General features: G+C 38.9%; 35 protein-coding genes, 2 long non-coding RNA genes, 1 other non-coding gene and 3 pseudogenes across 61 annotated transcripts; 13 read left to right on the forward strand and 28 right to left on the reverse strand.

The window, feature by feature from the left end:
- Window positions 1-1,985: 1,985 nt before the first annotated feature.
- LOC137941764 (thioredoxin domain-containing protein PLP3B-like) lies at window positions 1,986-5,066 on the reverse strand. The gene is made up of 8 exons (XM_068787339.1): window positions 4,940-5,066; window positions 3,331-3,405; window positions 3,204-3,251; window positions 2,971-3,113; window positions 2,806-2,878; window positions 2,659-2,720; window positions 2,363-2,460; window positions 1,986-2,292 (listed from the first exon to the last, which is right to left on the reverse strand). The coding sequence occupies exons 1-8, from the start codon at window positions 5,021-5,023 to the stop codon at window positions 2,186-2,188; spliced, it is 690 nt and encodes a 229-aa protein (XP_068643440.1). The 5' UTR covers window positions 5,024-5,066; the 3' UTR covers window positions 1,986-2,185.
- Window positions 5,067-6,880: 1,814 nt separating this feature from the next.
- On the reverse strand, window positions 6,881-10,051 carry LOC137941807 (short-chain dehydrogenase ptmH-like). Its single transcript, XM_068787392.1, has 3 exons — window positions 9,447-10,051; window positions 7,482-7,641; window positions 6,881-7,331 (listed from the first exon to the last, which is right to left on the reverse strand). Exons 1-3 carry the CDS (start codon window positions 9,772-9,774, stop codon window positions 6,983-6,985), a joined length of 837 nt encoding a protein of 278 aa, XP_068643493.1. The 5' UTR covers window positions 9,775-10,051; the 3' UTR covers window positions 6,881-6,982.
- Window positions 10,052-16,280: 6,229 nt separating this feature from the next.
- Window positions 16,281-19,189, forward strand: LOC137940981 (F-box/kelch-repeat protein At1g22040-like). 2 transcript variants are annotated; one of them, XM_068786141.1, is made up of 2 exons: window positions 16,281-16,454; window positions 17,296-19,189. In XM_068786141.1, exon 2 carries the CDS (start codon window positions 17,422-17,424, stop codon window positions 18,844-18,846), a length of 1,425 nt encoding a protein of 474 aa, XP_068642242.1. In that variant the 5' UTR covers window positions 16,281-16,454; window positions 17,296-17,421; the 3' UTR covers window positions 18,847-19,189. The 2 variants fall into 2 exon arrangements, with proteins under 2 accessions (XP_068642242.1, XP_068642243.1); XM_068786142.1 differs by having other exon boundaries at window positions 17,386-19,189.
- A 4,180-nt stretch (window positions 19,190-23,369) lies between these two features.
- Window positions 23,370-25,884, forward strand: LOC137941010 (membrane-anchored ubiquitin-fold protein 3-like). Of its 4 annotated transcripts, none has more exons than XM_068786202.1 (4): window positions 23,370-23,805; window positions 23,892-24,158; window positions 25,009-25,179; window positions 25,373-25,884. In XM_068786202.1, exons 2-4 carry the CDS (start codon window positions 24,029-24,031, stop codon window positions 25,426-25,428), a joined length of 357 nt encoding a protein of 118 aa, XP_068642303.1. In that variant the 5' UTR covers window positions 23,370-23,805; window positions 23,892-24,028; the 3' UTR covers window positions 25,429-25,884. The 4 variants fall into 4 exon arrangements, with proteins under 4 accessions (XP_068642303.1, XP_068642307.1, XP_068642306.1 ...); XM_068786206.1 differs by having other exon boundaries at window positions 25,378-25,884; XM_068786205.1 differs by having other exon boundaries at window positions 23,895-24,158.
- A 631-nt stretch (window positions 25,885-26,515) lies between these two features.
- LOC137941409 (uncharacterized) lies at window positions 26,516-29,048 on the reverse strand. Of its 4 annotated transcripts, XM_068786802.1 has the most exons (5): window positions 28,602-29,048; window positions 27,807-27,958; window positions 27,503-27,610; window positions 27,264-27,406; window positions 26,516-27,122 (listed from the first exon to the last, which is right to left on the reverse strand). In XM_068786802.1, the coding sequence occupies exons 2-5, from the start codon at window positions 27,864-27,866 to the stop codon at window positions 27,008-27,010; spliced, it is 426 nt and encodes a 141-aa protein (XP_068642903.1). In that variant the 5' UTR covers window positions 27,867-27,958; window positions 28,602-29,048; the 3' UTR covers window positions 26,516-27,007. The 4 variants fall into 4 exon arrangements, 2 of the variants coding, with proteins under 2 accessions (XP_068642903.1, XP_068642902.1); XR_011110398.1 differs by lacking the exon at window positions 27,264-27,406; XR_011110397.1 differs by having other exon boundaries at window positions 27,264-27,632.
- Window positions 29,049-29,078: 30 nt separating this feature from the next.
- Window positions 29,079-36,435, reverse strand: LOC137940152 (intracellular protein transport protein USO1-like). Its single transcript, XM_068785089.1, has 6 exons — window positions 36,357-36,435; window positions 35,593-35,793; window positions 35,293-35,415; window positions 34,886-34,923; window positions 34,493-34,619; window positions 29,079-32,907 (listed from the first exon to the last, which is right to left on the reverse strand). The coding sequence occupies exons 1-6, from the start codon at window positions 36,432-36,434 to the stop codon at window positions 29,521-29,523; spliced, it is 3,954 nt and encodes a 1,317-aa protein (XP_068641190.1). The 5' UTR covers window position 36,435; the 3' UTR covers window positions 29,079-29,520.
- A 3,496-nt stretch (window positions 36,436-39,931) lies between these two features.
- On the reverse strand, window positions 39,932-42,314 carry LOC137942185 (uncharacterized). The gene is made up of 5 exons (XM_068787879.1): window positions 42,229-42,314; window positions 41,263-41,863; window positions 41,114-41,170; window positions 40,906-41,007; window positions 39,932-40,441 (listed from the first exon to the last, which is right to left on the reverse strand). Exons 2-5 carry the CDS (start codon window positions 41,848-41,850, stop codon window positions 40,187-40,189), a joined length of 1,002 nt encoding a protein of 333 aa, XP_068643980.1. The 5' UTR covers window positions 41,851-41,863; window positions 42,229-42,314; the 3' UTR covers window positions 39,932-40,186.
- A 1,120-nt stretch (window positions 42,315-43,434) lies between these two features.
- LOC137942008 (pentatricopeptide repeat-containing protein At1g34160-like) lies at window positions 43,435-46,631 on the forward strand. Of its 2 annotated transcripts, XR_011110461.1 has the most exons (3): window positions 43,435-45,170; window positions 45,844-46,079; window positions 46,272-46,631. XR_011110461.1 is itself a non-coding variant. In XM_068787668.1 (2 exons), the coding sequence occupies exon 1, from the start codon at window positions 43,435-43,437 to the stop codon at window positions 45,154-45,156; it is 1,722 nt and encodes a 573-aa protein (XP_068643769.1). In that variant the 3' UTR covers window positions 45,157-45,170; window positions 45,844-46,153. The 2 variants fall into 2 exon arrangements, 1 of the variants encoding a protein (XP_068643769.1); XM_068787668.1 differs by lacking the exon at window positions 46,272-46,631 and having other exon boundaries at window positions 45,844-46,153.
- Window positions 46,632-47,569: 938 nt separating this feature from the next.
- Window positions 47,570-52,287, forward strand: LOC137940494 (aspartic proteinase-like protein 1). 2 transcript variants are annotated; one of them, XR_011110328.1, is made up of 10 exons: window positions 47,570-48,158; window positions 49,343-49,478; window positions 49,721-49,962; window positions 50,058-50,285; window positions 50,390-50,528; window positions 50,618-50,688; window positions 50,770-50,869; window positions 51,464-51,511; window positions 51,640-51,711; window positions 51,805-51,893. XR_011110328.1 is itself a non-coding variant. In XM_068785595.1 (10 exons), the coding sequence occupies exons 1-10, from the start codon at window positions 47,863-47,865 to the stop codon at window positions 52,035-52,037; spliced, it is 1,581 nt and encodes a 526-aa protein (XP_068641696.1). In that variant the 5' UTR covers window positions 47,570-47,862; the 3' UTR covers window positions 52,038-52,287. The 2 variants fall into 2 exon arrangements, 1 of the variants encoding a protein (XP_068641696.1); XM_068785595.1 differs by having other exon boundaries at window positions 51,464-51,527; window positions 51,805-52,287.
- A 3,301-nt stretch (window positions 52,288-55,588) lies between these two features.
- Window positions 55,589-56,882, forward strand: LOC137940962 (heavy metal-associated isoprenylated plant protein 23-like). The gene is made up of 2 exons (XM_068786098.1): window positions 55,589-56,275; window positions 56,373-56,882. Exons 1-2 carry the CDS (start codon window positions 56,116-56,118, stop codon window positions 56,669-56,671), a joined length of 459 nt encoding a protein of 152 aa, XP_068642199.1. The 5' UTR covers window positions 55,589-56,115; the 3' UTR covers window positions 56,672-56,882.
- Window positions 56,883-57,667: 785 nt separating this feature from the next.
- LOC137941708 (photosynthetic NDH subunit of lumenal location 4, chloroplastic-like) lies at window positions 57,668-61,446 on the reverse strand. 3 transcript variants are annotated; one of them, XR_011110435.1, is made up of 5 exons: window positions 61,015-61,446; window positions 58,777-58,869; window positions 58,504-58,583; window positions 58,355-58,423; window positions 57,668-58,202 (listed from the first exon to the last, which is right to left on the reverse strand). XR_011110435.1 is itself a non-coding variant. In XM_068787239.1 (5 exons), the coding sequence occupies exons 2-5, from the start codon at window positions 58,814-58,816 to the stop codon at window positions 58,135-58,137; spliced, it is 240 nt and encodes a 79-aa protein (XP_068643340.1). In that variant the 5' UTR covers window positions 58,817-58,869; window positions 61,056-61,446; the 3' UTR covers window positions 57,672-58,134. The 3 variants fall into 3 exon arrangements, 2 of the variants coding, with proteins under 2 accessions (XP_068643340.1, XP_068643339.1); XM_068787239.1 differs by having other exon boundaries at window positions 57,672-58,202; window positions 58,504-58,566; window positions 61,056-61,446; XM_068787238.1 differs by having other exon boundaries at window positions 57,672-58,202; window positions 58,504-58,566.
- A 1,175-nt stretch (window positions 61,447-62,621) lies between these two features.
- LOC137942141 (agamous-like MADS-box protein AGL104) lies at window positions 62,622-64,723 on the forward strand. Its single transcript, XM_068787834.1, has 10 exons — window positions 62,622-62,806; window positions 62,905-62,955; window positions 63,077-63,098; window positions 63,204-63,265; window positions 63,564-63,591; window positions 63,676-63,737; window positions 63,876-63,975; window positions 64,055-64,105; window positions 64,185-64,309; window positions 64,420-64,723. Exons 1-10 carry the CDS (start codon window positions 62,622-62,624, stop codon window positions 64,721-64,723), a joined length of 990 nt encoding a protein of 329 aa, XP_068643935.1.
- A 2,137-nt stretch (window positions 64,724-66,860) lies between these two features.
- LOC137940319 (uncharacterized) lies at window positions 66,861-74,047 on the forward strand. 3 transcript variants are annotated; one of them, XM_068785313.1, is made up of 16 exons: window positions 66,861-67,036; window positions 68,560-68,752; window positions 68,863-68,971; window positions 69,095-69,199; window positions 69,981-70,085; window positions 70,244-70,327; window positions 70,444-70,562; window positions 72,122-72,223; window positions 72,325-72,438; window positions 72,535-72,591; window positions 72,671-72,737; window positions 72,824-72,877; window positions 73,072-73,146; window positions 73,305-73,340; window positions 73,674-73,769; window positions 73,907-74,047. In XM_068785313.1, the coding sequence occupies exons 2-15, from the start codon at window positions 68,733-68,735 to the stop codon at window positions 73,764-73,766; spliced, it is 1,140 nt and encodes a 379-aa protein (XP_068641414.1). In that variant the 5' UTR covers window positions 66,861-67,036; window positions 68,560-68,732; the 3' UTR covers window positions 73,767-73,769; window positions 73,907-74,047. The 3 variants fall into 3 exon arrangements, with proteins under 3 accessions (XP_068641414.1, XP_068641412.1, XP_068641413.1); XM_068785311.1 differs by having other exon boundaries at window positions 73,674-74,047; XM_068785312.1 differs by having other exon boundaries at window positions 68,596-68,752; window positions 73,674-74,047.
- A 226-nt stretch (window positions 74,048-74,273) lies between these two features.
- Window positions 74,274-84,420, reverse strand: LOC137940985 (UBP1-associated protein 2A-like). Of its 5 annotated transcripts, none has more exons than XR_011110347.1 (4): window positions 83,122-84,420; window positions 82,136-82,257; window positions 75,204-75,406; window positions 74,274-74,559 (listed from the first exon to the last, which is right to left on the reverse strand). XR_011110347.1 is itself a non-coding variant. In XM_068786154.1 (2 exons), exon 1 carries the CDS (start codon window positions 84,370-84,372, stop codon window positions 83,122-83,124), a length of 1,251 nt encoding a protein of 416 aa, XP_068642255.1. In that variant the 5' UTR covers window positions 84,373-84,420; the 3' UTR covers window positions 74,274-74,559. The 5 variants fall into 5 exon arrangements, 2 of the variants coding, with proteins under 2 accessions (XP_068642255.1, XP_068642254.1); XR_011110348.1 differs by lacking the exon at window positions 75,204-75,406 and adding an exon at window positions 81,147-81,205; XR_011110346.1 differs by lacking the exon at window positions 75,204-75,406.
- Window positions 84,421-84,777: 357 nt separating this feature from the next.
- LOC137940154 (nuclear pore complex protein NUP96-like) lies at window positions 84,778-89,696 on the reverse strand (annotated as a pseudogene).
- A 54-nt stretch (window positions 89,697-89,750) lies between these two features.
- Window positions 89,751-90,356, reverse strand: LOC137942034 (uncharacterized). Its single transcript, XR_011110467.1, has 3 exons — window positions 90,269-90,356; window positions 90,068-90,126; window positions 89,751-89,764 (listed from the first exon to the last, which is right to left on the reverse strand). It is a non-coding gene; the product is annotated as an uncharacterized lncRNA (long non-coding RNA).
- Window positions 90,357-93,975: 3,619 nt separating this feature from the next.
- Window positions 93,976-99,073, forward strand: LOC137942230 (transcription factor TGA1-like). The gene is made up of 9 exons (XM_068787935.1): window positions 93,976-94,195; window positions 95,079-95,244; window positions 95,328-95,402; window positions 96,892-96,951; window positions 97,201-97,278; window positions 97,359-97,425; window positions 97,537-97,808; window positions 98,016-98,252; window positions 98,545-99,073. Exons 2-9 carry the CDS (start codon window positions 95,089-95,091, stop codon window positions 98,695-98,697), a joined length of 1,098 nt encoding a protein of 365 aa, XP_068644036.1. The 5' UTR covers window positions 93,976-94,195; window positions 95,079-95,088; the 3' UTR covers window positions 98,698-99,073.
- Window positions 99,074-99,162: 89 nt separating this feature from the next.
- LOC137942228 (alanine--glyoxylate aminotransferase 2 homolog 1, mitochondrial) lies at window positions 99,163-103,557 on the reverse strand. The gene is made up of 9 exons (XM_068787934.1): window positions 103,233-103,557; window positions 102,848-103,078; window positions 102,087-102,257; window positions 100,672-100,815; window positions 100,397-100,576; window positions 100,026-100,251; window positions 99,811-99,924; window positions 99,628-99,714; window positions 99,163-99,554 (listed from the first exon to the last, which is right to left on the reverse strand). The coding sequence occupies exons 1-9, from the start codon at window positions 103,443-103,445 to the stop codon at window positions 99,511-99,513; spliced, it is 1,410 nt and encodes a 469-aa protein (XP_068644035.1). The 5' UTR covers window positions 103,446-103,557; the 3' UTR covers window positions 99,163-99,510.
- A 675-nt stretch (window positions 103,558-104,232) lies between these two features.
- Window positions 104,233-105,793, forward strand: LOC137941650 (uncharacterized). 2 transcript variants are annotated; one of them, XM_068787152.1, is made up of 6 exons: window positions 104,233-104,396; window positions 104,493-104,548; window positions 104,785-104,859; window positions 104,949-105,088; window positions 105,274-105,411; window positions 105,587-105,793. In XM_068787152.1, the coding sequence occupies exons 1-6, from the start codon at window positions 104,302-104,304 to the stop codon at window positions 105,791-105,793; spliced, it is 711 nt and encodes a 236-aa protein (XP_068643253.1). In that variant the 5' UTR covers window positions 104,233-104,301. The 2 variants fall into 2 exon arrangements, with proteins under 2 accessions (XP_068643253.1, XP_068643252.1); XM_068787151.1 differs by having other exon boundaries at window positions 104,233-104,548.
- LOC137941651 (uncharacterized) lies at window positions 105,614-106,480 on the reverse strand. Its single transcript, XR_011110425.1, has 2 exons — window positions 106,303-106,480; window positions 105,614-105,908 (listed from the first exon to the last, which is right to left on the reverse strand). It is a non-coding gene; the product is annotated as an uncharacterized lncRNA (long non-coding RNA).
- Window positions 106,481-108,944: 2,464 nt separating this feature from the next.
- LOC137940156 (glutathione hydrolase 1-like) lies at window positions 108,945-111,119 on the reverse strand (annotated as a pseudogene).
- Window positions 111,120-113,149: 2,030 nt separating this feature from the next.
- Window positions 113,150-114,667, reverse strand: LOC137941639 (uncharacterized). The gene has a single exon (XM_068787136.1). It carries the CDS (start codon window positions 114,635-114,637, stop codon window positions 113,288-113,290), a length of 1,350 nt encoding a protein of 449 aa, XP_068643237.1. The 5' UTR covers window positions 114,638-114,667; the 3' UTR covers window positions 113,150-113,287.
- A 686-nt stretch (window positions 114,668-115,353) lies between these two features.
- TRNAW-CCA (transfer RNA tryptophan (anticodon CCA)) lies at window positions 115,354-115,425 on the reverse strand. The gene has a single exon. It is a non-coding gene; the product is annotated as a tRNA-Trp (tRNA).
- A 2,884-nt stretch (window positions 115,426-118,309) lies between these two features.
- On the reverse strand, window positions 118,310-119,816 carry LOC137941211 (phenolic glucoside malonyltransferase 1-like). The gene has a single exon (XM_068786525.1). The coding sequence runs from the start codon at window positions 119,764-119,766 to the stop codon at window positions 118,396-118,398; it is 1,371 nt and encodes a 456-aa protein (XP_068642626.1). The 5' UTR covers window positions 119,767-119,816; the 3' UTR covers window positions 118,310-118,395.
- A 707-nt stretch (window positions 119,817-120,523) lies between these two features.
- Window positions 120,524-122,063, reverse strand: LOC137941210 (phenolic glucoside malonyltransferase 1-like). The gene has a single exon (XM_068786524.1). It carries the CDS (start codon window positions 122,000-122,002, stop codon window positions 120,602-120,604), a length of 1,401 nt encoding a protein of 466 aa, XP_068642625.1. The 5' UTR covers window positions 122,003-122,063; the 3' UTR covers window positions 120,524-120,601.
- Window positions 122,064-122,454: 391 nt separating this feature from the next.
- Window positions 122,455-123,473, reverse strand: LOC137940159 (malonyl-coenzyme A:anthocyanin 3-O-glucoside-6''-O-malonyltransferase-like). Its single transcript, XM_068785093.1, has 2 exons — window positions 123,045-123,473; window positions 122,455-123,003 (listed from the first exon to the last, which is right to left on the reverse strand). Exons 1-2 carry the CDS (start codon window positions 123,471-123,473, stop codon window positions 122,455-122,457), a joined length of 978 nt encoding a protein of 325 aa, XP_068641194.1.
- A 16,091-nt stretch (window positions 123,474-139,564) lies between these two features.
- LOC137941290 (transcription termination factor MTERF4, chloroplastic) lies at window positions 139,565-142,265 on the forward strand. 2 transcript variants are annotated; one of them, XM_068786634.1, is made up of 3 exons: window positions 139,565-139,786; window positions 140,488-140,536; window positions 140,625-142,265. In XM_068786634.1, the coding sequence occupies exon 3, from the start codon at window positions 140,635-140,637 to the stop codon at window positions 142,174-142,176; it is 1,542 nt and encodes a 513-aa protein (XP_068642735.1). In that variant the 5' UTR covers window positions 139,565-139,786; window positions 140,488-140,536; window positions 140,625-140,634; the 3' UTR covers window positions 142,177-142,265. The 2 variants fall into 2 exon arrangements, with proteins under 2 accessions (XP_068642735.1, XP_068642734.1); XM_068786633.1 differs by having other exon boundaries at window positions 139,565-139,782.
- A 1,150-nt stretch (window positions 142,266-143,415) lies between these two features.
- On the reverse strand, window positions 143,416-144,479 carry LOC137941945 (ATP synthase delta chain, chloroplastic-like). The gene has a single exon (XM_068787569.1). The coding sequence runs from the start codon at window positions 144,321-144,323 to the stop codon at window positions 143,586-143,588; it is 738 nt and encodes a 245-aa protein (XP_068643670.1). The 5' UTR covers window positions 144,324-144,479; the 3' UTR covers window positions 143,416-143,585.
- A 494-nt stretch (window positions 144,480-144,973) lies between these two features.
- LOC137940161 (phenolic glucoside malonyltransferase 1-like) lies at window positions 144,974-146,394 on the forward strand. The gene has a single exon (XM_068785095.1). The coding sequence runs from the start codon at window positions 144,974-144,976 to the stop codon at window positions 146,348-146,350; it is 1,377 nt and encodes a 458-aa protein (XP_068641196.1). The 3' UTR covers window positions 146,351-146,394.
- An 854-nt stretch (window positions 146,395-147,248) lies between these two features.
- Window positions 147,249-149,849, reverse strand: LOC137941633 (transcription termination factor MTERF9, chloroplastic-like). 2 transcript variants are annotated; one of them, XM_068787127.1, is made up of 2 exons: window positions 148,548-149,849; window positions 147,249-147,699 (listed from the first exon to the last, which is right to left on the reverse strand). In XM_068787127.1, exon 1 carries the CDS (start codon window positions 149,802-149,804, stop codon window positions 148,746-148,748), a length of 1,059 nt encoding a protein of 352 aa, XP_068643228.1. In that variant the 5' UTR covers window positions 149,805-149,849; the 3' UTR covers window positions 147,249-147,699; window positions 148,548-148,745. The 2 variants fall into 2 exon arrangements, with proteins under 2 accessions (XP_068643228.1, XP_068643229.1); XM_068787128.1 differs by lacking the exon at window positions 147,249-147,699 and having other exon boundaries at window positions 147,958-148,589; window positions 148,672-149,849.
- A 548-nt stretch (window positions 149,850-150,397) lies between these two features.
- LOC137941618 (transcription termination factor MTERF15, mitochondrial-like) lies at window positions 150,398-152,578 on the reverse strand. Its single transcript, XM_068787105.1, has one exon. The coding sequence runs from the start codon at window positions 152,263-152,265 to the stop codon at window positions 151,123-151,125; it is 1,143 nt and encodes a 380-aa protein (XP_068643206.1). The 5' UTR covers window positions 152,266-152,578; the 3' UTR covers window positions 150,398-151,122.
- Window positions 152,579-154,101: 1,523 nt separating this feature from the next.
- Window positions 154,102-155,626, reverse strand: LOC137941960 (transcription termination factor MTERF8, chloroplastic-like). Its single transcript, XM_068787597.1, has one exon. The coding sequence runs from the start codon at window positions 155,518-155,520 to the stop codon at window positions 154,387-154,389; it is 1,134 nt and encodes a 377-aa protein (XP_068643698.1). The 5' UTR covers window positions 155,521-155,626; the 3' UTR covers window positions 154,102-154,386.
- A 1,422-nt stretch (window positions 155,627-157,048) lies between these two features.
- Window positions 157,049-157,889, reverse strand: LOC137940162 (transcription termination factor MTEF1, chloroplastic-like). The gene is made up of 2 exons (XM_068785096.1): window positions 157,331-157,889; window positions 157,049-157,281 (listed from the first exon to the last, which is right to left on the reverse strand). Exons 1-2 carry the CDS (start codon window positions 157,887-157,889, stop codon window positions 157,049-157,051), a joined length of 792 nt encoding a protein of 263 aa, XP_068641197.1.
- Window positions 157,890-158,057: 168 nt separating this feature from the next.
- On the reverse strand, window positions 158,058-159,869 carry LOC137941135 (transcription termination factor MTERF6, chloroplastic/mitochondrial-like). The gene is made up of 2 exons (XM_068786412.1): window positions 158,731-159,869; window positions 158,058-158,241 (listed from the first exon to the last, which is right to left on the reverse strand). Exons 1-2 carry the CDS (start codon window positions 159,857-159,859, stop codon window positions 158,141-158,143), a joined length of 1,230 nt encoding a protein of 409 aa, XP_068642513.1. The 5' UTR covers window positions 159,860-159,869; the 3' UTR covers window positions 158,058-158,140.
- Window positions 159,870-159,978: 109 nt separating this feature from the next.
- On the forward strand, window positions 159,979-163,887 carry LOC137941750 (uncharacterized). The gene is made up of 7 exons (XM_068787310.1): window positions 159,979-160,176; window positions 160,299-160,432; window positions 160,865-160,997; window positions 161,129-161,232; window positions 162,252-162,423; window positions 162,526-162,666; window positions 162,756-163,887. The coding sequence occupies exons 2-7, from the start codon at window positions 160,383-160,385 to the stop codon at window positions 163,839-163,841; spliced, it is 1,686 nt and encodes a 561-aa protein (XP_068643411.1). The 5' UTR covers window positions 159,979-160,176; window positions 160,299-160,382; the 3' UTR covers window positions 163,842-163,887.
- A 398-nt stretch (window positions 163,888-164,285) lies between these two features.
- Window positions 164,286-168,194, reverse strand: LOC137941678 (uncharacterized). Of its 2 annotated transcripts, XM_068787185.1 has the most exons (6): window positions 168,054-168,194; window positions 167,779-167,920; window positions 165,678-165,986; window positions 165,130-165,261; window positions 164,893-165,009; window positions 164,286-164,787 (listed from the first exon to the last, which is right to left on the reverse strand). In XM_068787185.1, exons 3-6 carry the CDS (start codon window positions 165,951-165,953, stop codon window positions 164,446-164,448), a joined length of 867 nt encoding a protein of 288 aa, XP_068643286.1. In that variant the 5' UTR covers window positions 165,954-165,986; window positions 167,779-167,920; window positions 168,054-168,194; the 3' UTR covers window positions 164,286-164,445. The 2 variants fall into 2 exon arrangements, with proteins under 2 accessions (XP_068643286.1, XP_068643285.1); XM_068787184.1 differs by lacking the exon at window positions 167,779-167,920.
- Window positions 168,195-168,680: 486 nt separating this feature from the next.
- On the reverse strand, window positions 168,681-174,525 carry LOC137941693 (probable inactive receptor kinase At5g10020). Of its 3 annotated transcripts, none has more exons than XR_011110427.1 (4): window positions 173,368-174,525; window positions 170,252-171,892; window positions 169,152-169,796; window positions 168,681-168,937 (listed from the first exon to the last, which is right to left on the reverse strand). XR_011110427.1 is itself a non-coding variant. In XM_068787216.1 (4 exons), the coding sequence occupies exons 1-4, from the start codon at window positions 174,296-174,298 to the stop codon at window positions 169,222-169,224; spliced, it is 3,018 nt and encodes a 1,005-aa protein (XP_068643317.1). In that variant the 5' UTR covers window positions 174,299-174,525; the 3' UTR covers window positions 169,058-169,221. The 3 variants fall into 3 exon arrangements, 2 of the variants coding, with proteins under 2 accessions (XP_068643317.1, XP_068643316.1); XM_068787216.1 differs by lacking the exon at window positions 168,681-168,937 and having other exon boundaries at window positions 169,058-169,796; window positions 170,252-171,490; window positions 171,620-171,892; XM_068787215.1 differs by lacking the exon at window positions 168,681-168,937 and having other exon boundaries at window positions 169,058-169,796; window positions 173,368-174,524.
- A 2,115-nt stretch (window positions 174,526-176,640) lies between these two features.
- Window positions 176,641-183,674, reverse strand: LOC137941655 (protein ACTIVITY OF BC1 COMPLEX KINASE 8, chloroplastic-like). The gene is made up of 21 exons (XM_068787158.1): window positions 183,519-183,674; window positions 182,103-183,234; window positions 181,797-181,932; window positions 181,096-181,262; window positions 180,851-180,971; window positions 180,587-180,687; window positions 180,118-180,216; window positions 179,733-179,843; window positions 179,556-179,635; window positions 179,384-179,453; window positions 178,947-179,020; window positions 178,769-178,838; window positions 178,579-178,667; window positions 178,358-178,482; window positions 178,185-178,265; window positions 178,027-178,087; window positions 177,874-177,928; window positions 177,690-177,788; window positions 177,511-177,600; window positions 177,052-177,111; window positions 176,641-176,949 (listed from the first exon to the last, which is right to left on the reverse strand). Exons 2-21 carry the CDS (start codon window positions 182,547-182,549, stop codon window positions 176,833-176,835), a joined length of 2,253 nt encoding a protein of 750 aa, XP_068643259.1. The 5' UTR covers window positions 182,550-183,234; window positions 183,519-183,674; the 3' UTR covers window positions 176,641-176,832.
- A 2,197-nt stretch (window positions 183,675-185,871) lies between these two features.
- LOC137942046 (suppressor of mec-8 and unc-52 protein homolog 2-like) lies at window positions 185,872-188,874 on the forward strand (annotated as a pseudogene).
- A 113-nt stretch (window positions 188,875-188,987) lies between these two features.
- Window positions 188,988-197,085, reverse strand: LOC137942045 (LRR receptor kinase BAK1-like). Its single transcript, XM_068787718.1, has 11 exons — window positions 196,661-197,085; window positions 193,919-194,051; window positions 193,684-193,755; window positions 193,059-193,202; window positions 191,828-191,899; window positions 191,663-191,734; window positions 191,458-191,573; window positions 191,217-191,354; window positions 190,791-191,132; window positions 189,890-190,284; window positions 188,988-189,499 (listed from the first exon to the last, which is right to left on the reverse strand). Exons 1-11 carry the CDS (start codon window positions 196,743-196,745, stop codon window positions 189,185-189,187), a joined length of 1,884 nt encoding a protein of 627 aa, XP_068643819.1. The 5' UTR covers window positions 196,746-197,085; the 3' UTR covers window positions 188,988-189,184.
- Window positions 197,086-201,298: 4,213 nt separating this feature from the next.
- On the reverse strand, window positions 201,299-203,215 carry LOC137940163 (15-cis-phytoene desaturase, chloroplastic/chromoplastic). Its single transcript, XM_068785097.1, has 2 exons — window positions 201,818-203,215; window positions 201,299-201,644 (listed from the first exon to the last, which is right to left on the reverse strand). The coding sequence occupies exons 1-2, from the start codon at window positions 203,213-203,215 to the stop codon at window positions 201,558-201,560; spliced, it is 1,485 nt and encodes a 494-aa protein (XP_068641198.1). The 3' UTR covers window positions 201,299-201,557.
- Between the last annotated feature and the right edge of the window lie 785 nt (window positions 203,216-204,000).

Raw genomic sequence — 204,000 nt, forward strand, 5'->3', positions numbered from 1 at the left:
TTCTCACCTTTTTTCTTCATCACTACATCTCGAATGAAATGATAATCTACCTCTATGTGCTTCGTTCTCTCGTGAAACACCAAATTGCTTGTAATAAAGATCGTTACTTAGTTATCACAATACAGTCATAAGATCTTTTTGATATCACCCACATTAGTTCATTGACGGTGTGGGCCGTTGCTCTATATTCAACTTCTGCACTAGATCGAGCAATTACATTTTGCTTCTTATTCTTCCAACTGATTAGGTTTGCTCTTAGAAACACAAAGTACCTAGTAGTTGATTTTTTATCAATCTTGGAACTTGCATAATCAACGTAAGAGAAAACCTTAATCATCAAGTTATTATTAAGTATAAAGAGAAGACCTTCTCTGGTGCTCCTTTTCTATATCGTAAGATTCTGTACAGCCTCTAGATGAATCTTTCGTGGATGTTCCATAAATTAATTCACTACACTGATTGAAAATGAGATATTTGGTCTAATAACTGTAGCATAAATGAGTTTGCTTTATAGTCTCTGATACATTGTTTTTTTCAATTCTAGACTTTAATCATCATGAAGATCATGTCCTTCCTCAGCTGGTTTAGCTTCTAGAAGTCCACTCTTGAAGCATATCAATAGCATACTTCCTCTGAGTCAAAGTCGTTCCCTTTATGCTTCTTACAATTTCAATACCCAAAAAATATTTCAACTGACCCAGATCTCTAGTCTGAAAGTGACTCGCCATGTGTGATTTAACATCTTCAATGCACGATCTGTCACTCCCTAATAGGATGAGATCATCTACATACACCAATAATATAATAATTCCAAACGATCTCTTCGGAATAAACAACAAGTGACCACAATCTTCTATGAACTCCCATGGACAAAACCACTTTGACTAAAAATTTTAAACAATGATCATGGACTCTCTTTTAAGCCATAAAGGGCTTTCTTGGATGATGACACAAACATCCTACACTGGGTTTGGATGATGCCGATCACCATAAACCCAAATAGCAACCCAATTAGGGTAATTAAAGTATCGAGAGACCTTCATTGATTCATAAAAACCAGTAACCCTAAGGTTATGATAGAGAAAAGAGGGAAAAAACCTAACTTTGATGAACCAACATAAAAACCCTGTAGACTTTCTACTTCCAATAAATTGCCTTCTTCAAAATTGACGAGAATCTATAGCAGAATACTCCCAACAATGATCTCTTGCTCTAATACCAATAAAAATCAAGATTTGGGTAAAGAAAGAGGAGAAAATTGAGAAAAAAAAGATGAAGGAGAAGAAGATTTCTTTGAATAGCCTGAAAAAGGCTTTGTTGGGAATCATGCACAGATTCCTAGATCCTCTTAAATAACTGTGTTTGAGTGATAATTACAAAAACATCCCTATAGACTTAATAAACCTTAATATGTCTCCCTAACTGTACATCCTATATACTTAAAAATAAGATTATAAAAAAAAAATTAACTACAAATGTAATAAAATAACCAAAATACCCTTAGATGTATTTTCTAACAATCTCATTTGAAGGAAGCACTACATGAACATTTTTTTTTTGTTATTAATTTTCTCTTTAAAAATAAAATAAATTCTCATTTGGGTTCAAGTCTTTCCGGGAGTATTGGTGCAGTGTCCATTTGTAATCAACATTCAATAATTAAAACTGTGTACTAACAAACTGGCTTTATGCAGGAGTCAGAATTAGAGAATGTTCGCACTCAGTTGCAGGTATGCATTTGTTACTTGGATCACAAAATTAATCTTCCTACATGCTTGACCTTCAGACATGTGTTTCTATGTTTTTGCATTTAAAGATATGCTTTGAGCTGCTTTCTTCTGGTATGAAGTGATTTTTCATCATGTACGAGTAGTTATTTGTTCAGACGGGATGAGAGACGGGTTTTTGGCTTGAAAAGCCGGAACAGCACTTGAACTTTCACCATGACAATGCCTCAGCAGCAGCAGGTAGCTCCAAGTTATCGACTGCTTCAGCCTCCTGACATGCAATTCTTTACTAAACACAATAATGGTTGACCGGGTTTCATCCAATTTTACAGAGTCTAAGATGTATGTAATTATTGCATGTCAAATAATCAGGAAAAAAGAAGTTCTTTATCTGTAATATTTTGGATTGTCGTTTTCCATTACTGTTACAAAACATAAGATTTAAATTTCTTAAATACTTAATCTGAATCAGAGTCATGGGCAACTGAAGATCGAATGGACCTGCCTCTGTCACTATAGCTTTCAGCACCATCCTCATCTTTATCTTTACTTTCACTAATAATACCTGCAAAATATGGGTTTCTCAGAACTCTGCAGTGGTTGATATTAAATAGAAGTGATGAAAGAAAAAATACCTTTCTTTATGAGAAGATTCTCCAGGGTCTTTGTAGTGAAATCATCTTTGCCACCAAGATCTTGAAACCCGACCAACCTATCTTTAGCAATGCCATCCCTGAAATAAAAAATTGAATCAATGAAAATGAATTTCTGAAAAGGAAATGAAGACCAAAATTCCATAAATGAAAATTGTTAGCTTTGAACAGGAAAATGAACGAGTTATTGGAAAAGATATTGAAGAACGAGAAATATCAAATTGCAAAAAATGTTGTAAACTTAAAAAACTAAAAGATCGATTGTAGAGCAGCTTCACCTGAACAAAATAACGCAAGGTAAAGTTTTGATGGCTAGCTTGGAAACAATGAACGGGGCATTCTGCATACAAGATGAGATGATGTTTACCAGATCGGATACAGAATATGACACACCCCTTAAAACTTAGATTAGGCAAAAGGTTAACCTCTGCATCAAGCCTGATGAACTTGGTCTCAACGTGCCTAGGTGCAAGGGATTTTAAATGTTTATCCATTATCCTATAAGAGTTCATTAAAAAAAAAGTTATATCCAGCTTTAAGAATCACTAACAGTTCCATGTCTCTAATAATGAGGTTAGGGAAAAACTAACTTGCAACGGTAAAACTCTTTGTGGTAGAAATGGCATATCACTCTTCCAATTCCCGTGACCTCTCCCAAAAAGTCTCCTTCAGTTATTTCCCGATATTCTCCATGACCCTGTCTTTTTAAGGCTTCACGCTTCTCTGCTTCATTCTGTTGGAATGAATCAGCTTATTGTACAATGTTCAACTAGGTTAGAAGCTTAGATCACACAGACATGAGATGCCATCCAGCAAATCTTACCTTGAGAGCTGCTATCCTTTCTGCATGCAATCTTTCAAGCTCTGGATCCTGAAAGTTAGCCAATTTATACATGGTTTGTACAGTGGTAACAGCGACTCTGGGCAAAAATTGAAAAAGTCTCACTTACATCCATTAATTCATCAAGGTCAAATTCTTCATTCTTTGCACTGGAAGCTTGCGCCTTCTCCTGAGCTAGCAATTCCTGTAATTACAGAATGCATATCATATATAATTCTTGAAGGGGAGCTTATCCTTGAGATATAGTAGGAGACAATAAAGCAGAAAAGGATATCAGGATGATGATAGTGAGTGCATTTCCTCTTTGATTTTTCACAACTTGATAGCAAGATGAAAGAAGTCCTACATGTCTACACTCTGTGTTTGTGTTTGCATGTTCACTTTCATCTATCAACAAAGAAAAAAGGCTCTGCACTGTAGTATACATGTTGGCTTGTACTCTATAATATTTGTTCATAGCTATCAAAATGGACCTTTGATTGGCAAAAACTACCAACAGGATGGTCAGTATCACCAACATCCATCATGAGCAGTTTTAAAAAGACAAAGTTTGCTCCTTTGAGGTTCAGAGATGTGTCATTGCTACAGAATACATGGAATGAAAGAAATACACCCCTGGTCCAGCCTCTTCATCCTAATACAAAGACAAACATTGCCGGGCATATAATAGTAGTTGTTGTTCCACCAAGCTCAAACAAACACTTTCTTCTACTCTTTTTTGTCATATAAAAATGAGGACATAAACAAACATATTCTAATGCAAGAAAAAGAGATACTGGGACTACTCCTTTATAATAGTATCATCACAGAGGAAGATGACTCAACAATGATGTACTTTTATTAAACCTACTTTAGAAGAAAGCCACAAGTTTGCTTTTAGAATGTTGACTCATGCACAGCTAGTCGAACTGACTTTCATCAGCTAATAAACCATGAAGGACATAAAAGTTGTTTCTATTAGGAAAACATTAGCAATACATTCATTAACCGAAAAAAACAGAAAAAGAGAAAGTATCCATGTTTCAACAACACCTGTAATGACTATACTTCCTCACAAATCAAAATTTAAGTTCCCTTGCAAACCATTGAATACGGTAGTCTATCAAATGGTGGTTCTCAGGAAGAAATTCAGAATGCGAGAAAGAGAGAATGTTTCTCAGGGAAGTTAGATAATTCTAATAAAGGAGATTTACCTATGATGAGAAAATGTAACACCTGCTTTACTTACTAGAAACTTTACAGGTGTGGTACAACAACCTTAAGCCATGGAGCTTTAAAGGATTCGACAGAGCTGCTTTGTGGTAGCTGTGATATTGAACCGCTATGCCTCAAGGTTCGATTATAGGCAGTGTGCAGAAGGTAATAACAACCGTTTAGTGGGTAAAAGGATTGTGTACAAGTAAAATGTTGTACGTACTACATATCCAGCGAAGAACGGTTCAGATTACAAGCGGCCATGGCTTACTTCAACTGAAATTTACACTAACGAACAAGTATATGGAATGGCAGAAACATCACGGGATTATAACCCCTCATCGCACGATGAGGAGAAAACGAGAGAAGATCTGCAACGACGACTTGGATTGCGGAGAAATATCTAACAAAAAGTTGAATTTGGATACTTAAAAAGTTAAAAGACGATCAATAGTCCATTGTCGTTTCAACAGAAAATAATGAAATAACACAAGCATCGCAACATATAGGGATCAAATAAAGACCTTCTGGTAATCACGAGCTGCTGCCGCCATTACATTTCCGAATGCCAAACCAGAAAACGTCGAGCGAAACGAATCTGGATCCATGGCTATCGCGCAGAATTTCGAAAAACGCAGAAGAGTAAATGGAAGGGTCTTACCCCAGATTCGAACAATTTGTATTGGTTTTCTAATATATGTAGACTCACTGAAATGCCCCCGCTCTTCCACAAATTTACAACGTAAAGATGATATTTTTTATTTAAAAGAGGAGAGAGATATTTTTTAAGGGTTACTAATTAATTGCTATTTAGGGGTCGATATTAAATTCTCAACACTCACCCCCGCACGTTGCCATTTGTGGCTCGTGGAAACAGGTGGGAGCGAGACTCGAACTCAGGGCTAACCTTGCTTTGATACCATATTGAAACAAATTGCGCTAAAACCTCGAGGCAATAGTGAAGGCGCAACATGAATATAAGAGGAATCAGCCCGGTCGATGTTAAATTCTCAACAACCTCTGTTACACCAGATTCGAACCGTTTCCTTTGGTCTCAGGAGAAAGATGAAGAATGAATAATAGACACGAATGATCTAATACGAAAAATCATTTAATTATGCTTCACATTATCAAACTGTGATTTTAAAATGCCTAACACCAAAATCTAAATAAAACCTAATGCACTAACTAATTCACTAACATAATCTAAAAGGACAAAGAAATTAGTAGAACCTTGAAATATGAATCATATAAATTACCCTCTTGTTGAAATGATTAATGCATACTAAAAGATTGTGATAATAACGATATTCGATCAATTTCAAGTGAATAGTTATTCGTTGACTATAATTATTCATTTAATTGATGGTAATACATAAATACGGGGAAGATGTGTCTTCTACCATATGTAGTTATTATTTTTTGTATTTTTTGTTATTACTAATAATAAATTATTATATTTGTCTTTTCTCTTTCTCTGTATTTTCTCTTCTTTTTCTTTTCTCTCCACTTTCTGTATTCCAAACATAAATCTTCTCTTCATTTTCTTTTCTCTCCATTTTCTATGTTCGGTTGTGTTTGGAATACTAAAAGCGGAGACATAAGAAAATGAAGAGAAAAAATATATTTTTTTCTCTTGTTTGGATGCCTGTGGAAATAAAAAAGAAAATGGAAGAGAAATAAAGTTTCTCTTGTTTGTATATATGTGAGAAAATGAAAATGAAAAAAAATTATCAATATTTTAAAATTTTGATGATTAAAATTTTCTCTCAATTTTCTTTTCTCCCCAAATTTCATCATTTTTTGAGAAAAAATATTAATTAAAAAAAGTGATTTTCCCTTTTTTGCTCGATAATTTTCAGCTACAAAACAAAAAATAATAATTTTCTCCCCTTTTCGTTTCTTTTCTTTTATTTTATTTTCTACGGGTTCCAAACAGGCCCTTAGAAAAAATATTTTAAATATATTATTGCATATTAAAAACTTTGAAAAAAGAAAATGAGAATTTGATGATTATCTTATTTTTACTAACTATTTTTGAAAATAATAACAATCAAATTCTTATTTTTTTTTCTTCTTTTTTCTTTGATAGGGGTTCAAAACAGACCATTAATAGGTTTTTAAGGTTAATTTTCACATTTAATTTCATAACTTGAGTTTTGCAGCATTGCTTGCTACACTTGCATGGAACACTAGTGGTGCATGGAGTAGTCTGTGCTAACATATCCTAAGTCAACCCTTTTTTTTCCCTTAAAATTCCAAGTTGTTTCTGTCAGAGATACTCATAAGGACTCGAACTGGGTTTCTTCAGTCACGTTTCAGGAACTTATTTTCCCAGCACCTACTGTATCTCTTCATGATGTTCACTGGCTGTTCCAAAAAGGCAGAAGATCTTCATTTGCTATTATAAATGCTGAAGCTTTGAACTATAACCGTGTCTTAATTTCAAGGAACATCAGCAACAATAACAGGATAATAACCTCAATACATTTCTGGAGTCAGCTTACAATGCATGTGCAAGCGATGAGCATTTGAAATGCAACATGGGGATTTCAGCCAAATACCCACTAAGAGTTTTTCGAAGATTTCAGAGCCATATTAATAATCCCATCTCTAATAAAAACTGGCATATGATAAAGGATGGACATAGAGGTAGATAAGTGGCCATATGAGAACCATGGTGGGGGGTTTTTCTTCAGAACAGCAGCTACTGTTTTTTTGGCAAACTCATCTTCCGGGGTAGATTTGAGGCTCTGTGAATACTCAGCTCTTGCTCGAATGACACCCTCGAATGGCTTGAACAGCTTCCACTCTGGCATTTGGCTATACGTAGCAGTGGCGGATCGTCCAATATTTGATTTTATTGCACCAGGAGCCACATTGATAACATCTATCCCTAAAAGTTTAAGCTCCATTCTGCATTAGTGCCAGGGAAATCAGATATCAGACCATGGACAAGAAAATGGCAGACCCGAATTGTCTTGTGGAAAAGACAAAAAAACAAAGGTTAAAATTCCATATCTGAAGTGCAAAAATGTGTGCTGGGGTGGGATGAGGGGTAAAAACCTTAAGCTATCAGTTAAGGCATGAAGAGCAGCTTTTGATGCAGTGTAAGTACCAGCCCATGGTCCAGGTGACAGGGCAGCAATACTTCCAACATTTACAATCTTACCCTTTTTCCTAGTTGCCATGTGAGGAACTACAGCTTGGACCATCCTCATTGGACCTGTAAAAAGAGTCTTAGAACAATAAATCAAATGACTTGTTATGAACTGATGAGTAGATGTTCCCTAACAATAAACTATCAAAAGAAGCAGCAAGCATATGAGAAGTTGAGATGAAAACTTAATCTTCATGGAATTCGAAGATTATAATCCATTGCAGAACCAAAACTGCACTTCTATAGGACAAAAAACCAACAATGTCTTGCGAGTCTACCATTGCGCTGACTGTTGAAATAACAGTCGGTGAATGTAACCCAGACCTGACTCTAGGTGTTTATAGTGAATAAAAATCAAGAAATTTTGTACTGAACCAGATTGCACTCCTGCAGCAGAATGAGATTCTGACCTAAAGAGGTTGAATGAGTAAATAGTTGCTAGAGTTTTACTTTCTTGTTAAAGCATCTAACATCCTATATGGTTGGTCGATCGGAACAATCTTTTTTTTTTCTTTGAATGTTATTATACACGTACACACCCCCTTACTCCTGGTGAGGCTTGAATTCAAGACCTCGAGCTAGAAACCTCCTCCCATGTGCCCATTGAGCCAAAGACCCAAGTCACCCTTCGTAACTCAATGTTGTTCTGCATCAAACTTTTCACCTTAAGTACCCATGTCTGGTAGCTTGTCACAATTTTCAGCTCAGTCATGAATCTCCATGCACACAAATATAGAAGTTTTATGCATAACCGGGCACATTACCCATTGTTCTCAGTAGAGTCTCTACCCTCTTACAGCCTTTTCTTATTCTGAGGCTTCTTTCTTTTTAACAATCTTGCTGACATGATTTTCAGGCACTAACAACATTTACTTATTCTAGTAAAGATCTATTACCCAATTGTTACTTACTTACATGCTGAACTTCTGCTCGTTGATCCCAAAGGAGGTAGTCCGTTGTCTAACGAGACATATAAGGGAAAAAGGGACTGGCTGCATGGATGAAGAGAAGGGTAGATCCAAGGGAGAGAAGGGCAACGAGGGAGAAGTGAGAATGGAAGAAAGTGTAGAAGGGATGGGTGTGGGAAAGAGGAGAACAGAGTTGGCGTGGGCTGTTAGGATTGAGAAATGAAGAGAGAGAGAGACCAGTTGGTAGAGGTAGAGAGAGTTGGAGTTGTGGAGGAATTAGGGTTTGTTGGCTAGAGAAAAAGTGAACTGGTAGGGAGAAAAGAAGAGATGGATGCAAGGGGGGTATAGTGTTTACCCTGTTATCAGTGGTCATCCACCTCAAAGGCTTGTAGCCCAAATATTGATTTGAAAAAGAAGAAGATTAGCACAAAGCAGAACTATATTAACAAGATCCTTTGAGAGAGTTAATCTTCTCAACCAACATACACTTAAGAGTAGTTTCTGTTGATGAGCTAGAAGACCAGAGGTTTAAGGAATTCGATTGTATCAACCAATGTTAAAGATGTTCAAGTTGTAGGCTTACACAAAAGAGAAATAGGTTATATAGGTGCAGATTATATCTTCAGCATACGGTACTCAGGCAGGATAACAGAGTGATTGCAAATATGAAACTAGCTAACAAGTTTATAGAGATACCACTGGTACAAAATCCAGATAAGAGAAAAAAAAAACGAAGTGATAGGTGAGAAAAGAAAAAGAAAAAAATCGTCAGAATCCATCTTCACTAAACATAATAGAGCATAACTTTTAATCCATGAAAAGAATTAAACAAGATAAATAACTGGTAAATCATTCAACTCAATTGAAAATTGGGTACTGCTAAATGCAACAGAAAAAGAAATAAGACGGGAAAAATATCGAATCAGCATCAACAAATGAGCAGGAAAAGAGGAAAAAGAATACCGTAAACATTTGTATCAAAGGTGCTCTGAAAAGCTGCCATCGGAATTTCAGCTAGAGGTCCCACACACAGAACTCCGGCATTATTTACCACAATATCAATCCTTCCAAAGTTATCCAACACCCTGTTCATAACATTGCGGATACTTTCTTCAGACAAAACGTCCAATTCCTGGAGAAGAAGCCTCGAATCATTTTCTAGATTTCCCATCGACTTCATCGATCGGCTAGTAGCCACCACCTTACAGTTCTCGGCAGCGAAGGCTCGAGCCAAGGCGTTCCCAATTCCCCCTTCACTGCAGCCCGTGATAAGAACCACTGGTTCTGACATCCCAACCCACTTCGTTCACAGATACCTACAGATCAACAATGAGGAGAATAAAGAAATATTTTTCCACTGATGTCCCAAATTTCAGCACCGTCTGGGTTTTGCCCCGGATCCAAAACTCCCTTTAGCAGCCTCTAGAAAGGCGCAAACGAAAATTAGAAAAGCAGGAGTTCTGCGCTTAAAGTACAGAAGATTTGGTACCCTGCCTTGCGCTATTCGTACACATCTGCTCTGTAGTCTGTACTTTGTTTTGGGCCTCGCTGATAAGTTCCGTGCTTAGGAACAACCACGCTCCTGACGCAGTTGACGGCCTGCTGGAAGTTTTATCGCAGTGGATCTGTTTGATAACACCAAGAACAGAGAAATTACAACGTCAACTTTCAACTGGTTCTTGAATCAATTCGTAGTACCCACCATGTTGAGTGAATTAGTAAGAAAGTAAACTAATTATGAAATAATTAATTGGTTGTGGATTACTATTTAAAAATCAATTAAAGTATTTATCTAAATAATAATTGATTAGTTATTAATAACTCAGTTTTAATTGGTTATAAATTAATTATTAATACTTTTTAATTTTTGATTAATTAATAATATCTAATTAACAATCATTTGTTGTTTTATTGATGATTAAAGAATTTTTATAATTAATTAAAAATAATCAATACATGATATTTAATTACTTGCTAATTTTCAATAATTAATTTATGCATTATATGCATAATTAATATTTAATATTTAAATAATTTGATGTGTTGGTCGAGCAATAGATAACCATAATTAACTAAATAAATGCTAGTAACAGGAGTTGTAAAATTTTAATCTCCAATTTGTGTAATGAAACGATGATGTTAGGTTATTAGCTAGGTCAGATGTCCCTTTAGAATGTATATATGTGCCAATTCAAATGGTAGAGAGTGACGATAAAGAAGATGAGGCAGAGGTAGAAGATGAGTACGAGGAAGAAATTCAATTAGATGATGATGAATCCAAAAACGTTTTTTTATGTAAAGATATTTATTAAAAAATTGTTGCTATTATTATTATTTATTAATAGCATTATTGATATTATAAAAAAATTGTGTAGGTCATCTTCTATTATTCTTCCATGTCCACCTAAGGTACTACTTGCACGTCCTAAGACAATATCTAGGTAGATCTACTATCGGAGATGCAATTACTTGGGGAAGAAAATCAAGTTCCAAAGATTCAAGAGTATTAAAATGAACATGTTGTTTTTAGGATTCTATTACTAGTAGGTCTTGTAAGTTGAGAGAACAAAGAGGAGAAGAAGAAAGGAGGAGGAGAAGAGAGAAGGAAGGAGAGGACAGTTGAGAAAGAGAGGAGAGGATGGCTGAGAGAAAGAGGAGAAGACGAATAGGGGGAGAGTTAGAGTTTTGGAACTGATCCAAACCCTATCCCTTTAGCTTTATTTATAGAAATCAAAACATCAATATTATAAATATACCCTTCACCCTAATAGGAGTGAGGAAGAGATTAAAAAAAATAAGATAATTACAACAACAACACCCAAGTTTGCCTATATCTTCTAACACTCCCTTTCAATCTGGTGGTAAAAAGATATCATATATCCCCAGTTTGGTACATGCAAAGGAGATAACTTAAGACGTATAATCCCTACATGTAACTTTTCTCTAAAAAAATGATAGCCCACCTCAATATGTGTAGTTCTCTCATGGAAGACTGGGTGGGGGTCAATGACGATCACAATTTGATTATCTCAATAAAGTTTCATGGGGTCTTCTTTGTGGAATCTCAACTCTGCTAGAAGATATTTAATCCATAGAAGCTCGTTTATTGTATGTGTCATGGCTCTGTATTATGCTTCTACAATGCACCTTGCAACCATATTTTATATTTTACTCCTCCATGTGACAAGACTACCTCCAAGTAAGTACAATATCCTGAAATAAATTTTCTATCATCTGGTGATTTGGTAGAGATTTAAACTTACGTAATGAAGTTCAAATTTTGCTGGCGAAATGAAATAATGAACTCTTCAAGTGATTTTTTTGCTATAAGAGGTACCATCAGTAAATTTTAAACCTTTGCCAGCAAAAAAATTCACTCACAAAAATCAATTTTCTTATAGTGTGTCGTAAATCGAAAGAAAGCATTGAATAAAACCCTTCTTTCTCCCACACAACTAGTCTGAAATCACGTGGAACAACAAATTCTATTACCTCCAACAAATAAAAAATGATTTAGATTCATATAATGTTCCTTCTACTTATTTTTATAGATTTATTTAACCAAAATAATCAAATTTTATTATTTTATAAAATTAAAATTAACAACATTATTCGAAAAATAAAATTCCATAAAACTAAATTAGGTAATAAATATTACCACCAAGATTTCCGATCAAGTTATCATTAGTTTCTCTAAAATTTCATGTTCTTTTACTTAGTATTTTTCAATAACTATTTTTTTAATTAGTAATATTATTATTTCTATTATTATTGTCATCATCATCGTTATCATTTGTCGTTATTGAAAAAAAAAACGCGTCATGACATATTCTAATACATTCGAATCTACTAGTCTTCCAATCATGTGACATAGCCCCAGACTTCACGGAACAACAAATTCCAATCTCCTCCAACAAATCAAAACTATTTAGATTCCATATAACAGTCCATTTCACATATTTGTTTTAACTTATTATGTATCATATTTTAAGCTATTTTTATAAAAAACATGTTTAAAAAATCAAATTTCAAAGAAAAACCTAAAATAAGTAATAATATTGTAATATATATATATATATATATATATATATATCCGTTCCTTCTTGTTTCGAATTGTTGCGAGATACTCTCCTACTAGAATTGCTCTCCCTTAAGCGCTCTTCCTAAAATAAAAACGTGGATAATCAATAAAATTAATCACAATTAAAGCGGATAACCTAAAGAAGCTCAAAATTGCAGGAAATCAAAGTGATTAGATTTATGGAAATCCCCTCTTCTTCCCCAGATTAATGTCACAAATTTAGAATTAGTAGCTGGCGCTGCCCTTTCTCCCAATCTTCTCATATCTCAATAGTCTTCTCTCTGTGAGCAGTATTATTGCTTGGTTCTGAGCCTGCCAGAGTGTCCACTGCATGCGCCCACAGCCCCGAGGCCAGCCCCATCTGGCTTCCCCAACTCCCCCGCACTCGTCTCTTCCTATTTTCAGCCCTGTGTTTTTTTTTCCTTATTTTGTGCGTGTTCTGAGTTCTCTCGGTTGCTCTGCTGCTGCCTCTTCCGTTTTCTTTCTCGAATAGTGCGGTAGTGTCATTGGTTTTTTTTGGAGTAGAGCATGGCTGGGGAGGGGGAAGCGGACCGGCATCGGCTGAGGACGGCGTCGTTGTCGCCATTGCTGTTCGGTGAGGAAAAACGTCGAATGTCTTCGATGCAACCGATTTTTGTGGCTCCGGCAGTGGCATCCGCCTTCTCGTCGAAGCGGGGGGGCGAGGAGTCTCATTCCGGTTCTGTAACGGATCCTCTTGACCGACCCTTGAGTTGTTCCAGCGGGATCTCTTCGTTGTGTGTGCCTGCATCTGCGTCTGTGACGGTAGACGTGGGCAGTGATGAGGGGGAGGAGAAAGAAGAAGAAATGAGAGAGGTTAGAACGGAGGAGGAAGGAGAGGAAAAAAAGAAGAGAGAGAAGCCGTTATCAATACCGTCCAACGTGGATGATAATAATGAAAAAGAGGGAGAAGGAGGAGGAGAAGAACAAAGGGATGAAGAAGAAGAAGAAGACGACGAAGAGGAGGAACAAGTGGTGGAACAGGAGGAAGCAGTACATGGTTCGCACATACGGCGATACCAAAGGCGCTTGTCGTTTAGGGAAGTCCGGCACTTTCCGCCGCCGATCCCTCTGTTGGCCCAGACTGGAAATTTGTCGTGCCACATGCCATGGATTCTGAAACGATCTTACAAGAAGGATGGCCGGTTGGTGCTCCGGGAAGTGAAGCTAAAGCACCATGAATTCTTCCGGGCGCATCGATCCAATGGCCGCCTCACCCTACAACTCGTCCACTTCGAAGATTCTGCCCGTGCACACACAGATCATCATCGTCATGAGCAAGTGGAAGAAGAAGAAGAAGAAGAAGAAGAAGAGGAAGAAGGACAAGAAGAAGGACAAGAAGGAGAAGAAGAAGGGCCCGAGAATGATTCTCCACCGTCACCGGCATCGCCACGGTCATCTTCCTCCACCTTATCACCCCCACCACCGGCATCTTCCACTTCAACGTCTGATCAGAACGAGAATCGTTTACATGAAATCAATGCACCGACACCATCGTCAATCTCACTATCCATACCCTTTTCGTCATCGTCTTCCTTCTCTTTGGATTCACCGTCAACACCGTCGTCGTCTTCATCTTGTTGTAACTATAAGAATGACAACGAAGATAATGAAATCGAGAGTTCTATCAAGCCAGACAGGACTGCTGTCTGTATCGGAGAGAACGTGAATGCGTCAATGGGGATCGCAGGCGGGTGCTTTGCGAATTCCCTGGTTCAAATGCCGATACCACGATTAGACCAGTTCTCAGTTAGATGAGTGTCCGGGAGGAAGATAAGTGAGCGCTTCCATGTTTGTCTTTCCTCATGAGAAACACAAGGCGAGCACCGAGAAAATTTTGTTCTGGCTTTGGGTTTTTGGTTTTTCTTTTTCCTTTTTTTTTTTAAGGATCAGTGCTTCTTTGTTGTAACTTTAGGTGGTAGAAACGACAATAGGAGTCGCAGAGCTAGAATTATTTTCTGTTGATTCATATCTTTCATCTCTGCTAGAAACTGGTCTTCTTTTTTATTAATCGACATTAAAATTGAAGTACTTCAAGAACATCACAACTGAAAACTGAATCTAAATCTTACAAACGCTAATTTGAGTTTCATCTTGTTCTTCCCTCTTCCTCCTCTGAAGATACATTTTTGAATCACAGATTTTCTTTACTGGGGTTTTGTGTTCTTCATCAAACAAGAGAATTATTAATCTGTTTTTTGTTTCTGTAGCGAAGCAATAAAATCTCTGAACCATTAAACTAACAATTTCTGGCTTCAGCTGTCTGCCTGTCTTAGTCCCCCAGATTTGATCTGCCAGAAAAAGGTCTTAAACTTTATTATTTCAGTCTTCTGCCTCTCCCAGATATGATTCTAATTTCTAACTCTGCCAGGTTCATATTTCAAAATATCCCATGCAAAGCAATCACATCATTCTCCTCTCTCGTGGGTCCAATGCTTCAATAATTCACACCCAGTAACATTAAAAAATCTAAATTTTAACTGATATTCCTTCAAAACCAGTCAAACTTTACTCAACCCAGAACGCCAATTCTCATTTATTTAAATGAAACATCTGGAGAACCGCTGAGAGGCGGGTGTCTCAGTATGGCACTTTCCAAGGAGCGACTCCCATAAATGAGCCCCTTCCAGTTTTCTTCACAGATGCAACTGTCTTCGCCATGATTGGCCGGTCAGATTTCAGAACTGTAGAAATCCAGCCACGAAACGGAACATAAACAGCGAGGTGGCACTCGCCTGAGAACGGCGAGCCAGCGGCCGGCCAGGTAGATTTCTTTTAGCCTTCGAAACCGACTGCTCCTCGTGGGCTGTTCATGGAGGTCTGCTTGGACGGTCAAGGCGACGCTGGGGAGGACAAGTGTAAGGTGGAAGATGGGGAGAATAGTGGAATGCAATGGGTGGACAGATGGCCGGGCGGATCGGAGGAAAAGTCTGAGAGGAGATAACCACCGGCCGTGAGTCGTTGTTTGAGGAAGATTTCAGATAATTATTAGGATTTGAATGAGTGAAGCGGAAGAGAGCCCGAACGGATCTATGCGTTCATTGGCTAAATTTTATTTTCATAAAACCCATGAAAAAAAGTTAATAGTAATTAATTTATTATCTATTTATCATCAATAATTTAAAATAATTTTCATAAATTTTCGGATTTTGTGATATTTTGAAGGTTTAATAGTAATTAACCAATTTTATTATCTATTTATCATCAATAATTTAAAATAATTTTCTATTATTCTGATAACCAATATCAGAACCGAACTGGTTGATTATCTGGTTCATAAATAATGAGGATTGTTTAAAATTAAAAACCGTTAGAACTGGTTTAATCGCGAACCGGTTTGACAAAACCATTGGAGGGAAGATTACTAGACGAATTTGCCACACCACTATCTTGTATTTAAATGTGAAGATTAATTATATATATCATTACTTATATAGTTTGTATTTTTTTTATTAATTTTTGAATGGCGTCCCTGGACCAAAATTGGCCATCGGGCCGGTCCGGTTTGAACAACGTTGCTTTTAATTTTAAAAGTTATATAAAAATTATGAAATAAATTTATTATTCGATTGAATCGTTAAATCATGTAGACCAACGGCTGATATTTAATTGATCAACCCCTCGCGATGGTAACCGTTTGCTTACAATCTCAATAAAGTGCATTCTGCTTTACCGTGTTAGCGGAGCCGCGGAAGCGGATCCGGAAAATGAAAATCCGAAAAAGCAATCCTTAGGCCCTCAATTGTGTGCGAGAGCAAGACAGCGATTAGATGAAAATTCAGAACTGAGAAGACTGAACGAGGAGACTGGTGGCGGCCTGCCCCCTGAAAATTTAGGGTTTTATCGTCGTTTTTTTTTTATCTATATGCTAGGTATTGTTTCGTTTGGATCTGCTTTTCATCTGCATGTTTGTTTGCCTCTGATGGATTTACTTATTTTCTTTCTCCTGAATTTTCGCCGGTGTAGGATTAGTATTTCATCAGTGGGTGTTTCTTTCTTCGAGAGGAGCTGGAATTGTGTCTGCGTTTTATTAGAGAGCTGATCGTAGCAGTTTTTTGTTTTTTTTTTTTGTTCATTTATGTTGTCTCTCTTCCCTGGAATTGGTGGAGGAGACGGTTAACGAGTGCCGGAGTTTGTTCTTGGTGTTTCTTTTTGTATAATTTGACTGGGGATTGTGATGAAGTGTGTTTTTATTTTGGGGATTTGGAGTGATGACTGCGTGGCGTGTGTAAAAACATAGAAGGTGGCTCTGAAGTGGGGTTTGGGACCGTGGTGGTTTCTTTCGATGGAGAATCTATGGCATCGTTGACCTGAGTGAGAGTCCTAAGTTTTGTTTGATCAATTCTGGCAAGGACATCAGTGCAAATTTAAACTTTGGAAAGAATTTGAATAGGGATATTTTCAGTTTGATGTTTTTACTTTCATATCTGCCCATTGTTATTTCAATTGTAGACAAACAGGCGGAGCATTAAAATTTACAACCGTTGTTACTGTGTAATGCGATGAGGTCCTAGTACATTTTTTTTCCGACAGTTTTACATTTTTAACTAAGTATGTTTGCAATTTCTGTTATTAAAGTGCTTTCTATGTGAAAAGTGAGAAGGCTTCTTTTCTCATGTGTTTGTGTGCCGTGTCTTAATTCCTAAGCCTTTGTAAGACATTATTCTAATGAATTTTTTTATCATCTGTCCTTGGTTCTTAATGTCTTTCCAGGATCAAGTGTTACTTTACTTGGGACTAACAATGTTATTGGAAGTTATCAGACAAAGTAAGATACTGAAACTATAATCGTGCTTTTTTCAGTTTGGCTTCTCTTGAAGCTCATTTGAGTAGAGATCGATGGGGGCATTTTTGAGTTTGGCTGGTACCAAGGCTAGGACTGGCGAGTACCTTGAGGGTACCCAAACTGATTGCAAGAGGCAGAGGATGTCATCAGGCTTTGGTGATGATAGTCCACACCTGATTCCCAGTCTTCCTGATGAGATATCAATTCAGATACTAGCAAGATTACCAAGAATCTGCTACCTGAATATGAAATTGGTATCACATAGCTGGAAAGCTGCAGTAACAAGTTCTGATTTATACAATTTGAGGAAAGAACTAGGGACAAAAGAAGAATGGCTTTACATGTTGACGAAGATTGATGAAGATAAACTTAGCTGGCATGCTCTGGATCCCATTTCCAAGAAATGGCAAAGGTTACCACCCATGCCAAATGTTGTGTATGAAGATGAATTCAAGCGGGGCTTGTCTGGTGTTCGGATGTGGAATGTGGTGGGTTCCAGCATCAAAATTGCTGATGTTATTAGGGGATGGCTTGGGCGGAGAGATGCATTGGAACGAATGCCTTTTTGTGGTTCTGCAATTGGTGCTGTTGATGGCTGCCTTTATGTATTGGGGGGCTTCTCTAAGGCTTGTGCTATGAGATGTGTTTGGCAGTATGATCCATGTACAAATTCATGGAGTGAAGCAAGTTCCATGCTTACTGAACGGGCTTATGGCAAGACTGGCCTGCTAAACAACCAACTTTATGTTGTTGGAGGGGTAAGCAGGGGTAAAGCTGGATTAACACCTCTCCAATCTGCCGAAGTATTTGATCCCTCAACTGGTGTATGGTCTGAAGTGCCGAGTATGCCCTTCTCTAGGGCTCGGGTGCTGCCAACTGCCTTCTTAGCTGACATGCTAAAGCCCATTGCAACAGGAATGACTTCCTACAGAGGAAGATTGTGTGTGCCTCAAAGCTTGTACTCATGGCCCTTCTTTGTTGATGTTGGGGGAGAAATTTATGACCCAGAGACAAATGAATGGGTAGAAATGCCAAATGGCATGGGAGAGGGCTGGCCGGCGAGGCAGGCTGGTACTAAACTTAGTGTTGTAATTAACGGGGAGTTATATGCTTTGGATCCTTCGAGTTCTCTAGATAACGGGAAGATTAAGATGTATGATCACCAGGAGGATACCTGGAAAGTTATTGTGAATAACGTTCCTATTCGGGATTTGACCGATTCAGAATCACCATATTTACTTGCTGGATTTCTAGGAAAGCTTCATGTTATTACGAAAGATGCAAGTCATGGGGTTGCAGTACTACAGGTCGACATACAGAGGCAAGCAAGCTCTTCAACTTCATCATCTCCTCCCTCCGATTCCATGAGTGCAAACCCAGATGCATCCATAGAAACCGAACCAGATGTTTGGCAAGTGATTGCCACAAAGAATTTTGGCTCGGTTGAACTCATCAGTTGCCAAGTTCTCGACATTTAGCAGCAAACTAAGCTCATATGTGGTGCCTCGTCTGCTTCAGCTACCATAAGGGGTGGTCCTTTCTGGGTACGGACACCAACCAAATTCTTCTACTTACAAAATATATATAGTGGTAATCGTGTTCTGGTGAAAGCTTTGCCAGCACCTCTTTCTCCTCTTTGTGGATTCATTTTTATATAACATTTGTCAAGTCTTCTCGTGTATTTGTGAAATAACATATCCAAATTGTAAGTGGGAAGCCACGTTCTGGTTCACTGCGCCTGCTATTAAATTGGTTTCTGGCAGATGCATTACGTTGAGTCTCTTGATGATAATATATTTGGCCAATCTTGCTGCTTGTGAATTCTCCATCACCGGAAGTCTGGAAGTGCTTAAAATGCATCAATGTAAGTGGTATGTTTGGGTAGAATTTCTGTTATTTACAGAAGGTGAATTACTTTGTTTACAAGTAAAGAACCCTAAAGATGGGTGTACCGCTTAAGATCATGTCTTTTGGGAGTTACTTGTTTGTTTATTAAAAATATTTTTTATTTTTAAAATTTTTCTTTAACAATCAGGCAATGCTTAAGCCAAACATTTGAAATTAAACGTTTTCCTAGTCTCCATGTTGAATCATAGTGCAGCGTAAGATCCGTTTCCATGGCTGTATATGATGCTTTACACCGTTGCGACCTGAGAAAAGAAATAAATTGCAAATGCATTTGTTGCTGTTGGAGTAAAAACAGTAACTGCTTCCACAACTGATGAGCTTTGCTCATTGATGCTCTAAATGGACCTCCGGACTCCCCATGACTTTCATTCATGGCAGTGCTTCTACTTTTTTCCTCCTGATCGTTCATCTTTTTTCAGGAGAATTTTGTGAAAATTCTAATCTTACTTTAAGAAATCTACTTGAGAAAAGCTTCTTTGGTTATTATATATTTTATGATACTCGGACCTTTTATTGATTTGTTTCTTAGAGATTTAATCCCTTGACATGAATTTCTGCTGGTTCGTTGTGGCAAAACTAATTGAGTTGAAGGGTAGTAGAGATAAAAAAGCAAGTGAGATTCTTTGGCTTTCGATAATCTCGTTTCCTGCCTAAGGCTCTCTCATCCTCGTCTCTTTCTTCTCGGTTAATTTCCAACCGAACATGTGCAGAGGGAGTCGGAATTGGCCAATCTCCACAGCGTACTGCCACCGTCATCTCCGGTGTTTCGGCTCTCAATGGAGATAATTACGAAGTTTAGGGCGCCGTCTAAGTATTTGTGAGTTTGACAAAATCAACTTTTTATGCTCTGATTTCCATAAAACAGAAGGGAGTGCTGTAGCAGCCACATGGGGTAGAAGGCCCTTGCGTCCAGCCCGCACATGAATATGGTATAATGGGAAAGTCTAGGAGCTGTCGTATGCCTTTTCTCTCCTTTTCTAGAGCTGACTCTGAACTGGGTGCTTCCTTTTCATTTGTGATTACTAAACTTTTGTTTGGAGTAACTGATACTAGTTCCCTGGCTGCCAAAGGATGGTAGAGGATGGTCTCTACTATTTCATTCATTGTTCGTTAATGGACAGTTAGGCCGCCAACTTTTGGCTGGGAGCAAGTGGAAAGTATCCTCTGTTTGCCACTTGGTTTCCTCTTTCCACATTGAATTGTTCATCTGATATATACAAAACTAATGTGAACAACTATTCTTCCTTCGTTGTTTTGATCATACTATTTTTAAATTTTGGATTCCACAAAACTATCCCAAGAACTTACACTTTCCAACACAGAGACCCCAGATTTTGAGCACTTGATGGTTCAGAAAGATCAGAGTCCTGCTCTCACAGCAGATTATATTATTTTCTTCTTCCAGAAATCCCAAAGTAGGAGAGAAATGTTTAGAAGAAAGAAACTTATGTTAGTGTATTTGATTTAGATTGATTTGTGCTGACTGTCTAGATTCTACTATGCTGCACTTCAAAATATTGATCCTCCTAGTTCTGACAGTAAATTCCCAGTGTATTATTTCCTGCCCAAAGTCAAAGGTTCAGTTTCAGGTTATCTTCTTACAAATTAATTAGGGTTAGTTTATTTTGAGGGACGGGAATCCACTTAAATCTCTTTGTTTGCCGATCACTCAAAATGTTTGAAGAATATTAAAGGACGGCATCTAATTCACTTTCAGCTTCATGTTTGCCACTATCTTGTTTCCATCTTTTATTCTGTTTGTGCATGTTTCCTACTAAAACAAACAAAGGTGTTGCAGTGACTGTTATTTCCACTGCCGTGACTTCCATGGTATCATTTATGTTGATGTTCATGGAATATGCTATTGGCTTTTCTTGGTTTTCTCCCTTTTTCTGGGAGGAAGTGATGGTATAAACTGATCAGAGATACCCACTTCTTCATTTATTTGCATAGATCACGACATTGTAAATGGATTGCCTGTTAAAGGGTAAAGAAATTGGTCTTTAAAGACATCATCCATTTAAGAAACCTTCCTCTTGCTTCTTAAAGCACCTAGCCTTATTAAAATAAGATCCAAACCATTGAAGAGGCAGCCACCTAGTGAATTACCTCTTCTGTTCAGGACAGTCTCCCCTTCTGCTGGAAAGTCAATAAAGGTTTATCAATTAACAACTTGATAGTATCTAAAGAGTGCAGCAGCATGCATATCTTCTACATATTAAATGATGTTAGTGATCAGAGGCATATCTGTCTGTCTTTATGGAACTGGAAGGTGCAATCTGTTTAGTATTTTTTTTTTTCATTTGTTTATTTTAAGTAAGAAAAAAAGAAAAATATGTTCCATGGTTCATGAGTGGCAGTTCCTATACTGATTCCTGGACTGGACATAATTCTTTGATACCATATTCTAAATCTTTTATTTTCATCTACTTTCTCCTGAGTGTTTTCTTTTTTTGTTATTATTCGTATTTATTTGATCTTGAACAGCATGTAAATTAGTTCAAGAAAAACCATACATCTGACTTCCAACTGGGGAAAACCACTGTGGCAACATATGATTCTAGTAAGCAAAATGGAGAAGTCCTCTCCATTATGAGAATCAGAACTGTAGCTGTCAATCTGGGTGGTTTGAGACTTTTTAGGTTGGTGAATGTGGGGTTTGTAATGTTTCTGAGTATTGGAAAAATCACTTTCTTCCCAGTGGAGGAAACACCCATTGACATTTTCAAAACCACAATTATGACAATCAGAGAATAGAAATTGTTTGTGAGCATATAAGAGGTTGGTACAACTGTTGAACCTCCAATTCCAGGTCAACGAAATCCAATATCAAAAGGCAATCTGGGCAGCAGAAACTGTTCAGGATCCACTTGCCAGGAAATGCAAGAAACTTTAGTTGAAAAGAAACTAAAAAAATGCTTTTCCATAGTAATTTCAAGCCTGATTAGTATATCAAAGGGTGGGGAGAAATCATTTTCAGAGACGGGGAAATAATGATGGGACAAGCCTGCCATCGTCCCAGACACATCAGGGGAAGGTAATGCGTCTTTTTCATGGTAAGAAACAGGAAAAGCTTGATATTCGGTGCTTTGCTTTTGCAGGTAAAAAGGGCATCAGTGTGTCTTGAATCTGGACCAAGAATCAGTCTTCATTTTTGTTTCTGCCCATGAAGAACTTGGGTAGAGTTTGTGATGATCTTCCCCACTGCCAACTTCTGTCAAACATCAAAACCTGATTAGAATGAAAAATCATGATCAATTGGAATGGTAACTAGAGTACCTTCTACAAAAAACAAACCTTTGGAAGAAAAAAGTAGTTCAACTGTTATTTTGTTTTCTTCCTTCAATTATTGCTTAGAAAAGATGTGTCCTCATCTGCTCAGGAAACAGGTCCACTTTTGGTTATGAATAAACAAAGGGACTACTCATGATACTTTTATTGAAGAATGGAGTTTGAAGACTTGCATAAACTTGAAGATTTTGGAGCTGTTTATTAAAGGTGATCACCTCAGCTAGCATTTGAAAAATTCTATGTTGCCATGCTTGAGGCAACAAAAAAATAAAAAATAAAAAATAAAAAATTGACCATTATTATTCCTAAAAATAATTAGTAAAAATGAGATAATGGTCAAATTCTCCTTTTCATTATTAATTATTGTTGAGAATAATAATGGTAACTTTTTATAATATAAAAAACCCTAAGTTAACTCTTTGATATACCCCCTCTTCAATGACCCACTGGCCCACTTTTGCTTAAAATTTTTAAAAAAAGTTGGGCCCAGTGCTTTGCAATAAATAACCATTATATTCTTTCTTTTGTACCTTGGAAACACGGGCCCATTACTGTCCTGTAAATTACAATAATACCATTTATTTGTGGGTACGGGATTTGGAGACAATTCTGGACTTAAAAAACTTCCTGCAAATAGTGGTGATTGTGTGAATATGATGGAAACGGGGGGGTTTTAATATTAAAAAGTAAATTCTCAATCTTTTTCTTTTTCCCTGATTTTTAATTCGAACAAAAAAGATCGAGTCCAAATCTCAGTTGGTGAGTTGCCATTTGGGTTTTTCTCATGGCAATTATAAGAGACAGTGCGCACGTTAAGACTTCTGACTACAGATTGCAGCAATCGATCTTGGATCGCTCTCCAATTTCGCTCCAGTTTCACAGATCGGTACTGGATTATTTTTTGGCTTTTTGGAGCGGAAAAGAACTGTCTTGGATGTGAACCACCTTTCTTTGGTGATGTAGAGTGATCTCTTGTGTGGGTTCTTCGTAACTTTTCTTTACGAGCTGGGACTTGATCTGGGTTTCGTGGGCTCGTATCTAGGAATTGATCGAAATCCTTGTTTTTGGGTTCTTCAATGAGGATACAGTGAGGCAGATTAGCGATTCTTTGCAGGAGCTCGGATATCAGCAGAGGAGTCATTCTTGAAGCTTGAGAAATAATACGCATGTAGTGAGCTAAGTTTTGCGGCTATCCGACCAAATTTGAAGAGGCTGTTTTGACGAGTACTTTTGCATCTGTGAGTAATTCTGGGATCTCTTTTGCTGATTATATGGAACAGATACAAATCTATGCGATTTTGATCTAAGCTCTTGTTGCCTTTAGAAGGGAGGATGGAGCTATTAAGAGGAAATAATTGTTTGATGAGCTCTTGTTAGAAAGAGGCTACTGGTGTAGAATTTGGTACAGGGAAGGACGATCAATGAGCGTTTGTTGTGGACTTTATTTCGTGAGATTGTCTAATGGCAGGAGAGGAATTAATAGAGATCAAATTCAGGCTTTTTGATGGTACCGACATCGGTCCAAACAAGTATAATCCTTCAACCACGATAGGATCTCTGAAAGAGATCATACTTGCCCAATGGCCGCAAGGTCAGTATGGAAAGATTGGTGTCTCTTTTTGTATATTTGAGTTGTCAGAATTAGCTTCTAATCTTTGGTCTTTACGGATCTTTTACTTGTTCTTTCAAGCTTATTGATTTCCTTATGAGTTTAGAGCAGCCATCATTCTAAATTCCAATTCCAAGGTCCAGAGGAGATGCACGCAAGTACTCTTGGACAATTCTTTTCCATTGAATCTTCAGTAACTAAAGAAAAAGTTCATTTTCTTTGTTCAAAGTTTATGAAACTATTATTGTGGCAACATCATGAATATTTTTTATTTTTTATTTAAAACCTGCTCTCAGCTTAGATTTGTCTTTTTGGTTGATGTCAAAATTTGGTATATATCAGTAACCGCCTTCTTTTTTCTTGATGATTTTGTTATGGAAGAATTCTATCAAACACATGTTTACTCATTTTTAGACTCTGTACCGTTACAGTTAAGTTACGTCCTTAGTAAACTTCATTCCAAATTTTTGCAGGGAATATGTCTTTTTGCCACATGAGATACAAAATTTTCCAGATATTGAAAATTGATAATATTATGGATTATGGTAAATCTTGCATTACAAATGATTTTTATCTCGTACAACTTTATTGCCAAGGGAACGAAGACTATAGGGATCTCATTTGTCTCTTTTTAAGCACATATATTATCATCTATTCTTACTGTCCAAAAAAAAAAACATTTGCCCATTCTTTCAAAACTATACTTTATTGCAAATTTGTGATGTTGTCAATCAGATTCTTGAACTCTGATGTTATCTCTTTCTCAAAACTTTTCATGGTATTTGGAATTTGTACTAATTTTTAGTTTTTTTACATTGTTTTCCTTTGATAGACAAGGAAAATGCTCCTAAAACAATACATGACATGAAGCTCATTAATGCGGGGAAAATATTGGAGAACAACAAGACCCTAGCTGAGTCAAGGGTACAAGTTGGAGAGCTGCCGGGTGGAGTTAATACTATGCATGTTGTCGTTAGGCCTCCGTTATCAGATAAAAATAATGGTAATTTGACTATTTATATTATATTCAGCTTTTCTGATTGTCAGACATTTTTCATCTCAAGCTAGTTTACCTAATCTTACAGCAATATCAGTGAGAGAATTATTTTGCTGTAGATTATAGAGTAAGCTTTTCCTTCCTCGCCACTTTTTTTTCCATGGTGCATTTTGCTCATATTTACATGCCTTTGTTTCAGAGAAGCTGCTCAGTGACTCCCCAAGACAGCACCGATGTGGATGCACAATCCTTTGACACCACATGAAACTAGAAGACTGGAAGTGCCTTGGTCGTCAATTGTGCGTAAAGCATGTTTTGCTAGAACTTGGTTTTGTCCAATGAGTTCAGAACAGATCCATTTTCAAATTTGAATCCATGGGGGAGTATGATCAGAAATGTTTTAGAAGATTTGGTTTGGGCTCCTGGATGTCAACTTTCTTGTCTTTGATTCAATCAGAAGCTTGTTATACCCAAGGAAAAAATTAGCAGCAAATAAAGAGACTAGAGGAAAAAAAGAGGTGTTTTGAAGTGGTTGGTTGGTAATGGTATTTGTAGACGAGCAATTGGTTTGAGACAAATTGTGGGCTTTGCTCAACATTGTAATAATTCTTATCAGGAGCTGCGGAGCAATTCAATCTTCTTTTTGTGATTATTGCTTATCATCACTTGTAGTTTATACTTTTTGAATATGTATTTGATGATTTTGCATCAGATTTGTGCCCTGGAGTTTCATTTCTTGTAGAGATGTCATGAGAAATGGAAATATAAGCTCTGGAAATAGCTCATGACTTGTCATCAATAACTGTTGTTGTTGTTTCCGGGTAAATTCAGTTTGTCACTGGCAGAGAAACTGTTCTTTATTGGAAATGGATGCAAGGCCTCCAAGAGAAACTCCAGGATGACACCATGAAGTACAAACAGTTTGGGGTTAAAAAGATGCTTCTGTTGTGAATGTATTTTAGGAACTACTCTTCCCTTGTATCTTTTTCACTTGTAACAACATAAACTGCCAGGTGAATCCCTTCTTTGCCTGGTCCAGCTTGCCCCCTCAGTTACATTTAAAAGGTGATTTGGAGGGGTGGGTTGGGGTGGGGATGGGGATGTTTCTACTCAAAAATCCCTTTCTAAACGCTGCTTATCCGATACGAAAAACTATTTGGTGCGAAACAGTTATCTCAACCGTCCGATCATAATCAGACGACTGAGATAACCGTTTCATACCAAATGACTTTTCGTATTGGATCAACCTTCGCATTTCACATACTAAATAGAATAAATCTGGGGAAGGAATGAATCGGTTGACATTTCTAAATCAAATAACAATAATAGGATCAGCTCCGGCTACAACACTTTTATGCAATTCTCCAAAGAATAAGATTTTACTATGCAGTGATAAACATCCCTAGGTACAAATCTATGGTGCTCCGATCTAATGATATAAGTATTTGGTGCAGAACTCATTCGAGTTGCGTAGGCTACAAACATGAAATTGCAGAGAGACTTCATTATTTAGAGACACCCTAGATGCACCTCAGCTTCAATGCACAAATGCTGGCCATAGATGTCCTCGTATTTACAAGTTCTCAATGTGCAGCTCAGCTGAATATGGAGATGGCTCCACCCCATTGTCTGCTTTTGCCCCAAAAATGATAAAAAGCTTGGGCATGGAAATTGGGATTTGGAGGTCTGTCAAGAACTCTGCTGAAGGTGGATGAATCTAAGGTTTCTTTGGCAATCTAAAGTTTTTCAGTGTCATTACAAGTTCTGTCTCTCCTTCCACCTCGGCAATCTGCAAACTTAGTTGAGAATACCGTTCATGCATTTCTTTCAATTCTCATTCTACTGCTCCATTCCTCCTTTTTAGTTCCAGCATGTCTTTGATTAGTTCATTTATGTCTCTTAAGCTCTGGAATACTGCTTGATCATCATTGTATAGTTTCAGGAAGGAACTGGACCACAAGCAAAAAGACAATTGTCAAGCTTTGATGTATGCTTTCATACCACAGATGCCAAGTACTTGTAACTATTTTTCTAAAATAATATTTTGTTTTTACCAGTTTCGAAGTTCAAACATTTCAATTATATTATACCTTTGGAAATGAATGATTGATTTCTTATTGGACTGTAATGCTTCTGAAAGTTCGATTTCTAGAGCAAGTACCCTTTCTAATGCATTTTCACTGCCTGAAAATTCCTTAAACAAAGGAAATATGGTCCCGAGTCGTTCATTTGCCTGTTTTGGCCACCAATTCTTAGAAGTTGTTAACCAATTAAAGGTTTGTGAGTTAACTACACAGGGAAGTGGAAAATGTTTTAACAATTCGCATACCAAGTGTAGTTGCAGCAATTCTCTGTGTAAACCATGCACGTCTGAACCCATGTTATGCTCGTCTAGTGACAAAAGGGAATCTGAGATCTCATCTTTCAATCTTTCCAACTGCAAGACATATTTGTGACAGCTTCAAGGAAGAAAGCCAAAAATAATCATACCTACCTTGATATGGAATGAAAACAAAAAATCGCATACAATGAGAACAAACTTAAAGATGGAAAAGCTGAATTGAGGAAAAACAAGAATATAACATCTAAGACAGACATAAATAAGTTTTAAGTAAATGAGGATACTGGAGTACCTCTTTATGCATGAGATCGATGCTAGGCTTCAAGTTTCGCTCGTCATGGTGCTCAGCCATAGCAGGTATCAGCTTTAAGTCTTTTTGCAAGGTTCCTTGGTCTAGGAGTATTTGCCGAGTACGTTGAGAGCACTATTCGGTCCAACATCATCCTGTTCAACAAATCTGAAAACATTGATAACTAGAACACAATTTGTTTCCAGACCTGCTCAGGCTTGCATGTGAAATTCTACTCACATTGCAATAGCATGATCCATCAAGGGCAATGTTTCATGGCTCCATTTATAAATATGCCTTATTTATGAAGGGAGCAATAGGCGAATTTTGTCCCAAATCCATCGTCCCTTTTGGTTTTTAACTTCTTACGAGAAATAAAAAATGTACTATGGATCATATTTGACACCTAGTTTGTTACTACACCCTCTTGGGTTTACATTACAAATGCCTCGGGTTCACCACAGTATAATGGCCTTATTCAATGATGAAATAAATTCTCTTTTAATGGTGGGAATGATGGAACTTTCATCAAAACATGATTTGATCCAGAGTTGTTCTACCACTAGAGCAGCCTTAGTCTAGAAGCTGGCATTGGCAAATATCAGTACATAGGAGTGCCGGTTTTTCCTCCAGTTAATGCCCCATTATTCCTCCAGGAAAGAACTCTCTCAAAGTTCTATAGATTTTTGGAATGTTTTCGACCACCAATGCAAAGAATGAAAAGCTTTAAGAAGAGTTTTTCCTAGTCTTAAGATGAATAGTGGCAAAGAATGAAAGATTAAAGGAAAGTTTAAATACCCTCGTGTTTTGTTGTATGATTTGCAGTTTTGAGAGTATGTTCTCCTCAGTTACAGACTCTTGCCATGAATCCACTGCACTTAACTGTGGCACAACAGATTTGGAAGGACCAGGTTCACAATCTTCTGACTCTTGAACACTTTCTTGGGATGAGGAATTTCTTATGGCTCCTCTGATTAAGTCCAGTTCAGCAGAAATTTTGATTCTTTCTTTGATGCATTTGTCCAAAGAAGTTTCAAGCTTTACATTTTCCTCTTTACAACACTCAACCCTTATCATAGAGCACTCTAATTCTGCCTTCACTTTATCATAAGCATCCACCTTCTCCCGCTGCTCTGCAAGTACTGTCTGAAGCTCATTCTCCAATTCCAATATTTATACAGAGAGCTCTTCATTTCTTTTTGCAAGAGAAGCCTCACACTTTTTCCAACACTCAATCTCATCAAGAGCATGTCACAGTTTCAAAAGCATCTCCTCTCCATGTTTTTCCAAGGCACAAAGCTGGCTTCTGAGCTCCTGCAACTTACTCTCACACTGCTCTCTAACGAAAGCAATTTGCAGGGACTCCTGGGCAGAAGCCAGTGTTCCTTCACTCTCTCTCTTTTCACGTGCTTGTACACATTCAGCCTCCACTGTCTTTTAGTTCCCTTAAATGAAGAGAAAGATTTTTGAATTCTTCAGTCTTCAAAATCTGTTCAGACAACCTGTTAGCTATCTCATTATACTCTCTTTGTAACTCTATCATCTCATCTGAATATTGCAGCAGCAAGGTCTGTTGTTCACTCAATTTCGATTGAAGCACTGTGATGGTTATTTTCATTTCCTCCTTTGAGGACCTCATGTCATCAATCTTTTTTTCCAAAGCCATCGGCAAGTTTTTCTGGTATTCAACTTCATGATTCTGCCTATTGCTTGCATCTCAATCATATTCTTCCACCAGTGCTGATGGAGTCCTGCCGCCTTCAAGATCCCGTTTGCTTCTCAGGGAAGCAAATGCATCTAGCTCAGATTTCAATGATTCAAGAGCCACAAGAAGTTTTGCATTTTCTTCTTTATATTGTGCCTCACTACCCATGCACTTATTCAAAGTTGTAACTACATCTAGATGTTTTAGATGAAGCTCCTGATTGCACCTCTCCGAGGACCTGAGTTGGTTATGAAGCTGTTGCATCCCAGCCTGGAACTGAATTTTTGTGAAAACAACTTCAATATCAGCAGCTAATGAACATTCATGCATGGATTGTAGACTGCTTTCAAGCTCCTCTACATGGAGTTGAAGAAATGAAGAATCTTCAACGGCCTTCACTCGAGAATCCTTGCACTTTAGCAAACTATCCTTCAGTTTTGTATTTTCTGTTTCTAGACCTGAGACATGTTGCTCAAGATGGACGAATTCAGCTTTCTGACATTCCAAAGACAGTAGTTCTTCACGATTCTTGTTCAATTGCAAAGTACGATCTCTAACCATAGCTTCCAATGAATCTATGTGGCCCTTCTCTGCCTGTAATTCATCCTCAGTACATCTCAATCTTTCTTTTAAGCCAGTAAGCTCATTAGTTAATTGAACAGATTCCTCATTACCTTCCTGCAGAGATTCTATTAAGGCCTTACTTTCTTCTGCATAATGTGAGAAAGCCAATGTAGTCTTCTCAAGTTCCTCTCTGACAGCTCCAAAAGTGTGCATCCTTCGAGCAAAATCACTGTTTTCATAAGCAAGAACGTGCAACTTAGTTTCCAACTCAGCTAGTTTTAATGAAAGTTCCCTATTCTTCACAACATAACTGTCTTCAGTTTCAATACTTCTCTTAAGGTTATCTGTAACGTCTCCATTGACACTTTCAAGAGCCCACATTTTTTGAGTTAGGATCTCTTTTTCATTAGTGAGAAGCTGCAGGTTGGTTTCCAATTCCGCCAGTTTCAGTACCAACTCTCTGTTTTCCACCACTTGTCTTACTTCTGCATCAGTGCTTGTCCTAAGCTTATCTTCAATGGCTTGGAGTTCTAGCAGAAGCTTTTCGGAATTTAAGTTAGATGCGTTTAGTTTCATTTGTAAATCTGCTATTTGAGACTCAAACTTCCCCTTCAAGAGCCACAACTGGGATTCCACCCTGCTTAGAGATCCACGTGCAATGTCTCTTTGTTCTTCTGTATCCTTCTTTTCATTATTGACTTGAAGTATGTGTTCAAAAGCTCTGTGCTGCACCTCTTCCAAGAGTTTGGTGATGGTTATGAGGTTCATACTTTGCATTTCCGACTGAGAATAATTATTGGCCAATAATGGTGGGTCAATCTGTTCAAGATATGAAACCATTCTGGACATCAGGGCACCCAATTTATCTTCAAGAAAATCGAGGGTTTTCTCCAAATAATCTTTCACAGATGACTGCTCATCATATTTAGCTTTCAACATCTTCAGTTCTCCATACACAGTGGTCAACTCATTCTGAAGACAACTTCTCTCTAAGCTGTTTTGTTGCAACATCTTTTCAAGCTTATCTTTTTCATCAGTGCACACATGATAATTGCTTTCGTAACTTCTGCATTCTGAGATAACTCCTTCACATTCAGCAAGTTTCTGAGTGAGGTGAGAGTTCTCAGCTGAGGTACTCTGTAAATCTGCTTCCAGAACATGATTTTCTGACTTCAAATCATTGCATCTGGATATGTACTTAACTTCAGAGTCCCTCAATACCTCAATCTCGTGCAATGCAGACTGAAGTTTAAGAGTCAGCAATCCTCTAGAATCGTCTTCATGCTTTAACTGCTGCTCAAGACAATCTATCTTTTGTTTCAGAAGTTTAATCTTCCCACTGCTTTCATGCAAAGCCTCTTCTAAAATATCTGAATACACTCCCAAATGTGCATTTTGTACATACACCCCAGAAAGTACAGCATCCAGCTCCACCAAGAGTTCATCATGTGATGGAAAAGATCTGCCAGTTAGCTTTTTAACAGGCTTTTCATTCAAAAGTTTGTCTATTGGTTCAGCTACATCTAACTCTTGACAATGCAATCTAGACTTGAGAATGTCCTCTGGATGGGTCAATGCACCATCAACATTTGAGGATAATTCTAGCACATTTTTCCTGCTCAGTTCGATTTCCAGTTGAATTCCACCAACCTTACCTGCAAATTGTTCTGTCAGGTTTTGTCTCTCTTTATCCTCTTGCAAGTACTCCTGAAGGCACAGTTGAGAGGCTTCTGAAAAGGCTTGCCTAGCAAGGTTTTCATGTGTCTCAAACATGGACAAAACCTGAAAGGAGAGCAGTTCAAGATCCTTCTGAAGATGATCTGCTGCGAAAGAGTAGTTCCACCGCAGCCTTTTCAGGGCTGCATCTGATGACACGGCCCTCTTCTCAAGCTCCTTATTTAAAGCATCTAGGTCTTGCTTCTCTTTGGAAAACCTTAAGAGCTGCTCATTAATGTCTAAACGCAGTTTTTCCATCTGAGTTTCAAAAGTACAAATTGTGTAAAGGCACGTCGAATGCTCACTCCTGAGGTTCTGCAACTCATCTATCATTTGTATCTGACCTACCTCCAGCTCCTGAATAAGAGATTCATAATATATTTCCATCTGGTTCATTTTACTAACGAGGCCTTCAGATTCAACTTTAGATTTCTCTAACTCATTAAAGAGTTTGGTAATTCTCTCTCTCATCACTGTACTACCATCAAGATGATATGCATGTTCATGCAAACCCTTCTGCCCAAGTTTTGGAAGTAACTGTTCAGACCATATATGTTGCCTATAATCATCTTTAAATTTTGTAGATTCTGATTTCAGTATGAAAAATTCTCTGGCCAGGTCTTGTCCAGAAGCAATCTCAGATGCAAGCTGCTGGGAAAACCTTTGTGCTTCAGTGCCTAGCTGATCTGCTAGGCATTGCAAAGAGCTAACTTCTAGTTTAAGTTCTTGAATAGATGCTTCAGCAATCTCAAGGTTTACTCTCAATCTGCTGTTTTCCTGGAAAGCAGCTGATTGGTTGAAATCCATGGAATAATCTGAACTCCACCCATGGACCCAGTCACTGCTTGCTTGCACCACGAGTCGAGATTCACATAGATCCCCTTTCTCAGACTGAGGGCCTTGACTTGGAGAAAATCCAACTAGATCACTCAACATAATGCTCTTGAGGCTATCAACTTCGTGAGTGCTGGAAATATCATGCTTTTCAGCATATAGACTTTCTGAAGTTTGAGAAGTGCCATCAATTCCAACAGCCGAGTCTGTGTAGTCCTCATTTAACACTCCATCAAGAGAAGAAAGCTCCATAGAGTCTGATTTGAATCTTACTATTGAATGTACCTGCTTTAAAAGTGAAAATAAGCATGAAAGACCACCCCCAGAAAAGATTAAATATGAAACAAAATGAAGTGGAATAAAATTGTAAAAACCAACAGTAAGACCAGAAGAATTTAGTGTGTCATTTCAGTGGAATTTTCACCAGTAGCCCGTTAGATGGATCAAAACAAGTGAATTTTATAAATCAGTTTCAAAGACAAAGTTCACTGTGTCATGGTAATGAAGAATAAGAAGAGACCATGCAAGTAGCTGAGTACATCATATTAGAGAAAGATACAAATGAACACACATGCAGCATGTAATAGAAACCAGAATGACAGACATCAGTATATAGCAACATAATGTAGTATTATTCAATTTTTTATTTGAAGTAACAATAGAGCAAGTAAATCAGAAGGATCTGGCTTCCCATTGAAACTATGAAAAGGCAACAAGCAAGAAGACATCCATGGCTACCTGACAACAGACATCAGGATATAGCAACATAATGTAGTATTATTCAATTTTTTATTTCAAGTAACAATAGAGCAAGTAAATCAGAAGGATCTGGCTTCCCATTGAAACTATAAGGCAACAAGCAAGAAGACATCCATGGCTACCTGAAATCTTTCTCCGGGTAGGCAACATATTTTCATAAATATTCGTTTGCAAAACAAAATAATATTTTTCCAAAAAATTTAAAATCTTTTGAAAGTTTTCCTAAATTTTACAGTAAATCTTTAGGAAACTTCCTGCACACGCAGCAGATACATTTCCAAAAACTTTTTTTCCTGTGCAAGTCAGTAATAGATAATACATACGCTTCCAAAAGTTACAGTAAACATTTACTCAATTAAAAGGGACATTTGTAAATCCTTGGCTATATTTGTTAAGCACCTAGCCAATACTACCCAAAAGATCGGCCTGTTAGGAGCGGAAGACATAGGTACTTAACCCAGGACCATAACATCACACCCACCTTCGCGAGCCGACGACCACGGCAGCGCAACGACACTGGCCCGACCCAGGGCTTATCACAAGGACCTACCAGTATTTTAATCTGGCCTTTGCGCATTCCTGGACTCGAACTCGTAACGTGGGAGCCCGCTCTGATACCAAATTTTAAGCACCTAGCCAATACTACCCAAAAGACCGGCCTGTTAGGAGCGGAAGACATAGGTACATAACCCAGGACCATAACAATATCATGGTCTCATGTTCCTAGATGGCTAATGGAATTGCCATAGCTAGGGGTCTTTGAGGAACACTTATCTCTCAATGAATTCTATCTTCTAATGGTCTTTGAAAACAAAAAAAATTGTATATTGCCACAAATAAAAGGTTAAAATGAAAATCTTAAAGTATCTTTCCAAATAAGTTGGTTAAATTTCAGTCACATCTATTATAACTTCAGTTTACTGTCTATAAGAATTTTATTATTTAATTACTTAAATCATTAGGTAAAGAGTATATATGTGTTCATATATGCATATATGCATGTTAGTAATTTGAATTATTCCATTTCCAGTAAGTTCATAAATATGTTTCTCACTGTTGTTTAATGTATGTGTCAGAGTGTAAACTCTAGCAGGAAATGACAATTCTAAACCTTGTCAATCTGATCATTTGCCGCCTCTGCAGAAGATGACACTTTTTTGGCAGATTTATCATGAACACTTGGACCAGTGGGCATCTGAAATCTCCTCTCTCTGACATCTCGTTGTTGTTCAAACTCTCTATTGACAATCCAAAGAAAAGTTAGATCAACAACCAATATCGCAAATAATTAAAACTCAAAACTTCAAGAAAAATCTAGACGAAACCACAAAAAAATAATAGGAAAAACCCAAAGATCGATGCAAGAAAACTTCCCTCCACATCAAATCACTTAGCTATGGGAAAACATGCTTCATTTAGATGAATCAATACCCTTAGCAAACGTCTCAAACTATAGTGTTAATAATGAAGTCAATGCAAATTTGTAGGATCACTGAAGCAGCACCTGAAGCCAGTTTTAGATGTGAGAAGTTGGACCGTAATCTGCCATACAGATAAAAATCACAGCATTACCATTTTTATACCTTTTACATGACACAAAAATACTCTTAAGGCAAACACTATTGAGAAGTACGAAACACATGAGTTTGAAGCATTCACTTTATGAAGTTGAATCTAAGCAGGCCCAATTAGTAGCAAAAGATAGGAAGTTTTTTTCTTTTCAGATCACCTACAGGTATGATTTTCTTCTGACCACAATTCAAGAAGTTGCAAGTGCAGTTAGTAGTTTGGAAGAAAAAGAAGAAAATAGTAGCAAGTAGCAACTAGAAGAGCTGGTCACCAAGCCATGAAAAAAAGATCACCATCAACAATGCAAAAAGGAAACTAATCCAATATACAAACTATTCTTACATGTAAAACAGGTGTCAAATTGTCCCCCTGAAGAGGAAGTGCAGCAGATAAAGGTTTTGATGCGTCTACAAAGTCCGCCAGATTTATGGTAGCCTCACCAAGGATGCTAGAACGAGATGATCCCTAACAAAACAGAAAAATATCCCTTCTAAATGTCAACTAAACATAAAGAATTCTAAATTAGTTTAACACAATAACAAAATAATAGGCTTCTATAAGAAAAGGAAGAGATGAGAGATAGGATCCGAGTGAGAGATAGAGAGAGAGAGAGAGAGAGATGTTCAAAAGAAAGACAAATACCAATGCAACCACAAGTTTGTAGAGCTTCTCCTCAAAATTTTTAGTTTTAGCATCTTGGAATAGTATTGCAGTCTCATAGATAGGATCCGACCATTTGCAGTTCCCATTCCTCACATTGGCTTTGGTTGTTTTTGCTGTCGTATTTCCAGTATCAACAGGAATAAATGACACAAACAATTTGTCCCACCCTGGTTGTGGAATCTGACAAATGAACAAATTGAAAAATTGAGGAGCTCAAAAATTAAATGCACACAATAAAACTCGAAAATCAGCGATTAGAAAAGTGAAAGCATAATAGGGATGTCCATTAAATCATTAGAAATCTTCAAGCGAATTTTACCATATTAGTTCTCATATAAAACCCTCCCCAGCCTAAACATCTCTTCCTTTTGTATGTTTTAGCTTTTCATTAGATCAGTATGACAATTATAAAGTTCTATATACAAGAGAAAAAAAAAATCTTTCAGATCATAGTGCCAACTATTAGGGCACTAAGTCCTTTTTAAATACGATGAGCAACCAAATGATAGGTCAATTCCACTCCACAAATCAGTGCTAACCCTATCTCAAGAAACTTGAAACAATGTCAGATGAAAATTAAATGCTGAGATATCTATCCAAAAGAAAATAATGAACTCAACTTCAACAAAAACGATAATCAACAAAAAGATTCACATAGCCATTTCAAGAGCAAAGAAAATCCACATTCCCAAAGGGAAAGAAACTTAGCTCTAACAGAACGTCATATTTAACAAAAGGCTTACTTGTGTAGCATGGAACTGTAGCCGGAAAACCACTTTTATTTTTGCCATTTCAGGCTTCAACTTAGCAATCCTCAACATTATGTCAAATTAACCAATCATAACCAGGAAAATATCAGCTTTCCCTGCAACATTAAATAAAAAACAAAACCACAATCACTTCATCCATTCTAGAAACATATGAGATAACATAAACCAACAGAAATTGCAGGTCACTCACACAGAGAAATTACATTCCTGAACAGTATAACGCAATTTCATTATTGAATTTGAAAATGCATAAAACAAAGAGCATCTTACCTAATATAATATAAATACTTTAACCTGGGATAAACAACATATAGCATCAATAACAGAAACAAAGATAACAATGAAAATATGATATTTGGAACTTCTTAAGAAAGATGCATTGGACACATAACTTGTATTGGACGCATGACTTGTATCCAGAACAATCTACAAAGGCATCAAGATATCCAGCTAGAAAATCCAAGGACAATTCTGACAGCAGCCAAACACAAAGTGCTTCAAGTTTGGGTCAAAATTGACAGCTCAAACTTCTTCTGCACATAACAAGGCACAAACACATAAACCATAGTCTCATAGCTCCCTCAGGCTCAAACATGGACAATAATAGGACAGGTGTTTAAGGTTATTTCTACAGAACAGACTCATCTTAAAGTTTTTGAGCTGAATATAAGCTTCTTTATGGGGCAAAAAAAAAGCAAAGAAAGGAACTGAAAAGGAAACAAGAATGCAAGTAAATATGAAATTCAACAAGGGTGTGTGAAACTGTTCGATGCTGTTATCAAGCCTTTCAATGTCGTATTCTACCGTATGGTTGAATTAGCAGTAAATCTCTTTTGGTACTCAACAGCGCAAACTCCAGTATCAAAAATTTGGACCCTGAATTTGATCCAAAATGAGCCCCAAAAAGAATAAAAAAAACTATTTAGAATAATTAATTTTCAAAATTAAAGTTCCAGAACGTACTGCATTCTTTAAAAATGCAAAATTTTAATATCTCCGTTCCTAAAAAAGTGCAGAGAACGCTTATCACTCCAGCTCGGAACTTCAGATCTCAAATTTCAGAAAAGAAAACGACATATGGAAAAAAAATGAAACACGACTTCTTTCTCAGACAAAAAGAATTTCAATAGAGAAAGTAATATACTTCACACAAGATCCTCCTACTGAATCCTTGGTAAATTTCACTTAGTCAGACATGAGATTCCGCGAAATTAACTGATCAAACCTGACAACATTTCCAAACAATCTCTGCTCTTCAAATAACAACTTCTTCCAACTAGGTTAATCATTACAAGTAGAAATCGAGGAATATATCCCAGCATCCATCTCACCCCAACTTAGAACTCAGCCAACAGCCTTTATGGAGCTCCACACACAGTAAGAAGCCACTTGAAACCAGACCTCAACCAAACGCACACAGATTTAATAAAATCAAGCCGACCGGCCTTCGACATTCTCATTTGCTAAAGCAACATTAGATTTCCTCAGAAAAAAAATACCTTTCAAACCAGCAAAAATGCTCGACCAGACAGAAAAATTTCCAAATGCTCTCAGATTCAAGCACCAGATTCGTAAAACAGGAAAGAGCGACCGGGAAATCTGGAATTTGATGTGCCGACATGTACATCACCCTACCTAATTTCACATCCCATAATGCTGACAAAACAAGGAAAATCAGAGAATCCTAGTATAGAAGTTTCGGCATCGCAGGGAGAAAGCAACCACGAGGACTGTACAGTGCATTTTAGCCTGAGAAAGCTGCAAAACTGGAAATTTCTCCGTGGGAGGACATGTCGGAGAGGAAATAAAAATGGTTTTGTTAGTGAGAAGATTAAAAATGGGGCGTCCCGCCAAATCTTCCAATTTGCGTTACGGAAAATAGTTTACTGAAAATTGACTAAACTGCCCTTGAGAGATCACATAAACTACTTTTTTCATACTATTCTCATTTTCTTTTTTGAGGATTTTTTTATATGGCCCCACATCTAAAAAAAATCCTAACCATTGAATTGACCCAAAGTGCGTTTGTTGTTAGGTCGTTATAATGTAACAAAGACCTTCAACTAGTAAATTAGGAAATATATCCTCATATGCTTTTAGCTTATGGTTTTCCTAAGTATGTCGATTATTTTGGTCTATTTTCACTATTTATTCTTCATCCATTTTTTTTTAACCTTCATCTAACTTATGAAAATGCCATAACATTTACCCATTTTTCTTCGAAACTGTGAAAACCCTCATAATATAACTCATAATTCCTTTCCATACTTGGAAAATTGCTCCTTCAGATATGGTAATTGTAATTTACAAACATTTTATATTTTAATCGCTTTAAGTTAAATGGCAGATGTAATTTAAGGGTAAATAATCAAGTCATGTTTTGCTGATATCGAAGTTAGAAGTGAGCGTGACAAGATATCTCACCCTTTTAATTAAAAAATCAAGACATTACCGCCTCAATGACTATATAATATAATTCATCGTTCCCTTCAATACTTGGAAAATAGCTCCTTTAGTTTCAATAATTATAATTTTTTAACACTCAAAATTTATTATTTTAAATTAAACTTGTAGCAACTCAGTATTCTGGAAAATAGCTCCATCAGCTCTGATAATTAAAAAAAATTAATATTCAAATAATAAATTTTAAGTTAAACTAGTAGATGTAATTTAGGGGGTAAATAATTTAACTATTTTTTTACGTATATTTAAGTCAGACTATCAAAGAAGGCAAGATGCCTCACCCTTTTCAATAAACATAACATAATATTTTATATAATATGACATTAGAAAAAACAAGATTCAACATATAGGTATCCATGTACCCAAAATCATTACATGTTATATAATAACATGTGAGTTAAAAGTATTATTAAATTAATAACATGTATTGAGTGAGATAAGTGATCTACCATCTTGATTTTGGACTGTTTATAATCCCCATATCCTAACAAAGAAACGGAAATATTTCAATATTTATAACTGTTAAGGAATAGTCCTACATGGATTAGTGAGATAAAAGATCTTGAATTTATTAGTTGTAAGAAAAAATTTCGTAAGTGGTTAGTCATTCCCAGATTATCCACTAACCAAATTATCCCAAAATGACTAATCACTTAGAAAACTCCTTCTGCTAACTAATAAACTCAATATCGTTTATCTCACTAATCCATTTGGGGCTATTCATTAATAATAATTATTTCATTATAATAATAAAAAAAAGATAAAGTGAAACAGATGCTTCCATAACATATGCATTTTTGTATGTATTTATTTCCTTTAATATCCGACTGTTTCAGATGCCCAACTGATTCATTCTGTCCTTGCAGTAACCTCAATGGGGTTCCTATGGGTAATATGTGATGTTAGCATTCTACATCCTGAAGATTCAATCGCCAAGAATATTAACATTCTTCAATAAAAACCTCAGGAATATCACACCTTGTCAATTTAGGCCATTCGAACTGGGAAAATCTGCTAATTTTGAACCGCAGTACTGTTCATCCAAGTTCTAGTGATTCACTTTTAACACTTTTTTGTAGTAAGCATTCGCTTTTGTCACCAGAAACCAGTTGAGTCGACTACAACGTCAAATTATAATCTGACATCCCAGATTCCCAATAATCCACTTACCCCCATTTAACGTAAAAATTATGAGAACCGTAAGATTGAAATCAAGAAAGCGACAAAAGCTTTGGTACTTACCAGGTGGAAGGAACTAATGAACTTCTCTTTTCTCTTGGCATTAGATGGTTGGAACTCGAAATCTCAGCAGCAGCATTACCTCCAAAGATCTCTCTCCTTCACTCCGGGCAAATCTCCTCAAAGACAGGTAACCTTCGTCGGAGAGAGGGGCCATAAAGTTTAAACAGTCTTTCAACAAGTGGGTCCACTGACAAGGCAATCTCCTCCGGGTCCAGCTTCTCCACAAAATTCTCAGCAGCAGCGCTGCTTTCTTCTTCCCGTATCATCCCGTGCGGTTGATTTTCGTCTGATTTCATCATCCGGGTGTTTTGCCCCTTCTTTGCATCATCAATTTTTTTCAGCTGCCTCAAAGTCTGAAAAAGAAAAGATTTGAAGTAGACACGAGTATAAGCATCCACACAAACCGCGCAACGAAGAATTGCACCACCAAGCTCTTAACCTTTCATTGCACTACCAATCCCTTCATCTAGATGGGGCCATAGATCCCATTTAGATGTCTATAACTTTCCATGAGTCGAGAGAGAGCGAGAAAGTGAATTCAGAGGGTAAATCCGCAGATTTCACTTTCACTAGTTTTACACCGAAAGAGTTAAAAGTGAATTACATAATTCACTAACTTTCGCTTTCCCTTGCAACGGGCACTAACGATTTTAGGTGGGTGATAATGAATTTTAATTCACTTTTGCTTTTCCTTAATAGGTACACTAGCAGGAACTAAGACTAGGATTGTCCTTAACGAGTTGAACTGACCATCTCGTTATTAATTGTTTCACACAGCTCTTTAGTCAAAAGAAAATGTGGCGATTTGAAGGCATACCACACACTGAGATGGCATTGAAGTGGGACTGGGATCGAACGAGGCCTTGGCATTGCGAAGGCCTTCTGACGGTAAGCTGCGACCGCCCAATTTGGCAGACTCCTGCAATCGTACGCAGACAACCAATAATGGCAAGCAGATATTCAGACTAAAGAACCGATACGAAAACCACGATTTAAGAATTAAAGAACCATCCTTATTCCTTTACCTCCGCCTTGTACTTAGTCTGACGTGCTGATCGCAGTTGCTCTTTTCCGTTTGCAAACTGAGAATCGACATTCAATAGAAATAGCGATTCAATATTTGCGTCAAAAGTAAAGGACGACGTCGGAAACGAGAGGTGAGCGGAGTGAGCACCAGGCATTTTGACGCACATGCGCACGGGCCCAAATCCTCCCACGAGCGGCAGACCTCTGTCTTGTAAGAATTGGGGTTTGTGAGAGAGACAATGCCTAATTCCGACGCCGATGGCAGAGCGCGAGTGGCACCAGGCGGCTCGTCCACCAGAATTTCATCCATTACAAGGACGTTCTCTTCCGCTATCTCCACCGGAAACTTGTGCAATGGCGGCGATCTTGACGGAGGAACCACACCGTTATCGATGGGCGCAAGCATCGAAGAAATGGAAGCCAGCTGCGACGGTACTCGACGGAAGTAGCGTATAGGGCCAGATTCTGGGGTGGAGGGTAACCTGACACGAGAGAAGCGGAGGTGTACCTGGTCCACATCGAGAGTGTCCAAGGAATGGGGAGATGTAGCGCACGCATTGAACGCTGGAGAGAGGAAGGCGCTCGTCGAGGGAAGGCGGTACCGGCGTCTGCTGATGAGTAAACTGTTCGGTGAATTATACTTAGAGCTGTTGCCGTTGGCACCGTTACTACCTCTGCGACTGCTGCTGCTTCCAATTTTTCGATCGGAGCCGTTGCTGTTACTGAGGTAGTCCATCGCCAATAACTCTCTGGCCGTACACCAGCGTGTTTAGTTTTAGAAGAAAAGAACAAGCACAACTATGAAAATCTTGATCAGACGGTAATATATTTCAGTGGCTAACATGTCTACATGTCACCGGATTCGTAGATCTCGTCAGGCATCGACCGCCAGAAAACTAACCAGACGGCATTTCACAGAACAAGAAGTGACTACTCAACAGTAAATTTAACAAGCCGCGCAATTCATCTCCAAACTTAAGTTCAATTCGTTTAAAAATCCATTCCCTAAATCAGAAATGAGAACAAAATCGATGCACATCGACAACTTCCAACCTCAGTCGTAAAATTCAAAACGATTTGTAGAAGATAAACTGAAAGAAAGTCACGAACTCACTTCTGAAAACCACTGTTTTCCTAATCCACGATATGCCGGGCTTCCGATCTTCCTCACCGGAGTTCGACGACAATCATCTAGCGACCGACCGACTTCTATTTTCTCGGTCACCGACGGTCTCTGTCTCTCTCCCTCCCTCGCACCGACGAGATGCTGCTTTCAGTTTTCCCTCTGTTTGCACCCGGATACGAGAATAGACAGTTTCCACTCCCAGGTACGCCGAGCCGCGGTTAATTTACGGGCTAACGCTCTTTGTCAGATGAAACGTCAACGGTTACGATCTTTGTTTTCGATAAATGAAGTGGTTGTCCTTTCATAGTCTAGATTGTTCAGGTAGGGCATATCGGGAAAACAGAAGTTACGAAATATTTTTCTTCAGAAATTCCCGCCAATTTTCGTGTAGTTTATTAGATAGATACAATAGCCCTTCGTTTAACAGGATATTACAGGAAAAACCATTTGCAAGAGAGCTAGGCGTCGAGGCTTGCGGAATTTTTATTGGCGCCAAAACTCCATGGTGTACGGCGGAATTAGGTTACGTAACTATTTGCAAATCATCTCTCCCTTGCCCCTCCCCTCTCCTTCGCGACCTCTATTATAGAGCGAGCATAGGAGGCTAAGTCTCTGTCGCATGTCGCAGAGTCTCCTCTCTATGTCGCAGAGTCTCCTCTCTACCTCTCTTCTCCCTTCAACCTCCCTCTCTTCTCCGTTTCGATGTATTACCGTTGGAGTGTGGCCTATCGGCCCACCGTAATCTCCCGCTATTATAAGCATTGTGAGAAAGATAAAGTTAATTAGGAAAAATTAAACTAACGTCATAAAAATAATAATTTATATTTTTATTTATAAAATAATTATTTTTATTTATTCAATATATTAATTTTATAATTATTATATTAAATTAGTGATTTTAATAGTCATAATTAAAATATTATTAAATTTAATATTTGATAAAAAAATTTGGTTTAATTATCTCATTGCTATAATTAACTAAATCAATGATTTTAAATTTTGTGATAATATATTATTAATTAATAATACGTTAAAATATAACATACATGAATACATTTTTCATTAAAAAATAAATAATACCACTTATAAAGGTTAATGGTCATGTTGGCTGGGCTAATTTCGTAAAAAGACTAACTGGGCTAACTGGGCATTTGAAGGACATTTGACCCCGCCCTTGCGGTGTGTTCCGCGCTCATGGCCCTATTTGACTCGCTTCTACGGAAGTGCGCAACGTTCAAGCACATCAAGCAGCTCCAGGCCCACCTCATCATCTCCTCCGATTTTCAAAATCAGGGCTACCGCGGGAAGTTCCTGGATTACTGCGCCGTCTCTCCTGCCGGCGATGTGTGCTACGCGGAGGCGATCTTCCGTCAGATCGAGAATCCACAAACCAACGACTGGAACGCCATCATCCGTGGCCTCGCCCAGTCCGATGACCCAAAACGAGCCGCTGAATGGTACGCTGCAATGTCTCGTCAGGCCCACAAGCCGGACGCGCTCACATGCTCCTTCGCTCTCAAAGCCTGTGCCCGTGTTTTGGCGCTAGTTGAAGGGAGGGAGATTCATGGGCAGTTCATTCGTTTGGGATTCGAGGCTGATGTACTGCTTCAGACCACGGTGATTGATTTGTATGCGAAATGCGGAAAATTAGATGAGGCTCAACGCCTGTTCGATGAAATACCGAGAAGAGATGTGCCGACCTGGAACGCGTTGATTAATGGATTGGCGCAGGGCAGTCGAGCGAGAGATGCCCTGGTCCTGTTTCATCAGATGAGGAGTTCGGGTGTCTGGCCTGACGAAATTACGGTAGTCGGAGCTCTTGCTGCTTGCTCACAGCTGGGGGCTTTGACTGAGGGAAATTCTGTTCACTCATATGCTTGCGAGGTTCAGTTAGACTCTAATGTTCGTGTCTGTAATGCTCTGATTGACATGTATGGGAAATGCGGAGACGTTGATCGAGCTTGTCGTGTCTTTAATCAGATGGATCGACGAAGTCTTGTGTCATGGAACACCATGATCATGGGGCTTGCTATGCATGGTCGAGGAAGGCAGGCCGTTGATCTTTTTAGCAAGATGGCCTGCTCCGGAATCCAACCTGATGCTGTCACGTATCTTGCCGCTCTCTGTGCATGCAATCATGGAGGCCTAGTGGATGATGGGCTGCGCATTTACCATGAAATGGTGAAACATGGAGTTACCGTCAATGTCAAGCACTATGGGTGTTTGGTAGACCTTTTGGGTCGAGCGGGGCGGTTACAGGAGGCTCATACTATGATAAGGTCTATGCCACTAGTGCCTGACGCTGTCCTCTGGCAAAGTTTATTGGGTGCATGCAGTATGTATGGTGATGTTGAGCTAGCTGAATTGGCATCAGAGAAATTGAGAGAAATGGGTTCTAATAGTGATGGGGATTATGTTGTAATGTCAAACGTGTATGCAGCCTACAAAAGGTGGGACGATGTTGGAAGGGTTAGGGAGGTCATGAAAAGCAAAGATGTGAAGAAGGTGCCAGGTTTTAGCTTCATTGAAGTGGACGGTGCGATTCATAAATTTGTCAATGGCGATCGGAGCCATTCCTATTCAAAGGAGATTTATGCTAAATTGGATGAGATCAATATTAGGATTAAGGCATTTGGTTATGCTCCTAGGACTTCGTTCGTGTTACATGATATCGGTGAGGAAGAGAAGGAGAATGTTGTGTTTTATCATAGCGAGAAATTGGCTATTGCTTATGGGTTGATTTGTTTGAAAGAGGGGTCCCCAATTCGAGTGATTAAGAACCTCAGAATATGTGGAGACTGTCACGAGGTGTTTAAACTGGTTTCTAATATTTATGGGCGAGAGATTATTGTAAGGGATCGTGCACGATTCCATCATTTCAAAGAAGGGTCCTGCTCATGCAATGACTATTGGTGATTCATTGAGATTTGGTAAAAGTTTTCTATCTCATGTGATACCCACATCAATTTATGCAACCAATTCCATTTATCAAAGTAATCAAGCAAATGATAATTCTCTATTTCCATCTCCCCATAGCTTGATACTTTAACTACTCAAAATGGATCTATATATTATGTTATTTTGTTTTGTTGTGATTTTTTTTGTTTTTTTGTGTGGCTCCCTTCAAATTGTAGGTGTCAAATCCGATGTTCTAGTTCGTAAGAATCATCAAAGCAAAAAAACCTTTGTTTTTATTTGTCTAAAGTGTTTCCCTCTTTTCTGTGGTATGACTGCATTTAGTGAACTATGTCCTGATTTTTCTTTGTGTATCCACTTTAGTTAAATGTTAATCATTTTCATTTTAGTGTGAGTTGAATTCCAAATGTGAGAGTGCCTTTTCTGTTCCATTTGAACAATTTCAAATTGAGAAGACAGATTTTCTATATTTATAATTTCAATTGTGAGATGCCAATAATTCTGAATAGCTTCTGTCCTAGTTTTACTTCTTTTCAACCATATAAATTCAGAATTGTCAAATGGTAAATTCAAATTTTGGAAGAAGCAAGAAAAAAACAGTGCCACATGATGGTGTTTGAATCTTGTGGCCTCCCTTGGGGATTTGACACTAAGTTCTGACTTTCACTCAAATCTTTCCACTGGCAGCCTTCCCATTTGCATCCTATGGAAGCATTACGGTTGTAGCACTCGTTTGCAAGTAGGTCACTGCACAATCGGATGGCAGTCTCCGTCATCAGTGTAGGTACCCCATGCCTGACATCCCACATCACCAGAGAACTAGGTACAAAAAATGCCACAGTTTTCTTGGAAAATGGCTGAGGAAAAAAATTGCTTCACGGCCATGCATCAGAATGCCAGAGCTAGAGGAAGACTATCTCCAGGTTTGATAATTCTTCCTGTCTTTACTGGACTTGGCATTTACACTACTGGCTAATTTAGTCCGTACCTGCGAGAATTTCAAGGGTTCTTCTTTTGTTACGTGAAACTACTATCTGAATCTGTGGGATGAAAGATGATCATGTTAAAGAGAACTTGAATACCTGAAACAATCTAACTTCTCCACTTGAAACCAGATGCGGAGTGGGTTTCTTGAGTAAGACTATGTTCAACTTGTCTGGAAAAGCCAAAACTTCGAGCGAGGTGGCCAAAAGATTGTCGGCTCTTGCTCGCAAGGGTGGTTCCCAGTATGTCAGACCCACGAAAGAGGTCCCAAGCAAAGCTTCATTCATTTGTATTTAGACTAAATTACTCCTAACCTGAATGCTTCCTGGGCTAAGGTATACTCTCAGCTGAATTGGTTTATTTTTATCTATAAAAATAATTTTCGACCTGAGCAAATTGAAAGGGCATATCTATAGGCAATATAAATTCTGGGTGCTCCTATAGTTTTTACTATGACATTGTGATTCAACATTTTTGTTTCTTTTAATGAGGTAAGAGTAGTTGTTTAAACTTGCTGCATGTTACCCTTGAGTTTTTTACTAATAGAAAGGCTTTTACATGTTTCACTCTTTAGTTCATGAGCAATTGGAGGCTTTGGACGATTGAATCTCTTTCATTTTATAGAGAAAACGTCAGAAAACTGAGAAAGGACTTCCACCAGCTGCCACTGAATTTGGCCGATCGGATATAAAAAACGAAAAGAAAAGAAAAGAAAATAAGAATATGATCATTATTATTCTAAAAAATATTTAGTAAAAATTAGATAATGATTAAAATTTTCTGTTTACTGACGGGTTTTCATGAGAAATGGTAGAGTAGGGATGTAATAAAATTTGAAATTATAATTTGTTTAATAATTTGTTGAAACAATTTATATTTTATTTAAATTTAAATTTAATAATAAAAAAATATTTTTTATTAAATTTAAATATATTTTTAAAATACACCATATATTTTCCGCTTTACCATAGCAAGAGTCCCCACAAAAGACCTACCTCACCTGAACTTTCCTATTTTTTACTTGTTGTGGGCCCAAAAAAAACGAAAGGGACGCCACATGTGTACGTTTGTCATCGTCAAAGTTTGTGTCATGACAAAAAAACAAAAAAGATGTTTCTACTTGTAAGGAGGTGTTAGGGTTTTTTAAATTTTAAGGCTAATTTAGTAATTTAACTCTTTAAAATAACTAAATTATATTTTTTATCAAATTGTAAAAGAATATTTATATAGAGGTGTTCATTTTAAGTACTTGGGATATGTAGGTATTTTGCCATATCATAGGAGTATAAAGGTAATTAAATAATTTAATCGGGAGAGGCTACACAGGCGACGGGTTACGCACACCGAAATGTGTCGCATACTGTGCACGTTGGGTCTCTCAATATAGCCTTCCCTCGGAAGAGAAACTTCAAAAATCATCAAGGTCTCTGTCCCTGCTTTTTGGCTTTCCCTTTTTTTCTGTTTCTGCACTCAGAACGAGTGAATCACCTCGGAGAGCAGCTGCTTCATCTGAAACCGACCGCCAGGAACCCTAGATCTCGTTGCCGAGCTAAAAAAAGCCCCAGATTTCTCTGTTTCCACCTTCCTGCTTCACTAAGTTCTTACTGAATGCACGCAGATTCACTCTTACGAGGTTCGGGAGTTCAAGATCTGTGTATCTTTATCCTCTTATATCTGGCATTTCCGCTCTTGAAGACCTAGGTTCATATTATTCGAGCAGACATGGCGACTGCGCTTCTCGTTTCGGTTATAGCTATGTGTTTCCTGGTCGATGTATCGCACTCTCTCACATTTTCTTTTAAGCTGATTCATCGGTTTTCTGACGAAGCTAAGGCTGTTAAGGTTGCGAAGCATGGTGAGGTTTCTATTCGTTGGCCTAGGCATAGGACTGTGGAGTATTATAAGACGCTGTTGAGGAGCGATTTGCAGCGGCAGAGTATGAAGCTTCGAGCTCGGTATCCGCCTTTATTTCCTTCTGAAGGAAGCGAGACTTTTTTCCCTGGGAATGACATGGGATGGTAGTCATCTATCTCTACTCAGCTACACTTGGATCGATACGTGTTCTGGCATCTTCTGCTCTTTCTTTCTTTCCTTTGGTGCGAGTTATCTAAATGTGCATGCCTGTCCTTTGAAGTCGTTAATTCCGCTTGTATCTGGTTTAACTGTCGACTTCAAAATGTAGGCATGTTTAGTTTGAGATTTTTTTGAACATTTCCAGTAGCCTTTTTGTCAATATGACTAATACATCCATCTGCGAGTAACGATGAAATGTGTCGTGGAAAATATTGGTGTATTGATGGCTACTCCCATCCAGCATTGCTGGGCAGACTGCAACATCAGCTTGTTGTGATTGAACGGCAGGCGTTGTTCGGTGCGGCATGCTTCCGAAGGACAAGCGAGAACCTGTAGAACCTTACTGCGAGCATTTCCAAGTTAAAATTTAAGCTTACTCGTTTGGTCATAATCCTGGCTGTCCAAAGCTGTGCATGAGCGGGATGGAGTGCTATCTTTCAAAGTGCTTGTGTGAGGCATGCATGATCTATCGCCATGGGCAAACCTGGGGGAGCCTATTTAACCTGTTTGATACCACTGTGATAACTGGTCTGTCTGTCCACTTCTTCAGCATATACTTTTATTTTATTTTTTCCTGCTCACAAACAAAAGTTAAAGGTTTTTTATTTGAAGAGGCCTAATTAAGTTTGAGAAAAAGGTTTCATTCTGTTTCTTGAGAGCAAAATACATTTTGCTCCATGGTCTTGTAATTAGTGGACATCTGCTTCTGAAAAATATTAGCTTGTGTTTTAAGCACCAAGTCATGCTTGGCAAATTCTGAAGTGTGTGTGTGTGCTTTTTATTTATGAAAGTATATACTTCCTGATGCATTTATTATGGCGGAATGTGTTGTAAACTTCTCATTGTGTGGTGTCCTTTCTTGTTCCACAGTTTTTAATAATATTAGTAACATTTAAAGTTAGCATGGTTTAGCGAGGAGTATAAGCTTTCTTATGTGTGTATAGGAAGTTGATTGACCAATCTGTGATGAGTAAGCAGTATATTTTTAAATATTACTACCTTATATATGAAGTTATCTGCAATAGTATGTGATTTGTACCGGTACATCTTCTATACCCTTACAAATGAAATTTGATATTTGTGTGTGCTGTGCTGATTATCAAATGTTTCTTGATTTGCAATTTAACAGGTTGCATTACACTTGGGTTGATATTGGAACTCCAAATGTTTCATTTTTTGTTGCATTGGATACTGGAAGTGACCTGTCATGGGTTCCATGTGATTGTGAGGAATGTGCTCCGTTGTCTGACCGCTATTACAATCTGGTAGGCTGGATTTCTTATTGTGGTTTACAGCTTCTCTATTTTAGCCTACATCTTTTTCTCCCAGATTGTTGTTTTTGCTAAAAACTGAATGTGTTGGTACGCTTGAAATACTCATTTATATATCTGTATGGAGTTATCCAGTTGTGAGCTGGTACTGCTAGGACTTGTTAACAGGTTTAGCGCTTATTTCCGATGATTGATTGGCAGGTGCTCCCTTGTATATGGAGCATCTAATTCTGCAGGATAGAGATCTTGGTGTGTACAGCCCATCCAAATCAAGCACTAGCAAGCACCTTCCCTGCAACCACCATCTCTGTGAGTTGGGTCCAAACTGCAAAAGTTCAAAGTTGCCTTGCCCTTACCGTGTTGATTACGTCTCTCAGAACACTTCAACTTCTGGAGTTTTGGTTGAGGATCTACTACATTTAGCTTCCAGTAGTGTGCAGTCCTCTGCCCCTACAGTGAAGACTTCAATTATTATAGGGTATACTCGGTTCGATTTTATGATTTTTTGAGGTGGTCAGTGTATTGGTTTGATGGTCTTATTTCTAAAGCAGTCATTTATGCTCTTGAGTGCAGCTGTGGCCGGAAGCAAACTGGTGGTTATGTAAGTGGAATTGCACCTGATGGTCTGCTTGGTATGGGATTTGGAGCCATTTCTGTTCCAAGTTTCCTTGCTAAGGCAGGACTTGTTCGAGATTCTTTCTCATTGTGCTTCAAAGAAGATGCATCTGGAAGAATTTTCTTTGGGGATCAAGGCTTATCTAAACAACTGTCTACACCGTTCTTGACTGTGGAAGGAAAACAGTAAGTTCTTGATGTTTGAGTTTTTAATTCAGGAGTATTTGTGGGTGGGTGAATAATTCTGGAGAAGTTTGAAATCTTTGTATCAACGTTGGGACTTGGTGCAGCCTCACATATATTGTTGGAGTAGAGAATGTCTGTATTGGATCCGTATGTCAGAAGCAAAAAAACTTCAGAGTGCTCGTTGATAGTGGGTCATCCTTCACCCATCTACCCAATGATGTCTATGAGAAAGTAACTATGGAGGTATTCATCTAGTTTTCTACGTGATCTTGGAAAACAATTTCCATTATTATGATGGTCGTTGATTTAAGGTGCTTGTTTTTAAATGTTAGTTCGACAAACAAATGAATACTTCAAAGATAAGCTATGAAGATTCAACATGGGACTGCTGTTATAATATCAGGTATTTGCCTATTTCTTTTTTTTCTTAATCCGAAATTCGTTATTCTTTCCTTCTACTGATAGTTGTCACACCTGGGAACAGTTCACTGGATTTGGCTCAAGTTCCTACCTTGAGTCTAACGCTTGTGGGGAACAACAGCTTTATTGTCCAAAATCCTTTCTTGCCGTTGTATTTGATTGAGGTACAGATGGTTGTCCTGGTATTAAGTTTATTAGTTTCTCTACCCATTGCTACCTGGAAAGGAGATATCATATCATTAATATCATTATTATTTCTGTACAACAACCATTCATGACCTGATGATTCTAGCTATACATATACATCAACCATATTGTTTATTTTGGGTTTTCAGAATTTTGGTATTATTAAGAAACATGCAGATATTTGCAATTCTTCTCTGGTGATGATTGTTCCTCAAGAATTCAAAGTGTTTCTAGTGCTATCCCAGTAGTTCCATCCTAACTGCATTCTTTTACTTCTTTTTGGTAATCTTTCCAAGATATTGCAACATAAGTTCAAAGGTGTCTTTTGAGTTTTAGAAATATGGACGTATTGATGTGTGAGATGAGTCACAGCTTGGAGAGCATTTTGTACAGCTTAGTCAACTCTTCTTTGCAAGACTAAGAATATTTCAGTGGTTCTGGAAAGTGCTAGTGACCCATGACGCTCTGTGAACCCTCCGCCTTCCATTTTCTGTGACATTTAACTGAGACTATAGTCTGTTCCTGCTGCTGGTTATTGACATATTTATGTACCCATATTCTTGATTCTCTAGGGACAGTCAGATGTGTTGTGTTTAGCTTTTCAACCAACTGAAGATGAGGTTGGTACCATTGGGCGTGAGTTCACTTACCCTTTTTGAATCTTGTAAACAGTCCATCAATTGCTACATCTTCATCTTACACTTTTTTGTTTCCCTGATCTATGGTACTTTAAAATTTCCTAATGCAGAAGACTTTATGACGGGCTACCGCATGGTGTTTGATCGTGAGAACTTGAAACTGGGCTGGTCACGTTCAAATTGTAAGTTTGCTCTCATTATCTTTCGCCTTCCCACTTGTTGTTAACAATTAAATGTCTCTCTAAATGTCCGACATCTTTTCTGTGGGTTTGTAGGTCATGATTCAAGTGGTAGTCCCAGAGTACCTTTGACACCCCCCACACTTGGCAGACCCGAGAACCCCTTGCCAACGAGCGAGCAACAGAGTTCTCCTGGAGGCCGTGCAGTTTCTCCAGCAGAAGCAAGTAGGACCCCAGCTAATCCTTCAGCAGCTGTGTCTCTATTTGCTTCTCTACGGTTTCAATTTCAGACTCCGCTGCTGCTATATCTTGCACTTCTGCACGTCTAGTTGGATGCCATAGTTTTTTCTACATCTCCAACTACTTCCACTCTGTACATTCCAACCCACTGTTTTTTTTTCTAGTGGCAGGCTTATTTCTCCAATGTATTTTTTTAGGTCATTGGATGGATCAGCCAGCTGGTAGTAGGACGGAGCTTCCCCTGTTTGTGTTTTTCTCCTTAATTTGTTATCCACTTTTTCTAATTTTCCTCTTTCCAGTTTTCAGGTTCGAACTTATTTTACATCTTTAGTGTTGTCAGCTCCTGCTTGTCATTTCATGGATATTCAATGCTGAGGATTTAGATAATCCCAGGAGCAAATCTAAGGACTTTCTGGTAGCTTTCTTTAATGTAACCAACCCATGTCTTCGGACCAGCAAGGACAGCGAAGATGATAAAATAAATGCGAAGCGAGACTTTGTGGTGCGATTTGTGTTCGTAGTCGTCCTGATGTCTTGTCTCCCTCTCTTGGGGTTTGGCACTTGGGCAATCTTCACTGATTGAAGTATGTTTTGACGTCTCGCGTTATGAATAAACAAGTGACTTGTATCTGGCAAATGCTGATTGGGACAGCACGATTTGCTTTGTAATCGAAGCTCTCACTCCACTCTCAATTTTGCAATATTTTGCAATATTAATTCGCTTCTGTCGGCAAGTTAAAAGAGGATCTGATTAAACCCTTCTTGTGTCTGCTAGTTGTTCGGTTCGATTTATAAACTAAGAAAAGCTGATCCAATTTGTATAATCCAGACTCCGCTTTTATCAAAGCTGAGTTAACTCACCCCTAGTCCAAGTCTCGTTTCCATGGATGAATCTCCTTTTCTTTCCCCTACCATAGTTGCATGTGCGTTTGGTAGGGCGTCTCTTTCGAACCTTTTGCCCTTTTAAAGGGTAGTGACTCCTACACTCACAGAAGGAGAAGCAATAATCAAGCTGTTCCCAACTCTCAGCAAGCACTACTCCATCTCTCTCAAAAAGCACATCTCCCCATAAGGGAGGGAGAGGTTTCTGCTACTTTTCCTCCCTCTAGTATTTAAAAAAAAAAAAGCCATCATTAAGACTTTAACAGGCAACCCCACTTCAACTTTTACAAAAAGTTCTCCTAAGCAACAACAGCTTTCTCTTTCAAGACAAGAAGCTTCCTTGTATTGTCTTCCTCACATGCACATGAAGCTGAAAGGACGGATCCCATACCCTTGTTTAAAAAGAGATTTTTTTTGTTCAAAAGTTTCACTGCGATAAGAAACTTTCAGGGACCCTGTGTCTCTGCTTTGTGAGAGGTAGGTAGAGTTTTTGGACACCACACTTCCCTAGTGATCAAAAATTTATTTGCAACTCCTCCTTTTGGTGCATCACCCCATCTCGTTAAATCAAGAGAAGGTGATTGGAGCATATATATATAAATAAGACATTTTATAAAAGACAACCCCAATTGGATCTTTCATTACAATAATTTCGGTTTCCGACAGAGATCGGTTCAAAGGTCGAACCATTTTAAATACCTTTTTCCTCGGTTTTAAAGTAGGATTTTTCATGGGTGACCCATTCTATGATGAATTTAGAATGTATCAGGTAGTCCTTTTCACCTTTGTGATGACTTTACTTTGATCATGAGTTACCTTTTTCGTAAGTTACTAGGATTCGAACACGAGATATAGTGTTTGATTCGATCCTTTAGAATTTATCAAATAGTCCTTTTATTCTCGATGATTTTACTTTTATAATGGGTGACCTTTTTTGTAAGTCACTAGGATTCGAACATGAAATACAGTGTTTGATTCAATGCTAACATGTTAGAATATATTGATCCTGCTTGACACCCATACACATTTTGATCTCAGAATCGTAATTACTTCACTCTTTCTTTGTTTCTTCTAAATCTTTCTTCAATTCAACTTCTCTAAACCTATGGGCATCTCCAACCAATCAGTAGTTAAGCAACAACTGCAAACATTGGTGAGTGCCCACTCCCCCGTTTGTTCATGGCAAGCACTACCTTTCTCTTTTATGCAAGCCATGTCCGAAGAACCAACCCAACCCCTCCATCCCTCCATCCCTTTATCCTCACACGACCACAAAATCTGTTTAGGTACCATTGAACCTGAAAATAGAAAATAAAATAAGAATTTAACCATTAGTATTCTTAAAAATAATTAGAAAAAAAATAATTTAATTATTATCTTATTTTCACTAAAAATAATGATCAAATTCTCAGTTTTTTTGTAGGAGTTCCAAACAGACCCCAATAAAAAATATCCAAGCTGCACTAGGAATTTCCGACAATAGCAGCTGAGCTTTCTATTGCAGTCGCCATTGCCATTTATTTTGGGTTCCCTCGGGAAACTTCGAACTATGGATGGAGTTACTTTCATGGCGGGTCCTTAATTTGGATGGCTGTTTGTCATTTTGCTTTGGTGAAGTATGTGGCAGAGTTAGGGTTTACGTGTGTCTACTTACGTGATGAAGTGTTTCTACTCGTATTATAATTGTATATTACTCGACGTTACATCTGAAAGGAAACTTCGTAGCTTCCGTCGTGCAGGGATTGACGAGTCGGTTCGTACCTGCCTTCTCCTGTCGACGTGAAAAGAAACCAGATCGCGTTTCAATAAAAAAATCAAACCCACGAACGTAAGAAACGAATTCTTTGCAGTTTCTTTACTTTCGATGCTTCTGTTACAGAATCAGGTAAAGAAACAAAATCTGTGGGAACCCAGAGCGTCATTCCAGATTCAACAGAAGATTAACAGGTAATGTTTCGGTTTCGTTTCTGTCTCCGCGTTAATGATTTCAGACATCGAACTTGAGATTCTCTTCATACAGTTGAACTGTCTGAAAGTGGGTCGATGAGAAGATGGCTGTAAGTTGCAAAACGATTATCCCTCAGGTGAGGAGGCCCGCCATGATCGATTGATTGACAAGATTAATGTAACGATACTGATTCTGTCTCGTATTAAGAGTCGATAGACGCGAATAAACTTAAAAAAATGAAGAGCTGAAGAATTTAAACTGTTTCTTGCAAAAATGACAGAGCTTTAAAATACTCGACTTTGACCACCTCTCTGCCGTCTGTGAAAGCAGCCAAATGCCTTTCCTTGTTCTTCTCTTTGACAAACCCTTTCTGCCACCGCCCAATCAGTGGCTAATCACCCACCGCTCCTAAATCAAACTCAGAGAAACCCAGCTTTTAACAGCTTGCGCTATCATCAGATTTTTCAAATCCACAGTGGAGGCCTATACCAACCCAAACGTGGCCTCGGCTGACGACATCGAAAACCAGCAAAGTCTTCTCTGTGATTTTTCGCTTTCTTTTATTTGCATGGACCACTCGGTTAGCTGCCTCCCTCGGCTTTTGCTGGTACTTTCGGCTCGTTCAAATTCACTGGTTCCGCCAGGTTTCTTCCACTACAAGGCTTGTGCTTGCTACTGTAGCATTTCTTTGGGTGAAGGATTCCAATCACCTAAATTATTTTAGGCACCTAAACAGAGTTTTTTAGATTTTACAAGGCTTTTTCGGGTTTCCACCTGCTTTCCTTCAGTAATAGGGAAACGTTTATTTATTTCTTTTCTTTTTTGTTTCCTGGTTGGGGTTGCCTTCAGAGGTCTATATAAGAAACCTGCACACCAAGTGAAGGGAAAGCAGTAGAGCCTTGAAGGAAAGGAGTGAGAGGGAAGAAGCTTCTAGCAAGATCATCACGAGGAATTTTTGAATCCGTTCCGTGCTGTCTCTCTTTTCAGAAAACATCTCTGGTTGTTGTTTAGCTAGATGTTTGTCTTCTCCATCTCTCAGCTTTTTGCTTGTACGAGTTCTTCTGTCTCTGTCCTTTAATCTTCCAGTCCATCAAGATCAAAATCTCTCTCAGCTTTTTCTTCAACAGACATCAAAATCAGATCATCTTTCAGCTACCCATTTTTCTAAAAATCCATCTGAAAGTTCCTGCCTGTCAGATTTCTTTGGTAACCCAGAAAAATTCAGCTGCTTGCTGGACTTTCTTTCTAAGATTTTTAGAGTTTTGGGTGAGAGTAGCCTGTCTCCGGTTTTGAGCTAGGTTTTTTCCCTAAGAAACTGTTCCTGACCAGAAGCAAAAATGGGGGTGGCGGGTACCCTGGAATATTTCTCCGGGCTTCTGAGCAGTGGCCACAAGTACAAGAAGAAGAAGAAGCAGTTGAACACAGTGGAGCTCAAAGTGAGGATGGACTGCGATGGCTGTGAGCTTAAAGTCAAGAAAGCTCTTTCATCTCTCAGTGGTTAGCAAAATCACCCTTCTCATCCTCCTTATTGGGTAACTGTTTTCTGCAATTTTATTTTCTTTATCGTCTCAAAATATGCTCCGTCTCTCTGCAGGAGTCAAATCTGTCGAGATAAACAGAAAACAACAGAAGGCGACTGTGACTGGATATGTGGACGAAAAGAAGGTCCTCAAGAAGGCCAAATCGACTGGTAAAAAAGCTGAGATTTGGCCTTACGTTCCGTATAATCTGGTGGCTCATCCTTACATAGCACAAGCTTATGACAAGAAAGCTCCCCCTGGTTACGTCAGGAACGTTGAAGCCATTTCAGTATCTCACTCTGTAAACAAACAGGAAGAGCAGTACACTACCATGTTCAGTGATGAAAACCCAAATGCCTGTTCCATCATGTAAACCAATATATATCATCTCCATGATAGCTATAAATAGATGGAAAAAAAGAGTAAAGTTTATATTTTTTTCTTCTTCTTTTTCGCTTTTGCCCCTGTAAAATCACTTGTAGTTTTGAGAATCTGAGAGTTGCAGCCTTGTAGATTATATTAATGGTTATTGTGTTCATTATTTTTATCTGCCTATAATCTTCAAATGGAAGTAGTAAACTCTTCGAAATTTTTTTGTGGGAATTGTGGGATTGAAGAATATCAGTTCATCTACTGTAATTGTTCTCTGAATGGGTGATGTTTCAGTATTCTGCTTTGATCGGTAGTTCATGTTTCCTAGGTACCTCTACTGCAACGCCTGTGACGCCCATGTGTATCAGTACAGATCTGTACGTGATTAAGAATCTAAAAATAGGAAGAAAAGAGCAAGGATTGCCTTTCAGAGCTGTCGCAACTGGCTTCACGCCAGTGTAGAAGAACATGCCAGACAGTCCTGTACAGAGCAACGCCTGGTAGAAATCAGTCCTTGAGATTGGAAAGTCGATGGCGTTTTCCTGTCCATTTATGTAAATTTTCCGTAAAGAGAAGACAGATTAAGCGGGAAAATGCTGCTCCTTGCTCAGAAACAGAGCTTCCGGTCACCGTCTTCAGGGGTTTAATATATTTTCTTTTGGTTAATTGGAGGTTCTCTCTTTGTTTTAATTTTTTCTTTTTTTTCCTGCCCTTCTTCTGCTCTTACCAGTCCTTCAAGTTGACTCCTTTTCAGGTTAATAGGAAAATAATCTTCGATAATCACCAATTGATAGTTTTTAAGATTTAAGTTCATTAGCCTCCATGACAACGTTGTGATGATCTTATGTATTACATTTAATGGAGTCCTTTTCCAGGTGAAGAAGATTAAGTTCTCTTTTGCGCTGTTGATAAAAATGGAAAGCAAACAGTCCAATATGACTAAAAGAAGAACTAGGATGCTGGTGGCAACCTTGCTGCAGTAACTGTAAATGAGAATAAACAGTTGCAGTGAGGATCACCGGGTTTTTTAATGGCAAAGCCAAGCTAGATAAAAGAAGAAACACCTTCAGGAGTACCAATATTCAGCACTAAAGGTGAAAACAAGATTTGAGTAAAGGAAATGTTCAAAAGACAAATATATACTATTTGAACGTGGAGTACTATTGCTGATGATTGAAAGTTATTAAGAAATAGTTTCAGATGGATTAGTGAGTGCAAGACCCAATTTCACAAAAGTACCATGAAATAACGTTCAAAACTCCTCAGCTCTTCTCGCCTGAATTCAATAATATTTGCGACAACTAGTTTGGCCACCAGTCTTTGCTGCTTTAGTTTCAGAAATATTTGCTCCACAGGGTTTCCCACCACAGATCTCCATCACCTAAGCCTTTCAACTTTGTACATTACCAGAAAGACACTTACTTTCGAGATCATAACCAGAGGTTCTGCAAATTTTGCCGATCTTCACTTGTAAAGTCCAACAAAATTAATATCATAGAGGAGAGTTGCATTAGCAGGGATGTTGCAATCACCTGCAAGAATACAATCAACAGAATTAGTCCTGGGTTCTCTAATGTTTTCGATTGCCTTCATTAACCCAAACATGATTGCCTTCCATCCACTAAAAAATAGAGGCTCCAGAGGAATATGATTAAGTTGGTGAAGGTTTGCAGAGCATCATCACCTTGAAAGCATCCTGCTGGTTCAGGCCCATATGCTAACTCCGGAGGTATGCGAAGTTTACGTTTTCCACCTGTACAAGATCAGGAGGTGAAATCAATCAAGTGGAACTATGAGTAATACAGGAAAATGCAGGTCTTCAAGGAATTATACCTACAACCATCGGGGATACCCCACACCACCACAAAAAATTCCCTGATCCAATCCTTTTATAACCTATATACACAAATATGCTATAATTGATAGATGAGAATGAAGCTCTCTGATATTCCAGTTACAATAAAAGAAACATGAAAAAGAACAAACAAACAGGGTCTAGGATAGACTAGCATATGAACATCATATTAATGGAGATGAAGACTAATGGATCCACTTAATAGAAAATGAGATCACACATTTCACTTGACAAAGTTCACATGCCAATACCTTCCCACCACCTATTCACATAGTTAGCGGCCGTGCACATTTGTAGCTGCTGTCAAAGACGGTTCCATCAGCAAACCTGGCAGTAGAGTGGATCTGCAAACAAAAGGCACAAATATGCTGAAAACTATGACTTTTAAACTAACAGGTAGTAACATACCAATATGACCACCCAGTAACTTTCGTTTATCATGTTAAATGATCAGAAGAAACAAGGAATCAACTTTAGGCACCTTGTCATAGAATCTCAATTGACAAGAAAAACGACATAGATTCTGATAGTTGATCTAAAACTTATGAGTGATTTCTTTCATTGCTTTTTTGTGGTACCACCAATGTGAACAGAATTTGAAGACAGATAGTTATACATGCTTAATTTTTCATCAGTTTGTTAAGTAAATAATGTAGACCAACACATCACTCTAGTATACTTAAATCCTTTCTAATATTTTTCTTTGTTTTTTTTTCAATTAAATGAAAGGTGAGATTATATATTCATCATATATATTGACTGAGTTAATATCTTAGCAGTTATTTATAAATCTTACATCCTTCAGCATTCAAAACATCTTATTTTTAAGAAATTGAGAAGCAGATGCAGAGATAGAATTAGAGGATAGCTAGAGTCTGTTAAGGGAAAGGTGTCAAGTTATGTACATGGATTTTTTGCTTAATATGTTTGAATATGTCTCTAAATCGATTGGTATAAGACAGTCAAGAGTTTTCACTCCTCTTTGAGTTTGAATTGATAATGTGGGTAATAAGAAATCACGAAAGTTTGAAAGTAGCTCCTGTTTGGGTTTGAATCAAAACAGAATTTGCTTAAGCATGGACTGGATACTCAAGAATTAAAGTGTCATGGAGAAGAATTCACAAAAGCATTAAAAAGCTAAGCAGCAGTAAGACAGGCAATAATAGTGAATAAAAAATCCATCAATCAAATTCATTAGCCTAACACTGCCTCCTAATAAATGTATGTAACCCATAACTGACGTTAACAAGAGAACCAAATGCATGTAGTCATCAAAGTGAGATTATTTATTCATCAGAGATATAGACTCAGTTAACATCTTAGCAGTTATTTACAAATTTTACACACTTCAGTTCTCAAAACATCGTATTTTAAAGAAATTAAGAAGAAGATGAGGAGATAGAATTGGAGGATAACTTTACTCCGTTAAGAGCATAGGTGTCAAGTTATGTATATTTAGAGTTTTCCTTAACATGCATATGTCTGTAATCCATTGGTTTAAGACAGTCCAGAGAAATCATTTCCACTCCTATTGAGTTTGAAATTGATGCAGTGGTTAGTAAGGAACCATGAAAGCTTAAAAAGCACTTGCATTTGTGTTTGGATCAAAACAGAGCTGGCTTAATCATGGACTGGATACTCAATGATTAATGAGCAGAGACGTATACACAAAAGCATTAAAAAGTTAAGCCGCAGTAAGTCAGACAAAAATAGTGAAATCAAAACTCCATCAATCAAATCCATTCGTCTAACAATGCTGCATGTAACCTATAACTGTCATTAACAAGAGAACCAAGAGCACCACTTCAAATAAGTGTCAGGGATGTTAATGATATAAACCGATAACAAACTCATGTGTGCATGTATGAGAACATAGGAGTGGTGTATTATATGGTGAAACCTGACTCACCCATGATTGACTCCATGTTCCCAAAAAAGGGGTGTTGTTTTAAATATGATGTAATTACAGCAGTACAAAACATAATTTTAGAACAGCAAGTGTGCTGTCTTAAGGGATGCATCCACGGAGTAGGTACTATCCCGAACCATGTAAAATCCCTGAGTTTGATTTGTTCTGTTTCCGTCTTATCTACTTTTACAATTATAACCTCATAAACTGTCCACTGAATAGACAAATGACTATACTATGTACCAAAAGTCCTTCACTAGATGACTAGCCACATTCTGCTCTCTGAAAGTTTAAGCCAAAGCTGTTGACATAATTTTTTTTTCTTTTTCCTGAAATGCTGTTGGCATAGTACATAATCCTCGCGATTGAATCAGTAATTTGGAAGCTTAAGCTGAAAAACTAAACTCTGTTGTATTCTATAGTTGCAAAAGTAAGAAACTAGCACTAGATCCTCTCGAACCAAATGAAGAAGGAGCCAATTGGCCTTGTTATTGAAGCGATAGAAGCTAAAAACAATATGTATATAAAAAAAAATCTAAAACTGCAAGTAAAGTTAGTCACAACCCATAAAATAACTCACCTAATCACATTTAAAAAATACAAAACAGTGCCAAAAGATACCAGCTTTGATTAGTTCTCCAAACAGCGCTTCGGCTCCACTTCCCACCGCAACGTCACAGTAACCAAGACCAGACTTTACAAAGTTTAAATCGCAAAGAGGCTCCCCTACAGTGGCGTAGTACTCAACTCTGGTGGCGTTCGCATCCAGAGGAGTGGATACCACCAAGGACGCAGCCAGAAGTCCGATGCCCAAATCAAGAATCTGCCTTGTGGTGGAAACGTTCGATTTGAGAGGAAACAGCGAGTCCCGTTTGGAGGAGGAAGAAGAAGATGGGGAGGCTTTTGGGTTATATGGATTGCATTTGAATGTGAGAACGAGGTGGCCGAGTTTCAGAGGCGTAGCTACTGAGAGAGGCGTGTCTCCTCTCGGTGTCTATCTGCTCGTATCTGTATTTTGAGGGCAAGGGATGTTTTCGACGTGGAAGGGAATATATACGTAGGCTTGGCAGAGGTCCAAGTGGTTCCGCTGGACCGTTCGTTCTAGCAAAACTCCGTTTGGACAGGTACAGGTTTACTACTTACAACGGTTATCTGGTGTTACAGGAGTGCATAAGCCCATTAAGCCCAAGGCCCAATTTAAAAAAGTTTATTTTCTTATTAAATGAAAAGTGTTTAGGGAAACTCCTCGATCCATTAGGCTCCCTAATTACACTCCTCGAGCACTCTAATTACATCAATCAATGGGAGATTACAAAATCAAATGAGAGAATCTATGAAATTTCTAAAATTATAATCTTATCTTACGAAGATTCTTTAACAAAGCGAAGTAGAAATTCCAGAAATCCATAAAAAAGAAGAAGGTATACTCCCATTTTTACCCTTAACTTTTAACCTTATTACTACTTTTTACTTGAGTGTATTTTCCTCTTTTGCCCTTAAGCTCATAAGCCCCCATGCAACGCATGGGTTCACATGTATGCCACCTTTTTCATTTCCTTCTTCTTCCTTCTTTCTTGATTTTTTGGAAATTTGAGTGTTCCTATTAGTTACCTAATAAGGGCCACATTGTGACATAGGACTCACTCTGAAGGTAGCCCTACCCTATCCAATTAGACAGCTTGCCACTTCTCCTAGGGGAGGGGGTTCTATTCTCCTTGCATGTGATGGGGAAGTCCCTTGGCCACCCTGCCATAGTGTGGAGTTAATTTAGCAATTGAACTAGTTAACACCATCGAATATGGTTGAATCTGATTCAACTTGGTCCTTTCCATGGCACGCAATGTGCCGTTCCAGATCCGAACCCGTCGAAACTCTCCCGCAAAAACCCTGAAGGAGCTCGAAAGAAGCGAGCCACCCAAACAAGAAAACAAAGCCCCCTTCGTCCTCCTCCTCCTCCTCCTCTCTCCTCTTTCTTACAGCAAAACTCGGCCCTTCGCCATTTTCGAACCGACTTCCTTCTCTCCAGGGCCTGCCCGCGTTAAATTCCTCCCCTCTCTCTCCTCCCTATTTTTAGTTTTGCCGTTCTTGGCTTTTTCTTCTTTTCTCTCTCTTCTGGTTTTGGTTTTTTCTTCTTCTGTCATCGCCTTCTCTCTCTGTTTCTCTCTCCTGTCTTTTCTTAGACAGATCATGGGACGTGTAAAACTCCAGATAAAGAGAATAGAGAACAACACGAATCGACAGGTTACCTTTTCCAAGCGCAGAAATGGTCTCATTAAGAAAGCCTACGAGCTCTCCGTCCTATGCGACATTGATATTGCGCTTATTATGTTCTCCCCCTCCGGCCGTCTCAGCCATTTCTCCGGCAAAAAGAGGTTCTACCTTCGTTATTCGCCGTCTTTCCTAAGTGGGTTTTCCGTTTTCGTCAAGTCTGCTTTCAATCTTTTAATTCTTGTTTTGGTTCTTCCCCCAGGATCGAAGACGTTCTCACTCGTTTCATAAATCTACCCGATCATGATAGAGGGTACGTAGTAATCCTTTTCTTTTATGTCTGCTTGTGCAGATCGTCTGAGAATTTATTTCGGTTTTTGTATGAGCTTAACCGTGACTTTATTCTCTTATTCTTCTGATGGGTTCCGCTGAAGCAGAGCTATCCATAATAGAGAGGCAAGTAGCTCTCGATCGATCGATCGACCACCCTGAGTTTATTTTTTCTCTGGTTATAATTTGATGGATCAAATCGCATACTTTCTACGTTTTTCATGCATGCAGTATGTAATCAGGACGCTTAAGAAGCTCAAATGTGAAAGCGACGTGGCTGCTCAGCTCGCCAAGTCAGTTCTCCCTCTTCTTCTTCCTTCTTCCTTCTTCCTTCTTCTCCTGCTTCTGCTGCTTTTTCTACCTCTCGTCTTCAACTATCTGTTGTAATGACAACACAAATGAATCAAACGGGAAACGAAATCTCCCTTACGACCTGGTCCATTTGTCCTGGGATTGCTTCATCCCGGGAAGCTACTATTTTAAAAAATAATTATCATTTTCTGTTCAGTAGAAAATATTTTTCATTAATCGATAATACGATTGTAATGAAGTTTTCTTCTCTTTTGATCCGGGACATATGCTTTGAACCAGTCCAGGAGCCGTTAACGCCCAAGTAGAGGTAAATTTCCATATCAACTCTATAATTAAAAACAATATTATTTTATAATTTATTTATTTATTATTATTATTATTTTTTGAATAGGAGCTTCAACATGAGATCAACAGATACCAGCAACAGCTTCAGCTAGCTGAAGAACGTCTAAGGTAATTTTTAAAAAAAATTAAGGATAATTTAATCTCTTAATCATTTAAAGGCACAAAGGGCGTATATTTTAATTAAAATTAGAAGATTTTTATGTATAATTTATAATTATTTATTTTATTTTATTTTAAATATGACAGGATTTTCGAGCCAGACCCTCTAAAGTTCGCATCAATGGAAGAGTCTGAAACGTGTGAGAAATTCCTTGTAGAAGCTTTGACACGTGTTTCCCATAGAAAGGTAAAGTGTATTAATATGTTTGTTGATATTATTATTAAATAAATAAATCTTCTAATGATATTTTTTCTTTTTTTTTCAGAAATATTTACTCACCAATCATCTTTCTTCGTATGACCCCTCAAGCATTTCGGTAAAAAATTAAATTAATTAAATTAGTAAATAATAAATAAATATTTATTTTTTATTTATATAATTAATGAAAAATACAGGTTTATTTAGATTCACAGGAGGGATTGACATCTTTTGAGAACGAGGTAGCGAGTTGGTTGCCTGATCAAAACACCCCAAACACCGGTCAAATTTTTGTTGGATCTGATCCGTTGATTCATCTCAGGTGTCATCATCTTGATCTTTCGTTTAGTAAACCTTACATGATCTCACATGTTTAATTATTTTTTTCTTTCTTTATAATTTATTATTATTATTATTATTTTCATTATTTAGAGACCAGCAAAGCTCTTTGTATGATCCCCTTTCTCACCCTGAGGGCATCCAAGTGGACCCCACTATGGGCGAGTGCCACATCAGCAACTCAAGTGATAGGAACTTGTCGGATTGGCAACCGGCCTTTACGTCTGCTGAGCTCCTATCTGCTTTAATCACACCTGGCTCCTTCCCATTGGTTCAGCAAGAATTGATCGGCCACGAAATACCATCGATTATCCCTGGAGATCAAATGAGTACTCCAACGACTAACTGCTCGCAATTACCCTCAAAGTTTGAAGAGAATGCTGCATGGCATAGTTAGTGTACCATGGTGTTTTGCGACTTGTTGAGCTAACTCATGACTCGGGTGAATCAGATCAGATTTTGGACTGAGTGAATCATGTATCTGAGTCAGATCTTAAGTTCACCCTAGAGTCCCATGTTTTATTTAACCTCTCTTGTATTTTCTTTTAAAAAAGTGTAAAAACATTGTATGGTAAGAAGATTTATACCGGGTATTGGTATATAATGCCCCCAAAAGTGCTCTATGAACCTTTTAAACCCCACACCTCTAAGAGAGGAGAAGGTTAAAAGATGCAGGTAAGGTGAAGCAAGAATATTTATATCTGGTATTGGTATATAATGTTTCAAGTCATGTACAAAAAGAAGCAGGTAAAGCTTTTTGTCTTATAAGAAGAGGCTCATGCCCTTTGTTAACAAGGGAAGATGCTTACATTCTCTCTTTTTTTTTGGCTGATATTGGCCTTTTTTGTTTTAAATTTTTTATTTCTCTTTTTTTATAGGTTATTTGTCTAAATAATTATTTCATATGGTATGGTTTGTAAGATTAGAGACTACTTCCAATGTTATTGGTTGAATATGATTAAGACAAGGCTTCTTACCTTATTTTGATCGACGGAGTCATCGTGCAAACAAAGAGCTTTTTTTTTTCGGGTATACTGATAAAGATTTATCCAATTCTTTCAAGTTCGATAATTGAAAAGATGGTAAGTAATTCATTAGATATGTTCAAATTATAAGAAAAAAAATACAATCTCTCTTATGGTAAATATTTTACAAATGTCAACATCAGATATTGCAGCTAGCCCTATAATATTTAAAAGTATATTGATATTAATTTAATAATATTTTAAATAATTAAAATCGAAACACTAGTTTTCCATATCATACTTATGTGGAATATACACTAAGGTTAGAAGAATACCTTGTCTAGAACAAAAAAAAATAATTAAGTAATAAATAAAGCAAAAATAACTGTAGAAATAAAAATAAAGAAAACTATAAAATAGTTTAATATATCATTCTTATTGCCTCACCCAACTCAGACTCATTTGCTTATTTGGTGATCAATTCCTCCTTGTAGTTGTGGGCAAAAGGCCCGTTTCATCCATGCAACTGGAAAAGAAGTAACTGGGCAAAAACATTTTATCCTTTTTTTATCGTGATAAAGAGGTTGGTAGAAGGGTGGTAGCTCTTGCGGTCATTTCCTAGTAAGGCATTAATATGATTTTATTTGAAGGTTTCTTGGAAATATGTATCCGAGGAAAAATATTTTTAGCTTTTCCTAAGATATAAATTTTCAACCAACGCCCATAAATGATTAATGTTCAAAAAATGGCATTGAAAATTTCCATAGATATTATGGCAATTAGCAAGGTTTTGCCTTGAATAAGAGGAAAAATCAACCTCAGGAGATAAAGAAACTTCATCCTTTAGAAAGGCTTGCTTCCACCAAATATAACCAATAATAAAAAAAAAATCTAAGATGTTTAAATACTTGTTAGATTTTAAGGGTACCAACATAGCCTTAAATGACAAATTACATGCCCATGTAACCCTATAAATGTCACATATATTATAATCTTTTATATCCTAAAAAAATACCCGATCCTAAAACACGCCAATTCGAGATCAAATTTGCTCCTACATATATTAGTAATGAGACTGACACTCTCAAATCAAAAGAAAAGAGATGAATTAAACTCATTTAAAATGAGAAACAACCCAATTTCACCATTTTTATGTGATTAGAATGAACTAGTCTCATATTAGACTTTTAAGATTTTTATCTCATTTTTTTAAATAATAAAAATGGGATATAATATTTTAAACTACCATATTGATGCTTCAAAAATCAGAATCTTAAGATTTAATACATATTTAATCAATATGTAGCATATATGGGTCTTTGAGATTTTATCTCGAATTAAAAATTGTTTAAATAATAAAAATAAGATATAAGGGGCTTATCAGCTGCTAACATGACTGCCGCTTCTTTTTTAATATTTGTTTTCAGTCCAGTCTGCTTAGGTTTATACAAATCTGACCGTCCGATTACAAACAGGAGCGAACGGCGATGATCATGAGACAGGTGGACCCAAGTAGTTAAGAGTTCAAAAACTGCCATCGTGGCATTTCCGCTGTCTCTGTCGCTCGACTAGACTAACATTTCCGTATTCCAAATTGCACGAAATCGAGCTCAAATTTCTTCTCTGTTTCCTACAAGGAAAAGTCGATCTCCTCTTGAATTTCCAACATTTGTCGTTGATACTCTTAAGGCCTCTCTGTCTCTGGCGGATCGATCGAGGAAAAGATCTATCGGGGGCTCGAAATAGTAAGTTCATTTTTAGTGATTTATTCGAATTTCCTTGAAGTTGCTAGCAGTTTTAGTTTCTGGACGTACAGATGTCTGCTGGTTTTCTGGTGGAGGTGTGAGTGATCTGCTCGTTGTGCTTGAGAGGTTCGATCGCTTGATTTTTTTGTTGTTTGTGCGTCATTTTTAGCGTTGTTATGTTTTTTAATGTTGGAACTTGGATTAGTTTGTACGTTTTATTTTTTATTTTTTGGTTTTTTTTCGATTTTCGTGCTTGTATCTCTGTTTGTTTGCTTATAAAATGTAAAGTAGCGTTTTAAAGTTTCTGGAACGATGATCGAGTGAGGTAGAAACCACTTATTTCTCACTTAGGATGTGGTTGGGTTGTTGTTTGTGTCTTTTCGTACTTGGCGGCATTCAAATTCTCTCTTTTGGTATTTGGTGATGGTATGCGGACATTTCTGTGAGTTACTAATCTGATTTTCGGGAAAATTTTTATGACTTTTTTCTCACGAGAGATGTGTGTTACATCCTGCTTTTGCTAGATCCAGTTTGTGGATTTTGTTTGCAGTAGGGTCAGAATCCTAGCATATGCTATTTGCATTTACTTTGAAAGACTGGAGTTGCTAATGCTCTTGTTTTGAGTACTTTGTCGCAAGTGATGCATCATCTCTCGTTGCAAAGAGAGATCATGACACAAGGGAAGTGCATGCAAATCATAATTATTTGGTAAATTTATGAATAACTTAGTTTTATAGATTTTTCAACTAACCTCTGCTGTGGATTTGTTGTTTACGTTATCAAAGTCATCTGTTATGAAATTGTCTCGAATGTAAATTTTTAGTAGTTGAAAGACAGGTCTAGAATCCAATGCCAGATATGTATTTCAACTTTTACCTTGCTTTTGGTTTCTTCTTCCTCATGTCAATATGAAATATTCTAGTTGCTTTAGTGAAGTTTAATGAGTTCTTCCTGAACTTTCTCTTGTCTTGCGCTGATTGGAATTGAAGGCTTAACAATAATTTTGAATGATAGAGTTCAAGTTGAATTGGCAGAAGATCACCATTTCTGGAACTTTTAAATGACCTGACGTGGAGGTGTCCTTTTGTACATGGCATATTCACTGCTCTGTTTTTCTTTGCTTAGCAAAATTTCATTTCCATTTGGAAGCATCGTAAGATTTTATGATTTTTTATTTTTTTAAAAAATCATTCAGAATTGTGGCTTCCACCTTGTGTAAAGTTTGTTTAATTCGTCATGCAGAACATTATTTCCCCCAATTTCTCAGGCTGGAATTTATGTTTAAGTTTGCACTTCTTCCACTCACCTTGCTTGAATGTTCTTGATCTGTTCAATTATAGTGCTGATCCCAAGACTGTCTATCATCATGGATTATCTCCCTCTTTTGCTGTTTATATTTCTCTTAGTTCTTCATATCGTCTTACTATTTAAATACCCACGCTTTCCATTCAAAATGTTTACATGCTGCTCCATTGCTAATTTGCTATGGGATATTTCAATTCTGCCATATCGTCTTATGTCAGGCATCATATCTCACTGTGGATAAATAACCTTGGTAGATACCAAGAAATACTACTAGTCGTTGCTGAAGAATGTTGCAAGTCCTCCAAAATTTGTGCAGTCATATGCTTGAGCATTCTTTTGGTTGACTACCAATACTTGTGGGATTTCGGAATTTTGTGTCACTTGCACCAATATGGGTAGTATTCATCGCAGGTTTCTGAACAAACTCTCTTTTCTGCTATATTCCTGTTTCTTGTCTGATACAACTTTAAATCAGCATACTCTGTATGTGGTGGTGGTTATATTTTTATGATTTTTTCCAGTGGACTCCTTAAGAAGCACGAAAACACGAGACTTTTTGTTACAACCTTCCTGGGGGTCCTGTTTGGATTCTTTATTGGGTTGTCATTTCCAAACAGTAGTGTCACAAAGGTACTTCTGTGTACTATCATCTATTGATTTTCTGTTGTTTATCTCAACCTAGACCTCAAATACTAGTTTTACCTTTTTTCCAATATTTCCTACTAAAGTGCAAGCAAGTATTTTGTTTCACAGCTTGGCTTCCGTCCTGGCCTTTTTTCCTCCACTGATCATGATAGTATTCAACCTGCCCAAGACAGCGGATCTAATAGCATATCTGTAACAAGTGACAATTCAAGGGTATTGATCCTTTTAACCCATGTCTTAACTTACCAGATTCTGCTGATGCCTGTTCATGTTAAACATTTTACTTTATGAGATTCAGTAAACTGTGTCCTTTATTGGCTTTGCTTCTTAGAACACTCCATGAAACAGGTCTGGTTGTTTGACAATTCTTCCTCGTCAGATATGCTAGAACATTGGTTTAATGATTCTGATGGAGGCACAAAAAATAAAAAATAAAAACTGAAAGGTTTCTTTGAAGTTGATATGATATAACCATGAGATAAGACTTGTTGCAGACGCCAGTTTACCCACCAAACGTAAGAAAGTATCCTTGTTTTTTGTTGAGTACAATATTATCCTTGTTACTTTTTCCCCCTCTTCTTAGTTCTATTTGCCTGCCAATGATGACAGCAGTACCAGTTTAAAGATTCACGTAGTCTTTTCAAAATAAAATATAAATAAAATTTACATAATGCTAAGCGAGGTAAAAAATCAAAGATTTGTGTTTGAAAGCTATATCAGTAAAAAGAGGCACATCTCTCTCTCTCTCTCACCACATTCACGCTATTGTATATCCTACCAAGAGCAGATTATTTTTCATTTCTTTTACAAATCAAGTTGTTTTCCTTTGCTTTTGGGTGCTGCTTGATGAACAAAAGTTAATGCAAGGAGCTGCTCTTTTTCTTTATCTTTCCAGTCATAGTGAATTGCAGCTAACTAATGTAGTTTGCAGGTAGCTAGTTGTGTATGCTTATAAAAATGATTATTATACTGGTTAACAACCTCCTGTATCCAGATTTATGTTCCCTCAAATCCACATGGAGCAGAGTTACTCCCTCCTGGAATTGTGGTTTCAGAAACTGATTTCTACCTGCGCAGGTTATGGGGAGAACCAAATGAGGTAATACCATAACATCTTCATGATCCTTGGTTGTAGTTTGTATTTCTTGTTACTGGAATAAACCTTCATCTTTCTCAAAAAAAGTTAACAGTTTCATGATCCCAAAGCTAGGCATACTACTTAGATATGTGATGTTAACTATTCCATTTCTCTAACAGGACTTGACTACTAGACCAAAGTATCTAGTGACATTCACTGTTGGGTTTGATCAGAGGGATAATATCAATGCTGCAGTGAAAAAGGTTTGTCTGTTGTAGTTGAAAATTGAAGACCTTATTTAATTACTTTAGGACAGTCAAATCACAATTTTCTCTATGCCATATTGTTAAAACATGTGTATTTTGTATTTACCTTGCAGTTCTCTTCTGATGAATTTACCATCTTGCTTTTTCATTATGATGGTCGGACAAGTGAATGGGATCAGTTTGAATGGTCAAAGCGTGCTATTCATGTTAGTGCAAGAAAGCAAACGAAATGGTACAAAAATAAGATGCTTGGTCAATCAATTTTTTAACTAGTTTTTCTTGGAATAGCAAGTGATTGAATAACAATGTTTTTCTCTCTTTAAAATCATCTCTGGCAAAAAAAATAAACTGGTTTTAGTCCTCTTTATGTGGTGAGGTTGCATATCTTTCATTCCACAGCATGGTGTTCTGACGTGGACTCAGGAACCAACTCATAGACCTGCAAAAGGAACTCAGATTGGGTCACTCTCTGGACTCAGGAGGACTCGAGGCGCATCAAGGGGGGACTCACCAGAATAGAAGGGGTGAGTCCAACCGCCCAATTCAACCCTCCCCTTCCAAATGCGTCGATCTGGCTGAGTTGCAGATTGACCCAGCCAAGTCGTGGGTCAATTTGCCGAGTTGAACACCACGTACCTTGATATACATGGAGGGAGTGAAATGATGGAATTTTAATAAAAAGTGCACTTTTATAGATGTGTCTTGAGAAAATTATTCATGCATCAATTTGCGGCTTGATCTAATAGATAAGTTAAAGAACTTTGTGGTGCTGTAATAATACATAGAGACTGGGGAGTATTTTTATCTCGTTTATCATCAGCATGTGGATATTAATGAATGGATTCCTCCACCTATTGGGTCAATAAAGTTAAGATTTGATGGTTGTTCAAAAGAGTATCCAGGTCCAATAGGGGTGTAAATGAATATAAATTGAACAGGTATCTCATATACCCTTCTATTTATTAATATCTTATTCTATAGACTGTTCTGTCAGATTTTTGTTTTTTTGAATGAAGATGTATATTACTGTTATTTCATATACTGTTGATTTACCTTTTTACTGAATGGTAAGATGGGTGATTACAAATAGCGAGTAAAAAATTCAAAATAAAAAATCTCTAATAAAATAACATCACATTATAGGATGCACAAAAACCTATAACAACATATTGTGTCACTTAGATGCATAACAGAATCATTAACAAATACTAAAGATCATGTTACATATCAATGTGAAGATTTTTATTTTCTTAAAGTTCCGTTTTATTAACGGAAAACAAAAACTCGGGTAAACAAGTAAAATTGACACCCTTATCCAGGAGGATGTGGTGGTATCTTTAGGGATTCAAATGGGTGACATGTGTTGGCATATTAAGAAATCAGATCCCTTCTTAGTGGATTAAAAATTTAAACAAAAATCTTTCTTGTTGTCTTACTATTGAAGGAGATCAACTAATGTCATATTTGGTGTTTGAAGAAGAAAAAATTCTATGGAGATTCAGCAATATTCTTGAGAGATCTCTGATATTGCTGAATGTATTTCTATTACTTGGTCTCTTGTACTAAGATCTGCAGACTGTGTGGCACACAAGGTGTCTGAAGGTGTTGATCTGCAACATCTTGTTGTTCATGATCATCCTCTGAATCTGTGCTTTTTGGTTTTTAATCTTTTTAAATTGCTGACGACCAGTTCATGATTCAAATGCAAGAACTACCACACTCAGTAGCTTATATTGTCTTCTTTCCTGGGTTTATTTCAACCAAGTGTAAGTGTATTTAAAAATACCACAGGTGGTATGCCAAGCGGTTTTTACACCCAAGTGTTGTTGCAGCATATGACTACATATTTATTTGGGACGAGGACCTTGGAGTTGAACACTTTAATGCTGAGAAGTGAGTGCTCTTTTAGATTACTCATCAAAATTGCCACTTTTAGGTTAGGTTATCTTTATTCACCATTCCTTCTTATCTGTGTTTACTTATGAAAAAAACAGGTATCTTCAACTGGTCAAGAAACATGGCTTGGAAATTTCTCAGCCAGGACTGGAGCCAAATAAAGGTCTCACATGGGAAATGACCAAACGAAGAGGGAATAGTGAAGTTCACAAGTAGGAGTTATAGTTGCATCTCTTAAAAATTGTTTATTCACTTGCACACACTCCTGTATGTATGTGTTTTTTATGAGATGCTGTGGTTATTTTCAGGAACACCACAGAGAAACCTGGCTGGTGCTCTGACCCACGTTTGCCTCCTTGCGCAGCGTACTCCCTCTCTCTCTCTCTTCCTTTCTCTCTCTCATTTCTGCTGTAGCTCAACTCCTTCATTTCTGGTCCTTCCCAGTTTTGTGGAGATTATGGCTCCAGTCTTTTCCCGGAATGCTTGGCGATGTGTTTGGCATATGATACAGGTTGATCTCGACAATTGAATGAATACATAACATAGATGTTTGTGATAATATTCCTAACCAGTGAATATCTATATGTACTTTTTTAGAATGATTTGGTGCATGGATGGGGACTGGATTTTGCATTAAGAAGATGTGTAGAGGTGAGCTGTTCTGATCCTGGTTTTCTGTATCCATTGTTCTATACTTTTGTAAACTAAATAATTTATATGATCTGATGAATATAAGCTTCAGACAATTTATCTTTCTACAAATGAATTACCACAGTTCTTTTAAGGAACCTGGCTGGATTTCCATGCTTTAGATGACATGTTGCTTTTTTAATCTGTCTGTGCAGCCTGCACATGAAAAGATTGGTGTTGTGGACCAACAATGGATCATTCATCAAGTCATTCCTTCTCTTGGAAATCAAGTAAGTCATCATATCACACACTCTTGCACTCATAGAGAAGCATGTTTTGCTTTCTGTATGCCTAGGGATGATCCTCTCTGCGCAATTTAATACGGAAATGCATTTATAGTCTTCTTGGCATCTCAATGTAATATGATATTCTTGTGCTGAAATTGCAGGGTCGACCTGAAGAGGGGAAACCTGCATGGCAAGGGGTACGAATGCTTTAATAGTTTGTAGTAATACTAAAAGCCATTGAAAAAGAAAAAAAGAAATTCCTATTGGTTAATTGAAGGGATTGTTCATTGTAACTTCACTGGACCATAAAAAAGGTAGATTAATTAGATTATTAGAGAGTTTGGCTTGTTGTTTTGCACTAGATAGTAATTTATCCTGCAACAATTGAACCTATAGGCTCTCTAATTACAAACACTCTTGGAAGTGATTTTCTTTCCAATAGACCAACCCTACCTGTCTCTTCCTGGTGTTATTTCTTGAACTAATGAGAGCATCCTGATTCTTCATTACTGTCGTTCTGGAAACTGCAGGTAAGGGAGAGGTGCAGAAGTGAGTGGACCACGTTCCAGACCCGCCTTGCAGATGCTGATCGAGATTACTTCGCACACATAAACAAGAGTTGACTGGTAGCAGTCTCATTGTACATTATTTTTTCTTTCTTGAAACTACTGGTTTCTTTTTTCTTTAGGGAATAGGGTAGGAGAGTTTAGGATTTGGGTTGCTTGTTGAGATCTTTTTAAGTGAAATTTTGTTCTTTTACCAGAGACGGCAGACAACTAATCTTATCCAGTCTACCGACTACTGAAAAAGGAATGAAGTTTCACTTTCTTGTGCATAAGCGGCACTATTGGTTGTTGACATATTACTACTAGATTGTCCTTTAATAATATGGGTCTCATAATTACTACCTGAGCACCTTTTGTTCAGATGGTTGTCGCAGATATATGACTGCCAGAACCGTTCACGTTCAGCCCGACTCTGTAACAGATGCTGGCTTCAGTCCCTAAAAGTGACTTCATTTTTAGCTAAAGCGAGAACCACGTATATGCTTTCTCCGTAAGATTTGCATTACAATAGCAATGTCAGATATGAGAAATTTTAAACGAATTGTTTTGAAAGACAACCTCGAGTAACGCTTTAGTCTCTCGTTTAGTTTGATTAGTCTTAAATCATACGATTAAATCATGTCATTAGCATCTTATTTTCCTCATAGATGCGATGGCACTCGGCCTTCTTCCCAGCCAGGGTCATAACAAAATAAAACATTGCTCCCAGAGCCCAGGACTACTTACCCTTTTAAAAAGCAGCTCTTAGAACTCTTTTAACCTAAAAGAAGCTACATGTATTACGATAAAATGAACAGGGTAGCGAACCAGAACCTTGTCCCCGCCCATACACGTCTGGATCTGCAAAACGCTGACGACATCAACAAAACTCACATCAGTAGACCGAAGTCGCCCAAAGCTTAATATACATAAAAGATCAAACCACAGATGCAGGTTCCATTTGTTAAATAATAGATTGGATAAACCATATACTGGGACTAATTCAGAAATATTAAATGCATGCTCCTTAAATTAGCACCATATATCGTGATTAATTCAGAAATATTAACATACAGGAGACCAATAGACAGAACCCAAAAAACAAAATCATATCTAATTTCAACAACAAAATTGGTGGGTTGCCACTAGCATACAATGATGTAGATAATCTATCAGCATAATCATGGAAATTTACCCAAACAGTTACATTTCAAAAAAAAACTCCACAAAATTATCTCAAAGTAACAGAAAGGAGCAGATATGAAGACCAACAAGCGGATCTAATCATATATTGAGCATATTGTTTTGGGAGATCAATATTTTCATAGATATGCAAAACCACATAAAAGATTAAGGATTAAGGCTAAGTTTAGCAATGATTATCATTCAGTTTTTAAGTATGAGGATTTTAGTAAGGCCAAGAAAGAGAGGAGATGCAACAAACAATAAAATACCACAAAAACTACTCCCAAGCAGTCACTGGCAATCTCAAAATGAGTCACAGTCAGACCATACCCCCCCTTCTCCTGCAAGAGCATCCATGAGACTAGTAGCAGCCCATGAGTGAACTAGACCGATTGCTTTGGCCAAAAGTTCTAAAAGGGCAATCTAAGCATCTGAGCACTAGTTGATAACCACCATGAATCAGCCTCTACTTTCGAGAGACCCAAGGAAGACTTCACCTACACCTCAATGAGTCCACCTGTGGCCAATCGACCCTGAGTAAGAGAGGAGGATAATTTCATCACATGAACCAAAAAGCCACCTCAAACCAAAGTTCAGTGTTTACCCTTTTAACTCCAACTGAAATGAAGATTGACACAACTAATGTTGAGAGAAACCCGGGGAAATATAAAAGCATGCTCTTATACCAAACAAACAAATGGACCTTCAAAGCTCACAAGAGGAGCAATGGAGGAGGTGTTTAACAGTTCCATTCTCGGTATCACAAAACTTGTACAATCATTTGACATAACATTAACTCGTGTCTCCAGATGGTCAATGCCCTTGACCTCACATCAACTAGGGGAAAAAAAGTTTAGGGCAACCCTTGAGCCCAAAACAACAGAAGAAAGTTACCAAAGCTGAGAGATCAAGTTGAGGAAAATACTGCAGCACGAAGCAACGGTCTATCCATTGGCAGTCACATTTCCATTTAATCTGTCATGCATCTTGTCCCGTAAGTCTTCAAGTCTTTTAAGTTTCCTCTCTGAATCCGGATCACATCCAAACAAGAAATTATTCAAACCTTCCGAACAGCCAATAAGGGCTTGTCATGTTAAAACCATAAAGCACACGTGATTGCCCTTATGCCCTTTCCACCACCAACTTCTGTGGAAGCAGTGTTTTTCTTTTTTCTTTAAAAAACAGTGCTTACTCATAAGGGATTATCACACCAAAGCTTCACATCAAGCACACATAACTGTCCCCTATGGCATTTCTACCTACACCTTTAATAAAAACAGTGTCTTTTCTTTTCGAAAAAAACAAAAATGATTCACTTAAAAAAATGGTGCTTATCTTTAAAACAGCATTATTTTTTCTTTAAAACAGAGCTTCTCTTTTAAAAAAATGTTTTTTAAATAAAATCACTCCTTCCATTAAAGGCATTGATGGAAATGACATATGCTGTTCTTTTAAAAAAGTGTTTTCCAAAAAAAGTAACATTTTTTCAAATATAAAACATTTGTCCAGAAGTGTGGAAACGGCATAAATAGCTATCACATGCACCCGACATAATGCTTTGATATTGACTATTCAGAAAAATCGAACAAGGCTTGTTCAAATATGATCAGGATTTTGACATGACTTATCATCAAACAGAACAAAAACTCCATAAATCATTGACATCCTAACAAAAGAAGCACCACACTATGGTAGCTAGTACAACTAAATCTAGAGATGGTCAAGGATTAGGTTAAACGGATACTCAACCTGATTTTCAGAGGACTGTGTTTCCCTCTCGCCCCACAAGGTCTAGTTACATAGTTATCTCTTACATTTTTACAAATGATGTGTTTAAAAAGATATTTTTGTTGGAATAGGCACATTCAACGGATATAATTTGATTGTTCCATATTGTAGGCTTTTATGTAACTTTAGGATTTTATTGTTTATAATTGATTACAAATATTGTACATACATTTTTTAAATTCTTTAAATTTTTACAAACCTATGTAAAAGATAGTGGGCCATGGGCTGAGAATGCAGGAACATAATGGGGAGGGGCTGGAGAATAGGAATATCAGGTGGGAATGTCGTCAGATTTCCAACCCAATCACAGAATTCCGCAAGGAAAAAGTATAAGGTTCAAGAATAAGTGGTGAGTTCAGGTTTTCATAAACCTGCCTCGAACCCGACCCATGCCCATCCCTACTACCAAAAGACTATATGAACTAGAAGTCACCAAATAAACACAAATAACGCCAAGAGTAAGGGTAGCATCGAGCCAAGACTAGCTTGAGTATTGTCCAGCTCAGCTCAAAACCTCACAAGCCGGCTTGACATTTTTATGCAACAAACTCAGAAACGAGATGAAGATTCCAAATTTAAATGCCAAATGGTAGTTTATTCAAAAGTCAAATATGATTTGATGGGTGGCTCTATACATTCGTAGAAAGCGTTATGGATGCCCAAGTCATCAAACTGACAAGATGATTCCAGCATCACATGATTACCAATAGATAGACATAGATCACTTTTTTATCATGATAATATCTCACCTTTTGTCTTGCTGTGGTACCTTTTTTGGGTAAGACAACACTATCAAGCAATTCAGTTCCAAAAAAAATGTAGTAGGAGAGGAAAAGAAAAAGAGGGCTTCTTCTCATCATATCAAAGGGGCCAGCTCGGTATGAAGCTCATACTGCAGAGCAAGATTCCATACTAAATGCCACAATCAGAAAGTACAATTTTTTTTTTTTTTTTTAATCTTTTTGTTTTCATCACTTACCAAAATTACTTTGAAATTTGGATCAAAAACAATTTGTGGAATTTAGAGAGATTTCTTATGGAGTCTCTTATTGATTTGGCAATTTTGAACATCAACATCAAAGAAAGTTCCAAGCAAACGCTCCTGGTGCTCTTCCCTATTTTGATCTTCTTCTTTTTTTTTAGCCTTTTCTCTTCTTCATCTTCCTTATTTTCTTTTTTTCTCTTACTTTTTATCTTTTTCATGTCCCAGTATAGAGAGAGAAGGATCACACCCTTCCTCTCCTCTCTATCAAAACTGAAATAAAATAGGAGAGAGGGAGAGGTCCCTACCCCTCTTTCTGCTCTAAGAGGGGCGATGCCACCCCTCCTAGATTCCTTCCCTCCTTGTTGTCAAGCTGATGCAAACCTCATGTATACGCTTGAGCTCTAGTGGTTGGGGTTCAAGCTGATCTTGAACCTACCATAATTTGAGCCCAAGTTTTAACAAAGAGCAGAGGGAGAATAAGGGAGCAACCACCTCCTCTACAATAAGAAAAACATAAAATGAAGAGGAAGAAGAGAGGGAAAAGGTAAAGGATAAGAAGAAATAGGAGTAAAAAAGAGGAATGTAGTGAAAACTTTCTCAACTCCTATTCAAATTTAAAAGCACGTTTTGTAAAAGAGGAATGTAGCTAAAACTCTCTAAACTCTACATCTTTGCTACAAATTTAAAAGCATGTTTCCCAACCAAAGAAAACGAAGAAAATAGGTCTCACCAAAAAAAAAAAAAAAAAAAAAGAAAAGGAATGTACCTAAAACTCTCTAAGCTCCACATGTTTGATTCAAATTTAAAAGCAAGTTTAGTAACCAAAGAAAACGAAGAATATAGATCTCACCAAAACAATAAAGAGGAATATACCTAAAACTCTCAAAACTCCACATCCTTGATTCAAATTTAAAAGCAAGTTTAGTTACCAAAGAAAACAAAGAATATAGATTTCGCCCAAAAAAAATTAATAATGTACTCTTTGATAGTGGCATGAATGCGCAATCAGCGCATTCATTTTTTTTATAAGCAAAAATTGAAATTTGAACAAGCATTTCCGAACTAACTCGCTAATCTCCACCTTAGCTCTTAGTTTGTTATTTAATTTATTTGAGTTCGCTCGCAAGCTCTCAAACCAATCTCAACCATGCACGACCTATAGTAAAAACCAAGCCAAGCCAACACATACCCAATTGGGCTCCATGCCAACCCTAGTTGCATCCTCCTATTCCATAAGTAGAGTTGATGTTTGGGAGGAAGGAAGAGGACATTCGAGCTCACTCAAGCTTTGGCCCCCAAGAATCTTGCTCAAGGTAAGCTCAAGCTCGTGTATGAGGAGTCCAAGAAAAGCTGGTTACGACTTGAGTCAAGCCCAAGCCTACCATAACTTAGGCTCAGCTTGTCTCATTGCCACCCAAGATCAAGACCATCAAACTCCACCGAGTAGGTAGGGAAAGGACTAGTCATTTATGGACCTAGAAAGGTGCGAATAGACCCACTTGGATGATGACAAAGGACTTGCTCAAAATAAAATAGGAGCAACTACTTTACAAATTGAGATGGTCAAAGAGTAGCAAAAGCCAAAAGCCAAAAGCCAAAAACCAAAGATAAAAACCCTAAAAAAAAGTGCAGATTAATTAGTTAAGCAACTAATTTACATAAGACTAAAAAGAAGGGAAATAGTAACACTGGCTATTAATGGCCAATGCAAGATCAACTAGCCTCCAAGGAGCCAAGCTTTCTTGCCATGCTCTAGTAGCATGTTCTTAAAGGCTTTGAGAGGGATCCCTCAAAACCATTCATGAGGTCTTACGGCACCAAACTCCTTCACATGAATAGTACCCAAAAGTCCATGGTACAACCCACTGAGCAGGTTGAGAAGAAATCACCACCAAAAAGTAAAATTTTGAACGGTCTTTTGGTAAATCAAATTAATATGATAGGCAACTAAGCCCAAAATTTTCATTCAGCCCCTTTTCAAGTAGAGCCTAGCAAATTTGTCCCATCTTATCACCTAACATTTTTCTCCATTCAAAGGCACCAAAATACAACTAGGGAGTATACGTCTACATATAATACACCCTAAAACTGTCATGGGCACATACCAGCTTTTGAAGATCTTTCACTACTATCCATAGTTCTTAGATAATAACAAGAACATATAAACAGAACTATAAGAAGACTGGGCAATGGAATTGATGATGAATAAATTCAGCACTCCCAGCATACAAGGAGAAGATAACTGCAATATCCCTCTGACATCAACTATGACAGTGACAGACTACATCTACCACATGTGAACTTTGAAAAGGGGAAGATAGTGATAAAGATTTCAGTTCTGAAGTGGAAGAGCATATGACAATTTCAAGAGGAGAATAACATAAAAACAAGAGCTTAATAACAAAAAAAACAGAATCCAAAGGTACTCTCTGCACATAAAGGTTTGTCAAAATGCCTCAAGACTTCAGCTGCAAGAGATTCACTACATCTTAGGCTTATAGCAATTCAAATTGGCTGTCTAATTCAATCTATAATGCTCTCCATATAGCACTTAGTGAAATTTGAAAAGTCGAACCCAGTTATATGCAATTTTGATTTTAGGTTTAAAACATTAAAGAGAATGTCAAAAGAACTCTATTACATTTAACTAATAATCATCCCCTTCTTCCCAATTTTACCAGGAACTCTTTGATTTCTATTTATTTTCTCTAACTTTGAGGAAGTTCACTTTAAGTAGTTGATGACGAAAAACAAGCCTAAGGCATTCAACTGAATGGTAAAAGAGAAAAATAATAGCATAACTGAAAACTTCAATGACACCAAAAGCATCTGATAAAATCTTCAACCAATACTTAAGTGATATTTAACAGAAATTATAACCACACAGCCTAGAATTTCTCACCATCATGATGCAAGGCTATATAATACAGCGAAATGGCACAAAATGATATTCTCACTGGAATTTCTGAAAATAAAATATAACTAGGGAGAAAGTGCACCTAATACACAGGAAATAACCAGATAACTAACTCAAAATCATGTCAAATTTATTCTTCACAGCAGGCTAGATTGAAACCACTGAGTTTTATTAGTAATCACTAATTTCTGTAATAAATCCAAAGAAGAAATATGCTTCTCCTGTTAAGATGACTCATTTTGTGCATTAGCTCAAGTTTCTATAATGCTCATACACTTTCTCCTTTCATATCTACAGCAACCAATTCGAAGTAAGACAACAATTAAGCTTCATGTACTATCTATTCTTCCTTACTTTTTTTTCTTACTGTTCCTTTAATTTTTCTGGAATGCTTGCACTACTGACTGGCTAATTTATTACTCAGGTGACTAGTCCATTTTTAACAAAACAAATTATTACACATTGCCACCCTGTAAGAAGCCCGTAACAGCAAGAACAAAAGAACTGAAAAGCAACTCTCAACATAAAATGCAAGAGTTGGCCCAGCCAGCAGGTAAAAGCAGTCTAAGAAATTTCATAACACCTTGTTTAGCTTCCTTTGGTGGTTTCATCCTATGTCACAATGGACACGACCTGCAGCTGCTAAAGTGAGGCCATTGGATTCAAGCTTTACCAGACATAATTGATTCAAACACTCATAGCAAATTAAACAAAATAAACAATGTTCATACACAGGACATTTGAAAACCACACTCGATTTAAGTAAAATGTAAAAGACATACATTTCATATCAACTAAGTTTTTTTTTCAATCCAGCTTATTCATATATAGTAAAAGAGTGAGAGAAACAACCACAATTGAGAAAATTTGTCAGTTGAAAAGCCCACATAAATTCTCTTTTAAATAGAACTCAGATGGCTGTAAATTTCAATGATTTGCATCAACAAGAGGAGTTATCAATCCTAATTAACTCGAAAAAATATCATTATTGAACAATGAAAAATATCGTTAGGAAAAATAGAAGGAACAGGAATTACCCTGAGAGCAAGCAATGAAAGAAAACCCAGAAATGCAACCAGAAAGGAGGCCTACAATGAAGGTCTCCCTAAAATCAAAGTATTGTCTAATCGAGCTAAAGAGTCAGCCATATTTAGCTCAGCCATACTGGTTCTACAATGATACTATTCAAAATACTTCAATGCTAGAAGCATAAGCATCCAGTCAATCAGAAATGTTACAGAAACAACAGGACCACCAATTGCCCTACAACATGAAGGCAACCTAAAACTAAATCTCTGTAAAAGCCTAAAAAGGTTCAATTGGTTCAAGCAAGATTGTCTCAAAGCGTTTCAATCAAATAAAAACACTCCTCAGTAGACCACACACAGAAAGAATGGTTGAAAGAAAGAGTGGAGAGGAAAGAAACAATATTGCCTACCAATTTACACAACAAAGAAAATTTGAGCTAGGGCTGGAATAACATCCTAACACCATTCACCATAAGCATCTATGCAAATAATGATGTATCAATTAATTGATTCATAAAAATAAATCTCTTGATGAGGTACTTACACGGAGATAAAAGGGGTTGGTGATACCCTTAATTTATAGGAGGGATCGATCAGAGCTTGACTTCTCACCACATGATGTCCTCATTGAAAATGTAGTGATAACCATCATCTGAAATGTCAGAGCTGACCATATTGAAGACATGGGATTAATTTGGCTGATTTTTCAAGGTTAACCAACTATGATAATTATCACTGGTACACAGAAAATTCTGTCAAACCATTCAGATGAAAATGGTCTCGGTTCAAACCGACTCTGAGGAAAACAGATCCCAATAAATGGTACCAGCATGATGCAACCTAAAGCCTACACAAGCTCAAGATAGCGAAGAAAACTAGAAACCCATTTCACTGCGGGGTTTACACAGCCTTAAATATGAAATTTAACTAACGAAATACATTTGTGAAAGCTCTTTTTAAGCAAGGGATACATTCGCATTAAATCAAATACAACAAATTCCGAAAAATAATCGTCACGATTACCATAAAAATGATTCCAAATAGGCAAATAAATATAAAACGGTAAGCCTTCCAAAATCATCTGGAACAATTCCCAAATTTCATCTAAAATGAAGACCATCTTATGCACTTTCCATCATCTAATACATGTAACCAGCAAAACTATCAATAAAGCCATAGAAAATCCAAAATCCATACATCCATCAACAAAACCTACAAAAGCCAAAAACCCATTCCTTTCCCCCCGGTTAATTCCCACAGCCTGAACACGTTCATCCCCGAGCTCCAACGAAAACTTGCCGTTTTCTTTAAACGGCAGGAATAAGCACCTTGCGTATTATCAAACTAAGAAAAGAGTAAGAAAACATTAGAATCATAAAAGAGGAACATAAAAACTTAAAGAAACTAAAATTAAAGTAACGAACAAATATAAAAAAAATCATCAATAAAAAAAAGGAAAGGATTGAACACAAGGGAAGAAAACGCATTCAGATAATGAAACCTCATCCACTGGCGGAACAAATAACATACCTAGCGGTTCACATATCCTCCCATAGGTCCTACTCCTGAATGAGGCCTTGGTCCCGTGGTAGCTTGGGACATGGTATTAGCCGGGTAAGAGTTTCCTGCTTGGTGATTATGCCCACTTTGATATCCTGCGGCCTGATATCCAGCATTTTGATACCCTGTATTTCCCATTCCATAACCCTGCAAACCGGGAGCTACTGCAGGGCCCACAGGCTGACCTCCATGGGTGATCGCACCCGGATTCATAGCAGCGGCAAAAGCCGGATTCATAGCAGCTATCATGGCAGGCGACATCCCAAATGCAGCCGGATTCTGCCCAGCAGCCGCCAAAACAGCCAGAGCAGCATGATTTGGCGGGACCGCCTGATTAAATGGTATTGCACCGGCGAAAAGGCCTTGGCTCAACAAAGCTGCAGACGCAGAAGCCCCCATATCTGGGCCATTACTGAACCCGGTAGCAGGCTGAATGGCGGCGGGTCCAGTCGTACCGGTAGCCGCTGCTCTGGTTTTGTGGCTATCAGTAGCCTTTTGGCAGTACAATTGATGCCCCTCGAAGTTCTTATTCGGTTCCTCCAGCGCCTTACGAGCTCCTTCAGCCGTTTTGTAAATAAAAAGCGCAAAACCCTTCGACTTCCCCGTCTGCTTATCAAACCCTAGAGGTCCTTCTTCAATCTCACCATACTTGGAAAAAAAGCTGTGCAGTTTCACAGCCGAAATTTCCGAGTTCACGTTTCCCACATAAATCTTCCTAGCCAACGTATCCTGACTATTCTGAGCCACCTGAGGTAGCGAATTCGGTCCAGTAGCGGCAGGACCCATGGACGCCAGCTGGCAGGCAGTCATCCGATTCTCAACCTTCTTCTGAGGATTCTTTAGGGCTTTCTGCGCCGACCGACGGTGCTTGAAGAGTACGAAACCATAGCCCTTCGATTTCCCGCTATTCTTATCAACAACAACGTTGCAGTCCTCCAGCTCTCCGTACTTCGTGAAGAAGGTACGGAGCTTGTCGGAAGTAGTATCCCATCCAAGGCCGTGAACAAAGAGCTTGCGGTGGGCAGGGTCAAGATCAGCCACGCGGTGGATCTCGGAGACTAGGCTAGGGTCATTAGACGCAGCCGTGCGGAGAAGGTCGATGAGCTGCTCCTTGTTGAAAGGCTCCAGGACCTTGCCAATGTCTTCTTCTTCAGTGTCGGAATCGGAGGATGAGTCAGGCACCGGGTCCAGAGATTCGTCTAGCTTCCGCTTCTGCGCCATGACAAAGAAAGAAAGATTTCGAAAGCAGAAGAGGCGAAAAGGGCTAGAAAGCCGGTGACTGGAATCCCATTTTATGCACGTAAAATAGAGACGGAAAACGTAAGGTTATTATCGTTATTTCCAGCAAAGTTAAAGACACAAGAAGAGAAAAGAAAAAAATTTCTTTTCACTTATTTGGATGCTTATGAAAAATTAAGAAATCCTTTCTGGTTGACACAAACATGACCTGAGATGTCGAATTTTAGAAGTTAAATTTGACCAATAAAATTTACGCATTTACCCTATTTCACAGCCTTTTAACTCTTTCTCGTCTAATAAATCTTTGGTTAGCGTAAAATTATTCTTTTGGGAAGATAAGTAAAGAATTTTAATCCCTTCCCTGAAAGGGAATAACAGATGGGAAAGGATGAGGAAGCCATAATCTATTTACATCAAACTTCCAATGTAACACATGGCATGAGCAAAATTGGAGAAGGAAGAAGATAACTATGGGGCCGTTTCCAAAAGAAAATACGTAAAAACCGAAACAGCATCCTGTAAATGGCACGATCTTCGGTCCCCAGGGATGGGAGCAGTAAGCATTGCATCAAAGCAGGCCAGTTGCGCTTCTCGTGTTGAGTTCTCTCCACCGTCCGGCAAAAGCAGGCCGCAGAGCTCCTCGGCCATATTCGAGTGCATTGCTCTGGAAAAAAAATAAGAATGGGATGAGCAGTCGAGGAACAGAATCAGCACAAACAAATGCACAAAGTGTAAAGTTAGGTCCAAGGTCCTTCCTAAAATGATTAGTCAAAAACCTCTTTTCCAAATAATAAACTTAAGATTTTTGTAATCACTAATCCACATAGGACTATTAAAGAATCACTGCTGTCATGACAAAAAATGATGGATGTAATGGTAAGAACTAGAAACAGGTGGCTATAGATTCGCAGGCTAGAAATTGTTGTCAAAACAGACCTTTTGCTAATTCGACAACCGAGACAGCCGAAAAGCGGAAGCAGGGAAGGATTGGACATAACACACTAAGAACAATACTCCAGCTCTCATTCAACAAAAGCAAGAACCGGAAGAGTGCCACCCAGGAGTGAGCATCATAAAAACCGATATGTACGGTGTTAAACTCAATATGTTTTAGATGACACTCCTAATATGCATTATGTGCCTTCAATATTCAAGTATAAATTTTATGTGCCTGTGCACAGGATGGCGGCAAGTACCTTGCATCAACAGGAAATTTGTTTCCCCAAACTGAAAGCAACTTATTCAGGCACTCGAAGAAATGTCTGCAAGCTTCGGTTTTCTTCTCTAGAGAATCCTGCAAATATTAGAATTAAAGCAAAGTCATACAAATAGACCAGTTCCAGATTATAGAAAAAGCCGTCCTACCAGGTGATAACAGTTCCAGTATAACAGGGTTCAGAGCGGTAGTGAGGAAATTCTACTTGAACATACTTACAGGAAGCGATTTACAAACATACATAATGATCAAGAGCTAGTTGTTTGAATTAAGAAAGTGATGTGAGATCCATTCTCAAACAAGAAGCGAGATGAAATCAGAAGTGACTATACACATGGGTAGGATGATTCTGTCCTAAAATAAAGATGCACCCTAAGTGGGACAAGCCTGTGATTCCTATTTACAGCAAAGAAACTATCTGTGCAACAATGAAGGAATAGAACTTGTCTATATGGATAAACAAGACCTAGTTACTCATTCAATCACAACTGTAATTCGCAATGAACCATCTGAACTTATAATTTGATGATCATGACAAAGTTATTGTTGAAAGAACTTTGTTGAGGATTATTTTATTTTATTTTTTATGAAGGTCTTTGTTGATGATTATTGACAGAAACAACTAGCCTCTTTAAGAAAATAGGCATTTAACCATCTTATCAAAATGGATATAAGCCAACTGAAAAATGAAACATTTTTCTGTATTATAAGAACATACCATACACCATGACAACCAGGTGTCACTTACCAGTTCACACGTTGTGCTGTCTTCTTGCATAGAACTTTTTAGAACATAGAATTCAATATAAATTCCAGCACCTAATGTCCAATTTGCAATTTCTGACTTATACTCTTCCATGGCACTTGCAAGCCTCCAGATCTCCGAATGTTTAGCTGAATCAAATACATGAAAAAATTCAAGAAATGTTCACGATATGCAAAGAGACTGTAGTAATCCAGATAAACAGATGAACATTCTAACATGTTAGCAAGCTTAAACAAGAAAAGAAGAACTTCAGACACTTATGCAAGGATTCTACCCAACTTCACAAGTTGATTTTTGAAATAGAGAAAATGTAACTTTGATGGATTAGATAAAAATCTGATACCAATTTAACATTACAGTGATAACTATGAAAAGTGAACAATAAATGTATTTTTCAATTACCTGGATAAAAAAGAATTACCTATAGATAAACAATAATATATTATTAATGTTACAATGCATCAAACTTTCATCAAAGTTGTTTATCCCTAGCTAGAGTTATTTCAAGTGAAGTACATACGGTCAATAGTAGACTAATAAATATGTGGTAGATGAGATACTCACATGAAGAAAACAATGTATGAGCAACAGAAGTCATGAAAATTGAGTGAGCTTTTTGCCAATTAGAACATTGAAGAAAATGTTCTAATGCCATAGCCAATTCTCCATGATACTGGAAATATATTGCCTGCACAGATCAGAGTAATTAATAGCACAATCCTAAAAATACTGCAAATCACTGGAGGGAGAAATATGTCAGAGCAAATAACATACCAAAGCCTCATGCAGCCACTCTGATGGTACACCTAGATCTTCAATAAATTTGCACTGGATTTCAAGCCAACTCCAGCACTCACAGTACTGGAACAAGATTTCTCTGATAACAGTAGACTGAATATAAGGGAAATCATCTCGGAGTGGCATGTGGAGAACAACATAGATGGCCCAATGGCACTGTCCAAGGCAAAGAAGCTGAGAAACAAAGCTCATGTCCAGAACATGAAGATTGTTTGAAGTGAAAGCACCAACTGCTTCCAAAAGGGCCCTCTGATGCCAAATCATATGGTAATCAAGTGGGTCAAGTGTGGAGGCAAAGGCACTGAGCATGGTCTTTATAACCCCATAAGCCTTCTCTTCATCAGCATGGAGGAGTATGAGATAGTATGTGAGGTCAAACCGATCACCAGGGCTCCACTTTGGGGCACCTCTGACAGGTCCTTCATCAATGTAAACTGGAATTGGATATGGAGCTCTTTTTTCTATTAAAAGCTGCTTATGAGAGCCAATAACAACTGGTAAAGGAGTATCAGGCGGTAATTGGTACCACATCAACAAGCCCATGTACCTCTTCCAGTCAATTTTGGAATTGGAAAGAGCACCTTGGATATTACCAGCAAGTAGCTCATAAAGCTTAAGCCTTTCTTTCTCAATGAAGCGGAAGTCCAATCCATTAGTTCTCCATATCTCAAGTTGTCTGGCCATGTCAGATCTGTTTACCATAGACCCACCTGCCTCACTCAATAAGCAAGCCATTCTGACATCTCCTCTGGATGCTGCCAGCTCCACTACTGAATCCAGCTGTCACCCAGTCAGAAGAAGAAATATGTGCTCTAAATCATTCGAATCACTTCAAGAGCTCACCTCCTCTTGCACAGGGTGGCAAACACTCTCCTGCAGCCAATAACTGAACTCAGCTCTGCGAACAAGAGGGTAGGCCTCAGGATCCAAATCCCTCAAACCATCCTTCACATCATCCATCATATCCTCTCCATCATCCACACCTACATCTACATCCACATCAACATCCACATGCTATGGTTTTGATCGGCTGCTTATTTCCCTCTCCGAAAACAGAACCTTGATCAACTCCCACACCATGACCTGGTGCATCAAATACATAGAACTAGAAGCAGACAAGCCAGAAACCTCAAGCTGCCTTTCGATAATCCCAATATACTCCCTGCAAATTTCTGGCAGTGTTAAACGACTACATATGAGCTTTTGGAGCTTTAATCTAAAGGAATCTACCACAACAACAGCAGTTTCATGGGTTATTGACTTGTGGAGCTCCAGTGGAGAAACAAAACAAGAATTGACAAGCGCCTCTTTTACTTCATTACTCTCATCTCTGACTACTTCATTGATTGCAACTTTCTCTAGATGGATTACAGAAGACAATGTATTTTTGTACCCAGTACTGCCTATAGGTCTGCCAGTATGAACAAGGATGCCATTAGGCCCCCACCCAACACGGAAGGATCTTCCCATAAATAGTGCAGCATCAACTATATTGCTAGAATGGCTATTGCTTATAGGAGTTTCTTGTTTCAAGTCCAGTTTGAAGCCTTCTACTTTTGTTGCTCTAAGTGGCAAACTTCTATTTTGCCGGATCATAAGAATGTTCTTAGATGAATCCAACTCAGGAGTATTTTTGTATTCCAGCAAGGCCTGTGGTGGCTTCCTCAGAGCTGACGGATTAGACTTTTGACCAGTCTTGTGAGAAGAATATTGCCCAGGAAAATGTTTGTTACTTGTTGTGCTACCTGTCCTCCTATACTCCCTACTAGAGGATTCAACATCTTCCTCCTCCTCTACTGGAAACATCAACATTCTTGTTTCTTGCATCTTGACAGGATCCAGCCCCAAATGAGTCGGGAGAGAGTGAGATAAAACAGTTCCACTAGGACCCACTTGAGGTTCCTCACCAACTTCCAATTCATCAACCCCACCAATCCCCTGTGGCTCCTGAATCAAAGTGTCATCCATGACAATATCGTCATCATCATCATCCTCCTCTTCATTCAGTCCAAATCTACTGAAATGACTAACAGAAAATTTCCATTCACCATTTGTAGGATTAAAAGAAACAAATTTAGCACCCTGCCTTTCATTGTTGTTTCTCAATAATCTAAGAAGCCTATCTCGCTTGGCTCCATCTGAAACTGGTAACTTCTTTTGGAGTATTAAAGTAACTTCAGCCGCTTTATTAAGACCTTGGCCACCTGGAGGCTTGTTGATTTCATCAGTATATACCACAACCTCATGTCTACCAAACCTCACAATCTTATCCAAGTCCAGCCATCTCACATCAGTTTTTCCAAAAAACTTGACATGCCCATAGCCCACCCTTCCAACAGTAAAATCCTCTACTCTACTGCAGTAGTCTTGTTCAGCCAGCTCAAGAGCTGCCAATTCTTTCAAGGAAGGCTTCATGAAATAACCAGAAGAAAATAAAACTGGCAAGGAAACTTCAAGGTTGCTCTTTATCTTATTAGGAGAAGCAGTAGAAGTGATAACTTTTCTTCTCTTAAACTGAGATGACATGTTACTATCTAATGTGACAACATCTACCCCACACAGACCTCTAATGCTACGAACCACGTCTTGGTATCCTATCACAAAAATAAATAAATAAATAAATATGATTAGAAGAAGAAATAAAAATTAGAAAATTAGAAATTTGGAAGTAAAAAGGTCCAGCTATGGTTTCAAATATTCAGAAGCCAAATCAGATGAAATCAGCAAATAATATGAGATCACTAAGAATAAAGTACAAAGAAACTCAAATAAAAACCCTATGCCATAACATTTTAAATAGGAAAAAGAAATTGAGTAATGAACTTCAAGCTAATGTACAAATCGTTCTAGCACATAAATGCAATAGAGTAGAAAAGTGCATCCCAAAAGCCGCAAACCTCTAAGGCGACATATAGCACTGGGGGCCAAGCAAATCCATATGCCGTCCCAGGAACATCTAGCATAAAGACAAAAAAAACAAAAAAAAACACATAAGAACACTAAAGTAGAAAATAACACATTCGTTCGAAGCATTTGAAGCCAGCCCAGGGGACATTCAAGGCTAGAAAATGAAGAGAAATAAATAGTAAAAACTTTACCTGTATCAGAAAGTGAATAAGCTGAATCCATGCTTGGACGAGCTGGACGAAAAAAATAAAGAAGATATTAACGTCACTAAAAATATTTACGTAATTCTGTCTGCAACCTTCCCGCAAAACATTCGTTCAAGTCTTTGATGGAGGGAGAGGGAGCTTTGAAAGAGGCGAATTTAACTACTGTGGAGGCTCATGGGCGATCGCCATGTCTCCAGGCAAACGATGCGGCATGTTTGTAGGGGTAGAGAGGTCCAAGCAGCAAGCCCATTCACCTCCAGCCTGAGCCGGGCAACACGGCCCGTTTTAGGTACTTAACCGGCTAACCACTGTGCTTAGGGTGGGTATTACTTATTAGGATCAGATTGAATTAAAAACCTCATGAGCTAGGAATGAGTTTTCTTCAACCTAATTCACAAAGTATTGTTTATAAATTTTCATTAAAAAAATTAAAAATTTAGGACAAAAAATACTAATATTAATATCTTTTCCATGCGCTCCAAACATACCCTTAGGCCAAATTTAAATTATTTAAGACAAAAATAATACTGATATTAATTTTCTATAAGTAAAAGAATTGATGCTTAAATATAACATAATATATAAATTTTAAATTCCTTTAATTTTCATTTATTTTCTCATAGTCTTCTTTACTCCAATAATGTCACAGCTATCTACCAATAAGATTTATATATAATTACATGTTTCTTAATTATCGACTGATTAAATCAAGTAAGACCAAAACTAGTTTAGTTCTTACACTAGAGACTTTTTTTTTTTAAAATGAAAGTCGGCTAGTCGAGCAAGGAAAGCAATATGTAACCGAAAAAATAACATCGAATTGGCCTATCGTAATTAGTCATAAGCATATCAGTCTCCTTATAGAATATAATTTTAAAATTAAAATTATATAATTGAGTTAAATCGTCTATGGGTTTAAATATTTTATCTATAATTATTATTAATTATTGTTCACAAGACTCTTACAAAATCCACTTCAATATAAACTACCTTAAACTCTAAATTTGTTTACTAAAAATGCTAGCTAACTCTATCGGGTCTATTTGCGGACAACCAAACGAGTTTAGAGGCTTACGCTAAGCTGTAAATTTGAAAAAAAAATTACTCATGGAAGCGCCTTAATAGGTTAAATATAACTGCTTGTAATAATAAAATGGCCTATGAACTTATTTCTTATTCGAGTATTTTTGCCAGTTATCGAAATAGAAAATAATTTATGAACTTTGTATAGAGGATTCATTACTTGCGATTTCTGGATGCTCACATACACACACATACACATACACTCACACAACTTATAGGTGAATCTAGCAATTAGCATTGCTCTATGCGAAATTATGTTAATCCTTGTTCCTTGTATAGTAAGACAGGTGTCAAATCCATATCGATAAATCACATAACATCTTCTCCAGGTGTTACAAGACAAAATATTTGGTAACCAAGGGACCCTCCTAAACACAGACACACACACATATACATGTCAAAGTTTCCTTTGGGCCATATAACCATAAATCACACATGGTGTGGACCCTTGCCATTTCCCCTACCATTTTAGTGACTCCCCCACTTCAACCTTCCAACTGTTCATCAAACCCCACCTCACACTTCAATGGCAGACTAAAACCCTAAAAACCCACTTAGTGGCCCCCACCCAATCCCCCTCACCTCCATGCCACATTATTAAAAGCCCTCTCAAAGTCTCATCCCTACACCCCTCATTGTTATTAATTTTTTGAACCACTCACATTTTATTAATATCAATGAGTTGTAAAGTTTTTGGCTTATCTTATCCTCTTTGTGGCCTTTGTGAATTTGTCATCCATAAACAACCCATTAATGCTTTTTTCTTCTCCTTTTGGTGTGAGTTTTTTTATCTTACATGAGAGAAAGGGTAGGAATTGTAGTGCCATTAACAAGAGAGACCAAACAAATCTAATGTGTCTAGTGATTAAACAATTTGGGAATGTTAGGTGTGGGTGTATAGTCACATTTAGTCGGTCATCTCTGGGGATATTTTGTGTGTATGTGTGGGTGTGTATTTAATTTATAATATAAGATGCTCAAGTGACACTCTATAATTATTTATTATATGGTAGTTAGTGAAATACCAAAAAAATAGTTTTACAATAAGTACCAAATCGAATAATTCATCATAGTACATTGGTTTGCTATACTATGTATTGGTTTTTTTATATAACTAGTTTTTTTACTCAAATTTACATTTAAATTATTTCGTTGGTGAAATAATATTACTTAATTTGAATTATGTGAATATATATATATATATATATATATATATATCGATGTCTTTGTTTATAGGTCGGTCTGCGAATAATAATACTAAAATAAAATAAATAACGAAGAGAAAATACCCAGTAACTGTCAGAGTGGTTCCGTCCACTCTTGTAGGCGATAGTTTTTCGTACCTAACAGATTGGTCTTTTGGGTGTATTGGCTAGCCGTTGTCATGGTATCAGAGTTGGGTATGCCACGTCTCACATTCGAATCCCATGAGAAGCGGTCAAGAATGGGCGGGGTGGGTGTCAGAGTGGTTTTGTCCACTCTTGTAGGCGGTAGCTTTCCACACCTAACATATCGGTCTGTTGGGTGTATTGGCTAGCCGCTGTAGCAACTACTTATTTGTAGCAAAAAATCCAAAAAACATCTCGATCATAGTAACCAAACGGTAAAACACCAAAAAAATAGAAATAGTCCCTACCAACCTGGGAAAGTGGTGGAAATTTTGGGTGGGTGGGTGGATGCATAAGTGGATTAAAAATTGATTGATTGAAGGGAGGGTGAATAGTGAGTCCTCAAATTTGGAATCTAGTGGGAAGGGATACTTGATGGACCAAATGAAGAGGAATATACTCTTTCTTTAGCACATTATAAAAGGTAGAAACCTAACGAATCAAAGTCGATAGAGACATTTTCTTTCCTCCCAATTGAAGTGGAGACGGTTTCAATGGGAGAAAGTGAAGAGAAGCTTCTCAAGGTTTTAATTTAATGATTTATTATTTGAAATAATATAAATTATAATAAATTCTATGTGCCTTTTCCTACATATTGTGGAGCAATTATTTAAACTAATAATAATAATAATAATAATAATTATTATTATTATTATTTAAAAAATATATTAAAATTTAACATCAATTTAAGTTTTTATAAGTTTTAATATAAATTTTTATTTACATTCGAATCCGTTGATATCGCTCTAACATACGGCGTTGAAGAGAAAAAGTACTACTCGCGAAAATGGTCATTGACCTTACGTGTCGAGCCCACGCCCACTGCGCACCATAGCGCATTTTAAAACTCTGCCCTGGCAGGAGACATTTTCTAACCGTGTTGGACTTTAATGGAATATGACGCATCAGCTGACGTGTAAAATAACAAGACAATGGCCCCAAGATAATTTATTAAAATCCCATAAAAATAAAAAATATAATGTCTCACCCTCATCACGACAATAATTTTATTTTAATCAAAAAGTAAAAAATAAAAATTCCTCCAAAATCAAGACCCGCCGTCGTCCTCCGCCCATATTCCGGAATCAGTCGCACATCACCAGGATAGCGCAGGATAAGGTCCTTGGAGTGCGCAGGTTAACGTGACATGGTGCGCATTTTCCAAGGGAGTATTAGTGGGAGTGTGACCGTTGACTGTAGCAGGCGCGATAAAAGGGCGGGGGGAGAGAGAATTTCCTTTTTTTTTTTGGTTGAAGCTCTCTATTTGATAGATTCCCTGTGACGAAAGGAATGGAAATTAGGGTTTTGTGGAGATTAGGCTCTGGAGGTGTGGAGAATCTGGAATTGGCTGTCAGTGGATCGTGCGGAGTTTGGTGTTTGTCGGAGTTGATTACGTTGAGGTTGTCGAGGATAGCGGCGGAAGCTTTGGTTTGAATTTCTGGTGAGAGTTGTTTGATTTTATGCGTTTTTTTTGTTTTTTGGAGCTGGTTTGTTTTTGCTATGTGTAGGTTCGTGTGGACGTTGTGTGGAGTTGTTACTGAAATAGTGGAGTCGTGGACCTCTGTTTTATTTTCGTTGTACTGTTGATGATACTACTGATAGTGGAATTGGTTGTCAGTGAAAGTATTGATTGGATTTTGGATTGGCAAAGAAAGTGTCTTCATATTTTGGTCGCTTGTAGCTATGGTTTTACTTACGAAGAAGTATCAGAAGCCAGGAAGCTGAACTTGGAAACAACTGGTGGCGCGAGGTGGTGTCGTAATAGAGGTTAACCTTTAGACGATGGTTTAGAATTCTCTGAAATAAGCGTTTATTTTGCTTGGTAGTCGGGACTGGACGAGGCTCAATAGTTTGCTGCTCAGCGATTGTTGCATCATGGTCAACTGGCTTTCTTGTACTTCACTTTTGGCCGGAGCTGACGATCGTGCTGTGGTAAAGTGAAGTGCATGGAACCTGTGTTCTCAAGATCTTCTTTGTTCATATGTCGTAAACTATTTTTACGACTTGAAAGGATTGCAAGGGTCATTAGCGTTGGTTTTTGAGGTGGGCCCAATTTCTTTTGATCAGCGAGAGGCAATTAATGGCGGCTTATTGAAGTTGCTATTGCTTAACTATGTTTAGCGTGCAAAGTTTTTCTCGATATGGTCTCTGAACATGATAGAAGCTTGTCCTCCATTCTTAAGTTTGTTTGGCGTTCAAGAAAAATTAAATCAATTATTTTTCTACATATGTCTACCCAAGTCTTAGATGTTCTCTATTTGTTGTAGCAGTCAGTTGAAAAAAAAAAAAAAGAGTTTCACGAGTATCATTGTTTTCATTTGCAGTCCAAAGATTATGAGCACTCCTACTCAGTTTGCCACACCAAGAAGGATGGTTCTCTATGAGCCAAACCACCAGTTGGGTATGTGGGGAGGGCCCTTCAAAGCGGATAACAGTCCCAATACTGGCACATCTTCAGTTGTGGTACCTGATGCAAAGGTTGACAATAGGGTAAGAGCTCAAACTCATTTTGCGGCATCGTAGTCTATGATGAACTATTCTCATTTTTATTTTTTTATGAACTTCTTTTGTAGTCTGAAGCTGCTTCTCAAGGGAATCCAGGACCCTCAAAAAAATATGACCAGGAAGCAAACAAACCTCTTGATAAGGTAAAGCACTACATTACAGAGGATTTACCTGTTTCTTCTTAAAATAACTTGAAAGAAGAGAACAGACAGTCTGCGGTTCAATGGTCTTGTGGAGGGTTTTTTGAGATTGAGTTCTCGACTTTGAGCCTCACCTAGGTCTGTGGATAACTGGGTATAAACCTATTGTGGTAAAATGACCAAAAAAAACAAAGGTTGAAGGAAAGAAAAGGTCAAACTCCTAGTTATTCCTTTATTTTTATGAGCTGATGGTGCAGTGTCATATTGGGGTTCATTTGCTTTGAAATCGCACACGCTAAGGACTCTGAATGATCACTCTTATTAGCCGGTGAAAGAGGGTGCTTCCCTCCCCGAGTTGATTATTTGGTAGCACTAGACTCTCGCCCCACTGCTTTGGTGTTCCTTGCACCATGTGTTCATTTTTTGATTGCTGTTACTATACAGCCGTAGCTTTTATGTAATTGTCTTGTGGACCTTCCACCTCTTTGGAATGGCCTTGTACCCTCTTCTGTCTCTCAATAAACTTGCTCTCGCCTTTAAGAAAAAATATATAATAACTGGGAAATCAAGCCAGTGGTTTGTTCCTCTTATCTTATTATTAAAATGAGAGGATATGAATAACCTATTTAGTTCAACATTGAGTCTTCAACTCCTGTTCTGCATTTGTAAAGGATCCTATTGCCTGATCGGTTCTCTTCTGGTTTGTGTGATCTCCTGTTTATGATTTTGTACTTATTTACAATTCAGTAACGTGTTGAATAAAAAGACAAATCGAGGTCCCTATTTCAGGTGTTGTGATTGATTAGGACCTATACTAGTTCATGGGTTTTGCTGGCCATTATTTTCTTGGACCCCATTATCCTGCTTCCGTGTAAGCAAATTCAATAATTCATGGCCTTTTCTATGTTAGAAATTCTAGGCTGTTATTTCTGGTCAATCATAATCATTCTAAAATAGATAGATAAATATAAATTCATGAAGACATACTAGCCAATGTGGTGAAATATATAGTTTTTTGAAACTTTGTTTGGGTTTATTGCTTGAGAGAATTATTTACAAAGAGGAATTCACCCGTGAAGTACAATCGGAAAAGAGTTTCCAACCGCCAGGTATTGGAGAGTAACTCACTCCTGAGCCAACTTATCTGATATACCATTGGCACATTTTAGTGTGTGGTGAAATATTTTGGAGTAAGTATGTCTTATAATCATTTTATTTAAAAAAGTTTAAGTCATGTATTTCTGAAGAAGCAGGTTCCATGATTGTTCGTTGCAAAGGATGGTCATCCTTACATTTAGAAAAGGAGTCATTGATAGAAAAAAGTCTCCTTGATTTTCTTTTTTCCTCTTTATTGCTTGCATTGAAAATTTTAATCATCCTTATTTATCATTCAGCATGCTGAACTCTTGCACTCCTGGCACATGATTTTCTTGTGAAATTTAGTTGCATCTGTCTGTCACGGTTCCACTAAATATAGCAATTGCATAAACAGGTCTTGAGACGTCTTGCACAAAATAGAGAGGCTGCTCGGAAAAGTCGTCTACGCAAGAAGGTAAGTTGGAAAATACCAGTTTGAAGTGGGATATACTTTTTCCATATGAAGCAAGTTAAACTGCTGTAAAGTTAAAATCCTCGTGGCTTTCCTATGAATCAGAGAAATGCAAGTGCATAGATACAATTGTGAAAAGCATTGCTTCTTTTTTTTCATCAAGAGCCATTTCCTAAATATGCTGGGATTGGGTAATGAGTACGACTTCTTTATTTTGGGAAATACATCAGATTAAAAATGTAATTTTGGCAGGCCTATGTCCAACAACTGGAATCAAGTCGCTTGAAGCTGAATCAGTTAGAGCAGGAGTATGAGCGAGCAAGACCGCAGGTCCGTGGACATTTTGTTAAAACAAATACATTTCTGTTTTCTTGCTGCCAAGTGACTAGCAGAAGTGTTCCTTAATACAGGGTGTATACATTGGTGGATCTTCAGGAGATTCTAGCCACCTTGGTTTATCTGCAACTGTTAACTCTGGTACAACATTTGATGCTCCCGCATTTGCTTGGGTCTTCCATTTAAAGTTCTGTGACTCTGTCTCTTTCTTCTTATGTCATCCAATCCCATTCCTTGTTGACACTATTGTAGGTGTTGCTGCATTTGAGATGGAATACGGACACTGGGTTGAGGAACAAAATAGGCAAATATGTGAACTAAGAAATGCTTTGCAAGCCCATGTGAGCGACATAGAGCTTCGCATACTTGTAGAAAGTGGCATGACCCACTATGACGATCTTTTCCGTATGAAATCTATTGCTGCAAAGTCTGATGTTTTCTACTTGATGTCTGGGATGTGGAAGACTGCGGCAGAGCGGTTCTTTCTCTGGATTGGGGGATTTCGCCCTTCTGAACTACTAAAGGTTGGCTACTTCACTTTGTTGTTGTTGGTATCCTTTTTTATTTTTTATTATTTATTTTATTAATTTGTTTGTGTATGTACCGACTAAAATTTGCCCTGCCTTTATGCCTATACCTATCTATCTATCTATCTATCTATCTATCTGTCTAATATATCTTCTGTATACTATTCTGTTTTGACTAAGATGCTGTATTTGTACTATATGCAGGTTCTCACTCCACAGCTTGATCCCTTGACAGAACAACAACTTGTAGCTGTTTATAACCTGCAACAATCATCTCAGCAAGCTGAGGATGCACTTTCACAAGGGCTGGATAAGCTACAGCAGACTTTGGCCGAGACACTGGCCTCCGATCCATTGGGGGCATCAGGTGTAGCTAATTATATGGGGCAGATGGCTACTGCTATGGGGAAGTTGGAGGCTCTTGTAAGCTTTGTGAATCAGGTAAACTTTAAGGCAGTTTAATCACTTATATCAGTTCTTCATGTTGATGTTGTAGACTTCTTATCTGAAATGACCAAGCTGTGTTTATTCTATGCTCCAACATCTTATCAATTGAGAAGCCTTGACCATCACACTGTGTGCCATTTTACTGCTTTTTTTATTTCTAATTTGGGATCAGTAACCGGTATATATTTGGAACCATGTTAGGTATATATTTGACCATGTCCGGTCAAAGATAGATTGAAAATGCGAGTTCTGGTCTTTTCTAACGGTGTTAGTGCATCTCCAACAGGCTGATCATCTTCGGCAGCAGACTCTGCAACAGATGTATCGGATTCTAACGACCCGTCAAGCAGCTCGAGGCTTGCTAGCCCTGGGTGATTATATTCAACGTCTTCGTGCCCTAAGCTCCCTTTGGGCTGCTCGACCTCGTGAACCAGCATAAACCAAAGCAAGAAGTAGAACTTATATCCCCACAATTATGTCATGACCCAATGATCTCCTGGCGCCGTCAGACGGCGATGTTCATCGGTGTCTATGTTGCGTTTTTTTGGCTCTAACATTTTTGAAGCAGCCGTCTGCTTTCATGATTTGAAAGAAAAATGTAAATATTCCCTTTTAGGTAGCTCAATATCCCAAAGTAAGAAAAGCCTTTTTAGGCCCTTTGGGATGTGATGTGTTATATGTTGTAAATTATGCTTGTGAATGATACTATTTTTGCAAAGCGAGTGTTTTTTTTTTTTTCCACAAATTAGTGAGTGTAGATGTGAAGAAACGAGGGTTAGAGGAAGAACTGTATATGAGATTTCTATCTTAAGAAGCTTTTTGCTCGGTACTGGATGAGGTTTCAGGTTTTGACCCATTGCATCAAGAACCATAGGTACTCATATGACGAAATTGATGTCTGGTTTTGGAATTCTTGGGTCTTTATTAATCAAAAGAAAACAAATAGAGACAAAGCGAACCATCAAGCCTAGGAAACAACGGCAAAAGGTTTTCTCTAACCAATTGCTTGTTTTGTTATTGTGAAAAGATGAAATTCTACAAGGCAAGACACTAACTTAACACCGTTACCAATTACCATTTGTTCAAGTGAGTTCCAGCCAGTCAAGCTAACAGCGACAGTAACCTGATCTTCCTTCCTTATTCTCGTACCAACAGCCAAGTTAAATTAATCCAGGTGCTCATGGTTTTCTGCATGCTTTTATTGTCCATCTGGTTTTGGATCTCCTTACTGGGTCTTCATGATCTCCATTGCTTATAGGCCAGAGATGGCATAGTCCAATGCATCTAGCAGGAAATCTACACGTACATGACGCAAACATATGAGAGAGAGAGCGAGCGAGCGAGAGAGTGAGAGAGAGAGAGAGACAACCTGCATCATCTTTAGTGAAACACATGGGTGGTTTTATTCTGAAAACGTTCCCATGTAAGCCTCCTTTACCAACCAAGATGCCCAAATCTTCAATAATTGATTCATAATATGTTAGATAAGTTGAAAGGGAGAAGTAAGAAAATGATAAAAAAATATGGTGGCAAATAGGATGTAGTGCCTTGCCTTTGAGTTTTTCAAATAAAACTGTGGTTTCTGCTTTTGCAGGCGTCTTATCTTTCCTGTCAGTAACAAGTTCTATCCCAACCATTAGTCCCCTGCCTCTGACATCACCAATGACTGAAAGAAAAAGTTTCAAGAGTTTAGTTTGCCAAAGTTTCATATCCTAGACTACTATCAACAGGCAAGCAATTATTCTTAACAGGTTAAAATGCACTTACTTTCATGTTTTTGTTGGAGGGCCTTTAAATGCTCAAGTAAGTGGGATCCAACATTAGCACAATGTGATTGGCGTTTTTCCTGGTCCAGCACCCTCAGAACTGCAAGCCCACCAGCAGAGCAGACAGGATTCCCCCCAAAAGTGTTGAACTGGATTTTTTGAGCCAGTACTTGTGCTATCTCAGGTGTTGTTACTACTGCTCCCAGTGGCAATCCATTTCCAATGCCCTGTAGAAAGCCCAAGTAAGTGAAAGAACTTAAATTCAAAACATTTCTTTGAACTAAACAATGTGGCAGCATTTATATGCCTTTTACAAAGTGGATCTTGTTGCGTCATAATCGAGAATTCAAGACATGAGGATGGAGAATAGACCTTTGCCATGGTGACAATGTCGGGAATGACTCCCTGTGTTTCAAATCCCCAATAATGACTCCCTGTGCGACCAAACCCACTCTGAACTTCATCAGCTATGCAGACACCACCAGCCTTATGTACAATATCATAAACCAATTTCAAGTATCCAGGGGCTAGCTCAACTGCCCCTCCCACACCCTAGATAAGACAAAAATTACTTTTTTATAATTAAATAAAAGTTAGCCAATACGAAACAGAGGCAAGAGATACCAAGAATTCATATCATTTAAAACCTGAATGGTTTCTGCAATAAATCCTGCAACTTTTCCACTAGTACCATAGTCAAGGTGTTCTTGAACTTCTTTTGCATACCGAGCAGCATCTGCACCAAATACTCCACGATATGGATCTGGATTCATAACGTGATGAATTTCACCCTGTAAGGTAGGGGGAATATCAACTGAATGTACTGAACTCTTGAGAGGAAAGCCTTTTTCAACATATAGAAAGACTGATGTTACTGAAAACTATAATTGTGGCATCAACTCAGAATAAGAAACATAGAGTGAACAATGAATTTGAATCCAGAATTCTCCTCTGGAAGCAAAAGTTAATTTGAGCATTAGATACACGGGGTATTTTATGGTATGACCAGCCGTGCCATGATAAAGTATAAATACAAGTTAGCCCATGCAGCATGTAAAAGTGACCAGGACTCCTGATACCATTGCTGTGAATTCTCTGAAGAAGGCCAAATTGCAATTTTGTATGCTTCAAGGGCTTAAACATACCGTTCTTTTTCAATCATCAAAGCCTTTTTCCCAACGTGTCTTGGGCTTGTGGCTCAATGGTCACATGGCGGGGTTTCTTGTGTGAGGTATTGGGTTCAAGTTTCACCAGGAGTAAGGAAGTGTGTTGTGAGTGTAATCAACAATCAAAGGAAAAAAAAGAAGATTTGTTGCAGCTCTATGGGCTTGGCTCGATGGACCTTTTTTTTCCTCCATTCTCATCTATAGGTTTGGTGTGTGATGTTATAGAAGTTCTACTCTAGTTATGAGCATAGTGAAGAAATCTTCCTCACATTAGACAATGACCAATACTTACATATGCTACATAGTCAGCTTTACCAGAATCAGGTTTTGCATTGGAATAATGATAAGCTAAAAAAGTACGAGGAAGCTGTGAAGGGAAGCCTTTGCAAGGACCCGTACATGATTGATTGGAATGAAAGAAAGCAATTCATGCAGCTAAGCATAAAACCAGAAAAAAAGGCTTTTGATAATGATGATGAAAACAGAAATCATTTTACCATATTACAATGCAAGTGCCAGTTATGGAGTTAGTAGAAGAACCCAAGAAAGCAAACAAGGAAGGGAAGACCTCCTCTCTGCTTGCTTCAAGAGGTGCAGAGAGGAGGGAGCTTTGTTTTGCTGTCTACCTCTCTGCTGTTACAGGGAGAAGGATCATCCTCTCGTTCTCCCTGTACAAGTGGCAACCAGGAGGAAGGTTCTGACAATACTGATTCAAGGTGATTGTAAAAGAGAGCTTGAGCTGACATGCAAAATTAGAAAACAAAGCCATCCAAGCAAACATAAATTACATAATCATTCCCCTGCTAACTATAGAGAAATGGGTCAACATTTCTGAAGGCTTTGAACAGCCGGAGCATTGACATTGCATTAAAACAAAGATAATTTGATTAACCAACCTGAGGTATCGGGTACTTCCAAGTATTGAGTGCAGTCAATCCAATTGTGCCAGCACTCCCACCATGATATGCATTTCGCAAGGCAACCATACCTAGATTACCAGTATACAGCCGGGCCATCAGTGTTGCCAATTCATTTGCTTCAGTACCCGAGTTGACAAAATATACAACCTGCATTTGCACCACACAATTGCAACTCATAAGAGAGATTTGAAAGAAAAAGCTCTGTACTAACTATTGTATATTAGTAGAATAATATCTGTTTTCCTTTTATGAAAGGACTCTCACAAGAATATTACATTTGAATAAGAAAGGAAGCTGAGAAAGATTTGAGATAACAACAAAACAGTAGGATACAAACCTTGTATTGTCTTACATGTTTGTCATGTTAAAAACTGCAATGAGTCCACTCTGAAGAAGAGGATCTTTAAAAACTTTGCATTTGAGTTTTTACTTATGAGTTACAAACTGTTATTGTCCTACCAATCATCTAGCGTTGATGATAGAACGTCTCCTACAAACAGCATAATTTAAATTTAAAAAAAAGTTCTTCTAAATTCCGCGCAAACTGGTAGAGTTTATAGAGGAAAGTTTGAAAGAGACAACTACTGATGCAGGACTCGTGTTTGCAGAACAAACATTCAAATGCCACCAACTTCATCTTATCTAAGCACTCAACAAAAAGAAAGAAAAAGGCCTTAAGAAAACAATTCGCTTCATTATTATCTTAAAATCTGGAAGGAGGTGAAGGAGGAACACACCTTCAGATTTCCAGGCATTTTGTCTGCTAATGCTTCTGCAAATTCAGCGATCGCATGGTGCAGGTAAATGGTCGTAGTGTGCTGTAAAAGCTTAGTTTGCTCAACAACAGCATTCACGACATCTGGATGACAATGCCCACAGGATACAGTCACGATTCCGGCAAAAGCGTCAAGATACCGCTTTCCATTCTCGTCAAACAAGTACTGCATCTTTCCTTCGACGATGTTGAGCTGAGCAACAGGAAAAGCAATAATTTTCTTTTAAAAAAAGGATCTTCAAGAGAAATAGAATGAAAGTGCACAACAACACTAGTTTATTCACACGTTCTGCCCGACTTCAAAATTTTAACAATCACAATCCGCAGTGATGTACAAACAAACTTACCGGCTTCTGGTAGTAATAAAACAACGAGGGACTGAGGAACCTCTTCCGTTTCTGAAGAATCTCATCTCCCGAAGGCCCATTATAGGGTTTCGGCTGGTAGTCGAAATCCGGGAGCTTGGGCGCCGAAACGGTGGAAAACCGACGACCGGAGAGCTGCAGCAGCCTCTCCTTCGATCTCAAGCATCCGTCGACGAGATTCCTTCGGAGAGGCATGGCGGATTATCGACAAAACGGAAGAAGAGATCCCACCCTTTCTCCTCTGTACCGGTATCAGGCTGGCAGCTCGGCAGCGCCGGCCAACGGAGCCGCTACAGTATTTGGTGGGCGGGTGCGTCGAGTAAATGATGAAAATCTCAGGCGCATTTTATAGAATTAGCATAAAATGCTGACGTGGTACGATTAAGTTCTCGCTTTCGTAAAGATTCTGCTGCTCCAGTGCGTTACGCACGAGGATGAGCTCGCGGCGTTAAATTAATCGGATGCCACGGTGGAGTTGACGCAGCAGCCGCAGTTGCCACTTTTAGCAAAGAGGCTGGGTGGGGCCCTCTCAAGAGTTCTGAACGACTTCTTCCTCCATATAAAATGGATTAATGCACCAGTTATGTTTCTTTCATCCTTCCGCGGTGGCAAATTTAGTAATAAGTTGATTTTTAACCTGCTAAACGTGATTTTTATCTCTGTTTCCAGGTTGATCAACCCCCGGCTGATTCTATTGAAGCCATCCTCCTGCAAATTTTTCTAAAGCAGATGAACATAAATTAATCAAATAAATTTTGAAATAAATTTGAAATATAACTTAGCTTTATTGAACATGGAGGTCCATTGTCAGTTTCTCATAATTTATTGAAGTTGTGGACCAACGACGTTAGCCTCTTCCAAAAAAGGAAAATCAAAAAGAAAATTAAAAAAAATTCTTCTTCACGAATTAACGAACAGCAAAAAAAAAAAAAAAGATAAATACAATCACCAAATGGTTTCTTGCTCGCATCAAATTCTCCTTTTTTTTCGTCCTTGTCTCTTACTTCCATGTAAATACACAGCAGAGATCAATTCGTCCCTCGCACGAAAGATGAGCAGCCCCCGAGCAATTTGTCGCCCCCAGGCGATTTTCTCTTCCTTCGTCTGCTGCAGACATCAAACCTGCTCGGGGATTTCTTTCCGGAGGTCTGTTTCTCACCTTTCGTCCTCTTTCAAGTTTCCTTCTTATTTCAAATGGGCTACCCTTCACCGTATAGAGCCTGCATATCGAACGAATTCCAGGACGATTGTTGGAGCTTCTAATTGGACTTCGGAGAAGTCACCTTATGAAACACTGGGTGAGTCTGTTTTGTTTTCTGTGGATCATTCATGGCTTGCTGGTTTGAGCTTGCGCTGTATTTAATTTCACTAGTATTTGATCGCACTTTCAGCTTCAAAACTGAGTATCTTCTGGGTCATTTACGGTTTCCAGAAATCTATCCACTGAAGCCTGTTCCTGCGTAGCTTTCCCAAGGCTTGGTGTTTGACCAGACACCTTTTATGTAACGGTTTTTTACTCATTTCTAATCTGCAGAGCTTGAAAGAGATGCCGATGAGGAGCAAATAAAGTCCGCTTATAGGCGACTGGCCAAATACTATCACCCAGATGGTTTGCATCTTCATCTCAGCCTTCTTAATGCTTTGTCCAAAAATCATCTTCATCTCAGCCTTCTTAACTGATCAGTATATTTCGTCCAGTGTATGATGGCAGAGGGACCCTCGAGGAAGGAGAAACAGCAGAAGCTAGATTTATTAAGATTCAGGCTGCTTATGAGTTGCTCATAGATGAGGAGAAAAGGAGACTGTATGATAGGGAACATCGTCTAAATCCCATGAAGGTATACACCATGTCTCGTCTTTTCATTATTTGGTGATGCTTCTTTAATCTTGAAACTGTTCTGAACTAATAGGATTTCTTTAAAAAAGAAAAAAAGGACTTTTATCCCTTGTTGGACTGTGCGGATGCTGGAAGAGCCAATTCTAGTACTTCTGGTTATATTACTAACAAGGTGCTTTTCATCAGGCTTCGGAAGCATGGATGGAGTGGCTTATGAAGAAGAGAAAGGCATTTGATCAGAGAGATGATATGGCTATTGCAGCTTGGGCCGAGCAGCAGCAACGTGAAATGAATCTTCGTGCTCGTCGACTTTCTCGCTCAAAGGTAAGAAACATATATATTGGGTATAAATGAGGTTAATTGTTAGGCTCATGTATTCACCTGATAATCCAGCGATCTTCATAATTTGGGTCCTTGCTTGATTTGCACGTTTCAATCGGTTGTATGTGAATGATTTGTAGAAAGAGCCCTGTGTTCGGTAATGTTGCTGCAATTTCAGATTGATCCAGAAGAGGAGAGGAGGATCTTAGCAAAAGAGAAGAAGGCATCCATGGAGTATTTCTCCAACACCCTGAAAAGGCATACACTGGTTTTGAAGAAGAGGGATCTGATGAGGAAAAAGACAGATGCTCAAAAGAAGAAGGTCATCAGTCAACTTTTAGCTGCTGAAGGCTTGGAACTGGACACAGACGACGATGCACTTTAGGAGATTTCTCTGGCAAAACTGCAGCTTGCAGCGCGTCAGGAAATTCAAAATTTATTCTTAGTTCAGCTGTACACAACTGTACATATAATTGTTTCAAAATGTCTCTCCCAATTACCTGTAAAGATGACAATGGGTTTGTGAGAATTAATGTAAGACACTCAATTGCTAAAGATGAACAAAACAACTTGCTAAAAACAATTCCACAAAGGGAAACCAGGTTCACAGAGAAGACATAAATGTTGAACAGCAAATGTTTTATTTTCTTCATTAATCTTTCTTTTGAGCTTTCAATTGTAGAACTTATTATTTCATGTTATTCCCACAACTTTCACATAAAAAAGAATCTTTGTGCATTTATTTGAATAAAACAAACTTTGATGCATCTGATTATTTCGGGTTTCGAGGTCGGGGAACAGGTTTTGGTAAACCCAACCCCGACCCGACCTGTGCCCTCCCCTACTTATTCGGCTCATATGTTCTTGCAGTAAATATATATAATGATGACTAACCTTGAAAGAAATGCAGAAAGCATTGGGAGCCCATATTCTCCGTAGAACTGAGAGCATCTTTGGCACCAGGGCAGGTCTCATATCCAGAGGACCAGCTCCTGATTGAATCTTGTTTTCTGTCTATTTAAAAAAGAGCAGTCAGAAGGATGTTGGTTGCTTCTTGATGCATGATACTGAACAAGTGATAACAGAGGAAATCTGACAAAGAAATAAGTTTTAAATGTTCCTAGTTATAAACTGTGACGAACATCAACCAGCACTATAGTAAATGTTTCTATAAGTCCAGAATTCCGTTGGAGTTATCTAACAAATTTCTAATAGTTTGGGATAAAAGCCTTTTGGTTTGATTCTAAATCAAATAACTGCATTAATCAAAACAAAGTTGACAGTTAGTGTCCTCCTTGTAGTTCAATCTACATGTGAAACTTGAATGCATTCATAAATTCTTTAAACAAAGGTGACTGTTGCCTTGTTAGGGATAAAATCAAAACAGGTTTACTGCTTGAACCTAACCAAAGATTCCCAAGGAACATAGAAGACAGATACTGCAGCAGCAAGATAGAACATTGCACGAGATCCAGGAACTCTCATTGAAGTTGCTACTAGCTGTAATAGCTGGGGAATGAAAAAAACAGAACAAATTGATGTCAGTGAAAATAATACAGAGCAAAACCAATCCATAGATGGTCAAAAGCAGGAAGTTAACTGGAAAAAGTCAGTAATTCCTCTACTACAAAATCAATTACTCAGACATATTCATGTTAAATCTTCCTTATCATGACAAAGAACCTCAGAAGTAGACAGAAACGATTCCCCAAGCATTTCAAAAACTTAATTACCAAAAGTGAGACATGCCTTTTCCCGAGCACTAATGGCACTGTTAGTGGTGATGCATGTCATTTCAAGGGACATCATGTGTACGGCTAAGATTTGGCAGGCCTCCAATATGATTATGAGATCCAGGTGATCACTTGTGCTCTCCCATGATCGAAGTCTCAAGCTGAAAATTTAGGCCATAAGTTATAATGGTCCAACATTCATGTTGTGATCATGGCTGATGATTTGATCTTATGATCTCAAATATTCATTTTTATGACTATACAGTTCACGAGGAGCTCTGACACAGAGCAGTTCCAAGTCATTGATGTTGTGAACCATGTATTTGAAAAGTTGCATTTCCTACCATAGTAATGGTAATTTCAAGCCCTTTGTGTCATGACCCTGTAAGCAATGGTGTTTTAACACTATCCTGACCTGAAGGTACTCAAAAATGGTGGTGAAAGGAATTTTCAGCAAGAAAAAATTTAATGCTTAAATGAAACTACAAATAAAAGATCAAAATAATTTTGTAAATTATAACACAAATATCATATCTACACTAACAAGGAAGTACTTGAAACTACTCAATTAAAAGTACTTGCCTGAAGATCTAGATAAATGATCGATAAACTGCTTTACTTTTGATGAAACATCAAAACTAATTTTCAGAGGAGGCACAGAATTGAATAAGGATTTTCACATCCACTATTATTGATGGATTTTCAGATCCATTTCTTGTATACATGGGGTTAAGACCTAAATTTCAAGAGCAAATACTTGAAGCAATTAATCACCTATATCTAAATGAAAAAACTTATTATGCTCAGTCTACTAACAAATACTCATAGAACTGGACAAATAAATAAAAAGGACAAGCCACATTAATCATTAAAAAAGTTGAGATCCTTTTGGAAAAGCAATTAAAGCAAGAAGATTCAGGTGAGGTTTCTACAGTTGTCAGTTTGTTTTTATTGTTTTGTCTAAAGATTAAAAACCACTTTTCTCCGAATTGATTTTGTTATGCTTTGCCTTTTTTATGTTTACATAAAGGGCCAATCAGCATTGTCCTCTCTGAGACAAACTTATAAGCTCACTGTACTACTTCAGCATCTCTCTGAATTCCCAACTCGATGTTCAAGGCTATAAAGAATGTATCTAAGTTTTATTAAGAAATCCAAAACGAATACAAATTTTTTTATGTCTTTGAATTTCAACCAAGATTTGCATTACACTCAGTATCTTTGAGCCTTAACTAGTTCCTGAGAAAGGATTGAAACTTGTTCTGGAGATAAGACTCAAAGCCTTATTCATAACCAGTAATAACTGTTGTTACACCAGAAGTTTGGTTCTAAAGGACCCACCTTACTATTATTTATACATAAAGGCTGCGTTCAGTAGAGAAATGGAAAGAAATGAAAAGAAAAAGAAATCAACTTTTCCCAAGAAAAGAAGAAGAAGAAATGAGGATTATTTTTCAAAGAACAATATTAAGAACATCTCTCTTTCTCTCTCTCTCTCTCTCTCTCTCTCTCTTTCATATCTTTAATGAAATTCTAAATATCTGCTCCCACATAAGTGTACAAAAGCAGCATGTTCTAAGGTCTGCAAATACAATTTCAGATACCTTAGCTAGAGAGGGTGTAGCAAGATCTTCAGTCTTAGTTGGGAACTCTTTCCCTTTTCCTTCTGAAGCTTATTTTCAATAGGAATGAATTTCCATCAAAATAATATGGGTAGCAATTCTGGTGAAGCACATTAATCATTACATTGATTATTTAAATTAAGGATGAAGTTTCTACTTTAGCTTAAAATATTACCTTGAGAATAATTGTGGGTGTCATTGATGATAATGGCCTTTTCGATGGTCTAATGAGGTTTACATGTGCTGGTGATTGGATCCCGGATGAGTTGTTTCAAGGATGGAGAATCATCCATTTCATTGTTCAGCAAAATTCCAGTTCTGGGCGATAAAAATTGTGCTCTGAAGTATGCATTTACAGTAGAGGTCATGGAAAAAGAATTCTGGTTCGACAATGCACAAATGACAGGTCCCATGGTCATTGATTTGATTCCACCTGTAGTTCAACAAAATAAAGGGATCATAACTTAAGAATTATTATAACACAGTATAGCCAGAGCTTGAAAAAAAAGCAGCACTAAAAGAGTGTATGAAGCAGATAACGTGATTCTACCAGTATTTATCGGTTTTATCCGTGAAAAGATTGTATTAAACAAAATTATTCTGTTAGATGAAATACATAAATTTTTTGCACAGGAAGATGAAGCATATTCAGAGAAGAGATTTTACCTTCCTCCCTAGTGATTACCGTTGAAGGTCATATTATCAGAAATAGCAGCCTTCAGCTCTTCTGCAAACTTGGTTGAGAGCATATCAGATAGAACCTCAGAAACATTTAAAAATTCAGGATCACCTTCATCCTTACAGTAATCATATGCTTCACTGCTTCAATCTCCCTGTGGAGTCCAAGAGATCCAGAAATGCCATGTGAGACTCCATATTCAGCAACAATATTGAAAATTTGAGATTGACCAAAAAGAACTGAACTCAATAGAATCTTTACCGATTTAAAGAAAAAAAAACAATCAAAATATAATACAAGACATAAAAAAGATGTACTCGCTAGTATCATCCCTGCACCACCAGCTGAAGGTGGAGGCATGCCTAGAATCTCATGATCCATAACCTCTGCTATAAGAGGTTTCCTCAATTTCAATTGATATGTCCTAAAGTCCATTGTCAAAATTCCACCTGACTTCTGGATATCTTGGACCAAACTAAACCCAATTGTGCCATTATACAATGCTTTGGGTCCATATAGGGAAATGGCTTCTAATGCCTGAGCTATTTCTTGTTGTGGCAAATATCGCCAATTTGCAGGAGACTCCCATTGGAAGCAAATATTTCACTGAGTCCCTTATCTTTAAGAATGCCAAGTACAGTCTTGACCATCTGCATGTGTAGGTAAGGAGATATTTCAAAGCCTATTTTGAGCAAGAACTATGGCTGGTCTCACAAGCCTCTTCCACAAAAGTTTCCCATGTTGCTTCCAAACTTCATTAAGTCGAGCGAGCTCAGCTGGAACTGCAAAAGAGAGCAGTCCACTTGATTTAGATGAGGCATCATTTGAATACATGTTCTGTAAACATGCATTGAGCAAATTAAATATATCAAGTGTTGATATTGACTAATTTGTGTATACTTCTGCAGTGTATCCAATTGCATGATCTACAAGATCAACCCAAAAATCCCAGTGGTGATTTTAATCCCATCCATCCCAGGTCAGGATTGCCTATCAACCCAAAAATTCTAGGGGTGATTCTAATCCCATCCATCCCAGGCAGAGGAGGCTATTCTGATGTTGCAAAATCATCTTATTCTCTTTGGACAGTGACGAAGATATAATTGAAGTGCAGTGTCTGCCCAACTCTAAATCAACTTGAGAAGTTACAGGAATTTGTTGTAGATACAGATTAACTTATCCTAATTATCTGTCCAAACAAACGCAAGAAACCAAATAAACCCACTTATATCAAAACCCAGAGAAGAACTGGAAATTATACGCAACGGGTATGAAGCATTCACTGAATTTTGACTCTTAAAGCACTTAATAAATAAGTATGATAAGTACCTATGAAGCTTTCAAGAGAGCAGTTTCTCTGCAATCGAGAGCCTGAGCCTCTCCATTTGCCAAGCTGATCAGCATAAAAGCTCCTCCACCGACCCCACTGGAGGCTGGGCTAACGACACCCAAACAAAGGGCACCCGCTACAGAGGCATCAACAGTGTTTCCTCCATCCTGAAGTACATTTCCCCCAATTCCAGAACACCTCCCATCATCCGTGGCTACGGCACCTCGTCTGGTTGTAACCACTTCTTTTCCGCGTGAAGGTGATCCAGCCGAAACGGTTCCAGGAATCAGTAGCAGAATAAAAGCAACGGCAAGGCAGAGGAGAGGAGAAGTTGGAAGTGCTCCCATACTCAGAAAGACATGGCCGCGAAAGCAAGTCCCTGAACAGATACCCACCAAGTGACTCCATTTTCATAGTTGCAAAGTTGCAGAAGATGGAACTCGGGTTCAAATAATGGGCTTCCACATCTAGGCCATCCAAATGCTGAGTTTTCTAGGGGAGTTTTTGTACTGAAAAGCTTGCCAAGTGCACCAGTGCTAAATGAATATATAGAAGTCGTTTTCAAATGGCTAAGGTGAGACAGAAGCTTCCACTGTCTCACTTCGTCGTCTTTGCAGAAAAGAGCAGCCACATGAATGGATGGACTGCTATGATATTTTCTTCGACATGTGGCCAAAAAACAAGTATTTTGGAGATCGAAAATGTACAAAAATGCACTATAAATCTGCAGAAAAAAGTGGCAAAGCTCCTGCATGGGGTGAATCAATCACATTTTTCTCCATTCTCAGTTTTTTGTTTCGTTCCAGAAGACGGGTATCTCGTTTCTGGAAACTTTTCCCGCCATGATTATTGATAAATAAAGCAATGGTATTAGCTCTTGTTGGCTATAAAGGAACCACCTGACTACGAAGCAAAAATAATCATGAAAACTGGGTTTTTGGCTGGCCGTGAATGACTTTCTGGCTTCTGATTACTTTGTTGCATTGGCTGGTTTCTGATTGTTAACCGGTCGCAGACTCTGTACCTGTCACATAACATCTTCCTAACAAATTTTCCAGAGTAATTTTTAGATATAATTTTTTAAATATCATATTTAGAATATAACATTGTCAGCCGATAACCACTTAGATGCTGTATAAGCCAGAGTATAAATTCCACCCAGCATGCAACTCAGTTTGACATATTATAATTTTAAAGGAATATATGAAAATTTAAAGGGAGAGGGTGAGCCTCCGTTAGGAAGGAGGATTGACAAGGATGATAAAAGACTCTTTTTCTTTTTTCTCTTTTCCTTTTTTTTTTCTTTTGGAGGTCAGGGCCTCCCACCCTCTCCACCACCTTGTGGAGCTTTGCAAGGCCACAAAGAGGGCACCTACCCTCCCATCCCATTTCCTAACTAGGGAGGACCCCACCCTTTTCAATTGACCACATCAATATGTCAACAACACCCTGAAATAGTGTTTTCCTATATATAAAAACCATTTTTCAATGAGTCAGCTCAGTGTCCCAGATTTTTGGAGTAGATTACCTTAAAACTTGGTCAGGTAGGAACATCTAAGACGAGTGAATAAATACATCTTAGATAAGTATCTCAGATTTTAGGCTGCCCAAGATAAAACTAGGTAGACACAGAGCACAACTGAAACAAGACACTGTAAAAGAGACTTCCAAATTTCAAAAATCAACAAAATTCTCAATTCCATGAGAGCCTACCCATTTCTCTTAATTAGCTCTTGAAATTGAGGGGTATCCTTTAAATCACAAAGAAGTTCTTTGTTCTCTATTACGAATCTCATAAGAATGATGATGGGTCCATCAAATGTTTCAACAGATCAGAAATTCAGCTCTCACTGGTCTCCAGAATTATACCTTGAAACATACAAAAAGTTTGCTCATTGAGAGTCCATCTCTCCCAAAATCTTATGACAGTAACGCCAAAACATCTGTTTTACAGATATGATTCTTCAAATTCCCTTGACTTATATAGCTTCTTCAATGCCAACCTTCATCCTGAGTGAACAGTTTAGTTTCTTTGTCTGTGTTTAGGTATTCTCAAATTCAAGTGCTTCTTCAGACATTTTTTTTAAAGACAGTTTTGCAGCAAATACATCAAAATGATAAGAAGCAACACCCTTCCCAACTGATTCAACAACTTCAATTTCATCAAATGCTTTTTTTGCAATAACTCTCATTGATGCAAATAGCCAATAGGCAAGGCAAAAGCTAAAGAACTCCTAAAACATGTATTTAAGCAACAGTACTTCTCAAGCAGCAAAAGCCATTTAAAACGTAAGCTACAGAAGGGGCATAAAACCTTTGAAGTCACCATAAACATGTAAGATGGAAGCCTACATGTCTAGTTTGAGAACCAAATGGCTGCAAGAAATTTGATAGATTTGATTAGAAAACCCTAGATTAAGAAGACATGGCCATAGTTAACAATGCTGAAACAAAAAAAACTGAGATCCACAATTTAAGAGAAGGCTATCTCTTAGTCCTCTAAAGAATAAATATTTCACATCTTCTTCTTCTTATTCTTTATTGATTTTGTCTTCTCTTCTCCAGATTTCACAGCACTGATTTTCTTCATCACACCATTAAGAGATCCAAGGGCATCTCCCTGACCACTTTTTTCTGTTGATAAACTCTCCTGCTCCAATTTCCCTTTGCTCTTTGTCTTCTTTAGGGACTTCTGTTGCTCCACCTCAAATTCTATAGGAAATTCATCTTTCTTCTTTATTTTCTTCTTCTCTGTTCCAACCGAGTCATTTGATTCTTTCCTGATTTTTTTCTTCTCTGTCCCAGCCATTTCGCCTGCCATCCGTTTTGTCTTTTTCTCTTTCCGAGTAACCACGTCTGCAACATTAAGTTCATTCACTTCTTTCACCCCACTATCATCATCACCAACTAAATCTTCCATTAACTTAACAATATCTCCATCCATATACCGAACTTCATGAATTCTCCCCTTCTTCACACTAGTCTTCTTCTTCTTCTTCTTCTCTTCCTCTTTTGGAGCATTTGCCTCGTCATTCTTGATCTCCATAACATTCATCTCATTCTTCTCTTCTCCTTTCTCTTCCCTCTTACTCACCTCAATTTTCAATCCCACTTCCGGCACTATCTGATAAAGTGGCAAGGCCACGGACTCCAAGGATTTTAAATGCAAAGAACGGATATTTGCCCATCCTTTGGGCACAATTTTCGCCGCACCTTCAATGGCGGCAGCGATATTCTCCATAAGCTGGTCCCTTCCCTGAAAAACCCTCCCGACCTTCAAAATGCAACAAGAACCCGTCCTCAGATAAAGCAGCGCGGAGCTGCACGCCTGCTCAATCTGGGCTTTCCAGTTCTTGTGCGACAGATCAATGGGTATCGGAATCTTCTTCTTTTTAAAGAAATGCTTGCCGACAAGCCGCGGTAAGTGGGAAAGAACGGTCCTGTCCGCAAAGAAGATATCATAGGACCCACAGAGCTTTCGCTTGGCCTCGAAAGGACGATAATCCGTTTTGAGCTTAGAGAGCTTGATTACCTTTGAGACAGGGATGGACTCGGCCTGGATTTTCTTCTTGGCATCCTCGGAAGTGAGGGGATTCGGACCCCGGCGGCTGTCGTTGATAATGAGGCAGATCTCCTTGGAGCCGTCGAGCGGATGCAGAGGATGAGGAAGCGGGATTTTGGATGGGTTCGTGCGGGAGTTTGCGGGAATTTTCTTAAGGGAGAGGACGAGGTAGATGAACTCGTCGTGTTCCAGCAACTGGGCCTTCTGGTGCTTGGCCTGCGCTTTTATCCATTTCAGGAGCGCAGTGACAGCGCGGTCGATCGTTTGGGTGCTTACTCGTGATGAAATATCCGGCGACGCCATGGACGTGAAAAGAAGGAGAGAGGCCGACTCGACGCGTAAAAACCCTAAACCCCGATCTCTCGACGATGTATCATATCAACTCATCCCCTCTTCCTTGTGGGACCCACATGTAAAAGAAGAAACGGGCTTCGGTCCATGGGCCACTGATACCCAATAAGACCGCATCTACTGTACATCACGGTCCACGAGACCTGGTTAATCTTAGACATGTCTTTTAGGGCACAAAAGTACTTGTTTGCAGCTGTTGACAATTTTATCCCATTTTTATTTACTATTTACCATAAATAAATTTATGACTCATGCCTAGTGATTTTATTTAATGATTAATAAAATTATTTATAAATACTTATTAAAATTAAAGGTAATTTGAGATTTGATTACCGGATTATTTCTTTGTTCATTTATTTAAATATTATATATTACTTTGCTTTGTAGCTAGATATGAGTAAAATTCATGTTTTTAAATTTTGCATTATTATTTTCATTAATTATATAAAATTATGTGAAAACATTTTAAAAAAATAATTTCTTGTAAAATTATTATTTTAAACCAAGGGCACTAACGAGTATGTATTAGATTTTCAAGGCATAGGGCATAATGTCACATGCTTGAAAAGAATAGCAAGTTTGTATAAAATTGACCAAGTCGGAAACAGCTGTAAGTATTTTGTAGAGGAAATCCTCAGCTGCGATCCAAAAGAGCGGGAAGCGGTATTTGAACCCGACGTGAATCGAACACGCAACCTTCTGATCTGGAGTCAGACGCGCTACCATTGCGCCACGGATCCGCTCAAGTATGACTACCAGCTCGTACTTTATACCTCTATTTATTAAATGTTAATTTCCTTATATTTTCATTTTTATTTATTAATTAAAATTAATGTATATATCATTAAATGTTAATTCACACCCTCCTTGTACTTTCATCTTATCTTCTATTATTTATTAAAAATTTCCTTTATTTCAAATATAACTATGTATTTTTCATATGGGAGTAGAAATGGAGTAAATTGGTTAAATAGTTTTTTTTATATAAATATTCTTCAATACAAAAATTAATCAAATAAAAAATATTCTCAATCATTTAGCTTTCTTATAGTAGCACAAACCTATGAAATTATCCAAATTTTGAGGATAAAATTATAATAATTTTATTAAAACTTTGTTATTAAAATGTCACGACTATAAGACATTTTAATGCAAAAACTAATTACTCACTTTGTTTTCTACATACAGTAATCTTATAATTTTCACTCACGTAAACGCGGGTTAAAAAGCTTAACCCCCGATAAAACACGCTTTTATAGTTCGAAATTTTTGCATTCTAAATATCTAATATGAACATTAATTTAAAAAAAATTATATACAAACACAATAAATTAAAATAAACTCAAATTCCCAAATTCAAAATCATCATTCACTCCTTTTCACTATACACCAAGCACAAAATAATCGATTCCCAGCTGAAAAGCTGTTTTTCTTTGCTTCTCCTTTCTTCGGCACCACATAGCTTGCAGGCCAAGTACAAAATGTAAATAGATGAAGCCACGAAAACCCACATTACAGGTTCTGGTGTTTTGTTGCTTAATTGGACGGAACATGGTAGTACTTTCCTTTGCACATACACCTGTAGACGATAGGGCAGGACTCTGATATAGAGCATTTGAAGCTCACCATCACTCTCTTGCATGGGAAGCAGGGGCCGCAAGCGTGCTTGCAGTCTGGCAAGCTCGACCCTGTCGGAAAGAGTTCCATGCTCAGCTCTGTTCTCTTTGCTCCTTCCTGCAGAGAGATTAACAATGGAGGGTCGCCTCAGTTGCCTCTTTACAAAGAAGAATTTCAGGTCAGTGAAATATGGAGCTAATTGACGGTTGATTAATGTTAGCAACTGTCTTGCTTTTGAATAATTAAATGAATCTTAGCTTGCGCTGAAAACAAGGCATCGTCAATGTAATTGTGCTTGTTAGAAAAGATTGAAGGTCCATCAGATTTTCTGAATCGCTACCCGGGGTTCTTCATTTACATGGAAGAGAGGAGACACTAACCTTTGGGACCAAATGCCTTTCACCTCTAAAAACACCTTTGGCACTCACGCTGGCAGGAATTTCTGGGCAAAAGAAGGAGAAGAGTTTGATTGCATGAAAGAAAGAAACATTAGGAGAAAAGGCAGATGGGAACTCACGCTGTTTTACTCGCGGGCTTCTGGCAGTGGCCACAGATAAGAAAAGAATAACGACTAGGATGGACGGCTGGTGCTTCAAAGAGAGGAAAAGCTTCATCTTCGACGAACTACCCAGAACTTCGGAATAATGAAGAAAAGCAAGGGAATAAGTCGTGGAGACTGGATAGGAAGTGCGGAGACTTGGGGAATATATTGAGACTAAGATGTGATGATTTAAATGAAGTATAGAGGTTCGTAATACCTTTCACATGATACCCGGCGTCTGCTAGAAAGAATCACATGAATTGTTGTGTCCTTACATATCGAAACCAGGAAAAGAATCGCTTAAGAGATTTCTATATTCACTTTCATTTATGAGATTTTTGACTCTTGTCGCTTTTGCTTCGAGCTGCTAGTGTTAGAGACTGTTTTCTTGTGCAGACTGGAATGCCTGCAAGGTATGTGATGAAATACTGATGTCAATATTTTCCATTTGTATGCTGTCTTCCTAGCCTTTTTCTGCCTTTCTTCTGCATATCAGAGTAACAAATTCATGGTGAACCACTTGATCAGAAGCTCCTGATGTCTCTTCTGCCAGGAAGAAATTGGAGTTTTGTTTGTTGTAGAACTTTAAAGTGGGTTGGTGAGCATGAGGGGATTCACGTGCACAAACATTTACTGTGAAGAGAGATTGAAAATTTAAAAGGGTTGTGGAGTGGTTGCGAGTTGCAGAGTTCTGGGTTTTAAATGAACTTCCCCCCATCCATTAATGCAGCCTTCTATACCTCTTCTTTCCCGTGTAACCCCTCATTTCTGTGTCCTTGACATCAATCTTCCATGGTTCTTTTACCATTCGTCTTTGTCTTTCCAGACACTTTGAAACTTTTGTTGCCAGCCTTTTTCTTTTCTTCAATAGAGACGTAGGAACGCATTCACTGTGCACTAGTCTGAGTTTCACACTCCACTCTTGATGCCTCTTAGAAACATGGTTAAACTTAGCAGGTTTCCTAGACAGAGTGCAGTCATGGTAGAATTACCAGTTTCTGTTTAGAAAATGTTTTAGCCCTTGTAGCCTTAGAATTAGGATTAAGAGGAAGAGAAAAAACTAGGGAGCCCCAAGTTGTGCTCGAATTCTAGGGGAAAAAAATCATATTCCTTCTTCATTTCAGGTTTTTAGATTTTATCAGATTTATTTTTGCAGCTTTAAAGAACTAGAACTCGACTCCAATTTTAGGCACGAGTTTGAAGTATTCAAATTTAATCAAACTCGAACATATGCAGGTAAGTGTCTGGCTCGGCTCGATGCTACCCCTATTTGATATACTAACATTTTCTGGAACTTTAAAAAATGATCTCTCTCTAGTGGCTTGGTGAATATTTCAGCAACCTATTCATCAATTTTGCCAAATTTAAGCACAATTTTCTCCTATTAGGCAAAATCTTTAATATAGTGAATTGTTAATGCAATGTAAACAATTATGGGTTTTATTATAAGAATAAAATCAGTCTCTTGGGTTGTCCTTAAATCACAGATGATACATGTGACATGTTAATCAATATATGTCACACGTTTTATACCGACACGCCCACCCATGACCTAAAGTTCTAGCAAACCTCCTTCGAAACACGTTATGAAACGTAACATTTCATCTTCTGGGCCCACCATGCCAATCTCGATCCCACCTTCCTCGTCTCTACTTTCAGCTAGAGACATGGCCCCATTATGGTCAATCGAAACTATCTCCACCTTATACGGTTGTCCCCACCCGAAATCAGTGTCGTACACGTGGAACCTTGGAGATCCGGCGACCGATAAGACCCGTTCTTTGACCAATTCGGCCCAATTCGATACCCACTTATCGGCATCTTTCAAGACTCCTTCATCCAGCCCACGGATCGCTTGGTGAATCGCCTCCGCTGCAACCACGAGTCCGTTTTCCTGAATCAATTCGGCGTGGCTCGCTTTCGCCATGATCGGTACGACACAGTTCCCAAAATAAGCAGGGGGAACGGGCGTCTTCAAGCGACGGCGGCAGTCCGCCATGCAACCGAAGTAGACGAATTTACCCTCAGATATCTCACGTGTCTTCACTGTACTGACCCAGACATAGGCGCACATGACAGTGAACGACGACAGCTTGGGGCCCACAATGTCACCCCTTGGCGAGATCTTGTCGCGGAGCTTTTGGATCTGGATCCGGGTCAGCATAAAAGTGGACCGGATGACTCGGTTAAGTTTATCTTCGGGCCGCTCCTTCGGAGTCAACTCGCCGAGTCGAGCATTCTTCAAGTCCTCCAAGAGGCCTCTCTTCCGTTGTTCAAGATCTCCTAAGAGGGTCCGGTCGCAGACGGGGGGGTCTTTCACCATGGAAGCGTCGCCGCTGGCCTTTAAAATGGATGCCCAGGACTTCATGAAGTGGGTGGAGGCGCTCCCGTCGGCTGCAACGTGATTGACAGTGACTCCGATGGCAACGCCGGAGCGGGGAAAGACGGTGACCTGAAACGCAATCATGGGCATCTCCTGCTTCCCCTCTTGGTCGTTCGATGACTCGGGGACCAGCGGAGGGACTAAAGGGTGGAACTCCTTGGCTTCCTTCACCTGTATTCCTACGAGACGATTGAAATCCGCCGAGGACTCCGCGAGGGTGAGAGAAACAGAATCACCATCCGAGTAACGAATGACATGATCGCCTGTATCCGATTTCGGCAAGGAAATCAACCGGCCGGCGAGAGGGTAGAAGAGGGTGAGCGCGTGGGAGAGGGACCGTTCGAGGAGAGGGAAGTGGGAGTCTCGAAATTCCTCAGCCGTGCCGAGGAAGTCGTAGAAGAAGACTCGCTCCACTGGAGGCATTGGCAGCCAGATGACATCGAAAAACGTGAGAGCGAGAACTGTCGGAGGAACCGAACCCAGTGGCGGAGACACTCGCCGCTGCTCCAACACCTTCACAACGTCGACCGTCGCCGCCATGGATTAGAAGGTAGAGAACCAGAAGCCAAGCGACATGGGGACACATTATATGGAGGTGCAGCAGAGTTTATATATAGAGCACAGAAGTCGCGCATGCTGGTAATTTATCGAGAAGCCGCGCCTGAGAATCATCAGTAGTGTCTATTCGGGAAGGTCCTGCGCATTTCTGCCGCCATAGCCAGATCACGATCTAGGGGCAATGGAAACGTCACCCAGGACGGTACTTCTTTTGGCTTTTGCGAGTAAATAGACATGAATTAACGAGTACAAAAATTAGGTTTTTAGTTATTTGTCGATCTCAACTTAGGCAACTGGGTTGGCCAACTTTCCCTTACAAGCACGCAATTATTAACACAAGCTGGAGGCCTACTTTAGAATACATCCTTAATGACTATTCACAACTTCACAATGATCACATTAATCCATAGTAAATACATTACTAAACTCAAGCCAACGAACATACATTACAACAAATACCGGGGTAGGGATCAGATCAGTTTTCCCTGCTTCCCCTCTTGGTCGTTCGATGACTCCGGTACCGGCGTAAGGACCAAGGGGTGGAACTCGTTGGCTTCCTTCACCTGGATTCCGACGAGGGGGTGGAAATCGGCCGCGGACTCTGCGAGGGTGAGAGAAACAGAACCGCATTAAATTAACGGATGACATGGTCGCCCTGTATCTGAATCCAGCAAGGGAACCAAGCGGCCGACGAGAGGGAAGAAGAGGGTGAGCGCGTGGAAGAGACGCTATTATCACATAATAAAAGAAATATCCATCGTTTATTCACCATACAACCAGTTCAGAGAAAACCCAGCAAACTCTCAATCCCATAAACCTAAAGAACCTGCAGGCCCTCCTCAAAAAACGAAGTAAAACGCAACATTTCATCTTCTGGACCTGCCATTCCAATTTCCATTCCACCTTCTTCGTCTCTTGTTTCGGCCAATGACATTGACTCGTCATGGTCGATCGAAACAATCTCGACCTTACGTGGCCGATTCCACCCGAAATCTATCTCGTACACTCGGAATCTTGGTGATCCGACGACGAGCAGGGGCCTCTCTTTTGGCTCCGCTCTTTGCACAGCTCGCCACCTCCGACGTACTGGAAGGGCCAGTTTCAGTATTCCCTCGTCCAATCCACAGACCGCCTCGTGAATCGCCTCAGATGCGACCACAAGCCCGTTTTCTCCCTCTAACTCGGCCTGAGTCACTTCGACTATAGCACCTATAGTGACACAGTTTCCAAAATAGGAAGCCGGAACTTGCGGATGTAATCGAGGGCGGCAGTTTACCGGGAACCCGAAGTGGACGGTTTTTCCTTTCGGCACATCACGTGACTTCGCTAAACAGACCCACGCGTAGGCGCACGTGACCGTGAACGTGGACAGCCTGCGGCCCGTATTCGCACTGCTTGCGGTTGCGGAGGAGATTTGGTAGCGTAGTTTCTCGATGTGGGTCCGAGTCAGTAGGAATGTGGATCGGGTCACACGTTTGAGCTGAACCTCCTCCCGTTCTGACTCGCTGAAACAAGTGGCGAGTCGGTCTTTCCTCGCCACTTCCTGTTCCAAGTGAATCTGCTTCAGGTGTTCGATATCTCCGAGGAGGGTCCGGTCGAAGACGGGGAGGTCTTTCACCACCGAAGCATCGCCGCCGGCCTTAAAAATGGATGCCCAGGATTTCAAAAAATGGTTGCGGCCGAACCCATCGGTGACGACATGATTCATGGTTAGTCCGATAGCGATGCCGAAGCAGGGGAAGACGGTAACCTGAAACGCTACCAAGGGCGCCCCCTGTTTCCCCTCCGGGTCGTCTGAAAACCCAGGAAGCGGTGGAGGGACTAACAACTGAAACTCTTTGGCTTCCTTCGCCTGGTTATGGACAAGACGAGCGAAGTCAGCATCAGACTCGGCGAGGATGAGAGAGACAGGGTCACCGTCGGAGTAACGAATCACGTGGTCGCCCGGGTATGAATTCGTCGAGGGAACCAAGCGGCCGGCGAGGGGGTAGAAGAGGGTGAGCGCGAGGGAGAGGGACCGTTCGAGTAGAGGGAAATGCGAGTCTCGGAAGTCTTGAGAGGAGCCAGAGAAGTCGAAGAAACAGAGTTGTTGGACTGGAAATGACAGCAACGCGACATCGAAATAGGAGAGATGGAGCACGGCCGGAGGAACCGAACCCAGTGGTGGACACACTCGACGCTGCTCCAAAACTTTCACTGCGCCGACCGTCAGTGCCATAGATGCTCTTTCTGCAGCGAGCAGGAGACGAGAGAACGGGGACTTCAAGCTAGATGCGAAAACGATGGAGACTCTTCAAAAGGAGTGATTGATATATCTTATAGCCCCAGGCAGCACCTTTTTTAAGGGTCCCTCTTTCACAGCCTTTTGGCACTCCCATAGAAGATAACGTATCTTTCAGCACTTCCTTGTCTACGACTCTTATGTCACATCAGTGTTACGTTTTTGTTAGGGGGTAAGTTCAAATGAAGTTTTCGAATAGGCTGTTATTCGTAAAAGAACACCAACATCATCTAAAAAATTGCCGGTAATCGATGACTAAAATCGTGGAATCGTTATTCAGCCCGATATTACGAATAATGGATTTGACCCTTCCATCCCTCGGGGCGCATCGTTCACACCCCCGACGAAATTTTTACGCATCGTTTACCCCCCGACGATATGTTTTTTTTTTATCTAGCGCTATCTTCTCCCTCTCGGCCTTTTTCCCCAGAGTTTTTTTTATCCAGCTCTGTTTTTTCCTCTCGTCTTCGCACTCTTTTGGTTTTTCTCCCTTCGTCTTTTCTCCCTCGTGCCTTCCTCCCTCGAAATGTTTTTTTCTCCCTCTCAGTCTTCCTCTCTTCTCCCTCTCGATCTTCCTCTCTCCCACCACCTGTAGCGGAGATCTTATTACATAGTTTCTGGATGTGGGCCAGCGTCAACACGAAGGTGGATCGCACGATACGCTTGAGTTGAGCCTCCACCGGTTCCGACTCGGTCAAACTCGTTCGCGTTTGGGCATTTTTGACGGCTTCCTGCTCCATGTGATTTCGCTTCAGTTGTTCCAGATGTCTTAGGAGGGTCCGGTCGTGGATTGGGAGGTTCTTCACGACGGAAACGTCGCTTCCGGCCTTAAAGATGGAGGCCAAGGATTTCAAGAAGTGGGTGAGGGCGGACCCATCGGCTACAGAATGTTTTACAGTGAATCCAAAAGAGATGCCGGAATGGGGGAACACGGTAACCTGAAACACAGACAAGCCTCCGGCTTCCCCTCCAGGTCCACCGAAGAGCACTCAAGAAGCAAAGGAGGGACTAACGAGTGAAACTCTTTGGCTTCTTTTGCCTCGTTCCCAACAAGACGAGCGAAGTCAGCGCCAGATTCAGCTAGGATGAGAGAAACGGAGTCGCCGTCAGAGTAACGAATGACATGGTCCCCTGGATATGAATCCGTCAAGGGAATCAAGCGGCCGTCGAGGGGGTAGAAGAGGGTGAGTGAAAAGGAGACGGACTGTTCGAATAGAGGGAAATACGAGTCTCGAAAGTCTTGAGTGGACCCAGAGAAATCGTAAAAGAAGAGTTGTTGGATAGGAGGAATCGGCAGCAACGCGATATCGAAGTAGGTGAGAGTGATCTCCGCTAGAGAAACCGCATCCGACGACAGAGACACTCGCCGCCTCTCCATCACCTTCACATTGTCCACCGCGGACGCCATGGCTGCTCCTCTGCTGCGTCGTTAGATATTGATCTCAAAATGATTGGTAGAAGTCGACAGATCCTGGAAAACTTCAGCTTGCGAAGTGATGTAGGAAAGACGACCGAAAGAAGATATTGGGAAATTTAGGTTTTAACCCAATGTTTAAAAAATAAATGACGAACTTTTGAAATCATTTAAAAAAATATCTAACTTTTACAGATCAACTACGTAAGCTTTTACGTATTACATATGACCACGTCATCATGCCACATCGATACAAGGTGAGTCCAACCATACAAACACATCATCAGCCATGTAGGATACCATGTCATTAAAAGATAAAAAACCCACTATTTAAAATATAAAAGGGCAAACCACATCATCATCCATGTAATACCTTTTATCATCGATTTAAAATGTTTATAAATTTTTTAAAAAATATTTTAGAGTTTGAAAATCAAATTTATCAATACACTTTTTATTACCTTACATTTAAAATAACAAATTATAAAAAATATATTTTTACCATTTATTATAGATTAAAAGATTTATTAATTGAAAAAATATGAAAAAATCTATATTAGTTTAAAAATAAAATTTATCAGTACACTTTTTATCACTTTATTTATAAAATAATAAATGATTAAATATATATATATATATATATATATATATATATATATTAATTAAAAATCTTACTCTTCTAAATGATCGATTTAAAATATTTATTAACTAAAAAATATGAAAATTTTATTTTAGAGTTTAAAAATCAAATGAATAGGTACACTTTTTATTACCTTATATTTAAATTATTTTCTTAAAATTAATTTAATTAAAAAATCTTACTCTTACCTATTTAACACCTTTTTATTATCAATTTAAAATATTTTTTAATTAAAAAAATTAATAATTTTATTTTAGAGTTTAAAAATAAAATTTATCGGTACACTTATTATCAAATTATAGATTCAATTAAAATCACTACAGTAATTAAATACCTAAATTAAAATCAACATGATAATTAAACATAGTAGTTAGATTCAATTAACAAAAACCCTGAAAAATCACTCTGTTGGCTTTTGAAATTCAAATTCGGGTTTAGAGGGTGAGTAGGGCTTCTGTTTTGAGAGAGAGGGGGTGGCGAGAGGGTGAAATGATAGGTTATTAAGAGAGGGAGGTACCGAGAGGAAATTATAGGGTTCGGTTTTGAGAGAGGGGGCGGCGAGAAGATGAAATGATAGGCTTCGATTTTAAGAAAGGAGTGAGGAGAGGATGAACAAAGGGGAACAAATGTGGCTGAGACGAAGTCTGGGTTTAGAGGAAGAAAAGGCGGTTGAGAGAGGGGAGTCGAGGGAGAGGGCAAGGCCAAGCAATAGCAGTAAGGGAGTGTCGGCAATTGGCACAGTCAGAGGGTGAGAGGAGAGGAGAGGAGAAAAGATAGAGTGGAGTGAGAGAGAGAACGAAAAAAATAAGAAAGCGACGAGGGTTTACGTGGCATGAGATGACTTGGCATTATGAGGTGTTAATATATTTAATGACGTGGTATCTTACATGGGTGATTAGGTATCAGAGTGGCGACATGGCAGTTGACGTATCAATTGACTCATTGAGTGTTGATGTGCCATGATGATGTAGTGACACGTAATCGGTCAAAGCTTACATGTCATATTTGACTTTACACATATGCATTAGTTGATCGGTCAAAGTTGGGTATTTTTCTAAATATGTTTAAAAAATTGTTATTTATCTAATTAAGTTTTAAAAATTAGGTAAAAACCTAAAATTCTCATAATCTAATCATCTAAAGGCTAATGACTTCTCAATCAGCTATACTTTTTGCAGCAAAGTTAATGGAGAAAAACAAAGTAAACCAAAATTGCATTGTTCTTCTTAATGACATGAGCCTAGCAACCCCTCACCCCCCTCACCCTAGATACATGGGAAGCAATGGGATCTAAATGTGGAGATTGTTCGAAAGAGAGAAAAGAACTTCATTGGCTCCCCCCATCTGTGATGCATTTGCTGAAACGTGGAATTAAAAAGTTAGAGCTTACTTATGGAAATGATTGTGTAGTCATAAGAGAGGACATTATGATTGGCCCATCTAAAAATAACAAATAATTGAGCAGATACAATGTATTCAAAATCCGGCCTGCAGCGACGGAACGGGAGGAAACGCCCCCGCTCAGTTAAAAAAACCTCTTCGACTTTTCGGACCGGCGTTTTCTGAGAAACCTGCACCGGAGAAGATGATTCGCTGGTAGTAGCTAATGACATAAACAATATGTACTTTTTCATCAAACTATGATAGCAATGGATGACTAAAGAAGAGAGGATCGCAAACAAATATATAAAACTTGGAACTTTTCAACGTGAAATGACCAATAATCACTGTTTAATTAATTTCCAACCGAACTTTGAACTATGAAGCAAGTGTTGAAAGATAGGCCCAAACTCACCTGAACAAGGAAGACCCACATATCCAAGTGTGTTGGAAGATGGGTCCAAGCCCATAAGACCAAGGAAGAGCCACACATCCAAGATATGTGGAAAATGGGCTTAAGGCACATAGGTCAAGGAGAAGGTCTACATGCCCATAAAATGATGACATGATGGTAAATAAAGGGTCATCTCGTAGAGATGATATTGATGTAATTAGGTTAAAATTTAAAGGTTAAAATCTTAAACCCTAAGTTTAGGGGTATTATTGAAATACAATAGTTTGATTAATTTATAAATTGAGCTTTAGGGGAAGGGTTAGGACATCAAGTCCATAACCTCTTCTTCCTCTTGTCTTTTCCCCAATGGGTGTATTTCTCTTTTTCTTCAAGAGCTATATCCATTGAGTCCTGGAAATCAACATGGTATCAGAGCATTGATTTTCGGGATTCCGACTATGGTCTTTTAGGGTTCATTCTCCGTCATTGTTTTTCTTTTCTTTTATCTCATAGTCTCGTGCATTGTTTTTTTGCTTTTTTTTTTATTAAATCATACTGCCTTGGAGTCTTGAGTTTAGTATCCTTGTTCGTCGTTATTAACGTCTGCCGACTCCTTACAAGCCTTCCAATAGCTTCGCTAAGCATCATAACCAATTTTTCGACGAGAGCTTGGGCTCCTCTGAATTTATCATCCCTGGAGAACTTCAGACTTGAAGTGGTTTCTGGTCATCGGAAGTCAAGTGTTCCTATCGTAAGAAGGAGCTTCATTGCAACTTATACAGAGAGCTTTTTTTTCCAGAAACTCCTCCGCTCTGCAGCCCTCTCTGTTCGGAAGCGCGTTGTTGTTCTGCTTTGTTCGGTTGACGGGGAAGACGACCAACTGTTGTGGATTTAAATTCTACCATTATCATTGTATCACGACGGAGTAGTTCCAATAACTTACTAAGTTGTCTCTTCGTTGTTTCGCTCGTCTACTTCTCTGACTCGATCGCTGGATTATTTTTTTCTGCCGTAGAAACCACTGGTTGATAATCTATCGACCATGCTATCTCAAGTTATTCAACTCCGTGGGAAAGAAGGAGACGTTTCCCAATTATTGTTGTTGTTGTTATTGCTAGTATGGAAGTTATCTTGATTTTGTATTGGCGATTTACTGATTAATCTCATTGGTTCATCGCCAGCTATGTCTTTGGTTTTCTGCTCTATTCAGAAGCATGGAGTAAGATGACGACTTGCCAAATTTTTGTTTCCTAAGTTAGCAAAGTTTAATTGAGCGTTGGCCCGCGCCTGTTCTAGCCCAATAGGACCGGCCAAGTTCCCAACAAACTATGACTTACCATACTCATTTTGTCCGTTCATCCAGCGGATCGGACCAACTCGGACTATGTCAACCCGATTCGGGTCAACTCAGTGAGTCAACTCAGATATGGCCCACTTATTTCTTGACTCGGTATACCTGTCCAACTTTCATACATATTTATGTCGTGACTCGGTACTTTTTCTCTGGTTGGATTATTATTTTAAAATATTGACAACTTATTATTTGGTACAGATATTTGCACAGGATTATTTCATGGGTCAATTTTATAAGGATTATTTTGGTTCGTGTTATATGGGTCCAAGTCCATTTCAGCAGCTGCTATTGTGTCTCTTTGGATGAGATATTATTATTGAAGAAGAGGTGGCCTCAATATATTTTCTCATACCATAATTTATTTGACTCTAAAAAATATCACGGTTGGGACATCATGAAAGTCGATGCCCGAATTGGGACACCATCATTTATTTAACTATAAAAAATATCACGGTTGGGACTCCATGAGAGTTAGTATCCGGATTGGGACACCATGATTACAAATATCCCATTACCCCCCTGTAATGGCTTTTATTACTCCTACCACTTGAGAGTCTTTGTCCTGTGGAGGGAGACGGTGGTGGAGAAGTTTTACACTTCAGAGCAATACCGATAGAAACACAACCTATAGAAGACGAAGTGTGCCCTACATCCAACATGAGTTAATACTGGAGTATGGAGCAATGTTTTAGCGGCTAGGAGTGATTTTTACTCTCACTTATCTTATGCCAGCAGGGCCTCATGGTAGGACGCACCAGTGTGAGGAGGAGAGTTGGAAGAAGTGTCATTTTATAAAAAATGATTCTATACATCATTTGCAGTATGCTAGGTGTTCATGCTATTCTCTCACCCCCAACTTGAGGGGGAGTATTGGAAAATAGGGCCTAAGCCCACACGACCAAGGAAAACCCACATATCTAAGTGTGTTGGAAAATGGGCCCAAGCCCATAAGACTAAGGAAGACCCACACATCCAAGATATGTGAAATATGGGCTCAAGGCCCATAGATCAAGGAGAAGGCTCATAGGCTCATATAATGATGGCAGGATGATAAATAAATGGTCATCTCATAGAGATGACATTGATGTAATTAGGTTAAAATTTTAGGGTTAAAACCCTAAATCCTAAGTTTAGAGGTATTATTGTAATATAGTAGTTTGATTAATATATAAATTGAGCTTTAGGGGAAGGGTTAGGACATCAAATCCATAACCTCTTCTTCCTCTTGTTTTCTCCCAATGGGTGTCTTTTTCTTTTTCTCCATGAGTTAAATCCATAAAGTTTTGAAAATCATCTGCAAGATGATAAGGGTTTGACCACGAAAAAAGAAAAAAAGTTTGGCTTAGCATTGGAAGAAGCATTAGTTGTCGCTAAGTGTCTTTGTGGTAGAATGAGAGCAAGCGGTGGCCGGCCAAAGATGATTGATGAACTCGAGGCAAATTTCTAAAGGATTTGGTCGTTTTCTTGTCTAGTTGCATGTGAGAGTGAATTACCTATGTAATTCACTCTCACTCATGTTAGAACCTCGAATGGCAAAGAGCCGTTGAGCTCTATCGTTGGGAAGGCACAGTCGGGAAGACGAAAATGGGAGTAAAAATCAAATTATCATTCCATCGATTTATAGGATACAGATGGGGTTTTAAAGAGTAAGGGGCAAAATAGTAAAATACAGTCATTACATAAAAATGAATTAATAAAATAATGAAATAAGTAAATACATTCTAATACTCCCCCTCAAGGTGGCTTATAAATGTCCTTGACAGCCATCTTGGACAACAAAGAAAAAAAGTGAGTAGAGGGAAGAGGTTTAGTGAACATGTCAGCTAACTGGTATGGAGAACGAATAGGAAGTAACTTGAGGACGCCCGAAGTAACCCGTTCACGAACAAAATGGCAATCGATCTCAATATGTTTGGTACGCTCATGAAATGTAGGGTTAGAAGCAATATGTATCGCAGCTTGATTGTCACAGTATAGCAACGCAGGAGAGTCGACTTTAACGTGAAAATCTTGAAGCAGTTGCTGTAACCAAATAAGTTCACTAACAATTGAAGAAAGTGCTCTATATTCAGCTTCATCGGAGGAGTGAGAGACGGTGGTATGCTTTTTGGCCTTCCAAGAGACCAAAGAATCACTAATGAAGATGCAAAAGCCGGTAGTAGAGTGGCGAGAATCAAGGCATGATCTCCAATCAGCATCAGAGTAGGTGCGTACCTACAAGGAAGAAGTAGAAGAAAATAACAAACCTTGACCAAGACTAGTCTTGAGATAACGAAGTAGGTGATGTACTGCCTGGAGATGAGGAAGGCGGGGTTGGGCCACAAATTGAGTGAGTTTGTGAACGACAAAGGTAATGTCGGGACGAGATAAAGTGAGGTAAAGTAGTTTCCCAACAAGCCGCCGATAGTGGGTTATATTAAGAAGCAGGTCACCGTCAGTGGCAGTTAAATTAAGCTTGGGATCCATGGGAACACGAGTAGGTTTACAAGCTAGGTAACCTGAGTCTTCAAGTAATTGTAAGGTGTAATGACGTTGAGAAAGCACAATACCGGTCTTGGAGTGAGCAATTTCAAGACCAAGGAAGTGCTTAAGACAACCAAAATCCTTGAGCTTGAACTGAGTATGTAGAAAATATTTGAGCTCATTAATAACACTAGAGGAAGGACCAGTTAGGATGATATCATCCACATAAACCAATAGTGCAACAAAGGAGGAACCATGACCTTTGGTGAAGAGAGAGTAATCAGATTTCGATTAGAGAAAGCCAAAATTGATTAAAACATGAGAAAATTTGGAATACCATTGCCACGAAGCTTGTTTGAGGCCATAAAGGGACTTGTGAAGCTTGCAAACGAGTTTGGTGGAAGAGGGAGAGGACTCGCCTTGTCGAAGGTAGCCAAGAGGAAGATTCATATAGATTTCTTCAAAAAAATCACCATGTAAAAAGGCGTTGTTGACATCAAGCTGAGCGAGATGCCAACCGTGAGAAGCAGCAAGGGCAAGAAGAACCTTCATAGTGACTAATTTGGCCACTGGAGAGAAAGTGTCAACAAAGTCCAAACCCTCTTGTTGGGTGTAGCCTTTAGCTACCAAACGAGCCTTATATCGCTCAATAGAGCCATCAGAATTAAGTTTGATTTTATAGACCCATGTGCAGCCAATGGTATGTTTATCAGGAGGTAGAGGAGTGACGGTCCAGGTATTGTTGGCTTCCAGGGCGGCCAACTCATCACGCATAGCCAACTTCCAGTCAGGACATTTTCACGGCTTGGTGATAGTACTGAGGTTCAACTTAAGAAGATAGGTTGAGTATAAAATTTCTATACGAATCAGAAAGGGCATGGTAAGAAATGGAATTAGAGATTGGATAAGACGTACGGGATGAAGCAGAGGATGAAGAACCTGTAATTAAATTGCAGTGATAATCCTGCAGGTAAGGAGGTGGATGAGTCGCCCTAGTAGATGTTCGAAGAGGAGCAATAGCAGAGGAGGAAGGAACAAGTGTAGGAAGAGTAGGAGGTGAGAGATCATCAACTGGAACACTAGAAATAACTAGAGAATCATGAAGGGGGAAGAATCAAGGTCAGGACAAGGCGGAGCGTGGAGGGAGGAATGAGGCAGAACGAAATCAGGAAAGGGGTTAGTAAGTTGAGTTGAACTGGTAATAGTATGAAAAGGGAAAACTTCTTCATGGAACATGGCATCTCTTGAAAGAAAAACTTGGCGAGTCTCAACATCATAGAATTTATAACCTTTCACACCAGGTGGATAACCAAGAAAAACACAAACCCGAGCACTGGGTAGAACTTGGGGCGATGAGCAGCTAAGGTGGAAACAAAAGCTAAACAACCAAAAACACGAAAGAGGGAATAATCAGGAGAGTGGTTGTAGAGCAAATGAAAGGGTGTGTTGTGTTGCAAGAGGGGAGAATGAGTTCTATTAATTAAGAAAGCCGCAGTAAGAATACACTCGATCCAAAAAGAGACAGAAATGCATGATTGAAAAAACAAGGACCAAGCCACATTCAGAAGGTGTTGATGTTTTCTTTCAGCAACCGAGTTTTGTTGAGGCCGTTCAACACATGACAACTTGTGCAAAACGTCGTGAGCGTGAAAAAAATCAAGAAAGGATAACTCAGGTGCATTATCAAATCGAAAATTTTTGTTTTTGGCATTAAACTGCGTAGAAACCATGTTAAAAAAACGCGGTATCACAAAAATAGCATCAGATTTAGTCTTCAGTAGATAAATCTAAGTAAATCGAGTACAATCATCAACAAGAGTTAAGAAAAAACGATGGCCAGTATAAGAGACAGTTTGATATGGTCCCCAAATATCACAGTGCACAAGATCCAAAGGAAATTTTGATAAATGATTATGGGATTCAAAAGATAGTCTACGTTGTTTAGCAAGAGGACAAATATAACAAGGATCTGCTTTGTGTAATCTAGTTACATCACAGTGCAATTGATCCTTCAAAAAATCAAGTCGCTTGAAAGAAATGTGTCCTAGCTTATTATGCCAAACATGGGCAGAAACATTGCTAACAAAAACATGAGAAGCAGAGGACAAATGTTGAGCACGGAGGACATAGAGATCTTGGACTTTGTCACCCTTGCCAATCGTCCGCTGGGTGGAGAGATCCTGGATAACAAAACAATCAGGAAAAAAACTTATTGTAAGGCCAGAAGCAGTAACTAAAGCACTAATAGAGATTATGTTGAATTTGAATTGAGGAACAAATAGTACGTCTTTAAGTATAAGGTGAAAATGTAATTTAATATCACCAGCAAAACGAACCAAAAGATGAGAATAATCTAGCAAAGTAACGGTAGTATGAGGAATAACATGCAAGGAGATAAAAACATGAGCTTGAGAGCAAATATGTCGGAGTCGACAATCCAGAATGGAGTGGAAGAACTTAGAGAACGTAAGGATACAGAAAAACAAGTACCTGCCTAGCAGCTGGATGTAGAAGAGTCTGGAGCAGTGGTGACCGTTGCTGAGCTACTCAGTTGTGTAGAAAAGCATGGATATGAGTTGCTGACATTGAGTGGGGTCTAGATTCTGAATAAAACCCCAGACAGAAGAAGAACCAGGGCGAGCATCAGCAAGGAAAACCTGATGAACAGCAGCAGGAGAATTTTGCTTGGTGTTGAATGTAGATCCAGACGGATAACCATGGAGCTTGAAGTATGAGAGATGGTATGACCAGCAGTCTTGCAGTGGGTACAGTAATACTTGTCCTTGTTTTGATTCTGAGGAGCACTAGAATTCGGAGTTCGGGAAGTATGGTAAGGCGGATGGCGTGGAGCATTGTAACCTCTGTCGTTGTTGTTCCCAGAGTTACTAACCTCTCTCTTGTCAGATTTAACCGCAAACGCCATTGTGTCAGTGGGAGCATTCGAACTCGAGGCATGAGTAGTTCGTCGTTGTTGTTCCTCTTGGACAACCAGAGAAAAAACACGATTAAGAGGGGGCATCGGATCCATGAGGAGCAACTGACCATGAACATGGGAGAAAGAGTCATCAAGGCCCATTAAGAAGGACATGATATACTCCATATGGTGGTGATCATTAAGATTTGTAACGCCACCGCAAGAGCATTTCCCACAAGAATAATGAGGACGGTAGTTGCGCAGTTCTTCCCAAATGGTTTTCAATTTGGTAAAATAAGTACTAACTGAATCCTTGTCTTGACGCAAGTTCATCAATTCCCGTTTAAGTTGAAAAATACGAGGGTCGTTCCGCTGTTGAAAACGATCCCGAAGATCGAGCCAAATTTCTCGGGTAGAGGCAGCAAAGATAACACCCGTAGAGAGTTCCTTGGAGACGGAATTTAAGATCCAAGAGATGACCATATTGTTGTTCCGGGTCCAGGAGTTGAGCAGAATAGGATCAGCACTTGGAGGTTCAAGGATGGAGCCATCGACAAAACCGACTTTGTTCTTCACGGATAAGGCGATCAACATCGCACGACTCCAACTGGTATAATTTTCATCGGTAAGCAGCTGGGAGACAAGGACTTGCCCGGGGCTGTCCGAGTGGTGAATATAATACAGATTCGATGATTTGTCAAAAACTGAACGAGCCGAACTGGTATGTAAACCAGAATCTGAAGATGAATAAGTTTCCATGGAGCACTGACCACCAATGCAGCTCCAAAATAACTTTTTTTTACTAGATCTGCCACCAAAGCTCTTCAAAAGAAATCAAATCCGTTTCCGCGACCTCAGAATCCAACAGCGAGCTCGAAAAAAAATTCTAGCAGAAATAATCTACAGAAAATACCCAAAGTGGCCACTGCCCTCCAGATTTTTAAACGAATAGAGTCCTCACCTCTCGGCCAACCAGAGAAGGCCAGAGAGATCCAACCAGCACTCGGCCAACCAGAGAAGGCCAGAAGAAGAACCAGTACGACCCTCTAGGCGCCGGAAACGATACCTCTTCAAGGAATCAAGGAAAAACGCCCAAAATCGGCGCCCAAAAACCAGAAAATGAACGCAGCAAAGAAAACCCAACCTCTCGGCGACGAAATCTAGAGGAAAAATAAATGGAAACAGAAGCTAACCTCTTTGCCGGGAATAACCACCGGAAATACAAGAAGAGCCTCCCAATAGCTTGAATCGCAGAGTCCCGTCCGAACAGAGGACGGAAACCCCTTTGTCGGAAATAATGGCGAAACCGCCGGAAAACGGTAGCCGAAAAGAGAAAGGAAGAGCCGTCGTCCGAAAGTGAATCAGAAATTGCGGATCGTCCGCTCTGATACCATGTTAGAACCTCGAATGGCAAAGAGCCGTTGAGCTCTGTCGTCGGGAAGGCACAGTCGGGAAGACGAAAACGGGAGTAAAAATCAAATTAGCATTCGATCGATTTACAGGATACAGATGGGGTTTTAAAGAGTAAGGGGCAAAATAGTAAAATACAGTCATTACATAAAAATGAATTAATAAAATAATTAAATAATTAAATACATTCTAATAACTCATTCTCGTGTTAAACAAGTGAAAGTGAAATATGAGGGTTCACCCTCTGATTTCACTCACTTTCTCTCTCTTGACGCTCCTCTCACCGAAACACTGCTTCCCTCCTCTCTTGATCCTTTGAAATCCGAGCTTCCTTATTGTCGACGCCTTCCTCTCGCTCTCGATGCTTCGATCTTTCTCCCCCCTCCCTCTCATCATGCTCCGGTCCATGTCCTTTTGCCATATGACCTAACTCGGTCGTTGTTGTCCTACTACCGTTGTTGGGACTAGCAGATTGATTTTTTTACCCTCTTGCCGCCGCTCAGACTCAACCTTCTGATTTGTTCCCCTTTATGTTCATCCTTATTGCTTCCCCTTCTCGCTGCCCCTTGCTCCTTGCTTGTTAAGGAAGAAGGTCCAGAGTAATAATTATTGGCTTTCTTGCCCCCTGATTTACTTTTTTCGTATAATAATTATTTTTCAAAAGTAAATAGTTTTAATTTCTATTTTGAGTTTATTTACTTTTTGTTTTATTTTATTTTATTTTAAATTATTTTCATTTTTTAATTAACAATTGATTTTCTGTTCGACTTATATGTGTTTAATCAATTCATAAAAACTAAAAATACTTTAAAATCTATTAATTTATTGAAAATCAATGTTTATTATTTGCTTAATGTTATAAAAAATCTATTAAAAAAATATTTGATATTTTCCATTTTGTGTTTCAATATAAAATATATAATTTACTTTTTTGTTTTATTTTATATTAAATCATGTACATATATTTATTTCTGATTTAAATTTTTACTTAGTTTATGTAACCATGTTTTTTTAGTTATATTATTTTCTATATTTAGTTAAAATAATAATTTATTTTTATTTTATAATTAATTCTTATTTTATTAATTTAAATTTTAAATAAATTTATCTTAATAAAGATAAGTACTTTACATTGAGCACACTAACATAAAAATATAATTTACTGTCACTTTCACTTTGAAAATACACTAACCCTCCTAAAGCTATGATAGTGCGCATTTCCCTAACTCTGGGTAAAATATGCTAAAAGTTGTTAGTGGGCAGCGTATGTGGTGCAGGGGAAAAGTAAAATACAAATATATTTCACTTTCCCTCGTTTTAGGCATAATGGGAGGGAAAGTGAATTCAGAGGTGCCGAACTTTGAATTCACTTTCCCTCTCTCAATTACATCGGTCTCGGGCTCATGCTGTCAGGAAGGAAGGCTCTGTCAAACGAGGGCTTCGGAGAATTTTTTTTTCTCTCGCTCAAGACCGACCTTTGGCGATTTCAATCGCCCTCTGTGCGACCTGTCTCCAGCACTCAACTTCCTTTCTCTCGCCGTCCCCAAAACCGACGACCTTTGACGACTTCTCTCCCCTCTCTTCAACCTCTCCGGCTCCTCTCTCGCTCGCGACCTTTGGCGATTTCAGTCGCACCCTCTCCCCGACATTCGACTCTTTTCCTCTCGTCGTCCCCTGCATCGACGACTTCTCTCCCCTCTTTGCAACATCTGTTATTCATTCCACTAGTTGAGCGAGGACGACGAGCTACATAGTAACTCGTTTTAAATAATTATTATTATTATTTTTTCTTTTTAAATAACCATTGTAATTATTTATGTTCTGTTTTATTTTTTTTATAATCTCATTTTCTGGTTTTTTATTTCATATTCATATTGGACTTTATCATTATGCAATACTTAGTATTTAATTACTTCCCAATTTTATTTTTTAATTATAAAGTATAATTAAAACCAATAATTTATTTTTATTTTATTTCCTTCCTTTTAAAATAATTTTAACTTTGTTCAATGTTTGGTCAAGTGGAGTTTCTAAACACTCAACCTAACCTCGAGCTATATTTTTAAAACTCAACTTTACCCCGAACCCTTAACCTTAAACCCCTACTTCTAATTTGACAAAAATAAAAGGCTAAAAAAGGAACTTGATCCACCTTGTTTTCCCACCCTAATTTGACAAATAAATTTGTGTATTGTATTTTTGTATATACAATTGTTATTTTTTTATATTAAATAAGTGATTGAGTTATATTTGTATTGTTTTTATTTTTATTATTACAATGTTTGTGTAGTATGCTATGTAGTACGATGTTTGTATAATTATTTCATATTTAGATATTATAAAATTATAATTTTAATAATATAAAAATAAGCATTTATTTATTATATTTAATATATTTTATTTACTAACTAATATTAATTTAATTTTCTGAAAGTCAGATATATCAAAATATTTTATTTAATAAATAATTTATCTGCACTTTACACCACACGTTCCATTGTGCACACTAATCCAAACAAGTATTTTAAACTGCACTTTCCATATCGAACACTAACACAAACAAGTCTTTACATTCTCTCTCACTTTCCCCCTGAACTTACATTGTGCACTAACCCCCCCTAAGTGTTGTGGGTGTCACTAACCCCCCCTAAGTGTTGTGGGTGTGTGTGTGTGGGGGGGGGGGGGGGGGGGGACACCTTACCTCCTTCACTTCTTTGTGTCGACAAAGAGGGTGGGAGAAGGGCTCGTCACCCTCCCCACCGGTAAGTTACATACTCGAAATGGGGAAGGGGAGACGAGCTTGGTCCGAGCTAGTTCACATCTGGTTTAACAATAAATTCGCAAAAAAACTGAAAGAGTGGCTAGTTGTCATCTTCCCCACAAGTCGAGTGAACCCAATTCAACTACCTGGTCCAGTTCCAATTTGATAACACTGGTTTTCTTACAAGCTCAAATTTCCTGTAACATGAAAATGTACTACAAAACGCTGGTCACAAGGGAGACTTGTAACAACACTCTATTAGGAGTGCTATATACAATGTTACCAAAATAAGGTATCTCAGCCTCTTTCTCAGAACACAAGCAACCCTGTTGAACTAATTAACCAAAGTGGTCCAGGCATTTTAACTTCATTTTGATCTTTGCTAGGCTCAAAAGCAAATATTATTATTACCTTGTTAAGAGGTCACCCCTTACATTAGATTTTCAAAGCGAAGAACCCCCAAATCAACAGTAGAGACACATGCAGAAATCATCAAGTCGACACTCGGCTCTTATCAGGTTTGAGCCATAAATTTTCTTACAGAAATCAAAGCACTTGATGGGACTGCAATCCCTCATTTTGTATCCATACCCACACTGAAACATCACCCTTTCTGCTCCCTCGCTCGCATCTATGCCATCGTAAAAACAAAAAAAATATCATTGAAGGAGAAATGCATCTGCTAATCTATCATGTTCAGAGTCTAGAGATTACTTACAGCAGACATGGGTGGCGGAGAAAAGGAGAAGCATCAGACACAGGAGAGCAAATGGAGGAATGTCGTTCTTCTTGCCCGCCATGAACAATCGGAAAGGAAGGATGAAGCAAAAGAGATTGTGGGTTTTCTTTTATAACTTTTTCGAGTTCTCTTCATTTACGTGAGATAAATATGGAGCGGCCTTTAATTTGCTGTAATGTCAGGGATTTGATTCTGCGTTTAAAAGTACAACCCATGAAATCACATAGAATCTGGCAGACGGCCGTTGATTTCCCTTTTAGTGCAATTAACTGTTGAAAACTCAAATGGACTTTGGCAGAAGTAAATGGAAAGATCGATTGAAAGTATCTTCTTTTTCTCGGTTTCTTTGCTGTAATCGCATCAGATCCAGCCAAGACCTTGTTCAGATGAGTTAATGAGCAAAGCTTGAGTGTGAAAGAGGAGAGGAAGTAGTTTTCTTACTTCCGGAGGAGGACTGTGCTCCTTTTTTTTTGTTAAAATTATGCTCGAGGGGAGTTTTAAGGGAAGATCTCCATTAACCATTTGGGGAAGCTTTATGGAATGCATCTAGAATATCGAATTTAGGACTAACGTTTGGCTTCCATATTTCTGATTAGAGTACACCATTAGACATCTTTCTCATTGATAGTAGAGAGACTTCATATTTGGAACAACGAAGGTGAGAATGTGAGAAAGAGATAAACTTTGATCGTTATTTCCAGAAACACTTTCATAAGGAAGAAGGAGACCACCCTTACATCAGATTACAGAGCAACCCCATCCCTCATCCTCCACATCCACTTCAACAATAGGTACACACGCAGAAACCATCGGATCGGCACTCTGCTTTCTTCAGCGCTGCGCCATATCGTTTCTGACAATAGTCCAGGCAGTCGCTAGCGATGCACACCGGCGGCTGGTATCCAAACCCACATTGCAGCGTCTCCCTCCGTATTCCCTCCCTCGCACCTGCACCATCACGGAATCCCACACACAAAAGATTAGTTTTTTGTATCAAGAACGTTTTTCTATGCGTGCTTACTGCTCAATCCTGTGGAGAGACGATCACTTACAGTGGACATGGGCAGCGGAGATCAGGAGAAGGAGCAGACCCAAGAGAGCAAACGGAGGAACGTTCATCTTCTTCATGATCGCCATGAAATATTCTCGGAACCGGAGTATGGAGAGATCTAGAGAGAAGAAGATGGGCTGTGAGAATGAAGAGGTGAGTGCACTTGAAGGGTTTTATAAGTTTCATGTTTCTCGATACTGACTGTACTCTTAGCTGTATGGAATCCCTGCGAGTGTTCTTGCCTTATTCAGATTGAATTCTGCGCTAATAATATTTTGCTAATTATACATAGGCATGTTATCTCATAATAAAGTATTGAAACCTATTGCGCTAAAAGGTTAACGGTGGAATAGGTTTTAATATGGTATTAGAGCAGATCGGTCGTGTGTTCGAATCTTACCGCTGCCTCCAATATGATCCCCCGGGTTAACATGGTCCTGGTGTTGCGCACGTGCAGGGCCTTCTCTAAAAGGTCGACCTTTTAGCTCAATTGGTTTCAATATAAAAATAATTTCATCTATTTTTTGTTTTTATATTTTTTAATCATATTTTTGCTCGAGTTGCCTTGTAGAAACTTAAAGGGTGACTCAATATGCCGATCACCGAGTCAACCCGACTCACCTAATCCAACTCGAGATTGGGAGACACCGAGTTGCGTCTAGATCCTAGTTAATTCCTAAACCTTGATAATAATTCATAGGACTAGGGTAACACATGTAGATTTCGAAGTTACCCGAACCTGGGTTAAAACTTTAACCTGACCCTACTCGATTGCATGTAAATCTTGCAGTTCCTAATGCAGTTCCTAACCCAAGTGGACCCATTCACAAATTTTAACCTGACCCCACTCAATTGCATGTAAATCTTACGGTTCCTGACCCAAGTGGACCCATTCACAGCCTAATTCCCGCATTAGGTATTTTCGGTATTTTAATGCAATAAGAGTTCTCACTCCGGTCCGAAAGAGAGCTCCGTTGATCGCTCTTTAGTGCAGGCGGTTTCTCAAAAGAGCGCTCTTGGGCTCCTGAATGGCAACAATCCAATCGAAGGCACGCTAAGGAGCTTCATTTTTTCATGCCGTCTTCCTCCCCTCCGTTGCTTGCTTCTTCCTTTCGGTTGTCTCGCGTCTCGGAGGCGTTTCTTACATTCTATTGCCGGCGGTGACCAACTGCCCGTCATCGTAGAGTCTTTGTTATTGTACGTAAGTCTCTTTATCTCTCTTTAAGTCGCACTTTTTGTATGTATTCTGGTGTAATTCTTAATTGATAGTTCACGCGGAGAGGGTGGGGGATGATTGACATGGAAATTGGTTAATGTGATATCTTTTAACCGTTTGATGAAATGTCTCAAATATATGTTCTTAGGTTTTGGAGATGTTACGCTACGGGGCCACTTTGACAGCAGCATTTATGCTTTGGAAATGTGTTTCAAACTCAATTCTGCTTTTCTTTTTCTTTTTAAAATAAATTCAATTTTGCTTTCAGGTCATGACTTAGAAAAGAAGAATTTTTTTTTTTCTATTACAAGCCCTTCCTGTCCTTCTTTGGCTGTGAATAATTATTTCAATTTTTTTCTTTGAAACTTATGTCTTTATGTTTGTTTTCAAAAACTTTTATTTCTAGACCAAAGTGTTCATAGAACGGAATATGTACATCGCATGTTTCAGGGTGTGAAGTGTTTGTCGTCATAGCAGAAGGATTGCTCAGCTATGTCACTTGTCTTTTTATTGATGATATGTTAAAACTAGAATGGAGAATGGTGACATTGAATTTCAAATGATGCTTTTTATCCATGCTCTGTAGTTAAAAATGTTGTATCATTTCTGTGGAAACCCAAGAATGATGAGAATAACGTTTACAACCAACGGCCAACTTAAGCCTTTTATTTGCTAATCTTTTGCAGTTTGGGTGTTCAATGAAAGAAAGAACAAGAGCAGTTTTGGCAACCTTAGGTTTGAGCTGATAAACTTGAGCTCCGTTGTGATTTTTTTCTGTAATCTTTCTACACCTAATTTCAACCACTTCTGTGACAACATCTAGGATTTTGAAGATGAACCTTATCCGGAGAAAGAGCAGAAATCTATTTCCTGACTCAAATATCTTCCCCATAGCCTTGCTCAGAGATGCAGCTGTCACTCGTTTTAAATCATGCCAAACCCCCCAAATTCCACTGATCAAATCTTTGCCAGCAAGCCAAGTTGCACACAGTGGAATTCAAAGTCATTTCTTTTCAACACAGTCGAGCAAATTCCCTGAATATGAGATGCCATCAGTGACTTGGGGTGCGATCCAAGGCCGAAAGGAAAAACTAGTTTCCAAGGTGATTATCTGTGATTACCTGAAAGGCTTGGGGATTGTTCCTGATGAATTAGAGAACTTAGAGTTACCCTCTACTATTGAGGTCATGAAAGAGAGGGTTGAATTTCTTCAAAGATTGGGCCTCACAATTGATGACATAAATGAGTATCCGTTAATGCTTGGCTGTAGTGTCCGTAAAAACATGCAGCCTGTACTGGTAAAGTTGGAAAAAATTGGAATTCCAAGAACTAAACTGGGAGAATTCATAAAAAGCTATCCACAGGTCCTCCATGCCAGTGTTATTGTTGAGATAGACCCTGTAGCGAAGTTCTTGCGTGGGCTTGATGTGGAAAAACAAGATATGGGGTATGTGTTGCAGAGGTATCCTGAACTTTTGGGGTTTAAGCCCGAAGGGACCATGAGCACTTCTGTGGCATATCTTGTTAGCATAGGGGTCAGCCCAAGAGATATTGGCCCAATGGTCACACAATACCCATACCTTTTGGGCATGCGGGTTGGAACCACTATTAAGCCTATTGTGGACTATCTGGTTTCATTGGGTCTGCCAAAGAAGATCTTGGCTCGAATGTTAGAGAAACGGGCATATATACTTGGGTATGATTTGGAAGAGACATTGAGGCCCAACGTGGAGAGTTTAATTAGTTTTGGGGTCAGGAAAGAAGCAATTCCTTCTGTTATTGCACAGTATCCACAGATTCTTGGGCTTCCTTTGAAGGCAAAGTTGTCCACACAACAATATTTTTTCAACCTAAAGCTTAAGATTGATCCTGAGGGTTTTGCACAGGTTGTAGAGAAAATGCCACAAATAGTTAGTCTAAACCAAAATTTGATCTTGAAGCCTGCGGAGTTTCTGCGTGGTAGAGGTATCCCAAATGATGATGTGGCAAAGATGGTTGTGAAAAGTCCCCAATTGCTGGTGCAGAGAGTTGAGCTTATGAAGAATAGTTTTTATTTTTTTAAGAGCGAGATGAAAAGGTCAATGCAGGAGCTTGTGGAATTTCCTCAATACTTTACTTATAGTTTGGAGTCAAGGATTAAACCAAGGTACCGGAAGCTTGAGACCAAAGGTTTGAAATGTAATTTAGATTGGTTTCTAAATTGCAGTGATCTGAGGTTTGAAGAAAGGTTAAAAGCCGATTTAATTGAAACAGAAAGTGTTGGCCCTACATTTTGTTTGGGTGGGAAGTTGGAGATGCCAGGGAATCAGTTTGTGTCAGATGAAGAAGATGAAAGTGACAATGAAATTCTCTACAGAAGAACTGTCTCTTTATAGTGTGTTCTATTTTAGTTAGGTGTATTCATGTTACTAAACAATGTACTCATAGCTTGCTGATGATATTTCATCCGTATTGTTCTTTTCTTTGTTTTCAGTAGTTTAATGTTGCTAAGTGTGTTACTTCCTTTTTATTAGTCACTAATCCCAACCCTCAGGATGAAAACAAAAAATCCTTGCACATCAAGTTAGTTAGAGACGCTAATTGTATTACAGATTCTTTAGCTAAGGAGTTTCCCTGTCAACAATTTATTGTGGGAAGTTCACTTCCCCTCTCTCTTGAGGCTTGATGATGTTCCTTCCCCTCTTCCTTTGTAGCTTTGCCTTGGTTCTGATTAATACATTCACCATTTCCAAAGACAAGGAAAGTCGGTTTTGGATGGAATATGCATCAGTAGTTGAGAAATGGTGGGAGCACCAAGCCTTCAAAAGTGTTGATTGCTGCCAGGACTTGAGAATTTTTTTTTTTTCTTTTTCTTTCTATTATGGCAAAGTCATGAACTGGCACAGGTGAAGCCAGTGCCAGAAAAGCAAATATTTTGCTCATAGATAGGTCCAATAGACAATAGCTGTTGGACTTGACCCTGGTTCATCATGGTTAAAGAATGTGAACCTAGATTTCAGATTTGGGGTTTCAGGTTCAAAGTTCATATATCGTGGAGCAGAGCCAAATGAGGCACAAAATTGTGGCACAGAAACAATCCATTTTTAGAAGAGAGCCAATCCATTCAAAGAGAAAGACCAATCAATACACAGGGTGCAAAGGTGAGTTTTTTTTCCTCCATGACTTCCTTTTTGTTCTTTCTGAATAGCCTGAAATATATTAATGGGGAAAAAGTTGCTTATGGCAACATGCAGGCGCAACCCACCATCTTTTGCTAGAGAATCTGAGATACTAGTAGAAGGATAAAACAGTGCTGTCAAGAGGTGATTGAAGGAGGGAGAACGTTGTCAATCTCATCAAAGATGTGCATCATGTAGTGGATTTGGACACTAGACGTGTAGAACTCTGGCTTCCTCTTTTATAGTGAAAAGTTAGCTTTCACAGCTTCTTGGGCAAGTACACGAGTATGATACCTTGCTTACCACACTCTCTTTCATCTCTCTCCTTTATTTTTCTATTATATGCTATGGAGTTTTTTGCTTTCACTCTGTAACTAAATTGATTCCAGTTGCTGAAGAAACTATACAGACTAGAGGGAAGACAGAGAGGGAGTTCGAGCTCCTGCTAACTTGAGCTGCAATGAAATATCGAATCCTTGATTAAATTTCTTCTGTTTGTTACTCATCAATTACAGAAATTATACTCAAGGACATCATACCAAAAAAAAAATATATATATATATATAAAAAGGACACAAATCATCCACGGTCCCCAGACCATCTTTCCCATCCCCGGCCGTCGGATCTCACAAGGCCAACGAGCCGTCCATGTCGCTGAAATTGAGCTGACTTGCGAGCTCATCTAGCTGCTTTTTCACGCTCATATCGATGAGTTTCGACCCGGAGCTGCCGTACCTAATCGTGAATCCGGCGACCAGCGACGGGTCGATCACCGTCTTGATCCTCACGTTCTTCGCCCTTGTCAGCCTCTGCACTCCCTTCGCGATCTGCGCCAGGTGCTGCGATCCCAACATAACCACCGACGACACCACCGCCAGCTCCGTGTTCGTCAATTTGTTGTACACCACCTCGAACTCCTTCACGATGTCCTTGATGATTTCTACCCGCTTCATGTCCACGACGATGTTGAGGAAGTTCGCCGTATACGGCTGCAGCTTCGACTCGACCGCGATATCGTCCAGGACTTTTCTCTTCTTCTCCGTGTCGATCGTCGGATTGAGGAAGAAGTTGAAGACCTGCGGATCAGAGAAGACCTGATCTACTTTCTCCATGTCCGCGCTAGTGAGCTCCAGAGTCCCGTGCGATTTCGCCACGTCGGCCAGAGCCGCCGCGTATCTGCCGGCGGCCGTGTCCATCATCCTCGCGCCGCCGGCGGGTTTCCGCATGGCGGCCAGTTTGACAGCCAGTTTGACGCCGGAGAATGTGGAGGAGAAGGAGAGGTTTGTGGATTTGAAAGCAAATCGGGACGCCGAAGAGAGCTTTGCTCGGAAGGCGATCGGCGACTGCTGGTGAACAGCGGCCATTTTCGAATCTCCGCGTTAATTTCGGGTTCGGGAACGAGAGTGAAGGGTTTTGATGGGAACTGACGGCTGTGATTCGATCTTGGTCTTGGTTCGATTTGATGCACCCAGATTTAGTGAGCAAAACAAAACAAAAAAGGTCACTTCGACTTATTGCCAACCCTTGGAAAATAGGAAATTACTTTAAAATTGTATCATAGATTCTGGGCTTACTCTTTTATGAGCTCATAATAGAAAATCTCGGCGAGTCACCATGTGACACAGTCAAACTCATTGGAATCGGTTTTTTATCCAAAGATTTAGAAGACTCAGTCGCATGCATAACTCAAGACTTGTTTCAACTAAATCGTTTTGAGTCGATCCATATCAATCAAAGGACACTGGAGCCCCCAGGTGTTTCAGTTTTTTATTGCTGGTCAAAGCCATTTTTTGGACCTGTTGCATCTATTTCAAAGCAATCGCATTAAAAGTATTTGATTATCACAGACGCCTTTTGTCTTTTCAAAGACGTCTGAACAAATATTAGATCATATCTGTGAATAAATGATTTATAAAAACGATTGAGTGGAAGATTTTGGCACGACAAGACAGGTACGAGCAAATATAAGAATCCAATGTTAGCTTGACAAAGAGGAGCAAACAACTGATCCTCCATGGCGTCCGTCAAAGTGGTGGAGCGGCTGCGCGTATCTCCGCTACCGGGGTCGGTTCCCACGACCGATCTCAATCTAACGTACTTCGACCTTGTCTGGTTAATGACCCCGCCCAACCAACGTCTCCTCTTCTACACCTACAACGGCACCACCCAAGACTTCCGTAACACGCACTTCTCCAAGTTCCAGCGCTCCCTCTCCCTCGCTCTCACCCTCTTCTACCCCATCGCCGGCCGATTGGTTCCCGTGACGGAGAACGACGCTGACGACCACGTTATCCGTTATTCGGATGGTGACTCCGTCCCCATCACCCTCACCGAGTCTCAAGCTGATTTCAATCATCTTGTCGGCAGCCATCTAAAAGATGTCGTAGATTTACACCCGTTTGCGCCAGAACTTCTTTCCCTCTCGCCGGACGAGCCGGACATGAAGCAGCAAGAGCCTTTGTTAGCGATACAGGTGACCGTCTTTCCCTTCTCTGGTATCTGCATCGGAATCACCCTACACCACGCGGTGGCCGACGGGAGTAGCGCCACCAATTTCTTGAGAACCTGGGCTTCTATCTGTAAGGCCGGCGGTGACGACGTTTCCGTCGCAAATAACCTCCCGCTATACGACCGTGCCCTCGTCGGAGACCTGGAAGAGCTGAAGCGGAAATGGATAGAGGAGGTGAAGAAGATCCAACTCGGTTCAGGCAGGGGGCGGTGGATGCGGAAGGAGTTTCAAGTCAACGGAGGCGTACGTGGAACATTGGTACTCAAGCGGGCCCACATTGAGAAACTACGACTTCGTTTAACATCTAGTGGCTACGATGTGGGCCCTAGGCCATCGACGTACACCATAACGACAGCGTACGTGTGGGAGTGCATGTGTAAAGCACGTGGGGTGACCGGCGGTGAAACATCCGATTTCGTGTTCACCGTCGATTGTCGGAGGCGGTTGAACCCGCCGGCGCCTGCCACGTATTTCGGGAACTGCATCGGTGCTGCATTCGTCGAGGCAGACGGAAGCGAGATGAGTCGAGAGAACGGATTTGCCGTAGCAGCCGAGACGATTCACCGGACGATCCAAGGGCTGAAGGAGGGAGGTGAAACTTTGAAGGAAACGATATATTGGCTGCATAAATTTATGCGGGTAGCGGATAAACGGCTCTTATCGGTTGCTAGTTCGCCGAGGTTCAAAGTATACGAGGCGGACTTTGGGTGGGGCCGACCACACAAGGTGGAGCTTGTTTCCATCGACAAAACTGGGGCCATATCGTTGGCTGAGAGTAGAGATGAGGAGGGTGGGGTCGAGATTGGTTTTGTGGGCCCATCCGTTGAAATGGAACGTTTTGCTTCCATTGCTGAGGAGGGTCTCAAAAATCTTTCTGATTAGATGCCTTACCTTTATATTTCATGTCACTTTATTATAAAGAATATAAATAAATTTATATGCTAGAGTAATATATTTGAGTTTATTAATCAAGAAAAAGATTTTTTAAGTTGGTTAATCAATTTAGAAATTTGTTGGGTCTCCACCGAATTATTCACATATAGGGGGGGTTAGTCAACTTGAAGGACGAGAGATCAACCGTATAACGCCCTTCAACACTTGAAGTCGTTAGGAATGAAGGGGTCCTTCATTTCCACGTCATCTCGAAGAAAGCTTTGTTTGATCTTTTTTGAGTTGAGGACGGGCGACGTTGCCTTTTTCCCCTCTCTCTCTTCGCGCCTTGTTATTTCTCGTTTTTTCTTCCTCTCTCCTGCACTCCTTCTCTCGTTTCCTTGCGCCCCCAACGTCACTGTTACCATAAAATCGATCAAATTTTCATCTCTGGCCACCGTCTCAGCTCCCTCTCGTCAAAAGGTCCGTGAAATAGAGGGGGCTGACCCTAGGTCTATTCACTAATCTACATACTTCGTTTCAATCGAGTTTAGGTCATTTACTATAATGTCATTATTATAGTATTTAAAAATAATTTTAGAAAATTAAAATAAAATTTAAATCAGGAGTAAGAATAAGAATAGGAGCAAAAAAATGAGTAAAAAGTAATTTAAGCTTTTCAATTTTAAATTTAATGAAATTAAAACAGGTGTGAAACTTTATTTTGAAAAGGCCGAAATAATAAAAAAATAAATTTCAGTTGTATCAAAATTAATTTCTCCTGAAATTATATTCTAATTTTTTAAATAAAATTTAAAATTTGAAATAGAAAATACTAAAAAAATGATTTTGTCATTTTCCATCTTTAAACATACGAACCCGAAAATAGCATCTGTAACTAAATCTGTAATCCACTGCGTCCACTCGCTAACCTCCATTAACGGACAATGCTGCTCAAAATAGGAAGTTAGAAACTTATATAATTAAACCCATTTCGATCTCCTCTTCCACCAGCATCTCTCAATCTAAATATCGATCACAGCAGCTTTTACGATCACGAAAACTCAAGCACAAAGATGAAGGCCTCCACCGCTATTCCCGTCTTCTTCGTTCTTCTCATCCTCTTCTCCGGCTCCGGTATGTGCCCTTCTCCTCTCATCTTCTCCATCTTTGGGCAAACAATGAATTGGTGAAAGCTAGTTTGGCCTTCTCTTAAAATGGTTTTTTCTTCTTTGATCAACAGCTGAAGTGGCGGCGACCTGCAAGAGGCATCAACCGATGCCGAACTGCGAAGAGGACGTGTGCCAGAGCTTCTGCAGTGGCCGTCCGGAGGGACTCGGTATCTGCTCCGACACCAATACCTGTAGATGCGAGTTCTTATGCTAGAGAGACAGATCTGTTGAAGAAAGATGATCTACACCGTTTTTTACCACTCTATTTGTTTTTTTTTTTTTTTTTTTCTCGATGTTAGCTGAATAAGGGGAGCGCTGCTTTCAGTCCTCCATGACTGTGTGAAGATTCCACAGAAGGTTTTACTCCATTCATTATTGATCATAACGGAGAAAACTTTGAATGCTTAAAGTTTCTATTATGTGATAGAACAGATACCAATTTATAATAAAAAGGTTGTGAGCTTCGTATAGTGTTGCAGGTTTATTTTCTAAACAAATAGCTTTAACGATCCTCCATTTCCGATGGGGTACTGGTCTAAATCTCCATTTTCTGGACGATTTTCACATAAAAGCCAGAGCCAAAAACCAATAAACGGAACCTTTTTCCACCCTTTCTCGAGCCCTTGATCATCTTCTACAATGATTATATATCATGAAATCCTAAGTTTCAACATTTATTTATGATAGTCTCACATGATTGAACGGCTCCAATTGTCATATCATGCTGAAAAAAGGTTCAGAAAAACTGGCAGAATTTATCACCTAATTTGTAGCAAAGAAATGTCACTCATTCAAAAGAGATGGATATGGATTGCCAAAAGAGGTGGCAGCCAAGAAGAGCAGATAAGAGGAAGAGATCAGTACCAAACCCAATGTAGGAGGTAACTTCTCGTTTGGGAATTTATTCAAACAGTTTGTGCAGTCACTCGGAGCTGCAAGTCTGGCATATACCTAACACTGTTGCCATAGTGAAATCTTTGGAATTTCTGGAAATATGGATAATGTACACCTTCTCATTGAGGATGATTCGAATTTACCTGCTATAATCTGTGGCTACCTGAAGTTCACATTCGATCTTTCTGTGTTGCCATCACCCAAAACTGTTCAAAATCAGACTATCATCACAAAGAAAGATGATCATACGAAGAGAAACAGCTTTACCTCGAGGTCTGGGTGTTCCGTAATTGAGAGATATACATATGCAGTTCAGGAATTCTATCCATGTAGGGAGTAACCTAACGTTCAAAGAACTCCCTTTCCGAATAGTCTGCGATCGCACTCAAATTCACTTCCCCCTGCCGCCCACCCCATTTCTGCAAAATCTTCAAGATCTCATGGCGAGGCTGTATTCTCTTCTCCAAGCTCAGGGCGAACATCCTAGGATGTATCTCATTAGGTTTCAACCCAAGCTCATTCACGAAAAAATTCATCGCAGCTCGAATCTTTTCTTCCGAAATCATCAGAAGGCTCGGAAACTTCTCAAAAGCAGAGACGACATCTTCAACTGACCAGCCAAGGCTGTTCCAAACCTTGCATTTGGCCTCAAATCTCGTCTCACTAACTTTTGCAACAGCAAATACTGCGTATATAAACATTCCAGGCCGGAATTTGACATTGAATTTTTCGATTCTGGAGATGACATTCTCAAGCACTGCTACGTTCCAAGTGAAGATGGATGGGCTTTTCAGGAAAAGCGTTCGCATTTGCTTATCAGAAACGCCGTGACTGCGCAGAAGTTCAATATTTGGTAGAATACTATTGCGGAGATTGACAGACAGGAGCTTCCAAGATCTCTTGAGGGCCCTCGGCAAGTCCAGATCACCGCCTAGGTGGGTTCTGAGGAAATCCACGGAGGGTTTGAGATGATCATCGACTGAGCGCCGAAGGATGAGAGGGTCTTTGAGGATTAAAGCAACAATATCGGGCCACGAGATACCTAGTCCTTCCAAAAAATCGAACTTGGGTTTAAGGGTTTTGTCGACATTAGAGAGGAGAGATCTGGGTAACAGCGACACGAGAGTCCTGATGTGGTTATCACCGAAACCGCGCTCTCTGAAGAACTTCAACACCGAATCGGGCTTCTCCGTGGAGTTTATGTGAGGGAAATGCGATGAGGCTTTTATCGCCCTTTCTCTGGAAAGCCCGCATTCTTTCATGAGGTAATCAATCATGGTAGTGTTTGGGAAAGGTTTTTTCTCGGTTGCAATTGTTGAAAATGGAAGAAACAATCTAAAACAGACGATATCTCTGTTCCAGTTTCTAACGAAAAGGCCGTAACGAGGAAGACGATTCATCACACACAAGAGGAATGAGAAACAATGATTTTCAACGGACTGGGGTGAGTTAGAGGAGTTTAAATTTGGGAGAACTCTACCGAAAACGAGAAGAACGACGAATATCCTCCAAGAATGAACTCCGGCAGCAATCCTCTTTGTATCCTCTTACCAGGGGTGCAGGAGCCTCTTGAAGAAGATCCATCATAGGCCAATTTGATCTTTACACATGGCTTCGGCGGATCCAATACGAAAAGCTTGATTTCAGAACATTGCAGTAGGTCGCGCTGATTTCCTGAATTTCAAGAAATCATCACTGCTAGTTTAGTTACAATTTCATCAAAATTTGTCAGGTGATATGGATTTGATGCTTCGTAATTACGAAAGTAAACTTGTATGAGCAAAAAATGGCTACTTGAAGCAGCATTTTAGAGTAATTTTAATAAATAATGGTTGAAGATTCAAGATTTAAATATATAATAGTGTCTTCAAGACCACCTTCCAGTGGATGAAACCCAAATTAACTACACGGAAAGGTTAAATCAGCATAAATCCTGCTTCAAATGCAGCTTTACTCGGATAGCATAATCTGGAACTGCACTTCCCTGTAAGAGTAATCCAAAACAATGAAAAGTTTCTGCAGAATGATGCTTTCATCAGCTGAAGCTTTCAATTGAGCACAACATCATGCTTTCCTGGTCTTCCCTTCCAGCTGTTTGGTGATTCCTACACTGAAATTTTCTAGCAGAAAGTTTCAAGCAACAGTATTTAAGAAGCTAAGTTCAAACGCTTCAAATTCATTCTTCTCCTGCCCATTAGCAGATGATGACGAAACTCAATTTAAAGAGAATCGTAGAAGCCAGAATGGAAGAAAGATTTTCTGCTTCTAACTATGGAAAACGAGTAAAGCAGCAACTATGAAAATGCAAAAATGAAAAACTCCACGAACAGTTGGAGGAGGCTCATCTCCATAGAAGAAAAGTGTGTAACATCTGAAACTTGCGAAACAGTTTATCAATAAGTTACTCCATTGCTCTGATCTAACTGATGAAGCATTTCAAAATTTAATGCTCCCAAGATTTCTTCAGCAATACAGTTGATCTCAAGATCTGCAAAACCTGAGTCTCTTCTCCAGGCTAAAGGTAGAACATCCTAGGCTAAAAGACAGCTGAATCTCAGGAAGTTCTGCAAGGTGCCCACCATCAAAGAGATGAAAATGGATAATGTGCTCTCATTGGAAGTTCACATTCAATCTTTACATCTTTGCATCACCCAAACCTGTACGAAAACAGATTGTAACCACAGAAAGAAAAACATACGAAGAGAACCAGAGATCATTTTAAAGAGAAACAACTTCATCCCGAGATTGAGTGTTCCGTAGTTGACAGGTATACATCTGCAAATCAGGAATTTTATCCATGTAGGGAGCAACATGACGCTTGAAGAAGACCCTTTCTGATATATCTGCAATCGCGCCCAAATTCACTTTTCCCTGCTGCCCACTCCTCTTCTGTAAAATCTTGAAGATCTCATGTCGAGGTCGTATTCGATTGTCCAAACTCAGGGCGAACATCCTAGCAGGTATCTCTTTAGGTTTGAAACCGAGCTCATTCACGAAAAAATCCATCACAGCTCGAATCTTTTCCTCCGAAATCATCAGAATATTTGGAACCTTCTCAAATGCAGAGACGATATCTTCATCTGACCAACCAAGGCTATTCCAAACCTTACATTTTGCCTCAAACTTCGTCACACTAATTGCACCAATCGCACAAACTGCGTATATAAACATTCCAGGCCGGAATTTAACGTTCAGCTTCTCGATTCTGGAGATCATATTCTTAAGTACTGCCACATTGCAAGCGAAAAAAGATGGGTTTTTAAGAAACAGTCTTTGGATCTGCTTATCAACAACGCCATGACTGCGCAAAACTTCAATATGTGGTTTAATGGTCTTGTAGAGATTGAGCGAGAGGAGCTTCCAAGATCTCTTGAGGACCTTTGGCAAGTCCAAATCGCTGCCGAATTGGGTTCTGATGAAATCCACTGAGGGTTTGAGATGATCATCGACTCCGCGCCAAAGGATGTTAGGGTCTTTGAGGACTAAACTAACAATATCGGTCCGAGAGACACCCAGTTCCTCCAAAAATTCGAACTTGGGCTTAAGGGTTTTGTCGATTTTAGAGAGGAGAAATCTGGGTTCCTGCGATAAGAGAATCCTGATGTGGGAATCGCCGAAACCACGCTCCTTCAAGAACCTCAAAACGGAATCGGGCTTTTCCGAGGAACCTATGTGAAGGAAACGCGATGAGGCTTTTATCGCCTTTTCTCGGGAAAGCCCACATTTTTTCATGAGGTAATCGATGATGAAGGTGTTTGAGGACGGTTTGTTCTCGGTAGTAATTGTTGAAAACTGAAAAAACACTCCGACTCTGTTCCAGTGCTCGACAAGAAGACGGTGACGAGGAAGACGATACATCATACACACACCGGAAGAGGAAATAAAGATTTTCAACTGTGCTAGGGAACAAGTTTAGATCTTGAAGAACTTACCCAGAACGAGAAATTTTCCGAGAAGATAACAACAAAAGAAAATCCATTCACGGACTGAGGTCTCCGTGGAGACTCCGGCTACAATCCTCCTTCCATACCTTGGGACGATTGTTCAGTTACGAGTATCATGGCCCCATCGTCCGTAGCAGAGCAAGGAGTCTCCTGCTGTCTTCTGAGTCTGATGTTGGAATCGTGAATACTGAAGAGGTGTAACAGTACTTACGGAAATCCTTAAGGATCAGCTCCATTATTTCCATTATTTTTTCATGTTTTCCTACTTCACACTGGTCACAAGAACATAAAACGAAGTTTATTAATTACCTCCACTAACATGGGAGAATAGAAAGTAGTAACCATATTTTATAAAATTAAAAAATTCCCACCCATTTCCTGATACTCAAGAAATCATCATGGCGTCGTTCAGTTACAATCGATGGAGCTTTGTAAGGTTCAGGCTGTACGTATTTGATGTTTCATCATCACAGAAGGGGAGTTATAGGGAAAATCGCTACTAGGAGCAGCATTTTACAGTTGTTTTAACAAACAGTGCTGACATACCTGAGATTTGAATAAAATGTCTTCAAGATAACCTTCGAATAGAAGAATCCAAAACTAACTGAATAGTGGCAAATCCAAATCGTCCCAAATCTTTCTTAAAATGCAGCTTTGCTCACATAGGATATAATCTGGAACAACACCTCTCTGCAGGAGTAATTCACAGATATAAAAGTTTATGCAGGATAACGATTTCATCAGTTTAAGAAGCTGCGGGCTTTCTTTCACTCCATGATTGACCCAGTAACCCATGATCAAGACTCGTTGACGGAAATTAATTATTTGGGAGGGAACCATCATCTCTTGGTGACATTGAGAAAATCAATATGTAACAGCAAAAGATTAGCAGTAACTACTGATGAATAGGAATAGTTCCACTGAATACACTATCATGCTTTCTCTCGTCTTCCTTTCAAGCTGCTTAGTGATTTCTATACACAGATTTCTTGTTACCAGTGGCGAAATTTAAGAAGTTCAGCTCAAACACTGAAAATTCATTCTTCCTCTGCCTTTTTTGCCTTTATGAACTCACTTAAAACAGAATTTGTCAAGCCAGATTTTTCCTTTGTCAATTTAAACTCAGTTCATTCTTCCTTTCCTTCGTCAAGCCAGATTTTCTTCTTCTGACTCCAATAATTGAAAACAAGCAAGGAAGCAGCCACACAAATGTAAAACGTTCATCTGCAAAAACAGTTGAGGGGGTTTCTCTGTACAGATGAGCAGTGTGAAACTTCTAAAACTTGTGAACAGTTTATTGGATAAGTTACTCCATTGCTCTAGTCCAAGTGATGAAGATTTCAACAATTGGTGCTCCAAAGACTATAAAAACCAATATTCTTATCTAAAAAGTTCTCCTATGCTTGCCATTTCCACTCCCAAGAATATCAAATCCAAATTGCAATAAAAAGGCGTTCTCCAGAGATGCAGCAGAACACACAGAATTATGTGAATATATGATCCAAACAGAAATAGCTCTATCAAATCAAAACCTCTATACATTTGTAACCCAGTTCATTCACAAGAAATCCGTTACAGCTAGAATCTTACCCTGTGAGGCCATCGAAAAGTACATATCTATCATTATTGTATGATTAGTTATTATATTTTACATCTCACAGAAAGACTTGAATTTCAGGAAGTTTTGCAAGTTTCCCACCATCAAAGTGAGACAGCAAATGGATGATGTGATCTTTTGAAATTTTCCTGCAACATTTCAATGGATAAATCAAGCCTACATTCAATCTTTCTTTCAGTCCATCACCCAAAACTGTTCAAAAACAGATTGTTTATCACAAAGAAAAATAAACATATGAAGAGAATCACTGGATGATGTGCTCCCTCTTAAATTTTTCTTCAACATTTTAATGGATAAATGAAGTTTACATTCAATCTTTTCCACATTCCATCACCTAAAACTGTTCAAAACCAGATTGTAATCACAAAGAAAAATAAGCATTATGAAGAGAATCAGTGATTGTCATAAAGAGAAACAACTTCACGTTGGGGTCGTCTGGCATTTCCGTAATTGAGAAGTATACACCTGCAAATCAGGAATTTTGTCGATGTAGGGATTAACGTAACGTTTAAAGAAGACCTTTTCAGACATGTCTGCTATCTTATACGCATTCACTTCAACCTCCTGCCCACCCCACTTCTGTAAAACCTTTAAGATCTCGTAACGAGGTCGTATTCTCTTCTCCAAGCTCCGGGCGAACATCCTTGGTGGTATCTCTTTAGGTTTAAAACCGAGCTCATTGGCGCAAAAATCCACCACAGCTTGAATTTTTTCTGCCGAAATCATCGGAAGATTTGGGACCTTCCCAAACGCAGAGAATACATCTTCATCTGACCAACCAAGGCTATTCCAAAACTTACATTTTGCCTCAAACGTCGTGACACTAACAGAGCCAATCGCACAAAGTGCGTATATAAACGTCCCAGGCGAGAATTTAACATTGAGTTTCTCAATTCTGGAGATGATATTCTCAAGGACTGCCACATTGCAAGTGAACAACGATGGGAATCTGCAGAACAGTGCTTGGATTCGCTTATCTGTAACGCCGTGACTGCGCAGAAGTTCAATATGTGGTAGAATGGTTTTGTGAAGATTGAACGATAGGAGCTTCCAAGATCTCTTGAGGGCCTTTGGCAAGTTTAAATCGTGGCCGAATTGGGTTCTGAGGAAATCCACCGAGGGTTTGAGATGACTATCGACTCTGCGCCGAAGGAGGTCAGGATTTTTAAGGACTAAACCTACAATATCAGGGCCAGAGACACCCACTTCTTCCCAAAATTGGAACTTGGGTTTAAGGGTTTTGTCGACATTGGAGAGGAGAAATCTGGGATGCTTGGACAAGAGAATCCCGATCTGAGTATCACCGAAACCTCGCTCTTTGAAGAACTTCAGAACCGAATCTGGCTTTTCTGAGGAGTTTATGCGACGCAAACATGATGAGGCTTTCATCGCCCTTTCTCTAGAAAGCCCGCACTTTTTCATGAGGTAATCAAAGACGAAGGTGTTTGGGTATGCTTCGTTCTCGGTTGTAACAGTTGAAAACGGAAGAAACAATCTGAAACAGACGACATCTCTGCTCACGGAAAGGCTGCAACGAGGACGACAATACATCATAAATACAGGGAAGTTTTGAACTTGAAGAATTACACAAAACGAGAAGCAGAACTGCAGAAGAAGGACGAAAACTGCAACATGAAAAAAACAACAGAAGAAAGTGGTATGCGGCGGCACTCCTCTTGGTAATCTATATAAACCCAGAACCCCGAGTATCAGTCGGGGTCGGTCGGTTTTCTCTCTTATATATAGCAAAACAGTGGGCACAACCCGATTGAATCCGATTTCAACCAATCACTCCCACGTATATTATATAATAATTAATTTTAAGCCATTTTCGATATCATACACCCACACAACAATTATTTCTGAGCTCTGCAAGAAATTGTCTCCATTCTTCTTCCCGATCTTCTATCGTCCCACAACTAAACTCCTGCGATAACCATCGTCTTCCTCCTCTTTTCACTCCTTTTTTATCTCCTCATATTCTCTGTTTTTCTATATTTGAGAGTGATGGTTCAGATACCTTGAGAGAAGAAAGAATGAGAGTAAAAGAGGAAAAGTGGGATTCGAAAGTAAAATGTCTGCTCGCAGGTTACAGAGATTTGAAAGGTCACATAAACTAAACGATTTGGAAGGGTAAGTAGAACTGCCCGGAGCGTTTTCAGTAAAGAAGGCGTTCTATAGTAGCTGTTTTCTGTTCGACGACGGGGATGAATCACTCGGACAAATAAAGAACTAACTATAGAAACATATAAATGTACGTTAAAAAAAAGAAACGAATTCAACTTTGTTTCGTAGCAGCTCAGGTATTGAGATTAACAGAGATAGAAATTTAGAACTTAAAACTGAGAAAAAAAAGGTTAGATAGGAGGAAGATGTCACTTTTGGCTAGCAAGGAGAAGTTAGGAAAGTAGACAGGACGCCACAATTGAGCTGGGATGAGAGGCAGAGAGCCTTGGGAGAGGGTTTTTCTGGTCTGTGGAGGGAGGCGGGAGAGGGGCGGGCCGCAGTGCTTCCATCTCTCCTTGTGGAAGGAGGGAAGGAGATGCTCCTCTTGTTCCCCTCCCTCTGCTTCTCTGCCCACCCAATCATAGAAATAAAAAAATAAAAAAAATAATGTACGAGGCATGCCACAGGATGATATTTGCTAGTTTCCTCGGAAGGTCAATATCATTTCCTTCAGCAATTGGAAGACAGTAATCCCATGATGCTTCACAAGACTAACAAATCCTGATCAGCAATAACTGCTGATGAACAACAATAGCTCCATTCTTGCTTTCCTTTTCAGTTGCTTGGTGTGATTCCTGTACTGTATTTCTTGGTACGGCATCAAATGGGTGTGTGTACAAAGTTCTCAGGAACAGTCGTGCTCAAAGACCTCAAATTCATTCACAACTCATTTATACAAAATTTGTCAAACAAGAATGGCAAAAAGGGTTTTCTCCGACTTCAACATTTGAAAACAAGCAAGCAAATGTGAAACCATCAACTGCACAAACAGTTGGAGGGGGTTTCCTCTCCACAGAAGAACTGTGTGCAAATTCTGAAGCTTGGGAAGAACTGTTGATGGGATAAGTTAACTCATCTACTTGCCATTTCCAGTAGAGTATTCGAAACCTGTAAACTTCTCCAGTTCAGGAGATCGACCTTTGAAAGGGAGCACATAACGCCTAAAGAAGGTGTAATCTGATAAAAGCATAACCGTGCTCCAATTCACATCCTTCTTCAGCAATCCACTCGACCTCAGAATCTGCAAAACCTGAGTTCGGGGACGCAGTCTCTTCTCCAAGCTAAGGCCGAACATCTTAGGAGAAACATCTATAGATTTGTTCATTGACAAAGAAATCCATTACAGCTTGAAACTTACCCACTGAGGCCATCAAAAAATACGGAGTCTTCTGAAAAGCAGAAGCTATATGCTCCTCTGACCACCCATATCTCTTCAGAAACTTACATTTGGCCTCAAATGTTGTTGCTGTCATTGTGGCAATCGTGCTAATAGCATGTATCAACGTCCCAGGGCTGAATTTAACTCTGAAATTCTCAAGCCGGGTAATATTCCTTTCAAGCAATGTCTTGTGCATAAAGAACCTCGGATTTTTCAAGAAGAGTTTCACAATTTGCTGATCCGGGACGCCATAACCACGAAGAAGCTCAAACTTTGGTATTATGGATTTCAGGTCATTTGCTGCAAGGAGTACGTGGCATCTCCTTAGAGCTATCTCGATGTTCTCGTCACTGCCAAGGTATATCCGGAGCAACTTAATCGCGGGCCCCAGATGTTCTTCAACGCTTCGTCGAAGAACATCGGGGCATCGCAAGATAAGCTCAACAAGACCAGTTCCAGTGAAACCCACTTCGTTAAAAAACTCGATTTTGGGTCTAAGGGTTCTCTCTACATCACAGAGGAGAAACTTGGGCCTCATAGAGATTAGTTTTCTTACCTGGATGTCGTCGAAGCCGCTCTGTTTGAAGAAATTAAAAACAGAATCGAACCTTTCGTTGGAGTGTACGCGGGTGAAGAAGCTCGAAGCTTTTATTGCCTCTTCTGGGGAAAACCCACATTTCTGCGTGAGGTAATCTACCACGAAGGAGCGGGACGGCGGGCAACTCTCGGTTGCAGTAGTTGAAAACGAAAGGAAGTTTTTCAGAGAGATGATGTGATTTTCCCACTTTGTCAGGGAAATATTGTACCGTGGAAGACGATACATCGAAGCAGAAGAGGCACCAAGGTAGCGTCTCCCCACCGCCTCCACCCTCCAGTCTTCTGCGTCTCTCCTGTGAAAGTGAAATCACAGGGTTAGGGGAGGGATTTCACTTCCGCTCGTTTCTTTTACAGGACTGGGTTCGGAGGGAAATGAAGGGGAGCCCTAATCCCATTTTCCCATTATTTAATAAAATAATTATTATTTAAATAGATAATATAAATTAAAATTTATCATTTTTAAAGAAGAAAAAAAGCAAAACATACAAAATTATTAAAGCTACAAATTAGATTTTTGCTCTATGCATTGTGAAAGACAGCAATTTTACGAGCTCTCACCAAGCTCAGAAACATCGAAAACAAAAACAGGTACCAGCTTCAGTCGATGAAGCTTCAGTGTGAAGCTTGCAGTGGTTGTATCAAAAAAATCAACTTGAGGCGAGTCTGAGGTCAAAATCTTGTTCCTTCTTATTTCAATTCGAATCCGTTAACAGTATTTCACTCATTTTTCTCGGGGGGAGACCTTTCAGAAACTGGAATTCCATCTGAATGGCTCCTTTTACCTGCTTCAACGCTACTCTTGTAAGCTTCACAAACATCAGGCGCCATCTCCTTGAACTTCTCTACAAATTCCTCCAAAACCCTCTTTTCTGACCAACATACAACAGTATGAAAATCGATTTTCGTTTCCAGCAAATTCCTCGAAAGCAGCCCATTCCATAGCGCATGCCTGGGCGCAATCCTCGTCTCCAGATTATACATCAAGAGCTTCGGCCGGCAAGCAATATAAGAAGCCTCGTACCCGGCATCCTGCATTAAAAACTTTAATCCTTTTCGAAGCTTTGCTTCAGATAATCCTAAAGAGTATGGAAGTACCCGGAACATGGTCATTTTATCTGACTCCGACCACCCCAAGCTCTCCAAAATTTGAAATTTGTACTCCAGTGTGGTTTCACTGATGGAGCACAACACTATCACAGCATGGAAGAACATACCCGAACAGCGTGAGATGCCAAATTCGTTCTCCACTCGAACGATTGCTTTCTGGAGACGATGCCTCGGGGAGAGAAAGTATTGGGGATTCACCATAATCAGTTTCCTTATCTTTTCATCGGAGATTCCATACTCCTTCATAACTGAAATGTTGCTGAGCGTTCTTTCCTCGAACGGGTCCGTCTTGCCGCTGAGCACCCATGTGATTCGCTTAAGCGTCCGTACCACCTCTTCGTCGCTGGAGAGAATACGTCGGAGGAACTCGACGCGGGGTTTGAGATGGGTTTCTACATCGAAGTGGAAGAGATTGGGGTTTTGGATGATTTGCAGAATATCGGCGCCTGAGAAGCCGAGATCCTGGAAGATTTTTAATTTGGGTTCGAGGGTTTTCGCCACATTTGAACAGAGTAGTCTGGGTCGCCGCGAGACGAGAATTCTGATGTGGGTGTCGCTCAGACCGTAATTTCTGAGGAAGGAGAGGACGGAATCTGGTTTTTTCGGAGTCTTGATGTGGGAAATAGCCGTGGATGCAGCGATTGCTTTCTCTCTCGAAAACCCACAAGATTTTACCAGATAATCGACAATGAAAGGCGCCTTGAGAGATGCGTTTTCTTCGACTACTGTTGAAAACGGAAGGTAGTGGCTGATACTCGCCAGGGACTTAAGGGTTCTGGGCAAGCTATCGGAAAGACGCTGCATTATCGATGAAGCCGAAGCAGACCAGACCGGAGACTAGTCACAGGAGAGGGTTACGAGGAGAGGGTAACTAAGAATATATAATAAGTCCATTTGGTAAGTAAAGGAAATAGTCTTTTAATCCTCCTGTTAATAGACATCCAACAACGTTTGAAAGCAACTCCCATATAGTCCTATATGACCGAAGGAGCATGACGCAATAGAACGGGAACAGGGGCATGCCATGGTAGAGACGCGACATCAGAACACGGAGAACAAGACAGCTGAAACTTTGTCACCAAGGAAACTTCGTCTCCGCCGCGTCTAGAACGGGGGTGCAGGTTAGATATAATTCGTCGTCATCCTCTTCGTTTGTTTTCCATAAATTTTTCTAAAATTTTTGTGTTATCTTTCTTGAATATAAATATACTCATTTGGATTTTGACCTAATCTCTGTTTGTAGCGCGCCGTTTCCCTATCGAGAGATCTCACTGTTTCGTTGTCGGAGGAAATTTTGAACTGGGATTTATTTTCAGAGGAGTTCTCTATGTCGATGTTAGACGGGTTCCTGAGGAAGGGGTTCAGAGGAGCCAACTGGTAATTGGCGGTGCTTTTGGTTGAGTTTCCTGTTTTGATCTCGTTTTATCGTCTTAGGGTTGTATAAGGCGTTCCAATTCGTTGTTGATTCTGTGTTGCTTGTCAACTGTAATTGGATTCTGATTCTTTTGCTGACAAAACCACAGAAAGAGAGCTTGAGAATGTGTGATTGAGCTTATTCCGACGTTGGGTAAAAGAGGGTATCTTTATGCTCTACTTCTTGATAAACAGAAAATTTGCTGCAGATGTTGTAAAATGCTTTCGAAAAGAGTGTTGTATGCTAGTTTGCAGCTAAAATAAATTGAAATAGAATGCTCTTTGGTCTGGCCTTGACAGTTTGTCAACTGTTTAAGCAGCAGGTTATGTTTTCCATGAATGAAATTACTGTTTTCAGTTGACGTGTTAAACTTTTCTTTTGTAAAATTCCTTCAGTAAAACCCTATTAAAGTTGGTAATCCCACGGATAAAGATAATGCGAAACAAGAGAGAGGTCCAGCTGAAGCAGATGCGGCGGGACATTGCAAAGCTCCTGGAGAATGGTGAAGAGGCGACTGCTCGAATACGGGTAAGCAGATCTCAATCACAACAGTTAAACATGCTATCATCTTCTTTATATCTACCTTTCCAAGTAAATTTAGTTACATTCTATTGCCAGAATTTTGGGTGCTTAGTTTTGATCCTTGACATTTATTTTAGGTGGAACACATAATCTGTGAAGAGAATATGATGGCAGCACAAGAAATAATTGAGCTGTTTTGTGAACTTATTACTGCTCGTCTTCCTATAATTGAAACACAAAGGTATGTTACCCAACCTGAGGTGTGGTCAGGCTTTTGACCCACCCTGATCTTATATGTTAATATGATTTGGGGACATATTTCTCTTTCTCTTGGGACAGATGTTCTGACTGTTGAAATTGTGAACAAATTTCAGATTCACGAGGTTCTTCAAAATCCTTTGTTTGTTTTTAGGAATTTTATCATTAGGAGTTTTTGGGATTGTAAACAAAACGTTTGGAAAAAAAATCATACCGTTTATACTGAGTAAAAGGGCAGGTGATGAAGAGAAATAGATGTTCATTTTATTTTGAGTGAACAACACATGATACAAGAGAAAGAAGATGAGGGAGAAGTATTGAGGAATAGCCAAGCACCTTTCAAAAGTTTTTACCTTGAAACATGAAGTAGCTAAAGTATGGCAGATTTTTGCTTATAACAAGAGAGAAATATACAAAGTTTGTGCACCCCCCCCCCCCCCCCCCCCTAAAATGGCCCAAATGTTACAACGAGAGGCAAAATTACTTGTGGGGTAGCTAATAGATTTCACCCTCTCACAAATAGAACCCTCTAATGTAGTAATTAATAAAGAGATATATTTTTGGGAAATTATTTATCTGGAAAAAATTGATAAAATGAAATGATTGCAGCTTCTTTTCATCAAATTTCTTTCTCCCAATCTCTTCTTCTGTTCCACTTGATTAATAAGAACCGCTATCTTCCAGCAAAAAGTAGGGAATTTGTTCCAGTTGGGAAGGCCTCGAGATGCATGTTTTTTTTTTCCTTCTCCTGTAAGTAGTGGATGGCAACACTCCAGCTCATTTAGTCCAGTTTCATAGGTATAGGGCAGAACTGTGCTATGCTAATCTTAAATGCCCTGGTTGATGTTTGTGCATGTTGAACTAGCACACCTTTCTTTCACTCTATGGCTATAAAAACAAAAGAACATACTGTTTGGTATGCAATAATTACGCAAACAAAAGCAATTCTTGTTTGCTTGAAGCAAAATATGTTTTTACATAAAATACTGCTCTAATGTGTAGGGAATGTCCTCTAGACTTGAAGGAAGCAATTGCTAGTGTTTGTTTCGCTGCACCAAGATGCCCAGATTTGGTTGAGCTGCCGCAGATTCAAATGCAGTTTGCCATGAAGTATGGAAAGGAATTTGTTGCTGCTGCAACTGAACTCATGCCTGATTGTGGAGTTAATCGGCAGGTCACATCAACTGTTTGTTTTTGTATCTAGGTCATCAATTGACATTTTACCATAGTATTTTCGTTAATGATTCTAACTCAGTTACTGTTTCCACTCCTTCAGGTAATTGAACTTCTTTCAGTTCGTGCCCCATCTCCTGAAATAAAGCTAAAGTTACTGAAGGACATTGCTGAAGAGCACGATTTAGATTGGGACCCAGCAGCCACAGATGCTGAGTTTTTGAAACCGCATGAAGATCTACTGGTAGAAAAATAAACTTGCTTCTTACTGGCACCATAATAAGCTTCTTGGATACTTTTTAATTAAATCTTTATCATTTCTTATTTTGGTAGAATGGCCCTAAGCAGTTCATCAGTGGGTCTAAGCTGCCTCTCCCCAAAGAGAAATATGATGAATCATTGACTTTTGCTCCTGCTCAAGTTTCCCCAAAACAGCTTGATTCTGAATCCAACTTCGATGATTTAGATCTTCCAGAAGTTCCAAATATTGCACCCAGACCAAGGCTGAGATCTGAACACAGCGAGATTAACCCATCACTTCCATCCTCTCCGGCTTTGGAATCTCGACAAGAATTCATGAATACTTCAGGAGCAAACGAAAATGTGGAACATGAATATCATTTGGGACAGGATGTAGTTCAGCCAGAGGAGTCTCCTGTGCAACCACATGCGTCATCCAACATTGCAGTAGGTACCAAAGATGATAAGCAGTTCCTCCCATTCATTACTCCTCCGCTGTTTTCTTCTCAAGTTGTGGAAAAGGAACAAGAGTTACCCAAACAAGTTCCCAAACTTCCGAGGACCAAAATACAAAGCCGAGACTCCCAGGAACAGTCCCATCACCCAGCTCAGATACTCTCTACAACCCAAAGCGAGGCCCATGTAGACCTGGAAGATGTCTTGGCTGCTGCCCAAGCTGCTGCGGAAACTGCTGAGAGGGCAGCAGCAGCAGCTCGTTCAGCTGCAAGCCTCATGCAGCTCAGAATCTCCGAACTGAACCAGAGAAAGGAAGAGCACCAGGTCGGAGAGAAGGCTAAAACAGAATTCCAGATGGATGGCTTAAAACACCCAGCTGTTTCAGATGCACCTATATTCCAGAATGGAAATAATGTTCCACCAGATGTCTTTCCTGATGATTCAGATCCAGGACTGGTGGTTTCACCAGATGTGTCTGCTGATGGTTCAGATCAAGGACTGGTGAGTCCAAAATCCCCCTTTTTTGACTCACCGAAGATGGAACATGAGGTTGGCCGTAGTCCCGGGGAACAGAGCGCCAGGCATCTGCCTTCCCACCAACTACAAAGATTGCCTTCTTCCCTGGAGGATGACCCATATTTCTCCTACCCCAACTTATTTACAAGTCCTAAGGCTGGTTATTCTGCAGAGAACAGTCAACGGCATCCTCATAAACCAGAGTAGGATAAATTGTATCCTCATCACTCATTTTCAGTATTGCAGTTTTTAAGAGTTCACATTTTTTCATTTCCTTACGTTGTGCAAGCTTAGTATTTGTATTTTTATGTATTATTAATTAATAATATTTTTCGTTAAATTTAAAACCATTGATTTTATTAATTTTAAAAATGGGTTAATTAAACCAAAATAACACGAGTAAATCATTAATATAATACAGTAATTAAAAAATAAATATAATGAATAAATAAAAATATTATATTATTAATAACACAAGATGGATGTTTTTTTAGTATTAATTAAAATATATTAAATAAATAAATAAAATATTACATTAATTAATTATTGCAATTTATTGTACATTAATTAGTCGAAGATCACTAATTTCAACATCTTCCTTATTCCATAATGTTGATGTTAATGAAGGCAGTTGTGGTAAACCTACCTACTTGTATTTATGTGAAATGGTGTATAAAATATTTAGTAGATGAAATACATCGTGACAATGAGACATAATTATATAAAAACAGGTATTTCATGAGCAAAAAAGCGAGATAAAATGGAGGTTTTGATCAATAACAGCCACCCATACAACTAGGGTCCGGGTGTTTTACATATCAGGGACATTCATCTCGAAAAGCTCCGGTAGATGGGCATTCGTTAGCTTGGCTCTCTTGCTTGTTGCACGCTTCTTCTTAGGCTTGGGCTTGGAAGAAATGCCCTGGAACTGAGCTGCAGCTTTCCTCTGGGCTGTATTGGTTGCAGGCTTCATACCATTCTTCTGAAGATCCTTTTCAATGTCTACCATGTCTGGTGGCAACTTAATCTCTCGAAAGAGTTCCTTCAAATCATCATCCACTTTAATTATGGCGCGGGGATCATTGGGGTATGCTATATCTTCTTGAGAATCAAAATTTGAGAGCAACCAAATCTGCCCAGCAGCTTTTAGAGCCTGTAGATGTGGAGATTATGGAAGTAACTACTTGTGGCCTGTTTGTCTTCAACAAATAAAAGAAACTTCTAACAGAATAATGCATTTCTAATTAGAACTGCAGACCTGTAAATCTTCCACAACAGATGGATATGAATCCTTGAGATCTATCACAGAGATACCCTCAGGGCACTTACGTATCAAAGTGAGCAATTGATTCTTGTCCTTCAAGTCATGCTTCGACTGCATTTAGAAAAATGAACAGCAACAATCAAAATATTTTACATGTATCAAAAAGTTCAACATGGATCGACTATCTATGCGTTAATCCATTACTAAAGAATTCTGAAGGCATTTATTTACCTTGTAAGAGAAGCGGCCTCCTGAATAGTTTACTTTGTAGTTATTTCTTAGACTGTCAAGCACTGCTTTATTAGCTGTCACATCAACATAACATCTCTCATTTATCTCCTCTGGTGTAAAAGCTTCTCTTGTCTGCAGAAGTTTAAGTTGAAGCAACTCCTATTACTAGATATCACAATATTTGTCAAGATTAAAATTGGAATTTCAAGATTATGGCTGACTGACAAAAAGCATGAGCAACTTATTCATCCTAAGTTCTCCCGATGCGTTGCACATACCAGAAATTATGTAGTAATTTCTTACAAGTAGCCAGTCATTATGACATGCCAAAACTTTTTTTATAAGCAAGAATTTCGTTAAGAAAATCAAGAATACAAAGAAAGCATTACAATTGCCCAAGCCAACAGCAAACAAATCAACCAGTACCGAACGGGAATGAGTCACCCACAGCAATAAGATGTAAATTAGCTCCCATCCTAACAAGTGAATCTGCAGTAGAATTGATATAATTCTCTTTCATAGATGACTGAAAATGAGAGATCATATACCTCAAAAAGCAGGTTGAGAACACGTTTTAGCTGAGCCCCAACAGGTCCCTTCCTAATGGAGTTGATATGCTGAAGTCTCTCAGTGTCATTCGAAAACTTGACTGGAGGAGCTGGTGCTTTCACTGCTGAGGTAGACGTGGTAGCAGCAGATGCATGTCTGTGGGACTGATGACTGCCCTTAGATGGTGCTGCCCTGTTTGCAATGCTGGTCAAGGTAGTCTGACATTTCTCTTGCTGCTGCTTGAACTTATTGAGGCTTTCCTGTAATGATGTCATGGCAGAAGTAGAGATCCAATCCTTCAAATAAACCTGCAAAAACCGAGGAAAAGGGCAATCAAACAACAAAAACAAAGGAATAAATATGTACTTCACCTCTGCAGCACCATTTTTAGTTTTGAAGCAGTGAAACAACTATAAGACTAAGCTACTTGAAACAAAAAGCAATAAATCATGGGAAAAGATATAAGGCATAAAGTTCATCAAGGCAAATAACCAAAACCTCCCATAACTTTAAACATCCAATATCATTGCTCTCTTTGCCTGTCAAATGTTGGAATAGCTTTTAATGGTTGATAATAATTACTCAACTAGAAATCAGTGATCTCTGCCCAGTGAAGAGCCCAGAGGTGCAAATATTCAAAGAATAGGCACATGACATGAAAATATCAAGACAGAACAGCAGATAACATGATACTTTGAACCAATAACACTTTCTTTCCCTGTTAAATCTGGGTATAGCTGTTAATATTTGACAATAATACCTTCACTGACTAAGATTCAGAGTACAAAACAACAGCAAAGCAAGCAGCGAAGGGCTAAAATGTATTAAAGATTCAAAGGAGAGGCTATGTACATGACAAGAAAATAGAAAGACCAAAAAAGCAGAAAACATTATTTAAAAAGACATCAAGGAGGCTTCTTGTAACTCTTATCCTTAGGAGGTCTTCCCTATAGCCAGGTATTTTCAGAAAACCCCATCCTTTCTGGTGTGGACGGTTGGCAGGAATATATCACTACTTGATTGACGTGGAACATTTACCCTAAGTCGTTAAGTATACTAGAGGACACCCAATCATGGCACGGTACACACCTGAATATACTTATCCACATTAATGTGTAGGCCAAGGTGTAAGAAAAGCACATAACATAAAAATATAATTCTTGAAACTCAACCCCTCTAAAAAAAATCATATCTCTAGAACAAAGACATAAGTGTCTAATAGTGATTGAAACTATCACAAAACAATAAAAACTGACTCAAAATAGTAGTATAAGATAAGAATGTTAGCAAGTCCCTTAAATCGCGATAGATGGAATCTCATCCTTAGTTCAATTAATAGTCAAGAAAAAAATAAATGGATGAGAAAAATCAAAAGAAAAAGAAACTCAAATGTACATACAAACAAATGAACTTGTATTGGACACTTAAAGTAGTAATCTTAATTCCTTTTACCATTAATGGATACTCATAAAAATAGAAGAACAAATAGAGAATAGCAATAGAACAAAAGATTTATATTACATACTCGACTGCACAAATTAATAAAAATGTGTTATACAACAATATAATTTTTTTTGAGAGAAAAATGTGTTATCCAAATATCACAAAAGAAATAAATTTAAAAAATAAATATTCTTCTGTCACTTTATCTCTTTAAAAAAAAAAAAAATTAGATATCCCAAAAAAAATTCTCTGTCAAATCTTTATGTGGGATTAGTATTGTTAAAACCAACAGAGAACTAAAATCCCATTGCTCACACAGCTGTTTTCTAAATTGAAGTCCTCTAATGCAGTTTGAGATATATCCCAACCCTTAAAACATACTCAGAAAGCACAAAAATAATACAAAACATCAAATTTCAAATCATCCCTGTAGATGCCACAGATTTAGACCAGGATTTTTATTCCAGAAAAGGGGATTTATGGACTTTTAGGTTCAATTCGCTACCTTCCACCAGAAAATCGCCGCTGAATCCACTCAATAGACTATCAACATACATAGGCAACCTCAGATCGCTAACATTAAATCTCAAGTTTCTGTCATTAACACATGGAGAGAGATGTAGAGAGAGAAAGAAAAACAGAAAAGAAAATTGATACCTCTAACTTAATCTAACATTCATAACGTAATAACAGAAAAGTTTCGCGACCACATTCAGAGATGCCAAATCCCGAACACCATTAGATATCAAAATTGGTTTCCAGATTACAGAAGACAAAATCCCCGTGGCCGGGCCCTTATCTGCCATTAGAGATCACAGAAAAACGAAATTATAGAAAAAAATCTAAAAATCCTCAAACGCCATCAAAGAGGGGAAAAACCACGAAATTTCAGAAACAGTTAAAAAAACAAATAGAGAGAGTAGATAACTCACAGAATAGAAGGAATAAAATTCACCGAGAACGTGGCGATAGCATCGGCCACGGGCCACGTGGAGGAGAACTCGAAAACGTCCGGAAATCGCAGGAGGAGATCAGGGAGTAGAACGAAGAAGAGCAGCAGCCGTCGCCACGGAATAAACAGTGAAAGAGATGGAGACATATTTAATAAGTAGAATTAGTTAAAAATAATATTAACTATTAAAAGGCAAGATAACAAGCAATTATTCAATAAAACAAAATAATTATAAATAATTTCCTTTTGAATATTTTATATCTCTTTTTTACTACGTCATAAAGAACGAAATTTTTTTGCCACGTAAAAAAATGACCAACGGTGAGTGAGGTTTTCTCATCCACCGTTCGCTCGACAGAGATAGATCATAGATATTTACAATGCGGTTGTGATCGAATCTTGTTTGGCCTCGCCGTGTCCCTATTGAGATGTCTCACTGTTTCGCTGTCGGAGGTGAAGTGGTTGGCCCATTTTAAGTCCCAGTTAACTCCTGAACTGGGAAGAAGATCTGATTTCCTAATCTATGCCTGGTTCTGAAGTTATCCATTAATGAGCTAGAGCAGAAATCCAAACTGTTCAATGTTAAACTTAATCGTCCTGGTTGATGACTGTTGACACTTAAGCTACAAAAACATAAAGTACTAGCAACTTTGGTTTGCAACAATTACACAAACAAAAGCAATTTTGGTCTACTTGAGGCAGAATAAATATTTTTACACAAAAGTACTGCTCAAAATGTGTAGCGAGCATCCTCTAGACTTGAAGGAAGCCATTGCAAGTGTTTGTTTTGCTGCACATCCCAGATGGTTGATCTGCAACAGATTCAAATGCAGATTGCCATTCATATGAAATATAATCTGGGATCTGCATATAAATAAAAGAACAGCTTCTAATACATTACCTTCCATACAGCAAACCAAAATTGTACAGGAACATAAAACAGAGAAAAGAAGCTTGCTACAAGTCAGAAAAAAGTACACAGCCTTCAATTTCAACTCAGCTTGAAATAATCTCAATCAATCAATGGATCAATCATCTCTTTACACCAAAAAACAAAAACAAAATTAGCCTCTTGTACCTGGCACCAGTGAACTAATCAGGTTGCGTCAGGAAAACAATGTTGTGACAAATGTACAAAAATCTCAAGCTCATATGGAACATAAATCTTCAAACACTGTTTTGATGTTAGGTCTCTCATTTACAGGAAGAATACATCTCAAAGAAACTGCAAGCAGTTCATCCATAGCTCTCGGAGCTTCCTCCAAACACGTAATGTCTCTGTCAAAACAATCTGTGCCACGTCCCTCACTAGCACATAGGCTCACCCAATCCGTGAGGTCAACTGCACCAGACTGACCTGATATAATGTCACCAGCACTTTTTCTTGTTAAGAGCTCCATTAATATAACACCAAATGCATATACATCAGCTTTAAATGTGGGAATAGGTTTCATTAAAGTAGCAAGCTCTGGGGAGCGATACCCATGGGCTCCTAAGTTCAGTATTTGTTCAGCTGTCCCAACAGGAGTCATGAGACGGTGGAATCCATAGTCAGTCAGTTGGGCAGCAAGATCAGGGCCTACTAGAAGTATGTTTGTAGGCTTCAAGTTGCCATGAGGAAGGCCTCGGTCATGATGGAGATAATACAAACATCGAGCAACATCTACTGCAACTTTAAGTCTTTGGGCAAAAGATAAAGGAGAGTGTCTCCTAGGTGTAGCCTCTGCAGAACAGTCAATTTCTGATTAGAACATCTTATACTGCACAGAAAAAGCTAGCATGTCCATGAATGTTACCATCTTTGTCAGTCCTACAATGAATCAAAGCTTAAATAAATGAGGACACCATCTGACAATAACTAAGATTTCACCCTATTGGATGAGAGAGCGTAAAACTCATCAGCATATATGAGAAGAAAAACATGACAGAGAAAATATCTTATCACTATTTAATGTGCTAGTTTCAAGGTTAGCTGTATAAAAATGATTTTTCTTCCTTAACTAGAGTTTAGGGTTCTGATCCCCAATATTGGCTGTCCAAGAAACCCTTAAGAAAATTAGTTAGCAAAGCCCTCAATGACCTGGTAGTTGACATGGAGTAAACATGGACAAGACCAGTATTAATGAAAACAAGAGAAAATGTGGAATGATAACTGGAAATTAGAGAAACAAGTTTTACCATAAAGATGGAGGGCTAAACTATCGCCATTGACATAATCTGCAAGGATCAAACGTTCATGCTCATGTGGTCCCCAGTAATAGGCTCTCAATGGCAAAAGGTTTGGGTGTCCGATAGTTCCAATTCTCTTAAATTCCTTGGCAAACTCCTCCTTACGCTTCACAAGACCAACTCGCAACCACTTCACAGTCAACAAATGTCCACTATCTAACATAGCTTTGTATAGAGTTCCATGGCTACTTCTACCAAGAACTTCTGCTGGAGCCCTTGATAATTCCTCTGCAGTAAACACCAATGAACTATCCAGAAAATATAGTTCACCAGCCAATCGATCAGGTGAATAGACACTCAATGGCACAAGCTGCTCAGGCACACATGACTCGATATAATGCGGCTGAGATAAGGGAGACCCAGGAGAAGATTTCCACCCAGAGGTTGGAGGGAAAACACCATCTCCTACATCAGAACCACATCTAGCAATCTCTGTTAAATTCTCTGTTTGCTTGGAGAGTGATCTATGCGATGGCAGCAGTTGATCGTTCGATAAACCCAATGAAGTTGGTTGAGGGTGGTCAACATTTTTGTTGAAATTGAAAAGAGCTGTACGAGTAAATACTGCTAATTTCCCATCTCGTCCAGTACTTTGGCCACTGAACCCAACTGTTCCTTGAAATTCATGCTGCTGAGTCCTAATGTACACAAGCAAGATGAAAGCAACAAGCATAAGACTCCCGACAACTCCAACAACAATTACAACTTTAATACTAGTGCTAATAGAATGATGCCCTTCAGAATGGTTAATGTCACTCGAACTCCTTCTATTTGGCTGTGGAGTATCAGGATAGATGACAAGAAGGTTATTTCCAGGGAGAAATGAAGTGATGGGGAAATCCCTCAAGTTTTCAGGAACATAGCCAGACAAATTGTTGTAGGATACATTAAAGGTTTTCAGATTTGGAGAGAGCCTGTCTGGTATCTCACCCCTGAAACTGCTGGAAGAAAGATCAAGACTTTCCAGAAAGCTAAGTTTGCTAAGTTCGCTCGGTATAGTTCCTGACAAGTGATTTTTCCCAAGATTCAGCAATTTAAGTCTCTCCATATTACCAATCTCCGGAGGCAAATTACCCGTCAGTGAATTACTGGAGAGATCAAGAAACTCCATCCCTGGAGCAGATGGTAAAACTAATGATTCAATTGAGTGAGAACCCTGAATTGGGATGGATCCTGTGAGATGATTCCCTGAAAGGTTCAAACTTCTCAAGGTCAAGGATGTGAAGAAGCTTCCAGGAATCAAACCAGTAAACTCATTACCACTTAGGTCTAAAGTGCTCAACCTTGAATAAGTGCCTAAAGAAGGAGGAATAGCACCTTGCAGAGAGTTATTTCTGATCTTGATTGAAGCCAAGTTGGCAAAGTGGCCAATCCTGTCTGGAAAGTTCCCAGATAACAGATTCGAGCTCAGATCCACAAGTTCCACCAAATCACCCCAACTGTTAATCGGAGACATATCCCCTGAAATCCCATTATTGCTCAAGTCCGAAATCACACAACTCCCCAGATTAGATGGCAGTGAACCTGATAGATGGTTCCCAGACAGATTCAGACTCTTCAATGTGGTAGAGTTAACATTGAGAACAGAGCCTGCATGATCAATTAGGGACAACGAATAGTATAAGCATGATTTTCAAATCAAAACTAGAAAGCCAAGCATGCACATCTGTATTTCCTACTCAGACAGACATCTCAACGGAAGGCTACATAATTATAATTTTGGCTCCCATCTTTTGGTTTTATTTGGCTAATTGACTTGTATACAGCTGCAACCAACTTGTATCTTCAGTACAAAAAAAGAACAACTCTGGCCTCAACTCATCCTCATCATGGTCGTGTTCCAACTAGGTGAAGGTCAACATCATCATCAAATAACAGCGGTGGAGTTTAAATCCAAGCCCATCAGAACCTGAGCCTACACTGGCCAATTTCCACCACTTAAGAAAAACTTCCTTCTTGTGAGCATCAGGTTTTAAACAAAATAAAATAAAATAAAAATACAACATTTTGAAGTAAAAAAAAAAACAGGCTTCATTGTAAAAGAATTTGATGAGCCTTTAATAACTATAAAACAATCAATGTACTGAAAGGGAGAGAGTATCCCAACCCCCATCATTTATATAGAGTTCAGAGGATCCAACAACAAGGTGCAGTCCAGAAAGAAGATCTGAGGGACCGTTTACAAAACACAGTACATGCTTCCACTCAATTGACCATGAAAAGCAGTTGAAAGAGATCCCATCAGGTAATATCCCAGTTAAAAAAACAACTGGGCTAGATGATCACTCAGACAAGTGTTTTTTTTTTAACAGCAGATCTCGTAAGATTTAAAGCTTTTGGAGATATTTGTTGTTCTCCAAGAAAAATTAAAATTAAAAATTTTATATATTATGTAATTTGCAATAAGCATCTTGAAGGATGAAAGAAGTAAGAAACAACCAGACTTCCACCACATGATAGACAAAGCAATTGGTGAACTTCTCTTTCACAAGTTTACGAACAGTCGGAAAGTTTAGGATTATATTTGCGAGCATTTCTTTGTTTCTTATTCGATGCCTAGTTGGCAATTTCTGCTCAATATATCTCTCAATCAAAATATTATGCAACATTTATCTGCAGCAACTGCAAGTTATAAGACCCCATTATTAGCCTCAAACACTACCATGTTGCTGCCTGAGTACAGATGAGTCGTGAAACTCAAAGATCTTAGCCAGCAAACCTATCAGAGACAACCAAGATCTATGACTTGAAAGGAACCAAGTACAGATCAGTCGCAAAACTCAAAAATTTTAGCCAGCAAACCTATATCCACAAGTGGAAAGCTAAAAAGATGGTGTAAGAACGGGATCTTAGGGAAAGAGTGAATCACCATTCGCTGTATTGTCCAAACTATTCCATAACCGGATGGGTTTGAACAACTCCCAAGTTTCCAATTTTTATCATCACGGTCCACACAGAAACAAACTTGCCCTCCCTATACTCGTCCGCGTTCAAATTTTAAAAAAAAAAAGAAAAAAAGAAAAACAAAGGCTCTAATAGTAAACACCGCAGTTGAAATTTGTTACCTGAAAACCCATTCGCACTGAGATCCAACTCTGTCAACGACATTGAACTTCCAAATAGCTCAGGAGGGAGAGATCCATCAAATTGATTATTCCCCAACCTTATAACTCGAAGAGATGGCAAAGAAGCAAAAGAAGGAAGCGCCCCACTGATCTGATTATGACCCACATCCAAAACCTCCAAATTCCTGAACAACTTCATAGAATCATTCGAAAAGAAGCCTCCATTCAAGCTATTATGACTCAAGTTAACATGCCTAACCATATTAGCGAAGTTCGAAAGATTGTTGGAGTCCATAAACAGCTGTCCGTAAAAAGCATTACAGCTCAAATCAACAAACTCCGTATTCCGAAGCTCCGAGAAGAAAACCCCGATATCCCCATAAAGACCATTAGAGTGCAAATCCAAAACCTTCAATTGCTGCAGATTCTGCAGCCCCTTCGGGAACGCTCCAGTGAAATTATTAAAAGAGAGGTTCAAGTGACCGAGACCCCACAGTTCCGCAATCCGAGCCGGCACCGGCCCGTAAAACACATTTCCAGAAAGATCCAAATGCTGCAAAGAAGTCATACCACCAATGGCCGGCACAAGACGACCAGTCAGGGCATTATTAGCCAGGGAAAGATTCCTGAGGGACTTGAGTCCATTCAAAGTAGAGAACTTCAAATCCCCAGCGAGACCAAGACCTTCCAGATTGACGACGTTAACAAACCCATCATCGGAGCAGATAACCCCATGCCAGCCAACCGGGCAGCCATTGGCTTGCAGAGAAGCGGGATCCCAAGAATCCGACACCCGACCAGTCGGGTCCGACCGGATTCCCTTCTTGAACTCGAGCAGCGACCTGACGTCCGAAGTGAGATCACGACTCTCTGACACAACCGCAAAAAAGAGCAACAGGATCAGTATCGAGCTGAGACTACGCATTTCCATCACAGAGTGGGGGGGAAAAACCCTAACCCCAGAAAATCATAGAGAGAAGGAGAGAAGCCGAGATTCCCAGTCGAGGAGCAGAAAGAGGAAAGAAAAAACTCTTAAGCCAGTGTAAACTGTGAACTACTGGTGAAAGGGGTTTTGTGGAAAAACATACATTATGATTTTTATATGCTAGAAAGAGGGAAACCAGTAACCAGTAACCTGTAGTATAGCAGCGAAGGGCGCTTGCGCTGAAATGGCGGTTTGGAGGCGGAGACGTTGGTTGGAGGATGTGAGTAACAACAGTCTGTAAAGCACCACTCTCAGCGGGACCCACTCACATGCTTGCCGGAATCGCTACTCTTTCCTTCCTTTTTTATTTTCTTTTCTTTTTAAATCCAATACTTCTAAACTATTAATTATGTGATATTTATCTATACTAATTAATTATATCTTAGTAATTTTATTTAAAAAACAATTAATATTTTAAATTATTGAATGCTATAAAAACCAAGTTAAATATCAGCGTACATATATATTTAATATTATCCTATTTAATAATAATAATGAATTATAATAATATATTTGTAATTATTGACTTAGTCATGAAAACGTAATTATTTGAAATTTAATGGCGATTAGTGAAAGTATTTGAATGCATTTACAGTCAAATCTTTTAGAAAATTCAAAACGTAATTATTATGGGGGACAGGGCCACAAGAGCATACAATAGGGCCTACCTGTACTTTGTGTGAAGCTGATAGATGGTCCAAAATCCGTGTATATCCACCATACTTACCTGGGCCCACTACAAAGATTTTGCCTGTACAATTATCTGTGAGGCGACAAAGATCACTTCTCGACATGTGAGAATGTTCGTGGGCCCTTGGCCCACCCACTTTCTAATATTGGCTTCCGTCCAAACAATCGGCTCAGTCATTAGAAAAAAGTTTGATTTGGTTCACCGTGATCCATGGAGGTGGTGTTTGACCGGTCACGACTCACCAGACCGGTGAGTCACAATAGTCGAGTCTCCGAGTCACCCCTTATTATTATTTTGAAGAGATTTCTGCATATGTTGGCATGACCAGGAATTCTTAGCATAATAATAACCATGGTTTTTCCATTTGCCGAGTTGACTCGCGATCAGACAAGTTGAGTCGTAGGGAGGGATTTGACTTTTTCTGTTCCTGTCCAATTAGCCCTAAGTCTGGTCACCAGACCGGTGAGTCACATTCCGATTCAGATTTTCATGTATCCTAACCGAGTCTTCGAAATGAAAAACCTTGATTATAACCAGAATCATCTTATTTGAGGAGGCTTAATATGCATCTCTAAATCCAACTAGGAGAGCTTTTCTTTTTGAATTGTTGTGAGGGAAAATGATGGCAAGTAGGGAGAATCTTTACTGAGAGCAGCTTTCAAGAGCACCTCCTAAGGCATGCTTTCCAAAAGCAAACTAAGAGTCTTGTATGATGTCTCACCCTTTTTCTCTTTTCACTGTTTCTGTTGCCAATTGTTAAATATGTTCACTTGCCCAAATTCATCTCAAAATCCTTGACAAGGAGAGCACAGAGGAGAGAGCAAGAAAAAACCATTCATATTTTTGCATTGTTGGCTACAAAAAAGTGAAAAATAGATTTTGGGTCTCCTTTGCATGAATTCTTGATTTGGATGAGTTCTGTTTGAGTAGGAGCAATTTGAATCAAATTTGGTGATGATACCCATTTTATTTTAAACTCAGAGAGTTTAAGATTCAGATTTTGGGTGTTCCAATATGGAATCTGTCCAAAATTAAGAGTCCTTAAATACTGTTCAGTGTCCTTTATTAACACCTGGAAAAGTGAAAGTAAAAGTAAATTACAGAATCAAATGTAGAGCGAATTCCCTAGGGTCCGTTTGAAACCCCTAAAAAAAAATTAACTATTATCATTCTCAAAAATAATTATTAAAAATTAGATAATGATCAAATTCTCCTTTTTTTTCATAATAACCAGCAAAAATGAATTCTATAAGTAATTCACTTTCTACTCTTAAGGAGTTTTTGTCATTTTTACTAGTGAAAGTACTTTCACCATCAACATTCCCTACAATTTGATTCCACTCTTCAATGATAATCCACTGAAGATAACTGCAATTTGATTCCACACTTCCATGATTGGTGCTTGCTAATCATTTTCTGCCTTGAAATCGTGCAGAGTTACTTAATGGGTCAAAGAAATTGATATAATATTTCGAGATATCTGGAGTCCCTCCCAAAAATCATATAATCTTGTCCCCTGTAAAATTCTGGGACGTCTTGGAAAGAGGAACCATTAACCATATATAGTTAGAAAGAGGAAGTATTTCATATGGCCATGAGCAAACAAATTGAATTAGACAGCATGAAGACGCTCTGCAACTACTTTATATTAATATATACATTAACCTGACATTTACAATTATCCGCCTCACCATCTGTGTTGCAAATGAATTTGTACACTAGTAAACTGAAGAAATGTTAAAAAGGAAATATTCTTACAAAAATTGCAGGACCTCCCTCACCAAATGGTTCAAGCAGTGCCTGTTATCAGCCTCTCCTGTTGGTCTAACTTTTTAACCTTGAGAATGCCAAACAGAACTTTTGCCCCAAAAAACGCACATAATGTATAGGCAGCCATGGCAGGAAACTAAGCATATAAACGACTAATCAGTTTTACTTGTAGCAAATAGAAACAAAGGTACGTATGTTTGATTTTCAAGGGAAAATAAGCTTTTTCGGAAATACTTACCCGAATAGAATTGAAATACAAAATGGTGGCAAAGTTAAGTAGGCTGCCTGCAGCCACCGCCTGTCAATTAAACAAAGAGACGAGTCAATGGGTGCATCCTTTTGTTAATTCAGAAACATGTTTAAAGTATTGAATAATCCACATGCTACATCTTTTGAAAAAATATTTAAAAACTCCAAAAATGGCAACAAAAGTTTGACATAATAAAACTAATATCTCCTTCTTTACACTTCGATATCTAGTCTAAACTACACTTGGGCTAAGGCGGCTATGACGTTCAGAGAAGGTAAAAAGTATTTACAAGGGAATCTAAGGCATTGAGGTATCATAATAATTTATACCACATTAAAATCTTTTTAAGTTAGTACAATATAGCAGCCAACAATGACCATCTGTAAAGTAATACAGAAAAAATTGTTACATATGCAATTTGCAAGGAGGCAGTGAAGCAAAACTTACACTTCCAACAGTCATTTGAACAGCAGCAACTCGTTTGAAAGCTCTCTCAGACTCTAAAGTACGTACTCGAAGCTTCAGGTCACCTTTCTCCTGTCAAAAGAACGGAAATAAACATTTAAGAGCTCTGGTGCTCCAAACCATCACAGGATCACCCAACTTTAAGTGTTTAATGTCATTACCAATCTTTGTATAATTTCAGCAAGCTTATCGACCCGGTCAGCCTGTCTGAAAACATTGTAGAAAGCACGAGCCTGCTGGCCCCATCTTTTTCTCAAATCCTGTAAATATTAAAGATGATAAAAAGGCTCGATTCTGATCACTTATACTTGGGGCTGAGATAATCCCTAAATTCACGAAACTCACCTTCACTATGACTTCCACTCCCGCTTCACGGAACCTTAGCAACTCCAATGCATAGCTAGTTCAAAAGAAAAATTATACATTTCAGAACAAGAAAAAGAAAACTTTCTATCAACCGGTTACAAAGATTTGCACACATTTTAAGATTATACTCACGGTTTAGCAATTTCAGTGATATCAAATCGAGGGTCAAGGCCCTTCCCTATGCCATCCAATACTGCATAAAGAATATCCTAACTTGTCAGAAATGGGTACAAAAAATCCACAGAGAGAATAAAAAAGAGTACAAGCCAAAGTTGTAGCTGCCCGTGTACCTGAAAATGCTCTTACAACAAAGGTGAAAGTGGCTGGGAAACGGAAAGGTTGATCAGCTGCAATGGCCAAAAGATCCTCTCCTGTAAAGAGTAGCAATTCATAGGTGAGAGATCCTTTCAGGGCTTAAGACCTGTGGCAGTCTATTCTTCTAGAGCAATACAAGATGTTTTACCAATTGCAGCTAGGCGCTGCTTCTTCTTTGCTATCCTGTCCTCCTTGGATAGTGGTTTCTTGAAGCCTAGTTCAGCTGTGGCCATCTCTCTTTCTTTCCTTTGTGCAGCAAGGCGTTCTTCAAAACTGAATTTGCTCATTAAGTCAATACAGACACTGGAACAACCAATGAAGTAAAAAACAGAGCCATTTTTTTAACAAGAACAAGAATTCTTGAAACACCTGTCGAGAAAGAACTGAGCTGTCCTCCTGACAGCTGTCGTATCTCCTGTAGGAACAAGGATGCCCATCTGGATCATGGCTTGGAGAACCTAGACAATACACCAACATTTTGTTAACTTTGGACTTAATTCATATCAATTAAAACAAAAAAAAATATTTTAGTTCAGAAACTTGGCAGGTAAAGGATTACCTTATCTGGATCCTTCTCATAAACCCCATAGAAAGTTTCAAGCAAACCTTCCCTTATATTTGGACTGATACTGCAACATGCCAAAAGTAATTCTTTTACTTACATACATAAACAGGGTTCAAACCCAGAAACACATTTACCTATAAATTTATCCTAACTGAAAAGCACAAGCAATTACCTCCCCATCATACCAAAATCATAAAAGATAAGTCTTCCACCATTCACATCATCCACAGCAATATTTCCAGGATGCTGCAAGGATACAAGGTGTAGACAGAATTAAAGAACTCATCGATTTCAAGCTTTATTCCTCTTAAGTAGACATGTATTCATCATTGATTCTATCTTGACATGTCTGATGACATTTTCCTAGGGGTTATCACACTACAAATTTTCTTCCTGTATTAAAATCTTCTGTAAAATTATCAATATCTTCAGTAAGATACCTGGCTAATTGCAGAACTAAACAAAATGGTTTGCACTTGGTTGCCAACTATGGTCTTTATATTCCATAACATCAGAGATAGTTCTTTTCAATAAATAAAATAAAATAAAATAGTAATAACAATAACAATAACAATCCAAGACATTTTAGAAATCTTAAAAGCAACTTACTGGGTCTGCATGGAAAAATCCATGGGATAGAATCTGTTCCAAATAAGACTCAACAGCATATCGACCCAATCTGCAGAATAAATGAAGAAAAGGGATGTCAAAATTACCAAAAGAGTTTTTTTATCACTTCCAATAGAATCCAACAAATCAGAGAAGACTAGCATTTACTCACCTTTGGCGATCAACACCTAGCTGATCTAGTGCAGCTATCCTGTTTATTTTTATCCCAGGGACATACTCCATTGAGAGAACCTTAAACACAATAAATTTCAAATAAGAGAGGGAGCAACCTACTGATACAAAGGATCTATTTGTTGAAAGCAAGAAAGAAAAGGTTACACAGACTAACCTGTGGAGTAGAGTAGTCCCAGTAAATAGTAGGAACTTTAACATAATCCATGTCTTTGAAGTTACTTGCAAAAAGTTCAGCATTAGCTGCTTCTTTGGTATAATCAATTTCCTGTAACATCATAATGGATGATATCAGCTCCAAAAGATGCACAGTAGTATCTTTTTTATTAGAACCACCAAACAATAACTTTTCATGATGTACTCAGACATAGCATCCAGCACCTAAACTTGTGCATCAGCAAAATTTTAGCCAGAATCCATGGCTCTCGCAAAAGAATATTTTGTGAGAGGTGTGAATTCATGTAAAATTAATTGTTCAAAGAAAGGACAAATCACATTTAAATGATGAAGAAACTTGAAAAGAACAACTCCAAGGAACAAACCTGGTATAGAACATTTGCACATTCATCATAAATGGCAACCCAATCTCTCTTTGCTCCATCTGATTTGGGGTCAATCTTCTGAAGATATTCAGCTATGACCTGAAGGAAACCATTACAACAATAACGTGAGGAATTGCAACTCTTGGTCTATTTAAAGACCAGTCAACTCATGAGAAGGTTCAAAAATTCTGAAGAGGACAACTCTTCAAACTGCAAAGATATTTTCGTCTTCTTAAAGCCTCTTTCACTCAATTTAGATATCCATGTCAAAGAAAATCACTGCCATTTTGAACTAGAACTACAATCTGTCTCTCTTTAATGGCTGAAGTGGAAGATGAAACACACTCAAAGTGGAAAACTTCTGAGGCTTAACCCCAAATTATACAGGCAAAAAATATGACCGTCCAAAACAGGAACCAGTTGAGAAGAATGTGTACACACATATAAAGAACTTTGCATATTGACTTACCCTCAGATTCTTTAGATCAATATCAAAAAGATCCTTCAGGCCAGGCCTCTGTACTTTAATCACAATTTCCTGACCCTTCAATTTTGCTCTGTGCACCTGACCTGCACAGAGAAGTCCTTGTTATTTTATGTTTGCCGACTATAATGGTTACTCTGAACCAATAAAGAGAGAAAAGTATTTCATAATCCAAACTGCCAACTCAGGCTAAACAAAAGGATCTGATATGGTCAAGGAAAACAAAAGATAGCTGCAAATGAAGGTTACCAAGACTTGCAGCGGCAATAGGCTCATAGTCAAATCGGTCAAATATCTCATTCAATGGAGCTCCAAGCTCTTCTTCAACTATTTCTACAGCAGTTTCTGATGGGAATGGAGGAACTTGGTCCTGTATTCAAGTGTAAACATCATTATTTCCTATAATGTTGCAAGCACAAACTATACCAATCTCCACCGAAAATAGAGAGAGAACTACAACCGCAGGAGAAACAATTGAAATGAAGATATTGGACCTGAAGCTCAGACAATTGATCAACATATTCCTGAGCAAGAATGTCCACTCTTGTAGAGAACTGCTGTCCTATTTTGATGAATGTAGGTCCTAATCTCAAAATACTTTCCTTTAACCACTTGGCAAGGGACTTTCGTCTCTTAACTTTTTTCTCTTCGGTCATCCCCCCTGCAAATTCCCAAGTCATCAATTAAAACTGATTATTCAGGAGAATAGAAAGCATTAGGATTGAAATAAGTAGGTGCAAGTGACTCTCTCTATCAGTTACCAACGTCCTTCAAGGCCACTAATAGCCAATAAGACTAATCCGTAAGACCTAAACTATTTATGTAGGTGCAAGTGACTCTCTCTCTCAGTTACCAACGTCCTTCAAGGCCACTAATAGCCAATAAGACTAATACGTAAGACCTAAACTATTTCCATAGTACTCAGTCCCTTTGGGTCATAGCTGCTGAGACAACTTAATTAACTGCATGTAAAACAGTTTCTAAGTCTACTCTTGATAGTATATATCCTACAACGAGTTCTATATTCTTTGTTCTTTTTTTGCCCTCGTTTCTTCTTTTGATCGGTGAATCCAACCTATTATACATGCTATTCATTTTCTGCAAGTTCCAGTTTCCATATTTCAACACGAAGGGAACAACCCTTCAACAACCTATTACTACCAGGTCCGTTATTTTTAAAGTTTTAAACTCACACCTCGATATGAGAACTTCCGGTTATCAAGCCAAGCTCTGAACAGAAAGGTCAGTACGAATCCCCATATTTCCACGGTTCTCTGAATAGTTGAATATGTTTTGAATCTGTTCCATCGTCCACCAGGAGCAACTGAAACCTACACATCGATCAGTAAGTCAAAATAACGCAGAAAACTAAAAAATAGAAAGAAAAAAAAATGCAAAATGCTTCATTCTATAATCTCCGAGACAACAACAAAGTGCCAGGTGATACAAACACTCGTAGATTTCCTCAACGGAGATAGATCTAAGAGAAAATACACGTCACCTCAAGTTTCTCCCTTCCACATTGCTTAAACCAGGCCTCTTCCTGTCCAATATCCTCAATCGACTTCTTCACTTTCCCCTCCGACTCCACCGTCACGGACTCACCAGCCCTCTCCTTCATCGCCGCACCATTGCCATTAACATACTTGACCAAACTCCCATTACCCACTCCGTTCCCATTCAAAACCTCACCGACAGTCTCATTAGATCCGACCGATCCGTTATACCCATAACTACTTCCATTTCCATTGAACCGGTACTTATTCAGAGATCTCTCGATTTCATCAGCTTCCACGACTGCCGTCCGCTCATCCTCCACCGATTTCACTCTAAACCGAAATCGTTTCCCACTGTTCCGAAGCTGGAATCCGGCGCAAGGAACTCTGATTCTCCGACCGGGTTCCGGCAGAAGAAATGGCGGCAAGTAGGGAGTTAAGGAAACCGCCATGATTAAAAAATATTTTTGTTCTTCTGGGTGATTTTAGAACCGAAGGATAACCCTAGGCGATCATGGCGAGGAGGGGAGGGGGGTGAAGACAGCGGAGTGGAGACAAAGCAAGTGAGGCCGCGGAATTTGGTAGGAGTGAAGAGGGAGAGTGACGACTGACGAGGAAATTGAAATTATGAAAATGGAAAGGAAAATTGAAAAAATGGAGGGGGTGGTTCTGGTGCCACCACGTGGCGGTACTAGGATGAGTTTTTTTGTACTGGAGTGGTTCTTCAAGTTGATGCATGATAACTCATTTGTTTTTTTGCTTGCTTAAAAATTTTAGCCTACTTATTCGCATTGACCTGTGCCGTGTGTCGAGAATTTGCTGATACTTTCTTCCTGTTTGTCACCTCCATGAATAAGGAATTACACAGTTATTGTGCACTACCGCACATAGCCAGGAGCAACTGCTTTAGCTTGAAGCCATAGACTCTTAAAAACAAACCGCACTCTTTTGCACATTTCCAAGAATTGCCCAATCAGATGGTCATACCAGAAATATGACAAGCATCATCACACTAGTTCTGGTTAGAAAGAGGTCTCCGGCGACCCATTGTAAAGCTCCTCATTCCATCCGGCATTTTGGGCCCTGGAGGTGGCTTCGATAAGACTTCATGGCCAGGAGCACTAGCAGATCCATGTCCTGAAAAGAAAGTTAACAGACGCTTGCAAGAAATGAGAAATGTTGGACAAAAAAAACCACCTTCATGCCCTATCCAGGTTACATGACTCGACAGGTTGACCAGTGATGCAGCAAGGTCAAGAAATTAGGGAGGGGTGAATTGGATCAGTGTGTTGGATTCATTCCTTGTGTTTTTCAGTGAGTATCCCCTGACATAGTCCAGCTGCTGGACATGGAAACAGTGACCCAATTCCAATGACTCGACCCAGATTTCACCCAGAGCGAGTCAGATCAAAGACACTTACCAGCTGAGATGATGCCATAAGTGCTGCCTCTATCAAGGAAATATCTTGAGAGAGCTTTTTCATTTTCCTAAAAGACGAAATGCGACCAATAGGAACTGCAAGAAGACTATACAAGACACTTCAAGGAGTAGCTCAAAGTCCTCCCCATTTGATATTCTGCCAAAAAACTTGTTTCTTAAGTAAGATTGAGAATAACTTTTTAAATAGTAAGAAGCACCACAGTTAAAATGCCAATCAAGGTACGACAGATTGAACTGTCTGATGCACTAAAAGTTCTAAACACATTTAACTGGCATGTGCCCTTTGTGAAAAAATTTGCTCTCAATTCCAAAGAATTTCAAAATAATTATAGAAGTAGCAAACTACACAGTTCTCACCTCTCTTCATTGACAGCCAAGTTTTTCTTTCCAAATTTCAGTGAGACCAACATGCAGAGTCAAGGAAAAATTGAATTAGGACAATTGCTATAAAAACTCACTCCTTAGTTGAAAAAAAAAATATTTGTTAGATTTTTCTGAGAAAACAAAGAACTTTTATTGAATGGGCCAAAAAGAAACCAAAGGTAGGTAAAGGACCAAGCCTCAAGCCTCAATAAACAGGAAGAATTTGAGTTACCCAGAAGCAAAGCACTTGCAGGTAAGGCCAGTAAAAAGTTTGCAGCCCTAGATTATAAAACTTGTTGAAAAATGTTCTAAACTTTTTGCTCAGAAATTAGGAAAGAAAAGAACATGAAAGACAACATAGGACCTGGACCCTGCTTTCAGAAATTCAATAAAACAGAATCTGGATGTGTTGATTATTAAACAGATCCTAGAGCAGATATCTGTTTTCTCTAATCAACAATACATGCTAAATGGGCGTCATGGGTGCAAGCAGATTAGTGCACAAGTAGAGCCTTTAAGTGACCAGACATGAGAGCCCTAGCAATGGAGAACCAGACCAAAACAGTACTATTTTCTTTTTTACATCAGCTATGACTTTGTATTCAATGAGGCTTGAAGCAGAGACATCACATAATCAGTCTCTAACATATCCCAATGGCTCGACCTACTTCGAAAAACAAAAGAAAATGCACTATCAAGAACAGAAAAAGAATCAGATAGCTAATGGTTGCATAGTCATGCAGACCCATCTAGACGCTCAGCACAGCTATGGCAAAGCTGCACCAGGAGAAACATCTAAACAGGGCAGCCTGTCATAAGTACCTGCTGTAGTTCATCAGCTTCTTTTTCTGGATTCTTTACGGTCTAGATTCAGAGGTCCACAGCAAGAAGTGGAAACTCTTCTTTTATTTTGAATGATAAGAAGTGCAAAACATTTGAGAATACCAACATAATGTAAAATACTAAATGTAGACGTGAAAAGGGACGATGCTCAGATGAGTAAGGTAAACATCATTTCCTGCCAAAGAATTGAATATCCAGCCAAAAAATGACATCTATATCAATGAATATAGCAAAAGAAGAACTCCAGATATTGACTTGTCTAAATGCATACGCCTGAATGCACTATTAATCACAGACAACTGACCACGAAGCAAACAGATGACTTGGATTCCTAAGATAAGCCATAAACTGCCTCACCTGTCTGATGATCTTGTCCCGGAGCTCGTCGGTAAGGACGGGTTTGGATCAGGTGAAACTGCATCAGGCAGTGAAGAAGCAGCCGCCAGTTCTTCAGAACTAATTGTTGGAAGCGCGATTTCTTCAACCGTAAGAAGAGGAGGAGAATGAGATTGGCATTCGCCAGCGTCCCGAGGAGGGGGAAGCTCAGAGGTGTCCCAGACTCCCTCCTCAGGATGCTCAGAGTTGCTATGAGCTTATTGTTAGGTTGGTAACTTTGTTGCTTTCCTTATATTACATTTTGGAGCAAACTTGCTTCTTAATTCAAGACGCAGTTTAACTTGGGTTAGATTTTTCTTTCCCATCTAATGTCTCAGATTGTCCTTGGTTTTCGCAATGATTTTTGTTAGAGGTCGGTGGCCAGGTAAACGATAATTACATGATAAAAATATTAATGAAGGTCTTCCCACCCCACCTTAAACCTCAAACCCTAAACCCTAAGGAATCTGGGTTATGCACAGGAGATGCTGGTTATGCAAGAACTAAGATGACAGGAATTGGAGCAGAGATGGGTCGGATCACCATTTTTACGGGTGCTCATGGGCTTGGTTCATATTTTCCAAACTCACCCCGAACCGGGTCTGACATAAGCAAAGAGGCAACCATAATCTGATTTTAATAGTTGGGCTTCTCGGATCTGGACCGGATGTTAGCCCGAACCCACAGACCGGCTAATTGCTTACTCTTCTCCTCTCGACAACTTCTTTTTTCTCCTCTTGTTGGTCGCTGAATCCACGGTGTCACCATCAGCTCCGGCGACGTGCGGCAGGTGAGCACCTCTGATATCTTCAATTTCGATTTTTATTTTTTTCCTTTCATTTTTCTTGTTTTGAATTGTCTATCGATCGGAATGAACAAATACTCACCCTGTTTTGAATTGTTTCCTTAGCGAAGCACTATTTGAGTGTCTTTTTCCTTCAAACATAATGAACTATAATCTTTATGTGTGACTCTGATTTGACTCGTGTTTGATAGATTAATTGGCATTGTTTTCAGTTTTCAATGACTACTGCAAAGAAAAACAACAAGGAAAAGTTCTCCCGTCGGAAGTGAGTATTTTTGTTATTTTTCATTATGTCAACCTTTTTAATTTGTTTATTGAGCTAGCAATAATTGACGAGTGTACTCATAAAATTATATTACTTATAGTTATTTTATGACTGCTTATTTGGAGAAAGCAGCTAACTCTTTTTGTCTTTTGCCAAATTTATCAACAGAGAAGAGAAAAAAGAAGAACCAGAAGCACCAAAGTATTGAGATCGTGCAAAGGAACGTAGAGGAGACCAAAATCCAGACTATGAACCAACTGAACTTGGGTCATTTCATGCAGTTGCGCCTCCTGGGACTGTTGATCTACTGTATGTCCTTCTTGCCCTTGAGTGTCTCCGAATGTGGTATTTGATTCTTTGTCTTCTCTGAGTGTTGTTAAGATATGTTCTTATGCCTGTTTTGTTTGTTTCATTTTGTTTAGGACAGCTGATGCTCATAAGATATTTATTGAGAACAGCAAGTGTCTTGGAGGTTTTTTTATGAGAAACCAAAACTTATACAAATTCCATACGTGACAACAGAACATTTTCTTTTTTCTTGATTTAGTTTCTTACTTCTTTAGTTGGTCCTGAGTGTTGCATTTCATGTGAGAGGGTAGTTGAGACTAATTCCACTTTCCCAAGACTGATTCCAAAGAATATTTTGAAGTATTCAGAGTGGACCTCATTACTCTATCTCTCTACCATATTATGCTGATCTCCTCCTGTCGTGTCAGGAATCTTTTTTTTCTTTTTTTTTTAAAAAAAAAAAAGATCCTACTTCAACTGGTTCTTTTGCTCCAGGTGATGTAGAACATACACATTTAGTCAAAGGTTTGGACCATGCATTACTTCACAAAGTGAGGAGTGAGATTGATAAGAAGCCAGAGGTTAAACAACAGGCTGATGGAAACTCTAAGTAAGTAAATGCTTCACTCAGTTTAAAACAGAAAAAAAACCGTGTAGCCAGAATTTTGATTTACTGGTAAGTAGGATTTGTCATGAACTTTGATTATCTCTAGTTTCAACTGTAAAACAGGATTTAAGAGGTATAAACTTCAACATAAAAAAAAAACATTAAAAAGTGTCAACTCATGTTCTTATATTAGAGAATACGAGGCAATCCAAACAATTGCAAGTACTGCACTTTCTTTAACTGGCTAAATTCAGCTAGAACTAGTATCACCTCAGCCAGTTCAGTATCAGTAATATGTTGCTTCTGTTCCATGGGTTTCAGCTGGCATATGTTATTATACGTGGAAATGTATCCCAGAAGGCCCTGAACTCAAGTTGTTACTCTGGTATAAGTCAATGGGCATTACTGGTGCATTTTCATTTTTTTAACTAGTGTCAGTTGAAGTAAAGAAAAATGAAGTTAGGCTGTTGAACTTAACTTGTTAGTTGTTGCCCTAGATCATCAATAATACACATCTTTACCAGCTTTTGTTAGTCATTCTTTACTTGCTTTATGAAGATTTTTCACTCCCAGGGTTCTCATTCTCTAGTTGCTTGTTAGCAGAATGGATATGATGCCATACAAGCTCATGCTGTTGCTGCCGGCTACCAAGGAGATTGGCAGGACTACCAGTAGGGTCAAAACTGGACCCAAGGTTCATGACTGAAGAAGCCAAAGATGGTGGTATGGGGTCTGTGTTTAAGCGTGATGATCAGAGGCTTCAGCAACTACGGGAAAGGGATGCACGTGAGAAGGATCCAAACTTGATCTCTGAAAGTTACTCTGAATGCTATCCTGGGTATCAGGAATTTAACTGGGAGATTGTGGATAGTGATGATGAGGAGGACTTGTCCAAGATGGATATGGGGGGTCGAGTAAGTGATATATTTTATTTTTAATTTGAAATATTTAGCTGTGAGTTGTTGCCATTGACTTTTTGAACTTTTTCCTTCTTGATATCAAAACGAAGTAACATACCTATTTGAATCTCTCTTGGTAATATTGTTTTGCAGCTTGCCACAGACGGCCTGACTAGCCATAATAGCATATTTGTGACTTAGGCATGAAATGTTAATTCTTTGGGTTGCTTTTAGGCTGAAATAATCTCAGTCCCGATAAATGTACATGCTCCAATCCAGTGTTTAATCCAATGTTTGAGCAGATATTTATATTAACTTTGATATGAGGCCTTTTTACCAAAATTGGCTGAGCTAGTGTGACCTTGCCTAGTCCAGGCTTCTTTACATTCAGTTTAGTGAGATATATGATATGGAAAATTTTTCCAAGTTATTGCCCAAGTTTGGTTATTTATAGTTGTTTTCACTGGACTTTGCAGTTTTGCCCACCATTGTATGTATTCAAGTAAAGGACCGTCTTCACAGATGGGACTTTGAGACTAAAGAAGAATGGGCGACATGTAACGAGCAGAAGGAAACAATGCCAGAGGCTGCATTTCAGTTTGGAGTGAAGATGCAGGATGGTCGCAAGACTAGGAAGCAGAACAAAGACCAGAAGCTTACTAACGAACTTCATAAGATTAAAAAAAAATCTAGCAAGAAAGAAGATGGACGGCAATCAGGAGGACGGAGGACGGCAAGAAGCTTCGTGTATAAGAACTGATGTTGTATCAAAAACCCGTTCATTTCTCCACTGCTTCTGTTCAGTATATATTTACATTGGGAAGTAGAGAGAGACTGCTCTTTTTTGCCCCTCATTCATGAATCAAGTGCTTCGGCTAACGTATCTTCATAACATGGGTTTCTTCATAATTGTAAAATACCTTTAGAATCAAGTGCTTCGGCTAACGTTATCTTCGTCCCACAGGGAAGTGCGCATCTCTCTTCCCAAAAGTTACAAATCGTCATGAGATAACCAGATGATACAATGGCCCCCACAAGATTCATATGCACAAATGTGAGATTTCAATTTGGATACAGAAATGGGCTTATAAGGACACAAAACATCTAAAAACAAAAAACAAAAAAAAAGAAGAGAAAAAAGAAAAAAGAAAACGGGTAAATAATTTCTTTTTTCCTTTACTTCCGTGGTTTATAAATGAGGTCACCTGGGGCCAGATAATTCAACAGCATGAAGATTCTCAGTGGAGTCAACAATCCATTGGGATTCTCCACGAGGGGCCAGCTCAACCTCTTGCCGAACCACCTCCACTTTCTGCCATTCCTCCCATCTCTCTGCCAAACCATCACCTTCAAGCATTCTTACTACTTCAGACATTTTTGGCCGGTCCATGGGAGAGCTCTGAGTGCACAGAAGTGCAACCTGGATGAGTTGCTCTACCTCTGCTTCCACGTAGTTGTTCTGCAGATCAGGATCAACTAACATGTCCAGTTTTTTCTCTTTAAGAAGTCCTTTCACCTGAAAATCAGTAACAAAGTTGGGTCTAAATTTCCCATCGTGGGCCAAAAATTACTCAAAATAACTTAAGGCTAGCTAGTAGAAAATCACTCTGCTTTAGGATCCTACACATGAAAGAAACGTCAGGCAAAGAAAAAGGGGAAATATCTTAAGGTGACTTCGCTTCTGTCTTTTTCTTATTATTATTTAAATTTACATCTCTCTACTCTTTCCATGCAGGTGACAGGGAGCAGGTGATTTCATGAAGGCTGGCATACATGAAACTACGTTTGAGGATTGTCCCTTGGGGTTTTATGTATTAATACCCCGGACATCTGTAAGCAGAACTACCCATTGAATTGATTTATAAAAAAACCGGGGGAGAGAGAGAGAGAGAAATTCAGTACATACCCAATCCAGTAACATGACATCATCATCATTGGCGAGCCTGGCAAGATCAAATGCTCTCTGTCCAGTGATCAGTTCCAAAAGCATGATTCCATATCCAAAAACATCAGTCTTTTCTGAAGACTTCCCTGTGGATAAGTATTCAGGAGCTATGTGCCCGATGGTGCCACGGACAGCTGTTGTTACATGTGTATCTTTGTAGTCCATCAGTTTAGCCAAGCCAAAATCCCCAACAACAGCCTCAAACTCTTCATCCAACAATATATTTGCAGCTTTTACATCGCGATGAATAATCTTTGGGTCACAATGATCATGCAAGTAAGAGAGCCCTCTTGCAGACCCCAATGCTATCCTCTTACGAGTGGGCCAATCAAGGGGTAGTTCATTTGGAGGACGCTCTGCAGAAAATAATCATTATTTCACAAACATGAGCACAACATTCACACCTCTTGCAAATGCAAAACTCAGCTCTCAGGGCATGAATAACTAGCAAGAGTATGGGTTTACTTTTAAGGTTGTATACAGAAAGGTCTTAACATAAACTGTGCCCAATAGATGGGGCAGAAATAAAACAAACATGTGCATAAACCACTTTCCATGTCAAAAACTGAAATTGAGGTAGTATTTAAAACGATACACACAAGTACCTTACAATGTTCATTGAAAAGGGGGCAGGGGGGGCGATGGGTCCTTTTAGGGTATCTTAAAACCCTTTTTACCAACATACATTAATTCTATACTTATTCATAGGACCAACACACGATTTGACAGTCAGAAACAGGAATGGTCGTTTGCTCAATTTTAGTACCAAGTCCAAAAGATCCTTCGCCTCTTCCCCCTCAAAATCACAAAGATATAAAAGAACAATGATATTATAAGAATAAATAAATAAATCAAGTATTACCTCTCAAACAGGATGCAACACTTCCATTGGCCATGTAGGGATAAACAAGCAAGCGTTCAGTAGGTGTCATGCAGAAACCACGCAAACGAAGAAGGTTCCTGTGTACAGCCATACTGATCATTTCCACCTCTGTCTGGAACTGGAGCTCTCCCCCAGGGGTTCGCTCTTCCTTTAGCCGCTTGACTGCGACAAGAGAACCATCTGCAAGTCTTCCCTTGTACACCTTTCCAAACCCACCTCTTCCCAGAATGTTCTTGTTGCTGAAACTATCAGTTGCAACTTGCAGTTCCCGGAGAGAGAATCTCTTGAGTTGGCCAAGATGAACTTCTGGATCCTCCTCAGCTGGAAAATAGAAAATGCACAATTACCATTATATTACAGATTTATAAACCAACCAGAGCTCACCTTAATTGCATCATCACTAACCAGGTACATCAAAGAAATGCTCTTGTGGCTTCCTGCGGCGCCACCATGCAAAACCAATTGCTGGAGCAGCAAACAGTAAAGCAGCACCGGCTGCTACTCCTCCAGCAATGGCTCCAGTACTGGAGACACTACTTCCCCCTAAATGCACAAAGCATTAATGAAAAGATGGTCATTATTTACTTTGTGTAAAATAAGTAGACTTGTTAAAAATAGCAAAAAGACTACAAATAAAAATGCTCACCAGGATTTGGTGCTGGTGGTGGTGGAATAAATGGAGGTGGTGGAGAAATGGGTGGGTCTCCAGGGCAAGGTTGTCCAGTAATAACAGCACCACAAAGGCCTTTGTTATTTTGAAAACTGCAAAATAGGGATATACTATTAGCATCAATGGCACAAAACAACTATCTAACAATTTCAAGGATGGCAAGAAATGTTTGGTTAGAAACCTGATGGGAGTGAATAGAGAAAATGAACCACTAGATGGAACTCGACCGCTGAGATTGTTGTTTGAGAGATCCCTGCATTACCAAATCACAAAAATCTAGTCACACAACAAACAAAAATGAAGACAGAGAACAAAGATGCGTGTAAATAAAAATGAGAATACTTACAGAACTTGCAATGCTGAAATGTTTGTCAAAGAGTAAGGAATGTTGCCCGTAAGACTGTTATTATTTAGCCGGCTATCCTTCCACAGAGATTTCAGCAGGAAAACAAATCAGTTTCTAGAACAAGCTTTTAAAAAAAAAAAAAAAAATAGGTCATAAGTGGTTCATCTAAATAAGGTAATGAGTAAAACATCATTAAAACTGAAAATTTGTTTCCAGCAAAATTGAGGTATCTGTAGGGACTGTAAAATCAAATCTTAACCTAAACTTAAGACATTTTGTCTATTTGTTACACATGGAGAAGTATTATGTGATCAAAGGTGCACTTAGTAGAGGATTCCGGTACATCCTTTTGCTTCCATCAATGAACGGAGCTCACAAGTCTCATCCCTTTTCCTCCTTTTCATGAGTGCTGATAACTTTGATCAAACCAAGAGAAAAGAAAATGAGAGGGATACCTCTCACCCTCAAAAAGAGAATAGAGAAGTTGATAAAGTCCCACAATTACATTTGATACAAACAAAGATGTGATCTATCATTGTAGATCTCCACAAAATTTACAAAAGCACTACTGTTCCACCAACCCCAGAACTGCTGGGGTTAGAGATGCAACCCAGGCCAAAATGGCTTTCGTCCTGCAAGTGTTGTGTGATTTGGCAGAAGCAAAAAATAGTATGCCATCTCACAGGTGTAAAGTTACACTATCAGAGTTTATTTGCTCTGTGGTAATTGAGGGAGATTCAACAACTATCAGCGGAGGTTTAAACTAGCTGCTGCACAGTGGAGACGGGTACACATATGATGGAATCAAAGACATTTGTTCAGCTTGAACTGAAATCATGCCTTTCACTTGGCCAACTCTAATTAGAATATACTACCAGAAGAAGGTGCTTCCTGCCTGCATATTGCTGTTCACAACATTCTTCACCTGGTATCTTAAGGCTTGGAATTCTTTCCGTCCCTACACAGTACACTACCCTTCTTTTTATATCTTGCTTACACCCAGAGACTGCATCCCATATCCTATCGAGCCTTGAAACTAAACAAATTAAATTAAATTAAAAGAAAGGTCATTGAGATCATGGGCTCAGTCCTGTACACTAGATTTATTTAATGCAAAGCAATTTATATTTCAATGTTTTTATATAAAAAGGAAAGCATACTGAATAAATGCCTAATACAGGAAGAAGCAAAGAAAAACAACAATAGAAAAAGAAAAAGATAAGGTTCATACAGGAAACGTAGCATTGACAACTTCCCCAATGTATCAGGTATAAGACCTGTAAAATTGTTCAAATAGAGATCCAAGCTAACCAAGCTTGTCAGGTCCCCCAGGTCGCTAGGAATAGTACCACTTATGTTGTTACTGTAAAGCTCCCTGTGCAGACAAAGAAGTTTACAATCAAATGCAGGAAAAAAGAAAGAGACACTCAAGACTGAAAAAACAAATAGACTTAATAATATCTAAAACCACTGAAAGTAGAAAATGACACAAAAATCTTTTTCTTTTTGTTGTTCCTTTTTTTTTTAAGACTTTCTTCCCCAGGTACAGATAACCAACTATTATCAAAAGGCACAAAATATGAACTACATATATTGGAAATGAACAATGAGTGTGATGATGTGTAATGACGAAGAGTGATTCACTGCATAAACAGTAGGCAGAGCAATGATGAGTATCAACATGACAAACCCACAAAACACACAGGCATGCACATAGATTAAATGTTTTGAATATTAGGATTTAAGGCTTACAATTACAACAAAATCATAGAGAAACATGAAGAAATATGACAAGTACATTAACAGCATAACTATTAAACAATTATGAGCATTACAAGATTAGTGGTGCCACTTACAGGTATTGCAGATTCTTAAGCTGGCCAAGTTGAGGAACAAGTTGACCAGACAAGTCTGCATTCCCAAGATCCCTGAAAGCATGCAAGAAAGAAAATTAATATCAAGCACAAAATGGTTCAGAATCTAACAACAAATTTAGGTTACAGGATGATAGAATTAGAGACGGACAAAGAACTTTTATGATTTGAGTGACAGAACAGCATGAGAGATGAAGTTAACAAGCAATGCACTCACACTCTTATGACACTATTGTCGTTGTTGCATGTAACATGAAACCAAGTGCAAGGATTAACTAGGGTTGGATCCCAACTCTGCAGCACATTATTTGGGTCAAATAAGTTGGTACGGAGTGTATGCAAAGCATCACCTGTCAACAAATAGAACATATTATAGTTAACAAGCTGATAAAGCTCTTCAATACAATTGAACAAACTAACAAAAAGCTGCAGTTGAAGCAAAGAACAGTCAAAGCAAAGGCACCACAGGTCAAAAGTAAAAATTAGATTTTTCTGAAACTATATGTAATATGAATGTGAGAGAAACAAGTACCGCACACAAAACCTACCACTATAATGAAATCATCAAACCCCAACTATGCACCCAGCTAGCTTACTGAAAACTATCTAGACTTCCACAACACAACAGTCTGAAAGTAAGAACCAACCACACAGAGACTTTTAGTTCATTAAACTTAGGGTAACCAATGAATGCCACATAGGGTTTCCAGTGACAGTAAGGACAGAGCAACACTGTAGGGAAGGGAGTGGGGCTTTAACAAGTCTCCTCCAAGAGATTTATCAATAGAAAACCGAATCCAGGTGTCCAACCTCTGGAAGGAAATTTTACTGATTTAGATGTTACTTGGACCTCACTCTTAGCACTTAATGAATTTTGTCAATAACTTTGCTACTTAATATGTACATGCATTCTGAAGCATCTAAGTAAGAAGGAAGTTTTCATCACGTTGACAACCAGCATACAACCATTTGCAAACACTAGGCCATGAATCAGAATCAATCACACAAAGCAGGAGGGAGATTCAAGGTTTTTAAAAAAGAAAAACAATTAATGGCCTTATTAAAAAACAAAATGAAAGAAAAGATTCAAGTTCCCAATTATGCATTTTAGGACAAGAACCTGATGAGAAACAATGACAAGAATGGAATATATTTTCTCAATAGAACTCATTGCGACAACAAGCATGTAACATCAAACACAAAGCAATCATGTAATCTATCTGATTGAACCAAGAAAAATTATGCAACGACAGGGATACCACAACAGATAAGAAAGTTAAATTTGCTAACTAGATTCCCAACTCATTCCTACTGAAACAGCTTTTATGCTAGTTTACTATGATTCAATCACATCAGCAAGCAACTCAACCAGATATAAACAATCCTATTTTCCACCAGTGATGGACCAACTGCAAGGCAAGACCAACAACAATTATTGGCCCTTACAGGCTGAATCAAACAAAAGGGCCTACAAGAATTGTTATTGACAATGAGTTCAGAGAGGATCAGTGCAATTCCTTTGAGAAGAAACAGATACAATGGCTGAACAAAAGACTTCTCTGGTCACCACTGGGACATCTCAGCTTCAGAAAGTATTCTATTAATACTTCACAAAAACGCTTTTGTGGCATATAAATATCGGTTGAAGTCAAGGCCTTTAGTGAAGCAGAATATCCCACTCTTAAAATTGGCTGGAAGTTTTTCAATGGAGGCAGCAGAACAACCCAGTATAATGGACTGATATAAGACAGACTGGGTAGGAACATGATGGGTGGGATCTGAGACCATGTAGAAGAATTTGAGGACTAATGTCATAAGCATAATATCCAAGGTTTCAAAAGACATGAGATAAACACTATCACTATCATCAATCAGTCACCTTGCTTAGTTATACAGCCATATAATCTCCGGCACAAAACCCATCCCAATACATCCACACTTATTACTCCAAGTACCATAAATTGTTTGAATTGCATCTTCATTGGCAGCAGGGTAATTTGATGCTACCACCAGCCCATTTCTTCATTTTGTGTGAACTAGTATCAACTTATATAGCTGCAATTTTATGTCCTTAAAGCTTTGCCCTACTTTAGGTAAAAGCATGAAGAAATGGTATAACCAGACCTTAGTAGCCAGTGGTCATTCAGAAACACGTTCAACCATCAAGACAAACAATCAAATATCCCACTCTACTATCGGTAGTAAGATCATCTAAGTCCTTCAGTGTTTTTTGTTCTTATAAACACTATCAAATATTGTAGAATGATAGTCACACAAAAACGAAACGATTGAAAGGTTTGGTAGTTGGGAAATTGATGAAAATTTGTAGCCATTTTTTTCTGTTTGAGAAATAAGTGTTCCCGGATGCTCCTCTTTTAAATTGACATAAAGATATATGAAGAAAAGAATAAGAGGTTATAAAAGCCTAGATACGGTCATCAATATGTTTCACAGTGACGAACGTAGTCCAACACATTGACAACTCCCTCAAATGACAACGTAAACACTCTTAAAGTCTAGTGCAAAGTATTGCCGCCATAGGGATTCCAATTCCATACCCGAGCTCTGCTACTAAAGAACCGCTTTTGAAATACTGTAAGTGTAAGCTAACAAGGCGAGTTCAGACCTTGAAAGTCAGGGATCAGCATGTTGGTCAAAAATCTTTTACAAAACACAGCACAAATACATAAAGTTATCACGAATCCACCAATTCCAGTCGGTCTTCTACTTCACGAACACAACACTGGCACACATTTCCACCAAACAAAACATCAGCAACAGAAAGACAAGTCAGCAAACTCCACTTCTCCGACTCATTCGAGGAAAACTATCAAAATCACTAACGCATCAATCACAAAGTAGAGAACGTCACAGCACAACCAAGACCACACAACCAAAGGATCGAAGATCCAAACCTCAAAAAAAAAAAAAAAAAAAAAAAAAAACATCAAACACATACCCTCCATATTCGCACGAATCACCTTCACAGGATGAAACACCAAGATCAGCCATACCACAACTGAAGCTGCGATCTCTCGCTCCATCTTCAGCCAAATCAAACCGCTCCACTACATTAATCTCCACAGATCCATGCCAATTCCGCCGCCGAGCCACTTCAGAAAAACCCTTACCGCGCAAACCCTAGTCCAAACTACAACTTCACAAAATCGACCACCATTCTCCACAGAAAAAACCGCCGCAGCTCATATAAACCGCGGGAGGATTCAGAAGAAACGAACAGAAGCGAAAAAGCTCAGGAGATTTGTACGAGTGGATATTTTTACTAACTCTTTTTTTTTTTTTTTTTCCCCTTCAGCTGCTCTTTTTTCTTTTCTTTTTTTGCTTTTTCCCTCCGTCTCTCTGCTGCGAGCTTTTTCTTCTGCGAAAATGGTCTCGATATCTTTTTGTTGTCTTTCTGGTCAACTTAAGTGAACGAGGCTGGCGTGCAGTGTTTCAGCTGCCCGGAAGCGTTGCCCGCTGCCCGTAGCTAGTCAAAACCCTCTCCCCCCCCGAGCATGAGAGGTGGCAAGAGACCTAACCGCGAAGGTGTCCGGTCAAAGACCGGGCGGGCCCACAGGCCGCCACGTATGTCACGGTCAAAGACCTCCACTGCCGTAATATCCCGACATGTAACGTTTATCGGATATCTTACTCTTATCCAGCTTTTAACGTATCGGACGAGAACTCCGTAACGGCGTACAGATTCCATTGAGCCAATTATTGGGAGATGCCATGTAAAAAATCGTACAAAATTTTGTCAGCAAGTATTAGGACCAGAAATTTTGGATTTTACATGAGACTCTCATGAGACTCTCGATTTTGCCCTGAAATGGAAATGGTCAAAGCTCTATTCTATATTAAGGTAACATTATCCAATTAAATGTTTGGTAATTCCTAACAAAAAATGTGACACCATGTAACCAAGTCTTCTAAAAATTATTATAATGGGAGCCACCTTCTTTGAACTCCAATTGCTTTGAAAGCCACATATTGACATATACCCTTTCTTTTGCCCATGTCATTGGCTACCTACCCTCTAGTGGACCAACTTTAGGGCACATCTATCCCCCTAAGTAAGTTTTTATTTTGGATTCGATGTGGGATTAAAATTGAATCAATTGAATTGTTTCATAATAGTCCCACTAATGACTAAATCCACACATTTTCTAGCTAATTACTTGTTAGTACTTCCAATCAGCCCCTTTTTTAAAGAAATCCGGACCATTGTCCACATTCCAAAAAGTCCACGACACATGCACTTCCTGTCTTGTCTAAGGTTTGGTATGCTGTTTCGTTCAGTCACCTATTTGTCTCCAGATATCGGCCGAAACGCCACCTAGGTTGAGGCCAGTGTCACTTCAGCAGTGACTACTTAAAATACAGACATGATAGACGTTACGCGTGACATAATTTGTTTAAATATAGGCCACGGTGGTGGGCGTTGCATTTAGACATAATTGTGTATTATATAAGACTGTATATTGTAAAGTACAAAACGTATCACATTTCTAGGGGTAAATTAATGTTAAAAAAAACTATTATGATCATTGTATATTCTATATTTTTCATGGTGGAGAAGGTGATAGATCCCATGGGAGGAGAAAAGGGTAATTACCCCCCTTCGACGGCTATGTGACATTATTATTTTTTATTTTTGTTACAAAAATGACCTGGTTGGTCGCACAATATGGTTCACTAACTAAACCGGCAAACACAATTGAATTAGTCGGGTTTTTCCCTTTCCTTTCTAAGTAGTAGAAATGTGTGAGCTTGGTCGAACCTAATTCAACTGGTGGGTTTAATCTGAGTTAGATTGAACGAGCCAAGTCAAAATTCCCGAGTTCAAAAGTTGGACCCAAGGTGAGTCAAAGGGAGATCACTAAGGGGTGATTTTGCCTCGGACCTGAACAACGATCTCTAATGGTAAATCGACTCACTGAGTCACGAGTTAAAATGACAATTGAGGCGTTACGGGTGTTACGTAATATACGATATTTTTAAAAAATCTGATACGTATCGTGTTGCCGTAGCGCCCGCTCGTCCTAGGTCAAAGGCTGGGTGGGTGGGAAATGATGGTCCGCGGGTCCCCTCCGAGGCGCTGCGAGCAAACTTCGGAGCCACAAAACCAACGAAATAATTCTCCGCGGGCCTACAGAAGCAAGGAAGCGAGCCTCTAGTGAGACCCGCACAATGTGAAACGGGGAAATACCAGATCCATTTAAAAAACGTGTGAGTGGCTCAACCTTTCAAAAGCGAGCGTGGGAAAATTGCGACGTTTTCGTCAGATCTCTATTTGTTTTTAATTAATAACAACTTATTATATTATTGATTTTTATTTACTTATTTATTGTTCGAATTAACATAATTCTCTTTATTTTTACTTAATTTTTAAAATTAAATAAAACTGAAAAAGTCAATGTAGATTTTAAATATTATTTAAAAAATATATCAAATTCTTTAAAATGTTAATGGCTTTGTATTTGGTAATATAAGAAAAATAAATAATAATAAATTATTTTAACCAAATTTATATTTAAATTACTAAAAAATAAATTTATTTAGTTGATTTCGTGTGCTCTTTTTTTAAAATTTATTTATTATTTCGGAGTAAAAAAAATTATTGTTAATTTTTCTCATTAAACCGACGTAAACATAAAAAAAAGCATATTGTTAATTTTTCTCATTAATTCTTATCGACACAAATACGCCATTTAACACTGGCACCTTCGCCTTTTCTTTGAAACGGATTAAACTGATTTATGCTCCAATTAAAACTAGAAATGAGACATATACTAAGATACCAATTTTCCTTGAAAATTCCATTTTGACAAGTCAATAGAAAGAAACTGTTTAAAATGAAAAAATGGGTGGTCAAATATTTGACCAAGACTTGAGGCGTGAGCTAAATTGAATGATAAGGCATCATGTCACCTTCCTAAGTCATCAAATTGAACCTTTTCGAGTGCTAATTGAGTCTTTTGATGGTACATTTGAATACTTTTCCTAGTCATTGCCCTTTTGGAAATCTAATAGCTGCACCAAATTATGACTCTCAAATTTTGGACTTGATGTGCATGTCACACGCCTAGTTCTCACATGCAATATGTTTCGATAGATACCCATGTTTTGCATCCAACTCGAACTAGAGTTTTAGAGACATGATTTTATGACTCATTGAATTGACTCGTAAATCGGAAAAATTCATTTCATTTATTATATGAGTGCTTCAGTGTGGGGATGTATCGAATGGATCTTGTGCCTCACTGGATTCCATGACCCCTATATGAATCAGTTAGAATCGATTCTACTCAATAAGAATCGGGATGACTCAGTTCAAACTAGAGTGGAACAAGTTTAACTTGTCATGGCTCAACTCCTTTTGCTTAGTTTTTTAGTCCAAATTAAATATGTTGGTTTTGGGTGAATTGAGTCAAACCCAAATGGACCAAATGTTTAGGGTTTTTATCGAATTCCCAATACTGGTTATGCAACCACAATGCATATGTTGCCTGAATTGGATCATACTGAGCCAAAAATAGACGGTTTCCAACCGAGTTAGACTCGAACCACTATGTGCCACGTTTTTCATGAAGTAGGTGCTATGTGATATACCAGCCAACTTAAGTGATAGGGATAGAATGAGTGCCCACTAAGCACAATGTTTGGTTGCATACACTTTATTTTTCTCTATTATTCCCATTTTGAGAGCAAGACTGAAAAATGCTTTCATTCAAGTTTTATATGAAATGTAAAATATAGTTAATTAATTAAACATTTTATTGTTACAATGTTTAAGTTTAAATCTAACCTCGACTTGTAAATAAGCAAAACTAATGTCATATAACAATTATATTATAAAAAAATTTGTTATGTGTTTACAAGTCATATAATGTGTCTTAGTATAAGTAACATAACAAGTTATGTGATACCTGAATGATTACAAAAGAGTTATAATGAATTATTATCCAAAAAAAATTAACTTTGTATGCCAAAGGTATGATTAATTAATATAATTTTATTATAAAAGTATAGATAAATTTGTTAATATCACAAAAATCTTCTTTGTTTTTGTTAATGGAGACAAGATTTCTAAGTATCAAAACCTTGATAAAGATAAGAGCCTCATGACACTATTTGATTCGTGGTGTCACTATTTACCCGAGATTTAATTCGTGTTGTTTAACTTTTGTGGTGTCACGATTCCCTGAGATTTTTCAAGACGTGTTTTTGACTCTAAGGTACCAATGCGACCATCTATTCATATAAGACCTACTCAAATGAAATGACCTTAATTGCCATGTTTTGTTGAAATGCATCTTATGAAAATCTTGGATGACAGATATCTTCAAATTAATTATTCTAAAAAGAAAATAAGCAGTTATCTTATAATTTTCTTTTTCCTATTCTTCCATTTCTGTTCAAGTCAAATAAGACTTTTAAGTATAAACAATTGACAACAATTAAGAACCCCATAGAAGATTTTTTCTTTTTCAAACTATTTGATTTCGTGGTGTCACTATTCTCGTTAGATTGAGGTAGTAATCACAAGATTTAGGACCATCTATTCATAAGAAACTCACAACTACACGACCTTAGTTGCCATCTCTTGAGGAAGATGTTTTCCTTCCTTGAACAGATTATGGTACAGGAATGGACGCTTTGACTGTTATCTCATATTAGGAGGTCACCATCGACAGCTTTTCTTCCTACAAATGGTTTTTCTAGATAAAGATGGTGTGTGAAGGGTCATGCATACCTTGATATTGAAGTCTTTGACATTTCTCTGTTACTGGTCAGAGCAAGTGTTTTCAAAATCCAGCTGCAGCTTGTAGATTAGAAATCTGGGAAGGATTTGTTCACATTCTGCCCGCCTTCTTTGAATAGTCTTGGGCTGCCTCACAACTTAGACTTCTTCCTGCCTTGATTTTGTCTGATATTATATTCTAGATATTTTATATAGTAGAGAAATGTATGACATGTGGAAAATTAGAAAAAAATATTTCCTGATTAGGTCAGCTAAATCGTGAAAATGGTTTAAAATAAAAGCGATTAGAGGACAATTTGATGCTAACAGAATAATTTTTGCAATCTCGAGCATTTATGATTGTACACTTACTAACAATCCCCTGTCCTTCAAGAGAGTCTCGGCGGCTCTCCTCCCGGACACCAAAGCTCCGTCGAATGTAGCAGAGCTTCGATAATCACCACACAGATAAACTCCCGATCTCACCCTCGGCTCCTTCATCAGGTCCGTCGGAGGGCTCTGGTTCGGCTGCGCAAATCGTATCCGATACGTTTTGAGATGCACCCATCTGCCCACCTCCGATTCCCCGAACCAACCCGAAAGCTCGCTCTTCACTGTTCTCGCCAGATCCGAATCCGACACGCCCTCGTAAGTACCGATGAGCGAGACCGACACTAGCGTCTTCCCGACGGGCCCGTAAGTCGGAGCCACCTCCGTTGCGAAGAACATGTTGTTAACGAGTCCCCGGCCTGACCCGTTGAGTATCAGAACCGGTTCGCGAACTGGAGACCGGTCCGTTGAAAAATACAAGCAGACCGTGCTCCGGACCGGTTTCGTCACTGGCTTTTTATCGATCTTAAGAAGCTTCTCGGCCTCCGGTTCTTCGACGGCTACGATTATGCCTAGATCTCCTCTGAGATTTTCTCCGTTCTGTAATTTGACAATTGAAGGTCCCGATTCTCCTTCTCGTTCAATTGAAACTGCTTTACAGTTGAGTAAAACGGATTCCTGCGGAAGATTTCCCGCCAGTTGCTCCGGGACGGCGGAGATTCCGTTCGCCGGGAGAGTGTTGTCTCCTAAAGCGAGACACTTGAATATGAAATCAAAGAGCCTGGAGGTCGTCTCGAGCTCCCGATCGAAAAAAATCCCACCGAAAAACGGTCTGAAGAACGTGTCGATGATCGACTCCGAGAAGCCGTTTCCTCTCAGCAGTTCGATTATCGGTACCTCATGACCGGACAGAATCTCGTCGTCGGAACGGATCACGGATCGGAACCTCGAGAATCCGATCAATAACTTGTCCGCAACGGATCCGATCGGATTAACCAAGGTGCTGATCGCGTCTGCGAAATGGCGGAACGGATCGGCGACGCGGTGGAAACTACCGCCGTGGTAGACGAGCACGCCGGAGTAGAATTTCTGAAGATTCAGCGCTTCGTAGTTGAGGAGCTTCCGCGCTTCGGGATAGGCAGTGATGAAGATCTGGAAGCCGCGGTCGAGGACGAAGCCATCAACAATGTCAGTGCGGACACGGCCGCCGACGGCGTCGGATGAGTCAAGGAGGAGGAAAGGGACGTTGTCGCGGTGCAGGCGGTTGGCGGCGGCTAGACCGGCGAGGCCGGCGCCGACGACAACGACGCCAGTGTGAGTCAGCGGAGTGGCGCCGGAGCGCGCTCGGACTCTGACGCGTGGAATTCTCCTGCATCGGTGAGGAAGAGAGGAGATACGAATGCTCGTAAGAGATGTTGCCGGGGAGAAGATGAGATTCATGGGTGAGCTTCTGGCGAAGTGAAGCAAAGACGGTCATTTTCAGGCGGGAATACCTTATCCGCTAATCAACCGCCAATCAGACAAGATAGGAATAATGGGCCAACTTTTTTAAAAAATGGGCTAGATATACTAGAACAAGTCTAATGTCTACGAGTCAAACATGGGCCTCATTTGTGTTTACAATAGAAAACAGTGATGGGCTTGTTGAGTTCGCCCTATAAGAATCTGACCCATGATCTGACCTGCCCCTCCCAAATAGAAGAAATGTGACACCATTAGATTTTCATTATATTAATCAGTCATTTAAATATAATACAATAAATATAACAACTGTAAACATAGGTTTAGTGAGATAAGAAGCCTACTTAAGAAAAAAATTTAGAGTAGTCTTTTTTTAATTTGCCATCAAGACCAAGTGAAGGTTTGTGACATTTGATTAGATTACTTAAAGACTTATTATTATTTATATTTGGTCAACTAACCTCAACAAGACAAGGGTGCAATTTAAGGCCCTTAGACACATATACAAAACAAACGTCACTTAGTGAAAGGATCCTATTTGACTTTAGGATCTTGTCTTGCTTATGAACATACATATTTGACTTTAGGAGCTTGTTTTGCTTAAGTAGTTTGCATTATAAAAAAAAAAAAAACTTGTTTGACTCATTAGATCAAAGCAATTCATTTGCCGGCCGGAAACAAGAGTTGTGATAGCACATTTATAATATTCGACAAAAAACTAGGGTTTTCTATTCGAGTTATACCACATGAATGGATGACTTTGA

Source organism: Aristolochia californica, unplaced genomic scaffold (assembly GCF_029961685.1).
Source record: "Aristolochia californica isolate CCGP_79_NKW_82.1479 unplaced genomic scaffold, dmAriCali1.0.hap1 SCAF_9, whole genome shotgun sequence".
NCBI classification, from domain to species: Eukaryota; Viridiplantae; Streptophyta; class Magnoliopsida; order Piperales; family Aristolochiaceae; genus Aristolochia; species Aristolochia californica.

Excerpts from the sequence above, each read along its gene's own strand:
- LOC137941750 (XM_068787310.1), top strand. The coding sequence starts at position 160,383 with ATGTCGATGTTAGACGGGTTCCTGAGGAAGGGGTTCAGAGGAGCCAAC. Across the intron at positions 160,433-160,864 it reads GGGTTCAGAGGAGCCAACTG|TAAAACCCTATTAAAGTTGG; the intron begins GTAATTGGCGGT and ends AAATTCCTTCAG. Across the intron at positions 162,667-162,755 it reads AACCGCATGAAGATCTACTG|AATGGCCCTAAGCAGTTCAT; the intron begins GTAGAAAAATAA and ends TTATTTTGGTAG.
- LOC137941655 (XM_068787158.1), bottom strand. The coding sequence starts at position 182,549 with ATGGCGGTTTCCTTAACTCCCTACTTGCCGCCATTTCTTCTGCCGGAA. Across the intron at positions 181,263-181,796 it reads CCGGAAGTTCTCATATCGAG|GGGGGATGACCGAAGAGAAA; the intron begins GTGTGAGTTTAA and ends GGGAATTTGCAG. Across the intron at positions 178,483-178,578 it reads GCTCAGTTCTTTCTCGACAG|TTTTGAAGAACGCCTTGCTG; the intron begins GTGTTTCAAGAA and ends GAGCAAATTCAG.
- LOC137941618 (XM_068787105.1), bottom strand. The coding sequence starts at position 152,265 with ATGATGTATCGTCTTCCTCGTCACCGTCTTCTTGTCGAGCACTGGAAC.
- LOC137941693 (XM_068787215.1), bottom strand. The coding sequence starts at position 174,298 with ATGGAAATGCGTAGTCTCAGCTCGATACTGATCCTGTTGCTCTTTTTT. Across the intron at positions 171,893-173,367 it reads CAGTGCGAATGGGTTTTCAG|GCTCTGTTCTCAATGTTAAC; the intron begins GTAACAAATTTC and ends TTGATCATGCAG. Across the intron at positions 169,797-170,251 it reads TTTAGCCCTCCATCTTTATG|AGGCTACACCTAGGAGACAC; the intron begins GTAAAACTTGTT and ends ACTGTTCTGCAG.
- LOC137940163 (XM_068785097.1), bottom strand. The coding sequence starts at position 203,215 with ATGAATCTCATCTTCTCCCCGGCAACATCTCTTACGAGCATTCGTATC. Across the intron at positions 201,645-201,817 it reads TGAAGGACAGGGGATTGTTA|AATATAATATCAGACAAAAT; the intron begins GTAAGTGTACAA and ends TAAAATATCTAG.
- LOC137942045 (XM_068787718.1), bottom strand. The coding sequence starts at position 196,745 with ATGGAGCGAGAGATCGCAGCTTCAGTTGTGGTATGGCTGATCTTGGTG. Across the intron at positions 193,756-193,918 it reads GACAATAGTGTCATAAGAGT|GGATCTTGGGAATGCAGACT; the intron begins GTGAGTGCATTG and ends GCATGCTTTCAG. Across the intron at positions 189,500-189,889 it reads ATGTCATGTTACTGGATTGG|GTGAAAGGACTTCTTAAAGA; the intron begins GTATGTACTGAA and ends ACTGATTTTCAG.
- LOC137940162 (XM_068785096.1), bottom strand. The coding sequence starts at position 157,889 with ATGAGGCCCAAGTTTCTCCTCTGTGATGTAGAGAGAACCCTTAGACCC. Across the intron at positions 157,282-157,330 it reads TTTTTTGATGGCCTCAGTGG|ATGTTTCTCCTAAGATGTTC; the intron begins GTAAGTTTCAAG and ends ACAAATCTATAG.
- LOC137940319 (XM_068785311.1), top strand. The coding sequence starts at position 68,733 with ATGGGTAGTATTCATCGCAG. Across the intron at positions 68,972-69,094 it reads CAAACAGTAGTGTCACAAAG|CTTGGCTTCCGTCCTGGCCT; the intron begins GTACTTCTGTGT and ends TTTGTTTCACAG. Across the intron at positions 72,878-73,071 it reads CATTAAGAAGATGTGTAGAG|CCTGCACATGAAAAGATTGG; the intron begins GTGAGCTGTTCT and ends CTGTCTGTGCAG.
- LOC137940161 (XM_068785095.1), top strand. The coding sequence starts at position 144,974 with ATGGCGTCCGTCAAAGTGGTGGAGCGGCTGCGCGTATCTCCGCTACCG.
- LOC137941807 (XM_068787392.1), bottom strand. The coding sequence starts at position 9,774 with ATGTCAGAACCAGTGGTTCTTATCACGGGCTGCAGTGAAGGGGGAATT. Across the intron at positions 7,642-9,446 it reads CTTTGATACAAATGTTTACG|GTCCAATGAGGATGGTCCAA; the intron begins GTATTCTTTTTC and ends CTCTTTTTACAG. Across the intron at positions 7,332-7,481 it reads GCCTTAACTGATAGCTTAAG|AATGGAGCTTAAACTTTTAG; the intron begins GTTTTTACCCCT and ends GCACTAATGCAG.
- LOC137941633 (XM_068787127.1), bottom strand. The coding sequence starts at position 149,804 with ATGAATCGTCTTCCTCGTTACGGCCTTTTCGTTAGAAACTGGAACAGA.
- LOC137941708 (XM_068787239.1), bottom strand. The coding sequence starts at position 58,816 with ATGTGCACGGCCGCTAACTATGTGAATAGGTGGTGGGAAG. Across the intron at positions 58,567-58,776 it reads TGTGAATAGGTGGTGGGAAG|GTTATAAAAGGATTGGATCA; the intron begins GTATTGGCATGT and ends TTGTGTATATAG. Across the intron at positions 58,424-58,503 it reads GGTATCCCCGATGGTTGTAG|GTGGAAAACGTAAACTTCGC; the intron begins GTATAATTCCTT and ends GATCTTGTACAG.
- LOC137941409 (XM_068786801.1), bottom strand. The coding sequence starts at position 27,866 with ATGGCTGAGCACCATGACGAGCGAAACTTGAAGCCTAGCATCGATCTC. Across the intron at positions 27,611-27,806 it reads TCGATCTCATGCATAAAGAG|TTGGAAAGATTGAAAGATGA; the intron begins GTACTCCAGTAT and ends TATGTCTTGCAG. Across the intron at positions 27,123-27,263 it reads TCAATCATTCATTTCCAAAG|TTCCTTCCTGAAACTATACA; the intron begins GTATAATATAAT and ends CTTGTGGTCCAG.
- LOC137941135 (XM_068786412.1), bottom strand. The coding sequence starts at position 159,859 with ATGCAGCGTCTTTCCGATAGCTTGCCCAGAACCCTTAAGTCCCTGGCG. Across the intron at positions 158,242-158,730 it reads CAAGAGTAGCGTTGAAGCAG|GAGAGACGCAGAAGACTGGA; the intron begins GTAAAAGGAGCC and ends TCACTTTCACAG.
- LOC137941678 (XM_068787184.1), bottom strand. The coding sequence starts at position 165,953 with ATGACATCATTACAGGAAAGCCTCAATAAGTTCAAGCAGCAGCAAGAG. Across the intron at positions 165,010-165,129 it reads GAGGCCGCTTCTCTTACAAG|TCGAAGCATGACTTGAAGGA; the intron begins GTAAATAAATGC and ends TTCTAAATGCAG. Across the intron at positions 164,788-164,892 it reads CTGTTGTGGAAGATTTACAG|GCTCTAAAAGCTGCTGGGCA; the intron begins GTCTGCAGTTCT and ends CCACATCTACAG.
- LOC137942008 (XM_068787668.1), top strand. The coding sequence starts at position 43,435 with ATGGCCCTATTTGACTCGCTTCTACGGAAGTGCGCAACGTTCAAGCAC.
- LOC137941010 (XM_068786204.1), top strand. The coding sequence starts at position 24,029 with ATGGCAGGAGAGGAATTAATAGAGATCAAATTCAGGCTTTTTGATGGT. Across the intron at positions 24,159-25,008 it reads ACTTGCCCAATGGCCGCAAG|ACAAGGAAAATGCTCCTAAA; the intron begins GTCAGTATGGAA and ends TTCCTTTGATAG. Across the intron at positions 25,180-25,372 it reads GTTATCAGATAAAAATAATG|AGAAGCTGCTCAGTGACTCC; the intron begins GTAATTTGACTA and ends CCTTTGTTTCAG.
- LOC137941211 (XM_068786525.1), bottom strand. The coding sequence starts at position 119,766 with ATGGCGGCGACGGTCGACGTTGTGAAGGTGTTGGAGCAGCGGCGAGTG.
- LOC137940159 (XM_068785093.1), bottom strand. The coding sequence starts at position 123,473 with ATGGCGTCCGCGGTGGACAATGTGAAGGTGATGGAGAGGCGGCGAGTG. Across the intron at positions 123,004-123,044 it reads TGCTTCTTGAGTGCTCTTCG|GTTACCGTGTTCCCCCATTC; the intron begins GTGGACCTGGAG and ends TCTGTGTTTCAG.
- LOC137940985 (XM_068786154.1), bottom strand. The coding sequence starts at position 84,372 with ATGGCGCAGAAGCGGAAGCTAGACGAATCTCTGGACCCGGTGCCTGAC.
- LOC137941945 (XM_068787569.1), bottom strand. The coding sequence starts at position 144,323 with ATGGCCGCTGTTCACCAGCAGTCGCCGATCGCCTTCCGAGCAAAGCTC.
- LOC137942185 (XM_068787879.1), bottom strand. The coding sequence starts at position 41,850 with ATGGACTACCTCAGTAACAGCAACGGCTCCGATCGAAAAATTGGAAGC. Across the intron at positions 41,008-41,113 it reads AGACTAAGTACAAGGCGGAG|GAGTCTGCCAAATTGGGCGG; the intron begins GTAAAGGAATAA and ends GTACGATTGCAG. Across the intron at positions 40,442-40,905 it reads CAATGCCATCTCAGTGTGTG|ACTTTGAGGCAGCTGAAAAA; the intron begins GTATGCCTTCAA and ends TTTCTTTTTCAG.
- LOC137941290 (XM_068786634.1), top strand. The coding sequence starts at position 140,635 with ATGAACCTTATCCGGAGAAAGAGCAGAAATCTATTTCCTGACTCAAAT.
- LOC137942141 (XM_068787834.1), top strand. The coding sequence starts at position 62,622 with ATGGGACGTGTAAAACTCCAGATAAAGAGAATAGAGAACAACACGAAT. Across the intron at positions 62,956-63,076 it reads CTACCCGATCATGATAGAGG|CAGAGCTATCCATAATAGAG; the intron begins GTACGTAGTAAT and ends GTTCCGCTGAAG. Across the intron at positions 64,106-64,184 it reads ATGACCCCTCAAGCATTTCG|GTTTATTTAGATTCACAGGA; the intron begins GTAAAAAATTAA and ends TGAAAAATACAG.
- LOC137941764 (XM_068787339.1), bottom strand. The coding sequence starts at position 5,023 with ATGGATCCAGATTCGTTTCGCTCGACGTTTTCTGGTTTGGCATTCGGA. Across the intron at positions 3,406-4,939 it reads CAGCTCGTGATTACCAGAAG|GAATTGCTAGCTCAGGAGAA; the intron begins GTCTTTATTTGA and ends CTGTAATTACAG. Across the intron at positions 3,114-3,203 it reads AAAGGATAGCAGCTCTCAAG|AATGAAGCAGAGAAGCGTGA; the intron begins GTAAGATTTGCT and ends TCATTCCAACAG.
- LOC137941650 (XM_068787151.1), top strand. The coding sequence starts at position 104,302 with ATGAGCAGCCCCCGAGCAATTTGTCGCCCCCAGGCGATTTTCTCTTCC. Across the intron at positions 104,860-104,948 it reads CAAATACTATCACCCAGATG|TGTATGATGGCAGAGGGACC; the intron begins GTTTGCATCTTC and ends TATTTCGTCCAG. Across the intron at positions 105,412-105,586 it reads GTCGACTTTCTCGCTCAAAG|ATTGATCCAGAAGAGGAGAG; the intron begins GTAAGAAACATA and ends CTGCAATTTCAG.
- LOC137941210 (XM_068786524.1), bottom strand. The coding sequence starts at position 122,002 with ATGGCACTGACGGTCGGCGCAGTGAAAGTTTTGGAGCAGCGTCGAGTG.
- LOC137941639 (XM_068787136.1), bottom strand. The coding sequence starts at position 114,637 with ATGGCGTCGCCGGATATTTCATCACGAGTAAGCACCCAAACGATCGAC.
- LOC137942230 (XM_068787935.1), top strand. The coding sequence starts at position 95,089 with ATGAGCACTCCTACTCAGTTTGCCACACCAAGAAGGATGGTTCTCTAT. Across the intron at positions 95,403-96,891 it reads CAAACAAACCTCTTGATAAG|GTCTTGAGACGTCTTGCACA; the intron begins GTAAAGCACTAC and ends TTGCATAAACAG. Across the intron at positions 97,279-97,358 it reads ATGAGCGAGCAAGACCGCAG|GGTGTATACATTGGTGGATC; the intron begins GTCCGTGGACAT and ends TCCTTAATACAG.
- LOC137940494 (XM_068785595.1), top strand. The coding sequence starts at position 47,863 with ATGGCGACTGCGCTTCTCGTTTCGGTTATAGCTATGTGTTTCCTGGTC. Across the intron at positions 49,963-50,057 it reads AAGACTTCAATTATTATAGG|CTGTGGCCGGAAGCAAACTG; the intron begins GTATACTCGGTT and ends TCTTGAGTGCAG. Across the intron at positions 50,529-50,617 it reads ATGAGAAAGTAACTATGGAG|TTCGACAAACAAATGAATAC; the intron begins GTATTCATCTAG and ends TTTAAATGTTAG.
- LOC137940981 (XM_068786141.1), top strand. The coding sequence starts at position 17,422 with ATGGGGGCATTTTTGAGTTTGGCTGGTACCAAGGCTAGGACTGGCGAG.
- LOC137940962 (XM_068786098.1), top strand. The coding sequence starts at position 56,116 with ATGGGGGTGGCGGGTACCCTGGAATATTTCTCCGGGCTTCTGAGCAGT. Across the intron at positions 56,276-56,372 it reads AGCTCTTTCATCTCTCAGTG|GAGTCAAATCTGTCGAGATA; the intron begins GTTAGCAAAATC and ends GTCTCTCTGCAG.
- LOC137940152 (XM_068785089.1), bottom strand. The coding sequence starts at position 36,434 with ATGTTGAGGATTGCTAAGTTGAAGCCTGAAATGGCAAAAATAAAAGTG. Across the intron at positions 34,924-35,292 it reads ATTTGACACCTGTTTTACAT|ATTACGGTCCAACTTCTCAC; the intron begins GTAAGAATAGTT and ends TCTGTATGGCAG. Across the intron at positions 32,908-34,492 it reads CAAATGATCAGATTGACAAG|GTACATTCAATAGTAAGATT; the intron begins GTTTAGAATTGT and ends CTTTTAAAGCAG.
- LOC137942228 (XM_068787934.1), bottom strand. The coding sequence starts at position 103,445 with ATGCCTCTCCGAAGGAATCTCGTCGACGGATGCTTGAGATCGAAGGAG. Across the intron at positions 100,577-100,671 it reads TTATTGCAGAAACCATTCAG|GGTGTGGGAGGGGCAGTTGA; the intron begins GTTTTAAATGAT and ends TGTCTTATCTAG. Across the intron at positions 99,555-99,627 it reads TTTCACTAAAGATGATGCAG|ATTTCCTGCTAGATGCATTG; the intron begins GTTGTCTCTCTC and ends ATGTACGTGTAG.
- LOC137941960 (XM_068787597.1), bottom strand. The coding sequence starts at position 155,520 with ATGATGTATTGTCGTCCTCGTTGCAGCCTTTCCGTGAGCAGAGATGTC.